Genomic DNA, 238,956 nt, shown 5'->3' on the forward strand with positions numbered 1-238,956 from the left:
TGGGCAAGGTCATTCTATTTTAGTCTCTTGTCATTAGTCGTCTGCATTTCTCCCTTGTCTCTATCTTCTGCCTAGAGATCAATAAGTGTAGTGTGTGAAAGGTTCATATAACCAAGATCTTTGTTGCTTGTGGGTTGTGTTATTTACTTTGTCCTTTTAATGGAAAAGTCATCATTTGGTCTTGCTTAGGGTAATCAGTGAACTGTTTACTGGATCTAAATATAAAAATGGATCTACATATAAAAAGAGAGTAATGGTGTTAAGACTGCTAAATTAAGAGACAAAAAACATACTTTCTCTCATAAATGAGAAGGGCATACATTATTTAAAGATACACATACAAATGCAAATGCACACACACACATACACGTGCACACACGCACTGCACACACACACACACACACACACTTTTTCTGCCTTTCAGGCAGTTGTGTAATCTAGCAATTCTCCTAGATACTCACTGATAGATCAATACACGATAACCCTGAGTAAACAGCCCTAGAAACTGGATTTAATTATTGTCGATATTTCCATGAAATCTTTAGACTGTACAGTTTTCAATATAATATGTCTCCAAGCAGCATATATTTGAAATTAATATTCTAGTATTATTTTGAAAATATAGATCCAAATTGCTTTATGCTTTATATGGTGAGTTTCAAGGATTAAATTTAAGGATTAATGAACTTCATTTCAAAATAAAGTTTTTAAGCTAAAAACCCAATATTGAATATATTCAAATGAGTTTGCCCTCTTCAGAATTTTTATGTCTAGTGATGTTACCACAAATCAAAATGTTTGGGCCGGATTGGGAATAATGAGAAGGGAAGATTGTAAATGGATAGAAAAGCGGGGTTGTTCATATCCAAGAAAACAAAACAGAGATTGTCTGTTTCCTAATCTAGGGTGTGGGTACTCTTGCCAGAGCAGCAGAGAAAGAAAATGCTACTTCTGAGAAGAGGTGCAGAGGCAGAACTGTATGCTCTCCTTCCAAACACACAACCACTGTCTCTTAATTAAAGATCATCCGGTGAAAGTTAAGGTGAGAAATACCAATAAAACCTTCCTGTGTTTTGCTATCTCTGAAAGGATAAAAAGAGTCAAGTGAGAAAATGAAACTCTTCTCAGGAATACTATACAAAACTGAGAATTCCAAAAAGCCAAACAAGATTTAAAACCAACATTAATAATACTAAGAAACAAGAATGAACACTTTGAGAATATTTCATCTGTCTGAAACAGATTCTGTTAGAGAATTTAATTCCATTATTAGCTTTAAGGCCCAATACAGATATACAAAGGTGTTAATGCTTTCCCCATTCTCCAATGCAGAAACTAGGACACTAGAAACTCAATCACTTGCCCCAGAACACACTTGCCAAGTGATTGTGACAAGTGAAACAAAATCACCCAGTAGAGGAAGGAAGAATGAACTGTGAACAATAAGGTTTTTGTCACATAGCATCTTGGCTCTCATAAGATACAAGTGCAGATCTGTTATTACCTGTGGCCATACAATAAAGATACTTGGCAAAGAAAATATGAAGACTCATATTACTCCTGTTAGTGACCATTTATTGACATTTCTTACTCTTTCCCTCTGTGATCACCAGCCTGTGCTTGCAGAATGCCAACCTGAGATTGCTCCTCAGCTCATCGAGTATGCAGGATGTCCAAACACACCCCCTAAGAGGCAGTCACCCTTCCCACATCTTGCTTTCATTTTCTTTGCAACAAAGAAATGTCTGAAATCACAGCATTTATCCATTTGCCATCACCTTTCCTCTATTGGCTCAAATATGTAGGTCATGAGAGCACAGGACATTTGCCTCACTTATTTTGTGCCTCTAAACAATTTCTGACACATGGGAAATTTCCATGGGTGCTGCTTTATAAGCATTTGGTTAAGTACTAGTTTGAATGCCTGCTGTTTTCAATCTAAACTCCTTGGAATAAGGAGGCTTTAAAGCACTTTCCCATATAGAACATTATTTAACAGCTAAAGTCTTGCATTATAAATAACCAACAGGAATAAGATTTACAATGGATTAGCATAAAACACACAAAGGGTCAAAATTCCTAGGTACTTGTTTGCCTAGAGACAGGTATGGGAATAAACCAGAGAAATTCATTGCTTTAATTCTTGATCAAATGTCTCCAGTATCACCAGGGAAGCACACAGCTAATCCCCCAAATGAATTTTCATTCCAAACTAATACAGGAGCCAGAAGGCTCAACATGAATGCATGCACAACACACTTGGATGTGAATCTTGCCAGTGAGTGACCATGAAGAATGAGGCTGACAGCTCTTCAAATGAAATCTGTTTGGGCCAACTGAATTGATGTTCAATGAAATAAAAGCCTAGGTAGCAGCTTTACACCTCCCCCACCAAAAGGAATAGGGAGGCTTTTCTCAGATTATCTGTAGCCACATAGACACTGAAGAGCATATTACATTTTACAATTTTAATTTATTCATGTAAGATCACCCCAACTGAAAAGCCCTTATGTCTAAACTAAATGGTATTTATTCATTTAATATTTATTGAGAGCATAATAAATGCCAGCACCTGTCATCAGGCATATGTGTAAAGTACAAACCCTCTGCTCTTGGGCAGGAAGATGATGAAAGCTTGTTTGATAATAAGTGTTGTAATAGAGGAATAAAACAAACACGATGAAAAGCACAAAATAAGAGTATCAGGCAATGCCCAAGATATTTAATTGAGTCTTGAGATCTAAAGAAAGTTTGTGGTTGAACATGTGCAGTGGGAAGAGGCATGTGAAGCGCTCCGTAGTCCTGTGATATTTGCACATGGATTCACAGTTCTCTGGCTGCCAAAGCTATTACTTACATATAAAGGAGAAAAAGAAGTGAAAGTAATTCATAAAGGAGATAATGGTGCTATGTGATAGCTAATGATTTCAGAGTGACCTGTGCAAGCTATAGTTCCACAATAGTTCAAGCAGACAAAAATGTAGGAGCCAGAACTCATCATTCATTGCATGGGAAATGAATCGAAGCTATATCCATATTGCAAGGAACTCAACTTTTACTAATTCTGTCATAGTAAATTCATGTTCTTAATTTGATCATATGGATCTAAACACCAAACAACTCCAAAAATTCTAATGTGTTTCTTTGCTATTTGTGTAGTGCAAATCTCAAACTAAATATTTCCATGTGAAAATTCTCCTCCTCCTCCCCATCCCTGATCCCCTGACCTTCCTACTGACTTCTCAAGGCAACTTTGGCTTTCCAGTTGTTTAGCTATCCTGCCATCCGTTACACTCCTCATTCCACTCACCAGCAAATCTTCTAAAAATGTATTACAGCCTGGACCATGTCTTATTAGTTCCATCCTATATGCTGGACCAAGTCACTAATACTGTTGACAGGAGATCTCTGCTCTTTCCACTTCTGCAGTCTGTTATTCTTACCCTCCTCATGGGTATTCTGCTGAGGTATGTCATACTGATTTCCTCCTTTGTTTAAAACTCCCCAGTAGCTTCCAGATGAGTCAGAAAAAAATACGTATTTGTGAATATGTTTCTGGGTTTGTCTATGTGGGTCTGTATACATATAGAAAAGCCATATACATGTGCCCTTCCACACTTAGCTCTATGACCTATGTTTAATCATGCTTTCTGTGATTGTTTACTCCTTCATTGTCTTCAAAGTCACGGTTCAGAAGTGGAAGGACCTTAAGAGATGGGAATCAAGGAGAAAGAAATTAATCAGTCAGCTTATGCTGAAGAGGATGGAGGGTAACGGGAATATTCCTCCATTGTTGGTGGGAGTGCAACTTGTACAGCCACTTTGGAAATCGTATGGTAGTTTCTAGAAAATTAGAAAACAATCTAGCTCAATACCCAGCAATATCACGGTTGGGTATATACCCAAACGATGTTTAATCATACCACAAGGACATGTGCTCAACTATGTTCACAGCAGCATTGTTTGTAATAGCCAGAGTCTGGAAACAACCTAAATACCCCTCAGCTGAAGAATGGATAAAGAACATGTGGTACATTTATACAATGGAGTATTACACAATGCTAAAAAAAATAATGACATCTTGAAATTTGCAGGCAAATGGATTGATCTAGAAAAAACCATATTGAGTGAGTTAACCCAGACCCAGAAAGACAAATGCAATATATATTTACTCATAAATAGCTTTTAGACATAACACAAAGAAAAATCAACCTACAGTCCACAACCCTAGAGAAGCTAAACAACAAAGAGGACCCTAAGACAGACAGACATGGATCTACATAGGAAGGAGAAAATGATAAGATCTTCTGAGTAAACTGGAAGCGTGGGGGTTATGGGAGATGGTAGAAGGGGAGGGAGAGGATGGAAGAGGAACGGAGAAAAAATGTACAGCTCAATAAAAACAATAAAATAATTAAAAAATAAATTAAACAGAGAAGTGAGTCATTGAAGGCATGTTAGTTCTTCTTGTTTCTCTCTTTGGTTCCCGGCCACCATGACGCGCGCGAACTTTCCTCCAGTTTATGACCTTGCCAAAATGAAGCGCTCTGTCACCGTCCCAACAGCAACAAGGCTAAGCACCCAGGAACGGGAACATCCGACACCATGAGCCAAACACCTTTCTCCTTACAAGGTGAATTGCCTCTGGTGTTTATGACAATGATACAGAGATAGTTAGTACCACCCAGGTCTTTCTGCTTGGTTGCTTCAATGATGTTGATCTGTTCAATACTCCTTAAACATATCACACAGATACCCACCCTTGTCCTCATGCTACTTCCATCCTGCCCTTCACGTCTCAGAGAGATACTATCTAACCTATTCCCAAATTTCGATTCCCCTCTCCTGCCCTGACTTAATTTCATTTTTATACACTGTCTTATTTGCCTCATCTTTCACTTGTTTGTATTTATTTGTAACTATTTGAAAGGAGTACAGGTTTTTGGCTGTTGCCCTCACTGCTTGTGGACAGTGTCTGAATTTTTAGCACACAGAATCTCTTCAGTGGGTAGTACTATAATCTGGATCTGGAGGGAGTTGATTAATTCCTTAGGGCTCTGACCTCAGCAGTGGGTTAATACATTGATAGATTCATAGCTGAATAAACTGTTGGAAAATAATGGACTTGCAAAAGTTGGGTCCTAGTTGAGGAAGGAAGTCAGTGAAATATGACCTCGAAAGATGCAATTTGTCCCTGTCCCTTCCCTCCTTCATTTCACCTCAGGACAAAAGCAGTGCAGCCAACCAGCCACATACTGAGTGAATCCTGTGACACTTAGCCAAAATAGATACATTTTTAAGTTGTTTACCAGTTATTTTGTCCATAGTAATGGAACACTGACCAATACAAATTATATTTAGGTTTTTTTTCCCAACATAATATTTGTTTTTGATTATTTGGGAATTTTACAGAATGCACCCCGATCACACTCACTTCTCAGACTTCTCAGGTCTACTCCCACCCTTGTGACCCACTCCCATATCCCCCCAAAAAACAAGTCCAATCTGCGCTGTGTATACTCACTGAAGCATGGGCACACTGGCAGTGGTCAGCCTCTTAAGGAATTGAAGTCCTCCCCACCAGAAGTTACCAATCATGAAGAATCACAGCCTTTCTTTACATCCTATCACCTGCAAAGGTATGCAGTTGGAACTTCCAGGCATTAAACAAATATTTATCACATATTAAATCCAAAAGAGGGCAGCAAAGCTTCAGCTACAAATACACTGGGTCAGCAAATCCGAGGGTCCTGCCTAATGGAACATTAAGCTGAAAAAGCTGGGCAGCCTAAGCTCAAAGTAATGGGGCCAGAGAGCTTACTAGAAAAAGCAGAGAGGACGGCTAGGGAGAACAAAAAGACAAGACAAGATTTTATTAGGAGAATGAGGCACATCGATGGGCATACAAAACGAACAGTGGATTGTCAGGAAAGCTGGTAACTTACAGGGGAATTTGACTAATTGTCTCGCAAAACTGAGGGTGGGAGCCCTTTCAGAAAACTGTAGCCACAGCCTGGGAATCAGTGGGACAAGTGGGGAATTTTGTAGGTCCTAAGAAGTGTTACCTCTTCAAAGAAAACCGTGTGTCTCTCAGTTGTTGAAATGATCCACATTTTACAGGTTGTTAAGTAAAACAAAAATTGAGAGTGTTTAGGTCTTGTTACTGTGGGAGAACAAACAAACAGATATTGGCCCCTTTTAGACACTAAATTGAGTAGAAATATTTACCATTTATCTCTATTTGAACAGTCTGTCAATTATTTCCAAAGAAATCATCATGAGTTAAACTTTAAAATGTATTTTTAAATATAATAATGAAATAAAATTTCTATGCCATGGTTCTTTCTACCCTCTGTCCTTCTTTTATTCGAGACGCCTCTCTAGATTCTTCTGCTTCACGTTCTAAAGACACTTCTTGTTGGTCTCTATAGTTTACCATGACTACCCTATAATATATGGGTTTTAGGTATTTCATATTTGGCTAATTCATGCAAATGATCAAACAAAAAAATCAAACAAAAGTGACAAAAAAAGGACATTTCATATTAGTAAGAGGAAAAATCCATCAAGAGGAAATCTCAATACTGAACATCTATGCCCCAAATACAAGGGTACCCTAATATGTAAAAGAAACACTTTTCTTTTTCTTGATTTTTATTGAGCTCTACATTTTTCTCTGCTCCCCTCCCTACCTCTCTCCTCTCCCCTTCAACCTTCCCCCAAGGTCCCTATTCTCCCAATTTACTCAGGAGATCTTGTCTTTTTCTACTTTCTACTTCCCATGTAGATTAGGTCTATGTAAGTCTCTTTTAGTGTCCTCATTGTTGTCTAAGTTCTCTGGGATTGTGGTTTGTAGGCTGGTTTTCTTTGCTTTATGTTTAAAAACCACCTATGAGTGAGTACATGTGATAATTGTCTTTCTGTGTTTGGGTTACCTCACTCAAAATAATGTTTTCTAGTTCCATCCAATTTCCTGCAAAATTCAAGATGTCATTATTTTAAATCATACATTAAACTCCACATACTAATAGTTGGAGAATTCAACACTCCCCTCTCACCACTGGACAGGTCAGTCAGACAAAAATTAACAGACAAATAAAGGAACTAACAGAGGTTGTGACTCAAATGGACTTAACAGGTATCTATAGAATATTCCATCCAAACAGAAAAGAATATACCTTCTTCTCAGAACCCCATGGAACCTTCTCAAAAACTGATCACATACTAGGTAACAAAACAAACCTCAAAATAACAAAAAAAATGGAATAACCCATGTATCTTTTCAGATCACCATGGCTTAAAACTAGAATTCAACAGCAATACTACTACCAGAAAGCCCACGAACACATGAAAATTAAGCAATGCTCACCTGAATCATCAATGTGTAAAGGGAGAAGTTAAAGACTTCCTAAAGGTCAATGAAAATGATCACAAAACATACCCAAATTTATGGGACACAATGAAAGTAGTGCTAAGAGGAAAGTTCATAGCACTAAATGCCTACATAAAGAAGCTGGAAAAAATCCCACACTAGTGAATTCACAGAACATTTAAAAATGACAGAACAAAAAGAAGCAAACTCACCCAAGAGAACTAGACTGCAGAAAATAATCAAATTGAGAGCTGAAATCAACGAAACAGAAACAAAGAAAATAAAGAATGAATGAAGCAAAGAGTTGGTTCTTCAAGGAAATCAACAAAATAGACAAACCTTTATCCAAACTAACCAGAGAGAGAATATTCAAATTACCAAGATCAGAAATAAAAAAGGGGACATAACAACAGACATGAAGAAAATACTGAGAATCATCAGGTCATATTTCAAAAACCTATTTCCAAAAAATTGGAAAACTTAAAGGAAATGGACAACTTTCTGGATAAATATCACTTACCAAAATTAAATCAAGGCCAGATAAGCAAATTAAACAGACCTATAACTGTTGAAGAAATAGAAACAGTCATTAAAAGTCTCCCAACGAAAAACGCCTAGGACCAGATAGTTTCAGCTCAGAATTCTACAAGATTTTCAAAGAACTAATACCAATACTCCTCAAATTGTTCCACACAATAGAAACAAAAGGAACATTGTCAAACTCTTTTTATGAGGTTGCAATTACCCTGATACACAAGCAACAGAAAGACATTACTAAGAAAGAGAATTATAGACCAATCTCACTCATGAACATTAATGCAAAAATACTCAATAGAATACTGGCAAATCAAATCCAAGAACACATCAAAACCATCATCCACCATGATCAAGTTGGCTTCATCCCAGAGATTCAGGGATGGTTCAACATACAAAAATCTGTTAACATAATCTACCATATAAACAAACTGAAAAATAAAAACCACATGATCATCTCATGATCAACAAAATATAACATCCCTTCATGATAAAGGTCTTGGAGAGAGCAGGAATACAAGGGACATACCTAAACATAATAAAGACAATATACAACAAGCCAACAGCTGACATCAAACTAAATAGAGAGAAACTCACAGCGATCCCACTGAAATCAGGAACAAAGCAAGGTTGTCCACTCTCTTCATATCTATTTAATATAGTTCTTGAGGTCCTAGCTAGAGCAACTAGACATCAAAGGGAGATCAAGGGGATACAAATCAGAAAAGAAGAAGTTAAACTCTCACTATTCACTGATGATATGATAGTTTACACAAGCAATTCCAAAAATTCTACCAAGGAACTTCTACAACTCAAAAACACTTTCAATAATGTAGCAGGATAAAAGATTAACTCAAAAAAAAATCAGTAGCCTTCCTGTACACAGATGAAAAAAGGGCTGGGGAAGAAATCAGAGAATCAACACCCTTCACAATAGCCACAAATAGCATAATATATCTTAGAGTAACTTTAACCAAACAAGTGGAAGACTTGTATGACAAGAACTTTAAATCTTTTATGAAGGAAATTGAAAAATACAACAGAAAGTGGAAAGATCTTCCACGCTCTTGGGTAGGTAGATTTAACATAGTAAAAATGGCAATCTTACCAAAAGCAATTTACAGATTCAATGCAATGCCCATAAATATCCCAGCAAAATTCTTCACAGACCTCAAAAGAATGGTACCCAACTGCATATGGAAGAGCAAAAAACCCAGGATAGTCAAAACAATCCTGTACAATAAAAGAACTACTGGAGGCATCACAATCCCTGACTTCAAATTCTACTACAGAGCTACAACACTGAAAACAGCCTGGTATTGGCATAAAAACAGGCAGAAAGACCAATGGGACCTAATCAAAGACCTGGATATTAATCCACACACCTTCAAACACTTGGTTTTTGACAGAGAAGCAAAAATATCAAATGGAAAATAGAAAGCATATTTGACAAATGGTGCTGGTATAACTAGATATCAACATGCAGAAGAATGAAAATAGATCCATATTTATCACCATGAATAACACTCAAGTCCAAATGAATCAAAGACCTCAACATAAAGCCAGCCACACTGAACCTTATAGAAGAGAAAGTGGGAAGTACACTTGAATGCATTGGCATAGGAGAACACTTTCTAAATATAACCCCAGTAGCACAGACACTGAGAGTAACAATTAGTAAATGGGACCTCCTGAAACTGAAAAGCTTCTTTAAAGTAAAGAACACGGTCAACAAGACAAAATGACAGCCTACAGAATGGGAAAAGATCTTCACTAACCCCACATCAGACAGAGGTCTGATCTCCAAAATACATATAAAACTCAAGAAATTGGTCAACAAAAGAACAAATTATCAAATAAAAAAAATGGAGTACAGACCTAAACAGAGAACTCTCAACAGAAGAATCCAAAATGGCTGAAAAACACCAGGAAATTCTCAACATCCTTAGTCATCTGAGAAATGTAAATCAAAACAACTCTGATATTCCATCTTATACCTGTGAGAATGTCCAAGATCAAAAACACTGATGACAACTTATGCGGAGAGGATGTGGGGTAAAGGAAACACTCCTGCATTGCTAATGGGAGTGCAAGCTGGTATAGCCCACTTTGTATGTCAGTGTGGCGATTTCTCAGAAAATTAAAAAACAACCTTCCTCAAGACCCAGTAATACCACTTTTGGGTATATATCCAAAGGATGCTCAATTATGCCACAAGGACATGTGCTCAACTGTGTTCATAGCAGTATTGTTTGTCATAGCCAGAACCAGAAACAACCTAAATGCCCTTTGACCAAAGAATGGATAAGGAAAATGTGGTACATTTACACAATGGAGTACTACACAGCAGAAAAAAACCCGATGTCTTGAATTTTGCATGCAAATGGATGGACCTAGAAAACATCATTTTGAGCGAAGTAACTCAGACACAAAAAGACAATTATCACATGTACTTACTCATAGGTGGTTTTAAAATATAAAGCAAAGAAAACCAGCCTACAAATCACAATGCTAGAGAACCTAGATAACAATGAGGACTCTAAGAGAGACATACATAGACCTAATCTACATGGGAGTAGAAAGTAGAAAAAGACAATATCTCCTGAGTAAATTGGGAGCATAGGACCTTGGGAGAGGGTTGAAGGAGGGAGGAGAAGCAGGGAGGAGAGCAGAGAAAAAGATAGAGCATAATAAAAATAAAATTAAAAAATTAGTTATGAATTTATTTTTCTACTATTTTCATTCCCTCTCCTCTATTTATCTATCTCTCTATCTCTCTATCTATCTCTCTATCTATCTATCTATCAATCAATCATCTATCTTTTTCTTTCAAAACACATTCTTGGTATGAATTCAAGGCTGGACTTTATCTTGCAAAGCTTTTGTCTCATTCTTTCAAGCACTGGGGGGTTATAGGCATGTCCCAGCACACTGCATAGTGTTTGGTTTTCTTTTTAAAAATTCTGCAATACTAAAGACTCATGGGCCTCACATATAACATAGTTCTACCAGTGAGCTATTTCCCACACCTCTTTTTACTTTTCTATTTTGAGACAAAGTCTCACTAAGGTACCCAGGCTGTTCTTGAGCTCACTGTGCAGCCTAGGTTGAGATCCTCCTACTTTAGCCTCCCAAGCACCTAGGATTGCAAGCCTGTACCACTGGGTTACGGTTATTATGTTTTTAAAGTATAAAGTGTATGCTAGATTTGGAGGATTTGATAAAGTAGCCCAGTTGCCATCTGGAAACATGTTATAAGCCCCCAAGAATATGTGTTTTAAAAATTCCCTGTTGATTTGAGGTGTTCATGTCCGTTTGAGATACAGTGATCTGGACTAGACCCAACCATTCTTTGTATCTCTAGCACACACAGGTGGCTCAATCAAATTTAAAAGCAATTTTCAGTTTCCAGTTATGCACTTGCTATTCCCACAAATAGCTGGTACAGCAAACCCTGACCAAGCAGCTCTGGTTTGAAGAAAAGGCTGTGTTGTCTCTTCTGGATTCCCTTGCCTTCTAACTATCCATAACCTAGTTCCAACTTTACCTTTGTTACATATAATAAAATCATAACCTCATAGAATGCCAGAAATAGGCAATCTATCCGAGTATCGTTTTCCTAGAAGCAGACCCTGATGCAGAGATTAGTGTTAAAATACTTTATTCTAAGAATGATCTGAGGGAAGCAAGAGTGAAGACGCAATGATTCAAAAGTTTATCGGTAATGATCCTAAGAAAGTCATGGTCTTTACTAAAGACTAGCTTATAAAAAAGCAGTGAAGTGATTCCTAGTGATATTCTGCTATACTTAGATTGGTACCTTTTTATCATTTGAGAGGCTTCCCAGAGCAGCAGATTGGAGTAGATCAGATACCCACAGCCAGACACTATACAGAGAAAGAATCTAGACATTTTAGAGGTCCTGAATCCCCTCAGAGTTCAGGGAATCCAGCAGAAGAGGGGGAGAAAATAATGCAGGAGTCAGAAGGGATGGAGGATACCAGGAGAACATGGCCCATTGAATCATTTAAGCAAGGCACATTGAGGTTCACAGAGACTGAAGCGACAAGCACGGAGCCTGCAAGGGTCTTCGCCTGTCCTCTGCATAAATGCTGTGGTGATTAGCTTGGGGTTTTGTGGGACTTCTAAACTGTGGGAGCGGGTGTTGTCTTTGACTCATTTGCCTGCTCTTAGGACTCTTTTCCTCTTGTTGGGTTGCCTTATCCAGCCTAAGGTGTGAGTGATTTTGCCTTGTTATTGTATTTTGTTTTGTTGTGCTCAATTGTTGCCTCTTGGAGAACTGCTCTTTTCTGAAGGCAGATGGAGGGAAATCCAGAGACAAAGGGAGGCGGAGACATGGGAGGAGTGGAGGAAGGGGAAACTGTGATTGGGATGTAGTGTATGAGAGAAGAATCTATTTTAAATTAAAAAATAAAAAAACTTTCAGAAAAAGCATACACACACACACACACACCAAACAAAAAAATTAATTTTATCTGGGTCTGAGGAGCACCAGGAACCCAGACATCACACACTATGGTCCTTACCTTAATACAAGGGTGGTACTAGCCAGTTATTGGGCCTCCAGGTAATTGAGAAGCATCGTCTTGCCTGTAGAAGGCAGGTGTGAACTGTTGCCAATACTCAGAAGCTGAGTGGAGGGTGGACTGTTCACTAAGAGGAACTGGGTGAGACTTCGCACCATCTAAAGCCAATCACACTGCAACTCTCAGGGTCACTTTCTTTTCACAGGTCTACTCTGTCCAGACACAGCTCAGCGAAGATTAAGGCTATGCATAATTAAGACTCTTCCCATCTACAATCCCAGGTACCCGAAGTTCAAGTCTCAGGAAGCTCTGATTAGGGTAGTGCTGGATGTACCAAACAGAAGAGATACATAGGTGTCAACATTGACGTAGCTCAGGAAAGATGTGTGCAAGTCAAAAGCGACAGAACTGATGAGAATGGGTGCTGATGTTGTGAATCAAGAGGCGAGGCACTGAAGGCTGAATGCAGCCTAGTTCCTTCCACGACAGGAGAATGAAGCAGGTGAAGATTTGTCTTTCAGCCAGGATAACAGAGCATTGAGGAAAGTCAAGGAGTTTAAAATTCTCAATGGTTCTCACCTCCATCTCAAGTCTCAAGGGCACACTTGTATCAGGTCACCAACCTGAATAAAAGATACTTGCCAACATTGAGAGTTCAACCGCCAAGGTTCTGCTAGTCTTAAAACATGACCCTAAGTTATTCTCAGCTTATAGTCTCTGGCGGCAGGAGGAAAACTATTCTCTAAATGTTGTCAAAGTAGCTCTCTGATCTTTATTGCTTATTTTCGTGAACATTTAACGTTTTGACTTTGTGAAAGGGTGTTGTTATCCATAAAGTTCACACTTAAGAACCACATTAGTGTGTTTCAAAAATAATCACATAAAGTGATAGTATCTTAAGTTTGCAGTCTTATATTAAAGTGCATTCATAACTATCATCAGTCACATTAGCCATTGCCAGAACATTGGACATGTCTGGGTTGTTGATAATAGAGAAGAGCTTGTCAGCCTTATTAAGGATATTAAATAACAACCAGTAAGAGACACCCAACATCACAGCCTCTATTTCCCTAGATGTTGGACATCAGCCAGGCTAAGTACCAGGCAATGGATACCGTTTTACCAATATCTCATACATAACAAACTAAAGTCTTAGCAACAATTTAATTGCAGGATGCTGAGAACTATAAAATTTTTCTTATCATCAATATGATCTCATCACTGTCATTTAGCGCCAGAGTAATACAGAATAATGACCTAACTGAGACACCCACCCTTATAAACTGCATTGTAAAACCATTTTCTAGTCTCATAAAATGTAAGCAATCAAAGATGCAGGCATTATTCCATTTCCTTAGAAGCAGAGCCTGGGCTGCTTTCTGGTGACTTCCCTAGCAGAGGCATAGTGCTAAGATAATATCCTCAGAATACTTTTATAATCAGAATTGTTGGCTAGGTTTTTTTCAATGGCTTTGGGGTGTCAACTTTGTACTTCAGACGTCACTTTAGGAAGTCTGACAAAGAAGACAATACAATTTTTAAGCATGTGGTCTCTGCTAATGACTCACTTTAATTTGATCCCCGAGTAAATTCTGGAGCTCAATTGCACCATGGGATTGATCTCCCCTTGAGATAAGAGGTTAGTACCATAAGACAGTTAGTCACTGGTCAAAGTCTACCCTGCCCTGGGGAAGTGAGGGATGGTGTGATCCAGACTCTAGGAAGATGGAGCCTATCATAGGTCCTGCTTTAGAGGAGAAGGCACTGATGAGTCTGTCAGCCCACAGGAAACAGAATACCTGTCAATAAGGAGATCAGACAGGCATCCACAGCACTCACGGCAAGGCAGTAAGAGTACATAACTCAATGACATTTAAATATTTTCCCCCTCTGCACACATACTTCTTCGGGAAGCTAGTAAGATTCCCTCCACAGAAAAGTAGACATACATACAGCTTTTTGCACATAAAGAAGTTTTACGGAGTAATTAAAACAAATATACATAAACATAAATAGTAGTGAGTCTTTCTCTATCCCACTAGTTAGCTCTAAAATCACAACTTGGAGACATATTATTAATTATGAAAGTTTGGCCAATAGCTTAGGCTTGCTTCTAACTAGCTCTTATAACTTACATTAACCCATATTTTCTATGTTCTTTTACATGACTCAGTTGCCTTTACTCTGTACTGTCCATACTGCTGGAGGCTCTTTCTTCTTCCCAGTGTTCTCTCTGTCCAGAAGTCCCTGTTATACTTCCTGCCTAGTTACTGGCTGTTAAGCTTTTTATTAAATCTATCACAGTGACATATCCTTATACAGTGTAATCAAACATCTTAAAACAATGTATTAAATAATTTGTGATTTGTCCAAATTTATATTTTAAGTTAGAGCAGAGTGAGCTGGACGAACAACCTACATTAGCTCCCTAATATCTGCTGCTGTGATAGAACAGCATGAGCCAGAGCAACGTACAGAGAGGGGGCTTATTTGGGTTTCCTGTCCCAGAAGGGGTATCGATGGTGGCAAAGAATGCACATCAGCAGGCAGCTGGAGCAGGAAGATGACTGGCTATGTCTGTCACACAGGAAGTACAGAGAGTAAATGACAAGTGGGCAAGACTATTAAAAGCTCTCAGAGTTTGCTTCCCATATCACAATCTTGTTCCAGCAGGGCTCAGTAACTTCCTTCCAACAGCATCATCAACTGGGGACCAAGTGTTCAAATATGTGAGTCTATGGGGGACTCATTCAAACAATCAAACAACTCATGTTTTGGATAGAAAACTTTTTGCTCAAAAAAGTTTAAGATATATTAAAATACTTAAAGTATTAGAGTAAGAAGGAATAGGAAAGCTCTCGGTTACTTACGTTCACAGATGAGCTAAGGTCACAATCACCTGATTTGATTTTTCCACTGCAATGTACTACTTATAATTTTAAAATGACTGTAAAAGCCTATATAGATCGTACTATTGGGGCTAGGAGAAAGGACATGCATAGAAACCTAAGCAAGGACACATAAGTACCTTATTTTACCAAAGCACATACATTAAGGTATTTCCCCCTTCTTATGAATTAGAAGTGTCTAAGGTATGATTTGCAGTTGACAAGTTTAGAGTATCTTTTAAAGATATCTGACTATTTTTAATCTTCTACCTTCTCATTAGTGGTATTCTATATAACATTATATTATAATGTATTCAAGGCTATCAAACAAGGAGGTTTTGGTTTTTATGAACTTTTCAAGTAGATCTTACTCTTTTAGAAATATTTTATAATGAGAGTATACTAACTTTTTGTGTACACACACACACACACACAAATGTAGGCACATGTAGAGGTCACGTGGAATCAGCTTTCTTCTTCCACCTTTATGTGAGTCCTGGGGATAGAACTCAGGTCATTAGTCATGTGGCAAACATCTTTATCTGCTGAGCCATCTTGCCAACCCTTGTCTAGTGTTTAAAATGACTTTTTGTTGTCAACTTCCTATGTTTGGAATCACTAGGGGAAGACTAAGAAAGAAGACAATATAATTTTTAAATATGACAGATTACTATCATTGATAAGTTGAGCCATTTGAGATCTTGTGTTTCTAATTTCATACTTGACCTCAAAGTAAACAATGCTATATTTATTCTTTAAAATTCTCATATGCACATTTAGTATACTCTGGTCAAAATTATCCCTTCATCTACTTTTATCCCATTCAGCTTTTACTACCACCCCCACTTCCTCTTCCCATTAGGTCCCGTCCTAACTTCAGATCTTTTTGTTATGCTTTGTAACCCACTAGGTTTAACCAGGGTCACTTGAGTGGGCGTGGACATAACACTATCTAGTGGAGTATGAGTAACTCGCCAGGGGTTACATCACAGCAGATAATGACTTCTCCTCCAGCAGCCCTGGCCGGCTATTAGCTCATGGGTAGATCCCATGAGTCCCCCTCTCATCTATGACTGTTTACCAGCTGAGCCTCCTGCAGGCTCTATGCACCATCTCTAGCTATTGCAAGTTCTTTGATGCCAAAGACAGCCCATGCCCATAAAACAGCAGTTCATGAACCCATTGCCATTGTTCTTCAGTTCTCAGTATTCCTCATTGTTCATTATGTTCAGCGAGACCGGTTTTGTCCCATGCTTTTTCAGTCCCCAGCCAGCTGGCCTTGGTGAGTTCCCGATAGATCATCCCCATTGCCTCAGTGTGTGGGTGCACCCCTCGCCGTCCTGAGTTCCTTGCTCGTGCTCACTCTCCTTCTGCTCCTCCTTTGGATCGTGAGACTTCAGTCCAGTGCTCCAATGTTGGTCTCTGTCTCTGTCTTCTTTCATCTGCATGTAATGGCTTTGTGGGAGCCCAGGTAGTTTGGATGCTCACCTTAATAGACCTGGATGGAGGTGGGTGGTCCTTGGACCTCCCACAGGGCAGAGAAACCTGCTTGCTCTTTGGGCTGAGGAGGAAGGAAGACTTGATTGGGGGAGGGGGAGGGAATGGGAGGTGGTGGCGGGGAAGAGGCAGAAATCTTTAATAATTAAATTAATTAATTAATAAAAAAATCAGCAAGAAAAAAAAAAAACAGCAGTTCATGATTCTTCCTGTCATCTGGTTCTGAGATTCTTTCTACTCCCTCCACTACAATGTTCCCAGAGCTTAGAAGGAGGACTCTTTTTTTAATTTATTTATTAAAGATTTCTGCCTCCTCCCCACCACCGCCTCCCATTTCCCTCCCACTCCCCCAATCAACTCCCCCTCCCTCATCAGCCCGAAGAGCAGTCAGGGTTCCCTGCCCTTTGGGAAGTCCAAGGACCTCCCACCTCAGAAGGAGAACTCTTACTATGAGTCTCATTTAATGCTAAGACTCAGCAGTCGCTTGTTCACAGCACCAGGACAAGCCATGAATCTTTGTAGTTCACTATAAAAAGAACTATCTCTGATCAAGGCTGAGAACATCACTAATCTCTACAGCTATGAACAGAAGTATTTAGAAGTATTTAGCAATACAGAAGTAGTAGGTTCACTCTGAGTGCTCAGAACCTCCCCAGCAATGGCCTTTCACAAGGTCCACAGGAATGGACATGAACTCCCTCCTATGAAACAGACCTCAAATTCAATGAAAAGAAGAAGAAAATCTATAGGTTACCTCTATAACAGTTGTGCCATTATGGTACAAGTACGTACTTCTTGCCTGGCAGGCTGGTATCATAGCATGCAAGGTCTAAAGCTAAGGAATACTGCTGGGACTTTTCTACCCCAGCTACCTACATGAGAACTGCCTGCACTCTAGGCTAGATGGCATGGAGGAAGCTTCTCACTCAGTTCTAGCATGGCTTCTCAGTATTCTGCATTTGAATAATGTGGTATCTTCAGTGACAGGGCCTTACCATCTGGCTTTGATGAATAATCAATGGTAATGGTAATCTGTGTAGTTTGGGCTGTCACCTGGGATCTTCCTGACCAACTCCTAAGGAGGAGCCCTGAGCCTGACATTGGAGATTTTATGTAATAGCCCACGACTTCTGAGATTAATATTATTCACGACAACTCCATTTAAAGTCTTTTCTTAATTTTCTCTTTTAATTAGCTTAGAGACTAGTGGGCTTTTATGTGGCTTCTTCAGGAATCTTTAGTTTTAGTTAATCTTCACCCTGCACCTTTTCAATGTTCCTACCTCCTACTCCCATCCACGTTCAAGTCCTGCCACACACAGGATTCACCCCCTCTATTTTCATAGCACATGTGTTCTATCATACCCACCCTCCCTAAAACCTCTTGAACTCACAGTCCTCCTGTCTGAGCCTCTCTGATGGTTGGAGTACTGGCATGCACCACCACACCTCACATAAACATGTGTATTCTCTTACCACCTAATCATACCACTATGCCATTATGATGACTCTCCGTGTTCTAAAAAAACAATTATTGCTTTAATGCTGAGATCAACAGCATTGAGTGAAAACATAAGATATTATTTGTTGAAAGGACACACAATAATACTCAGCAAATATCCTCAATACATTAGCGTACCTTCCATTAAGGAAAAAAAAGATTTTTTTCTAATACTTTTAAACCATTCGATTTGTGTTTTCACAATTCATTTTCTCTACCACAATGAGCAGTAACTTATCAGCCCTACCATGGCCATTTTATCTCGTCTCCAATTCCAATCACATGTGCTTCCTTTTGGACAAAGTTTTCTATTTGATTTCTTCTATCTCCCTTTCTCTTTGTTCTCCTTGGTCTCTTTTCCAATTGCAATAACACAGAAATTAAAAGTTCCTCTCACAGGTTCACATACTAATACACACAGGACTTGAGGATTCCCCATAGTGTTATTCTTTGCCCTAAACCACGACAAAACCTGCAAAAAGTTCATTTGTAACAAAAAAATCACTATCAGTAAGGTTTTTAAAATACTGAGTTCCAGAAGGTGGAGAAATGGCTCAGCAGTTAAGAGCACGTTCTGCCTTTGCAGAGAACCCAGGTTGGGCTCCTAGCACTCACCTGGCACCTATTAACCATCTGTGACTCCCATTCCAAAGGATCCCACACCTTCTTCTAGTCTCTGTCACCACTGCATACACTTGGTAAACAAACAATCATGCAAGGGAAAGAGCCGTAAACATAAAATAAATAGATCTTTAAAATTAAAAATCTGAATTTCAATTCTGAAACCCTCACTAATAAAAGCCCAAGCACCATGGAACTCTTTAGAAGTCCTTTATATATTAGTTACTCTTGTCACTGTTGTGATAAGCATCAAAAAGAAGGGAGCGGGAATCGATTTTGTTTCTTGCTGTTACGTCTCCACGTCCTTGAGCAGAACATTGTGCTGGTGGTTGGCGCATACCACAAAAGAGGTTGTTCACATCATATAGGCCAAGAGAAAGAAGACAAGACAGGGTAGCATGGTGTACCACCTTGCATGCTCCAATGAACTACTTCCTCAGACGAACCACACCGTTACTGGCTAGGGACTAAACATTGAGTGTGTGACATTATAAGAGAGGTTTTATATTTTAAGCATAAAAAGCATTCAAATGACAGTTTGAAGTGATAATTGAACAGGTAAGTTCATATTGTTAGAATTATTCTAAAATTTATGCAATATATGAGTGTGTTTGTATATGAGAGAGAGACAGAGGTAGAGACGGGGGGGAGAGAGAGAGAGAGAGAGAGAAAGAGAGAGAGAGAGAGAGAGAGAGAGAGAGAGAGAGAGAGAGAGAATGAATAAGTGTGTGTGCTTGCAAACATAGAGACCAGAAAAGGGCATAGGATCCCTCAGAGTTGGAACTGCAAGTCTTGGTAAGAATCCCACTTTAATATGCAGTTGTTGGATTTGAGGTATGATCCTCATGTTTGCAAAGCAAGGCTCTTCACTAAGCTCGTCTCCAACACACAATTTTGCGTATTTTTAAAAATAAGCTGTTTGATTAAATTGAGTCTATGCTGATATCTGAAATTTGTTTCTAATTCTGAGATTTTTACATCAGCAGTTAAAGATGCTGATGACAAACCAGAGATTCACAAAAAATCACTCACAATTATTACATTCTTTCCAGTCAACAGCAGGAATCTACTTGAAAAGTGTGGTGAGAACACAAGTCTCCTCCAGACATCATGTTAGTAGAATGAATATGACGACAAAACATGCAACAAAGCCCCCACATCTACACAGAAGAAAATAGAAGGCAGGGATAACCGTGACTAACTGTGCTGGGAGCTCACTGCTACCCACGCTCTTTCTTTGTCTTTTCAAGCTCTCGACAGGAAAGAAAGACTCATGCAATGCAGATGAAACAAAATGTTAGTTACGAGTCTCTTCTGATGATCTTATAATATGAGAAAACAACTCTCTGAAAAATTGCCAATGTCCAGGATGGGATGGAGTCTTTAGATCTAGAGTCAGATTACTCTAGGTAGCATCATCTGGAATTTCAAGGTTCATGAAGGTGACCGTACAGTGCTTTCTGATAATCTGTATACTTTGAATACCAATGCCAACACCAATGAAGAATCTTTCTCCCATCTATATTCTACTATCCAAACACTATGGTACCACTCAATGCTAAGTTACTCATTCTGGTTAGGATTTCAAGCACAAGAAAGCATTTCTATGATTTCAACCATATCAGTTGTCCTAGAATATAGAACAGAACTAATTGCTATGGTTTGAATGTATCCTCTAAATTTTGTGTATTAGGAACATAATTCTCAAAGTTATTTGTTAATGGCATCTGTGAAATGGGATCTATGAGGAATAGTTATGTTGTAATAGCTTTGTCCCCATGAATGAACTGACACTCTCATGAATTGCTAACTTATTGCATAGGAGGCTCTGTTATTAGTGTGAGATCTCTCTGGCATGCTTGCATTGTCTGGCCATGATATGCCCTTCGTTATACCATAGCCCATCTGGAAGACCTTCGTGAGAGGTTGATGAGATGCCAGAAGCATGTGCTTGAACTTCCCAGTCCCCATAACTATATGTCAAATAAACTTCTAACTTTTATCAACATTTCACTCTATAATATGTACTTATAAACCATAAGACTTACTAAGACATGACACACTTATCGAGCACGCTGATTCCTCCTCGTAGATTGCTCGATTACTAGATCACCCTTCTCTTCTTACTTACTCTTTTCAAATACTTGATTCTCTTCAATAAAACTGCAAAAACAGAAGAAAGCAATTCAAGGAATGTCAGCTAATTTTCTTCCTTTCATCTTTCTTGACCTTCTGCTTCACTCTGCTTCCATCTCCACCCCTACCTGGTCTTTACTTCAGTGAACAGCCTCTCTGGAAAACACACTTTCTGTCCACTCATGTACTCTTCCCTGGGGCGGCACCAAGACACTGATAAAATGACCCCCCCCCCTTTTTTTTTAGCAATAATGAAAAAGAAGGTATAAATATCCCCGAGCAAAAAGAGTCCTAATCTCCCACTATCCCAGAATGATAGGCACTGGCTCCTGAAGAGGGTTTTGTAATTTGTGAGAAACGTGAAATGTAAAAACTTAAAGAACTAGATAAGTATTACATTGTTCTGCAGAAGATAAACAGGGCAAGGAGTGATAAGACTGTAGGAAGAGTGAGATAGACACACAGCAGTTAAAGGTTCAGCCGAGATAAGTAACAGAAGAACAGTGAGGGATGCTAGCGACCATGCCATGGATAGGACCCAACTCATGAAGGGATAATCAACTGTGATTTTTAATTTCTCTGATATGTATTATTACTATTATTTTGATTGCGCACGTGTGTGTCATATGTCTCTGTGTGTATGTATGTATCCATGTCCATGAGTGTGTGTGTATGTGTGTGAGTGTGTATGTCCATGGAAGCAAAAAGAGGATATCTGATACCCTGAAGTCAGGAAATTCCAAGTTGCCTGATGGTCCTCTGGAATAGTTGTATGCAGTCTTGAGGGCTGAGCCACTTCTTTATCCTCAGCCAGCCCCTAGGTTTTTAAACAAACTACTACACGTGGCATGATGAGATCATTATGGAATCCAGAGCCATTGTGGACTGCAGTATACTTGGCATGCTTACTTTCGTGTGAAAAGAGAGAAAACCCGAGTGAAGAGAAGGGAGTTGACATTTGGGTTATACAGAGGTTCATACAGATCCAGCTTTGGGTTGGAGAGATAGAGATTTGAGATATTACACAGGAAATGGAGGAGATGGAGTTACGTGCTTTTGTATGAGGATTACCACAGTTCTGTCTAGAGCAAGCACATAATCCTTCCCAGGAGCCGACTAGCTTTTCTAAAGAGTGTTAAAGGCATATGGTTGACTCACAGTCTTCTCCCATTAGTCGTTTTACAGTAAAATTTAAAACATTTGGTGCCTTGAAAATGTGTTATTTCTTCATTTTTTAAATTATATTTTTAGATACTCAAGTTCATCTTCCAGGTGTGTTGCACCAAAAGCACATAGCTGAAATAAGAAACACATGTACACTACAAAAAAAAAAAAAAGAAAGAAAGAAAAAAGAAAAGAAAAGATCTGGGGGAGCTGATAAAAGTTAAATATTTGGATAACCTAGAAATGGGGTCTCACCTTATAGCCCAGATTGGTCTGGAACTCACTATGCAGCCTTAGTTGGTCTTGAATTTGCAGAACCTGCCTGCCTCAGATTCTGGAGTATTGGAATTACAGGTGTGAGCAACCACATCTGGTTCTAACAGATCGTGTTTAGGATTTAGATAAACTCTTGAAAGCATCTTGTCAAATTCCAGCAAACAGGAAAAGTAAGAATCACAGCTAATGCTCCCAGACGACAGAACTGGGTTTTAAAATATTGTTAAATCCGTTCCCCAAACAAAACTAATACAATAGTTACCAGTTACACCATTGTCAGTTGCATGTTTGAATTCCAGACTTCCTTTGTTTCTTGTCCTATTGCTGAGATGAGACACTCTGATAAAATAAACCTAAAGAAGACGTTTCATTCTGGCTCAGAGTGCAAGCTGGCCACATTGTTTCCTCTACCAAGAAGCAGAGAGCCAATGAATGAGTGGGTTGTTGTTCAGTTTCCCTTCTCCATTTACATAGTTCAGTATCCCAGCCAGAGAGCAGTACCACCCACAATAGGTAGATCTTCCCATGGCAATTACTGTAATCAAGACACCCCCACAGGCGCCCTGAGAGGCATCTCCCAGGTAACCCTAGATTCTATCAGCTGACCACACTAACCACCACACAGACCCACACTTCCACCTGTCTAGTTGACTTTTTTTTTTCTTGACTGCCCCATAGGACCTTAGGCTCCATATCTGTCGTCTACTACCCGATCTTCCTTTCTGAAATCTGGTTCTCTTCCAATGTCCCTAACTTAATGTTAATGCTACTCCCAGCTGGTTAGTTATGCAAACCAGAAGCAAGATGGTCATCATAGACATCAGTTTCCCGTACCTGCCTATTTGATTTTTCAATTATAATAGTAACTCCTTTCCTGACATTACTCCAACATTTTTTTTCTCAAAATTACTAGAGAAGCCACCAACCCGGTATGCCGCAGTCTATCTTTAACTCACTCCCAGTAGTTTGCCACATTTTTGTCAGAGTGGTATTTTGAAAACACAAACCCTCATATGTCCACCCAGTTGCATAACACTTCAGTGAATTCTTACTGCTGTAGATCCAGAAAAGAAAATATTTAGCATACCTTCTTGGCCCATTGTCAGTCTCGTTTTGCAGTATCTCATTCTGTCTGTGTTTCACCCTCGTTTATTAAACTCACTTACCACTTATGACCAAGTACCAGAATCTTGGCAGAGACTCTGTCATCTCTTTACATCACTTATAGCCTCTCACTTCACCAAATACCCACTCTCTTTTCATCTCAATCATCATTTCCTTAGAAAGGATCACTGAGCTTCCACATTCAAATTCCAGTATGGTGTCTCCTGTTCTTACTTTATATGTGTTACTTTGATTTTTCCTGCAAGTGGACAATTATTTGGATAGCTTCTATAATACAGTGTGACTTTCATGGGAGCAGAAATCATTCTTGTTTTATTAATCCCCACATTCTCCAGTGCCAGTGCAATATCTGATATTGACTTAAAATGTGTTTAGTGTCAAAAGGTGACTTTATAGGGATTAACAAAATCCTGCTTGTGTTTTCTGAAAATCTTAATAACTCAGACCGCTTTCTTTGCATAGATGGCAAGTCCAGAGTAATTGAAAAATATGATCATCAGGAAAAAGCTATTGCAACTTTTGATACCATGAATGATCTGTAATGGTCAAGGAAGTGGAGGTCATGAAAGTGGACGGTGAATGAATGAATGAATGAAATTTATGCCCTGGCAATGCTGACGCATGCATAGGCAGCCCGTATATGGTGGTTCTGTTGAACTTGCCCATAATGGGTTTCATGGTCTAAGCTGATAAGGACGACTGACCAGGTCTCTTCCTCAAGAGGGCACCAGATCTCATTACAGATGGTTGTGAGTCAACATGTGGTTGCTGGGAATTCAGGGCCTCTGGAAGAGCAGGCAGTGCTCTTAACCGCTGAGCCATCTCTCCAGCCCAAGGAAGTGGATGGTACTCTTCCTTTATTTCATTGTTGTTTTTGCTGTCAATACAGTGTTTTGCAGGAAAGTGCATTCTATTCGTTACTTCATATAATTTAAGAGTTTCTTCCTTAGACATTGGCTCTAACAATAAAAAAAAAGTATAAATTTTAAAATGAAAAAAGAAACTTATCTCTATATGACTAGAAACAACAATGCATTAGGCCAGCATTTGATATTTTCCTTTTCCAACAAAGCTGAAACTAAACAGGCCAGTGGTTAGTAGAGACTCTTTGGAAAATACAAGCCTAAACTTGGTTGTACACTTCCTTTCTAGGAGGCCATCTGGGCTTTATGGCCTTTCATCGTGTCATGTTAAGGCAGCTTTAGCTATTTTTTTTCTAGAGAGGCACAGACATTTAGTAAAAGAATCAAATTAGTATCATTATCAGTGTCTTTTACACCAATAAATTGTGTATATTAAAAATATAACTATCAAGTACAAATGGCCAATTTCATGGGTACAACATATTGAGAACTTTGCCATACAAGTTGTTTCCCATCTGAGCAATTCTCACACTTTTTTCCTCAGTGAATTGATAATATAGGTTTAATCACTGAGTAGCTAGCAACAAAATTAGCAGATGAGATTATTAAACTGAAAACTTGTGATAACTTCAATAAAAGACAGGAGAGACAAACATCCATAATACTGAAATCTACAAAGAGCTGTATAAAATAATACAGGTCATGCAAATACTGTTTTGGTAAATCTGAAGAACATGTCTTCATGGTGTTTAAAACCAGACACCCTAAAGGGGTTAGTCTTTTGTGGGGAGAGCTGAAGGCAGTCTGAGATTCAGTGCTTGCTGCTTCCACAGACTGAGCTAGAGTAAGAAGTATCATCAGGTTGACCATATATACAAATCAGTGTGTTCAGACTAATATTGAGGTCTTTTTTTTTTTTTTTTTTTTTTTTGGTTTTTCGAGACAGGGTTTCTCTGTGGTTTTGGAGCCTGTCCTGGAACTAGCTCTGTAGACCAGGCTGGTCTCGAACTCACAGAGATCCGCCTGCCTCTGCCTCCCAAGTGCTGGGATTAAAGACGTGCGCCACCACCGCCCGGCTCAATATTGAGGTCTTTAATCCATTTGGACTTGAGTTTTGTGCATGGTGATAGATATGGATCTATTTTCATTCTTCTACAGGTTGACAACCAGTTCTGCCAGCACCATTTGTTGAAGATGCTCTCTTTTTTCCATTGAATACTTTTAGCTCCTTTATCAAAAATTAGGTGTTCATATGTTTGTGGGTTAAAATCAGGGTCTTCTACTCGGTTCCATTGATCGACTTCTCTGTTTTTATGCCAATACCAAGCTGTTTTCAATACTGAGGCTCTGTAATAGAGTTTGAGGTCAGGGATGGTAATGCCTCCAGACGATCCTTTATTATATAAAATTGTTTTATTTCTTCTGCCTCTTTCTGATAAAAAAAAAATGCTTCAATCATTGATCTTCCGAACTGAAACAACCAGCATATGGAAAGGAGCCTATAGCATTTGAAGATGGAAGAGATAAGTAGTGTCTTTGAAATCAGTGATGTCTGTATTAAATGAATGAGTTTTCTATACAAGATCACTTTGAATTATTAACTTATTAATAATTATTAACAAGGTAAGGTAATGAGCATCAGATTACTCACATTATTAGATATCAATAATCTGAACGAGACTACCAAAATAAAGGATTAGTATCAAAACTTTATAATCCCTGAAAGTTATTCTTAAATAAACGTTCACTACTTAACAATCATTACGATAATTGGCATGCTACAATACTAAAAATTGGAGTAAAAATTATTATTTAAATCATTGTATTGTTTAAAAGACTTTTATACCATATATGTTTAATAATAACAGCAGCTGATTAAAGCATATCATTTACAGTAAGTCATTTTTTGTTTTTTTTTTTTTTGTTTTTTTTTTTTTTTTTTTTTTTTACGAGACAGGGTTTCTCTGTGGCTTTGGAGCCTGTCCTGGAACTAGCTCTGTAGACCAGGCTGGTCTCGAACTCACATAGATCCGCCTGCCTCTGCCTCCCGAGTGCTGGGATTAAAGGCGTGCGCCACCATCGCCCGGCTTATAGTAAGTCATTTTTATAGCTGGAGAAATATTGTGTCAAAGTTATTATGCTTGAAATCATAAATTTCAATAGTATTTGGTAGTTTTAAAATTATGTTTTTTCTTTCCTTTGCATGAAATGTTGTCTATTAGTGTATTTTAAGGATTGAGGAATGATAATCCTTGATAAACGAATTCTGGGCTGAGTTTCACTAGCACTAACACTATTTATAAATCTTCTGGAAGGCAAAGGACACTATCATCCAGACAAAACTGCAGCCTACAGAATGGGAAAAGATTTTCACCAACTCCATATCCATAGAAGACTAATACCCAAAACATATAAAGAAGTCAAAGAACTAAATATCAAAAACCTAAATAACCCCATTTTTTAAAAATGGGTTACAAATCTAAACAATTTCTCTGTTAGAGGAAACTCATATGGCTGAGAATCACTTAAAGAAATATTCAACATCCTTATCCATCATGAAAATACAAATGATTCCTAATTTTATTCTGATATACTCATAGATCAGTGCCTTATTTAACTATTATCAGAGAAGTTTCTTCCTGTAACAGATGGAAACGAATCAGAGGCCCACAGCTAGACATTTCACAGAGAAATCTTGGGACACACTGGTCTAAATGTCTCCATCAAATCCCTCTCTCATGGAACCAAGCAGAAGAGGAGGTGGGAAGAGTGTGTAACTGCCAGAGAGAACAGAGGACATTAGGAAAACAAGGCACCTCTAAATCAACTTAGCAAGGGTCATGTGAACTCACAGAGGCTGAAGCAGCAAGCACAGGGCTGACATGGACCTGCACCAGGTTCTCTATGAATACAGTATACCTTTCAGTTTAATAGTTTTATAAGAATCCCAACTATGTGAATGAGTGGGTCTCTGAGTCTAGAGCCTTCTCCTGGGGCTCTTTTTTCTTCTGTTGGTTTGTCTTGTCCAACTTTGATGTGAGGTTTATGTTTTATCCTTTTATATTTTATTTTGTTATGTTTGGTTGTTGTCTCTTAGAAGCCTGATTCTTTTTTCTAATGAGAGACAGAAAGGGAGTAGTTCTGGAGAGGAGGGGAAAGGGGGAGGAACTGGAAGGAGTAGAGGAGGGGAAACTTAATCAGGATATACTGTGAAAGAATCTATCTTTAACAACAAAAAAAAACCCAGTTGTCAGCAGAATAAAAAAGAAAAATATCATATACATGTAAGTTTTATACAGTAAAAATATGATAATGGGCTCCCGATTTCCTGACACTAGAATATTTTGAATGGCATTAACTTTATTCCAGTAGTAACTGATTAACTACAATGATGTCAGAAATTTCCCCCTTTTCTGATGTCATATGATCCCAGTTCAATTTAGAAGGTGTTCACTTGACTCTTACAGTTCATAAAGATAGGGCAGAGTCCAGAAAAGCCTCTTTCAGGTTTTCCCGTCTTTCAGCTGGTTCCCTCCAAGCACTGACAATCTCTTCAGTAGCCCTGGTACTATCTTTGAGACTCTTCAATCTCTGGGATGTACATGCACTCAGGTTAATGTCTTTCTGGCCTTACTGCAGTTCTGTCCAACCTGTCCTCCATGAATAGCCCTTTTATCTAATATTTTTATGGCTTCTTCATGTTCCTTGTCCCTTTGTCATTCTTAGTTTCTTAACTTCATCTTTGCATGAATCAGGCCACTGTATTTTTATTAGTTTTCCTCCAACAAAGAAGACATATTATTCCAGTCTGAGATTCACTTTCAGACTTTGGCAGAACCATTGGGGAAGAGGCCTTTTGCCCTGGAGCTGCTGACCTGGTGGAACTGAAGTCTATATTCACAACTGGCCAGTTTTGTCATGCCATATACTGATTCTGCCCACAAGCGAAGGCAACACAGGGGAGGGGGTATGAAAGTGTACAACTACTAACTTGAGGAACAATGGCCCTCACTTTACAGTCAAGCACAGGACATTTAGAATGTTGAAAGCAAGGTAGACTGATATTTGGTTTTGGATTCGGCAAATGTGGGGCAGCAGCCTGGATGAGAAGTAAAAATGATTGGCACACCAATTTGACTCAGCATAGTGGCTTCTATATCCCTAATCACATTTCTCTGACCTACAAATTCTTTAGTGTCTGAATTCGTAATGAAAGTACCAAGGCCAGCTGGCCGGGGTCTGAAAAAGCATGGGACAAAACCGGTCTTGCTGAACATAACGGACAATGAGGACTACTGAGAACTGAAGAACACTGGCAATGGGTTCTTGATCCTATTGCATGTAATGGCTTTGTGGGAGCCCAGGTAGTTTGGATGCTCACCTTAATAGACCTGGATGGAGGTGGGTGGTCCTTGGACCTCCCACAGGGCAGGGAAACCTGCTTGCTCTTTGGGCTGAGGAGGGAGGAAGACTTGATTGGGGGGGGGGAATGGAGGTGGTGGCGGGGAAGAGGCAGAAATCTTTTTTTTTCTTTTTTTAATTTTTATTTTTTTTATTCTTTTTAAATTAATATTTCCACCTGCTCCCCGTTTCCCATTTTCCTCCCCTCCTCCCAAATATTGCCCCCTCCCCCCACTCCCCTCCCCCTATCCCCACTCCTCTTCTCCACCCCCCACACCATTCCCCCTCCCTTTCGATACTGAAGAGCAGTCCAAATTCTCTGCCCTGTGGGAAGACGAAGGTCTTCTATCTACGTCCAGGAAGGTGAGCGTCTAAACAGGCTAAGCTCCCACAAAGAAATAATTAAATAAATAAATTAATTAATTAAAAAAAAAAAGAAAGTACCATCTTCCTGGTGTCTAGTTATGCCCCATCCCCAAATCCCGTATCTTATTTGTTCATGACGTAAAACCTTATCTAAATCTGGTGGCTTGGGGTTCCCTCCTTTTCTGACATGTGAGCTCAGCCATGTAGCAGACCACCTGTGACTTTTCAGCCCTAGATGAACTAGATAAGAGATAGCAGCTAGCAAACACAGGACCTAGTGCTGCCTGCTTCTCTGTGATTCTCTGACAATCCTGAAATGCACCTCATCCTGAAAATGGACCATAATGATTTATGTCCTCCACTAACAATGGCTAATATTTGCTAAGTTGTTAGTATATGCTTGGCAACCTTTCAAAGCACTTCATGTGGGGGGAAAAAATCACTCAAACCTCCTAACTCTATAAGTGTCATTGTTATCTCCCTGTTCAGATGAGAGTGCTGAGATTTTATAATTGAAATGGTAGAATGGGAACCAAGTGAAGGTGTTGGAGCTTCAGAGATCTACATCACTGCTATTCTGTGCTTCTTAAGGCGAATCTAGTGTTGTTCCTCATCCTTCTTAGCCTCTTGGCTGCACTGGCCACCATGTAGTTTTCTCCCAACTCTCACTGTCTTTTTAATACAATTTAGTTCTAGCTTTGAAAATGTTTTCCCCTACAGCTAGGAGCCCTCACCCACCCATCCATCCACCCAAAGATTCTCTACTTTTCTCACGGTGAATTAAAAATCTGAAATATCATCTCTGTTATGAGTGATACTGATAGAAACAATAATACTATCCCCAAAATATAAGGACTGTCGATTTCAAAGCAATCCAAGTGCAGAGAAAATCTCTGCCCCTTCCCAAAGCATAATGGCGATTTGCAAAATGAAGCATCTTCCTTTCCACTCTTTACTCCCTGCAAATGGGATGCGGATTCTGTCCCATACAAGAGGTGCAATGTCTGCTCATCGCCTCAGAGAAAGCAGCACCAGGTGACTCTGTCGGTAGGTAGCTTTTATTTCCATTAACTTACCTTCCCATATTTTACCATCTTATTATGTACAATTCAGAGAATGACCTATAATGGTCATTTTTTTGGATTTGAATGAGTGAGTTTACTAAGTATGTAACAAGCAAAATCTGAAGAATAAAAAGTAAAAGATAGGTAGGTAGGTAGGTAGATAGATAGATAGATAGATAGATGATAGATAGATAGATAGATAGATAGATAGATAGATAGATAGATAGATAGATGATAGAATAGATATCAGAGCAACATCAAACTGGGTGCTTAAAATATCTAACAGAAGGCAGCTAGGAAGTCAGCTGGAGCTCATGAGACTGTAACCTTAAGTATGGCTTCCAAGGTAAAGAATGAGTAACAACAAACAGAGATAACACCATCAACACTGATGCTCACTCAATACATCCCACACAAACTGATTTGGGAACTTGGGGCAGGCAGCTGGAGTTCTTGATTGAGCTGTTTTTCCATGCCTGATTTTCCTATAGCTGAACCTGGGGGGACGGGGGGGGGGGGGGGGGGGTGGGCAGGGACGGACACTTCTGGCTTCCTGTTTTCTCCCCATGGGATAAAACATAGTAACACTTGTCAGTATTTCAGCTGTCTCAAGAGCATAATGTTTTTGCTTGTGTGTTCCTTTGTTGCTCTCTCCTCCCTATTAGAGTTAGCTGGCATCCCATCTGAAGAGTCCAAGAATAAGAAAATAAAAATGTAGATTCCAAAAATAAGAATGTAGAAATAAAGAAATATAAAGTTATAAGTTGAGGAGAATGAGAACAGACTCTCAGCAGCTTTCTCAGCAGATCAAGGATCAGTCATTCACAGTGAGCTATTTTCTCAGATGCTTGGGAAGCCTCCATCAGCCTAGGTCATTTCATTTTACAACTGGCTGTTCTATTTACAAGGCCAGAGCGCCTCCTTGCAAATTGAGAGTAGTGTCCTGGCCATCCTTGATAAACAACAGATGTGAGCAGAGTTAACCTTTAGGAGAAAGAGATATGTGACCTCTGCATTTGACACTGTCTCTGTTACGGAAAACTGGCACAACCAAAGGGGAGGCATGGGGCTCCAGTATACACTGCCTGGACGTACCAGGACAGACAGTGGACAAAGGTACAAACACCATCGAACTAATGAGCTCTGATAATGGAGGTTATAAAGTATGGCAGTCTGTATCTGAGTTTTAGCTTGAGATAGTGTGAAGAACTTTCTGCTATCTTTTAAGTTCTCAACCTAAGAACCAATTAATTCTAATTATTAACCTTCTAGTATTATTAGCAGTCCCTTTTCTGACTAATTGCTAAAGACATCTGTTTTCTTGCAATTAGTGACTTTTGATATAATCTACTCTGAAACATATTTCATAATAGCTGCCTAATTACCCACTGATGTTAAAACTCACTTGTAATATGAATGGTCTGCTTGTTTGTTGGGGTTTTTGTCCCACCTGGTACCCCACAACTGTTTAGCCCCAAAGAAAATCACACATAAGTTTCCATAAATTATAAGCTGATTGACCCATTAGCTCTAGTATCTCAATGGCTAACTCTCACATCTTGATTAACCCATTTTTCTAATTTATGTTAGCCACGTGGCTCAGTACTTTTTTTAGTGGGGCAGATCACATCCTGCTGCTTTGGTGGTCTAGGCAGGAGTGGGAGGAATCAGCTTCCTCCTTCCCAGAATTCTCCTGTTTTCCTTGCATCATTTCTACTTTGTTTGCTTTTCCTGCCTAGACTTCCTGCCTGGCCAATCAGCATTTATTTAAAACATGATTGACAGACTACAGACAATTCTCCCCCACCACTCACTCCCCTTCTTAGGGTCTACTTGATCGTAAAAATTTGTTTGGAGCTAATGTTTGGTGCCCCTACTATAAAAAGTGGGATCAAAAAAGGGCCTTTTGCCACAGCCTAACAAACACCATCTATGGCTGTGGTCTCAGATAGCTGATAAGCTTCTGTGCCCCACAGTGATTTTTATTTTTTTATTTTTAAGTTTGCTTCTGGTTTCCTAGGATCTGGTTTCTGGAATAAAGTTTGCTTCTGGTTTATTAGACTTGGTGGTGTTCTCATCTTTGCGTGACTCCCCTGGACCCAACACCATCCCAAGTCAAGGAGACTTGGAGGACACTTTGAGACAAACATGGATGGGTCTGAAATGGGGGTGGTGGTAACCCTACTTCCTGAGTCAGTTTCTCAGTCAGCTCAAACAGCACCTGACAATTAACCAACATAATGTCCATTACTCACCTGACAAAGCCTGGGGCTGTTTTCCTTAGTCACCTCCAGAAAATGTATTGTTCTCTGTGGAAACACTGTTTACGACTTTAAGGTCACAACTTTGAGCTGCAATTGCCCTTCTCAAAATGTGTGCTGAGCCTGTAAACAAACAGGTTTTTCTTTTGTTACTCTTATCTTTTGTTGCAGGAATCTGTCCCAACTGCAGATTTAGATGTTTAGGAAAAATCCATATTCATACCCATCAATACCACTACATCATTGCCTACTGACTTCAAAACAAGTAACTATCCTGCTGGGGACTCAATGTTGACTGTGGCACTTAGTGTTAGCTTTACAAGGAAAGTATTTTTCCAGCCTTGGTTGGGATTTTTAACTAAAGACAGAGGTTATACTTTTCAATGAACAGATACTATAATTGTCCCTCCCACCCCACAATTTCATCATCTTCAACCAGAAATTCAATCTGCAGTTACTCCAGAAAATAGTTTTCAAAAAACCTGTGTCCATCCTGAAGGCTTCCTTTCTGCAAACAATGTAACAACTACTCACATTACATTTACATTGTATTAAGAACTGTAACAAATCTATAGAGCATGTTAAATCTGTACGGGATTGGGGGTGGAGAGAAGGTTCAGTAGCTGTGAGTGCTCAGGGCTCTTGAGAGAAACTGTGTTCCCAGCCTCACACCAGGTGACTCCCAATCAGCTGTAACTCCATCTTTGGAGGAACCAACATCCTGGGAACCTTGACTCACAAGGGCACACTATCCCATAAAAAAAAAAAAAATTGTAAAATCTAAAAAAAAGTCTCTGGCCTCAGGTTTGGTGGCATAGGCCTGCATCTCAACTACTTGGCAGATTGAAACAAGGATAGTGCATGGTGAAGACCCAACTAAGCAATTATTGGAACTGTCTCAAAATAATACGGTGAAGAAGGAAGCCGAAGATGGAGCTCAGTGGCAGAAGGCAGCTCACCATGTGGAGGTTTTAGGTCCAATCCTAGTATGACAACAATTAAGAGCATATATGATGTAGGTGGGTCTTCTTTCTATGTGTTGCTTTCGTTGGTTAATTAATAAAGAAACTGCTTGGCCTGATAGATCAGAACATAGGTGGGTGGAGTAGACAGAACAGAATGCTGGAAAGAAGGGAAGTGAGGCAGACGCCATAGCTCTCCTCTCCGAGATGGACGCAGGATAGAATCTTCCCGGTAAGCCACCACTTCGTGGTGCTACACAGATTATTAGAAATGGGTTAATCAAGATATGAGAGTTAGCCAATAAGAGACTGGAACTAATGGGCCAGGCAGTGTTTAAATGAATATAAATTGTGTTGTTATTTCAGGGCATAAGCTAGCCAGGCGGCCAGGAGCCGGGTGGCAGGAACGCATATAGAGGTATAAATGTGGAATACAGGAAAATTCTGCACAATTTTCACAAGGTTTTTGAGTTTCCTCAGATTTGGCTATTTGATGGGACCCTGGGAGACTCCATCCTGGACACTGATGAATGACTCTACAAAGATACTGTATACGAAATTTAGAATGCCTAAGCAGTCAGCCAGCACTATGAGAGAAGACACGATGAGATGAGAAGTTAGGTTGGCAAATATTTAATTCCTATAGTCTAATAGTTAAACCATGTTCATGTCTCCCATGTCTAGGAGTCATTCATAAAGCCATTTCTGCCCTTTTGCTAAAGAGCAAGGTGTTTCCCATAAATATTAGAAAATCAGACTATTGTGAATTTGTTAAGTTTTTGTTGTTGTTTTTGGTTTGGTTTGGTTTTTTGAGACGGGTTTCTATGTGAACTTTGGATACTGTCCTGGAACTAGCTCTTATAGGCCAGGCTGGCCTCGAACTCCCAGCGAGCCACCTGTCTCTGCTCCTGAGTGTGAGTGCTGGGATTAAAGGCATTCACCACCATGTGCTGTTAAGATATTTTTTTATGACAATCATTGGGAAAATAATATTTTTTCATTTCGAGTCATAAAAGCACCAGTTGTTTACAACTGGAGTGTTGAGCCCATCGTGGCTAGGAAGTCCTGACAGCATACCCTAGAAGAAGCAGAGAGGGTAAACACGCAGCTAACGTCCTCTTCTATGGAGTGCTGCTGCATACATTCAGGGAGGGTCTTCTCTCCTCATGACCGAATCTAGGTAATTCTTCACAGATATGCCTATAGGCTTATCTCCTGGCTGATTCTAGTTTGGTTAGTCATCATCATTAACCATCAAATGTGAGGATTTATGGGAACACGTGTAACCAGAAGGCAGCTGCTTCACTACCTGTCCCCAGCAGAGTCATACCCTTGCAGCTCGGGGCCCAGGGGCCTAGATCCACCCTAGGGACTCCTCTCCCAGCAACTGGTTGGTGCCTCTCTTTCTGGGGAGAGCCCTGTCAGTTTTCTTTGTCTTTCTGAGCCTGCTGAGTCACATTAGCTCCAGGATCTTTTCTTTTAGTTTGGTTTTGGTTTGAGACAGGTTTCTCTGCAGCTTTGGAACCTGTCCTGGATCTGACTCTTGTAGACCAGGCTGACCTTGAACTCACAGAGACCCGCCTGCCTCTGCCTCCAGAGTCCTGGAATTCAAGGTGTGCACCACCACCACCCAGCACTCCAGGACCTTTTTTGAACCTTCCTTTTCCTCTTGGAGAAACTGTGGGAATTCAGAGGAAGTAGTTCTTCCAAAGTTCTGTCTTAACTGGGCATCCTGTGCTTGACTTGGCAACTGTCACCCTTCATTTCTGACTATTCTGTGACTTCATGGAAAAACTAACTTGATTTCCTAACTTAGTCAGGGAACTTCAAGGCCTTGGTCTTGTTTCTTCTTTCAGGGTTGTTTATGAAATGCAAGGCCCTCTAAGAGCTCTTTGAAAGAAGTTGTTGCCACTGCAGCTAGATAACCCATCTTTCCTTCCAGATGGTGTCCATGCTCACCTTCAGGTTTTTGTTTTGTTTGTTTGTTCTTTGTTTTGTTTAACGAGGCTACTTCCACCAGTGGAAGGTAGTCCCTTTCAGGCTTTGAAGTCACCTATTATCTCACCCTTCTGACCTCACGTGGAGAATAGTTTTGAGATTGGATCTAGCTGGGCAACTCACACTAACCGTATTCAGGTCTCTAGGCTCAGTTACATGATTGAAATCCCTTTTGTTTTATAATATACGACATTAAAAGGATGTTAAGGATTCCAGGATTATGGTATGAACAAGTGGGGGGGGGCATGTCTATTTTGTCAGCCTTAATTGTTTGGGACATGACCTTCAGTGTTCTTGTATGAGAACCCCTCACACCTTTGTTACAGTGTGGGGAAGAGGGTATGAAAAGGACACAGAAGGCCTTGTAGGGGTAAGGTATTTGTAGCTTCCCACTTCATCAATTTCAATACTGCAAATAAGCTCCCACAGAATTTACCTCTCATTGTTTCTTTTCAGAAGTTCAACGCCACTTTGGCTTTTGAATCTTCATACATGTTCTATTTTCCCCTCCCTGGAAGCTATTTGGGTTTCTTTTGATGTGTGTTATTCACAGTTTACGGTTAATACATTTCAGTTTGGATAACTTCTGTCTATCAAGCTGAGAGCTTGTGTGTTGTTGTCCTCCAGTTCTGAGGCCTATATCGAGATTTTGTATCTGGCAATTATTTTTCTCTGTCTGATTTGTTAGCTTTACATATTTGAAAATTCCTTTCTTGGTTGGCCTGGATAAAAGCTACACCTCCACACTGGAAAGGAGTGGCGAGAACAGGCGCGCTCGTCCTGTTCCTGAGTTCAGTTCACAGTGCCCATCCTTTCCTAAGCAGCCACGGTGTGAACAATGGATGTTTCACAGACACCATTTATCAGGTCAGGGAAATTCCTATCTATTGTGTGTGACCATGAAAAAGGTGTTGTGGAATTTTGTCAAATGTTTTGGGCCTACAGGATGTGAGAAAGAGTGGAATAGAAACCGAAGTTTGAAGTATGTGTGCGTGTCTGTGTGTGTGTGTCAGTATGTGTGTGAGTGTGAGTATGTGTGCGTGTGTGTGCATGTGTGTGTGTGTTAATGGCTTTCTGTCCCCAGCAGTAGGTCACAGGTCTTCACTTTTTTGTGGCTTTTTGTCCACAGCAGTCCGTTTCTATTTCTTTCAACTCTCACTCATTTTCCCCACATATGGATGGCTGGTCTCTGCATACATGTGAAGCCATGAAAAAGACAGGAGGTTGCCATTCTCACTCTTACCCCAGCAAATCAGTAATTATGCAGAAGAGCCCCAAGCCTGACTACCGTAGAAGGGGACGCATAGACACCTTCAGAACAACAGAAAAATGGAGGGAGAGGGGAAATCACTGGACCGAATCCCCTAAATTCAAATAAAACTCCGATCCCCCTTAAAGTCGGTGGTCTCCCCTGCTCTGTAGGTCCCTTTGCTACCCAAGACTACTGTAATAATTGCCAATAAACACTTCAGTTTACTGTTTTCCTGTCTTTTGACTCTCTAGCGGTCTACCAGCTTTCCCTTCATCTGCTGAGGACCGTTTCATTATTGTTATTTCATTATTTAGTTTACTATATTACTTTTGTATGTCATACCACCCTTGGATTTGTGAGATAAACCACACCACATCATACTGTACTAATACCTTTGCTAAGTTCCCTAGCTAGTATTTTATCGAGGATTTTTGCTCAGTGTCCATGAAATGTAGATATGTTGATCTGTAACTGTCTGTGTGAGATGTCATTGACTTTGTTGTCTCTTCCACTTTTAAGTTGTTGTTTGGCTCTGGAGACTGGGTCTCATGCTGAAGCCCAGGTTGCCCTTCAACTGTTCGATTTGGGGGGGGGGGGTCTTAAACTCCTGACAATCCTCCTCTCTTGGCCTCCCTAATTCAGTACCTGGCTCACAAGTGTGAGCACCAGACCCAGCATTGTTTTGGTTGTTTGTTACTTCCTTTTCCGAAAGAGAAATCATCGAAAAGCTAAAATAAAACACTTAGGCAAATGTAAACTTTTGTATTAATCAGTGAAATCAGGTATATTTGGGGGTTTCCTACTTTCGGTCCCTATTCCCGAAACCAGTTTATCAAACATGCTTTGAAGATTCGGAATCTTAGTCTTTTGATCAGCTATTTTAATTGCTCTTAATCAAAAGTTTATAGACTGACTAGTAAACATTCACTCCACAGGGCCCCTTCACTTCCTGAATAGCACTCATGATTTACCTCGTCACCAACTCACCTCTCAACTGTAATTTGCCAAGAGTCAGGTATCTTTAGCGGTTAACCTCGGTTGCGCATGGGTGGAACCCCAGTCACCAGAAGGTAAGCGACAGAGACACATCAGGAGGGAAAACTGAACCCAGGTTGTGGTGCCACCTTTGAGTCAGGGATGCGGAGGGGTGGCCAGGATGTCTGGCGATTTTAAGCTGGGAGCAGACCCAGCACATAGCTTAGAGTCTGCACTCCAGAGGCGCTAGGTGAAGACAGGGGAGACCGCACAGACTTTTGTTGCTCGGGTAAGGGACTGAGCAGAGGGGGAAACTTTCCCACGGCCCCTGTGGGCCATGCGAGCGGGGCCTGCGGGGCCTGCGCGGCCGGCGGGTCTACGCGGGGTCAGGCTCGGCGCCGCCCACGCGCGGCTCGTGGGAGAAGCGGAGCGGGCGCTCAGGCGGATGCTGGGCGCCTAATCCCAGGCCCCGGGGTCGGGCTGCAGGAGCTGCTCCAGCGCTTTTGGCGGGGTTTGTCTCCTGTCGCTTCCCGTCTCCGGAGCCGGCCTCGCCGTGGGTGCTGGGAGCCGGGCGGGGCGCGGACGCAGGTAAGAGCGGGCCTGGGCCTGGCGCGGCCCGGGGATCCCGGGCTGGACGCACCGCCGCCTCCTGCCGGCCTCAGGTGACAAGCAGAGGCTCAACTTTCGCACCTGATGGCCGGGCCAGGGCACCGGCGTGGTCCGGGTCTGGAGCCGGGTGGGGCAGCGGCGCCGGGGGCGTGGCGATGAGCCCGCCGGGTGGGAGCGGGGGCTGCGCGTCCAGGGTGCCCGGCTGGTCTCCAAGCGCCTGGCCGAGGGCGCACACCCCTTTCGGCGCCCGGCTCCGCAGCGACCCACTTTCTTTTGTCTGGTGCATTTCAGTCCTGGCGTGCCAGCTGCTTTTGTTGCAGCCCTGAGTCGGGACTGTGCAGACTTTCTGTCAGGCTGAGGCGATGAGTGAGCTCTGAAGTGCATCTGGACCCTGGGGAGACCAGGATCCCCGGGGGGAAGTTATGATGAGCTTGATAATTAGTAGTAACATGTGGTTATTACCTTGTGCTTTTCCAGATAACCCTCAATATTTTTGTAGCATCTAATAGTTTTAAGTGCACCTATAAGAGTGTTTATTAGGTAACTTCAAAGGAGCTTGGTGTGGGCAGGTTACTTATTATCCCATTTTATAGACCAGGCAGCTGGGGCACCCACGAAGAAAAGTGATTCTATCAAAAACGAAGCAGGCTTTGTGGGAGCTAGTATTAGAACTTGCCTGACAGAGCTTTGCCTTGAATGATCCAGGTCTCTCCCAGCCTCAGGCAGAATGTAGTGGTGAAAGACTGTGGGTTAGGCTTTGTGCTGGCTGGGTTTATGCCAACTTGACACAAGCTAGAGTCGTTTTGAAAGAGGGAACTCAATTGAGAAAATGCCACCACCGGATTGGCCTGTGGGCAAGGCTGTGGTGCGTTTTTTCCATTGATGATTGAAGGAAAAGGGCCCGGCCCATTGTGGATGGTGCCAGCACTGGACTAGTGGTCTTCATGCAATAAGAAAAACTGAGCAAGCCAAGAGGAGAAAACCTGGCGGCAGCACTCCTCCACGGCCTCTGCTTCACTTCCTGCCTCCAGGTTCCCAGCCTGGAGTTCCTGCCCTGACTTCCCTGCATGATGGACTCCAAGTTGTAAGATGAAATAAACCCTTTCCTCCTCGAGCTGCTTTTGATCATGGTGTTTCATCACAGCAATAGAAACCCTAAGACATTTTTGCTCATTGTTAAAAAAATCTTTCTTTAAAACTGAATGGGATCCTTTCAGACTCCTGCAGTAGTATTCCTGAAATTAGCCCTTAGAACTCTGAATAGTTTCCATTGTTGAAAAGCACCAAAAGAGTCTTAAGATGGAGCGAAATACCTGTCTCTTGCCTATGTTCAATCTTTCCCTTTTTTGTTTAAGCGTAGTACCCCTGGCAGCCCAGAGACACTTGGTGATGATCATGACAGAGATCCTCAACATTAATAAATGAGTAGCATGGAGACAGGTTGCTAGCTTACCCTACTTATGAAGAATTGAACATCTAGGAGAAGCATCATTTCAGTGAAAATTAACTTCCGCAATAATTGCATGCATATTATATATTATTGTTTTCTTACCTCCCCACAGTTATCAACAGTTAACCAGGTTCTCTGGGTTTTGCCTTTAAATTGTCTTGTCAGTAGCTCTTTTATTGCTCAAGTGTCCTCTCGTTTTATATTTGTGTTTTCAAAATGATGTTTTTCATCTAAAAGTCAGACTTACTTTCTATGTAGTGTTAGCTAGACCATTTATGAGCATATATGAAGGCAATCTTCAAACTCTTTTTAATAAGTAAATCCCAAATACCAGGCAGGAATTCTTTCAGGCAAGTAATGCAGAGAATTAGTAATCATTTTAATAGTGCTCTCTGATATTTTATGACACTACTACATGTATAATAATACTTTGAAAAGTCATATACTGCCTTTTCAGCAAGGAGCATAAAGCTAAACATTTTTACCTAAATTTTGCTAGCTAAGCCACACAAGTTTTACAGGACAGTTTGTCTAGTCTTAGCAGTTCTCTTGCCTTTAGCAGCCTCTGAGCCTCGGGTGTCTAGGGGAACAGGGATAGTGGAGAATGAAGTCATACCTACAAGATCATTTGAGCTGGGCTCTGGTTCTCATCTTCACAGTGTGTCTGTGCAAGTTAGTAAATTCTTTTCTCCCCTAAACATGCTGTATGGTTGAAGCATTTAAAGAGATAGTCCCAATAGAGGGGAAGTGTTTACTGGAATAGGCCCACGGCTATTCAAAATGATTTTGAGTCTTTGAGTCGTTTTGCAGTCAGTATAAACGTGTTGTTACCTTTATAAGCATTTTCTTTTGTATTTGCTAAATCAAGAAACTAAACCGACCTGAGAACTGTTTTATCTGCTGAATTTGGGAGAATGGCTTTTGGCATGCCTGTCAAACTAAGGTCTACCTTCAGTATTTAACAACTGGTAATGGTGAAGACAATTTAAAGGAACAGCTTGAAAAGTAAGTTAGGCTTGGGGGTGCAGATCAGTGTATGCTTATGGCCTGTGTGAACTCCCCAAGTTCAAGCCTCTGAATAACCAAAGTGAAAAATTTTTAAAAATGGCAGTGTTAGAATGCAGTTGAAGCCTTCCTGGAAGGCTGCGCAGAGACAGGAATGCTGACTTGTAGCTTAAAGTCTGCACCCATGTGTACGTTTAAATTCTGTACCCATGTGTACGTTTAAATTCTGCACCCATGTGTACGTTTAAATTCTGCACCCATGTGTACGTTTAAATTCTGTACCCATGTGTACGTTTAAATTCTGCACCCAAGTGTACGTTTAAATTCTGTACCCATGTGTACGTTTAAATTCTGCACCCATGTGTACGTTTAAATTCTGCACCCAAGTGTACGTTTAAATTCTGTACCCATGTGTACGCTTACATGTTGTCAAATAGTTTGAGAAGAATTAATTTTCTTGCAGTGTCTTCTGGTTACTTTCTAGCAGGCTGACTTTTTTTTTTTTTGTAAACATTAGAATTGAATTTGTTTGCATAGATCACATATCTTAGCACAACAGTGTTTGGTTGAGAATGTATTCCGTATAGGAGCTTAAACCTCACATCAATGAGACTGTAATTTCTTGTAATAACCTAGGGCCAGGGTTTAGCTCCATATTATATTTTCAGTCTAATACAAGGACAAAATGCTTCAGATCTTAGGGCTTGGCACAGGAGCTCAATCTTGACAATGCGGTCTTGTGTGTTTTATTTAATACCTCTTAGCATATAATTATTTGCTTTCTTAATTTTTCCAGGCTTGACATAGTCAGAAATACATTGCATGCATCATGTACTGGCCTAGTCCGTTTGTGTTGCTATGACAAAATACCTGAAACTGGGTCATTGACGAAAAGTAGGATTTTATTTCTTACACTCGTGGTGAATGGGAGGCCAAGAGCAGATGCTGGCAGATTTGCCATCTTGTGAGAGTTCAGGACCCTGATTCCAAAGGAGTGCTGTATTCTTGGCTGAAGGCGGGAGGATAGAAAACGCTGAGCTAGTCCCCACCAGTCTTTTAACAAAACATAAGTTTGGGGGAAAAAATCTTCCAAAACATAAAAGTGAGAAGGAAGTGAACTTCTGAAACAGATGGTTCTTAAGTTGTAAATTGGGAGGGATTTCCTTATGTTAGCTCCTGCCGCATGGTATGGCCTGCTGATAAATACAGGCCCAGAAGCTCCATTTTGCCCCTGTTGTGAAGTTCTCCTTGCATGGGACCTCTTCCAATCTGGAAACTGGACTAGTAGCCTTGGCCCCTCAGCTACTACTCTGTACTGTGGGAATGGCTCCATTATTGTTTATCTCCTGTGCTCCCAGGAAGTTTCAGGAAGCAACCAGGTAGCAGTGGGGCTTGTGGTGGGTAACAGGATGTTTGGAGACCCGGTACACAAAGAGCCATGGTGATTGTAATTTGTTTTTTGTTTTTTTTTTTATTTTTGTTTTAAATTATATCGGTTCTTCTCTGTCAAATGGATAGGCAGCAAAAGGGTACAAGATGTCTCCAGTGGATAAGAAAGTGGAGAACCAGCTCACGATGGCCTGTGAGATACAGTGAAAACAGTCTAATTGTTTTGTATACTGGGCACCTTGTAGGCAGGCCAAAGAGCTAGGCAGGTGAGTAGGAAAAGGGATTGTGATTTCTTCAAACTGATTTGTGTGATACCAAGTCTGGGCTGATGTCTCTCTGACTGAACTTAAATAAGTATCAGAAGGCAAAGAAATAGACGAACGGAAAGAGTCTCAGAAATACTGCAGGACAAAGAAAAAAAATTGTGATATGACATTGATTCCATAACTTGATTGAGAATGGCTTCTTAAATACTGTGCTGTAAGACAGTGGTGCCCAGTCTTCCCCGAGCTCCACAAAAAGCAGACCGTTTACCTTCTCCATTGCTTTTGTAAGGAAGACATTTGGATATTGTTTTAAGAAATAAAAAAATTACTTTGAAAAAATATTTTTTTGAAAATAAGTCAGTCTGATTTATAAGAGCACTACATGCTCTTACCCACGGTCTTCCCTCCTTACATCTCATCAGAATAGATCATTACATTATTATAATAAGTACAGTACTACACTAAAAAATAGCTACTTTTTAAAAGTAGTACTAACCTCTTCCTGTTTGATCTTTGAGGTTTTAGTTTAAAACAGATGAAAGACATACCACTTTCTGCCATTGCAAATTAAAGAATAAAGTAATTTGTATTTTCTGATGATAATGTAATAGAATTGTAAATAATTTTAATATATGCAGTAGCATATAGTCATAAGAACATAGAATGTCATGAAACTCAGACTTTGTATTTTAATGGTGTCTCTAAAAAAAGTCAGTCTCTGTAGTTCTTTATGGGACAAATGAGATCAGCTTATTTGGTGATATTTGCTGACTTTGGTCTGGTGATGCCAATAAATGGTAGTAATAAAGTACTTTAAGCCGTCTAAGGACAGGATGGCTTTGTTTTTGTCCTGTGTGTGCTTGCTTTGTGATTCATTCATTAATTATACTGTCTAGCACTAAACTGTCCTATAGGACAGTCAGCCCTCAGGTTCACCGAGTTCCGTATCTTTAGATTCATCCAAAGTGTTAGAGGGAAACGTGTCTATTCTGAACTGCTCCAGACTTTTCTTGTCATTATTCACTAAGCTATATAGTTTCACAAATATCCATAGAACATTTGCATAGTTCCAACATTATAAGTAAGCTATAGATTATTTATCATACACAAGAGTAGGTGTGTAGATTATATGATGTGATAGCATTTCAGGTGAGTGGGTGTTTGGTACCTCCTAGGGGCACTGGAATCAATTTCCTCCAAATACCAAAAGGTGAAACCACTGGGGAATTTGCCATTCATCAGAAAAGGCAAACACGGAAGAAGTAGTTAGCAGTGTGATCAGCATTTAGAAAGAAAACCAGGAAGGACATTTAAGAAAATAACAGAAGGTGATACATAAGTCTAGGAAAATCCATCCCTAACAGAAAGATGAGACTTGAAGCCTATGACAGAACTCTTGAGTAGAAGCTTCTGAGGATCCAGGGGTTGCAGCAGAAGGGAGGGGTGGAAGGGAAGAAGTGACGGAAGGCTAAATTGCTGAGCTACAGAGCAGGTGGCTGCCAACCAGGGGCAGCTCCTACCTCATCAGCAGAGAACTGGAAAGTGTCTGGAGGAGCAAAAGATGCATTTTGCATCTTAAAGAGGGATGCCAAGTTCAGTGTGGAGAATTAAATTGCTTCAGATTTCATAAAACAAAGCTTTGGTGACTGCAACCTGAATTTATGACCTTGTGAGCTTGCATATTTGCTTGTTCATGGCATGCATGGGCCGAAAGCTCTTCTTTGATCTGGCCAAAGAGAGCCATTTACTCCACTGTACCTTTTTGAAAGTGCTAATGAAGAAGCTCTAACCTCTGTCTGCCTTGATCCTTTCCCTCTTCTCTGCCCTTTCTCTTCAGGGTGCTTAAAAGCCCTTTACTGACATTTTCACACCAGATCCTAAGAATGATGGTTATAGTTCTGAGTGGCTTGGCCTATGATTGGAATTAGGTTTTCTTGCAGAGGCTAACAGAAGTGGAAGCTTCTGGATATGATGATGTGAAAGATTAAACTACAAACAATGACCATCGTTCTAGACATTTGATACGTACCGTGAAGATGATTGGTTAATTTACAGTAAGGGAGGAGACAGCCTGGGAACCAAAAAGAACACGGTGTAGGAGGGAGGAATTAGGGAACATAGATACATGACATAAAAATCTACTTTGTTATGGCAGTGGGGTTGTCTAGGAACTTAAATTTTAGTGTCCATGTCTACAAAAGATGAAGCTGTGGGTATAGATTATGCTGAGACTCCTAAGTAAAGCCCAGACAATGGAGGGCAACATTCTCATTGGAACAGTAGATTCGGGTGCGAAAGTAATCAACAGACCAACAAGCATTATAAGGGATTTTGTGTTGGCCTAGAAGTTAAGAAATATTTCATCTGAATATTCTGTGTATCAAGTTTGTTTTTAAATCTCTTGTATAAAATTTAAAGTACACATAAAAATGAGTTCTGTATTAATCCACCATCTTTAATAGTTTCTTTCTTCATTATATATAATTTGTTTCTACATTATTTACTTTCTTCTGAAAATACTTGAATATTTACCTCCCTTCTAAGATCCTTAAAGATCAGACTGACAGTGTTGTATGTTGTGCCCAACAAGATTAGCAGTTTTTATTGTCATCCACTACATAGTTTATGTATGATATTCTCCAGTTGTGAAAAATACCTATTTTTAGATAAAGTTCAATTGAAGACCCAAAATATAGACTCTGAGTTTGATAGCTCTCTTTATCCCCTTCTCTGTGTGTCTGTCTATCTTGCATTCACATTTTTCTGTCACTTCATTGTTTTAATATGTGTATTACAAATTGAAATATATAACTCATGGAATCCAAAATCATATGATAATGACTATGTATATAATAAATGTTACATATGACATGTAGGCAATAGAACATATACTGCATAGATATACATTCACACAATATCCTATTGATAACTCTATTCATGGGGCTATGCAACAACTATAAAAAAAAATTTCTTCCTGTCTATATCCTTTCACTGATAGGTATCTTACACCTCAAGTTTCTCTTTCCTTAAAAAAAAAAATCTATTTTTGAGGAAAAGAATATCCAAAATCTTTTTTCTTACAGAATATCCTACATTCTGGATTTGGGTTATGGTGCCATTTAGCACATCCCTCTGTTCTTCATATGGTATGAAAATTAGTTTTCATATATGTACACATGCTTCAGGTGGCTTAGATTTATTTACTCTTTTAAAGGGTGTTTCATGAATGGTGCTGAATCCTTCTTTTGTGTAGCTGCATGAGGATTGGGTTCTATGGCCAAACTGGTCTCTGTTGACATAGCCCCAGGAGGCATTTGAGGATTGGGCTTAAGACCAAATTGGTCTCTGTGGAAGATCTAACTCCTGTTATCTTAGAACATGACTGTATCTGAATATATGACCTTTAAAAAGCTGATTGCATTGAGATTTGTTTTGTAGTGTGGCCCTAGTCCCATCTAGTATCTTTATGGCAAAAATTTGTGTACATAAACGGATAGTATAGGTATGGAAACACAGCTAGTTCAAGTGGCGCCAGACAGACATCAGTTTGGCTCATGCATAAGTTCAAATGAGATAGCATCTGATATGTTTGCCTCCCCTTTCACTGATCCAAAAGGAAACAATAACTCTAGTTGCCTTCAGCTTGGCAACGTTTAGTGTTTGTTGTATATCAGCAATCTTGTTGTATTGCAAGGTACTACACACATGCTTATACTCCTTTTTGGGGAGTACAATAGTGATACGTTAGTGAGGAAGCTGGTGGCTCAGTGATGTGAGCACTGACCAGCAGCCTAGGGAACAGACGATCTACTCAAAGCTAAAGGTTAGGGAAAAGCAGAGTGAGCAATAGTAGTTTTTTAAACTCTCTTGTGGAAAGATGGTGGAATTAATAGACAACACATGCTCAGGTCTCATCTACTTTTGAAAAGAAGACTCTGTCTCAGTAAAGAGACACCATGGCCACAGCAGTTTTTATAAAGGGAAATATTTCATTGTGGTGGCTAACTTACATTTCAAAGGTTCAGTCCATTATCATCAGGGTGGGAAGCAAGGCAGCATGAAGGCAGACATGGTGCTGGAGAAGGAGCCAAGAGTTCTTATGTCTTGACTCATGGGCAACAGGAAGTTGTCTGAAGCACTCAGTGGTATCTTAAGCAGAGGAGACCTCAGAGCCCACCCCACAGTGACATAATTTCTCCAACAAGACAACACCTCCAAATAGTGCCACTTCCAGTGAGTTTGTGGGAGCCAATTACATTCAAATTACCACAGACTCCATTATCTAGAAATAGCTTCGGAAACCCCCCCCCAAAAAAATCTTTTGTTCTGTTTATTCAAAAAAGTTTCGTTACAGCTATTTTCTTTGTTCTGAGAAAAGGAATGCTAAAGCCAGATCAGTGCTTAACTGTACTTCTGTCTTCTCATCAGAATCTCCTGGACCCATGGAAGATAATATATTCATTGAATGTAAGAGTGGCAAATTTCAAATAACTGTTAACTTTTGGCAAAAACCATTCTTCCTATCATTTCTGTATACGTAATATAGAGCAAATATGCTTTAGCCCTTATCTCTCTAAGAAATCACCCGGGGTGATTGACACACACACACACACGTTGAGAGAAAGCATTTCATTTCACACTTAGGTCTACGTTTGGTTGTTTTCCTGTGAGAGCCTTTAAATTGTTTGTCTACCATCTCATACTTAATAGCTTAAACCTGTATTATCCTTATATGCTGTCAGAGTACACATCTTAAATATTCTTTGAATGCCTTGACAAGGCAATAGTTGCTGGGGAAATATGTATTGAATGGATAATTACTTGTGGTCTAAAAACATAGCTTAAAATTATCCATATTCAGCTTTTTGATGAACCTCCATACCAATTTCCATAGTGGATGGACCAGTTTTCACCCTCAGTTCGCAATGAATAAGTATTCTTCTTTCTCTCAGTCGTTGCCTGCATGGACTGTCATTTGTTTATTGCTCAAAACCATTCTAACTTGAGTAAGAATTGTTAATGTAGATCATTGTATCACTTACCCCTCCTCAGAGGAGCATCTTTCAACAGATGGGAATTGACACAGAGATTCACAACTGGACACTGTGCAAAGAGTGAGAGACAGTGGAACACTGAGTTCTAAATGAGATGTTTGTATTAAACCCCTCCCTTAAAGGCCCAGTGATCTATGGGAAAGTGGAGGTGAAAAGGCTGTAAGAACCAGAGATGGTAGGTGAAAGAAACATCATCTTCCAGACACGACATGATTTGTGTAGACATAGGAGCTCATAGAGACTGTGTGAGCACACTCAAGACCTACACATGTTCAAACCAGACTAAGTCCCAGCACTGAGAAGGCGAAATGAACACCAGGTCCATCCTAAGAAGATTCTATTTGCAAATGAAACCTGTTAGAAAAGGGGAAATCAGTTTTCTCAGGCTCCATGGCAACACAAAACTGGATTCCTGTGATATTTTGTGTGCTTTTGTCTTGTTTTTTTGTTTTATTTCATTGATGTTTTTGTTGTTTGGATTCTTTTTTTGAGATGGATGGGGGGAAACAACATGCAGCTGAGCGGGTCGGGAGGTGAGGAAGATGTAGAAGGGGTTGGGAAAGGGAAGAGACCATGTTCAAACTATATTATATAAGAAAGTTTTAATGAAAAAATAAAATTCATTTTTTCCCAAGAAATAACACCAAATTTCTTTTTGTGTTTTGTTTGCTTGTTTTCTTTTTCTTTATTTTGTTTTTTTTTTCTTTTTTGGTTTTTTGAGACAGGGTTTCTCTGTAGTTTCTCTGGAACTAGCTCTTGTAGACCAGATTGGCCTTGAACTCACAGAGATCTGCCTGCCTCTGCCTCCTAAGCGCTGGGATTAAAGGTGTGTGCCAACACTGCCTAGCTTTGTTTGTTTTCTTACTTTAAGACAGAGTTTCTCTGTCTAGTTATGGCTGTTCTCGAACTCACTCTGTAGACCAGGTTGGCCTCAAACTCAGAGATCCACCTGCTTCTGCCTCCCAAGTGTTGGGATTAAGTGTGTGTGTAATGCCAGTAACAATATGGAATAAAACTCAGGTTTTGTTGCAGTGTAAGTCCAATATCCAAGAAGCAAACTCTACTCTTTTTAGAGGCATAGTATTTTGAACAGAAATACAAATACTCTGGTAATCAGTGGGCTTTCTTCAACACTTTCAGAAAATGGGCCTAAAATCCTAAGTTTTCAAAATAACTTCTTATAACATTTTCATTTTGTTTTGCTCTAGATTTTATTGTTTTTCATTACTCCAGTGTTTATATCTCATATTCATTTATTTAACAAGTGTATCCTTTGCTTTACATTTCTTTGACTACCTTTAAGTCAAAGGCAATATTTCTTAAATGAAAATATTTAAATATTGGGAACAAGAAAAGCCCTGAATTTATTAGAAGGACAGTATTTTAATTAAAGACATTTGAAACTGTACAAGAATTATGCATAGCATTATGGTGTGGGAGGTCCTTCTGTCTACGTGTTGCTTTTATTGGTTAATGAATATATAGGCTTTGAACCTACAGCAGAGCAGGGCAGAACAGAGCTAGGTGGGGAAAGCTAAACTGAATTCTGGGAGAAAGAAGGTGGAGTCATAGAAAAGCCATATAGTCCCCCGGAGACAGACTCCGAAACTTTACCCGGTAAGCCACAGCCTCATGGTGATACACAGATTAGTGGAGATGGGTTAGTTTAGGATATAAGACCTAGCCAATAAGAAGCTAGAGCTAATAGGCCAAGCAGTGATTTAAATAATACAGTTTCTGTGTGGTTATGCCGGGAACAAACCCTTTCTACTACAGTGTAGCATTTCATTGTAGAGTCTTAGGCGTGGAATTTTTGTTCATTTACAAAAAAGGAATTTCAGAATACAGAGGTACACATTTTTCTCTATGACATATTTATTGTCTTCCTGTTTATGTGACTCTAAACTTAATAGATGTCAAGATAAATTCTTCTGAAGTTTTAAAAAGTTGTAACAGGCCATTAGCTATCATCAATAAGTAGCATTGACTGCATTAAAATAATCCTCAAAACAAAACTTGTGAAATTATCCTATAGTAATGTTATAGATTGGGTGGGACATCCCTCACAGGCTCCTGTATGAAAGAATAGGTCTTCAGTTGGTGCTACTGTTTAGAGAGATAGTAGACATTTAGGTGTATGAGGTATAGCTTGGAGTACACCCAAATACAAGTTTACACACACGAGTTTCAAAGGCATATTTCAGGACTTGATTAATTTTCCCTCTAATTTGTATACCTTGCTTCCACATAAAACGTAGTCTGTGAAATGTGAGAATGTGGTTCATACTCACTGAGTAGTTTCACTCTTTATTCAGATCCATGACTTTTACTGAGGTGTAGCAGCAGGGGAAATGGATACAAATAACCAGGGTGTGAAACTTGCAGTGTTTTCATTTCTTCAGTGATATTTCACCATCCCTAAAGGGATCATCACCTGGTTTGAAAGAGAGGAGGGGGCTGCAGTGCCTGGAGTGCCTGGGCTGCAGCCGGGGTGATCTGCTAGGATTAAGGAGTGGTATTCAGTGTCAGTTGAAGTATGTAGTTTAAGACCATGTTGGACAGAGTAAGAAATTCATGGGAGTTACAAGTGTCGGATTCATATATTATTTTCTCATTGTCTTAGCTTAATTTCTTGTTACTATGACAAGCACCCCAACAAAATCAACTTGAAGGAAATAAGGTTTATTTTGGTGTACAGTTCCAGAGAGATGTAGTCTATCATACCGTGAAAAGCACAGCAGAAGGCAGGGAGTATATGGAAGCAAGACCGGGAGACTAGCTGATCCCATTGCATTCACATCCAGAAAGCAGAAGGAGAAGAGAAAATGGGGTCATGCTGTAAGGCCTGAAGGCCTATCCCCAGTGGCCTACTTCATCAAGTGGTCACCCCTTAAAGGTTCCACAACCTCCCCAAACACCACCAGCAGCTGGGTATCAAGTGTTCAACACATGAGCCGATCAGGGACATTTCATATCCAAAGCACCACATCATTAAGGTTAGTTGTGAATTGTATAATGCCTAAGAACTGAGGGGTTCCAGAGAGATAGCTGGGGAGTAGGAGTAACTCTAAGGGAATATGGTAGATTTGGTTTGGTTTGGTGTTTCTTCAACTGGGGTACTTTCTAAGAAACTATTACTATGGAATACCTTAAGATTGCCTTTGTCAGTTTCAAACCCAGACATGTTTAACCTCAACAATTACTGAAGAAGATTAAGGTCTCTGTGATTCAGGATTTAGATGGTTTTAGAGTTCATAAATTAGAGGCTTTAGTCACCACAGCCCCTGTGCTTAGAATTTTAAAGCTGGCCAAATGGAAATAACCCAGTTCGTCCTCCTAAAGTGCAGATGAAGTACTTGATATCTTTGACTTAGTGAAGCCAATGTAAAGGGAGCTTAGGTATCAAGCCAGTGCACACTAAATAACACATGTGCTAAGCTATTTATTGACCTAAGTAGGAGCCATCGATTCCAAAAGCTAGACATAACTGAGAAGGTACCTTCGGCTCTGTTCAGTAGAGAATAGCTTTTGTGGTTCAAAAACCCATTTATAGTTGTAACTTTGGAAGCCAGTTCATGTACATCTTTGTAATATAGCACAGATCACCAGTTTTGGTTTTTTTAATTCATGGCTGTGGTTACTTAGATTGAGGTGCTATGTATTGCAGTTCTGTGATCAAAACAGACACCAGGGTTCAAGAGCAGTAGGGTGTGCTGATATTCTATACATTTTACAAAATGACCTTATCTGTAGACCCATTTCCAACAGAGTTACTATGTATGATGTTCTGTCCAGTAAACAGCCACTGCTTCAGAAGCCCACATTGCAAAGCAGTTGTGGGCTACCACTTAAGTTCATGCATCCCATATAGTGAGATTTCATAAACATCAAAAAAGAAATGATACTTCTTAATATCTACAGAGGGATATTTCATATCTCATTTCATAGAGACTTTCCATTTAACCTTTAGGTGGTTGAATAGCCTACAGAATAATGCCTACAAGTGTATCATTGTGCTTGTAAGCAAAAATAAATATATTGAGCAGCTTAAAAACAAAATTTGATGAGCCATGGTTTTGTATTTGGAGTCCTATCTACAGTGTAGACTAAGGCTGGAGACTTGAGTTCAGAAGTTCAAAACTAGCATGAGCATCACAGCAAAGCAAAGAAAACCCTCAAAAACTAAACAGCAAAAAAAAAAAAAGTGGTATTGTTCTGCAGAGTTCTGAACTAAGTAAGTCACTAAGCCATACTGTTTTCTAAGTTGCTGTGCGTCCCGCTTTTCACATTCATGCCATTTTACCTCACTTGGCTTTAATCTTACTCTTACAGAACTATATTGATGAGAAGGAAATTTCAAATTCCTTCATATGGAATTATACCTGTGCCAATGTTGATATTTTGCCATATAGAATAATAATAGTCAAAGGTAGACAAAGACTTCAGCTTCTTCATAGGACTTGTAATTGCAGTGCTCAGTGCTACAGAAAATTACAGCCTACGCTATTATTAATGTTTTTTTCACAGGGGCTTATTTGTCCTCTTTAAACATTTTAAAGGCTATAATTGGGCAACGAAATTTGCGTAGATAATATTTGGGCATTCTGTGCTTTGCGTTAAATATCGGTTCTCAAAATGTGTTGCTAAGACCCATGTAAGAAGCCAGGTAATGTTGAGGTGTGGTTTGCCCTTTTCACCATTGCGTTATCACTGGGGACACAAAGGCAATAGTGGTAAATGGAGCCACGGGCTGATAGTCGTTTTATTCTTCACTGCCACGGGTGCACAGTTAGAAATGGTTTGCTGAAACCATAAATATCTTTATTCCTAAATATTTTTATGAAAAAGGAAGGAAGAACTTAACAGAGCCTGTCTGCATTCTATTGAAAGCTGATCAGACTCCTGAAGAAAAGCCATGTGTTTCAGTTGAGAACTATTATACAGCTTCCCTATAGTGAAACATGTTTACTAAAATGTCTGACAGGCTGCATGTGTTTAGATACAGACATTTCCATACTTGTTACATGGGACAAAATTTGATCTCCAAGTTAAAACAAGAAGTATAGAAAACTTGAACTCATCACTTTGACTTTATTGCCTTTACTGTTGCCTTGTAACTAAAGAATATTTTTACTGAGGAGGATGGTAATTTTCATGACTGGGATTTTTCAGTATTATACCACTGACATATTCAGTATGTGAGAGCTGTAACTAAGTGAAATAATGTTTCACAAATGTAAAGTGCATTCAAGAAGTCAAACATTATAGCAGTGTAACGACAGGTAGTGAAGTAAACAAGTACCAATGTGTGTATGAGTATGAGTACTCACTATTGAGAAAACCATAAGGTCATGTGGACTGCTACTCAAATGTTTAGATAAGTTATTTACATAGTTCGCTGACTTGCTTAAGCCAATACTAGCATCTCAGGTGTTGAGTTGGAGATGGATTTGAAGTGTATCCAACACATAAGTTATTCAAGTCTGTTCAAAGACTACCCACTTTGTTAAGAGGTTGGGTTTTAACGTTTCAGCCTTTCGTTTTAACGTTAAGTTACTGGCCAGAAGCCATCTCACTTTTATAAATAGATTGCTAGTAGATAACCATCTGTTGCTTCCCCTTTCAAGTTCAGGTAAGTATAAACACAGCTGTATATCTTTCTACTATGCTTCTTTGTCCATAGCTGAAAGACTTCAGTTTAGGTCTTCCCACTGATTGGTCAAACATAATTAATAATTAACAGTGGAAAAAGAAGTTTAAGGAGCCATGTGGTATGGCAACCCACAGTAGTAAATCAACCCTTATCAGAGACGCTTGCTTTCTTCAGCAAAAGGTGGTAAAGATACAGACCAAAAATAATCAAATTGAGGAGGATTAGGGACCATAGAATGCTCAACTCTAAATGGGGCATTCATATCACACTCTTCCTCCCCAGGGATCATCACGGAAGAGGGGAGAGAAAGATGTAAGCACCAGGCTGGTAGATGACAAGGAAATAGTGCTTTCCAGACACAGCAAGGCTATTGCACCTAGACTCCACAGCAGTTGTGGTAGCAGGCACAAGACTAGTGCAGGTCCAAACCAAACAAAATTCCATCCTGGAAAGCTGGGTGGGCATGAAGTTCTCCCCTCCCTAAGGAACTATTGGCCTCTGAAAGCTGCTGAGAGAGGGGGTCAGTTTCCTTTAAAGAGGAGTCCCTGATGGGTCTGCCAAGCTCCAGTGGAAGGCCACACATTCACAAGTGTATGGACAGCACAAATTGGACTTGATGGATTGAAAAAAATAAGACAGTAGGGAAGGGAAAACAGATCTGGGAGGATTGGGGAAGAAGGTAAATACTGAAACGCATTGTATGAAATTCTCAAATAATTATTGAAAAGATAATAAAACAATATAGGCTTTTACAATTTTTGACACTTTCAGAACCATGTGTTTATATTATTTTTAAACACATCATCTTGATTCCATTAAAAGATAAAAAGGTGTGTGAAGAGCTCTCATCTGTATATTGTTTGTCTGATTTCAATAGATATTTGCTGTGGATTTTGAGGTTCAGATACTACATTTAATTGTGTGGCTGTGGAATAAGTAGAGTATGCTTTTTAGCAACTCGATAAGAAAAACAAAAATAAGAATGATAGCACTTGGTTGCTCCCTTGAAGATGTGTACAAAAGACAGAGGAAGAGGAATTGAATATCCCAAGAGTCCATCCTATAATTAAAATTGAACTCATCTGTAAAAGATGAGAACTGCTGGCTCACAGATGCCAAGGGGAAGAAAACGATATAACAGGAAGAGATTAGAAGCTAGAAAGGCATAGTTTCTCGGAAATTGTGCAAACATTTGTGTTCAAAAAATGTGTAGCCAAAGTACGGAGAGCAGTAAGAGAGACTTACACAAATGTATCAAGAGTTAATTGGTAACAATATGGTGACTATTATTTTGACTTTATACTTTTCACAATTTTTTTTAGATTAAAGATAATTTTAAATTAAAACTTGAATTTCAAAATATAGATTCACAGAGAGGAGGGGTAGACAAGAAGTTCTAACCAAAGAGCTATTGACAAATGATAGCTGTCAAGAGAGTTGTATCCCACCTTTTAACTTTGTGACATGATCATCTTCAAAGTCCATAGCCTAGAATTGTGTAACCCAGTTATATAAAATAATCCCACAATGTTTATGATGATGCAGAACACATCAAATGTGGAGAACACAAGTCAAATAATCCCAAGATAACTCAGCGAGGAAATAGGAATGGAGTTCAATATCCATGTATGGCTCGCAGGAAGAAGAGACCAAGTGAGGCAGAACTGCAGCTTTTTGGTACCTAAAGTCATCCCCCAACCTGATCCAGCCTCTTAAAGGCCATGGGCTGAAGGAAGTTGTCCATAAATCCCCTTTATGTCTAAATAAGAGTGTTCCAAACCCAATACAAAACTATATACAATAAGAAGAGATAGCAAATATAAAAATTAGAATTACAACCAGCATAAATAATATGAAGCAAAGAGCATATGCTAAATGTTTTAATAATCATTTTATTCTAAGGACTCTAGGTTTTTTAAATTAGAAATGGCTTGGCTAGATCATAAGAGGAAGGTAACTATGACTGTCTAATCTCCAACCCCATCAAAGGCCTGAGAAGGGAGATAATATTCCTTGAGTAAACAGGAAGTGCCATCAAGTAGCTTCCAAAATGTGGAAAATGTCATCTTCCAGATGACAGAGACAACTGGATACCTGGGTAATCACCCAAAGTCTCATTTGCAACATTGGAGCAACCAACTTTGGCTAAGGCCTAAAGTAACTGATAGACCATTTTCAGAGGCAGGAAATTTTTTTCAAAACTGTCTTACCCGATCTTGGCAAGGTTTGGCAGTCTTTTTACTTGTATCCTGATTGTCCAGTCCAGGCAACATGCATCTTGTCAGTTGCATGCATGGGCAGTTCTTGCCCAAAGGCCAGGTTTGCCAAGAAGAAAACAAGCTCCAAATGAAGTGTCTTCAGTGCCCAACATTCTCTCAGGAATAGATTGCTGCTGCCAGAAGCAATCATGTCTCACGTCAACAGACTCCTAAGTTATTTAAATGCCATATTCTACAGCTCTTTGAAGTGGTTGAAGATTATCTATGTATGTGGAATACAGTCTCTAAGTATCTAAAGAACCTGATTAGTCTAACTATGAGTGTAGCAAACATGGATGACTATTGACCTATAATTCTTAATAACCTATATAGTTTAAAGACTAAAGGCTTCATATTAAAATATTAAACAATATTTAAATAACTGCAGGATATGAGAACATTGACCTCAAATGTAAACAATGTATAAGTATCTTGATCAGAGGTAGAAATGTATAGTGCAATATGATAAATATATCCTAAAATTGCATCAGTATGCAAAATATTTTGAGCAGAGGAAGAAACATGCATGCATATGATATGACAAAGTAACATTACCTAGGTGAACAAATATTGTAAACAGAAATAGGAGCATATTCAATATAACATATAATTTGAATTTGTATCAATGTACAAGAATCTATACCAATGTAAATTGTCTATAAATAATAGCTCACAAGTATTCTCACTATTACTATTATTATTAATGTAAACTCACACTGATCTACCTATTATGTTATTCAATTCATTTTTTTTCTTTTTTCAAAATAAATCCCTGAGCCAACTTAATTTCCAACAAAATAAGACAAGGCAAAGCCCTCCTATCTAGGCTGGACAAGGCAACCCAACAGGAAGAGTCCCAAGAGCAGAAAAAGGAGTCAGAGATACACCTGCTTCCATTGTTAGGAGTCCCACAACATGACCAAGCTAACAGCCATAACATAAATGCAAAGAACCCATGCAGGTCCCCTGCTTGGCATTTAAGTCTCCGTGAACCCCTGCTAGCCCTGCTTAGTTGATTTAGTGGGCCATACTCTCCTGTTCACCACCACTTTAAAGTAAGTACTTCAATTTCACTAAAAAGTACATATACTTAAATTTTAATCATGTACCTATATTTTAATGCCCCATCTTAAAACATTTTATTGAAAAAATATGCAATATATTTTGGTGATGTTTTCTTCATCCCAGTTTCTCCCAGATCCTCTCCAAGCCCTTACCCATCCAATTTTATGTTTGTCTCTTTTTCAAAAACAAAAATAAAAGAAACAAATAAAAAGCTACAAAACAACCCTACAAAAATGAAAATCAAGATGAAGAATGAATGTTTATAATTATTTGCCATGATTCTTTTTTGAAAAAGTCACATTCATTTATTTACTTATTTTATGTGTGTAAAGGGAGGATTCACCTGCCACAGTGCTTTTATGGAGGTCAGAGAACAACTTGCAGGGGTTGCTCTCTTTCTATCATGTGGATATCCTGCATCAAATAGGTCTTCAGCATTGGAAGCAATAAGCTCTACCCACTGAGCATTCCACTCAAGACTCTTAAAAGCACTGTAATGACTTAGATTTTTCTCTTGAGCTTTAGCTTTAAAAAAAAAAATCAGTAGTGGGAGACATAAAGCATCCTAGAAAACAAGCTGGTACTCACTACATAATGCATTATAATAAAAATTAAATAAATTTTCTATGTCAGACATTTTATAATAAAGTGCTCTTTGCCTAAGACATGCTAACTAGTACATAGGTATCTGTTACCTCTCACAAAACCTGCTGTTGAAGTGATCCCAAAAGCTGCAGCAGGGTGTTTTTCACAGAGGAGTGTCCATCAGTGCAGCTATTGCAATTCCGGAGAAACCAGCTCCAGATTCAGGTGCACTGAACTCTCCTGCATCAGTTTGGGACTTACAGAATGCTACTACTTCACTCACGATGGGCAATGAGAGGAAATCATGCTGTACCTAGACTGGAGCGATAGGCATGTCCACCCACTCAAGTGGCCTAGGAAAGGTATTTATCTATGGAAGATGTAAGGAATTCTGGCTTAGAGCCAGGACCAGATTTTTAAGTGTTTTGGGTGCCTACCAAAACACCTTTATTAGTGTTGGGGGGTGTTGAATGTTTGTGCATTGATTTGATCCTGCTGTTAAATCCTGTAGCCGGCTGTGTGTGGCAAAGAGCGCTCATACACTGATTTGGGGTCAGGACACAGGGTGGGGAGCAGCGGTCTCTAGCACCACAGTAACCAATGTTTTTTCATTCTCTATGTAACTGTTGCTTTAATGATTTAGAGATATCTGATGCAGCTTGCCATTCTAAAAATCATTAACGTCCCCACAGATGAAAAGAAGCAAAGAGTCAACAGCCAAACAAACCAGTGACGAGCAAGCAGGTACTCTTTGTTGTTGGAAATGTAGAAGATGTATTGCAAGTTCTACCTGCCTCATGAATTGCCTTGAGAATCAAGTGATTGAGGTGAGTAGTTCTGGCTTCAAGAGTTTTAGAGTACAGAAATTTTGGAGACACACCATCCGTGCACACCTATTCCTCCACACCTGAACGCATGACAGATACCTTTTAAAATCTGATAGATTCCCGTGGATGAAAACCTAAAGCATTGCATGCCAGTGTTTTATTGCATATAATTTGTATAGACTAAAACTTGTTTACAGCTTGAGAACTTAATTATCTCTAATATGAATAAATTCAAGATAATTTCCATGATCCCAGAAGTCTGTCTTTGTTCTCCAAGGTTGATATAGCCTATTCTTGCCAGTTGTTCCAATGAAAGAAAATCATGTGCATTCTTTTTGCCTCATATTTTTCTGAGCATCAGATTTTCCAGTTTCACTCATGTGTTAACGTGCAACAGTTTCTTGAATTCTATGTCATTTGTGCGTATGACAGGTGCCATTGTTTTCTACTGAGGGACCTTTATACTTACCCCACTTTTAGATTATATGTGTTTTGTGCTATGGAAATTAGTGTAAAGGTCTTTCTCTTATTGTTGCAATTTATAATATAAGGTCCTACACTCGCCCAGAATAGAATATAACAAAGGTTTATTTAATAAGGGGTGAACTCACAGAAAGGGTAGCAATCTGCGGTCCTCTGTGTGCGCTGGGAACTGGAACCAAATCCTGCAGCCAAGAGGCCCATGCACACTTTACGTCTGCATTTATGCTGCATGAGACCACATGCAGGTGGGCTGGTATCTTAAAGGCTGTTGGCTGAAGGAGTTCCCACAGCACCTCTCCCTTTTGTCTAAATGAGAGTTCCAAACCCAATACAAAACTATATAGAATAAGAAAAGATATCAAGTATAAAAATTAGAATTACAACCAGCATAAACAATATCAAGAAACATATGCTAAATGTTTCAATAGTTAACTGAGTTTAAGAAGTCTAAGTCTTATATTAGTAATGGCTTGGCTAAGTCATGATAGGAAATTAATTGTGACTATCTAGTCTTCAACCCCATTGAAGGCCTGAGGAGGTAAATAATATTACTTGAGTAAACAGGAAGTGCAATCAAGCAACTTCCAAAAGGTGTAAGAAAGGACAGAGACAACTGGCTACCTGGGCAATCACCCAAAGTCTCATTTTCAGTGTTGGAGCAACCAACATTGGCTAAGGACTAGAGTAACTAGCAAACCATTTTCAGAGTTAGGAAAATTTTCAAAACTATCTTATCCTGTCTTGGCAAGGTATTACTTTTACTTGTATTTTTACTTTTTATTTATTTATTAAAATTTATTAATTTTACTTGTATCCTACAAGTGGCCGAGGCAGGGGCAGTTCCTTGCCCAAAAGGCCAGTTTTGCCAAGAAGAACACAAGCTCCAAGTGAAGTGTCTTCAGTGCCCAACATTCTCTCAGGAATAGATTGGTGGGTGCTGCCAGGAGCAATCATGTCTCATGTCAACAGAATCCTAAGTTATTTAAATGCCATATTCTACAGTACTTTGAAGTGGTTGAAGATTACCTATTATGTGGAATATAATCTCTATGCATCGAAAGAACCTGATTGGTCTTAACTATAAGTATAACAAGCATGGGTGACTATTGATCTATAATTCTTAATACCTATATAGTTTAAAGACAATGCCTTCATATTAAACAGTCTTTAAATAACTATGCAGGATATGAGAACAATGGCTTCAAAATGTAAATAATCTATAAATATCTTTATTGGAGGTAGAAATATATAGTGTAATATGATTAATATATCCTAAAATTGCATCAGTATGCAAAATATCTTAAGCAGAGGTAGAAACATGCATGCATTCAATATGACAAAATAACTTTGCCTAGGTTCACAAATATTGTAAACAGACATAGGAGCATATTCAATATGACAAATATAATATGAATATGTATCAATGTACAAGAATCTATACCAATGTAAATTTTCTATAAATAATAGCTCACAAGTATTCTCATTATTACTTACTATTATTATTACTCACACTGATCTACCTATTACCCCATTCAATTCCTTTTTTTCTCTCTTTTCAAAGAAGATCCTTGAGCCTTCTTAATTCCCACCAACCCCCACCCTATACCACTTATAATCAACCCCTAATAGATGTCCCTAATCCTGAGGACAAACTTTGTTGGGAGAGGGGATGTCATCTTCTAGAATTACTTCCAGCTGTCGTGGGGGCGATGTTCTTTCTCTGGGATCCTGGGAAGCTAAAATGATGGTTAAGTTTCAAGATTACTGTCTGGTGTAACTGCAAATAGTCTCTGAGTATTTGGTAGGGTTTTTCTGAGGCTCTTATTTTGAGTTCTAGCCAGAACATTGTAAAAGGGTGCACCATTTCAGCTAACCAAGTTGGAATCATCTTGAACAGCTTGTACCCAAAATCTACCTTAAAATAATGCTATCAGCATCATAATGTCGTATCAAACAGGTGGAGTCGTTGTTGTGGGGCTCCATCTTCTTCCTGAAAACTTCAAAGATTACTACAGGAAAATTTATTGTTCATTGTGGAAAACTTAAACATTATTCATATAGACATATATTCAATGAAAGGTACAATAGAGACAAAAAGAGCTATGGGAAGAAGTAAAATTTTTCCTGAATTCTTACTTCTTTCTGTCCCATACCAGATGGTTCCTGATATGAGACAGAAACTTTAAATTTTTCTTTAAACAACATGTTTGGATATAGAGAAGGATAGCCATTGTCCAACTCCAAAACCAGCTTTGATTTTTAAACGATTTAGGCATATTATTAAACTAAGAAGTATGTATGTATGTATGGTATGTGTGTTCAGGTAATGAAATTTTAACCCTGCAGAGATATGGTACTGTAAGTGCTGTATCATTAGAATTTGCCTTATATTTTGTTGGCAGCTAATACTGGAAACTGCTTTTTTAAAAATACTTATTGATTCAAAGACATTTTATAGTTATGTTGTTTGTTTTTATTATTTGCACTTATTTATTCATTAGAGTAATTAGAGGAAAATAATCTGTTGTCTCTACCTTAAGTATAAGAAGACTGAGATACACAGAAAAGTAATTTTGCTCAAGTTCACAGTGTGTCTAGGCACTGAGTCTGGGCAGTTCTAGGATACATTGGGATTAGATGCTTTATATAGCAAGAGAGAATATGGGAGGTAAAAAGGAAAGGACAGCTAGCTGTCTGTGAGATGAGGAACCCTCACCAAAGGCCAGATAATCAGGCACCCTGACTTTGGACAGGTAGCCTCTAAAACAATACAAAAGTATGTCTCTGTTGTTTAGTTCCTTCAGCTTAATAGAATTTTATTATGGCAACCTGAGAGGATCTACCACAGGGCTATTATAGGCACTGGAAATCTGAAGATCAACAAAAGAGTGATTATTTGTTCAGGGTTATCTGTTTCCAGGATTTATCACTCACTATTAGTATGCCATATTAACATAATTATAATTCTTTCATTATTGTAGATCCATTATAATAAATATCATTAGTTTAAATTTCTGTATTAATGTTGAACATTTATTTTTTACTAATCATAGAAATATTAGATATTAGTCAATCAAAGAAGTGCTCAGTTATTATCTATAGAATTGGCAAAAGAAAAAGTATAGGGCATGGTAAGAGAGGGAGATTGACAGAGTTCTGGGCCTATCTGCAAGGAGAAGGCTTCTTCAGGGACTGGATAAGTGAAGGTGTATAGGACACAGAGTATGGAAACCTCCAGCATCATCCTGTTCAAAGTCTCTGTGGTATGTCCACAACACCAAAAAGTCCAAAGAATTTGGGGTCTCTTAAGTTAGTAACCCTTTAAACATTTAACTAATAACAAATAGCAATGCTAAATGATAGTCTTCTATGGAGTTTGTCCCTGGGTCTGCACAGCAGCAGTTAAACAGTATGGGTTACTCATTTTTTAAGAATTTGATGAGATAATGTTACTGTTTACACTTTAAAACCAATTTGTAAACATCTTTCAGAATATTATTTAATGGTACTAAATCATCAGTGTTTAAACATTGAAACCATACAATGGAAATTTCAAAATTAAGTCCCATTCAATGTTAAAAACTCATACATGTCCTGTATAGACAACTGAAGCCATTCTGTGCTCAGAAAGCAAAATACAAGAGAGGTGCACTAGTGCCCCCTGCTGCCTAGATAAATTATTTTACTTATAAGCATTGTGTATCTTCCTGCCAGCTTTATGAGAAATTAGCTTAGGTCTTTTTGGTTGTTTTTTTCTTTTTTGTTGTTGTTGTTGTTTTCTCCTCTCTCCTTTTACATCTCACTTGATAAAAACAATCTCACTATAATGTTTAAAATCTTAGTGAAATAGCTTTTTTAGACTTTATGTTCCTTATTACTAAGGACAAAATGTTTGCTGTTTAAAAGGCTTTAAATGCCTCTAGTCAGGCTGTTTTTGATTCATCTTTTAGGTTTTTTACTTAGTTTGGAGTACAAATTATGGGCTTCATTATGGCATTAAAACATGTACATAGCACTTTCTTTTTCATGTATTTGTCTCCTTCGTAATGCTTCCGACTCTTTCCCTACTATATTCTACTCCCTCACCTCAAAACATTCTCTATTCGGCCTCCATGTTCAATAAGAATGTACACGTGCACACACACGGGCACACGTGGGCACACGCACACACACATAAGAATGTACACTGCACACACACGGGCACACGTGGGCACACGCACACACACATAAGAATGTACACGTGCACACACACGGGCATACGTGGGCACATACACACACCTAAGAATGTACACGTGCACACACACGGGCACACGTGGGCACATGCACACACACACATAGATCTGTTTCTCTAACATGAAAGAGCAACTGTTCTGGTAAGCATGTTTGGTTTTATTAATAGTTCTTAAAGTGGTTTCCTTGGGATGTCACAAAGCAGAAGCAGCCAGCGGAGCTTCCTCCCCAAACGCACCTTCCCATACACATTAGTCGGTCATTTTGGCTAATTTAAAAGTAAGCTTTAGGTTTGCTTTTCGTGTGTGTTGGAGAAATTGCCAGTGCTTTAAATCCTCGGACAGGAGATAAAGGTTAGTGCATGGTCCTAGAATGTGTAGCTTTATCTGCTGCTGGAGGCAGCAGCTGGAAACTCAGTGCCTTAGAACTGAAGCTGAACTAACTGGCTGGAGATCATTGCATTATTAGTAGTATGTGACCTTGACAAGTTGCTGAAAAGTTGCTTAATTTTCCTTGTTTTAGCATTCTTAGCTCTAACATGGAAAAATGCTTAAAGCAATTCCTGGGGCATAGTGAGCATAATGTAAGCATTTTCTGCTTAATAAAAATTGTAAGAACGCTTACTGAGAAGCTTCACCTGTGTACAGCTACTGTTTTGGTATTGGCTCATGGAGGAACATTCAGGAAGCTTCTGAAGACTTAATAGTGGGTAATGGTCTCTGAGGATTATGATAAATATCTTGTGATGAATATTGTCAGTTTATAAGAGTGGATGAAATAATGAAATCTGTGTAGTGAAATGACACACGAGAGCTTCACAGCAAAGCTTCTGACATGTCAGTACATCCTCTTACCAACTGTGTGTGGCCCACACTTTAAAGTCAATAATCTGTTTGTCTTTCTACCAGTGTGGATTTTTTTTCATTTGTTCCTTCTTTCATTTTATTGTTTTTGCTAATCTGTAAATAATCTTGGAAAGTCAGGGCAGATTCTGGGTTCTGTAATAGAAAGATGATCTTATTTGTCAATTCTGATATGCTTCATCTGTAGGAGGCTCTTATGATTCGTTAGTTGTGCTAAACTGTGCAAGTGTCACCTTCTGATGGGAAGAGCTCAAGAGCCCGGGTGTCTTACAAAGTTGACCCCATTCTCCAAAGCCTCTGTTCTCCATACTTTCATTTTGTTTCAAAGACATAGTATTTAGGGAAAACTATGGTGTGGGCTTTTATTGTGTGACTTCCAAGTCATTTCCCAGACTCTTTTATAAACAGATTAAAACTTGATCTAGTGGAGCATGACCATATAGAAGCAATACTGATGTTAATAATTTCATTTTTAAATAAAGACTTTCCAACAGTACAGAAAAATGAAAGCATGTGTGCTGTTAGCCGTGCACATTTTGGTAATCTTCAAAGGAAAAAAAACTTGCAAGCCAGAGTGATTGGAGTTCATCAAAATTACACTGAATATTGGAAAGTTGCATGCCGGTGGTGCCAAGCAGGTGGACATGTCCCCTGTATGTCAGTCACCGTCACATGATCTGAGGGTCATGACTCCTACATCATTCCATGCAGTTTACCACTCAGTGAGATCTGCACTTAGGACCTACAGAAAGAAAGACCACTACTTCAGCATTTGGATTAAGAATTTCCAGCATGAACAAAATAAGACTATACTTCAGTTTAGGGATATGTAGAAAATGAAATGGCAGTTATCTTTCCTATCTCTCGAAGGTTAGTTTCTGGACCCTACACAAGTTCCAAAATGTACAGATGTTCATGGCCCATATTGCATATGACCTTGTGCAGCTTTGTGCAAGCTTTAAATTGTCTCTGGGTTGCTTTTAATATTTGATATGATTTATACTATGTAAGTAGTCATCTTATGACATTTCTAGATATAAATTACTGTAATGGTGATGCATTTTTCTGATTTTCTGGTTCATTGGATCTATGGATTTGGAGACTATATATGCAGAGAATAAATTATTTAGAAAATAATAATATATTTGGGATAGCCCTTCAGCAGACTCCTGATCTTGACCAAGATTATTTTCTTGAGTGCCACTTGTATTTTCTCTAGAACTTGCTGGAAGTTGCTACTCAAGGGCTGTAGAAAGTAACAACCATAGATTTCTTAAAGTTTGAAGGCCTAGAATTATCAGTGACTAAACAATGCTAGAATGTTTTTCCAGGGGGTAGAAAAATTATAATAATTGTATTATGTGTTGAGTGTCAGGAAAAGGATTCAGAAGTGTTTTCTTGTTTTTATGTAGTTTGCTTGCTTTTGAATGAGAAAGTAGGGACCCATTGTGTTTTCTTACGATATTTGAAAGAACTACAGGGCTTTCTGCCCGTAGTTCTTTTAGCTTGTGAGCCACTAGCCTGGTGTGGAAGGGCTGCAGTTCTAGACTGTGGTTCTGCGAACCTTCTGGGCTGTCGTCTCAGAGAACTTTGCCAGCTCCATTAGGTCTCAACACTCTTGTCTTTGAAAGGGGCTGGATCAGCTCTTTCCAGCCTCTGAAATTTCCTTCTCTGTCATCTTTGCCATCTGTGAGAAGTTGACTACAGGATCTTACATAGATACTGTGCTCCCCAGGAGCTCTTGTCCGCCTGTACAATGGCATAGTATTTACAGAGAACTTCTGAGGTCAACACAGATCAAATTAGTTCTCGGTGGTCCTAATTTCATTGCTTTATAGGTTTTGATCTCTTGTGGCTGAATTCTTGGTTGTCTTTGAAACATTCTAATCATTGGAGCAAGGAGTTGCTTACTTATCATTTAGGAGGGTTCATTCCATGGTCACTGAACTCTGTGTTCTGGGCCTGGAGTGAGGCAGCACAGTGTGCCAGGCAAGCAGGAGTGTTCAGCAAATACTCCTCATATCGTGGCAGACAGAAGACAGAGAAGAGGACCAACTGGAACCTTCAAAAAGTCATGGCCTCAGGGACCTACCTCTTCTTGATGTTCCTCCTGAATTTTCCTGGGACTCCCCCAAAAGCACCAACTTCTGAATGCCAAGGGTCACCATAGGAGCCTCAGTGCTTTTGTGCCCACCTCAATCCATGCTCTTTTCAAACATAAAGTACAGTCATTCCTTCCTGCTAACTGCAAAGTCTCAGGCTTCCAGCTCCACCTCCATCATGTAAAGCCCAGTCTCATGTAAATCAGTTTCATGTAAATCAGATGTAGATGAGACAAGCTCCTCCAGATGGGAGCCTGTGAGATCAGAATAAACTCTGAGCTTCTAAAACAATGGCCAGCCAGGCATAGGAAAGGTAATCTCTTTTGAAAAGGAGAAAACTAGACAGCTGGTCCCAAGTAGGTATGGAATCCAGCAGGGCTAAGGGTGCTGCATTTTACAGGGGAAACACCACCTTCTGGACACCTTTCCTTGCAGGGGTGGATCCAGAGACCTGCAGTTCTGCTCTGATTGCTTGTGTGAGTGACTCCATGCCTGTAGGGATAGATACAGAAACCTCTGGACCCCTGCCCTGACAACTTGTGTGGGTTTTATTAGTACACCAGCTCTTCGGGATTGGAGCCTTCCTGTCTGCAGCTCTCCTGGAGTTCTATGCTAACAGCATTCTATATTTGTGTCTGTGGTCTCAAGATTGGCCTAACTCCCATAGATTCAGTCTACAAAGACTCCTTCCCCATGCCAAGTTCTTGGAATGCTCCCATGCAGTTGGCTATATCCTTTGGGATCTAGGTGGAGAAAGCCTTGCTGCATAGCTTTTGGATTCTGAGTATACAAATAACCACCAAAGTTTACAGCTTATACCTTACAGACCTGGGCTGCACAAGGGCCCACTGGAGCCCTTGCCCCAGAATGCAGGAAGCAAAGACTTGACTACAGCAGAAGCCTTGATATTTGAGGGACCTTTCTGGATACCTTGTCTGCAAGGGCCTAGCTTATCTGGAAAACACTGAACTGCCTTCAGCATCATCCTCTCACTGTGCGCTGAGGAGGAAAGCCCGTTTTCTGTCTGTCCATATCACTTTCCTTAGAAAAGGTCTCTTAGTCTCACCTCTTGGGTCTGGGAGTTATGCAGGTATTGAGGACAAGGCCACCAAAGTTAGAGGTATAAGCAGAGGTGGAATTTTTCTTTTGTCCCAGCCTCTCGATTCCAAATAATCACACAAAAACTTTATTAATTACAGAATGTTTGACCTATATTGCTCAGGCTTATTACTAAATAGCTATTACAACTTAAATTATCCTATTTCTAATCTACATTTTGCCATGTGGCTTTGACAATTTTCCTGTTCCCTAGCATGTCTTGCTTCCCTGGTGGCTGGCTTGCATCTCCCTTCTCTTCTCTGTATTTTCAGCTTGATTTCCATCTGGCCTTATTCTGCCTTGCTTTAGACCAAAGCAGCCTCCTTATTAATCAATGGGAGGAATACATCTTCACACATACAGAGGGATTATCCTGCAGCACACCAGCAACTTTATTTCATCACCATAGGGTGCCAGAACTTCTAAGAATTTGGGATCACAGGCAGGTTCCAGATCAGACACTGTGACCCCAAGAAGAGGGAGTAGGTCCTTTTTAAGCAAAAGCCACAAGTGTATGTGTGTAAGGGCAGGGTCGGGGTGATATAAGAAAAAAGAAAAAGAGTTTGTACAATTTGAGGTCAAGTCCTCCAGGAATTTACAACTTGTGGTAACAACAAGGTGTTTGTACAGGGGATTTGTAGAAGCTTGTTTATGCAGGTCTGTGGTTATGTTAGCATGGCTCTTGACACAGCTGGGGCCTTGTCTTAATTTTAACCAACTGTTCTCACTGTGACTGAGAATATAGGGCAAGGGTCAGGCAATCGAAGACGCTGGGTAGGAGGGCTAATGTTCAGACTTACCCTGGGCCGTTCCACCTTAGAGATTCCTTGCCTGTCTGTCATTTCCCTTCTACTTTATTTTCACCGTGTGCAGTTGGAAGCCTTGCAGCATCTTCAATGCTTTGCTGCTTACATACTTTTTTTTCCTGTAAAATATCCCAGTTTCCCACACTTACATTCTGTCTTCCCTAAAGTCAGACTCAGGTCACCCAAATTCTTTGGTATTTTTTATTTTCAAGGAGAGCTTTTGGTTGTCCTTGTTTGGATTTTAATTTTTTTAAAGACAGGCTCACTCTGAAGCTATTTTAGCCTCAAGTCCTATGCTCCTGCCTCAGACTCCTCAGTGCTGGGTTTCCAGGTACTCACCAGCATGCCCAAATTACAAATTACAGAATCTTCCCTAGACCTACATTTCTACCCATGTATGATTGCCTCTGTTTAACCCTAATAGGAGCCTGCTGGACCTTGCTGCAGCTCCTTTGTTCTCTGCCCGTTCACTCCTGGCAGTCTAGACTTCTCCCAGCATGCCCTTCAAAACCATTCCAGCCTCTACCCATTTCCAGTTACAAAGTCTAGGTTATGTGTGTTAATAGCTGCATCATGCTTGTCTGGTGTCATTTTTTAGCCTTGTTCTATTTTGTCCCATTATATCAAACAACACAGAGATGGAGTAACTCTACAATGATTTTATTTTTTTTTTAATTATAGGTACGTATATGATAGGGCAGAACTTAGGTAGGCAGAGAAAACAGAACTGAATGCTGGGAGGAAGAAGGGCAGAGTTGGAGAAGCTATGGATCCTCCACCTCAGATGGTTGCTGTTTAGAATCTTGCTGGCAAGCCACAGCCACGTGGCGATACACAGAATAATGGAGATGGGTTAAACCAAATGTAAGAGTTAGCCAATAAGAAGTTAGAGCTAATGGCCAAGCAGTGTTTAAATTAAAAAATAAAAAAGAATTATAGGTACGTATGTATCTGAGTGCCAGTGCGTGCATGTGAATGTGTGTGCCCGCTGAGTTAAAAGCTGTCAACTCCCCTGGAACTGGAGTTACAGGCAGTTGTGAGCTGTCCACCATGGATGTTAGGTGACAAACTCAAGCCCTCTGGAAGCACTATACCTACTGGTCACTACTGAGCCATCTCTCCAGTCCAGAGATCTGGTGTCTTAAAGAGGAAACAAAACGTTACCTCTTAACATTATAGAAGCTAGGAAATGCAGTATCCAGGTCCTAAGTATTTTTCTTTCTTCTACTGAAACCTGCTTTAATTATCTGAAATTTCTGTTAAATTTTAATTTTAAAATCTAAAGTCTTCAGAAGGGTAGTTTAGGTTAGGCCCCTAATGGGCACTAGTGAAAAGATCTGTATTGTCTGGCATGTGGTCATCCGTGTATAGACCTGCACCAAAGTGAATACTCTCCTACCCTGCTCCCCAGACCCACTGGCAAATTTGTTTACAGCTTTGGCCTCGAATGTAGTTTTGACACAATCCTTAAGAGAACCTGATTTCTCCAAATATTTTTTTAAAAAACTGAGAAATTTTTGTTCATTATTATGTATTTTCATCTGGAAAATAATATTTCCTTATTCCCCAATATACATGTTAAAAAAAGCAGCTGCCAGGACAGGCTCCAAAGCCACAGAGAAACCCTGCCTCGAAAAACCAAAAATAAATAAATAAATAAATAAATAAATAAATAAAAAATAAAAAAAGCAGCTGCTCTTTGCTATCAGAATTATTTATAGTTAACTCCAAAGTGGGGAGCTTAATTTTATCTAACGAGGAAGATAGAGAACAAGTTATTTTTAAATTTTATCAAGTAATTAATGTAAATTTTATTAAGTCTTCTTAGGAACCAGGCTAATCTTAGACTCAGTACTGCTTCTTTTGCCGCCTGAATTCTGGGATTACAGGCACAAGCCACCACACCCATCTTGCAAATGTTTTGATCACTATTATTTTAGAATAATTTTACCTTTTTTGCTTGTTTTGATCTTGTACTGAAATGAACATATCTGTCAGTCTAACCAATGCATATTTATGTAAACATCCCTATTATAAGATACATGACATTCTGCAACCATTTCTTTAGTTTTTACCAAACAGTATTTATTGTCCATCTTTCTCCCAGATAAAATACATCTACACACTGTCTCACTTGCAGGGGTGCAGATAGAACACATCTACACACTGTCTTGTTTGCAGGGGTGCAGATAGAACACATCTACACAGCGCACTCCCTAAAGTGTGTAACAGCGCACTCCCTGAAGGGTGCAACAGCACAGTCCCTGAAGTGTGTAACAGCGCACTCCCTGAAGTGTGTAACAGCGCACTCCCTGTACTGTGTAACAGTGCACTCCCTGAAGTGTGTAACAGCGCACCCCCTGAAGTGTGTAACAGCGCACCCCCTGAAGTGTGTAACAGCGCACCCCCTGAAGTGTGTAACAGCACACCCCCTGAAGTGTGTAACAGCGCACTCCCTGTACTGTGTAACAGCGCACTCCCTGAAGTGTGTAACAGCGCACTCCCTGAAGTGTGTAACAGCGCACCCCCTGAAGTGTGTAACAGCGCACTCCCTGAAGTGTGTAACAGCGTACCCCCTGAAGTGTGTAACAGCGCACTCCCTGAAGTGTGTAACAGCGCACTCCCTGAAGTGTGTAACAGAGCACCAGAACCACTTGCTCTTCCTATCTGTGAATGCTCCTTGGTCAGGGATTCTACTGATTGTAGTTGGTAGTACATGAACTGCTGTTGTGTACGGCATTAAAAATAGTGAAATATGGTCTAACATGGAGCAATGCCTCATGTCCCTTTTCCTTTCTAATTTACATTGTCAGGTCATTGTTTCATTTGTTTGCCTGAAGGAAATTAAATTGAGCTGTCTTCCTTATAGATCTAACCAGTTTATAAATAAATCACACTGCAGTGTTTTGTCTAAACCTACTAAGATCTAATGGCAGAAGAGAAAAGTAGTTGTAGGGTTGCAGAGCGTTCAGCTTGGGAAATTATACATAAATTGTCGTGGGTGGTCTTGGTTCCGAGTCACACCCTAAGGTAGATGATTTTAATGAAATGTACTTTGAGACAGTCAGCTCCACTGCTTTCACATTCGCTATGATTCAATTAGAAGGTGGGTAGGCACTCCTTGTTTGTTATTGTGTTAACCTGTCCAGAGTGACAGTTGTGTCATTGCACGGGAAATCTAAGAGAGAAAGCACTGTGATTCGCCACCTGTGGAACTATTCAGTGCCAACTCTGACCCTCAGAAGTGGTGTTGGGAGGAAGCCTGTCCTTTCTGTGTTCCTCTCAGCCACCACCTTCCTGGGCTCTCACAGAGTGAGATGTATCCCCAGGAGAGTCCTTGGATCCCTTCCAGTCACCTAGCGGGGATTTATAGGAGAGAAGCTGAAGTTCAGAGACATACATTTACTGGCCTGAGGTTATACCTAATCAAGACACAAGTCTTCACCCTGCTCTGCCACTGTTTCTCTGACAGGATGGGAAGCCATTGTGTCTCAATTATTTATACACTCTACATGGCTGCTTTAGACCTCTGGTTAAATTTTTGTTGATCCTTGTACAGGGGATATGTTTTTGTGGTTACAGCCTGGAGGAGCTTAGTATGGCCTGTCCATGGAGATTCTTCATGTGCTCACAGGTGAGGGTATTCCTTTCCTGCATAAGGAAGGCACCTGTCACAAGGAAGTCTCCTGGCCTCCTTAAAGGGAATCCGGGAATCTTTTCCGGTGATTTGATGGCTTCAGGACAAAAGGCAGGAGGAAAACTACAGACCTCCTGTTTCTTCAGCATGTAGATTCTTCTACATTGTTTTCCTTCCTGTCCACGTTTATGGTCAGATAGAATCCAAATAAAATCAGAGATGGAAGGTTAAGGACAGTTCCTACAAAGAACACTATTTACTCACACATAGAAATAAAGAAGGGGCACCGAATGTGCCACTCACTGACAATGTTTGGGTCACAGGTAGTTACTTCTTGCAAAAGAAGAAACTTGGTCCCTGTTTTTGCTTATGAGAATAAGGGAAAGAAGGCAATACACATACCTGATTTCTGTTTAAAGTGGGGTTGTTATTTTTCATTTTTCTTTAATATGGAAATTGTGATATCACTTCTGCAGTGATGATTGCTAATATCCATTTTCCACAACAGGACAGACATGAGTCGGTTGACACCCCAAGCACTTGTCGTCTGTGGCACATGAACGCAGAGAGCCTTCCAGAGTGGATAAACCGCCTCATACAAAAGGTAACTTTCTTGGTTCCTGGCCAGAGTTCGGAATAGATGGCCTTCAAAATCCTTTTGTGCTCTCTTTTTCTTAGACGTGGTGTTTCAACACACGGATGGTGTTTCTCTCCATTACACTGGCCTCTCTCCTCTTGCTGGAGCATTTCAGCTTTTCTGTAGGACTTTGCACCTGGTATTTCTAGTCTCTGGATGTGCTCACAGATACTAACCTGGTTTGTCCCCCCATTTCCATTGCTCTTTGTTTTCAGTGAGACATTGCCTAGCAACCAGTCAGCTGCCCACCACTGTCCGTCTTCTCACTGCCTTTCTCTCCCCTGTGTTTTATATGCGTATGTTATGCAGGCTCATGCACACTGTGTTACACGTCACTGGTAAATATACATGAGCACATAATGACACACAAATATATAGTCATACACACATCCATCCAAACATACCGACATTTAGCTTGCTTTTTCTCATTAATGTCTTAAACACCACAAAACCAGGAAACTTTATCCTTTACTAGGTGCCTAGAATCTGTCTGTCTGTTGTCTCTGGCGAGTGAGTTATCTTTGTGTATCCATCATTTATGCACACATATAAAATAAGCTGAATACCCGGGGTCCCTTACAGGGTGGATGAAAATGGAAATCTTCCTCCGGAAGTGCTTTTTAATGAAATATTGTCTGAAAAAGAATTCTTCTTGTTAATAGCGTGTTTCGGGTATTTTATTTTACATTGTTAAATACTTGTCTTGGAAATGTATAAATATTCTAACCTTTGGAAAACTTTAATTAAATTTCCCCACTGAGCAGCTTCTGCTTTTGTTTAGAAAGTGGCCCGTGGTGGCTCTCAACTTGAACCCATGCTTACATTAGGATTTCCTGGGAGCTTGCTGGTGTCCTGATCCCAAGTGTCCAGATCTTCACAGAGTAGCTTAGAACCCTCCAGAGGCCCCACTGTCTTCCTTGACAGTTTGAGGAGCTGTTCATTAATGTCTAATCCGAGTATGGAAGTCCACCATCCGAGCTGGGCGATCAGCACCTCCTGGCTGCACACAGAAAGCCAGAAAGCTCTTTCCTCTGTTGGCTGATAAAGTCCGTCCATCCCCCAGCCCCCAAGCCCATGCTTGGCATGCAAGAAGTGAATCAGAACAGACACATTCTGTGAGATTTCACTTGCAAATGAAGCTCTGTGGACTTGATTTGCTTCCTGGTTCCATGGAGTATTTTTCTTTTCATTAGTTCCCACTGTATCTCTATTCAGCCTATTGTTCAGGGACTTTCTTTAGGAATTCTTGGTTGTTCACTCTGCACGATTTGCAACATGCTATCATTCCAGTAGTTTGTAGCTGCTTGCTTATCTCCGTTTACTGGAAAACTTGTTTTCCGTTTGCTGTTCTGTCTACTAATCAGAAAACAGAAAGCTTGCCTTTTCAGTAACAGAAAATGTTCATGTGATTGGCTTTTTTTTTTTTCTTTTAAACTCATTCTCTGGTCACTTGACAATGAGAGCATTATCTTTATTTCCTTTAATACCTGTAGGCCCAGTGGACAGTTGGGAAAGTGAATTGTCCTTTCTGTGGGGCCCGCTTAGGGGGCTTTAATTTTGTCAGCACTCCAAAATGTTCCTGTGGCCAGCTTGCAGCTGTACATGTCTGCAAGAGCCGGACTGATCACCAACCAGCACCGGCGGGCAACCTAATGAGGCCAGCGCTCGAATACTTGTCTCATCCCGGAGTCCAGTCAGGTTGTCATGAGGAGCCTCTGGTGACAGGTTGTGGCTCCAAAATCAGAAACCACAGGCTTTTCAGCATGACCCGAAACAATAACGGCCTCGGAAGACTAACAGAAGCCCTCTGCCTGGAGGTGCGAGCGACATATTTTGAGATGAAGAATGAGAAACTGCTCTTCAAAGCCCCGGACCCAAAATACCAGCCTTTTGTTCTTCAGCGAGCGGCGGGCAGGCGCTCTTCCAGAGCTTCTCATAGAAAGTCACAGAGTTTGGACCTGAACATCAATGAGAAGCTGCCTTTGTTACCCACTTTATATGAAATCCATAGTAAGACTACTACCTATCCCAGGCTAAATGAAACACAGCCCATTGACCTCTTGGCTTTGCCGTGTAGTAGAAGCGACTGTTCCTTTCAAAACCCACCCAGTTTTGATCCTAATCTGCTGCTGCACAGACTTTCCGTGGCTCCGCATGAGACCCAGGCACAAAGAGGAAGAGAATTTCAGTGTGGCCTAGAAGCTTCTTCCCTATACTCTGATCACGCTAATGCTAACAGCCTGACATTCCTGATGGATCTGCCCTCATCGGGGAGGGGCATGCTGGATGCCTCAGACCAAGAAGAACACCTCTCCCCTCTGGACTTTGTGCGCTCTACCAGTTTCCCCTTGGGCACCATTAACCACAGGCTGAATAGCAGAGAGAGGAGCAGGTTGAGGACTCTAAGAAGACAACGGAGGAGGCACGAAAGATGGCTGCAGAAGCAGGTCAGTGCTTGAAACTCAGAGTGGAGCAAAAGTAAAGACAGCATTGTAAGTCCTGGGGCGTGCAGAACAGAGGTAAATTCGAATAGTTGTATTCTAAATTCTCAGCTTTAAGTTCTGAGATGGCATGTGCACTTAGGAATTATGTAGCCCTCCTGTCTGTGGCACTGTGAAGCACTGCTCCTATGCTTCATATATGTTCAGAGAAAGCCCCTTTTGCAATTTTCCCTAATTCTGCTAGTACATTAGAGGACCACTCACCTTATGATAATGATATTGGATGACTTGTCGTAGTACTTTAAATCCATCCTATGTTTAGATTGGTTTTGCTATGGTTTTATTTCACGCTGACTTACCAAAAAAAAAAAAAAAAAAAAAAAAGTCTTTCCAAGTCTAATCTGGTAATAGTTCATTCACTTTTTGTCACATTTATTCTGATTTAATATTCAAGAAACTATATTCACATGCTTGTGTGGCCCAAACATGAATATGTCCTGAATGTCGAAACACACCTGAGGGGAATTTACTCAGGCTGACATTCTGTAGCAGAGCTTGATTCCCTAGTCTTTGAACTACTTGTGTGCCCCCTCCAGTGTTTTCATGGTTGTGTGGATGAAAGGAGACAATAAGATTTGTTAACTGAGGATGCCAAAAAAGTCAGTGGAGAACAAGCTATGAGTCTGAACGTTTGGGAGCCAGTGTATTTCCATGTAAAACAATTTTTTGACAATCACATTGATTGCTTGCTTATTAGTAATGGACGTTAGTTCTTATTAGAGTATACTATATTAACAATATTATAAGCATTAATACAAAGCTGAACCTGTTTTGTATTTTTGTCAGGTGAACTCATTATAACTTATGATCTTATCCATAGACTCAATAAAGTAAAATTACTTCAGTGAGTACTTCAGCTGGATTATCAGGATTTTCTTCTTTTGTTACAGAATATAATTACAGGAATTATCTGTTGCAATTTTGACTTATTGCTAGTAATCACATTCTAGTTAGGATATTTGTAGACAATAGTACAATGTAAGAGCAAAGTATATGCTATATAAATGGTAATTTATTTTGCATTGTCACTTATGGCAAAATTCTGTGAAGCTATGATAATATTGGTGGAGAAGTTCATTTATACCTAAGTCAGTTGAAGTTGTAGTGTTGACTGTAGGTATGCAGGCGTTCTCCCAGCTCACTCCCCAGTCTGTGAACACAGTGTCTTGCCATGCAGGTAATACGGGCGTTCTCCCAGCTCACTCCCCGAGTCTGTGAACACAATGTCTTGCCATCTATTCTTTGTCATCTTCAGTTATTGTCACCAGTGTTTTAGTTTTTTTTTTTTTTAAATTGTGAAGATCTTATTAATGATATTTGTTAGAGTTTCAAATAATTGGTTAGGGTACTACATTTCTGCCACATGACATTTTAAATGAAGTTTTGTTTAAGCTAGAGATACTTTCACAGTTTATATCTTAGAAATAATATTAATATTTTATTAAAATGCTTAAAATTTGAAGATACAAGATTGCTATCAGAAGAGAAGTTACAGCCAGTTGAATAGAATTACTGCTCTACTCAGCAATGATTGATTGAGTGTCTTCTTTGGGGAAGACACGGCACTGTTCTGTATTCAACCATCAAACCTCTTTCCAATCAAACATAATTCCTTTTTTTTTTAATTGTCACATGTTAAAATATATCTACTTCTGGCATATACTCTTTTATTAAATACATGTATGGTTCATCTCTTGACCAGACAGGGGATACAGAGGAATCCCTTGCCCTACATGCCTCTAAGTCATGCTTTGTCCATCCTTAACCAACCCCTGAGGATCACTAATCTGTTCTTCATTCCTTTATTTAGTTATTTATTTACTTACAATGTTTAAAATAATGATTTAGAAATAGAAACATAAAACGTGTACTCTAGAGACTGATATTGTTTACTAAGCAAACTTGATTATATTTATCTATTTACTGCATGAATCTATAAATATATTATGTTCTTTTTACTGCTTAATAGTATTCCATCCTGTAGACAAATCATGATTTCTCCAGCATAAAAAGATGAGTAGATTGTCTTCGTTGTTAGCAGTTATGAATCAAACTGTGATAATTATGTACATAATTTTGAGTAAATCTGATATTTTTTATTTTTCTAGGGTAAATACTCAGGAGTGGGATTGCTGGATCATATGGTAAGTATGTATTTAGTTACTGTGAAATTGTGTCCAGAGTGGCTGTCCACTGTGCACTCCACACAGCAAATGATGAAATCTCTCACTCAGTGCATTCCTGAAGGCCAACAGCAACCGTTCTTTAATTCTTTCTGTTTCAGCCATTTGAATATATGCTTGCTAGTGTCAGACTTTAATTTGAAAGCTCATACCCCTAATTTCATGTGCTTAGTTTTTACTTATAAACAATGTTAGAAATTACTAATTAGAAATTACTAATAGTATGACTGTAGTCCTAAAATTCTTACTTTGAAGATATAAGATTGCTCTCAAAGAGAAACCACAGCCATTTTTTTAGTAATTCTATTAAAAAGAAAAACAAGCTTGAGTGTCATCTTCTTCAAGTGTGTTCACATTTTTTGTGCACTCCTCACTACGCTTGAGAACAGTTTTACAGGAATTTAAAAGAAAAACACTTGCAGATGGGTAAATTGCAAATTTCAGCCCTGTCAAGATGAGAAAATTGAAAAAGAGAAGGGAAAGCCGGAAGTGTTAGAAAAGCCATCCTTAGAAAAGAGGTAGATGGTGAAAGGAATTTAAGTTTTCCCTTTTTTTTCTGAGTAATTCAGAAAATCTGGCAAGTCTTTTGAAAGCTGTGTGTCTCTGGCTCTAGAACAGACTGTGCTGGGGTAGAGATGGAAAGTATCTCATTAAAGGAATAATTATTCCACCCATCATTTTAGCAGGGTTTAAGGTGAATCTACCTTCCTAGGGACAGATCCTCTTGCCTGTGGGTGGTCCCTGGCCATGAAATTGATCCGGCCACGCCAGAAAAATCTGTTCTCTTAAGTAGAAAGAATTTGGTCTTTTAATCCTGTTGCCCCTTCAAAGAGGCCACCCTAAAATCATTAAGGAACAGGATTGTGGATCAGAGCTCCCAGACACTCCAGGCATCTCTAGTCTCTGGTGGAGATGGGGCTGCCAAGAAGACAAAGGACATTTCTGGCTTTATATATGTTTTGATTTGGTTATTTCTTTCCCATTCAGTTTTAAGAATTCTTCACATATTTGAGTACAGATCCTACATTGGATGTATAATTTACTGCATATTTTATCCTGCCTCCCCTGTTTGTTCTTTTATTCCTGTTACAATATTTTCCTGGAAAGCAAACTCAATGTTTTGAAATTCAAGTTCTCAAATACAGTTTTTTTTAATTGTTCTGGTTTTGGGTATAAGAGCATATCTAAAAACTCTAGATGACTTTAGGTTATAAAGATTTTTTTCCCAATGTTTTTTTCCTGAAAGTCTTATGCTCATATAGAGAATTTTGATTTATGTTAAACTGACATTTAAAAAAATCAAATATGAGGTTTAAGTCAAAGTGTTGTTTTTAATGGTGGTATGCAATTGTTTCTGCATCATTTGTTGAAAGCACCATCCTTTCTCCGTGGAAATATTTTTGTGGTTTATTGAAAATCAGTTGGACATGCATATGACTTCCTGTTTGTTGATTTCCTCTTAATCTCTGTCCTGTGAAAGTAGACCCTTTTCTATTAGAACTCCAAAGTAGACCATAAAGCAAGATTCTGTGATTCTACCAACTTTGTTGTTCCTTTTGAAAATTTGGTTCCTGTGGTTTCACACAGGAAATTCAGGATGAAACTTTACAAAAAATTCTGTTGGGACTTGAGACTTGTGCACATCTAGAGGTCAGTGTGCAGAGCTGTGCAGTGTTTGCTGCGATTCTCCTCGTCTGTGAACATAATAAACCTTCCCTCCCATACACAAATGTTTAAGTTTTCATTAGTGTTTACAGATTTTAGCACTCAGCACATATAAATGGTTAGTTTGTTTTGTTCCTGGGCCCTCTGTCTTTTAAGCAAAAGTTATTTTGTATTTTTATTTAAATTTACATTTTTAATGTTTAATACTATTTTGGTTTTGACTTTGTGTCTTAGGATTCAGTGAGTACAGGTAAAATTGATACCTCTTGTCAAATTTATCCTTAAATAATTCATGTCTTAATTCTACCTATAGAGATTAGGGATTTTTTAAATGTCACTTTCTGGTTATTACAATGTGTAGAAACACAATGCTCTGTGTTGATCTGGTGTGCTGTGCCCTTTCAGCTGCCACCTGTTAAGAATGCTAGTCCACTCTTCTGTGCTTCTGGTAGATGCCCAAACTGGTAATTTCTACTTAGATGAGTATTTGTAACTTGTTCAGTATTCTATTGTTGTGAAGAGACACCGTGACTACGGCAACAAGAATATAGGCAGACATGGTACTGAGGAGGAAGATCAGCATTCTACATTCAGATTAACAGGCAGCCGGAGGAGAGAGACACTGGGCCTGATTTGAACATTTGAAACCTCAAGGTCCACCCCCAGTGACACACTTCCTCTAACAAGGCCATACCTCCTAATTCCTCTCAAGTTCAAATATATGAGCCTGTGGGGGCTATTCTTATTGAAACCACACACTTGGTCTGTAGATAAAAACAGCCCCACTTCTCCCTTCTATCCTGGTGACTCTCTCTCTTCCCCATTCCCTTGGTGGAACCCCAGGTTAATGCTGACTAGAAGAAAGAGAGAGACACCCTTGTATGTTTCTTGATGTTAGCTGGAAAACACTTGGTCGTTTTTCTTTAAATGTGAGGTCTTATATGTCTAGATATTTTTGTGTGCGTTCTCTCTGAGGCTCCTACAGGGTGGAGAAAGTGTCACTGTAAATAGATGTAGACTTTCATCAGAAATTCTCTGTGTTAATTTCATGACCGGATATCTTCAGTGTTGGTATTAATTATCACTTATGGAGCAGGTCCCACATCCCCACAGCCATCTTTACTTTTGGTATTATGCTGTATCTTTCTCTACATTGTTAGAACGATTTGTTAATAGTGTTTTGAGGAAATTTTGTCTCTGCTCATAAAAGTTAAAAGTCTGAAGTTGTCTGTGCTGTGCTTTACTTTGGTTACTGTCTGGTTTATTTTTGAGATAATGATGCTATTTTGAAATGAGTTAGTTTTCTACTTTTCTATATTCTGAAAAATACTGTAGAGGATTTATTCTTACTCAAATATTTATAATAAAACCATCTGTGTTCTAAATATTGCTTTGATAGAAGGATTTTTAACCATGGTCCAGGTTGTCTAGTTGGGGCCAAGTTCAGTAGTTTGTTTTCAAGGAGATAAGATGCCAAAATTAAATGGTAGCATCAGTCAGTGCTGTCTTTGTCTGTTGGGTATCCAGTTTTCCACCTGGATCTGACACCGTGTGTTTTTCTCTTCTCTCTCTCTACCTTTCTTTCTCTTCCAATAAATATTTATTAATTTTATTCTTCTTAAAAAGCAGCTCTTTGCTCTTAAATGTTTTTATTTTTTCAAAACTTTCTGTTGTTTATTGTTTATTTTTTAAAATTTTGTTCATTTTTTTCTAAATTTCTAAACAATGGTAAGTTATTGGTTTGATACCTTTCTTTTTTCAACTACTGAGCATCTAATGTCGTTTCCCTGTAGTTACTACATTAATTGTATATTATATATTTTTTTATGTTATATCACTTTTACTTCTAATTTTGAATACTATTTAGTTTTTTTATTCAAACTATTTTCTAATATCATTTGATTTCCTTGCCCCACGTAGTTTGCTGATTGGGAAGTAAAACTACAAAGTTAAAAAAATCAGCATTTTTATCTTCAATTGATAACCACTTGCAAATGAAAATTTCTTTTCCTCCAAGGAAGTCTCACTAGGAAAAGAAACTCCTCTTAAGAGCAGGCCATATGCCCTGAAGTAGAAGACCACCAGACAAAAAACTCAGTAGCATCTTAGGCTGTTCTTTATCTCATAATGTCTTATAAGAGTTTTTTGTTTGTTTGCTTGTGTTTGTTTTCCCCCATTTATTTATTTATTTCTTTGTTTTCCTCAACAGGTCCTTTCCATATGTGTTATGGCTTCTAGTTTAGTTTTATATGGGATTCCCAAGTGTGAGAACCAGTAGGTCCCTGTGTCTCTGTCTGTATCTTACAGCTTTTTGGGGGCCCTTGTCCTTCTGTTTGTTTGTTTGTATTTTGTACTATTCTGATTTCTTTGTTTTTAAATCTTGTTGTATTTTGTTTTATTATTTATTATCCCTTATACGCCTGTTTACTTTCTAAGGAGAGACAGAAGAGATGGATCTGAATGAGAATGGAGCTGGGGGCAAGGAATAGGAGGGGAAACCATAATCAGGATATATTGTGTGAAAAAAAATCTATTTGCAATAAAAGAAAAAATCAGCATTTTGAAGAAATTTACGAAAAGTCAACCAGAGTTACCATGTTTGAACTACATAATATTGCTATGCCATTCTATGTGAGCTGAAAAGGTTGTGTTCCACTATGCTCTTCTGGACCTATTTCAAAGTAATCAAGAAAATCTTTCTTTAGAAGCCACAGGAAACTATGTACAAACAGTTTGTCTTATGTCTTATGGATGTATTGTGCATGAAACTCTAAAATAACTTTGTATGCGTGTATATAATGATCATAATACACCACTTAGTTACTGCGGTAATTCTCATATGTCTTTCTTACCAATCTAAATGAGTTCAGGTTAATCGTTGTTTTATAAAGGATGTGATTAACGCACAGGAGAAAATAGAGTTAATAAATCATATTAAAGACCCACTTGCTCAGTCTTATGTAGAACACACCATATGTACGTATCACAAAGGCCCTGCTTTGTTTTTGTGTATTTGCTCATAGACATCATTTTGAGATTTTTGGATTCCTAAGTCAATTTAATCTTTTATTATTAAATTTATCATCTTCAAATCAGATATATATTTGGTTGAGCTTTACAATTTTTATAATAGTCTATTAATGAGGAATTATGCTCTATTCATTTTTTTTGCAGTGAAAAGGTGTCAGGTTTAATTTGATGACACAGATCATTGATGGTGTTATTAATACAGAAGCATATTAATGAAGTCTTTAAGGAAAAAGTAAAACTAATAAAGTTAATAAGCATCATGACCACCAATCGTGTTTTGGGGCAGACCAATATTTATTTTTGTCAAATTAAGTCTTCTTTGTGTCATAATGCTTTTTCGGTACAAGCTTGCCGCTCTCTTCATTTGTGAATGTAAAAGCATTTAGATTCTCAATAGGTTGGTATTTCTTTAAGTTTTATTTCTTTATCTATTCCTATTTCAAAATTGTCTTTGTTTTGTAGAGGTTGCATAGAGTTGATGCCTTTACTTTAAAAAATTGCACAGATCTAAAATTTCTAATGCTTTGCAAATACATAGTATATGACACATGCTCAGGAATTTTTAAAATACTGATTAATTTTTTATTCTGTGTAAAAAGTTTGAAGATAATACAAAAAGTTACTTTATTTTTATACACAATTGCATATACTGTCCATATTATATACTAGTCATAATTAATTGCAATCATACTTCATTTAGACTTGCTTAGTTTCTTCTTACTTTTTTTTAATCTCAGCCCTCATCCAGGACATCGCATTTAGTCATGTCTCATTACATGCTTTTGGATGCAATGGCTTCTGTATCTTCTTTTTTTAATGACCTAGAAAAGTTCTCTCTATCCCTTACCTGGGATTGGTTTAATATTTTCTCCAGGACTAAACTAGTGTAATGGTTATATCTTAGGTTCTGCATACCAACTCACATTCATTAATTTACCAAAATGATTTAAAGACTTGACATATCACAGCTATGTTTTATTACAACAAAAACATATACAAAGAAAGGGTGTAGCTTCCAGCAATCCCAGGAGACCCAACCTCAGAACAAACTCCCTGATCCTCTGACTCTTAGATTCTTTCTGCCTCCTCTTCCACAGTGATCCCTGAGCCTTAGGTCAATATTGTAGTTGGGTTTGTTGGGACTGGGCTCCACATTTTGATTGGTTGTAGTTTTCTGTCTATTATACAGAGAAGAAAAACAAAAGCAAAAACAGAAAAGGAGAAGAAAGGAAACAAGTAGTTGGGCAGAAGTCTTCAGAGTGCCAGGCACAGCTCTCAAAAACCTGTGCTCACTGAGAGTCTTAGGACGTGCTTCCTTCCCCAGGGAAAGCTATGACAAGTCTGTAATGCTGTGTGTGCTCCAGGTCAGATCATAGCCTCAGCTCCTGAGGTCTTCATAGGAGAGTAGACATGTAGACACCTTCCATTTAGCTCATATGAAAGTTTCAGACTCCCAAGTGGTAGCAAGTGTTCAGCATAAATCACAGTTAAGGAACATTAAAACTACTCTTACCAGCCAGCATGTTGGGAGCCCCCGCCCCAAATTTAACCTTCAAGCTCTTACATACCAAAAAAGGCTAACCTTTTAAGGCCTGTGATGTTAATTGCTACTTTCCTTAAACAAATATGTACTCTCATGATGCATCCCTCTTGATGTTGACTCAAAAGTGCTTTCCAGCAGAGAGGAGAAAGTGCTCGCTACCAGATGCTTACATCCACTTCCCATTGCTGCTCTCAGCAATCCCCACAAATGTGGCAGCCCAAGACAACATGATTCTGTCATCTGGTGGTGTGCAAGCTCGCTGACTGAAATGGGCCTTTAGTTGCTGAAGTCAAGGTATTGGTGGGGTTCTGAGGTACAGCCTCTTCCTTGCTTGTCAGAGCGACTACGTTTTTATTCATTGGCTTGTGTTCCATCTAGAAACAGTGGTGCTGTGATCTTTAGTTGTTTATGTGCAGCTTTTTGCAGACTGTTTTTAGAAATTAAAAACAGTTAAATATATGTCTATGTGTGTGCACCTGTCTGTAACATGTGTGAGGGTATTCACAGAGACCAGAGGAGGGTGTACATCCCCTGGAGCCAGAGTTATATGCCGATATGAGCTGGCTGACTTGGGTGCTGGTAACCAAACTCTGGTCCTCTGGAAGAACAGTCTCCCTCTTTACTGCTGAACCGTCTGTCCAGCCCACTTTCTGACACTTTAATAGCCCTGGCTTTATGGTGGGAACATTCAGATCATCCAGAGTGACTCTCCCCATTTCGAGGTCCTTAACTCACTACAAAAAACACATATTCCTAAATAATAATAATATTAATATTTATAAACACAATTTCCATTTATAAGGAACTACCCTTCACCTTGCTTTATGGCGGATACCTTCCTGAGGGATTTTAGTGCATTTAATCCTGGCACCATTTTATGAGCTAATTTCTGTTACCGTGTTCTTTAGCTAGAAAAACTGAGGTTTAAAGAACTTAGATGAACTCTACAAGCCCATTCCCCAACTAAAAGTGGTGATCTCACCCAGTGGGTAAAGACAGTGCCCACTAAGCCTGTTGACTGAGTTCTGCCCCGCAGACACAATGGGGAGAAGGCGTGAACTGACTCCAGCGGCTGTCCTCTGACCTCCACACATGTGCCATAGCATGAGCAGACACAGCTAAACAAATAAAATTTAAAAACTTTCCTTGTGCTTTTCACCACCCATTTCATCTTTTTCTCCTTCCCCTCCTCTCCCCCCTGGGCTAGCCTGAGCTATGTAAACTAGACCACCATTGTACTCACAGAGATCCACCTGCCTTTGTTGGGATTAATGGTATGCGCACCACGCCTGGCCTGAAGAAAGAATTTTATCATTCTCCACCTCTATTCTTCACTCATCTCTCCCGTCCTTTAAATAACAGTGCTTATGGTTAGCTCTGCTGGAAACGGTTCTCAGTATGGAGGCTGCAGTGATAATTACAATACCATCCTCCCCCTGGAGACCTCTCAGGCAATGGGGAGATATACAGACCATTATGACTGATATTTTGCTTATATAGCTTTGCCCAAGACCTTAGGACATAGCTGAAACTCCCAAGAACATGTATCAATGAAATACCAGGGCTGTCTGGGAGAAACGGGGTGTGGGGAAATGTGCAAACGTAAGAAAGTTAATTACAGAGAAAAGGGAGAAGCTGATCGGCTGATGGATTGTGATTCATTTGGGAGAAGCATGCTTGGTCTGTGTGTGCCACGTAGCTGCTGGACTGCTCTCACAGGCACTGTGCCCAGCTTTACAGCTGGAGATTGGCAGATGGATGCCCACTGGATGAACTGAACTAATAATTCATGTATGTCATGCTTCAGGTATGGTGGATGACTTAAGGAAAGAAACTGGCAGTGATTTTTATCCCAGGAATCAAGCTAGAAATTACCAGTTACTTTTACTGTAGAGATTATGTTTCAAGTGGCCCAGATTGTGTGTGTATTTAAAAACAGTATTAATATTTATTTGCAAGCAACACTTTGCATATTCAGGCTGCCTTCCCCTCTTGACATTGAAAGGCTGAGATTAGATTCAGAGCAGGAGGCAGTAGGTAAGTGTAGTAAGGACATCAGCAGAGGGTATGTTCTAAGCCTTACTGTAGGCACAGCAGAGGCATTGACTGTGTGGGCTAGGTCACCAGAGCAGAAGTTCTCGGAATGGCAGCGGTGCTCCCCTGGGAAGCACACACCAGTTGGTTGCCAGTGCAGACAGCTCTGAAACCATACATATAAGTAATATCACAGGACTCAACAAAGTCTATCTAGGAATATGTCTATGAATACAAATACACATATGCATATGCATGCAATAACAGTTAGTGACAACAGAGGCCGTGAACCTGAAGGAGAGCAGGGAGGATTTTTGGAGGTAGGCAGGAAAGGGAAGGGAGAAATGGAATGAAATTATATAATCTCAAAAATAATTTTTTTAAATGCAGGAAGCAATAAAAAGAAAACACACACATGTAATTTTTCTCTCAATATTTGGTTAGCTTGTTTTCTCAACCTCCTACTTTCTGCCAAGTGAGGAAAGAAGCCAGAAGGCCCTTAGCAGTTCACATGCTGGGACCTTGATCCTGGATATCCCCCCCTCTAGAATTGTGGGGAATAACTTTTTATTCTTTATAAACCATGCAGTCTCAGGTACTTTGATAGCCATAAATGGACTAAGACTCTAGATTATTTGTAAGGCCAGCCAGTGAGCCCCAAAACTGGAGCTTTGTGCTTTGTTTAATGAGCTCATGGCTTTAGCTCTTTGGCCTTGGATCGCTCTGGATACTTGCCCTGCGTTTCCATTCTATGCCTCCACATATGGCTATGCCTACCAGGTCAGCCATGACAAAAGTATGCCCCCTTGAGTTTCTCCCCCACTGGATCATTTCTCCCCTTACGTCATTAGAATGATTGGGTGCCTCCCGGTGGTGTGGCCATAGAACACCTTTTAAAAGCACAACCACTTACTGATAATGCGCAACACAGTAACAACTACCGTGGTACTTCACTGTCATAGAGTCTGGGAGCCTCACTTCGGATCAGTGTATCAACTCTAATTGATCGCACCTGCATTTATTTTTTAGCAGTGTCTATTTTTTCTCTCTGTCTCTCTTTTTTTTTTCTCTTTGGTTTTCAAGACTTTTTTTTTTCTCTTTGGTTTTCAAGACATGGTTTCTCTGTGTAGCTCTTGCTGTCCTGCAGCCAGCTCTGTAAACCAGGCTGGCCTTGAACTCCTTGAACTCTCACAGAGATCCACCTGCCTCTGCCTCCCAAGGGCTGGGACTAAAGGTGTGCACCACTACTGCCCTACACAAAGTCATATTTTAAGTTAGTTTTAATCTTAAAAGGAATATAACAATGCTATACAGACTGGAAAACAAAAAAACCCTGTAAAAATAAATCATTTAAATGCCAAATTTAGGAGAGTAGTTATTCCTGACTGACATTCTGAGTTACTATGTAGAAGATTCTTAAGTATGTTTTATTTCTTATGATGGGCAATGTTATCACAGACATCATCTTTATATTTTATCTGGTATGTCTGCCATTTTATGAAACATTGATAAATCATGCTGTTCTAGTAACATCACGTTCTATTTAGTCACGACTTTGATGCATGATGTTAGATTTCTTGCCTTTGTTCTCCTTGTAAAGCTAAAGGGAAGGTACAGATCATACAGGCAAGGTCTCTTTTTATGTGAGGGGCTCATCTTTTTAAAAAGTAATTTTTATTGATTCCTTGAAAGTTTTGTATAAAGTACTTATATCATATTTACTCCCCATTCCTCCCTCTTATGCCTCTCTCACTCCCTCAGGGCCCAACCCTCTAGTAATGCTTTTCTAATATGTCCTCAGAAGAAAAATAGAATATTTAATAATCCATGATGAGAATTTTCCACTAAAAATTGTCAATTTGTGCTACATTATTGGCTGCTATCCAGCCTTTCACCTCCGTGTTTCTATGAACGTCTGTGAAGGAGTAGTTTGTAAAGGTGAAATCAAACACCAGAGGGCACCAAGTCTCCTCTTGGAGCAAAACAGACTCATTGCTTTGCATGTACAACTTTCATGTAATGAAGTACATTATGGTATGTTGCATTTAAGTCTCTTGATGATCAACATTCTTTGTAAGACAAGGTTTGCAGGATCAATTACAAGGTTCCTCTCATACTACGATTCTCTAAGTGTCTTTGTTCACCAGTCTTGCAGGGAAATTGGTTCTAACTTTGTTCAGAGAGAAGAGTTTCCCTGGGCTAGTATTTTGGATACTTTTACATATGTTTAGACACATCACTGTGGTTTTAAGTTGGAGATGTCGTTGCAGTTTCCTGGAAGTAGGCATGCCCCTACATTCAGAATAAGATCGTTGGCAAGTCCCATGCTTCACTATAGAGAGGAGTATGAGAAGAAAAAGAAATGATCCAAGACACGAGGAGCGTTTGCACCTTGATGATCATCGTTGTTCAAATGTTCATGCATTTGTCAAACTGTCCTTCCCCAATTCTTGAATATAACGGTGGTTAGATCAATTTCCATAATATTAGCCAATAGTGTCCTTCCATTAATTACATTTTTGTCCATTAAACACTTAAATTTTATGTCATACGTTAAATTACTTCTGATGATTATATGCTTCTTTTTCTTAAGCCATAATTTTATAATCTATTTAAACTCTCTAATAATTAGCAGATACAAATGAGGCAAAGTCAATGAATCATCATCATCTAGCAGAATAAATACAACACATATATTTTAAGGAAATGAAACTACCGGTTCCTTCTACATATTTTGAAGATGAACAAGTTTCTTGTTACCATTGTAATGAATTGCCATAAATTTATTGTTTAAATGTACAAATGAATTTGACTTCTGGAAGTCAGAAGTCTCAAATGTGTACAAAATTAGTCTCACTGGGCAAAAGTCAAGGCATTAGCAGGGTCATATTCCCTTAGAGAGGATCCAGAGAAAACCCATGTAGAATATGGATGCCTTTTGTACCTTTCTAGAATTCGTCTGTGTCTTTGCTCATGCCTGTCACTGTCTTCAGGCCCAGCATGGCTAGTCTGGTCTTTCTGGTTTTGTTTCTTCTGTTTTCTCCTTCCTAATTTAATGGCCCGATTATTGCTTTACCCTTTCTAATTAATCTACAGTAATCTCTTTAAGGCAGAGCGATTAGCAAACTTAATCCTGTGTTTAATTCTAATTCCTCACTGCCAGTTAATGTACCCATAGGCTTCAAAGATGAGGATGTGAGCAGTTTTGTGGGTAATAGGGATAGCTTAAGGCATTCTGTCTCCCACAGTTAGAACTTTTGAGTAAAGTTAGCGTTACAAAGAGAACTAGCAGTGAATCCTGATGGCTTTTAGACAAATCAGTATTATCTGACTTTAAGAGCCAGCCTGATCTACAAGAGCTAGTTCCAGGACAGGCACCAAAAAAGGCACTAAGAGTTTCTAGGAGGCATGGTTCATTGGGTACATCTTTATCATCGTCATGACAGAGGTGGTCACATGAGGTCATTGGTTCTCACTCAAAGCCTATAGTATTTGAATGGGGGACCTCTTGGATGCCAATGACAAGAGGAAGAAGGCATTGTTTGGAAAGATTACATGACTTTTTATAGGGAAAGCTCCACTAAAAGAAGACTATTCAGGTAAAAGATTTAGAACTGATTTATCTGGTAGTGTGTTCCACAGCTGGGACTGTGAGTTAAGAGACTAAATTAGATAAAAATTCACATACATAACTTGAAGGAGCTCTAGGTTATGTCAAGGCCTCCAGACAACTATTTGAATTCACAAGACAAAAGGCATATTATTGATAAAGAAGATGTCTTTGACTTGGTGTGCTTGTGTTTATTTGGGGTTTTGATTTTTGTGTTTATTGATAAACTTAGTACCATAGAAGTAGTTTTTCTATGCAATATTTTAAACCAACTCAATGCCATAGGAAAGACACTCTTAGTTTTTTATTGGAAGGTCTAAAGGTAAAAAAGAAATAGATTGTTCTGGTTAGGTTTTTGTTACCTAGCTACAGGTTAGAGCTGTCTGGGAAGAGTGACATCCGTTGAGGCACAACCTTCTTCAGATTGGCCTTAAACAACATGCCTCCCTCAGATTGGCCTTAAGCAATATGCCTCCCTCAGCTTGGCCTATAAGTAAGCCTGTGGAACATTTTATTTACTGATGACTAATGTGAGAGGGCCCAACACCCTGCAGGTGGTGTCATTATAGAAAAGGTGGCCAAGCAAGCCACTGGGAGCCAGCCAGTAATCAGAACTCCTCTGTGGTTCTGCTTCAGTTTCCTTACGTTCCTACTCTGACTCCTTCATGACAGATTATGAGTTATAAGATGAAAGAAACCTTTCTCCCCCAAGTAGCTGCTGGTCGTGGTCTTTTTATCACAGCAACAAAAAGCAAATTAGGAAATAGATGCCACAAACTTCCCTGAGTTGATTGAGGAAGTTCTATCCCATTCATTTTCTTCTTTGACTACATGAGTTCTAAGTCATGCTAACTATAGAGGCTGTAACTTCAAACTGGCCCTTGAACTCATCAGTAATAGTTTAGGGAAGGGTATATATTGTGATATATTCATAACATATCTGTTTATTTCTGTTTACTCAGAAAGTGAATTATTGAATTCTGCTCTGCAAGGAGGCTCTGGAGAATTCTGCCAAGTTTGTAACTTCCATTAATTCAGTACCATCATCTAGTTTACATTAAATAAATTTGCTAATTATTGGAGTTACCATAAAGAGTAAAGACAAAACTAAGTAGTTCCCCAAGTCAACCAAGACAGCAGTAAGTTCCATACCACTGCAAGAGTATTGCCTTTCAGTGGTCCTCATTGTACTGGCTATTTAGAGGGCATATTTTATAGTTTTATTGTGTTTTGTTGTTTCTACATGTTTTTTTTTAGCTTATTGAAGGTTTATATCAACACTACAGGAATAAGGCTCTCAGATTATTATTATTATTATTGTTATTGTTATTATTATTATTATTAATTTTTCGTTTTTCCAGACAGGATTTCTCTGGCTGTCCTGGAACTCACTCTGTAGATCAGGCTGGCCTCAAACTCAGAGACCTGCCTGCCTTGGTCTCCTGAGTTCTGAACCAAATTTTAATACAATTTTATTATTTTGTGTCTTTGTTACATTTTTGTGATTTTTTTGCAGCATTTGCAATTTTTTATTATCTTCATTATGTTTGCTGTATTGGTATTTTAATGTTGCTAATCTAATTGTATGGGGCAGCATAAACTATGCCCACATTAAAACAGTGGATTTAATTGGTAAAAGTTGGGTGTGTTCTGATTGTGCCCTTCTCCTTCCTGCTTTGCTTTCTCCTATTCCCTGAGAAATGATAGCATTGAAATTATGCTAGTTAATAAGCTCACAGTGACCTCTATGAGTTCAAGTGAAAGGAAGAACTCTCTAACTCTTGGGTAACTAGAAAGCTAGAAATAAGGAAGGGTAGTGAGGAAGGCATGTTGAAAACTTATCCAAAAACTGGGCTGGTTTTGCCACTTAGTCACATTGTGAATAGAAAAAAAAAACATTCATTCTCTCTCTCTCTCTCTCTCTCTCTCTCCCCCCCCCTCTCAAGTCTAGGTTTCACATATAAATGAAATATTTGAGTCTGGCTTGTTTGGTTTAACATAACAATTTCTACTTCCATCAGTTTTTTTTTTAAAGGTTGCTGTTTCTTTTATTTATGTGTGAATAAATTCCATCGTGAGTACATATCATTTCGTTTGTATCTTCTCTTCTGTCGGTGCTCATATAGATTGGCCCTTTGTCCGGGTATTGTGAGCAGTATGGAAGAGAACATGAGTATGCAGGTATCCCTGTGGTACTGAGCAGTATGGAAGAGAACATGAGTACGCAGGTATCCCTGTGGTACTGAGCAGTATGGAAGAGAACATGAGTACACAGGTATCCATCCCTGTGGTACTGAGCAGTATGGAAGAGAACATGAGTACGCAGGTATCCCTGTGGTACTTTGACTTAAAAGTTGTTTGCATGCATACCCAAGAGTGGGATAGCCGGTCCATAGGATATTTTAGTTTTAGTTTTTGGGAAAACACCTCACTGATCCCCAAGGGGGCTGCACAAGTTTCACATTCCTGCCAGCAGTGAGTGAAGATCCCTCTGTCCTCGGATCCTTTCTTTGATCACATTCTGATCATTTCCTTGATCCATTCTGACAGGGTTAAGATGGGATATAACACAGGTTTGATTTGCACTTCCCTGATTGCTAAGAATGCTGAACATAAAGTATTTATTGGTCATTTGGATGTGAGAACTGTCTGTTTAGTTCATTGGTCTATTATTGATTGGATAGTTCGGTTTTTTTGATGATTAATTTCTAAGGTTCTTTTTGTATCCTTGATACTAATCCCTTGTCTGGTATATAATTGGCAAAGATGCTTTTCTGGGAATCTTCTTTGCTATGCAGAAACTTTTCGGTTATCTTGTAATCTCATTTGACATTGGTTATTATTCCATGTGCTATTTGAGTCCTTTTCAGAAAAATCCTTGCCTCTGCCTGCATCATAAAGTGTTTGCCTGTCTTTCTTCTAGTAGTTTCAAAGTTTCGGGTCTTATCTTACAGTGTTTTAGACAGTGAATTAAATCAATTAAAGGTAATTGAAATTACCTTTAAAAAAATCATGGTCAGAGATAAGAATCTAGTTTCTTTTATTTATGTATGGCAATCCAGTTTTCCTAGCATCATTTATAAAAGAAGCTGTCTCCCCTCTAATGTATGTTTAGGAGACCTTTGTCATTAAGATCCTGTACCTGTATAGGTTTATTTCTGGGTCCCCTGTTCTGTTCCATTGATTTTCATGTCCGTTTTTATGACTGTACCATGAGGCCTTTGCTACTGTGGCTCTGGTAGTAAAATTTGACATCAGGAACTGTGTTGCGCCCATCGTTGTTCTTTCTGTTTAGGGCTGCTTTGGCTCCCGTATCAATTGGAAGTGAAGGTATGGTTTTAGTTCTGTGAAGAACGTCGTTGCCATTTTGATGGGAGACTGTGTTGTGTGGCTTCTGACAATAACACTGTTTTCAAAGTGTTAGTTCTGCCAGTCTGTGAGCATGGGAAGACTTACTGACTCCTAACATCTTCTCCATAAGACTTGAAGGAAATAAAACGTGCTGCTCCAGAGAATGAAAGGGAACTAAAAATAGCTTTGTCTGACCTGGAGGAATATGTGGTCATCTATATAGAGCATTATACAGCCACCGTATTCCTTTTGGCAAAAGCCTAATTCAGAGGATTCATGAGTCTTAACCCAAAGCATATCCCTGACATACAAGCAGAAGAGTGGCGCATGCTGCTGTAGACGCTGCAGCAAGTTACCCAGAAGCTCCACTAAGATCGTTGGTGATGATGTTTCCATGGAGACAGATGGCCTGATGTGAGAAGTTGTCCTCTATGGCTTTCTTGGCTAGATGGACCTCTGCAGCCTACCTTCAAAGACAGGCTGATTCTCTTCTTAGGAGTTAAAGTACCTTGTGACTGTAAGTTGAGCCCATGGCTCATTGACCATTATGCTAGGGCCCTCAAGACTCAAGTGAGGTTTACTCTGCTGTACTCTGCAAGTGAACCAACCAGCCTAGATAGTAGTACATCTGTGTACAACATGGTTTGTTGAATATTCTATTCCCAGTTGTGAGACTGCTCTGGAAACACGCAAAATTCATTACAACTATTACTCTGCTGCTCCCTGACTATTGGCTCTGTGATCCAGGAGCTCTGGTGGAGATGTATGGTAAAAGTTGTGTAGTTTTCCTGCCTCCTGCCCCATCCAGCGCTCTGTAGCTCATTGATCAAGGAGAAGTTGTGACTTTCAAATGTTATTGAAGAGAGGTATTTTGTAAGGCTGGAGCTGTCCTAGATAGTGACTCCCCTGAGAAATCTGGGCAAAGTAAATTGAAAACCTTATGGAAATGATTCACTCCTCTCGATTCTGTTAAGAACATTGTGTGATTCATGGGAGGAGGTAAAAAATAACAACAAGAACAGGATCTTGGAAGAGGTTGATGCCAACCCTCATATATTACTTTGAAGGCATCGAGACAAAAGTGGAAGAACCAGCTGCAGATGAGAGAGAGAAGCAGCAAGCCAAGCAGCTGACTTACAAGTAGAACCTGTGGGTCTCTGTCACTATCACCTCAGAGTCAAAGTTCATCGGCTAGTTTTTTTTTTTTTTTTTTTTTTTTTTTTTTTTTTTTTTTTTTTTTTTTTTTTTTTTTATGAATGAGCAAAGAGTGGGTTTGTGATGTCTTCTCCTGGTGTCTAGTCCATCCACACAGAGGGTTTGGAGCATCCCATAAACTTACTTGTAAAGCACTAGCAAGGTGTGAGGATTGTAAAAGTGATCAAAGCATCAGCACATGGCATAGAGTGACATCATATGAAGGAAAGGGTCAGTCAGCCTGGCACATTTCATCGTTCTCTTTTTCACTATTACTTCATTTTATCGAATTCCTATTGCCATGCACATCTTAAGTAACTACCGCCCTGTTTAGGAGTCATGTGTAGACAAGACCCTCTGCCAGCAAAAAAGACCATGGTGATCATTAGCATTTGGAAGGAAGCAGGGAGGGAGGGGAGAGATAGATGATATGTTTCCACCCATGGTTCCCGAGTCCTTGTTATATTTTCTTAAGGTTTATTTTTAGATGATTTGTATGTTCATGTGAATGCAGGTGCCCACAAAGCCCAGAAGAGGATTTGGCTCTCACATAACTGGAGTTAAAAGTGGTTGTGAGCCACTCAACATGGGTGTTGTGAATTGATCTTGGTTCCTCTAGAGGAGCACTACATGCTCTTAATGACTTAGCCATCTCTCCAGTCCCCCCTCCCTTGTTATTGTTTTTAAAAAGCTAAGTCGAGCTGGAGAGGTGGCTCATCACTTAAGAGCACTTGCTGCTCTTACAGAGGATTCAAATGTGGTTCCCAGCACCCCTGTGGCTGCTTACAGTCACATGTAACCCTGTTTCCAGGGATACACACACGGTGCAAACAGACATGCAGAAATCATAAAATAAAAGTAAGCAAATGTTTTTTTAAAAAAAAAAATACTAAAATAGTAAGTATCCCTTTTCCCCAGCTTTTGCCCGTTGTTCCAGGTTCACGAGGAACTGAAACACTTAATGGGCAGTGAAGGGAAAGGGTCCTTTGCAGCTGTGTGGTGTTACTTGGGCCCCAGGAAGAAGAATTTCTCTTTATTAATGGAAGCAACCTGAACGTTATTCCAATCACTCCGCCTTTCTGTCTTAGCTACTACATAAAGACAGTCTGTGAGCTGTAATATATGATGGCCGATCATGAGACCCACCTCAGAGAGGTCCAGTGGAAGGGCATGTTTCACAGGCCGAGGAAAAACTGAACACTCTGCCCAGGCCTGTTCACTAAGACATTAGTCCATGGCATCTCAGACTTCACGCACTTGCAACCCATCCCAGCATGAGAAAATTTTACTGGGGTACAGTTATAGAGATACAGTTATATAGAGTTATTTATATATAAAGATATATATAAAATAAGTGTATAAGTAAACATTTACCAGTAATAACTAATAGATTTATTTTTAAAAAATAATTTGGTATATGTGTGTATATAAAATTATATGAGTATTATATACATGTAATATATATAATTATATAAATATACATGTGTGTATATATGTATATATAAAATTTTTTGTCGTATCTTTATGTGGTATATAAGACAGAAAGGCAGAGTTATTGGAATATTTTTAGGTGATTTAGCTTATATTAAAAAAGAGAAACTCTTCTTCCTGGAGCCCTTTGCCTTCACTGCTCATTATATATATATACATATTTATATGTATTTATGTAAAATTTTACCATTTTAAAGACAAAATAAATTTGCATAGTAATTAATTAGGTGTGTTTAATTATATATAAAATATTAAATATAAAACAATTATACATATAAATTTAATATTTTTTAAGTATGAAAGAAGATGTACTAATGAGATGTATTTACTTATTTATTTTTAAATGCCAGTGTTGAGAGCACTACTTTGCATAAATACCTGGTATCAAATAGCGGAATTAAGATTAGGGTCATTTCAGAGATCAATGGAAATACTATATAAATCCTGATGCAAAATTGATTTCACTTCTTTATTTTTATAAAATTCAATTCAGCTAATCAAACACCAATTTTAAAATCAAACATTCTAACACAATTCAACACAAAGAGATAATAATTTTTAAAAGTAGTCTAGTTAATTCCAGTATATAACCATGATTGAAAACTTTTTTAAAAATTATTTTTATTTATGTGTGTTGGTATCTAGTCTGCATGTATGTATGTACACCACATATGTACAGTGCCTGAGGAGACCAAAAGTGGGTGTCAGAGCCCCTGTAACTGGATTTACAGATGAGTGTGAGCTGCCACATGATGCTGGGAACCAAACCAGGGTTTTCTGAAGCAGCCAGTGAACGTAACTGCTAAGTTATATCTCTCCAGGCCCATAAGAGTTGGGCTGTTTGTTCGAAAGTCTGTGTTAAAGCATAGAAAACCATGATGCTAACAGACTATGTCACCCAAAGTAAGAGGACAGAAATGGATGAATGAGTGTGATCCTCCTTCAGTTTAAAGATTTGCTTCAAAGTTAAGACTTTAAACATGGGACCAGAGAACTGCAGCTATGATGCTGAGAAACAGCGATGCCAGCAGCAACAAAAGTAACAGGAACGCATATAAAGCTTGTTGGGAACCAGGTACTGGCATGGTCCCTTTAGCTCTGTCACTCAATGCAATCTGCACAGGTACTCCCATGAAACAGTTACTTTTTAATGGCTATTTTAGAGGTGAAGTTCAGAGTCCTTCCCAGAGCCATCCATGTAGAAGGTAGTTGGATGTAGGACTCAGACTCATTCTGTGAGGCATGCTCTTCATCGGCTTGCTCAGTCCTGTACTTCCATTGTATATCAAGATTCTTCAAAAGCCTCATTTGGAGCCTGGTAGTGTATAGCAAGAATAGCGTGGTAAGTTGTTTTGAAGACATGGGCTGAATGGGCAAATTGTGCATGGCTCTGCCTCCAGGTTTTGGTTAATTCTTCAAAATATATCAGTGTTGCCAGAGACCTTCTCTGGAGGGGTTCAGGTCTTAATGAAGAGCTATGGAGGTGTGGAGGACTGACAGGATCTGAGAGTGAATTGGAATAACCACCTGTTTGTTGAAAAAAAAAAAAGGCTACACCTTTTTTCCATTTTTAAAAGAATTAGCATTTCTTTATTGATTCTTTTGGAATTTTACGTCATGCACACCAATTCCACTCACCTCCCAGTCCCCCCATATCCTCCGCTCACCCTGCAGCATCCCCAAAAGAAAATTTTAAAAAATCAAGCCAAAACAAAACAAACAAACAAAACACCTCTTCATTCCTCCATATTTCCAGCCTTTCCAACCTCTGTTCCTTGGTTCCAGAAGGCTGGCTACCTACTCTATAACTGTACAACAGTTTAGCCATACACAAGGTTGAAAGCAGACTCAAGGATTCAGGGAAGAAAGCAGTCATTAACTTCATTGCAGCATTTTTCCTGGGACAGAAGTGGTTAAGTTGAGCAAGTTTCCAAATGCCTATTATTCTAAAGGTTTAGTAACTTCACCAGGTACTCTCCTACAGTTATGGAAGGGCCATAAGTCCTTTCTGCCAGAGACAAGGAGGATGACTGCTTTTAGCAAGCGGGAACTTTCCTCAAGCCCCTGAGGAAATGAAGGCCCTTATCCAAATGCCCAACCTTGGGAAAAGGACTGCTTCTGGAGACCAGACACTCCTACAATTTAAGAGCAATTTTCTTTCCTCAAGGGGATGTGATGCAGCAGTTCTACAGTGTAGCATAAGCACTGAGCTGTTCCCTAATTGCATTCCTTTGTGTCTTACTATGTGGTCCTTTTCCCTCGTACACTCCCAAAAGGGAGAGTCCCGATGTCTGACTCTTTTCCAATTATACTGTACCATTCTGATTTCACTATACTTATTATCTGAACTTTTGCCCTTAATGGCCTCAGGCTTTGGATCTGGATCGTAGGCTTTCCTCCTTGCGGTCAGGTGTGTCCAGTTAGTAAATCTCTAACTTTACTGCTCTTGGTGTAATCAGGAGGGCACAATGAGGCTTTCTGTGTGCAGTCTTCATGCTATATGGTTCCACTGCTGGCTGGCATTTTTTCTAATGAATTATTTTGTTTAAAGAGGGTGCCATTGTGTACATTTTCATCCTTCCAAATCCATAAAAATTTCCCAAAGGAAATCATCAAAAATGAAAGTAAAAAGGCATGGAGAATTGTAATCTGAAATGTTGGAACAAGCGATGACCAAACTAAAAAATGTTTACATAATATGCACTTTGTGTAGTAAGATACCCAATAACTGGGGATGTCATTGTCATTATAAAGAAAATGAAAACTGTTGTCATGCACGATTTTCTGGAAAGCACTGGCAGGCATATTCCATCAGCCGTAGGTTTCCGTGGTTTATCAAACAGAAGCTTTCAAGTGAGACAATAGAAATTTGTGGTTTACTGCAAAGGAATCATATACCTAGGTTGATTTGTAATATCAAAATGTTTTGAGTTATGCAATTTAGATAAGACCCATAGCCAGTGTGTCACAAAGCTGAAACAACATATATAGTCACTGGGGTATCTCTAAGGATATTCTGCTTCAGGGGAGTTCAAAAAGGTCCTCAGGAACATTCACCAAGGCAAAACTAAGTGGTTCTCTTGGGACTTTTGTGGCCAGCAATGAGGATGCCCAAGAAATAGAGTGTGTCTTAGGAAGTAACTTTAGGGCAAGTCTTGATGCCCTTGATAAACTGATTAAGTATTTACTCTATATGAAGTCATATTGATCTCTAATAACAAAAATGGAAGCTTCCACTATCTGAACATCTTTTCACAGATGAGATTTTTGGGAAAGTGTGACATCATCATACCACTACCTGCATAAAGACTTAGCCTTATGTTTGTTCTTTGATGTTGCCTCCCTGTCTTCCTAAGCCCATTGCTTTCTCTTGATGCTTCTGAGATTCCATTTGTTGTGAAAGTACATAGGCTTCTTTGCATTTTAACACTTGCTTGTGTTCCCTAGCTAGCTTTCTTAAGTTATAGTTGGAATTTTCTTTAAGCTGCCAACCAGCTCCCAAATAAAGATACAGAGACTTATTAATAATTATGAGTGCTCAGCCTTAGCTTAGGCTTGTCCCACTTGCTCTTTTAACTTAATTTAACCTGTTTCTATTCATCTACATTTTGTCTTGGGGCTTTTTACCTTTCTTTAGTTCTTTATGTGCTATTTTCCTGCTTCCTCCATGTCTAGCTGGCTGGCCCCTGGTGTCTCTCTGGTTTCTTTTTTTCTGTCTTCCCCTGAGTCTAACTTCCTCCTCCTACTTACCCTCCATGCATGGAAGTCCCACCTGTACTTCCTCCCTTGCTGTTGTCATTAGCTTTCTGCTAGACCAGTTACGGTGCCTTAGGCAGGCAAAGTAAAACAGCACCACATCCTTACACAATTAAACAAATGCAACACATCTTTACATAGTCAAACAAATATTCCACAACATAAACAAATTCAGCCCATATTTGTATAGTTAAACAAATGCAACATGTGTTTGCATAGTTCAACTCATATTCTGCAACACTGAGTAGTCTCTCCTCCTTCCCAGTCTGTATTAGTAGGGAACAGCTCCATGTTTATTTCCTTTTATCTCCTCATTCCAAAACAGTTTTCCTCCTGATTACTATCTAGATTGCCACCCGAAGGCCTTGCTTATCTAGTATTACTTTTATCTACAGTTTCTGTACATACTTTAGAGTGCAGTTCAATTGGACTCCTTTCTAGGTGATGAATATTCTCCCCTCTTAGCTTTCTCTCATGTTTACTTGCCTGGATTATTCCTTTATACTCAGAGCATGGTTTTGAAATCGTGATCATATACCAAGCCATTATTCAAAAGAACAGCTTTTTCATGTTGTCTTCCATCACCTGTGGAGATAACAAATACATTGTTTACTTAGGTATGACTCCCCAAATATGTACTTTTCCCTCTATTGTCTATTTTTGTTAAGTAAGGAAAAATTATTAAACTAGACATCTTTTAGTTTTGTGGATGACACCTAAAACAGTCCTTTAGATTTGATGTCAAAAGAGAGTTGTTACATGAGTGGATACAGTGTAGGAACTGTTTCCTAAGTGTGTGAAGGCAAATACTGACTGTAGACAGTTTGAACTAATCCATTTATTAGATACTTTGTGATAATCTAGCTTTCAGAAGTTTTCAGAACTGTGACTTTCTTAAAAGATGAGCCATCTGACAAGTAAAAAATAATCCACATTTTTAAATGAAAAAAGTGTTCAAGAAATATTTTTATTGTGAGTGACATGATATTTCTTAAATATATTCCTTCATTTCTATTTCTGATTATCAACTTGTTGTGGAATTGCTGGGTGAAAAATGAAAGAAAAATTTACCAAATTATATTTGGTTTCTTTTCTTGTCTTTCTAAAGTTCATAAACTATGCTTTTATCTATCTTCTACCCAGTCCTTTAAGACTACTGTGTTGGTTATCCATTAGCGAATGTCTTCCCAGCATCTGTGGGCCTAATCTAATACACTTGCAGTTTATTCCCCATTATGTGGGTCAGTGGTCTGAACCGGCTTTAACTGGTCTTTCCTTCTTATAGTTCCACTCACATGATCAATATGGGTGGGTACAGAAGGACCAAAGTGGCTTCAAATTCAGGTCAGGTTATTGGTGTTGGTAGGCAGCTTGGCCTCCACTTAAAGAAAATGAGAATTCAGAACCTGGAAACAACCTAAATACCCCTCCACTGAAGAATGGATAAGGAAAATGTGGTACATTTACACAATGGAGCACTACACAGCAGAAAAAAATAACAAGAGCTTGAATTTTGCAGGAAAATGGATGGAGCTAGAAAACGTTATTTTGTGTGAGGTAACCCAGACACAGAAAGACAGGTATCACATGTACTCACTCATAAGTGGTTTTTAAAGAGAAAACAAAGAAAACCGGGCCACAAATCACAATCCCAGAGAACTAAGACAACAATGAGGACACTAAGAGAGATGTGCATAGATCTAATCTACATGGGAAGTAAAAAAAAGACAAGTTCTCCTGAGTAAATTGGGAGCATGAGGACCTTGGGGGAGGGTTGAAGGGGAGGAGAGAGGCAGGGAGGAGAGCAGAGAAAAATGTAGAGCTCAATAAAAATCAGTAAAAAAGAATGTAAAAAAAGAAAATGAGAATTCAGAAATCATTGTGAATATTATAGTCACAGATTCTTAAAATAGAAAAGACCTACTTCCTGATCCTCTGGTTCTTATAGTCTTTTCCAGTCCTTCAAGATTTCAAGATGTTCCTTGATCCTTAGGCATTTTGCAAATGTATCCATTGGGATTGAGCTCCACAACTCTGTATTTTGATTAGTTGTACTTTTTTGTAATTGTCTCCCTCAGTTTCAAAGTGAAGTTTCCTTGATTATGGGTGAGTACTACTCTTCACTGTGGGTTTAAGGACAAATATTTGGGCTGTAATTCTAGATTTTGCTGGTTTACTAAAGTGGTGATTGTAGCTTCTTCTCTAAGGTCCATGATTTCACTAGCCTTGGGTAGTTGGTTAGGTTTCTAGTACCAGGCATTATTTCTGTCTTGTTGATCTTAAGTTCATTTAGAGAGATGTTAGTTACCATCAACCACTACCATATACTAGTGTTATCATACCATGCTGGTGGTTGTTGTGGTTCATAGGTGTCAGAGCTGCGTAATTGGTTACTTCCCTCCTTTGGAAGCTTTTGTGGAGCCTTCTGGTATCATGACAGCTAGTCCTTAGGGAGGATGTGTTCAAGTCAGGTCCAACTCAGATTTTCTGTGCCTTGTGTCTAAAGTGAATGGTGTCTTTAGCAATAGAGACTTATTTTACATCTCCGAGGGCAACCAAAGAGGATAGAAATAGCCTTTAATGTTTTGGGAGTCTAATGTCAGAAGCTGTGTACCCGTCAAGTCTCATCAGCATGACTGCCTAAACATGAGCTGAGTAAGGACAGCTACAATAGATATGCCAAAATGGACAAGGGAAGACCATGAGGCTTTAACCTTCTACAAAGGACTACAGGCAACTAGGAAATGCCGAGAGTGGAGGAAATAGTGCTCCCCATGGAAGATCACACCAGTTGATTCTCCACCACCAACCAAAACCATATAATACAATGTGTGTGTGTGTGTGTGTGTGTGTTTATAACATATACATACAGATTGGCAGTTTATTTTTAGGAATATAAATGTGTATACATATACATGTATTCATGTAACAGCAACCAATGAGAAAAGAGGTTGCAAGTCTGAAAAAGAGTGAGGTGGAGTATGTAGGAGGGTATGGAGGAAGGAAAGGAAGGAGCAAATGGTGTTGTTCTATGACAGCCTCTTCCCCAGAAGAAAAGAGTAGGAATAGTAACCCACTATGCTAAGTTATCTTTCACCTGGAATAGAAACAGTGATCCTAATACTTTCCCAACCCTACAAATTCCCAGGACTGTTTCAGAAGAATCATTAGGTCCATACAGCCTGCAATTTGGGAGAGCAGACAATGATGTATTAGGAAAAAAGTCCAAACAAGTTAGAATTTGGCATCCCTGGTGTTCATGCAATGAACCCAGGTCAGGGAGCCTTGGTTTCCTCTGTCCAGTGCCTTCCCTGCAGAAAGTGAGGCTTAGATGAGATTCCTGGCAGCCCCTTCCTTCCAGCTTGTCATTCGTTAATAGAAATCTCCCCTCTAGTTGAAGACTGAGGTTCTCTAGAAGACCGTGTGATCTTGTTCTTTCTTCCCCACATTCATTTCTTTGTTTACCATGCAGATGGTACACAGTACATATGTGGGGTTGGATTTCTCCTTCCACCATGCAGGTCCCAGGGATTGAATTCAGATTTTTAGGCTTGGTGACAACTTTCTTTACCCACTGAGCTTATCACTCTGGTTCCTCTTTCTCGTAGTCTTATATGGCTGTCCTTTCTAAGTGGCAGTTGCCTTTTCTTAATACACTTTAATTACAAGTAATATTTTTGTTCAAGCTACTCTTTAAATGACTTGAGAAATGGCTTAGTATATAGAATACTTACCACATAGCATGAGGATTTAGTTCAGATTCCCAGGACTTACATAAAAGCCAGACTGTCTCTAACCCTGATACAGAGGGGATTAGGAGAGAGGAAGCAGATGGGTTCCGGGAGCTCATTGGCTGCTCAGCCTAGCAAATCAGTCAGGAAGAGACCCTTTCTCAAAGAATGAGATGGAGAGCAATTGAGAAAGGCACCCAGTAATGACCTCTGGGCTCCCCATGCATGTGCCTATTTGGGTACAAAAGTGATATTTTGATTACTTAACACATTGCTTATTACTAAGTCAGGAAACAATATATTATGGCCCTTAAATAAAAATATGCAGTGATGCTGTATAAAATGAAAACTGTCTTAGGAAGGTGAAATTGTATTAAATATGAGTTGTTCAGAAGCAAAGCTTAGAAGTATAAGTAAGGCCCACTTAACTCTTTATAAAATTTGACATAAGAATGTTCATGAATTCATTTCTATTTGTATAAACATTCTTCTTTATGCAGCCAACAGAAGAACCATTTTCTATAATACTTTCACAGTCACATGAACCCACGCTACTATTAAACCACTTGGTTTAAAAAAAAAGTCGGGATCATTGAAAAATCTTGAAGTGCAACTTTGCTATATACAGTCAACGTAAATGTAGTTTTGAAATGCTGATCTCTATATTAATTTGAGGAGGAGCATGTGCGTGCTACAGTACCTGTAGAGGTCAAAGGTCAATATCATGCCAGTCCTTGTTTTATTTCTTTATTGAGACAGGATCTCTTGTTTGTTTGTAACTGTGCACACCAGGATGGCTGGTATATTCGTTTCTGGGGATTTAACTACTCTGATCTTATCAAAGGAGCAACACTATTGTGCTCAGATTTGTGGGAATTCTGGAGATCTGTACTTAGGTCCTTATGCTTATAGAGCATGTATGTACCCACAGAGCCCCTCCAACACTTACAGATCTTTCGACATTCAGGACCAAAATACATGAATATATAACTTGATCTTCAATGCTTCTCAAATTTAACAAACTAGGGTTAAAGCACACCTGAAAGAACAGTTTACACCTGGCTACCACACAGCCAACAAGAATTGGATTGTCTGGACAACCTCTTCAACATGGAAGTCTCACAGTAGGTCAAGGCAACATGTACTCTGTGGGAAATAGACAGAAAAGGAGAAAATAATGTTGTCATAGGGACAGTTGTAATGGGGAGCATGGGAGTAGAAAATCCTGTTGTCATGGGGGTGCAGAGTACAGCCAAGAAATAAACTGGAGACCTGGAAGGGGACCGAGGTGACAGCTGTAGGGTTCCATTTCTCTAGAATATTGCTGAGAACAAGGGAATAAAACATCTAATGGGCTTAAGGAGCATATTAGGGAACCTGGCCAGAACGCAATGAGAGGACAATGGCCCCGATTATAGTTGTATTACATAGAAGGGTTGACTATAGATACTAATTTTTTTTCTTATAAATCAGTGTTGTTCTGACTCAAGGGCCTGAAGATGTCCATACATTCAGTATGTCTAAGACTGGCTAAAATAAAAGATTCTTTCTGGCCTTAAAAGTGCATTGCCATTCTTGGATTTTGTTGTTGTTGTTGTTGTTTGTTTTTCTGGTACAGGGTTTCATGTAGCTTAAGCTGGCTGCATTTTTAGAGCAATTACTATTGGCACAGTGTAGATACTGAGACAAGTATTCTGGGGATTAGAAAATAGAACACCAAGGCAGTTTGCTGAGAACTTTAATAACAGTATCTGCAGAGAGAACCCTTAGGGGAACTAACCCAGAACAATCATAACAGCATCTGCAGACACAGCCTTTAGAGGAACTAACACAGAACAATCAAAACAGTATCTGCAAAGAGAACCCTTACTGGAACTAACCCAAAACAATCATAACTGTATCTTCAGCGAGAACCCTTAATGGAACTAACCCAGAACAATCATAACTGTATCTACAGAGACAGCCCTTACTGGAACTAACCCAGAGTGATCAGAGCAGTGCCTACTAAAGACACCAGCTTCAATCCTGAACTATCCAAAACCACACTAGTTGAATGGACATGAAGCAACATGCTAGAGAACTGTCTGGGCCCCGGATTGTTGTAATTCACAAGGAATTTGATATTGTTAACTGACAATTTGTTTTGTTCTTGGAAAATCATGCTGCCCATAAATAGAAACTTTCTCTTGCCATCTTTTCATACGATGTTACTATTTCCTCAGAGATAGTCCTGCTAGCTCCTACCATAGCTTGCAGCCAGGTGGGCAAAGCCTTGGAAAGAGAAATTGAGATTCTTTTTTGAAAGAACTTTTCTTTGACTTTTACTCAAGAACACAACAGTTCTATTCTGATAAGAGATATTTAAGTCTCCAGACATTTTTACTGACTGGAAGTACAGTAAAATGTTGTACGGTAAATTCCTCAGTGCTGACTCATCTTGTTTAGCAGAGGACCATGACGATAAAATACATGCATACCAGGTATTGTCCTCTGCCCCAAGCTGCTAGCAGCTGCCATTCCCTGATCTGATTTAAGGAACTTGCCTGAGTATAGGTGGGATTATACTGTTTGCCTGTCTGAGTTGCTTACTTCACTTACTATGATGTCTGCAGTGTTTTTCCACTTGTTGAATGTTGATGGACATTACTGTTGTCTGTGCAGTATGTCAAATATGAATAGTGTTGCAGTGAACTTTGAGACATCTTTGAGACCTTGAGTTCAAATCTTGAGTACAAATGCCCAGAAGTAGAATTTCTGGATCATATGGAAGTTTGATTTTGTCAGACTCTTGGGAGGTCCTGTAGTGTCTCTACCCTCTCCACTCCTTCCACCCCACAGCAATGTACAAAACTCATTTGTCTCCACCTGCTGACCAGCATTTGCTTTTGTCTTTTATAACTGTTGCCCTGTTGGAACAGGAGTGGGGTAAAATGTCCCTGTGCCTGTATTTGAATGTCTTTGATGACTATTAAATGGAGCTTTTTCCATGTACTTGTTACTTGTGTGTCTGTCTTTCAAGATTATATATTAAGTCTTCTGGCCTGAGTGTGATTAGGGTTTGCATCTTTAACTATTGACTGTAATTTGTAGATTGCCTGTAACCAAACGTGTGGTTTGCATGTATGTTCCTGTTGTGCAGCTTCTTAGCTTGTTTGTTGAATATTTCCTGTTGCACAGGATGTTTTCTTTGATCAATTACACATAGTTACTTTTTTTTTTGCATAAAAGCTGACAGAATTTATTAGCATTTTAGTATTTCTCAATTCCTGATTGCGTTTATCTCATATATTTACCATACATATCACACACTATTACAAAAAAATCTATTCTTGGCAATATTATGTATTATATTTTATATACATATATAACATTATAAATTATACAAATCATATAAAGCACATGTGTTACTTTTGATTTTGTTGTTGTTGTGCCTGTGGAAGCACGAGCAAGGGGCTCCTGTAATTCAGACTGTTCGCATTATGTCTTTTTCTTGTTCTCAAAAAGTTGACATGTTAAATTTTTTGTGGGTTAATTTTACAATGGTGGCTGTTTTATGGATATGGCGTTCATTTAATTTTGCTCTATAGTATCTTTTTATTGAGTTTCCTACCAGTTAAACGTAATGGGGGGCATGTTTTAGGGTCCTTTTGACCTGTATAGCATGGTTATCCCACAGCATGGAGTTGTGGGAATTTCATTACTAGCCTGCTTCATGGCTGCTATCTAAGAGCGGAGTCTGTGGACATAGAACATTGGCAGTACTTGAGAACTTGCTACAAGTAATCCATCTTTATTTCACTCTGCCTGTAGGTTGCTTTGTGCCTGTTAGCATACTTTGTGGGTGGTTCATCCACTGTGAGTTGCTTTTGGCTACTTTGTTTTCTGCTGTTTGAGATCAGTAGACAGTTATTTTGTGTTTGGTAGTCACTGTTTTTGTTATATGCTACATTTTTTTTTCTCTGTAAGTACTGTCTTTTGTTGGGAAGTGTGTGTGTGTGTGTGTGTGTGTGCATGTACACACCAAAACCAGAATGGATGGTCTATAAGGCAATTGTCTTAAAGCATTGTGCTCCAGTTGAGTTAAAAGCTGTCGTATTGATTGCAGTGTTTTATAGCTAACTAAATTATTAATTTGGCTTCATTTGGCAGGTGGAAAGTTTTAAAACCTGAGATCTTATGACACACTGTGCTTTCTGTCGTAGATCTTGTATCTTTCTCTTAAAGATATGCCAGTGCTGCTAAATGTTATATAATTTGCCTGCATTGATATAAATATGTGACTACTATCTTTAAAAACAGACATCTTTATTTAAAAATGCTTATTTTGTGCATTTTTCTTTCATGGAAAACATATTTGTACTCTAAATGGGGAGCCTAGTGGAAGGGCTGCGCGGGTCATAAGTGTTCGCCAGCCATAGCAAATGCCTTCTTGGGTGTCACTGTTTGAACCCTGGGGGAAATGGCTCAAGTGCTGCTCACCCATATGCAGGTGTCTGCCCGTGCCTACGTGCAGGAGCCCAATAGATTTGAATACATTTTCTGAGGCACACATGTCCTGGGTGTGTTCTTTCTCGTCACACCTTTCTCCTCATGTAGGAAGAGAAATTCGAATAAAAAGAGATATTATATCCTTCCACACCAGCTATCAGTAATCCAGCACACCAGTAGCACTTCAGATTTGCATTTCTATAAAACAATAACCAGTTTTGCCTAGTTTGACATATGTAGGGACACTCTACCAATAATATTCTGTTTTTAGAAACCTGAAACCAGGCGGTGGTGGCACACGCCTTTAATCCCAGCACTTGGGAGGCAGAGGCAGGCGGATCTCTGTGAGTTCGAGACCACCCTGGTCTACAAGAGCTAGTTCCAGGACAGGCTCCAAAACCACAGAGAAACCCTGTCTCAAAAAATCAAAAAAAAAAAATAATAGAAACCTGAAAAATAGAAACCTGAAAAACATATTAATGTAATGAAAGCTCAAACCCAGGGTTCCACAGTCTTCCTGTATGTTGTCTAACCAGTGATTTTTGGCCTTCACATGACAGTAACACAGGCATCTAGAACTGCCCAGGATAGGAACTGGAGAACTGCCACAAACAGGCTGCCCATGCATGTAGAATGCATTTTGTTAATAACAGTATAACATGACTTTGAGGCTCTTCACTTCTAAATGGAGTTACTGCTTGTCCTGTCCTTTGGTGGTGTACCTGAAAAAGCCATTGGTTTCAACTTCCCAATAGAACTGTTAGTCAGGTTCAAGGCCTATGGTTTCTGGTATGCTGTAGTGGTAAGTATTTGTATTTTAATAAATAAATCTTGCCTGAAGACCAGAGGCAAGGTAAAGCCAGTAGAGGTCAGGTAATGGTGATGCACACCTTTAATCCCAGGATTTGGGAGACAAAGGCTAATGGATCTCTGTGAGTTCAAGGCTACTCTGAGCTACACAAGATCAGTGATCAGTGTAGACACAAATCCAGGTGGTGGTGTCCTACACCTTTAATCCCAGTACTAGGGAGTCACGCCTTAATTACAGCACTACAAGGGAAGAGATAGAGGCTTAGTCTACTTTGTTTGTACTTGTCAAACCATGGCAGAGGTAAAACTTTGCTAGAGGCTTGACTGCTTTGTTTTTCTGGTTTTTGGTTTGGACCCCAATTTCTGTCTCTCGTTTTTATTATTTGTGCTACAGTACACCATCAATACTGGACTCTCACTATCCTAGTTAGGGTTTCTATTGCTGTAAAGAGACACCATGACCATGAAACTCTTACAAAGGAAAACATTGAGTTGGATGACTTACAGTGTCAGAGGTTTAGTTCATTACCATCATGGCAAGACATGGTTCCATGAAGGCAGACATGGTGCTGAGAGTGGAGAAGGAACTACAGCTTGACCTTGCAGGCAACAGGAAGTGGTCTGAGACACTGGGCATGACTTGAGCATATAGGAGGCCCCAAAGCCCAACCCCCACAATGAGACACTTCCTCTAGCAAGGCCATAGCTACTCCAACAAAGCCACACCTCCTAATAGTGCCACTCCCTATGAGATTATGAGGTCCCGTTACATTCAATCTACCACACTCATCGAATCTCCTCTTAAATATCCTGCTGCTTCCCCAAGTCACAGAGATCCTTTGACTGTGGTTCCTCAGGAGCAATCTCATCACACACTCCAGCAGGTCATAGATGGGGTAGATATTGGGGAGTTCCAACTACCCAGATGACCAGGCACAGGAGAGCTGATCCTGCCCCTCATAGGAGAGCTGACCCCTGCACTAGGGAAAGCTTGTCTGACCTTTCGTAGAAGAGCTGTCCCCCACACTTGGGAAAGCTGACCGCCCCCCCAGTCCTCACCACAGGCATAGGAGAGCTGACTCTGCCCCTCACCTGACTGGCCACAGCGGCCCAGACTGACCAACTCAGATACCCAGTGCTTGAGTAATATTTTAAATGTGATTGTTCTATTTCTAGAAATAATATCCATGAAAGAAAATGCCTTTGAAGAAAGCTCTTGAACCCAGCTTTTTACAGAAACGGTTCTGATGAGTCCAGTGACAAAGTTGTGACATTATTCATAAAACTGATGTCATTAAAAATTGATTGAAGCTGGCTGTGTGGGTGCATACCTTTAATCCCAGCACTCAGAAGGCAGAGGCAGGAGGATCACTGTGAGTTTAAGGCCATCCTGGTCTACATAGCAAGTTTCAGGCTGGTTAAAGCTACATAGTAAGACCCTGTCTCCCTACCCACTCCAAAAAATAAAATAAAATAAATAAAAACAATAAATTTAAAAGAAAATGTAGTCTGAATGTATTGTAGAAGTCCATTTCTATTGCCCTTAGAGGCGTGTTCTCTGTGTCCCCTTACCCTGGGGTTTAAGGAAAACAAGAAAATGAGAACGCATGGGAAGCCTGTATCTGCTTACTCTAGTCATTGGTAACATAGAAGGTTGAAAATAGAAAGACAACTGAGCATCCTTCTGAGTGGGGTCATGGGAGGAGTTGGAGAAGAAGAAAGGGGTGGATGTGATGAAAATTTACTGTACTCAAGCATGAAAGTCTCAAAGGTTATTTTAGTTCAGTGAGACCCAGGAAAGCAGGGCTGCGGTTCCATGTCCCGCCTTAGACTTAGGCTTGGTGCCTTGGATTCCGGCTTGCATTAGCAGTCCTCTGGCCCTCCAGATTTTACAGCAAGCTGTGTCAGATTTCCTTGTTTCTAAGGCTTTTGAGGCTTTGAGCCACAGTACTGGCTTCCCTGGTTCTTCAGTAGGCAAATGGCCTACTGTGGCTTGAAACATCTGTAACTGATGAAAGATAGAGCAAATGCAGTTAAACAAGAATTAGTGTGGCTGCCCATCTTGTATCTTCCCATCTTCACCGAGAGCCATTTTCCGTGGACTGAGAAGAGATCAAGATTTAAACAGAAATGAAGGGATTTTGTTTACTCCATATCCAGGCATGGGAAAAGCATATTGCTATCTGTAAATTTGCTAAAGAAAATATTCAGATACTAAGCATATGAATTACAGCTTCACCTCAGTCATGTAATTTTTGGTTCAGTTTCTCAAAAAAGAAAAATAAATCATATTATCATTGATATTCAGGATTCGTCATGTGTAGCCAAAGATCGTTTTGAAAAAGGTAAAGGAGGGTGAAAAAGATACTAAAGTAAGTCGGGCAGTGGTGGTGCCCCTTTAATCCTAGTGCTTGGTAGGCTAAGGCAGGTGGATCTCTGTGAGTTCAAGGCCAGCCCAGTCTACAGAGCAAGTTCCAGGACAGCCAGGGCTACATACAGAGAAACCCTGAAAACTACAAAAAAAGAAAGGAAGGAAGGAAGATAGTAAAAAAGAAAAAAAAGATACTAAGGTAGGCTCCCCAGTAATCTTCCTCCCACAGAAACGTCATCCAGTCTCTTTCCACTCCCCACACCAGGGAGCCATGGATACTTTCCCAGCCACCAAGGAAACCAAGAGAAAGATTCTGTGCAACCCAAGTTTGGCACAGTAAGAAGAGATGCACTCAAGTATGGAGCAGCCTTTTAACAACACCCATTGCTTTTTTCACATCTGTCTTCAGGTTTAGGTTCTTCTGCTGATCTGCTCTACAGTTGGTGTTGGCTCTCTGCCGCATCAGTACCATCCCCGTTCTAATCTGCGGGAGTGTGGTTTGGTGAAGGCTAACATCTGTGTAGTGGAAAGAGCAGAAAATGAACCTAATATGTTACATTAGACCACAGTGTTGAGCCTCTGACAGTGATAAGATCGGGCAGTTATCCATGGCCACATTTTCCAGTCTTGTACCTTTATACTAAGCCTTTAGGCCTGAGATGACACCACTTGGACCACACAACCCGGGGCTTCAGAGTCTCCATCAAACTTGGTTTCCAGCTCATATCTCCAGTAGACTAAATCCATTGATTTTTTTTTTTTTTTTTTTTTTTTTTGGCTCTAGTCAGTGCTCAGCATCACCAAGCTTCTGACCTTCCCCAGTGGCATACTGTCCACAGGTGGCCTAGGCTGCTAATCTGTTCCCCAGTGCCACCACCTATGGGACTTTCTCAGACAAAGCTAATTTGTGAAGACTGTAATAGACTTCTCAAATGAACAGAAATCAATGCATAGGACAAGAGGTAAAAGCAGTCAGGGACACAGGCTATCACCAAGTCTTTCTTGAGATAAAACCCTGTATCAATGCAGAAGAAAGTCTGAAAAAGAAAACCTTCTGTACCTCAAGGAAGTAGTTAAACAAGCAAACAACAACAACGAAATAACCCCAGCCCAAATTCAGAAGGAAGTAATAAAGATGAGAATGAAATTATTGAAAAATAAGAGTGGTTCTCAACCTGTAGGTCTCAACCCCTTTGGGGGTCATATATTAGATTCCCTGCATGTTAGATATTTACATTGTAATTTCAAAATGGGAGAAATTACAGTTATAAAGTAGCAACGAAATAATTGTATGGTTGGGGTCATCACAGAATGAAGAACTGTATTAAAGAGTCAAAGCATTAGGAAGGTTGAGAACCACTGTGTTAGAAGAACAGATAGAGAGGACCAAAAAGTGAAGAGAGGATTTCTTAAAGCAAATCATTATTTTGAAAGGAGAAATTAATGCTCAAAATTGGAAATGAAAATAAGGCATATCAGATACAATGTAAGCACAGCATTTTAGGAAACTATGACATATTTTCTTTTTTATTAAAATTTTTAGTTATATAATAACATCTCTTTACCCCTTTGCTTTTCTTCCTCCAACCTCCTCCATGCCTCCAACTCCTTCTCAAATTGATGACCTCTTTCTTTGATTATTATTTTACATATATGCATAAATTTATAAATATAACCTACTAAATCCAGTTAGTGTGGCTTGTCTGTATATGATTTCAGAGTTTACCATTTTATAAATATTTATACACCAACAATTTGGACAGCTTATAAGAAATGTATACTTTCCTTGATATGTATGCCCTACCAAGACTAATTAATGAAGAACAAGAAAGTCTGGGCAGACTAACAAGAAACACGATCAAATTAGTTATAAAATATCTCAGACAAAGACAAGACATGATCCTACTGCTGAATTATCTCAAACACTTAAAGAAGAACCAATGCCAAAATGGTTTTCTTTTTTCAAATCTATACCAAAAAGTAGGAAATATTATATATGTCTGTTATAAAGCTAGGCGATATTAAAATTAGGAAATAATGTACAATTAAGGAAAATGAAGTGCAATGCCTCTCATAAACATAGTGACAAAATACTAATTAAATACTGCTAGCAACCCAAGTAAAATGTTTTGAAATTTTTTTTCATGGTCAAGTAGAATTTATCATAGAAATGCAACTGGCTCAATGGACTTAGAATTGTAAATGTAATAAAATAAATATAATATGCTAAAAGGAAGGAAATTATTCTTATGACCATTTCATTATATACAGAACATGGCAAAGTAAACATCCTTACATTTGACAAAAGCTCTCAACAAAGTAGATTCAGAGAGGGTATCATCCAATCTAACAAATGCTATATGACAACCGAAAATTGACACCACACTTTTGTAGGGCTTTGATGCTAGGGCCACATGAGTACTAGGTTAACACTGTGTTCAAAATAACACCACAAGTTTTGCCCAGAATAATTAAAAAGCACCCAGTTCATAAAGGACAAAATTATTCTATTTACAGATCACATAATATTATTGACAGGAAATCCTTATAGTCTAACCTCCCAATTTGAAATAATAAATGAATTTTGTAAAATAGTAGAGTAAAATAGTAGATCACAAGATAAACATTAAGTAATCAGAAATATTTCAGTATACTGGTAACAGATCACCTAGAAACAATCAAGAAAATCTCATTTGAAGTAGATACAAACAACAAAATGAAATAATTGGGATAACTTTAGTGAACAGAACCAAAGAAAGAAATTGAGGAATCTACAAATAAAATGAAAAGATAGCCAGTGTTCAGTGACTAGAATAATCAATATTATTGATATGTCAATACTAATCAAAGTGTTGTATTGCCAATTAGAAGTTCTAGTGATTACTCATGAAAGCAGAAAGCAACACAAAACTTTCTTTGGATAAATGCTCAATAGTATGTCCCAAATACATGAGAACAAAATTAGACCTGAATCTCACATATGACAGATTCAGCTCAAAAGGATAAAAGACTTCAATGTCTGACGTGCAAGTATGAAACCACCAAAAGGAAGCAGAAGAAAGTCAGGCATCATGGCACACTCTTGTCCTCAGGCATTTGGGAAACCGAGAGAGGAAGACTCTTGAGACTGAGACCAGCCTAGGCTGCAGAGCAAGATGGAAACACAAGATAGAATCACCCTGATATTCTTCCAGGTGTGACTTCTGAATAGAGTGCCAAAATGCAGGCAATATTTAGCATTATTCATATTATTTTATATCAAACTTGTACAAGAAAATGTCAGTACCATGAAGGAAACAATATGTAAGCTGAAGACATAGCCTGTAAATGGGAGAAAATGTTTGCAAATTCCATGTGATGAGGTGATATCTAAAGTATATAAGGAATACTAACAACATAATAGCAAAAAAAATACCCCAAATTTAAAAATTGCCAAAATAGACACTTCTTAGATGAAAACACAATTGGCATATGAGACCTGTTCAATATGATTATTAAAGAATCAGACTAGACTATAGTAAATATTACTTCATACCTATTCCATAAAATACATTGATTGTTGGCCAGGCAGTGGAGTAAAAGGGCCTGACCAACTGCTGGTGGAAATGTGAGTAGTATGGCTACCATAGGAAACAGTGAGGGAACTCTCCAGATATCACCAATAAGACTACCTGCTAGGGTGTACACACCTCAGGGAAATAGCTGAGCATGTCCCAGCAGCGTCTACACGCCCATATTTATTGCAGCACTATTCACAGTAGCCTGGATATCAAATCAATCAACTCTTGTCAGTGGGTAAGAGGACAACAAATAGAGTGGTACTGGAGAGATGGCTCAGGAGTTAAGACCATTGGCTGCTTGGCCATGACTGTGCACAACTGAGTGTAACTCTAGGCTCAGGGAATCCAACTCTCTCTTTTGACCACCATTGGTACCAGGCCCACACATGATATATGTACGCTTATATGCAAACCAAACATCCATGCACATTAAATAAATAAATAAATACATTTTAAAGAGAGAATGCAAGATCTCCATATATTATATTTAATACATGTTTTATATAAATATAGTCAGCCATTTTTAAAAAGCGGAGATTGATCTCTGTGAGTTCGAGACCAGCCTGGTCTACAGAGCTAGTTCCAGGACAGGCTCCAAAGCCACAGAGAAACCCTGTCTCGAAAAACCAAAAAAAAAAAAAAAAAAAAAAAAGCGGAGATTATCCCATTCAGTGAAAAAAGCCAGGCACGGAAAAAGACAAATACTGAGTGATTTCAACCATGTTGCGTCCAATAAGTTGATCTCACAGAGAGTGTTGAATAGTAGCATCTGAGTTGGTGCAGGGGTACAGGGTGTTGAGTAGTCAGTGTGTACAGAGTTTCAGGTAGAGGGAGGAAGCTTAAGAGAGCTAGTGCATAACACAGCCGCTACAGTTAACATACTGTGCTCTTGAAGAACGCTAGAGCGGGTGAAAATTGTCCTCAGCACAAAATTAATAACTACACGAGTTAATTAGCCAGATTTACTCATTCCTCAAAGTTTATGTGGTCTCAAACATGCATGCAATAAATACACATAATTTAAAGGATAAGACTCAGCTTTAAAGATAGGGCTCGGGGAAATGGCAAATATGTAGAAAAGCCATCTGTTTTAGTGCCAGCTGCAGAGTTAAGTATACAAATTGATGTTGTGGGGAAATCTTCCCAGAGTTGAGTAGCGCTGATGTGGAAAACATGAAAGTCTTAAGTCCCTCAACTGAGAGGAGGCCAGTGGACCTAAAAGGGCTTCTCAGTATTGCCAGCTGGTGGGCTGGTGGCCAGTGGCCTTACAGGTATAGAAGCTTCATCTCTAGATAATAAGACATATTTTGAGAACAGAGAAGGCCAAGTTAGTTCTCAGAGAAGACAACATTGATAGACAACTTCGAGGAATTCAGCCCTCTCTATTATCCCCAGATGCCTTCCTTCATGTAAGCTCTGTATCTCTCCATGTCCTCTCTAGAATCAAACATGGAAAAGGCAGGGAGAAAGAAGAAAACCCTGTGCTGACTGCCCCCAAGGAATCCATAACTGACAGTGACAGTGAGGGCGAGGACCCGAGGCCATCACAGAACCCTGTTGTTTTTATTCTACTAGATGAGCATAGCAATAAAACAACTCCTAGTGACGTGTTGCTGCACCGAGATCAGAGTATTACTCAACCCTCACCAGAGAAGCTTCCTCTTGCTTCTCTAGTTATTAATACAGAGATCTACAAATAGTCAAGATGCAAAAGGTAAGAGATGTTAGGGGGCTCAGCCCTGAGTGGGACATCACACTCCTCCCCTTAAGGCTCCAGGGATCTATACTGAAGACAGAATAGAAAGATCCCAAGGGCCAGAGGTGACAGAGGACACTAAGGAACAGCATTTTCCAGACACAGCGAAGATGCACATATGTGCCCACACATACTGTGACAGCATACTCAAGTCCTGCACAAGCTCAAACCAGACACAATCTCAGACAGAGGAAGAGAAGTGGCCATGAAGTTCCATATTTCCCCAGGAAGCTATTTCACAAGTTTTTTCAATGCAGTGACACTGGGTGTATCAATCACACTCCCTGCGAGGCAGACCCCATGCTCAGTGGTGTCAGTCAACACCAATTTGACTCCGTGGTTTGTTTGTTTTATTTGTTTGTTTTCAGAGAGAAATAAGGTGAAGTTGGGTGGGTAGAGAAAAAGCTGAGAGGAAGTGGGGGAGTGAGACAATATGGTCAATGTATAGTTATGAAATTATCAAAGAATAAACCTAAAATATGATATAAAGACAAAAAAAAAAAACCAATAAAGAGCAGCTTGGTCTCTTCTGAGAAACACCAGCATGGCCCCGAAACTCCCTAGATAACAAAGAGGAAGAGGAATACATCATGTCATCCAAAATGGCCTCTTTTCCCATTTGAAGTGAAATCATTGGCGAGGTAAGAGTCTGGGTCCCTGCAGAGCTGCTTCAGGTTCTTCATCACAAAGTGCTGCAGTGTCAACTTATGCTTGAGTTTTAGACAAATGCTAAAAAGGGAAACTTTGACTGTTTGGTAACAAAGTTACAACACCTGATAATGTTAATAAACTTATTTTTAAATGCAAAATGCTTAACAAAATGTCTCCTGAGGTCTTTGCCCAATATGTTCAAAACCCTTCCAGGATTTGTGGCCATGACTGAAGTAGACACCTGGCTTCGTTGAGTTTATGGTCTCTCTGGGCTAACCTGGCGAGATGTTAAGCCTTACTCTGTCTCTGTTTCTTGGTCCACTTAGTGACCTAGAGCGCCACTCTCCTAGACTCTGTGAGCACTTCATGAGGTCATGGTGTGAACTTACCCACAAGGCCTGCATCCCTTGCTGCTGCTTGTTAGTGTCAGAATATAGTTTGATCCAAGCATCCTAAGGACCACTGAGATGAGAGAAACTGAGGTTTGCAAGCCTAGAAATTAAGTGGAGGTGGGGGGATGGGGAGTCCAAGGTCATCCTAAGCTACGTAACAGGTTGGAGGCCAGCCTGAGCTACATGAATCTGTATCTTTTTAAAAGATAGATAGATAGATAGATAGATAGATAGATAGATAGATAGATAGATAGATAGATAGATAGATGATAGATAGATGATTGATAGACATATAGATGATAGATAGATAGATAGATAGATAGATAGATAGATAGATAGATAGATAGATAGATAGAGATATATAAGTATAAATACAGATGTACAGATATTTAGTGATATTTAATCTGTAACTCTTTCCCTTCAGACATGGGCAGACCCATGTAGATAGTTTGTTTCTGGCAATGTACAGATCTTTAAACAGAAACAGTTTACTTAATTTCTTGTTTACTTAATTTTTTGTTTAAATTATAAATACCATTTTATACTTTAGGGAAATTAAAAAGCATCTGGTGTTTTGTAATATTCTTTTTTATAAAGTTTAATATTAAAAAGCATGTATGACAGACTATCAAAAATTGTTTAAGTGAGAAATTGAGGACAGATGAGAAATTAAGGGAAAATGAGGAAAACTCCAGAGTGGGAAGGCTCCAAGAGAGGAAAAAAAACCTACTTCTTTGTCTGTAGCTTTTATAGGGCCACAGCAGTAACTGTACAAAGACTGAGATTATTGCTATTGAGATTGGTTTGTTCTCTGGACTGTTATGGGCTGACCCAATGGAGAGTCCCCATGTTCTAAGCATGTCCCCTTGACCCAACCTGGGAGATGGTTATGTACTTTCATATGCTATCCACCCAATCAGATGTGTCTCTGACTCAGATTTTGCAAGTTACTAACCTAGATTGTTTGCTATTGGTTACTTGGCTGACACTGGTTTTTCTCCCAGCATTCGGGTGTTTCAAGTGCTATTAATTAGACTAAGCTTTGTCCCCACATTTAGGAGTTCGCATGTTCCTAAGAAGTAGCCGTATTTGTCCTTAGTTAACTCCTTGTCTGCAGATGGTCTGTAGACTTGGAGGCTTTCTTACAAGGAAAGCAAGAGTATGTAACAGAGAAATAGTACCCAGTGTTTACTTCTTAGGAGGGATCTCATGGAAGCTGGCTAGGCAGCCTGCCTACACTGACCTTGCTTTTTAGAGTTTCTGTGTCTTATCATATTTGCTAACCTATCTCATACCTTTGTAAAAGAGTGAAGAAAATGCATGGTTGGGTGTGTTTTAGAAAGGAGCTGACATATGACTGCCCTTCCGAAATGAACTTTATCTGGAGAAGGGGAAGATGGCCACGAGAACCATCATTGGACGTTGGCCTGGGAAAGCGTTAGAGACAGTGCATCAGAGACAACATGATGGGCCTTGAAGGCCTCCTTTAAATCCCTGAGAAAACTTGACAAAGATATCTCACAAGGCCCCATCTCTAGCTGGGAAACACTGACACTTGATGGCTGCTAGGGGAAGGAGTGGCACTTTTCTTTTGGGTGTGTAGTTTCCTGTAGGTTGGTCATACTTCAGTGAATTGCTCCACAAATGTGTACATATAGACAAACAAATTGGACATCTTCTCCAAAGATGTTTTTATAATCTCAAAATAAATAAAAATAAAAATAAGTAAAATTAAGGTAACTAGTAAAATCCCGTAAAATTAAGAGCAAGAAAATAATAAAAGCAAATTTTTAAAGAGGACGTGAAGTTGGAAGAGGGTGAGGTTGAGTCCGAGGGAGTCAGCATAATATGTTTTCTGGCTTTATCTTTGTCTGCTTTATAAATCTCAGTGCATTTAAAATACATTACCACTGGAATCAGCAGCGTTGTTGAATACTGGCTTTTTCAATTATTAGCTGGCAAGTAACTCAATACCTCTGGGTTCTGTGTCCTGGTCTGCACATTAGAAATAGCATTACCCACTCTTTGGGATTATTTGGGGAATTATATTACATAATACATTTTAATTTTAGAATAGACCTTATGTGCAGCAATCATCTGATAAATAGCTATTATAATTAAAACTAAATTTATTCTGTATTAAATTTGCCCTTATCACTTGGTTGGACTTTCTCTTCCCAGGCCTTCACATATTCTTAATGATTTCAATAATATTAACATAAAAAGTTTAACTGAATATTGAGAGATATTATGAGCTTAAAACTAGTCCCAAACTTGCCCCTTTATGGAATGTATTTTAAATTCTTTTCAGTTATATGAGGATAAAAAAAAATCAAGATTATAAAGAACAAACATTCTTAAACTTTAAGAACACAAGTAACTTTTGGAGAGCCCAAACCTTAGGGAATCTCCCTTTAACTCTCTTTAAGGGGGTTACTGTTGGGAAGCAATGCAGTAACAGGGTGCCTGGGACCTGGTGGCAAGGTGGAGGTGAAAAGCATAGAAATGACCTTTCATCTCTAACTCTCTTTGGGGACTGGCAGGCCCCCATGTTGATGATTTGTTTCTGTCAATGTACAGATGAAGATACAAGAACTATTTACTTAATGTCTTGATGTTCGTTTAAATTGTAAATATTCATTTTACGCTTTAGGGAAATCAGAGAAAGCCTCTGGCATTTTGCAATAATCTTTTCATAATGTTTTATATTAAAAAGCATGTATCACAGTTAAGCTATAGAAAATAAATGTATCAATGAACTCATCTAAAATTGAGTTTTGAAGTGACAAAGCCGTAGACAAACTATTATAAACCTATAGGGATCGTTTTTCTTATCATCCATTTTTCTTATGTAATCTTTTTATTTAATTATTTAATCAAACTAGATGTAACTGATTGTAGGGTATAAAGCAAAGTATTCCCCCAAATGTAGAAAGAAATGTTAAACATTAATCCTTATGCTTTTCTCCAACCATTAATAATTAAATGTGATTTCCTGGATTCAGAGCCCCATAGGACATGCAGAAAGTCATTTGACCAATATACTTGAACCTCTTGATACGATACTTGATATCTTGATCTTTAGAGAGGAGAACCCACTTAACAGCTGGCTCCAGTTTTACATTTTCCTATGAATAAATCATGTTCTCCATATTTCTAAAGAAAGGTCAAGATTGCTTTAATCAAAACATTTAAAAAGCATCTTTGAAATATTAATCAGCTTTAAGGTAAATTATAATTCTTTACATTTTTAAAAATCCTTAAACTTTATCCATATAAAAAGAAAAAAAATTTGTTGACACTGTGTAAAGTTTAAAGCTCATACTCGTTCTTTTTTTTTTTTTTTTCCCTTTTTTGGGACAAAGTTTCTCTGTGTAGCTTCCGTGCCTGCCCTGTCCTGGAACTAGCTTTTGTAGACTGGACCGGCCTCGAATTCACAGAGATCCACCTGCCTCTGCCTCCTGAGTGCTGGGATTAAAGGCGTATGCCACCACCACCTGGCTACTCATTCAGCATTTTCTAAATACTTTTTCCAGACAAGATGCTCTGACCAAGGATGGGGGAAATAAAGAAGAAGACCACACAGTTCACCCTCTCCGTCCTCACTAATAGCTGTGGTAGGGACGGAGGCCACAGAACACAGTAATTTAGTGTTAAAAAGACGGATGATAGAGGAACAGTGGAGTCCTCATAGGGAAGGAGTCTCGGGAGGGATTTTCTGCTTGGAATCCTTGAGGAAATTTGTAGCAGTGGGTGATTGACTAGGCAGTGATGTAGAAGAGAAAACAGAGAGCCTGCCGCCTGATGTGGATTAACCACAGTTTCTGGTAATTGTGTTCAGAAGGTGAATATGGGAACACTTATGACTGGCAGTTAAAGTGGACAGGCTGATAGAGGACAAAGCCAAGTGACCATTGTATTCTTATTTTACTAGAGCTGAAATAAGATGAAGAGTGACCTCATAATAAGTTTTAAGTTACTTGAGCAGAAGTGTAAAGGGTAGGAAGGAGGAGAGAAGGGGAGAAAGAAGGTTTAGAGTATAGTTAAAAAATGACTTAGAACAGTGGTTCTCAGCCTTCCTAACACCGCGACCCTTTATTACAGTTCTCAAGTTGTGTTGACCCCCCCAACCATAAAATTATTTCAATACTACTTCATAACTGTAATCTTACTGTCATGAATCGTAATGGAGGTCAGAGAAGTCGCATGCTGGAGACTATAGATTATAGACAAGGGGTGATGATGTATCCACCACAAGCTGGGTTTGTGACCAAGAAGTCAAAAGCAGAGTGTGTAGGTGGGGAGTTGGGCTGCTGAGCCTCATGGGAGGAGACTCCAGTAGCCTCCAAGAATGCAGAACTAGGTAGGTACCTTTCCTTTGACTCTCTTAGTGGGCAGGCTTTGGTGGGGGCAGGCGGGAGATGGGGCTTCCAGGACCATACTGGGGCAAGTCAGAGACTCCAAACAACAGACTTAACTGCTATCCTTTGCTGACAGCTTCTAAGAGGTTAAGATACATAGTTATAGAATAGAGACTCTGAAATCAGACCAGTTGAGGATTGAACACTAATCCTGTGTCTAATTGGCTGACTACGTCAGAGCTTCAAATTTAAAATAGGAGTGTCTGTCCCTCCCTGAAAGGCTGTGGTCTGAGGTCTTTATTCACTTCCAAATAATAAACACCCATGTTTGTACTCTTCGCGATTTCTTGATTCCATTTCCTCTCTTCTTACTGTGTTAGGAACTGAATTGAGCTCAGTGGCCCTCCTCTTTCAGAGTGTACATAGAATACAAACCAGTATATCAATGACCAAACAGGAGAGACCACATGGAAGGTATATCCCATCATTATCATACAGATTTATTTAAGCCTAAGCAGAAAGAGCAGCTTTAGCTTTCTGGTTGTTAGAAATCACAAGTCATTTCCCAGATCACCTAACATGTTTCTGTCCACAGGCAACTTAGGTAGAACAAACTGTTACCTGCTAATTGTAAGAATCTCTGACACCAGTATATTTTACCAATTAGGTTTCAGAATATTTCAAATAATTTATGTAACATTTAGAGCATTTTGCTTTTTTCCAGAAAGAAAGAAAGAAAGAAAAAAGCCTCAGCCAGACACACTGAATTTGTTGGCCTCTTCACCCCCTCTGTTTTTCCCTGAAAACACTGTTATCTGATTAAATGTCGTAAACATATGCTTTAAATAGCAGTTTCTCCTAAGCCTTTTATAGGTGATTACCATTTGGAAATGAAGACCATCTAAATGAGAACAAAGGCTGTTTATTCAGAGTTTATTATAGCTCAAGAGTCAGCCCTTCACCAAGTTTGGCAGATTCTCAAAGGCAGGCAGATGAATGAGAAAGCAAACGTGGAGGAGCCCTTGCAGCTGCACCTTGCCTGGAGGCTGTTGGTCTAGGACATCTCTAGGAGACCATCAGTAGGAAGGGGGCATTCTAAATGATTCCTTAGGGATGCACATCTGCCTGGTTTGGGGTTAGTTCTAAGTTATTAGTGGGGTCAAATCGTTACTGAATGATGCCTGTCGTTAATGAGTTATTCGTGGCCATCTGAGGCCAATGTTTACCGGAGTTGCTCTTTGAATTCTTGCGCTTGTTGGTACAAGTTGAGGTCTGACTTTTGGCTGTTGTCTGTTTGCATCTTCAGTTTGTCAGCCATTCCCTTTCGGAAATGAAAGCTCTGTAAAATTTGTTCTTCAGTAACATTACTAAGGAAAAGACATTTGAAGTCATTCATTATAGTAAATACGTTCTCCTGGGGCTGGAAAGATGGCTCGGTGGTTACGAGAGCTTGACGCTTTTCCAAAATACCCAAGTTTTGTTTCTGGCATCCACACTGGGCACCTCCAGAGCATCCAGCACCTCCTTTCCCCTTGGGCACTTGAACACATGTGGCATACACACACAGGTATATAAGATTTCACAGAAGTAAAATTAAAAATACATCTTTAAAGATATATTTTTGCTCTTTTACTTTAGAAATATACTTTTTAAAAGTATTTTAGTAAGGGTTGATACTGGCGTTACATAAAATAAAATAACAGAAATTGATCCCCTGGTGTTGTTTACCCAAGAGCAGTCCTCATTTGTTCTGAAGAGTTCTGATCTCTCCTGAACAAAGCAGTCATTTCTATTTACTGAACAGCACAGCAAACACGCTATTGAAAAGGAACGAGGGATTTGTGTCCTAGTCTTTTACAAGAGTCTCACAGGGGAGGAAATTGTTTTTCTGGCCCTGTTGACTCAAAATAGCACATAAAGCCGCAACCAGATATTATCAGTCTATGCCCACATGTTGCTGTCAACTGTCTTTGTCAGGGAGCATTGCTTTCAATGCCTCACTGCTTCCAGAAAATGGTTCTCACCACACTTTGTGCACACATACGTTGTTTTGAGTCAGGGACATGAATAGGTCACGAAGGAGAAATAAAGAACATGATAACGTTGGGGACTCCAAAGCATGGTAAGATTGATTACATTGTTTTCTAAAGTCAGTTCCAAACAGGTTGAATACATAGTATGTAAGCAAAATGAGTATAAATATATAACTGATCTCAAATCACATTGATAAGTAGGTGAGAGATGGGGTGAAAGGTGGTTGGTCAAGGCAAGCTTCAAACAGCATTTCTCACGGCAGCCAGTGTCAGACGAGGTCATGAGATACAGATGCAGTGAGGAAGATGCACTTGTTTTCTAGGGTCCCTCATCTAATGATGACGGAACAAAAATTTGAACCCAGGAAATTTAGAGCTATAATCTCAACTATTAAAGGTGAAAGATCATGGAAATATGTCAGATCATTGCATAGGGTACCGTGTGTCGTTTGCTCTTCTCTTACTGGAAATGGACCCTGGGTTAGACTCTCATCTTTCTAGAGGCCTGCACAAGAAAGACTGTTGACTTATTTGCTTCATAGTATTTCAAAGATACTGTTCTCATTGCTATGGACAAGCACAACCACTGACAACTTTAAAAATCAGAAAGAAATGCCCTCCCTGTATTGTTCAAGAAGTTATGTAATGTATACCAAACTTTGATAGTCTCTTTGACATCCATTAGTAGTATTTAAGGAACCCATTGGAAATAGAATTGCCTAATTGATTTTTATTGTAATTTGGTGTTTTTTGTATTATTTAACAAGATTACACTACTTAGTTAAAAACAGTTTGCAAAATTTATTGACCAGAAAATAAAGCTATATTGTGTTGTAGAATATGACTTTAACTTGGCAAAGATGTGTTTCATTTGTTTATACTGCATTTGTTTAACGAGAGAGATATAAAGATGTATTGCTTTGCCTTGCTAAGGCACCCGATTGGTCTAATAAAAAGCTAAACAGCCAGTAGCCAGAAATAAAGGAATAAACGGGGCTGGAGAGAAAAGGAAAGAAGAGAATGGGGGAGAAAAAGAGGGAGTCACCCAGGGCCAGCCAGCCAAGCAGCCACTAGCTAGATAGGGGTAAAGTAGAACATACAAGAGGAGAAAGGTAAAAAGCTCTAAGGCAAAACATAGAGAAAGAGAAAGAGACTGAAATAAGTTATAAGAGCTAGTGGGAAAGCATAAGATAAAGCCAAGCATTCATAACTAGTAATAAGTCTCTGTGTCATGAACTGGTTGGGAACCCAAAGAAAGCCTGCTACAGTGCTGTTGTTGACATCAGCCAATATCATCTCTGTTCTCAGAAATTTCTCATGAAGCTTCATTATTATATATACCAAACATTTTCTTACATCTTTGATGACTTTAGTAAAATTTTACATCTGAGATAGCCATTTCTTTGATATTTCTTACTAAGAGATAGCTTACTTATGGGACATAAATGAATGTAATGAAATATATAGGGAGATGAGAGAAATTGTCGAGCCACCCATTCTTTAAAATCACTACCTTCTTCCTTTTATCATATACAGAAAAGTAAAAGTACTCAGGAGGAATTAGAATGGCAACAGCATCAGCCAGCAGTGGTACCAATACCCTGACTCTGTGCTGGTGGCTTACATACACCCACTCAATTTACATTGCTCTTCTCACACTTCAGCACTGACTCTCCAGAAATCAGCATCTGTCCTCCTCCATTTGCACCTGCTAACTTATCACTTTCCTGCTACTATGTCTCAGTTAATATGAATGTAAATGTATAGTTTACTGGAAATAGGCCTTTTAATTATAAAAAATAACTAAACTAATGTCTATCATCCCAGGACTTGGAAAAATCATCAGGAAAATTGCCACATGTTCAAAGCCATCCTGGGCTATATAGTGAAGTTAAGGTTAGCCTGGGCTATGGAGAGGAGACTATATCTCAAAATAATCACAGCAATAAGAACTCCTCAGTTAAAATTATCTCATATTGTTTAAGCAGAGATTTATGTATGTAGGCAACAGTGATTCTCAGAAACACAATGACACTGATGTATAGAGTCATAGAGGATTTCGTTTATTTTCTAGGTCTTGTGTAGAAAATTCATTTTTGCACCAAGTAATTTATGTTGAGAATTAAGGCTTTTGGCAAGAGTCCCCAACACTTCTGTGAGAGACCGGTGCTTATGTTCCCTCTCCCATGATCTTGGTTCCCCATGGGCCCGTCTGTGGTCTATGGCTGATACTTCTACCCAATGGAAAATTCCCATGGCCAAGTATAGGTGTCTTTAGAAGCTGCTGCTTCAAATATTTCATCCCCTAGAGTCCCAACCAATGTAAGAGTAGGGTGTAGGTATGCTGGACATGATGTAGCATTGTTTTAGAATTACATTCAGATTGGCATGGAGATGAGGACAGGTCCTGGGACTTCTGTATCTGGGATGCTGAATATAGACTTAAAAGACAAGCAACAGGTAATGACTTTTTAACTATGGAGGTTTCCTAATTTACCACCCCCTTCACTTTGGGGTAGCATCCATGAAGTGAGAAAGTAATGGACAAAATGGCTTCACAAAGATGAAAGACAATGCTAACTTTTTAAAAAAAATGTAAAATAATTCTTATTCAGTGTACAAATTGAAATTTTCATAATCCTGGTGTATCATAAAACATCATCAATTGAGACTTTTATTTTAGGACATTTTACTTACTTTAAATTATAAAGTATTTTATAATGATTTAGGTTCCTACTTATATTGTATAAACTTTTACCATCTCACTGCCCAGCCTAAGAACTGAAACATTCTTAGCCAAGTGTATTTCATACTTCATTTTGGGTTGCATCATACATACGGGTACAGTTAATACATTGTTTCTTTTTATTTTGGGACTTTATATACACAGCTTAGGCTCTGGGATCCATTGGGATTATCTTTGGTTACGAATATCCATCTGTACTGTTGTGTGGGGACAGAGTCTCTTCATTCCCTGCCCGACATTGCAGGTCTGTTACTGCTGTTAATTTCTCTGTACACAGAGACCTTGTGCTCTAATTGTATTCTGTCTCTCAGAATGGACTATAAAATATCATTGTCTCCTTTTCTGTTATTCACATTATTTGACAAACAACAAGATAGGTCAAAAACCAATGTTGTAACATGTGTCTGTCTCACACAGAAAATAGTGCCGGGGGATTCTTTGGTGGATACCAGGAAAATGATTCCTAGCAGAACAGATATAAAGGCAACACTGAGTTCTGATTTTAACCTCAGATGGGTTATAAGTTTAAACCAATTAATCCAGGGCTGCTCTCAGTAGCACAATTATAGTACACAGCCTCCTTTTTTTTATATATAAATACTATATTATCTGGTGGATTAATTATTACTTAGGAAATGAGCCTACACTGTTATGGGCTACTAACAACAGCAAGAAACATTTGAGTCCTGCTCAAAATGGGTGTTTCTCACTTTTAACAATTACTTGTTATAAAATTTTCATCACCCGGTATTCTTGAATTATAGAAAAAGATATAAGATATTCTCTCCAATGAAACTTTTAAAGAAAAAGTTACTGTTGTAATTAAAATTTAAATATTAGTTTTAAAAAATTACCATGTGTATCTCCATTATCAGTTTTCTGCTTGGATTCTTCTAGACTCACAAGGTGGTGAAACTAACCTTCAAGCTGTGCTTTTCCTGTTGCCTGGTGTTATTTCTGCTGTTTATGATTTTAGTTCCTACTTCTCTTGTGTGTTCCTACACAATAGACAATGGATCTAAGTATTATTTATAGGTTGAATTCAAACCATGGTACTAGTGTTCAAAATGAATCTTCATCAAGCCAGATTAAAACTTATGAAGCAATAAAATGTTTCATTCAAGCCTTTACTCCCTGTTTTAATACCCATGATGTTTCAGTTTGAGGCATCTCCTTTTCTATTAAAGATTTCCAAATATCTTGCAGAGAATTTGTGTGTGTGTGTGGGGGGGGACATCAGCCTCTTTGTATCTCCTCTGCTGACATTTCTGTATTTACATTTCTGATCCTGCCATCTAAATGAATCTTTTAAAATCATAGTGCCTCTTGTACATGGAGAAAAATACATCAGAGATTTAGCAGTTTTCGCCTTAGAGACTGTGGGGTTGAGGAGCTAGAAATGTGACTCATTAAGGAAAAATACTTGCTATGGGCACAGGAGCACCCGAGATCAAATCCACAGCGTTTGAGCAAAAGCCAGGAATGCTGCACTTGCCAGTAACTCCAGCACTGGGGAGGATGGGTCAGGCCCATCCCCAGAGCTCACTAACCAGTTACCTAAGAAGGTGAACACCAGCTTCACTGTGATGCTTCATTTCAAAACCATAAGGTAGAAAGCAGTGGAGGAAGACACACAGTGCCCTGGCCTCTACATGGTTATTCATAGGCTCATATACCTGTGCACATGTGTGTATTAATACACACACACATGAACCCATGCACACACACACAAACCACAGAGAGAAAATATAATTGAATTACAGAAATAACAAATGTTTTTCTTTCCAAAGCAAAATTTACTATAGCTGTTGCTCATTTTTTCCACACTTCTGCAGCCAAAATTCTCGGTCCAGCTCCTGTCATCTTCTATTTGGGTTACAGAAGAGCCTCCGGGAAGGTGGCCCACTTTTCATCCCTCTTAAGTTCTGTCAGTTACTTACAGAGCTGCCAGCCCTTCCTGAAACACCCTTCCTTAAATGTTCCCTTTCATCAAGTGACCCTTCCTAAACTGGTCCAGACATAGCGCAGCATCACAGTTCTCCTATGTGGGAACTGTAGCATCTAAGTGACATCCGTGCTGTGTGACACACCCCTGTCTGCGTCACTGCCCGTGTCCAGCCTTGCTCATGCCGTTCTTGCCTTTCTCGTGCTCTGGTTCCTCTCCTCCTGGCCTGTCGCTGCCTTTGATGAGGGGTTGCAGAGAAGCCCATCTAATGACAGATTTGCTGCATCCTTCACTGCTCATTTTTTGACATGTCTATACTATTTTTGTGCTGCCTTAATTTATGTATTCCCCACTTAAAATGATCACACTTTTCTGTCATCATTTTAAAGAGGAAATATGTGATGCTTTGTTCTCCCTAAAATTTCCTGTGATGGGCTGTCATGCCAGCTGCAGCCCACATGTGGCAGGTTTGATGAACCTCCTCTGTGTCTCTTTATGACTCGCAGAGCACTGCAGTGTTCCTGTGTACTCAGGTACAAACCTGAAACGGGTTTGCTTTATCCGTAATGGAAATGTAAGTAATTTTCAAAATCCCTCCCTGCGGCTCGCAGTGTTTGTCTGAAGTGAACTGTGCATCAGGCAGGCGGTGCTGTGGTAGGCTGTGCTGTACAGAATAGATTACACGAGGCTGCAGAGCAGGGGTTCTCAACCTCCCTGATGCTGTGACCCTTACAGCTCCTCACATAAGGCCCCCAACTGTAATATTCTATTCCATAATGAATTTGCTACTGTTATGAGTTATAATGTAAATTTATGATATGCAGGATATCGAATATGCAACCACCAAGGGGACCAAAACCCACAGGATAAAAACTGCTGCTTTTGAGACTGATTGGTCCCTAGTCCATCCCTGATGTTATTATCAAACCTTAGCATTTATTTCCGAGTTAGGCTGATTTTCCTGTAGAAATGCCACAGGTACTGGCATATATATGAAGTAATGAGCTAATATAAATAAAAATTCAATTTGGAACTCAGAGGCAAGCACAGTTTTCATTTATTGCAGGCATTGCTACAGAATACACTTTAGGCATTTATTGCCAGGCTAAAATCCATGGGTGAGATAAGTTCTGTATACAATTGTTGCTAAGAGTTACCTCAGCTCTGCTCAGTTCTCAGTGCACCCCAAAATAAAAGGCAGCCCACTCTTTCTTTTGGGAATATCAAAGGGTTCGTGTATTTCACAGTGTTCCACAAAGAGACAAGAATCTCCTTAGAATCATTGAGTAGAGCACTGAACTTTCCCTGTCAGGTAGAGTGCTGTTGCTGATGGCCTGTCCCGTTCAGATGGGATGAAATCAAACGGAGAGTTTCAGCAGTGCCAGACTTCAAAGTATAGTGGGCTTTGTCAGTGTGAAGTAAACGGTGGGGCGGGGCTGACATGAGTCTTGGTGTGCTCCCTTCCTTGTGTACTCATCCCCACAGTGAGCACACTGCAGAGAGTTCTAGTTGACACGGGCTCCATGTGCCCAAGACCCTAAAGATGCTGTTCTTTTTACTCTTACATCAGGCTCTGTGTGGATGACATCATTTGACTCCCACAACTCCAAAAGGCAGATTGGTATTCTCCTAATTGTACTGCCAGTTAAATTGACCTAGAGATTAAATAATGTACATTAGATAACAAAACTAGAAATTGTTTTGATTTTTCTGAATCAATACACTTTGTTTTTATTTTTAATTTTTATATTTTACTTATTTATTATGTGTACAATATTCTGTCTGTGTGTATGCCTGCAGGCCAGAAGAGGGCACCAGACCTCATTACAGATGGTTGTGAGCCACCATGTGGTTGCTGGGAATTGAACTCAGGACCTTTGGAAGAGCAGGCAATGCTCTTAACCTCTGAGCCATCTCTCCAGCCCCCTTTATTTTTATTTTTTACCTCAAATGTTTTTCTGTTTGTTTGTTTTTCTTCTCCCAAATAGGATGTTAACTCGGGGAAGCGTAGAGTTTCAAAGTTCTTTTTTCATACTACAGATGTATGTGAGGGTAAATTTAGGTAGCTGATTTTGATGAAAATAAAGATGCATTTTTGTTTACTTTTCCCACTACGATAGTGACTTATAAAGTTGTGCTCATCTCAACTTTCAGGAAGCTGAGGCAAGGATTGCTGTGTGTTTGAGACTATATCTTGGGGCATATTGCAAGTTCAGCCCTGACTTTGATACATGCTCCCCCACTCCCCCCCCAAAAAAAAAATAGGAAAAGGGAGGAAGGGTTATTCTGGAGTTCTGTTCCTGAAGGTCATCTGAGTGCAACTGTGAACAGAAGCCCTGAGTCCATTCATTGCTCAGGGAAGTCATGCAGACGGAGGGAGGGTGAGGGAGCAGCTTACGACCAGACACTACAGACTCTCATTTCTATGGAAACAGGAAAGCATGGGTATGGGAAAGGAGTGCCATGTCCTGGGATGTCCAGTCCCTCATCTCTGTGCCATGTCCTGAGATGTCCAGTCCCTCATCTCTGTACCATGTCCTGAGATGTCCAGTCCCTCATCTCTGTGCCATGTCCTGGGATGTCCAGTCCCTCATCTCTGTGCCATGTCCTGGGATGTCCAGTCCCTCATCTCTGTGCCATGTCCTGAGATGTCCAGTCCCTCATCTCTGTGCCATGTCCTGGGATGTCCAGTCCCTCATCTCTGTACCATGTCCTGAGATGTCCAGTCCCTCATCTCTGTGCCATGTCCTGGGATGTCCAGTCCCTCATCTCTGTGCCATGTCCTGAGATGTCCAGTCCCTCATCTCTGTGCCATGTCCTGGGATGTCCAGTCCCTCATCTCTGTGCTTGGGAATGTCTGGAAGGGATATTTATCAATGCAGTGTAGTCAAGAGTACAAGAGAGATGAAGACAAGAAAATACCTACTGAGTCTAAGAGCAGCAGAAAACAAGGTGATGCAGAGTAAAAGTCAACAAAACACAATGATTTTGAGAACCATAGAGGAAAACTGTTCCCAAGTTTTCCTCAGGGATAGTTTCTACTATACCAGTCCTTTCTTCTCTACCTTTCACATATAAATTCTCCATCTGGACATCTTATTTCAAATCTGCTTTCTTTAGGCCTCTTTTATTAAACCCAATTAAGTGAACATACTCCTCTTGTAAATTCTCTTTTGGAGAATTTCATAAATAACCACTTAAAACTCATTCTGTATTTGTCAGTATAGTTGTCCAAAAGTAAATTCTTGGTGGATGTGGTTCTCAGAGCCTGTAATCACAGTATCTGGGAGGTCTAAAGAGGAGTCTAGAAGTCTGGAATCACACGCAAGGCTACATGAGACCCTCTCAAGAAAAGCAAAGGAAATGCATTCTGTTAGGTATGCATCTGCTTGTATATATACATGGCACATCTAGTCTTCTTCTGGTCTACTTGGTAAATTTTAGTGCGAGCTCACCTTCAGTGAGAGTGGCTTCTGGGTGAGGTTTATGTGCTTTATGGTGTGGGCACAAGACCTCCAGGCTAACTTATACTTTGTTTTGATATTATAGTTTTGACTAACGAAGGACTTATTTTAAAGTTACTTATTTTTTCATTTCAATATTTCTGAGTTAGAAATGCTGATTTAGCCCCACACCCACCAATAATGTACACTGCAGTGAATTTACCATCCTAGAACCTCGTCGTCAAGCCAAAGAGGCTTCTGAGCCACAAACACCCATTCTCATGTGCTGCTCTTCACAGAAAGGAGAGCTTTGATTTCCATCTGCAGTGTGTGTGTTGGCGAGGAGTGTTAGTTAACCCTTCATCCTTCATCCTGCATTTTTATTCAGCCAGCCCTGAAGGAAGACTTCCTGTGTTGATTTGGTTCTCCATATTGATCAAAAGTGGAGGTTTGGGGTGATATAAAAAGCTTTCCTAGTTATTTCTTAAAATATGTAACTTTTGATGGCTGGTATGGAAGCTAGCATATGTTAGAACTCCCAAACCATCAGATTTGGAATATGTATTTATGCAAATTTGGAGTCATAGTCTGAGACAGAAATATAAATTCTTATGACACAACAATGACATTTGTAAAAATTTACATTTCTTTAAGAATCATACATTTAAAGGATTCTGAAAGGTATATTTAAAATAACCTCCGTGTGCTGTTTTCTTAATCATTGCTATTTCCTGATAAGCTGATAAGCTTAATAGCTAAGGTCTTTCTATGACATGGTGTGAATGTTGTATCAGTCTTATGGAAAAATACAGTAAAATAATAGTTAAATGTTGGAGTAATTTAAGTTTCTGTGAAGAGATTAATAAATGAAAAGATAAGAATTTGTTGAGTATTATGCATAGTCTATAGAGTTGGGTATTTAAGAAGTGGATTTTTATGATTTTTAATTAAATATCCTCCATGCATGATATAAAATTAATGCATAATACACATTTGTTTTATCAATCAACTTCTGTGTGATCCTACATTTTACGTGGGTTAAAAAGTGAATCTTAGCCTATGTAGTGTCAACACTCCATCCCCTTATGTCTGTGTTTTAAATTTTCTGGTACTTTTTACCTATCAGAATGTTGGTAGGAGAGATGAATTCTTGGCCTGACTGATGCCAATTGAGCAGTCAGCATCCCAGTTCAGCGTAGTTTCTTATGCTGGTGAAACAACCCTTACTATCTACTCAGTGATGACTCAGTACCATCTTCTGTTGTTCCTTACTCCCCTAAGCATGAAAGAATTCAGAAGCTTTGCTTTCTCTGTATTCTGAAGATGGCATCATGTAGGCAATATTCAACTTCGAGCTATTATAAGGTTCATGGTCAGGTAGTGAGCCACCAATGTCTTGCCATAACCCTATAGCACCTTCAACTAGTGTGTTGAGTGCAATGTCTTGCCATAACCCCCAGAACCCTATAGTACCTTTGTCTAGCATATGTTGAATACAATGCCTTGCCATAACCCTTTATCACCTTTGTCTAGTGTGTGTTGAGTGCAGTGTCTTGCCATAACCCTGAAACACCTTTGTATAGTGTGTGTTGAGTATAAGAGGACAAGGAAGGAAGGAACCTGACAGAGGTCCTTCAAATCCATCACTTGTATTGAGAATCATATACTTTGAAAATAGGATACCGAAAAGTTTATCAATTTAACATCTTTGTTATATATGTACTGTGTATTATTCATTCCTTGGGACAGCAAAACATCATCTGCTTCTTCCTGAATAAAGTAGGGTGATGGATAAACAAAACTGCAAACAATCAAAACAAGCAAACAAAAACATTAGTTGATATATTAACATATACATGGTTTTCTGCTGCAAAGAAATGTGGGTAAGGAATAAGGCAAGAGAAGCCCTTAAGATTTAGAAGAAAATGACAAAACCAACAGACTATCTTATACTTTGTACATGGTGTTGTGCCAATGTGACTTAGGAGGAGCCACATTTAGTGTTTCTGAGCCAACTGATAAATTTTTGTTGGAGGTGGTATACTGAGCAGTGTTTTTTTTTCTACTAGAATCCCAGTGATACCTCTTATCTACCTAGAAATCAGACCCTAGGGTCTTTTATTGATTGATTGATTGATTGATTGATTGATTGATTGATTGATTGTATTTATAGAGTATGTGCATGTGAGTACACATGCCTGCACAGTTCAGAAGAGGTTGTTGGACTTCCTGGAGCAGTAATTACAGGAGGTTGTGAGCTGCCTAATGTCGGTGCTAGCAACCAAACTTGAGCCTTCTGCAAGAACCTTACACATTTGTAACTATTGAGCAATCTGTAGTCTCTTTGATGTCACCAAGCCTAGTTGTAATGGCTATTTTCAAGATTTCACAGGCGTCTCAAGCAGTCACTTCTTTGGGATCTGCTCCTAGAGAGTTCTGTGTTCTTTGAAAAATATTGTGATGCTTGAAGCATTGTGGGGTTTTTTTTTGTGTGTGTGTGTGTGCTCCCAAATGATATTTTAATTTCTAGGGACTCGGATATCTCTACCTAAAGAGTTTCCTACTTAGTAAATGACCTTCTACTGGAGATGTGCCTTAGATCTATCTGTTTGTAATCTTGCCTTTGAGGCTACCTGAGTATCAGATTATAGTCTTTCTATAAGTTTTATTATGGTTAATGATGTTGGACACTGTGCATACCATGGGAATAGTCAGGTATTTCTGAGCCGTCCAAATACAAACAAATAGCTCATTTCACAAGATGGCCTCCATGTACTGTGAGCAGTTGCTAGGTCACATGATATGATATCCTTTCTCAAACAAGGCTACTGAGCAGATTTCAGGTTATCCACCTGAGTGGGCTACAAGCCTATACAGATTGTGAAACTTGTTTAGGTTGCCAACTCTACAATCGTACAATATACCGGTGTTTTCTCTTCAGCTCAGATCCCTAACCACAGGAGACTCATTTTACCTTACCCAAAGAACCACAATGGCAAATACCGTGTGTTTCATTTTCTCTTGCTGTGCTGCTGTCTCTGAATATAAGAACATTTCAGTCCCTTTCTTGAGGATCTTTAGTGCTTTCCATCAATCGCTCATTTCAAATATAACTGCATACCTGCTATTTTGGCTTTTTTTGTGAAAGAGGAGGTTTATGCTGGGTGTTTCTTCAGTATCTTGAATCTCCCTATACAGTTTTCAACTACAACCACCATGTGTTGCAAGTGACACCCCATTGATCTTTGGCTACAGGTTGACCTTTGTTTCTTAAACATTTTTGAAGTACTTTATTGATTGAGCATGAGAAACAGTTGTCTCTTTCAATGCTGTTTGCTTCTGTTCCTCCTTTAATAATGTTTGAAGTGAACTTACCTTTTCCTTTTGTATGTACCATGTCAAACAAGACCAACAGCAACAAAGTCGTGCTACTGAGTTCTTTTTCCTATGTTTTCTTTGCTCTCTCTCTCTCATTTCCAGTTTTTCAGAGGTGACCATGTCTCCCAAATGCATTCCAGTGCATGACATGAGTAGTCACTTTTCCAGCAGCTAATAGTGATTTATTCACTAAGTCAATACCTGTATTTTGGGCTGTATTATATAAGTACTTCTGTCCCTGACCCTGCTTTCTCTTAGTCACTCTGCCTAAATCCCAGTGGCCCATGCATAACAGAATTTATGTAGTTACCTGTTCCTAAGTTACCTGTTGTTCTCTGCTGTGTTTTAGTGACTTTCCAGTATCCATTACTAGAATGATAGAGCAGCTACTATTGGTGGCCTGGCAGAACTTAAAAAAAAATGACTTTTTACGAAAACTGTTTATGTATGATTTTCATTATCCTTGTTCATTTTTCTTGGGAGAAAGTAAGCAGCCAATATTGATGTCAGTAAGTAGACAGATTTAATTCCTTGGTAGGGATTAAAAGCATATAAACAGATTCAGAGAAAGCTCATCACCCCAGTCATGCTGCATTCCATCAACTATGATATAAAGTTCTGTAGTTACAGGAGTTGGGCAGAACTCAGCAAAATCCCCAGATACCTATCTTAAAAGCAAGCACATAAAAGTCACCATCTGCTTTCTGTGGGATCATTATGTTTATTCACAAAATTGTAATGTGTTTATTACTCAGTTCTAAAATCTAAACATGAAGGCCAATGAAATTGCCCAACAGGTAAACGTGCCTACTGCCACTCACGATGATAAGTATTTTAGAACCAGGCTTCACATGATGGGAGGAGAGAATCAACTTCTCCAAGTTATTCTCTGGCCTGTGGCATACACGTGCATGTACAAAATAAGTTGATCAATGTGAAAAAAAATAAAACATTAAGAACCTAAATGCTATGTGAGAGAAAAGTGTATTCATTGATTAGTATATCAAGGGGAAGGTAGTCTCACTAAGGAAACGTATGAATATTAAAATCAGAACCCAAACTTTTTCTAACTGTAGAAACTATGCAAAGGCTAACATGACTCTAATGGTTTTATTTATTAGACTTTTATATATTTTTTGCGTGCATGCATATATAAGCCAGAGGACAATTTGTAGTAGTTGGTTTTCTCCACAATGTGGATCTTAGGGATCAAACTTAAGTCTTTATGCTTGGTACCTTTACCAGCTGAACCACCTCACCAGCTGAGCCTTCCCACCAGTCCAAGGGGTTTATTTTAGTGGAAGGAAAATCTGTGGAATCTAGCAAGCATAGTAAAATGGACATTTTGGGAAATAAAGTAAATTTAAACTAATAATGATAAACACAAAAAGTGATCTATGTAGAAGAGAACATGCATTCCCTTGTTTCCACTAAAAAGGTATAACCAGCCAATAGTAATGTAATCCAAAATAAACATGAATCATTATTAAAAAATTGTCATGTAGAAAACATATAAGGAACATATAGGAAACATCTTATATAGTTCTTGTTACCTGCTTCCCAATACCATTTGCTGTCAATAAAAGATAGTTACAGCCCTTTCCCATCTATCCTGGGATAAGTCTTTGTGTAGGCATTGTTTGTTGAATAATGGTCACTACTTATTTAATGAACTTGGCTAGAAACATGCAACATTTCTGATACTGCTATAACTTAACAAGCTCTAATGAAACCATGTTTAGAAATTAATATTTGACAGAGCTGGAGATGAAGCCCAGTGATTAAGAACACTTAAAGGCCAGTTCTCAGCACCCATATTAATTGACTCATAACTGCATGTAGCTCCAGCATGAGGGCTCAAACTGCTATGCTTTCCAGACTTGGTCTACCCAGAAAATGCTTCTGAGAGAGCAAAAAAATACAGTCCAGAAAGCTTTCTAATATGGCCACACTGAAGGCCGTTAACGGTTGTGTAAGTAGTCCCCTTATTGTGTTAAGAACAGAAGGCAGGTTAATGGGCTGAAGAGAGGGTAGGAAGTAAGAAGCAGCAATCACCTACAACACAGTGAGTCTCTTGGGACGTTTTACTGTTGAAAGAGAGAAGAGAAAGGCAGCCTGAGCTAAAGAGGCAGTTTCTGCTTTACACATTTGCTTGGGTACAAAGTTTGCAGAGCATGCCTGTCACACTGGGAGGAATGGGCTAGCTAAGAAGAGGGAATAAGCAGTAGGATTGGAGGTAAGGCTCAAATAAGAAGAGATTGGTACCAAGATAATTTTCAATGCTTTTGCAATAAATGAGGAGATAAATGAGTCTTTGAGTATTAAAGCTTTTTATTATAAAGACTTCTAACATAATTTTATCCATAGGCTCAATATAATTCCAGTAAAAATTTAGCTTTTAAACCAAAATATGACAACATGAACATAGTCGTGGAAATGGCCAGGCATGACCACAGCACTGCTGAAGAGTAGCTAAGGTGGAAGGAGCTCAGCAGTCAGCTACTGAGTCTTTCTGAGGTTGCAGATTACGATTATGGGGCAGCACAGACAATACACTAATGACTGAGATAAAAATCCCCCAGACACTTACTGGTAAAGTAACACTGCAGAGTAGTGTACGAAAGGAAATTCTTTGTTAAAAAAAGAAAAAAAGACAAGAGCGATTCAACAGGAGGATTGAGTTTGTCTGTAAGGAACATCATGCAAGAGAATCAGTTTTAGGTACATAATAACTTTGAAATAGTATGAAGTATAAAGTAATGCTAACTTAATGATTAATGACCCTGGAAAAGAGACAAAAGTTCTTAAATAAACACAAAATGGAAACCCCATAAAGTAAAATTGTTACCGAATTAAGAACTCATTCCATCAACGGATCATACTAGAAGAACAAAAAGTCAAAACAGAGGAAAGAAAATTATTTATAACACATTGACTCAGTACCAACAAATAACTAGATTAAATAAAAATGTCCCCATGCCTATAAGGAAAAAAATGACTTTTTATTTAAAAATAAACTGGATCGGACTTAGCTGTATCTTTTATAAAATGAGAATGGCCATGGGAAAAACAAACACATCTAGATAAATAACAGTGTATACCATGGTGTTCAGGACCAGTCGGCTGAGATACTTGGTGCTATAACACAAATACCACAGACTGATAAACTTAGAAGAATAGAAATTTTTCTCATTTTTAGAGGCAGGAAAGCTCCAATTCAAGTCCTAGAAATGTGTCAATGAAGGCCCAATCTGCGATGCTTTATTGTAGGAGGTGAGTGCAGTTCTCACCGACAGAGGAATGGAAGGGGTGAGTTTCACTCCCTTCAGCCTTCACAAAGATTACTAATCTTGAGAGTTTTGCCCCAGGGCTTCATCACTGTGCACTGGGAAGTTAAGGTTCAGTAGGAGCTTTGGAAGAGATGGACATTCAAAGCATTACGGAGGGTTTGGTTGGTTTCTGTCTGTTTGTATCTCAAGCCTCTTTTGTCTTCTGTGTATGTTTATATCTCTATATATGTATTACAGCTATTAATAAACCAGGGTCCATTCCAGTGTTATTTACTGATCTCATCACCATGAGGAGAAAAGAAGCCATCTGGTTATTTTTCCTTGAACTTCTCCTAGCTTGAGAAAACTTTTCCTAAGGCTTTGGCAGAAACTATAGCGACCAGGGTGCTGAGGAAGAAGGTAGCCTTGGCTAACATCTGCTAGCTATGTTTGAGCTAAGGATTTGAGCTAAATGTTTGAAGTGGATTCCCTGGTTTAATCCTCACAGCGTCACAGATTGGCTGCCTCTGAGGTTAAATAATAGGAACTGTCTAGCATACCTCATGCAACTCTAAGTAGCCTCTCCCAGACTATTACATTTGGGGAAAGAACTGGTTCCTCATATTTCTTAGCCACCAAGCTAATCCCATCATTACCCCATATTGCTTTAGCAAGTCCTCCTCCTGACAGTCCCTTAACTCTGACACCTTCTTGGCACTGAGACCCAGAAGGATGGAAGGCACGGAAGGTGAAGTGCTATGGACACAGTGTGAGAGGGAGGGGTCCTGAGGGCGTCATGAGAAGATGCCATGGTAACATCCTATAAGCATTGCCAGTCACTCCTTTGGTTAGGGGGTGGAGATATTTGTAATGCCAGTGCTGGCAGATGCAACGTGTAGCCTATGTGAGAGGGAGGGGTCCTGAGGGCGTCATGAGAAGATGTCATGGTAACATCCTATAAGCGTTGCCAGTCACTCCTTTGGTTAGGGGGTGGAGATATTTGTAATGCCAGTGCTGGCAGATGCAACGTGTAGCCTATGTGAGAGGGAGGGGTCCTGAGGGCGTCATGAGAAGATGTCATGGTAACATCCTATAAGCGTTGCCAGTCACTCCTTTGGTTAGGGGGTGGAGATATTTGTAATGCCAGTGCTGGCAGATGCAACGTGTAGCCTATGACTCTTGTTAGAGTCACAGGTGTGCTTTAGATACTTAGGTATGGTTTAGTCTTTAGTTTTCTGTAGAAATATTAGGCTTCTGGGATTTTCTTATTTTTTTTTTTTGTTTCTTCTCACTTTAACAGATCACATTTCTATCACTTGGAATATGTTATGGAAACAGATACTATACGCATCTCATAAATATTTTAATTTTAACAAAATATAAGGTCACCATCTCTCAGGGAATCCAATCTCACAGTAAACCAAGAAAAATGTTTTCCTTGTGTTTTGCAGACCTTGAGTAATGAGATGAGTACAGATGATGAGAATGAGTACACAGAGGAAAAGGACAGCTATATCTGCGCCGTGTGCTTGGATGTGTACTTCAACCCCTACATGTGCTACCCTTGCCGTCACATCTTCTGCGAGCCCTGCCTTCGGACTCTGGCCAAAGACAACCCCGCAAGCACTCCCTGCCCACTCTGCCGGACCATCATTTCTAGAGTCTTTTTCCAGACAGGTAAATGCCGTCTTTGGTTATCATAGTTACCTAATGTTTTCTAATTGGGGGGGGGGGGTGTTTAACTCCAAAGGCATCATATAAATTGTTGTGAAGTTAGTGAAAAGCATACACAGAGTGATTGTTGCTCTAGTTTATAGAAGGATGCTTGCCCAACTAATTGAACCGTGGCAGAACCACAGGTTAAAGTAGATCTTCATTGCTGAGCCTAACTCTGCACTCAGCCCCTTCACCCTCGCTAGCTGCTGGTCAGTCTCTATAGACACCTCCAGGGTGAGGGAGAGTCCAGCTGAAGCCACTGCTGCCTTCTTGTTCCTCTCATCTGCCTCTGCTGCTGCTTTTTCTGTGGCCCTAGTATCTGAGGACAGTTAACTAAGCCTGTTACCCAAACTCCCAAATCTCTAAGCGAGGAATGCTCAATCTTTCACAATGTGATATGATGTTGTTAATTACAAATGTGTTGGGTGACATTCAGAGCTATCCAGAGATACATGCAGCCACAGGCAATGGATCTGATGCACCTGCTCTAAACATTCCAGATAGGGCTACGCCCATTTTTTTAAGCAAGTAAGAGTAATGTACTGTTTACCTACTTGTGTGGAGATGACGTATGGTGTTTTGCCAATGTTGATGGAGAGATAGAAACTAGTGCACATGAATAGAGAACTAAAGGAAGTGGTGGCGGTCACTGCTATTACTATGGGGAGGAAGGGGCTTCCCATCTCCATGTTTTGTCCTCAGACCGATAGAGTCAAAGGGAGATCAAGGTATGTACTTTATTAACAGTAAAGTTGAAGAGCTTAAGCAGCAGTTTTATTCCCTGAAAGAAATCAAAGTCCCACCACCGTCTGGGTGAAGCAGTGCGGGTGGACCCCAACCCAGCCAGCTGCACAAAGGCTTGTGAATCTCTCTAGTCAAACAGTGAAGAGAAAGTAGAGCTATGGCCCTCTCACCTGCCTAGTGCAAGAAGCCTGCTGCACTAGATCGCTGCACATCCCGTGACCACGTGTCAGTGAAATGCCAAGAGAAGTTGAGTGGAACAGAGACTGCCTACAGGTAGAGGTGCAGATAGGTAAACTGCAGGGTCCTACATAGGAACTACAGTTTGATGCAGTTTTAAATGTTCACACCCTACAAGGAAATCTTGAAGTGGTTTTCATTATCCATTAAAAGAAAATACAAATTCTCAAGGCTAGCTAAAGGAGTTTCTGGTGCTTAGCCCTACAAGAAATTTTTTGTGGCTTCTCTGGAGCATTTCAAGAGGAAGCGATAGCTTTAAAAGCATCCTCAGGGAAAATCGGAGCATCAGCATTTCTCTTTGTTGCTCATGGTATTTTAAAGGAAACCTGAGGAAATATGAGTATAAATTAGATAAAGCCATATCGCTAATTACTAATACAATATGGCTTAGTTTTCTTGTTAATATAATTTTAAGTAATAAACTCAGTCTCACCCATATTCCTACCATTTTAAGGTAGCGTTTAATATATTTATTTCTATAACATTGTGTATGTGTGCATGTATGCGTGTCTAATTTTTTGTCATTGCTACCCAAACTATCAGATCGTGTGAACGTTTTCTTTTTCTAACTTGTTCCCTTGTTTAACCTGAAGTCCTTGTGTTTCTTGTAATGACCTCATGTTCTGCTTAGCCCGGTTACTTTTATGGACTATTTATACTTTTTATTTATAATTTTATTACATATTAATAGTATACATGGATAAATGTTTGAACACATCATATAGTGTTTCCTTATGGTGAACTTCCAGAAGTAGAGCTCGTAGTTAAGGCTTGTGTCTTAACAGCAGTGTGTGAGGGCGTGTCTCTACAGCCTTGGTCATCTAGTTTTCCATTTTAAATTCCTGACCATGAGGATGTTTTGTACATTTACTGCCAGTTTTTGTCGTATGTGGAAAAGAGTCTTCCCTTTTTGTCCTTTACACCTTATTTTTGGTTATGGTACTTTATGAATGGGCCAAATTTCTAGTTTTTTGTTTGTTTAGTTAGTTAGTTTGTTTGTTTTGTAGCGTCAGGTGTTTAACCTTTGTCTTTATTGTTAAAACTTGAGTATTAAAGGCTCTACTAACCACACAAGTTTATAAGCCTCCCCTTTATGTTTGGGTTGTTTTAAGTTGCGTTTTGTCATAATTTCCCCACGTTTCCTGAGGAGCTCTGTTTGCCTAAGGATAAAGCACCATTTGGCAGTCCTTAGGCACATGCCCCAGCAACATTTAACATCCGTTCTCTCCGTGCCAACTCAACTGCCTTCCTTTGAAAAGCAGAGCAACTCCTAAGACATGTCTCTCTTGGCAGCTGTCCATTCCTCTTACTGCCTTGTCACGAGCCTTACTTCACTTCTTATCATTTAAGGATTTACATTTCAATAACTCACAAAGTAAATTTAAACTAATTTGAGGATGAGTGGCGCTTTAGTGATATTTTTATAATAGTGATTATTATTGTTTATCACTTTCCAGTATAGTTCTAAAATTCCTTTCCTAAAGGCTCTGCACGTTCTATGTTAACTTTATGTCTCTATATCCAGTGCTTGCTATTGTAACATTGATTTTTTTCTTCCTTCAGTTTCTGCTGTTTCTGTGGATGTTAGGAAAGTCACCTCATCTTCAGTTCTTCTGTTCCCAGCATCTGAGTGTTGGAAATTATTTAGTGAAAAATTTAATCATATAAATTACCTAATATCATTATTCTGATTGTGAGATTGTTATTGCCAATGGTGATGGAGGAAGAGCTTGGTTCTGATTGTGGTATTGTTACTGCTGAAGGTTATAGAGGAAAAGCTTGGCTCTGATTGTGGGATTGTTATTGCTAAAGGTTATAGTGGAAAAACTGTCCTCCTTTATAGCAGTGAAGATACTCCCTGATGAATAAGGGGTCCCTTGTATCATATTTCTGTTAGGTTAGCTCAATGGGTAGAAATGCAATGACTCATTCTAGATTTATCGCATGCAATGCTCTTTAGTCAATAATATCCTTATACTTTAACTCCCTAATTATATGCTGTTGCTTAAATTACTTAGTGTTAGCTGGTAGTGTTAGCTACTTAATGCTAATAAAAGTTGAAAAGTTGAAGTGAGATAGGATAGGCAGAAGAAATGACAGAGGCATCAAGACTTGCTTATAAAGTAGTTATGAAGCTAGACTGTTGAAAGTTGTATGGAAAAAGTCACATTGGTAATGGGTTCTGTAAGTTGCTAATTAGTATCCATAAGCGCCTTCTTTCTTCCTAGCTTAGCCCTGAATATTGAGCCTTCTTAACAAAGGCCAGTGGGTCCTAGTAGCAGACCCCATCCTGTTTCTTACTAATCTGACCCACCGGCCCACAATTGGTTCACAAATGAGGGTATGGTCTGTCCAGTGAGATGAAAAGAAAATAGATGGGAAGAACTGTTTTATTTCTCTTTGAACAGGAACAAAAGTGTCTAACAGTGTTACTTGCTGGTATACATCTTCTGAGCAAGTGATAAATCAGCCTTAATATGACTTTAATATTGATGTCAGAGCTGAGAAAAATACTTGAAATGGGATTGTAATAACATTGTTGGTCCACTTAGTCAAACAAGTCGTGCTTTAGATTTCCTATTATATGAAATAACAAATTTGATCATTAACTAGGGCAACTTTAATAGATTTCCCATTAAGTTTCAGCTAAAAGTAACTTAACAGACCAGGCATGATAATGCACACTTTTAATCCTAGCACTTGGAAGGTAGAGACAGTAGGATCTTGGGAATTCAAGGACAGCCTGGTCTATAGAACAAGTTCTAGAACAACAAAGCCTAGATAGTATACCCTGTCTCAAAAGATGAACAAAAAGCAACTTACTGATAAAATCATACTAATTTTAAAGATAACAATAAGGAAACTAAAAATGATGGATACACAAAAATTTACAGGTGTGACAGATAGAAGATAATATAAAAGCTAGTCAACAATATTTTGAATTTAATAAAGAAATAATAAAGTGAACATGTGAAGTGGTTATATGTTATTGGTATCCATAACCTCTACCAGCACAACTATTTAACTAAAGAAAATATTTTTTTAAATCACATTAACTTAAATTCATAGAAAAAAAATTGATAAGGGTTTATTTTAAAAATACCTTCTAAAATTTACCACTGTTTGGTTGGGAAGGCGTTTTAGTGGGCTAAGAGTACTTGTTGCTCTTGCAGAAGACCTTGGTTCAGTCACCAGCACCCACATTGTGGTTGACAACCGTCTGTAACTCCAGTTCTAGACAACCAGACACCCTCTTCTGATCTCTGACAGAGCCTGGATGACTACATCCAGGAATACATATACAAGGATGTACATACATATATTCATACAAATACATAAATAAGTCAGCAACCATAGAAGACAGTCAAGGAAAACAGCTAAGAAGAACCTTCCTAGGGTAGAGTGAGCCTCAGAGGAAGATAAGGACACACTGCCTTTGTAGTAGAGCACCACAGAATCTGAACCTAGGGCAGGTTTTGCCTTATGGCATTGAGAACAACAGTGAAGGAGATCAGAGGTAAGAGTGGAGGGTAAGAATTGGGTGGGGAAAGGGCCTCTCTAAACTGTGTATTCAAGTTCTAAAGAATTAAAATGTAGGCAGTCATTAAACAAGACCCAAGAAAAAGAAAAAACTACATATCCATGGTTAATTGCTTTTTTTTACAAGAGTGACAAAAATAAGTTTAATGGCGGTTGACCATATGCTTCTGGTTCTACTGTTTACCTAGATGGAAAAGAATGAATTGGACCCTGCCTCACAGTATGTGAATATATGTTCATTGTAGAACAAAACCATAAAGGTAGGATGAACTAAAAATAAATTCTTAGAAGAAAGCATATCTTTGTCTTTGTCAACTGTGATTTAACAGTGGTTTCTTAGATACAACACCTAGGGCACAAACATTCAAGGGAAATAGATAAATTGGACTTCATCAAAGTTAAAAACAGCCTTACTTCAAAGTAGATACATCAGAAAAGGGCAAATGAGGATCTTTTTGCTAGCATGACTAATAGACTCAAGGTCCATGCTGTGAGATCCTGTAAGTTGCACAGAATGGGGGAATGTCTCAACATTGGAAGGGGGTCTGATGTAGAAGGTCCTTCTGTATATGTGTTGCTTTTATTTTTTAATGAATAAAGAATCTGCATTGACCTGTGATAAGGCAAACTAGAGCTAGGCAGGAAAAACTAAACTGAACACTGGGAGAAAGAAGGCAGAGTCAGGAGACACCATGGAGCCGGCAGAGACAGATGCCAGGGACAGAACTTTACCCAATAAGCCACAGCCACGTGGCAATACACAGATTAATGGAGATGGGTGAGTTTAGGATATAAGAGCTAGCCAGAAACACACTTAAGCTATTTTCCAAACAGTATTGCCAATAATATAGTTTTTGTGTAATTATTTGGGGGTTGAGCAACCGAGAATGAACTAAGAGCCTCCGACTGAAAGAAAATACTTTGCCCAACAGGGGGTCACAGCGTCAGTACATCTGCTATAAAATAATTCACTACTCCCGTCCCTTTCCTAGTCACAATATACCCTGATCCTAAAAGAAAGTTCCTACCCTTTGTTCTAATATTTTTCTCTTCTCAACCAACCTTCCCGTATTCACTGCCTCCCTAACCTCTGGTTCTAGAACAGTGGACTGCAGCGGAACTCAGAAAGGATGAGCAGATAGAAAGAAATAGAGGCAGGTAATTACCTCCACGGTGTGTGGAAATTATACCACAAGCAGGGAAATAACATTTAAGCTAACCTGAGACTAAGCATGAAAGGGGAATGTGATGCCCCATCAAAGATTTTGGGATGTCACAAGAATTGAAGGATGCTACTTGAATTTAGGCAGCAGGGCAGTGGCATTCTGCAGCTTTGGGGACAATACCAAATAATTGTGAATTATCCTGTTTCTGTCTGACCTTCTAATGTCCTGCTTGACTCCATCCAGAGCATACAGATTCTTAGCAAGACTATCACACTCTTTCTATCCTCTTTTTACTGAGATCATCTGTGATTTTTCTTGATCGTGTCCAAATTTATAGGAAGGTCATTTCATAGTTTCTCTGATTCTACGCCAGCAAGTCACCTCTATCAATTCTTATGCTAATGCAGTTCTCAGTTTGCTTATGTTCATGCCTCTTCTATTCCATTTTTTTCCAATTCTTCTCTTATGGACTAATCTCTGCCTCTGAAACCCACGTTGATTCTGTATCAGAAAGGCTATTTGACGGTGTCAACTTGTCTTCTAGCATAGCCATTCCAGAACTTTAATGTATGCAAATGAATTTTTATTATGAAAAGAAATAACAAAATATTCGCAGTATTTAAAGTGTGGTTTCTCAGAGTTCTGTCATCTTTTTGCCACATTAAAAATTTTACTCTGTCCACATATTAGTAGAGAGATTTTTTTACTTAAGAAATCTTCTTAACCAACATAATTATCCTCAGCAATATGTCTGTTAATTTATTGATTTGATGTTCTAGTTTATATCTTCTCTTATACCTTAAACATAAGTGATAGCTATAAAATATTCACTCTTGTCCCAAATCACTTCAATATTATTAATTGCTTACAAATCCATTTCTGAAAAACATTGGCTCATAATTATGGAGACTCATCTCTAGAAGAAAAGCCCTGAAATGACTTAACATAGTTCCTGGGACTGAGGTAGGTAAGCACAAATCACCCACTCTAGTTTTAGGAGATGGCATATCCGGTGTTATCCAGGCTATCTCTCCCTCCCAGCTTAAGTAAACATCCACTCTGATACTCCCAAGGAGCTGCAGCTACTCAGAGACATCTTTCTTATTTTTCTTCAATTTTTTTCTTGATCTCTACTATACCACTTGATATTTTTAACCACTGAAGTGTGTTACTTTGACTATTTTTACATAATGATATAGCCTACATGGTCATATCCGTACCATAATTTGGGAGACAGAAGGAGCACTGTGAGTTTTAGGACAGGCTAGGCTACATAGCAAGCTCCAGGCCAGTCTAGGATACAGAGTGAAACCTTGTCTTGATCTCTTAAAATAATTAAATGACATAAAAAACTATTAGCACTTAGTGAAATAGTGAAAAGGCAGAATAGAGTTGTATTTCTTCTTCCATAGAGGACAAAGAATTCTGTATTTTGTTAAGCCAAGGTTATCTATTAATCAGCTCCAAGGAACCACTAATATATCCCTTTCCATAGATTTCAAAAAGCTTGTCCTCAACTCTATGAATGCTTAGCATTTTGTCTGAAGCATATTAAGTGCTCAATAAATTTTAATGTTGAACTGAGTTTGATTAGATAGATTTTCTTTTGGCTCCGAAAGTGGCTGGTCCCTGAGGCGAGTCATGTGGCAGGCAGCAGGTGAGAGACAGATGGATAGGCACGCCATGCAGAGTGAGGTGGATATTTATTTAGTAGTTATGGAAGGGAAATGAGGAGGGGAGAACAGAGAGGCAGAGAGAAAGAGAGGGAGAGGGAGAAGGAGAGGTAGAGAGAGAGGGGGAGAGAGAGAGAGGGAGGGAGGGAGGGAGAGAGAGAGAGAGAGAGAGAGAGAGAGAGAGAGAGAGAGAGGAGACCAAAGCTGCCTCTCAGAGAGGTAGATGGCAAAAAGAGAGAACTCAGGCTGGAAGCTAAAGATCAGCTTACCTTGGAGGATGGGGGGGAGGGAGTGGGCGTGGCTTGTCTCTTAAAGAGACAGATCATTACATTTACTACCTGTAAGATATGTTAGGGCAGTATTGACACAGACTTGTAACTGATTTGACTTAAGGCCCACTCCATGAGATGGATCCCATATCAATACTGCTTGGGTGACCAAGAACCCGAGACTAAATAGCCCAGGGACCTAGGATAAAAACCAAAGAATACTGGTCTAAAAATAAGGGGAAATGTAGTCATAAAATGTCTCTTAATAATATTCCGCTAAGCCGGGCGGTGGTGGCGCACACCTTTAATCCCAGCACTCAGGAGGCAGAGACAGGCGGATCTCTGTGAGTTCGAGACCAGCCTGGTCTACAAGAGTTAGTTCCAGGACAGGCTCCAAAACCACAGAGAAACCCTGTCTTGAAAAACCAAAAATAATAATAATAATAATAATAATAATAATAATAATAATAATAATATTCTGCTATACTCAAAGATGAGTATCTTTTTCAGCCATCATCAGAGAAGCTTCCTCCTGCAGCAGATGAGAAACAGATATAGAGCCCCATAGCCAAACATTATGCAGAGAGGGAGAGACCTTGGAACACTCAGACCTACATGGGATGTGACCATTAAATCCCTCCCCTCCAGGCTCAGGGAACCACTCCAAAGAGGAGGGGAGAATGCTTAAGACTTAAAGGGGATGGAGGACACCAAGAAAACAAGGCCCTCTAAATCAACATGAGCAGTGCTTATATGAACTCACAGAGACTGCGGCAGCATGAACAGGGCCTGCACGGGTCTGCACCAGGTCATCTTTGTTTATATTTTGACTTCCAATTTAGTGTTTTTATGAGATTCCTGAGTTTGCCAAAGAGTGGGTCTCTGACTCAGGCTTTTTCTTGCACTTTTTTCCTTCTCTTGGTTTGTCTTGTTCAACTTCAGTGTAATAGTTTTTATTTTAGCCCATTGTATTTTATTTTGTTGTATTTTAAATGAACAGAAAACCTAGCCACTAGGGTAAATATTAAGCACAAAACTGTCATTTATACCTGCTGGGAGAGAGAAAATCCATTTTCTCCAGTGATACTGGGTATGCCAGCCACTCCAGAGCAGGTCTCATGTTCAGGAGTAGTTGACCAACACATAATAGACTCCACAGGTTTTTTTGTGTGTTTTATTTGGTTACAGTTTGGAGGGTTTGTTTTGTTTTGGGTGGTATTTTATTTTCGTAGTTTAATGTGGTATTGTTACTGTACTTGGTTTCTGGGGTTTTTGTGTTTGTTTCTGAGAAAGCTAAAAGTTGGGTGGTAGGGAAGGAAAAGACTATGATCAAAATATATTTAAATTTAAAAATAGTTTAGTAAAAAATTAAGAAAGAAAATAAAAGTCTTTCTCCTTTAACCTATTAACTAAAAGGTTAAAATATCATCATCATAACTCTTCCTTTGTTTTGGCACAGCATTACATTTAATTATATTATATGATACAAACATTTTGGTGCCAAATGCTGAAGGGAAAAATGTAATCAAGCTGAGCAAAATTTCAACAAAAGTTTATCTTGCCCAGCACAGGAGCTCCTCAATATTAAAAGTACACTAAGCATGAGCTGCTCTCAGTGATGACTAAGATGAGACTCTATAGCTCCATGATGACAAAATGACAGCTAAACTAGGTTGGGCTTGTTTTTGTTCCCTGTTTTGCATCTCTTTGGGCTAAATTATTTAGCTGCAGGATGGTCCTTCCCTCCATAACTGTGAATGAATGGGTCACAAGGACAGGTATGAAAATCAGATTCACAGTTACTTGGCAAGCATGCAGTATGCGTAGGTAAGATTTGTCAGAATTTAACAAGCGTCCTGGTTGGATTTTTTCCCAGCCTGCAAGTCCCTTAGGATTCCCAGCTGGTGGCAGAGCTTCAGTTACCACCTAGTAAGAACTCCCGAGCCTAAAGGACTGGCCCCCTGATCAAACTGTTCTATCTTACCTTGTATATTTCTGTGATTGAAAATGGTAGCTTTCCATTAAATTTAGACCTAACAACAGACCCAGCTTTCTCTGCCTTGTTCACACTGAACATTTTGAAGTGTCTTGAATGTATACAAAATGCATTTCAGTAGGAGTGTTAGAATCCAGTTTCAAATGGAACTTTCTCACCCTTCTTAAGAGGTGTGAATAATTATTGCCCTGAAGCCTGAAATAGCGTGGCAACAGTTTGTGATTTTCATTGCTTTACAACAAAGTGTGTCTTAATGTCAAACATGTTAGCCCTTCCCCATTCCTGTGCGTCTCAGATGTGCTTGACAACTTAACTCAACCTTACTCTTTCCACTGTTAAACAGTACAGGGAAAACTATTTGGATTCTATGCCCCAGAAAGAAGTAGAAAACATTCCAAGAACACTCCATAAGGCAGTGATTCTCAGCCCTCTTAATGCTACGACCCTTTAATACAGTTCCTCATATTGTGGTGACCACTATAAAATATTTAGTTGCTACTTCATAATTATAATTTTGCTACTGTTAAAAATCGTAATGTTATGCAGGATATCTGTCTGCAGCCCCTAAAGGCATGGTGATCCACAGGTTGAAGACCACCGCTTATGGTCTTTGAAAACCAAAAGCAAATTGAGTAACAAGGAATCAGTAGCAGCTGCAGAGAATTATTTCCTTAGAGTCTGCTTCTTACACCAGTAGCCACTCACTGGGAGTCTAAGTCCATCTCTTGTTTAGTCCTTGCAAATGTGTAGTATTGCATAGTTCATACATGAACATACATAGAAATCTATAGTCTTTACGTTAATCTGGGATCAAATAATGTCTATGAGTAATATATAACATGCACAGAAGCTTCTGAACCCACAATCATATAATCCCAAACTCTGGGAGAAGTAGCTTATTACTGTCACAACTTTTACATGTGTCCCTTTCAGATGTTCTTTTGTGCTTGATATTCCTGGAAAAAAATTAAGAATCATTTATCAAAAAATATAAAACTAAGACATTAATTATGGGGGAAAGTGTTTTGTAATAATGAGAAAGAGAAATGAGATAACAAGGACATTAATAATCTGAATGAAATACCTGGACACATATCTTTCAGCATTTTAAATTAAGAGTCTAATACTACTGGGTCTATCTAATAGACTCTGCCTTGTGTTTATAATCTTACCCTCTTCCATTTCTTAATACTATTCCAGGGCACTACACTGAATTAACCATGAGAACCCTCTGCTCATAGCATTAAGATTGCCTTTTACTTGATACATACAGTTGAATACAGGCTCCATGCTGGTTGTGTAGCTTTCCTTTCTACAGTTAGCAGGATGCTAGAAATATGCTTAACAAATATCTGCTTAACGATAATGAAGTGTGCAAACATAAATTTACCAAATATCAAGCCCAACGCTGAAATCAAAGCGAAAAGCTGACTATATGGCACTCAGCAGGTAGCAGGCCTTTGTGAGTGTGATCCCAGCCTGGCCTTTACATCAAATTCTAGGCCAGACAAGTCTACCCAGTAGTAATTACTTTGTTTTCTATGAAAACATCACATTAAGATGCTGCCATTTTGGTACTGTTGCCAGAAAATTTAACTTATGACCAAGGCAACTTCTGCAAGAAAGAGTTTGTTTGAAGCCTGCAATTTCAGAAGGTTAGAATCTATGACCATCATGGTGGGGGGCATGGCAGCAGCCAGGCATGGCACTGGAGCAAAAGCTAGGAGCTTAACTCTTGATCCACATTCCTGAGGCAGAGAGCTGAGAACAGTATAGGCTTTGAAACCCGAGCCCACCCCCAGTGACACGCCTCCTCCAACAGTGCCACACTTTTTAGTCCTTCCCAAACAATTCCATACACTGAGGACTCACTCAAATATATAAGCCTATAGGAGCCATTCTCATTCAGACCCCACACATGGGAAGTACATCACCTGCCGAGCTATCTTCCCAGCCCTGAGTAATTAGTTACCTTTTTTTTATATGAAATCATCACATAAAGATGCTACAGTTTCCACTGTTATTACCACCACATTTAGCTAAGTGTATCATCAGAACAGGGTCGCAGATTTAAATATTTTCTAACACATTCAATAACATGGAATATTGATTATACCTAGCAAGTTCTAGTATACTTCATAATAAGCAGCCCATACCCTGGGCTATCAAGATGGTTCGTCTGGTAAAGGCCCTGATCACCAAGACTGATGACTTGAGTACAGTCTCCAGGAAGCATGAAGGAGGAGAAGAGAGCCTACTCCTAAACCTCACAGCCAAGCTGTGTAGCATGTATGTACCGCTGTTGCAGGATTTGTTCGCACTGACACTTGAGGTTGTTAATAAATTTTACCTTGAATCAGAGGACGGAGTCAGTGATTGGCTGAACATAATGAGCCACAGAGGTTTCAGAGGATGCAGATGGGGGGCACAGGAAGATAGAGGGAGGGGTTTAGAGAAACTCTCATCCCTTTCCATCTGGTGAGCCTGGAGAGTTAGGGTCAGCTGACTGCTCCTCCACCAGTCTTTGGATCTTTCAGGTTCTTATGCCAATATCTGACTCTCGAGTTTTTATTGATATTAGAATAACTTAGATAAATGCATCACACCCCTCTGAAATGCACACAATAAATAAAATGTAATTCTAAATAACTGAAAACAGAGAAGCATGTGCTTCTAATAGGTAGTAGCAGCTGAAAGAGACACAGATGGTTTGTCACCTCTCCTGGCTCCCGCTTGTTCTTGGTGTTTCTTGCAGGCTATTTTAGGAAATGTAATGGTGGATGCTCTATTTGTTGCTGATGCCTGATTTTTCGAGCCTAAATGCCACTGAGATGAAATAACACACACACACACACACGAGACTATCTTCCCTGGGTAAGGAAGGATACTACTCATGTTTATAGAAGTGTAAGATAAGGTTTTGGTTTGGTTTGGTTTGGTTTGTTTTTTTTGGTGTAATTTTTAAAATTTTATTTAAAAAAAAAAAAAACCCTGTCTTTTCTCATTTTACATACCAATCCCAGTCCCTCCCTTCCTCCTTCCTCCTCCCACCTCCAATCCACTCCTCAGAGAGGGTAAGGCTTCCCATGGGACATCAACAAAGTCTAGCACATTGTTTTGAGGCGGGACTAAGGTCCTCCCCACTATATCTAGTCTGAGCAAGGTATCCCTCAAATGGGCTCCAAAAAGCCAATACAAGCAGTAGGGATAAATCCTGGTCTCACTGCCAGGGGCCCCACAGCCTGCCCCAGCCATACAACTGTCACCCACTTTCAGAGGGCCTAGTTTGATCCTGTGCTGGTTCCCTCGCTGTCAAGTCAGAAATGGTGGGCTCCCATTAGCTAAGGTAAGCTGTGTCAGTGGGTGTCCCCATCACGGACTTGACCTCTTTGCTCATATTCTCACTCTTCCTACTCTTCAACTGGATTTTGGGAGCTCAGCCTAGTGCTCCGCTGTGAACCTCTGCCTTAAGATAAGGTTTAATACATCTAAATAGTATTACAACCAAAAAGGACTTAAGGTCATTTCACCCAGTAGCTGCCAATCAACTCTAGCTGTGAATCAAAATCCTTCAAAGGGCTTTGTTGGAGAGAACAGACCTAGAGCGCACATAAGCAGCAGCGCTGGCCCACACTTTCGGGATGGATGTGCCTTTTTAGCAGCGTCTTAGTGATTTTGACACCTAGCCAGGAATTTAGAAAGCATAGATCTAACATAATACCCTTTAGACAGAATGAGATTCAATTAATCTCTATCCCTAAATACATCATCAAAGTACCAGGCACATAGCGGATCACAGACCACATTTTTGCTGGCAATTAGGTGGGAAGTGGGCATTAAAAGCAGCTCAGCAACTGATAGAAAGCCTCACAGTTAAAAAGCAAACGCCCAGCTCTTACTTGGCCCAGCAGTACTTGCAGTCATACTTTCCTGATCTTCTCTTGTCCACATGTCTTTCTGATCAATCGTAGCGAAGAGAATCACCCAAATGATCAGTCTCACTAAATCATGCCGTAGGCATGCTGGTGCACGCACAGGGACAATTGCCATATAGCTGGTAAATTAAAATTGCTCCAACCGTGTTTACCCTGAATGTGTTATCTAAGTATTTCACTACGTTGCTTTTTGAAGAGCACACTGTTGAGTTCCGTAAAGCCCAGAAGAGAAGTACAGGCACCATTGTTGATGTTACTTTTCACGTCTTCTCCCAGAAAAAAAAAAAAAAAAAAGCTTCTGGCTGGCTTTTACATTTCTTAAGTCTGTTTTACCAGAGTTCAATTATATTTCCAAGTACGTTTTCAAATAAAAGAGAGTGTGTGATGGTGTCTCTGTTTACTGCATCACCATTTTAGAATTTGGTTACAGTATTCCCAGGAGGAAGAGGGAGGAATGATAAGAATTCTTGAGTTACACGCTGTTTTTGTTTTGTTTATTTTGACTCTAGCAGGACATCTTCATTACCTCACCACCTTGGTCTATTTATAAGAGCATTTTAGAATGTTGTGTCATTTTTCATAATGGCCAAAACAGTATCACCTAAAAGATTCTTGATTATGCAAATTAAATTAGACAAATTAAAATCATTAGTCCTGGGGGGAGGTGATGTTACCAGTCATTCCATGACTCTGTTCTCCTTTGCAGGATTGTGAAGGGCCCCGAGGGTGTGAGATGGTGATGGTTTCTCTTAGCCAGGAGATAGTTGTCTTGACTGAAGGGACTGTTTGTTGGCAGTGGACAGAGTGGGCCTTGTAAAATCGTCTGTGCATTTCTGCAGAAGACCGCCCAAGTCTGTCTACCCTGCAAGCACTGAAGTGTTTCAACACTTAAGGGACAAAGAATGCAGAAGCCAGAACAAGCCCAGCTTACATAAGCAGGCTAAAAATTCCCTTTTTTTGTAACTCATGTACTTGAATTATTGACCCAACAGGTATAGCTCCAGGAATGGGACTGGAGTTGGCTCTTTCACACATAGCCTCACTTACCTAATTTTTCTCTTACACTGTCCCTTTAGTGGTTAATGTCAGATTGCAATTTATTTATTTATTTATTTATTTATTTATTTACTTTCTTGAGAATCAACCTAAGGCAGTGTTAAGTGAAAACAGAGATTATGACGTGCAATTCGAATAGGCTGAGGCTCAGAAACAGAGGTAGGAAAGAAACTAAAGCCAGGCCAGGTGCTACGCGGCCTCATTTGGGGATGAAAGTAAAAGCAGGTTTGATGGAGATGCCAGTTGTTTCTCACTGTAGCCATCAGCCCAGCACTGCCCTCTCCAAGGAGAGCTCCTGCGTAGGAAAGTCAGACTCTGGCTATGACTGTCTGCCCTTGTGTGGCTCTGTGACTCTCAGACTGTCTACTGTTTGAAGGGAAGAGCATGTATAGCCTCTGGTTGGCCTGTGGGTACTGCAAATAAATATTCCCCTTTTTAACTCATTAGCAAAGCTTCTGAAATACTGAGAATGCGTTTTTACATTTTTTAAAGGTCGCTCTGATTTGCAGCAGTACACACTGCAAATGCCCAATACCTCTTTCCAAAGAATTAAGCACATTATGAAATAAAAAGATTTGAAATGGATTTTCTTTTTGCTCTCACCCCTGAGCCCTGGTTATGCTCTGGCTATACTGTTACCAAAGTGATGAGACTTGGTTCTTTCCCGAAACTTGTCTATTTCTGTCCTTTTGTCTGCAGTCCTCTTGACAACAAACTGCAGTATGCCACCACCATCTCATTGCTTGGCATGGTTCCTGTTGCAAATGCTTCTCAGTAAACACACATTCTGTATGTGAGCATAGTTTCAAAGCTGCATTAAATAGAAATCTGGGTGACATATTTGAGATTTTTAAAAGTTAAATACATTTCTATATTTACAGACTCAAAGAGATCCGAATTTATTATCAAAATCCTATGGTAATCTATCACATTCTTGCCATTTTATCCAGATGAATTCTTAGAACGCTCTTTTCTTTCCTTTTACTTCAGAACTGAACAATGCCACAAAGACCTTCTTCACCAAGGAATATTTGAAAATAAAACAAAGCTTTCAGAAATCCAGTTCTGCCAAGTGGCCCCTGCCAAGCTGTAAGAAAGGATTCCATCTCTTTGGAGGTAAGAAAGCCAGCCCAGACCAAGCAATGCCTGGGTGTGTCTGCACAGGTTCATGGCTGCTTCCTGACTAAAGTATTGCCTGAGCTCTGTTTCTGCATTAGTCGCTTTCAAGAATTTTGGTGATCATCTCTTTGCTGAAAGAAAGCTACAAGTACATATGAAGAAAAGGAATATTATATGTAAAAAGTAACTTGGAAAGACACTGTGATTGAATTCACTGTGCCTGTGGATAGTGGTGGAGAAAGGTTTCAATGAGGCTGAGTCTTACAGCTCTAGACCAAGAAGTTGTAGTGCACGGTAGCCCAGGGGGTGCCAATAGGAACAACAGAGCATTATATATTTCAGTGACGTACAAGAAAGAATTTTACATGCTTTTACCATAAAAGAATGACAAATATTTGAAGTGAAATATGTTTAAGTTGATTTAAATATTATATAACATGGCACCCCATTAATGCGTATAATTTTTATGTTTTACCTATCCACTAAAATTTAAGTAATTGAAAACAAATTGACTTCTCAACAAGTACCTAGTTTGACAAACGCTGTACTTGGTAAAAGCACAGCACCCTAGATGAAGATTAATAATTCACTTATTAATATACACTAAATTAATCTAGTTTTGATATCTTGCGATTGCACCTTAAGATTAGGAAAAGGAGGAAGGGACAGTGCCATATGCATAGAGTTTCACAGAGATGCACCATACTCTGGGAATACCAGTTCCTGGGGTCAGGTCTACGTAACTTCAGGACTTCAGGGATGCCATGTAAACCTCTTTCCACGCCTTTTCGGGTCTGTAAATGATAGTTTGATGTATGTACTGTACCTAATGGATATGGGCATGATAAAGATCAAATAAGCTAATGTGACAGCACATTATAAATTTATAGCTAATGGCACTAAGTCAACAACTATCAAAATGCAAGGCAATCTCTGACCTCTACTTCAGTTTTGAGGTGTGTGTATGTATGTGTGGCCATATCATGTAGACATTAAATATAATTTCATCTTTTATAAGACTGTTATTTGTCAGAAGATGAACAGCTGTTCAGTTTTGTTATTTACTGTTTGTGTGTGTGTAGAGGTATGCATGTGTATGCACCTGTGTGTGCAGATACACTCACCCGTGCTTATATGCAAGTGGAGGTCAATGTCAAGCGTCTTCCTCTCTCTTTTTTTGGAGCCAGCGTCTCTCAGTGAGCCTTGAACTTGCTGTTTTGGGTAGTCTGGCTTGCCTGGGATCTGTCTTTCCCCTCCCTCCAGCGCTGGAGATGAAACGCATGCTGCTGGACCTGGCTTCCACCTGGGTGCTAGGAATCCATGCTGCTGGACCTGGCTTCCACCTGGGTGCTGGGGATCCATGCTGCTGGACCTGGGCATCCATGCTGCTGGACCTTGGCATCCATGCTGCTGGACCTTGGCATCCATGCTGCTGGACCTGGCTTCCACCTGGGTGCTGGGGATCCATGCTGCTGGACCTGGGCATCCATGCTGCTGGACCTTGGCATCCATGCTGCTGGACCTGGCTTCCACCTGGGTGCTGGGGATCCATGCTGCTGGACCTGGGCATCCATGCTGCTGGACCTGGGCATCCATGCTGCTGGACCTTGGCATCCATGCTGCTGGACCTGGCTTCCACCTGGGTGCTGGGGATCCATGCTGCTGGATCTGGGCATCCATGCTGCTGGACCTTGGCATCCATGCTGCTGGACCTGGCTTCCACCTGGGTGCTGGGGATCCATGCTGCTGGACCTGGGCATCCATGCTGCTGGACCTGGGCATCCATGCTGCTGGACCTTGGCATCCATGCTGCTGGACCTGGCTTCCACCTGGGTGCTGGGGGTTCCCACTCAGTCTCCCATGCTTTCACAGCAATCATTTTGCCCACAGAGTTGTCTCCCCAGCCCTGTATTTACCATTTATGATGTCATAAGGGAAAGCCCAGGTATGAGAACCCTGTTCTCTAGGGACCTGGAAGAGCTACATAAACTCAACCACATTAATCCAGCAATGACAGGAAAATTTCTTAACTTAGCTTCTGTCCTACAAAGGATCCCCTTATAATCTACTTTCTACCTGCCCAACATATTTTTTTGTTGTTATTATTTTTTGAGACCGTATATCTAGTTAGTTCAAGCTGGCCTTAAACTAGGAATTCTCCTGCCTCAGGCTGTAGTTCCTGTTATCTTGGGGCTATGGCATCTTTGGGAAACCTGAGAGAATTGGGAATATCATGGTCAAGTCCTGAGAGAGCTAGCTGTTGTCCAGGCTCAGTTCGATGGGAAAATGCAGGGCTTAACTGAAGCTCTCACAGGATAGTCTGTGGGGCTGGACCATCTCAGCTAGCAGCTTTGAAGTTGTTCTGGATGCAGAATTTTGAGGAAATTGCAACAGAGCCATTCTGAGAGGCTGGTTTACCTAGTCTACTTGTCTTCACTGATGGCTGGCCTTTTTGTTTCTTTCTGAAAACACACAATCTTTTAAAGATACCACATATATCTGCATTCACAAAAGTATCAAATGTGTAGTTAAAGAGGGTTTTTGGTTTTATATTTAAGCAGGTAAAAGGCATCTGTCAACTTTGCAACTGTGTTTTGACTAGGTAATCAAGCTGTAATGTAAATCTCTATACCATATGAAAGGATGGCATGTAATACTACGTTATGGGGACTCTGTGGTCAACAAGATTTCATGTCTCATTCGGTCTCAGAGCTGTTCCCATGTAGAGGGACCAGCATATATGCCACGTCCTGAGTCTTTCTTGACTTTTTCCCTCATTTCTGCAGCCAAGCTCCTCCGGAGGTGTTCCCTGATCAATTCTGGTCTTTATTAATTTTGAAGAGAGCCTTAACCTTTTGATTCCTGTAGAAACAAAGGCATAACCTCTCCCTCTACACAACATGTTTTCTGACTCCCATTTTGAAGTTAAGAAATTCTTAAAAATGTATAGGTTGGTTTAATTTAACGGTTTCCATAACCCAGTGTCTCTCAGCAGCTGTTGTGTTTTGTACATTAACAGTTAGAAAATTCAAAGTCAACGAAGTACCATACAGAATCCAGACGCCCTGTGTATTTCTCATCTTCACGTGGCTCATTTTTTATATTACTTTACTCTGTCTTTAAAGACTATTTTTAAACTATGTTCCTATGACTGTCTATTCCAATTTTCTTTTCTTTCATTAGCATCTAAGCACATTTTTAAGCATCTGTGCCTTTTTAGAGGTCTTTTATGTCTGAACCTGGCCTTACTGAGTGCCTGCAGTGTTCTCTGACCGCCCGAGATGAATCTTTTTCTTTCTTTCTTTTTTTTTTTTTTTTTTTGATTTTCGAGACAGGGTCCGAGACAAATCTTAAACTGCTTAAACTGCCGTGTCAGCCGGCACATGACTCAGCTTAGTGCAAACCGCTGGCGCCCGGCTTCAGCCTGTAGGCAGTGACGGGAAGCCAGGTCTCTGTACCCCAAAGCTGGCCTGAGAGACTGTGGGACTGGAAAGCTGTGTCTGGCTCTGTGCTTGTGTTTGGGGAACTTTTTTTAAAGGCTTTCTCAGGTCCTAAGTGGAAGTATGTGCCCCCTCATTGGACTATAGTCTTATATAAAGAATAGTACTTACTTTTCATACACAGAAAGGATATTTCTTTACACGTTTCCCTCGATGTTTAGGTCCTGCCTGGTGTGGTTTCTAATGTGTGACTTCTTGCTAGGACTCTGCTAAAGTGTACATCTGTCAGATTGTGTGTGTTCACCCACTGGAATCTTAGCACTCCCAGCCTGCTGACACTACAAATAACACTCGCCTGAATGTTTTACTGTAGAGCCTGAGCATCTTTGCTGGTGTGTAGGCTCAGGAGCAGCAGTCTGGATCATAGAGTTCAAACCGGCCTGTGCAAACTATGCTGCAGTCCTCCCAAATGGCCAGGCTGGTCAGTTCCTGTTAGCATGTGGAAGAGCCCAGGACTGTGACATATGACAGCTGTTGGCAGATGCAGCCTGCTTGTTACTGGCGTTTGTGTTTTACAATCCCTCACAGTTTGAGACCTGTTAACATGTACGCTCATCTTTTGGGTGTCTCTTTACAGCTGTTTTGCTTGCCTTTCTAATCAGGGATTTTCTAGGATTTGTTATGCTTTTTATTTTACATTTTACTTGCTATTGATGTTAATATTCCTCATTGAATATAGACACTACAAATTTATTACCCCTTTTATCATCTATATAAAAAGTTGTATTAGTAACCCTCCTTTATACTATAGGTTTTTTTTAATTTTTATTTATTTATTTATTTTTATTCCTTTTTAATTAAAATTTCCACCTGCTCCCCGTTTCCCATTTCCCTCCCCCTCCTCACACATATTGCCCCCTCCCCCCACTCCCCTCCCCCTATCCCCACCCCTCTTCTCCCCCCACTCCATTCCCCCTCCCTCTCGATACTGAAGCGCAGTACAAATTCCCTGCCCTGCAGGAAGACCAAGGTCCTCCCACTTCTATCTAGGTCCAGGAAGGTGAGCGACCAAACAGGCTAAGCTCCCACAAAGCCAGTTCATGTATTAGGATCGAAACCTAGTGCCATTGTCCTTGGCTTCTCATCAGCCTTCATTGTCCGCCATGTTCAGAGAGTCCAGTTTCAACCCATGCTTATTCAGTCCCAGACCAGCTGGCCTTGGTGGACTCCCAATAGATCAGTTCCACTGTCACAGTGGGTGGGTACACCCCTCGTGGTCCTGACTTCCTTGCTCATGTTCTTCCTCCTTCTGCTCCTCATTTGGACCTTAAGAGCTCAGACCGTTGCTCCAAATTGGGTCTCTGTCTCTATCTCGATCCATCGCCAGATGAAGGTTCTAAGGTGATATGCAAGATATTCATCAGTATAGGATAGGGTCATTTCAGGTTCCCTCTCCTCAGTTGCCCAAGGTACCAGCTGGGGACATCTCCCTGGACACCTGCGAGACCCTCTAGAGTCAAGTCTCTTGCCAACCCTAAGATGGCTCCCTTAGTTAGGATATATACTTCACTGCTCCCGTATCCACCCTTCCTATAGACAAGATTGCCCGGCAAAAACTGGGAACTTGCGGGTGAGGTAGCATGGGGCAAAGGGGAAATGGGTGAGAAACGTGAGAAGGGGAGGATGGGAGGAGCTTGGGGGAATGGGATGGTTGGGATATAGGAAGGGTGGATAGTTTTTTAATTTTAAAATATCTTTCTCATGCCAAGATCACAAAAAAAAAACAAAAAAAAAAACACTTAGGTTTTTCTCTCTGTTTATATTATTGATTTTTAGCTTTCCTGTTAAGCTTTATTCCAAAGAAACCTCTTATAGTATATTTGCAAAGAGTTCAGATCTTCTTTTCAAGTGATGATCCACTTTCCCCCAGTATCTATTTTACAGTATCATTGCGTGTTAAAACTACTTCTGAACTGTTTGAGAGAAACATAGATGATTGTAAGAGTATTCCTACCTAACAACTTGACTAAATTTTCTAAGTCATTGGGAGCTTTCAGTAAGACAATTATTATTGTCTTTAGTAATGACAAAACATCTTGAAATCAATGCACATACTTTTTTCTATTTTCTTGCCAAACTTCATGAGCTGGAACTTCTGTCTGATTTTAAACAAAAACAAACAACAAAAGATAAGCTGGCACCTCCCAGATTTTTGAGGACACATTTTAAACAGTTATCATGGAGTCTTAGGCGTTTCAAGTGAAGCATGCACCCTTTGCTAGGAATGATCTCACCTTTCCTACTTTGCTGACAATTATGACTGCAGTTTTCATTCTGGGACTGTTTTCTCCTGTCGTGACACACACAGCTCTCACTCCACAGTCTCTGCAATCCGCTCCTCTAGTGGATTCTGATCAATTTTCTTGTGTTAAACTCCTGCTCTGCTCTAGGGATAAATTTAGCTTGATCATTTTGCATACTGCTAGATTTGGTTAATATCTCAGAATTTTGTATTTGTATTTATAAGATTTTACCTTTTCATTAGAGAATGTGTTCATTTTTTCCTGTTTTCAAATTTGTTGTGATAAAATTGTTTATAATATTTTACTATATCTCACTCTATCTAGTGGCTGTAGATAATGCTGTCTTTGCGTTCCTATTATTTACAAACGCCCTGCTCTATAGCTTTTGTCCCAGTCTTGCCGGATTTGTCAGTTGTTTTGTTCCTGCTATCAGTTCTTACCGAGTTGCTGTTTCTTTACTTCCTCTCTTTTTATCTCCTGCTTAGCTTTTGCTTTACTCCCTTTGGCCCTACTCCTTTCTTTTGTTCTCTACTAAGATGATTCATACGTTGTTAACTTTTAACCTTTTTACTGTATTATTTAAGGACATAAATTTTCCTCTCATGTAATTTTTTTATCCTTGATTCCTAATTACTTTCACCTGAAATCACATGCAATTTCATGCGAATTGGGTCTTCCTAATTAAAAGAGCCTACAAAACAGGTTCATGTTAGACGCGTTGGGTATTATCTCCTCACTGTCTCACAGAACTCAGCGGCTTGTGTCACCTGCGCTGTGTTAGTCGGTCCCCTCAGAAGCTGTGTTCTAGCTTCGTTTCTCTGAGTTTCTGAATTCGGGGAGAGAGGAAGAGGGAGAGAGAGAAAGATGGAAGAGGGAGCTTCTGGGAAAAATAAACATTCCTATAGATCCAGATGTTAGTTTTGGGAGGGAAAATATGACATTTTTACAGATTTTCTAACCACAGCATGTTCAACTGTTTTGAATTCATGCAGCCGTAAAATCAGCTCATAGAGATGCGTTCCATCATAACTTATGAAATAGTATATACTGAGCAAACAGATGTCTTTTTAATCACTTTCTTCTCACAAGCATATACTTCATGTGTGTGTGTGTATTTGATAATATTTTCAGAAAAGAAATGGAAATAACCAGTAAAATGTAAAACAAAAGTTTGCTTTATGAAGTCTAGCTTTATCAAGTCTAGCTGCACTGAGGTAAATGACATTCATAGATTTTTTTCCCGAGGTGCCTTCCACTTCCAGACAATACCTCCTATTTAATTAGTGTCCGCCTGACATGGTTTGCAGTCACATTGTTAGTCCCAAAACACCAGTAAAATACGTGTGTGAGGGAGAGATATTCAAAATGCTGTATCTGTTTCCATGTAACATATATTTGTGCAAACAAAAACCATCTGAGAAATTGTATTAAAATATTCTGACAATTAAATATATAAAAAAGCTCCACATTGAATTTTTTCCTACCTATACTTGTGACAGAATTGAAAACCAGATGTTAGAATTTAGAAACCTATACCCTGATTTCGTTGGCCACAACACAACATGCACCTGAAGTACAGTTGTCTGTGGTGTATGTCCGACAGATGCGTCCCTCTCTCAGCAAAGCCCAGGGAACTGTTATTTGTTGATTAGTTGTTCTGGAGGTGTTAGATTGGATCTGCAAGTTCAAACATGTTCCATATAAAGCAAAGAATACCCTCATGGAAAAGAATGCCTGTCTGTAATAGAAAACAACAACACACATGCCCAATTAAAAAGCATGAGTTTCAACCTAGCCTAGAAATCACCTTCTCAGAAAGTTAGAGGGGAAACTTAGAGTCATTTTCAACATGCTGTCGACTTAGCGTCATCTTTTACCTTCTGCCTTTACAGCTACCCTAAATAGCAATAGTTCTATTCCTAGAAACTTTGTGGGGGCAGTCCTATGAATTCTGAAGTTTATTTTCTTCCTTTCTTTTTATTTTGGTAGAGCTGGGCTCTGTTTTCACCATAGTCACTTAAAATTGGACATCTTTCTTCAGAAGCCAGTCCTCTAGCAAGGCCTGAATCAGCACATATTACTTTAAAAGCAAGTTGTTAGATGAAATCCCATTCACATGCAAAGTCCTGATGGGTAAGAGAGGATGGATAAGGTACCTTCACTGTCACCATGTGTACAGCCTCAGCAGTCACCTAGGAAGACAGACATCTAGACTCTGCTTGTCACATGCATGACAGGGAACTCAGCCTCTTTCAGAGAAAGCTGGTCCTTTTTAACAACTCTGCAGATGAAACTCTGCGTTAATTGAAACTTGCTTCCCATTCTTCGGCTCATGTAGATCTTAGTGTAGCATTCTCGTATTTGACTGTTCTTCTATGTACAGACTCATACAATAGCCCAAGTGTCTTCGGCTCCACAGAAAACACCACGTTACTTCAGCTGTTCCCCAAGGCTCTCAACAGCCTGGTTACCAATTTCAGAGATGCAGGAAAAGCAAAGATGATAACAAGTGCATGCTAATAAACTAACTGCCCGTGTGGTGCCCGGATTTGGCAGGTGAATCATTAGTATGATGCATACCTGTTGAAAGATGTAAAATGCTAGCTCCCATTTATCCAGGTTATTTCCATTTCTTTTCAAAGTTTACTGTAATTCTGTATTGAACTATTGAGTGCATGATCTGTGTATAAGGCTAAATAGTTCAGGTAGGCAATGAACTCATCTGTGCTTCTCTCTTGAGCTTATGAGACACATGCATTTTAATGTAAATTGTACATTTTATCCAAATAACTCTTCATAACTATTTAAAAATGCCCAGCCGGATTTTAGTCTCTCAATCCTTGTCTCCTTGTCTTTCCTTTTCTGCTTTAGCAACACAGCCCATACACTCACTCGCAGGTAATACACAGAACAGGTACAGACAGAGCCCACCTTCCACTGTTTTACCTTTAGAGAATTGACTTGGCTACCTATCAGGTTGCATATTGGTAGGAAATGGCTGCCTGTATTTGTGTGTGTTTGTGTGTGTGCATGTGTGTGTGTGTGTGTGTGTGTACACACGTTCAAAAATCTACCCATAGGACCATAGGACCCCTGAAATTAGCACAGAAAACAAATTATTCTCGTAGGAAAAGCTGACTCTTGGTTCACGTATATAGTCATAATACTGGGTACTAGTACCAGTGTTTTCCCTGAGTTCCATGTAGAATAGACAGCACATGAAATGGTGAAATGTATAAGGTACTAATAAGTAGGTTGTTGAACCTTTGATGAGGAAAAGCTAGAAAGAAAGAACTAACTGTTGATATCAATAAGCATATGTTATTGGACTTAAATAGAGCTTCATTAAGTATTCAGTATTCTAAAGCCTTCTAGTATGAAACTGCCTTCCTACACACAGTGAAGGATTCGTGCACTTGTGGTAACCATCCTGAGAAACATGCTCATTCTTGGGAGGTGGGACTTAAGTGAATCGGATGTGTGAAGTGAGCTGATAGGAAAGTATACTTCGTTGTATGACACCATCATGATGTGTAGAACACACATGTATGTGGTGGTGGGACTCGGTCCTGCATGTAGAGACAGAGGCAGTGGGACTATCTGTGAGGATGCGGATAGGTCTCTGTAGTTGCTGCCAGATGTTGTCCTAAGGTTTTATCCCCAATAATTAGAAAATTTATAGACGACCTCTTGAGTGTGGTGGGCCTGTGATGTTTGAGACATAGTATGAAAAAGGAATGGGGGATCTGCCCTCTCCTGCGTCAGCACTGGAGGAGTAGCAGTGTCTCTTGTTCCACAGGAACGGGGATGGCACTGGGAATGAGATTACTAGAGCGACGTGGGTTCAACTTTTAAACACAGGGGAACTGGTAGCTGCCAGTGCCAGGGAAGAGCAGGGCAGAAGCTGGGCTTCTTATTCTGACATAGAAAGCAGTAGAAACTGTTAAACCTGAGAATCATGAGGAGAATTACAGCAAGCGGCATGTTGGGGTGCATCCAGGACTGGCCAGCCAACTGTCTCACCCTAAATCAGGATTTGAGAGAGTAGCCCTTGTGGTTTCTTTAGGTTCCTTTTATAGGAGAGATAAGGTGTTCACAGGGCGAGAGAGTTGGCTGTTACACATTGTTAGAAAAATATAATGAAAGGGGAGGAACAAGATGGTGGATTTAGTGTAGGCTGAAAAGCATGTTTTGCAGCTTACATCAGATCTAAGGAACTTATTCTTAATCGTCTTAACTACAAACAGAAACCGCAACCTGCAAGGTGTATTGTCCTGTGTTGGTCCCACAGAAATGTGTTTTTTAAGTAGGATATGGTAAGGGCTCTCAAGCCATCGTCCTCAGTGTCAGTTCTGGGCAAATGATCAGTGCCAAAGTCACATCCGTAACTGAGCACATCAGAGAACTGTGGCGTTAATAAAGGGTAGGTGAGAGAAAATTCCAGTACATTGAGGGACACCTCCCCACACCAGAAAAACTAGTCTTGCTGATTGCGTGCCTCACTGGGTATATTTCCCGAGTCTAGGAATTACCTGAAGAGCATTCTTGCCACGCGTTGAGAACTCGGTAGCAGTGAGAGAAGTCAGCAGGGTTTTGATAGCTATGTGGACTTGCACCTCGGATGGAAACCAGATGCAGAGCCTGTTTTCTCACAGGGCAGCTTCTGGGAGTCAGGTCAGCTCTAGAAGCCTGCTCAAAGGGCAAGTGACTTTCTTTCAGTTTGACTGTTTATGTCTCAGAACATAACTGGACATAAGGAATTGTGTAGTGCTTTAGAAATGAAAGCACGTTAAAGCAATGAAATGGCAGGAAGCAGTGAGGTAAATGCCCCTACAGATTTTGCCCATGGGGTACTGGGTACTGGGTGAGTTCAATGAAGCATCCTCACTTCAAACACAGCTTTGCTTATGAATTACTGAACCAGAGTGTTGAGCCCTTTCGTTGCATCTTCCTGACAAAAGAAAGGTGTGATCCTCTTTGGGAAAAAAAAATACTAATTTCAGCCGCCTTGGTGTCCCTATCTCAATAAGCAAAGCATGAAGAGTTGAGAGAAAATGACTAACAAACAGAAAGCACAAAATAGGGAGAAAAATCCCTAAATTACAAAGCTATTGGTATTAGCCAACCAGCACTTTATCATAACTGTTGGGAAAATAACCCTTCCTTCTGCCTTCTTCTGGTAGTTTGCCAAAATAATAAACACAAAAGGAAAAGGGGAAGGTCTCCAAATTGTGTTCTCTGGGCCTTTTAGAAAACACAGATCTGTTCCTCTTGCTGTGCGCATTTAGATCTATCAGGATGGCCGTTTTGGAGACACAGAAAGAATGGGCTCAGTTAAAAAGGAATGGCCACAGATTTTACCTAGAAGTCAGCATGTCATTGGCAATGCTGCAAGCAGACAGGCTAAGGGCAGGATTTTTGCAAATAGCACAAATGTGTGTTTTGAGCAAACTAAGAACATGTTGTAAACTGAGGTAGCTTCAAGGACACATAATAGAAAATGATCCAAAAAGAAGAAAGCCAAACAGACGGATGGGTGGTGAGGTCCCACGGAAGCCCTGGCCTCCGCCACCCAGAGCAGCACATTTTCTGTTCAGCTGCTAGACCTCATTCCCTTGAAGTCATAGCATAGTAAGTGTGAATAAATAAACAAAAGACCTCTGTAGTAACTCACCAAGATGAAGAAAACTATGGACAGGGTAGGCAAACAAGAGAAAAACCCTAATAGAACCAGGGCTGGGGAGATGCTCAGTGGTGAAGAGCACCCTCTGGCTGCCATTGGAGAGGATCCTGGTTCGGTTCCCAGCACCCACATGGCAGCTCACAACCCTTTATAACCCCAGTTCCGGGGGACTTGATGCTTTCTGGCCTCTTTAAGAAATGCATGCACACACACACACACACACAGAGAGAGAGAGATACACATAGACAAATACTCATACACATGTAATAAAAATAATCTTTTTAAAACTTTATAATGAAGATTATAAAAAATTGTAAAACAGGTATTCCAGAACTACAATGCCAGTTTGTTTCTGGAATGTATTAATTCTGATTAGTTTTGATGTATGGTATTTTATTTATTTTTAAGTATTTTTATATATAAAGTTTATGAAAAATGTTCGAGCTACAGAATGGGTGGTGCATGGTGTGTTGCTGATTCAGGGAGTCCTGATGAGACAGAAATGAGACTGACTCACTGTCAGAATTTTTGCAAACCTGATAAAAGATATTAACATGTGTGGGTGACTCTCATCAAAGCCTCATGAAGCTATCCCCAGAGAAGGCCTGGTCAGTCTGCTGAACCCCAAAAGCAAAAGGTCTCAGAAGCATTCAGGAGAAACAGTGTCAAAAGTGGGGAAGATGCCTACCTCTAAACAGAAACCAGTGCCCAGAAGATACAGAATGACGTATTTAATGTACTATGCTTAAAAGACAAACAAAACAAGCAAAAATAAACCTGTTGGCTGTCCAAGAAAATCAGGTTTTCGGGCATCCATCAGAGCTGCACTCTCTGCAGGTTGTTCTTTAGAGCAGCGGGAGGGAGGAGACAGGACTCATGGTTAAGAACCGGCAAATGTTCCCTCTTTAAATTCAGCAGCAGTAATAGCCTCTGAGTTTAAACACTGGCCACCAAATATGTAATTATGACAGCCAAGGCAGTAAGTTAAGTTTAACTGCTTGTAATGGTCTCACATTGTTTGGGGCGTGGTGAAAGTACTCATTAACAGTACACTGTCATGAATGAAATTTGCATATTTACTGCATAGGGAAACTACACAAGGAAAAAGGAAGGTAAAAGAGTCTCATGTCTCTAAGTCCTCCCCCTGCAGTTCTAGTCACTCAAGCCAGGCTTGGGTAAAAGGCATTCTATTTAGTATCTGATCCATCCTCAGAACAACAGGGGATGTCTGAGAAACTGTCACAGTCAGTAGGGCTAAGGAGACAGACTGATTAAATATAACGAACCATTGTCGATGAAAGCACATAAATCTATACCAGGCAGCACTAGACTATAGACTGCAACAATAATGTGCTAATACAGGTTCATTGTGTCTTACAGTGTCCTGTTATGAAATATTACTAATAAGGAAAACTGAGTATGGGACTAGATAGGATCTCTCTGCTATCTTGTAACTTTTTGTAAATGAGAAGCTGTTCAAAGCTTAAAATTCACTAAAAACAGAGCTAATATGGAGAAAATTAATCCATCAGAAAACAATGAGAAAAGGGGTTAAGATCAGGAACAGCAAATATGAGCATTCAAATTACAAGAGCTGTCTAGGATGCTATTTATAAGACTATTTAAATAGAAAAGTACAAAAATATTGACTGTGGGAAAACAGAAAAAGGAAACGTGCATGTGTGTACATACACCATGTGCACGTGTGTACACACACACACACACACACACACACATGATGTTGATCTTTGCCCAGGGAGAGGAATAGCTAATCTGAAAGGCTGAAGTTTACCCATCAGTGGAACCAAATGATGACTTGGGCTCTGTTCATAGTCTGCCGTGGAGTACGGTTGCCTAGGCAGATGCCCTCGTGTGCCCTCTGTGAATCTCAATAAGCCTTTCTGAAGCCAGCTCGCTGTTCTCCTCCTCTTCTGCCTGTCATGGATTTCAGTAACAGAAGGAACACTCACATCCTTCTGAGTCAGCTCTATCCATGAAGCTGGATGGATTAAGAGGACTGGGAGCCTGGTGTGTGGCCCTGTGTCAGCTCTATCCATGAAGCTGGGTGGACTGAGAAGACAGGGAGCCTGGTGTGGGGGCTTAGTTGTATTCTTAACACTGGATATAGAGTCTAAGATGTAGACTACAGAGGAAGCAAGAAGCCTTTTACTTTTTATTTACCATAAACCTTGCATCTGTAGGCCTGTCCCTAGTTGCCTTTGCTTAAAAGCAATGCTCCTGACTCACTGGGCTAGTAAGCAATTCTTGAATGTAGAAAATGTAATGCAGCCTACAAGGTATAAGATATAGGAGCCCACACGCATCAAGATGAATCTTCATAAAGGATTATCTGAGATTACCTGCCTCATTTTCGTGTTAGCAAAGTAGTGAGAGTTTTGCCATCAGGCATGCCACACAGCCTACCTCTGGGGGTACCCTTGGCAGTGGTCTATGCTATGGTGATTCTGGAATGTTACAGGACATTGCAGAACACACCATATATAGTCACTATTTATTTTGTCTTTTCTTTTTATTTATTTTTTAATTTTTATTTTTATGTGCCTTGGTGTTTTGCATATATATATATATATATATATATATGCATATATGTGTGTGTGTGTGTGTGTGTGTGTGTGTGTGTGTGTGAGGGTGTTGGATCCTGGAGTTATGGACAGTTGTGAGCCTCCATCTGGTTACTGGGAATTGAACCTAGGTCCTTTGGAAGAGCAGTCAGTGCCCTTAACCACTCAGCCCAACTTGTCTTTTCTCTGATAACACTTACATCATCAGTGCATCAGTGTCCTTGGTCCTGAGGACAGCTTCCCCATTAGGGCAGGTAACTGCCTGGGCAGAGGTGTTCCTTGGTCCCCTCCAGGCAGATACATCACAGGGCCTCATGATAGCCTGAACATTTCTATAAAGACAAATTTGGAAGCAATTGGAGCTAACCACTAAATAAAATGAATTTGAAATGTATTTATTATAGAGAGATGGAAAAGATGTGGCCTGATATTTCTTAAGTTATTTCTTAGTGGAACATCTACTCACAATTTAATTAATGACTTGAAAATTGAAATTGTTTTTTAATGCCTGGGTCACTTTCAACCTGGAAAACTCCAGAGACCTATTAAGATACATTCAAAAACTAAGAAAAAAATACTATAAACAAGTTGCTGTCCTCTTTCAAAGTGAAAGTTTGAGCTGTTATTTGATATACCACTCACGTTATTGCCAAAAACCAACTTCTATTCATGAGCCATTATTTTTGATATATTTGCGTGTGTGTGTATGAGCTATAAGTATATTTGAGAATCAATAAAATACTAAGAGAATTTTTACTATTTTTTTCTGGTAAGGTATGATTATATTTGTATAGTTAAAATATTTTTTCAAATGGTATAAAATAATCAGCTCCTAAGAAATCAGCTTGCAATCATTTATTCCTTAGGAAAAGTACAATGTTGGCCTCATCTCAATCAATAGAGTGATCATTTAGCTTAATGGCACAGATTAAAATCCCCTAAATTCCCAGTGTACAAAATCGTCATTAAGCTGGAACCTCAGGAATTGGGCTTCCCAAAACAAAACAGCTGCACAATAAGACTGTTAATATGAAAGAGAACTTTTAATGTCATCTTGGAAAACCCCAGAGTCCTTAACTATCTTTATTTGAAAAATAAAATTTTTCTCTGTGTTTGTGTTCATACAGGCTCCCATGTATGAGCACATGTCTGTATTCATATGGAGGCCAGCCTTCCTAGGCGCCGTCCTCTTGAGACAGGCTCTCACGGGCCTGAACCTGAGCTACCATTGGCTTAGGCTGACCGGCCAGCAGGCCCCCAGGTATATGCTTGTCTCTTCCTCCCAAGTGATAGGGATTTCAGCACCATTATCAATTCTCCACATGGAGCTCAAACTTGTGCAGCAGCTTAACAACCGACCTATTCCGGTTTATTCGACTAAAACAGACTTTTAGTTATTTTCACGTAAAGGATCTGACAAGCTAAAGGTTGTGTTACTGTTTTTGGTGTTGAGGAAAAGATAACTGATTGTGTTTCTATTCTTTCATGCATAGATTTTAAATGCCTTGGGAATATCTCAGACCAATTAGCTTAAAATCTCTGGCGATGAACCTCATCTTCCTTAGGCTTCTGTTGCTGTTGCTAAATAACACGACCTAAAGCCACTTGGAGAGAAAATGGTTTATTATACTTCCAGGGCAAAATGGTTTATTATACTTCCCTGAAGGGAAAGTCAGGGCAAAAACTCAAGCAGGGCAGGAACTTGGAGACAGGAACTGATACAGAGGCCACGGAAGGGTGCTGTTTATTGCCCTGCTTGCAGGGCTTGCTCAGCCTGTTTTCCTATGCCATCCAGGTTCTGCTTAGGGGCAGAATCCCCCACAATGAGCAGAGCCCTTTCCTATCAATCATTAATCAAGACAATTAATCATTAATTAAACAAGCATTAATCAATCCTCCCAGGATTGCTTGTCAGCCATCTCATGAAGTCATCTTCTTAGTTATGGTTTCCTCCTCTCGCTTGACTCCAGATTGTGTCAAGCTGAGAAAAAACTAGGAAGGAAGGGTAGAACGATCTACATATGAGCCAGATGATGGGGAAGAAGTGTGCAAAATGCTGTCTTCAGTACAAATCCATAATAAAGAGCACGGCGTGCTAACAAGTAGCTCTGGAGGTAATCACAGAAGGGCAAGAGAGACCCATAGGAAATTACTTGAAATTTTTAATCCATTCTAGAATAGCTAATATGCTATTTTAGTTATTTTAGTCCATAGTCTTTATATGATATGCCCTAGGAGTTCACATGCATCAAAAGGGAGCAGATAAGTAAATTCAGTCTCAAAGAAAATTATACACACAAAAACCTGGTAGCTCTAAATGAGGCTTTCAAGCTTTAGTTGATAACATGACTGTCAAGTGAGCACTGCCTCTGTCAAGAACTCTATGAGCCTTTGGGACAGGACATAACAAAGCACTTGTGCTTTTGCCCAAGTTCTGAAAAGAAAAGCAGTCTCTCACACAAGTGACAGTGTGCCATCATAAACCAAGCTGTCATTGAATTAGCAGTCTGACTTTTCTGAATATTTCCATTCTTGTGGAATTCACAATAGTTAACTAGAATCAGAAAATCACTGTATACATCAAAAATAGAAAATATATTCCTTTATTTCACAACTATGTAGATTATAAAGCTGTGGGCTAGATGGGAATGCTTGGGATGACTTACCAATATTTTATGTATGTAGAATTACATCAATTGCTTTGATTTGAAATGGATCTCACTGCTTTAATGATGCTATATATAAGCCTTGATGTATAAGATGGATTTGTCCAATAATAAGCTTTAGTTATGATTGGCTATTTTCTGCTCATTTATTCATCTAGTTGAGAAAAGACTGCCAGACAACTAGCCGCTCCTGACACATACATCCAGACAGACACACATCCGGTAGTCCCAGACATTTGTACCCACACCATTGAGAGCAGCGAAGGCTACAGATAGGGTAGAACATGAACTAACATTGCTCATTTTTAAATGTCACAAGGACGTTTAAATATCCCGTGTGTGTGTGTGTGTGTGTGTGTGTGTGTGTGTGTGTGTGTGTGTGTGTGTATCTGTGCTAAGGATAAATGTTTGACAAATAATTATCTTCCCCTATAAACATACACACACACTCACACAGGATAAACATAGTGATTTGAAAAATACTAATTATCTTCACAAAGAGCAGTGTTTGATATATTTTTACATGAGATGCCCACAACACTGATATCTTTCTTGTAGTTTTGGTTCATCTGGTCTACAGTTCATAAGTAACCCATGGAAAGTTAACCAGACTCAAGCCTAAGACCTTTCTTGATTTTTAGTGTGTAAGATGGAGACTTATGGTGGCTGAATCAATTACTTAGGACCCAGAGCATTCTGGTTCACAAAATACATGGGACCCTTTGAAGTATTTCCTGATAAACTCATTTAGATATGGTGCAAGTTAAGCAAAATTTGCGTTGAGACCTTGGGTTAAACTTCCTGTCATAATTTCACCAATAAACTTAAAAGTATAGCATGTAATTACGTACTTATAAATGGACAAATTGGTAAGATCTACTTTATCCTGTATTCAATATTAATGAAAGTAAGAAATCAATGTCTGTTTCTTAGTGAAGAAAATCATTTTACTGTATGGGAAAAGGTTCTCAAATTTGAATATGAAATGATTACATTAAAATCTTTTGAGTTGAGAATGTAACTGAATGACAGTGTCTGCCTAATATGTGAAGGCCCTAAGTTCAATATCTAGGTCTAAAAAATATAAGGAGGAAAAGAATAAATAGACCTACATAAGCAGTACATTTAATAATATTACGTTAAACCAATAGAAAAATGTTGGGGATATTTATTCAAATCCTCAAAAGCAATCACCTAGTTAACACTAGTCTCACTAAACCAGTGATTCTCAACCTTCCTAACACTACAGTCCTTTAATACAGTTCCTCATGTTGTGGTGACCCCTCCCCAACCATGAAATTATCTTTATTGCCACTTTATAACTACTTCATAACTGTAATTTTTGTTACTCTTATGAGTTGTAACGTAAATATCTGTTATTTCCAGTGGTCTTAAGTGACCCCTGTAAAATAGCCATTCAACCCTAAAGGGGTCACAGCTCACCAGCTGAGAACCACTACACTTTCATAACTGCTTTCATAATTTCCACTTGCTTTCTTTTTTAACAGAAAAATATTCTTCTGGCATTTATCATGCTTACTTCAGGGTCTGAAATAAAATAAATTATGGTTTTCCTAATTGAGGCAAATTTTATACAGTTCATATAAACCTAGTTTGGGTAGAAATATAAACATATTATCATGCTGTGTGACCTAGTAGAACAAGAATTATATTACTCCAAAACTAGGAAAAATACTAAAATAACATTGGGCCACATTTGTTTTTGATATAATATAAAAGTGTGAAAAATTAAGGCCATGGCCCTGCCACCAATTGGTTCTTGATGGTTTTTAAAGGATTTTGAATCACCAAAGTGTCTGCTTTGATCACAGTGGGAAAACACTATGAAAAAGCAGTGGATTCCAATCAGAAACAAAGCTCTCTACATATATCTATTCCATCTACAGATGGCGTAACAAATGTATATAGAAAGTCACAAAGAACTGGAAGCCTGCAAAAGCTAATAAACCAATTTAGCAAGATAAAATACTGTCTGAAAAATCAGTTGTAGCTGAATGTCATAGCAGAGGCCTGTAATCCTAGCACTCAGCAAGCAGAGAGGCAGGAGGATTACCAGTTTGGGTTAGTTTGTTATACTACTAGGTGTGAGCAATCCAAGACAAATTATTTAAAAAGTGGTTTGAATACTATTTACAACAAAATAATAAAATGCCAAAAATTACAAGATGGTTAACATTAAAAAATACAAATTAATGAGAAAACTCATGTAAATCAGTTAAACTTTTTAACGGTGGTAAGATATAAATACGATCTAAAGCTAGTTACAGTTCCAATGTAACGTATATCAGAATAGTAACAGCTCCTCTTTTAGAACTGAAAGAAAAATTCACAAATTCTTACCAAATTTTAATTTGAATCATGAATAAATTAAGAGGTAAAAACTCTTAAGCTGGTGAGATGGTTCAGGGACAAAGGTGCATGGTGCCAAGCCTGATGACCTCATTCCCTGGACCCAGATGGTGGAAGGAGAGAAGTTGTCTTTCCACAGGAGTGCTAGAGCTCATGTGTGCAAACACACACACACACACACACACACAAAATAAGAAACTTTAAGTAAATAAATACAATTGCTAAAAATTTACAAACTTACTGTAGAGAAATGGTAATTGAAACAGTATAGTATGGTCATAAGGAAAGATAAATTTTCACCGATGAATTAGAGCATTCAAAAACACACCAGATATCTGTGGACAGTTAGTTTTGACTGGATGCTGAGTAAGTCCATTCAATAAAGAATAACTTTTTCAGCGAATAAGGCAAAAGAGTGCAACTGATCACCTATATCATCACATTAAAAAGTCAACTATGCATTGGGTTTGAATTACCACCTGTAAATGTGAGCAGTTACTGTGCCTGTTAAAAATATATTATTCAGCATAATAAAATTTAGCTTTATATGAAGCAATGGCTCAAGTATAAGATGTAGGCATCATAAAATTCTACAAATAAAGCATAAGGCTAAGTCTTTAAGAACAGTAGGTTCCTTAGATATATACCAAAAAAAAAAAACAGCCAAAAATAAAATAAGTAAATTGAACTTTGTCACAATTAAAATTCTGTGAAAAGCACATTTATCAAGAAAATAATAAAAACAATATGAGAGAACATGCTGCATACCTCCCAAGCAGTTAATATCCATAATGTACAAAGAAACTTAGAACTCAGTAACAAGAAGGTAAGAAAGTCAGCTTTTGAAATGGGTCAATGATTTGAATAGACATTTCTCCAAGCAGAGCTTTGCAAGTAGCTAAGATGTATATTTAAGCTACTCAACATAATTTATTATTACAGAATTTAACATTACAAAATGATTTGGGCACACTAGGATGGTAACATCAATAATAACAGAAAATAGCAAATCCTGGCAAGGGAGAATTAAAATTCTTGTAACTTGCTAGCAAAATATAAAATGATGCAACCTGCCATGAAAAATTTAGAGGATCCTCAAAAGACTAAATATAGGATTACCATGACTCTAGAGTTCTACTGGTAACTAAAAGAACCGAACCAAGATAGCTGTGTGCCAGTGTTCATTATTCCATTATCCCCAATAGCCAAATGGTAGGAACAAACCAAGTATCCGCCTGCTCTTTAAATAGATAAACAAAATGTACATGTAAGTAACATGTACATAGAACAGATAAAAAGAAATAAAATCCATGACAACACACACCACAGTATGGACACACCAAGACAATCAAGACACAGATACCTTATGATCCCACTGAAATACCTAAAATAGGCAAGTTCATAGACTGAGAAAGTAGCTTAAAGAGTACCACACTGGGAAAGGGGGAACTGGACCTACTGCTTACTGACTATGTTTTTGTTTGAGGGTTATGTGAGGGTGTAATACCGTGGTGATGGTTACACAACCCTGTGCATCTAATTAATATCATTGACTGAATTCTTCTGTTAAAAATGGTTAATGGCAAGTGTGAATTTTTTTTTAATTTTAGGATAGTACTTCGTACTTGGTTATAGACCCAAAACATTTTAATGAATAATTCAACCTGGTAAGTGATAGTGTCAAACACATTTTAGCTGTTCTAGAGTGGAAAGAAATCACATTTAGCTTCTTCAGTATAAAATGCCAACTTTTGCAGGGTTAATACATTTAACTCTGGGAGCCTAAAGACGCTGAAAATGAGATGGCATTTCAAACCCATTTGCACTTACTTTTCAAATATATTAGCCAGGCAAGTCTATACCTATTTGTGACTATAAATATCACACTCCACCTCCACTCAGACCTACTTATATCAGTCAACTTTCCACACATGAAAAGTCTTACATAATATGGAGAATGCAAAACAGTGAACCCCAGTGCTTTATCCTCGTGCGTGGCCCGTTCCATGTGAAAAGGAGGGCATGTCTCCTGAATGCTAGTCTCGGATCAGATCTCTGCAGAGAGTGTTTGTTCGTGAGAACTACAGAATGTCTTTTCAGTTTATTCGTGGAAAGATTCCATCTCTGTTGAAAATATATTTGAAAGACGTGATCTGGGACATGCTCCAGTGCTATGCTAACTGCTTCCCTGTTCTATGAGATCTGTACTCATAGGCAAACCCCTCCCCCATTCACACAGCAAATACATTGTATAGACAGTCGCCGAGAACATACTGCAGGCTGCTGAGCCTGCAGAAATGCCTCAAAGGGAGCTTCAAGTAGTGGAGCTCTCTACAGTCCTTCACGAGAAAGATGAAATTGAACCATATTTTCTAGGAGGAAAGGTCACAGCCTTGTTATGTAAGATAGGAGAGTCATCGTTCAAAGGTAAACTCTTTTTACAAAATAGAGTTTTAAAAGAAGCAGTCACTTTGGCTTCTGGAACTCTAATCGTTTTAATACTCCTTCTCAACCTAGTAGCAACTTGGGAACATTTTTAAGCATCTTTCTTGCTCCTTGATTTCACTGCAATTAATTTCATTAAGAGGTTGTTTGTCTCATAAAGTAAAAGCAATCAGATTTGACTTCCATTTATTCACCTGTCCCTTGAATAATTTTATAGGTTAGTTCATTGTTTTTCATTAGAATTCACATTAACTCCAAAATGCCTTTCCCTGGACTGAAAGCCTGTCGGCTCCACATCGGCCTTTTCATTGGGACCCAATAGAGCTGCTTCCACCTGGCACATTACTGACTGGCTGCTGTGGTGCAAGAAAAGACCCCCGCAGCATCTTACACTGATGAAAACGTCCACCTAGAAGCCCACATTCGCAGCAATTGTGGAAGTCAGGTGTCATAGTGGTGCCTGGCTTCCACTTGCAGAGAAGTACAAATAAACCAGGAACTCAGAATGAGACTAGAATACCTGTGAAGGATCCAAGCTATAGCCCACCTGTGAGAATTTTAGTTTAGTTCATTTGAATTGTATATATAGAATAATGTTATAACAAATATGACTTGAGACTAGAAAACATGAATGTTAAGTCAATTGATATTACAAATTTTCCAGAGTCTCAGACAGAAGAAGAAAAGTAAGCGTGATATCCCAGACCAACACATGAAGCTATCTGCAATAAGCAGTCACTAGTAGAAGGAACATCAGTTGCCTTCAGTGCAGTGACCCTGGGTACGTCAACCACACGCAGGGCAGGCCCTGTTCTCAGGAGTGGTTGGTCAGCACAGATCAGGCTCCATATCAGTACAGTTTTGAAAGAGAGAAATAACATTAGTTGACTGAGTAGTCCGGTGGGGAAGGACCTAGGAAGATTGGGGGAAGGAAAAGAATGCCATCAAAATATATTGTGTGATATTCTCAAATAATAAATTGAAACATTATTTGTGGGAGGTGCATCTAGGAAGACTACAGCTTCAAGTAATTTTATGGAATAGATTTATTAAAGTTTAAGGATTCTAATTTTATGCAAACTGTTTCTGAAACTAAATATTACAACTTTGCCAGTGTCCAGAACTGTTAAGCCTGGAGATTTAACCCATTTGCAACTTAAAAAGATATTTAGCCTGTTTCATGGATTTATGTGACATACACAAGACTTCTGCACTGGTGACAGTGTGAGCCAGAATAGCAGCCTTTGTGATGGCTGCCTGAGTCTCTATAGTGTATATATCTTACAGATGAACAGATATTATCTGTACATGTCATGGGATGAGATACATGGGACAACACCGAGATTATGAAACTATCTTGTGTGACAAACACCAAGTGTTTATGTTCCAAGGCTGTGCAAAGCAGCTCTCTGCTCCAGGGGGAACACTTTGTCTTCCTCAGTTTACTATACAAATATCATTGATGAGACAGTCCAGAATACAGACAATATCTCTGCTTTCAAAATATGTTGAAACACACAAAAATTGAGGAGAAATCTCACCTACCAGCAAACATATTTTATGAAGGCAATAATGGCACGATACACTAATCAGGCCCAAAACAGTAGAGCAGTATCAGCAGGTGCATCCCCTCTTTCACGGGAAGAAAATGCCACGTGAAATAGTAACAGTGTGAGCCTGTAAACAAAAGTCAGTACATTCATGTACATTCATATGGCATTCATACTGTATGTAAAGATGGGATTTTTAAAAAAAAAACCCACAGGAAAGTATATTGCCTTGGCAGGTTTTTAAAGTTATTCAAAATTAGGAGCTAGAGATTATTATGATAAATAAAATAAACCAGGCCAGAAAGACAGAATACCATATTTCCTTTCATATGATTAGTCTGTGTTTTAATTTTTATAGATGGGCAATCTTTGTAACGAAACAAAAAGGGGATCACGAGAGGAGGTCTTAAGGCAGGAGAGATGCCTTAGTGGGTAAATCCCTTGCCACATGAGTGGAAGCATCAGAGTTCTGATTCCCAGCACCCAACTATATACACAGGGCTTGGAAGGAGGCGATGGGATCCCAGATGCATACTGCTCTGCTCAGGAGAGACCTGGACTCAGTGAATGAAATGGAGAGCATTCAGGGAAGATACTCAACAGGGACCTGGGTCTTCCACTGTCGCTCACATGCCCATCTCCACATGTGCCCACACACATGCAAATATGCACTCACACAAGTATCCGTGCAAAAATGCTCTAAACATGGAAAAGAAGTCTTAACTGAGAGAAGTGAGAAAGAAGGCATGAGAATATGTGGAGCATGAAAACAGAGAGGGCTCTTGGCGTGAGGAAGGGAACTCAGCACAGAGTGGAGCGTGAAGTGGAAAGAGTGATAAGAAGATGCCACAGTGAAACCTATATACGGTATACACCAACTTTAAATGCTTTAAAAATTGTCCCACATTAGAAAAGTCAAGAAAGCTAGTTGAGTCCATCTGATTAGCAGACTAAGCGGGGAGGCGGCAATTATATAGACATATATAGACATCCTAATAGGCAGAGAGAAGTGATTGAGTTGATAGAGTATGTCGAATATTGGTATAAAATACAGATTTTAAGATTCCTTGATGAGTACAATCTTCATAATACAATTTCTCACCCTTCCCTGCTGGAGTAGATGGCTAAAGGCCTCCAGAATACGTGGAGTGCATGCCCCATTGTGTCTGCATCTAATACAGCATGGTTGGAGTACACTAAACCTGTTGGATCCTAATTTAAACCGTGCATCAGAACCGAGTAACCCCATCCTGTGTCTCACAGTAGTTTGTGTGGTTTGTAAACGTGAACTCCAGGTCCAGAATCTTCTCACTCCAGATCTATTTCCGGAACAACAGGGTTGCAGATTATTAAAGTACAAGCGTTGTCTTCATCCTGCTTTCAGATGCATGGTCTCCCAGATGATGCAGTTCTCTGGGGCAAAGCATGGCTCCTGGGAAGCAGAAAAGACTCGTGACTGTTAACAGTGGTTTAGTGGCCCTCAGAGGCCAAAACCTATCAGATGAAGTCTTTAGCCATACTGTTTAATTCATCTTGCTACGAAGAAACCAAGGTTAAGTTAAATATAAATTAATTTACTGATTAAATTAAATAAATCAAACCTATCTCCTATGAGGATGATAATTTTTAAGAAATTGACAGTGTTCTAGACTGAATTTCTTTATGGCAGGCACCGTGTCAAAACATCTTTAGATCTTTGCTAAATTATAGTTGTATTCTCCATAAGATGGAATAAATTAGTTTTACCATGTGATATTCTGACAATCTATTTAAGGTCAGCAACTGACTTCAAAAAAAAAAAATCAATGACTCCGAAGGAAAATATAAGCCATTTTAGCTAAGAATAGTGAGCTTGCTGATTAATTCAGAAAAAATGACATATGAGCGGCAATAAAGGTTTCTCCTCTAATAAAATCATGCAGCTCTAACTTTTACTGGATGTTCTCTGTGGGCCAGCCTGATGCTTTATATGTGTTGGTTCATCCTGTCTTCATGCTACACACGGAGTTTGCATGTGTACGGCCATCATTTTCCAGCGGAGCCTACATTAAACACTGAAGTTTGCATTCTGGTGTTTTCTAATACAATGTCATAGTTCACTTATCCTACCAAATAACTATCTGTGAATAGCTTTTAGGCCAACTTTGATTTAGAAACTGCCGTTATCCCATGCAGTTGACGTCATTAGAAATCCCAGAGCTCACTATGAATTCCTACTTGCTCCCCTCTTGCCTAAAAAACATCCAGAGAAAATGAAATTATCCAGCCAGTAATCATTATCTACTTCACACATGAGATCGTGTTTCACTCGATATGGCGTCATGGGCTGTATCTCCCTCACTGCCTCTCTTTGTTGTTGTTCACCGATACAGGATATAGGTACACAACTCTGTGGCAACACGAATAATGTAGAATGCGTTATAACTGCACAAGGGTAAATTGCGGCTCTCTGGGCATCCAGCACACGGAGCACTCCTCACAACGCATCATTCCTTGTTCTGCATCGACTCTTTTGTTTTCTTACGTGAGCATCCCTAGTGCAATACATATTAATACTATGCCCATGTGCTTTATTTTTGGCTCATCTGCTTGGAATCTGTATAATCCCAGCCTATACATCGTTCTTTTGGACCAGGGAAAACCATGTTTTAAATGCTAACAGGAATTTCTAATAGCAGTGTTACCTCATCTCTGGCCCACATGGGTGAAGAAGCTGTTGAAAGGTGTGTAAACTACTTTGAGATTATTTCTCTTGATGCATTTCGATAATATTTATGTGGGAGAAAAATGCCCCCCACTTCCTCTTACTCTACAACTGTAGTGACGTCAGTCTTGAAAGCAGAAAGCTGCTGAGATTGGCATTTTCATATCTGATGCTTTCACACAGCAAAGGCCCCGAGGCTGAGTGCACAGTAGTGCAGCTCATCTGAATGGAGAGCATCTGTGCTTACCTAAATAAAATAAAAATACATTTAAAAAATAATATTTTATGACGAAGCATGTTCCTGCTTAGTGCCATGACAGACTGAGCAGGGCAGAGACCCATGTGCAGCCCGACCCTGGGCTTCAAGGAGAAAACATGGACCGATTGAGCACAGTTATAGTGGGAAGGGGGAGAAAATTTATGTAGTGGGAGAGAGAGAGACAGAATGGTTCATTTCCTGTGGACAGAGGCATCTCTGAAGAAGTGAAAGTGGTGAGGAGTGGGTTGAGGTGGGTGGCTGCCGGGGCCCACACTTGGTTTGTGGTTCTGATGCAGTCTTGGTCTGTGTTGATGTCTGATGTTCTTAATACCACCAAAGGCTGATAGGATAGGACTGTACAGAGTTGGCCCCGCCCCTCACTGGCTGACGCACTCAGGAGAGAGAGCCCTCACCTGGGCAGCCCAGTAGAAGTGATTCTGTTCACAGGGGTATAGGCGAGCTGGCGCTGCGGGTGTGAAAATGGGGGAGCGGATTGTGCCCCTCTTGTCTCCCATGGGCTAGATGCCCTCCCCCACACCCCTTGACACCTGCAGCAGGTGGGGGACCTGACCCAACCCCTCACCGGCTGCAGCACTCGGGAGAACAGGCCCTGTCCCTCACCTGAGTCGCACACTAGACTTGACCCAGTAGACAGGGAAGTGGGTAAGGCAACCCTGAGGGCATGAGAGGGGCTACGACCTCCCATGTCTGTAGTGTGGTGGTAGGGGCGAGGGAAAGATGCCCACCCCTCTTCCTCTATCACCTCCTGCTGGCAAGGGAACTGACCCCATTACCAGGCTCAACACTTGGGAATGCAAGCCCTGCGCTTTGTCTGGGCAGCTCAGCAGAGCTAACCTCTTGACAAGGGCACAGGTGAGCCCACCCCGAGAATGTGAGCATGGGGGACCTGGCCCATCCCTCATCTGCCGTATGAGGGCATGGGCTGGGGAGAGATTGCTCCCCACCCATCATTCTTTGAGGCAGGTGGGAGAGCTATCCCATTATCTGTCATGTGGCAGCATGGGTAGGGGAGAGATCACTGCCCCCCCCCCCCGGGATTGCTGGCCCTGAGGTCATAAGGCAGGAGATCTGCCCTACCCTCATCAGCTGTAGCGCTTAGGAGAGTGGCCCCTGTACTGAGACTGTGCAGCACAGTAGAGCTGGCCCTGAAGGTGTAGGTGTGGGAAAGCCAACCCTGAACCTACTACCCCTTGCACCCCTTCATCACTGCAAGGGGTGAACTAGCCAGGGCAGTGCTGGAGAACCCACCCTGGTGGTACAGACAGGGGAGAGCTGGTGGGCTGACCAACCCCGCAACTCCCCAGGCCCAGGGCTACAGGATCTTCATGACACAGGTGGCAGTGGGATGTCCAGGAAGAGTCCCAGTGAGGGACTAGTACCAGTAGTCTAGTGGAGACGGGGTCTCAAACCAAACCCATGATGCTTTGCGATGAACACCTGAGGTAGAGATGAATGGGTGAAGGGGGTTTACTACGTGACTCACTGTGACACATTGCAGCTTCATAACAAGATGTTCCCTTCCTGTTTTTTTTTTTTCTTTTTTTATCTTAAATTTTACTTTGTTTTATTTTGAGGGGCGGGGTTGCAGGGACAGAGGGCGAGTGCAAGGGGCTGGGAGATGGATTGGATCGTGACGTGTGATGTAATAAAAGACATAAAGAACAATTTTTTTTAAAAGTTTAAAAAATTCTTCGAGAGCTTTAAACAATGTAGTTTGATTGTAGTCACCCCAGCTCTGCAGAGATCCACCCCCACATCCCTAATCTCTCAGCTACTTGGTTTGGGTTTCTTTTGAGACCTATCAAGTCTAATTCATTTGCTCAAATGATTCTGGGGATGGTGCCTCCTCCTGGAGCATGACGGAACTACTAAATCACCAAGCTTAAAGAAAGCTGATTCTCCCTCTCTCAGCAGCTGGCAGGTGCTGGGAGAGAAAAACAAATATGTTAGTAATATTTAATGAGGCCTTACACCAGCACCTACACATGGTTCGTGATGTGAGGGGTTAGTATTCAGGCCTGTACTGGCCTGCCCTTCGGGTTCTGACAGGCTGTGTCCTCAGCAGTAGCCACTAAGAACACATCCTGTGCACATTCACTACGTTCCCTTTTAAAGGGGCCCTGCCCATCTCCCTCCCCTCTACCCCCGCTCCCTCCCTCCCTCCCTCTCTCTTTCCCCCACCCTGACTTCTGCAGTTTCTGTCCTCAGAGGTTGGTTTTCCCCTCCTTCCCTCCTCCCCTCCCCCTTTTTCCTATTTCCTTTCTTTTCCCTAATAAAAACCCCTCCGTGTGAGTTGTGTCACAAGGTATCTTTCTCTTGCGCACCACTTTTTTTTAAATTACATGATGTAAGGAAAAACTAGAAGTTTGACAACCCAGAAAGACTGACTTCATTGCTTTGTCCCTTTCCCACAAGTTGCAGTATACTAAAGGTGACAAATGTCCAGTTAATCATATCATATCAGCTAAACATGTCATATCATGCTAAATCATATTATATAAACTAAACAAAGGGACTTAAGCAGAGTCCTATTTAAAAAAAAACCCTGCTTGAATACTAATGATGCAAACAAAAACCTGACAGATCATCTTAATTTAGCCCCTTATAATTTACAAAAGTTAATAATTAAAATATCAAATGAAATAATAGGAGATTGGATAAAGACAATTAGAAATTATCCAGACCCTACCTGAGATGTTGCTCTACATCTTATTTTAAAACATACCCTGTTTTCCCTTTAATTCATCCTTTGTGTTTTCAGCCTAAATAATACAAATAAATATATAACTTAGCACAAACAGCAAGCTAGGACCGTTCCTGATTGAAGAGGCCGGGCTTTAAATAGCCATGCCAAGAGCCAGGTGAACTCACCCTTGCTGTCTGAATTAGCAGCCAAATCTGGAGCAGGCCACTTCACATCACTCAGTTGCTACAGATGATGAAGCAGGATTTGCTCCAGGCTGGGGCCTCATCTGACCCTTATCACCAGTCACTAATAGCAAGTGCCAGAAAATGTTTTCTGTTCAAATAAATAGTATATTTTCCTGCCCTCTCACACTAATCAGCAAAAAATAAATAGTGAGACTGTAGATCTTTTAAAATTTTTTAATAAAGCCTAGATATTACATATTGGCTGTTTGAGTTTGGTTCTCTGTTGCTGTGGCAAACACTGTAAAAGCGACCTGGGGAAGAAGGCTTGTGTGGCTTACAGTTACAGTGCATCACTGAGGGAAGACAAGACAAGGACACAGATCAGAAACCTAAAGGCTGGAACTGATACAAAGACCACGGATGGATGCTACTTACTATCTTTCTCCCAAGGCTTGCTCAGCCACTCTTCTTACACAGCTTAGAGACACCTGCACAGAAGTGACCCCACCCACAACGGGTTGTATAAAAGGGGACTGTTTCCCAGTTTCTCTGACCGAATAATCACACAGAAACTATATTAATTACAACACTGTTTGGCCAATGACTTAGGTGTATTTCTAGCTAGCTCTTACATCTTGAATTAACCTATTTCTATTAATCTGTGTATCACCACGAGGCTGTGGCCTATCAGTAAGATTTTCTGGCATCTTTCTCCTTCATCAGCTACATGGTGTCTCCTTGACTCCACCTACTCTCTCTCTCTCTCTCTCTCTCTCTCTCTCTCTATATATATATATATATATATATATATATATATATATATATATATGGATTTCCTGCCTGGTCTTGTCCTGTTAAGACATTGGCTTAAATATCTTTATTCATTAAGCAATGGTAATAAAGCATATTCGCAGCATACAGAAGGGAATCGCACATTATCTCCCCTTTTCTATCTAAATAAAAAGGAAAGTTTTCACTTTAACATAGTAAAATTACATATACAAACTAGTTATCAAGCAAGAATTGTAGTTACAATATTTAGTTCATTTACATTTTGCAAATTAAGGAAAATACCATCTATGCTATCTTTGTGAGTCTAATGTTTTATATCTAATTCATCATATCATAACTAAGGAAAGCTATAACTATAACTGTCTGTGTTCAGCTCTTCAATGACACCAGAAGGGTATACTGTTACATAAGAAAACAGGAAGTGCATTGTAAACAACTTCTAAAACTCTAGAATTGACAAAGACAACTTGCTGCCTGAACAGTCACCCAGAGTTCTTTTGTAACATTGGGGGATCCTTCTTCAGGTGACAGGCCCATAGTACCCAGCAGACTTTTCCCTGAAGCAGGAAATTTGAAAGGCTGTTTATCCTATCTTGGCAGTTTGTCAGTCACTTTCTTCTGCATTCTTCAGAATGTCTGGCAGTTTCTTATGTGAAGCAGGAACCCTGATGGACCGTCCCATCTTTTGGAAAGTTCAGCAGTCACTTTTCTGTGGGTCATGTATGTTCAGTTCATACAGCATACCATAAAGCAGTCCAGGCACGAGCAGTTTCCTGCACAAATGGCTAGCCTTGTCACATTGAAGGCAAATTCCATGAGTTTCTTTAATGCCCATCAACTTTTCTGAAATAATTGTCTGCCAGAAGCAGACATGTCTCATTGTCAAGAAAAGTCTAAGTTCTTAAAACATTTTAAATGCTATATTCCATAGGTCTTTGAAGTATTGAAAATGATTTATCTAACTGAAATATATCTCTATATCTGGAACACCTAACTAACATGACTACAAGTTTGACTGTTATAGATAACTATCTATTAATCTGTATTTCTTAATTATACATTTTTAAATGAGCTCTACAAACACAGTAACTTAAACAAGAGCAGAAATACATATATACAGTTTAGCAATTCAACCTTAAATTTGTGTTAATAGACCAAAGTCCATACCAATGCAAAGTATTAATGTTTATATCATATCTCCCTTATTTTTTTTAGAAATTGACTGTGATGATTAATCACTTATAATCAATTCCCTTTAAATGAAACAAGCTTATAAAAAATCATTTGGGGAATTTGGGCATTGTTTTCTCCAAACTATTTCTTGCTATTTGTTGGGCAAAATATTTTTAGGGTTCATAGAGACCTTTCGGGGGATCTTTTTCCATCAAACCACATTAGCCTGGAAGAAACCCACAGGTTCCAGTCCTCTGTAGAAACAAAAACAGAACCTCTTTTCCAAAGTAACATGTCCTTAGACTCAAATTTTGAAGTCAAGATACCTTTATCTTGGTTTAGCTTAACAGCCCCCAGAATCAGATGTCTCTCTGCAGTCAAAAAATTCAAAGAGAACACAATAATATGCATAATTCAGACTCTCTGTGTATATTCCATCTTTATGTGGCTTATTTTTCTTTACTCCTTTAATCTGTGACTTCTGTACTCTTTTATATTACTTTTATGTCTCTTTAGAGACTTTACTTCTTTTTCTAACTGTCTATATTCTTTTTCCTCTCTCTCCCAAGCCTACATACATTTTTAAACGCCACTGTGTCTCGTGTAGAGGTCTTTTATGTCTGAATCTGTCCTATTGTGTATCTGAAATACTTTTCTGACTATAGGCATCTTAAATAGGTAAGCAGCATGGTTGCAGCAGCTCTAGATACTGGCTTCATCTGTCTTGGCTTTCAATGTAGCAAAGGTATATTTACCACCACTGGTAATAAAGCATAATCACAGCATACAGATGGGAATCCCACATCAGGGTTGGATCTTTCTACATCAATTATCAATTACAAAAATATTTCACAGTGGTGACCAGTTGATCTAGGTGATTTCTCAATTGAGGTTCCCTCTTCCCAGGTGTGTCAAGTTAACAACCAAAGTTAGCCATCACATTGGCCAATCAACAAAAGCACATTTCTGCTGACCAAGTTATACTCAGGCTTCAGATTGTTGTAATATGAAGCGGCGGGGCTGTGTTCCACCACCCGGCTGCCCGCACGACTAGCTTATGCCCCGAAATAATTACATGGAAACTGTATTTTTTTAATCACTGTCTGGCCCATTAGTTCCAGCCTCTTATTGGCTAGCTCTTACATATTGATCTAACCCATTTTTAATATTCTGTGTAGCACCATGAGCTGGCTTACCAGGAAAGATCTTAACCTGCGTCTGTCTGGAGTGGGAGAATCATGGCGACTCCTGACTCAGCTTCTTTCTCCCAGCATTCTGTTCTGTTTACTCCATCCACCTAAGGGCTGGCCTATAAATGGGCCAAGGCAGTTTCTTTATTAAATGAAAGTAACTCCTCCATCATCAGATGCATAGCTAGTAAATATACCCATAATTTCATGAGATGCAGTATTTTTCAGAAATCTAACAAGAGATTATACTTCTCAGATTTGCTTTACTCCACCAGCCAATTCCCTAAGTAGGCCCATGTTTTGAAGAACATTAAAATAAAGTCAATTTTCTTTGTAGGAATATGATTGTGTCCACCTCATTCATGGCTAAAACAAGAAATATAGGAATATATTCTTGTAGAAGTTTGCTGAATTAACTGCACTGAATAACACTGTCAAGGGAAAGATCAAAAGGTCAGTTGGTGTTCCAAGGTCACAGAGTAGTTCTAGTTGCAGTTGTGGTACCTACAGTTTAACTTTAGGAAAATGTAATCTTCACAAGTCATGTCAGATGATGCTGATGAGAAGTCTCAGACCCAAAGTCATCAGTAATGTGGTCCAAGTCACTGAGCCAGGCTTGTCTGCTGCTCTGCCCATTATACCCCAAACTGGGACTTCTCAAAGTTGCTCATCATAGAGAAAGCAACTGTTGGACACGATTTGTTTGACACCACTCAGTGAAGCCAAGAGAAGCTGTGCTCAAGACACTGTGATAATAATCCAGCTTCCTTCAGAATCGTGAGTCTGATCTCACCCCTGTATCTTCTAGGATTCCACAGGCATGCAGCTCCAGTGACACGGAGGCAGTTCCCACACGGGGCACACAGGATGGACTACCTACACTTCGAGGACGACAGCCGTGGATGGTGGTTTGACATGGATATGGTGATCATCTACATTTATTCAGTGAACTGGGTCATTGGATTCGTTGTTTTCTGCTTCCTTTGCTATTTTTTCTTTCCGTTTTAGGAATCGCCATACCCTACTATAATTGAACAATCATAAATATAAACATCAATGGCTTAAACATTTGGAGAGTGTGCTTTTTAGTTTTTATAATGTTGCATTATAAAAAATTGTTAGTGTTTATAGAAATTCTGAGGATAATGGATTTATTTATTAATGTCTTTCATGTAACAACCTAAATTTTATTCAAGAGCTGGTCTACCAGCCATTAAGAGCAGTGCACTATTAATGCCATAGATTTTACTGTAGGACTTGGGGTTCTAATTTTACAATGTCATTTTTATACTTATTATGATTGTAAAGACTGAGGTTTTACCTCCATTTAAAAATAGTAAAAATATGAAATGAATAATCTGGATGGGTAGCATCATTATTACTAAGATGTTTAGTTGAGCACTACATATTCTTAGGCAAATGATGTGCATTAAAGATAAACCATATTCTCTGGGAACTAATCAAGCAGGGTATATTGCATTTTGATTTCTGAATATCTCTACTTCTGTCTCCTTCTAGTACCAAAAATCTGACTATCCTTTTTGTACAAACTTCATAGCTTTGGTGCAACATTTTTAACTATGATAAAAACAAGACATTACATGCAGTCAGACTAACACCCAATAGCTATGTTAGAGAGCCATATTAACACTTTCCAGTTTCAAAATGGATCACTTGAGAAATGACAAATCTGACTTGTAGTAACATAAATGACCAATGCATGTCCAAAATGTAATTAATCTGGTGATTCATTGAACTAGAAGACTGTCAATGTGCAATAAAGAGTGGCTTTTACGTTTTTTATTGTTGTTATTTGACTTAATGTGTGGAATAAAGAGTTGCTAAAAATGGATTGTGGACTTATATAAAGAAAGATCGGTGTTTTATTATATTACAATAATTGTTATAGTTAAGTTTTCCATATTAAAAGAAGAAAATATCTGAATCATTACAATGTAAGCTGAAAATGGGGAAGTACCCGACTCAAAAGTGAAAAAAAACTAAGCATAAAGAGGCATAAGCTTATATATTTACCAGGACAGGTTTTTGAAATCTATGACCAGTTTGGTAATGTACTGCCAATCCAACCTTTTTTTCAATAATGCTCTAACCTGATTTAAAAAGTCAGACTTATGGCACTAATAATACTATAACCATTCAACACAGATATGCTGGACCAATTTAGACTGTCAGTAGTTAAAATTCAGCATAATTGCTGACTATATCAAATACAAGCACTAGGTTGACATTATGTGATTTTCAAAGAAATATAAAAATGGTACATATTTTATTCTGATATTCTTATTACTGTTTTCACAGTTACAGCTGTGAAAAATATAATGAAATACATGACTCATCAAATCCAGAAAACAAAAAATTAAATGCAATTTACAAAGAGAAATATATTTGTGTCTATAAATTAATATTTATAGCCATTAATATATGTTCTGGATAAAAATAATGAGAATAATTATAAAAAATATAAAAAAAAATAATAGGGAAGAGGAAGCATCAGTCCTTGCACAACACATACGTGGACAGGTCAAACAGAACACAAACGGGGACAATATTTGAAGAACCCTGAAATCAATTACAGCCATTTTCCAGGCAATTCCTGAATTACTATGCCCTATCTTGATTCATTCCTAAATTGTTTCAGAAGTTTTTTTTTATTATATGTAAATTAAGGAAACAAGAAACAATAATGTAAGCCGGGCAGTGGTGGTGCATGCCTTTAATCCCAGCAGAGGCAGGCAGATCTCTGTGAGTTCAAGACCAGCCTGGTCTACAGCGTGAGTTCCAGGACAGCCAAGGCTACATAGAGAAACCTTGCCTTGAAAAAATAAAAAAGTAAAAACAAAAATAAAAAATGGCATGTGTTTCATTCTGTCCCAGCTCAATCATGTTAGTCCCTGAAGTCTTCCAGGAAAGATGATGGTCATCCAATCTATCCCAGACATCATCCAATATCTGCCTTTACCTTTGTTTAGAGGGAGCAGAGCCAGTCTCTGCTTTGGTCAGGATTTGCTTCCTTTGATCTCCAAGAACTCCACTTAATGCTAGCATCTATTTCCACACTTCTGGCTGGGTGATTCCATATCCAGTAATAAAATGATTTTTCTTCTACCTTCTAGTGCACAATAACCAGGAACTGAATAAATTCGTGAATTAACTTTAAAGGGTTTTTTAATATGTAGTGTGTGTGTGTATGTGTGTGTATGTGTGTGTGTCACATGCATGTATGTGCCTTAGGAAGTCATAAGAAGGCATAGGATCCCTGGAGTTAGCGCAGTATCAGCTGGGAAGACATAGGTTCTGGGAACTAAACTACAGTCTATGGGAGGTCAGCAAGCACTCTGAACAGCTCAGCCATCTCTCCAGCTCCATGAATCTAAAGTAACACAAAAACCCTCTTTATCTTTTATGTAATCACAAAAAAAACATCATTTCCAATAAAGAACCAAAGAAAGGAAAAGAAAAACCATAAATCTAATGAAATACATTATGTGTCCCCAGTAATATTATTTTGAAAGTTAAATTTTATGATCTATCACTAACAATAATTTGTATGAAGCCCAATGGTGCTGAAGCTTAATTTTAAACATGTTTAGATATTCATAGTAATACCTGAACCTAGCAACATTTCTAAATACTTCAATTTTTTAGAGTTTTTCATATATGTATATATAAATATAATGTATTTTGTTCCACTGTAATGCCCATCCCCTCTTCCAATTCCCCTCCATCCCTTCAATGCTTTTCCATGCCAATTTCACATGTACCTTTATTTTTTGAAGTACACTGAGCCCATTCAGTGCTACCTCTATGTGCATGCATGTAGGGCCATCACGCACTACATCATGTCTAGTGTCTCAGGGCCTGCATTGAAGAAAACTGACTCTTCTCTCCCAGAAGCCACTAACTGTCGGTAGTTCCTCTGCTAGGACTGTGTGAGCCCCACTCCCATCCATGTGGACATTTCATAGGGATGGTTTGAGTGTGGGACTTGTGTGGTCACGGCCTCTGTGAGTTCACATGTGCAGCTGACCTGTCATGTCAGGGAAATACCATTTCACTGAACACACGCACTGTTCTGCCTCTTACAGTCTGTGAGCATCTCTGCCATGATGAACCCTGAGCCCTGAGAGGAGGGGTATGATACAGGTGTCCTCTTAGGACTGAGCACTCTGCAGTCTCTTACTCTCTGAACATAACTGCAATTGATGGCTCTTTGGGGGCCCACCACACAGGTCCCCCCAAAACACACACACACACACACACACAGATTTATTACTTATGAATGCCCAGTCTTAGCTTGGCTTGTTTCTAGCCAGATTTTCTTAAATTGTCCCATCTACTTTTTTGCTTTAGACTTCTATCTTTCTCTATTCTATATACCTTTCTTTATTTCTTACTCCGTGACTTGCTGTGTAGCTGGGTGACTAGCCCCTGATGTCCTTTTCTTGCTCCTTGATCATCTATTCAAGATTTCTCCCATTTATTCCCTCTGCCCAGAAGCCCCACCTATACCTCTCCTGCCTAGCTATTGGCCATTCAGCTCTTTGTTAGATCAGTCAAGTGTTTTAGGCAGGCAAAGTAACACAGCTTCACAGAGTTAAACAAATGCAACGTGAACGAATGCAACACATCTTTGCGTCATTAAACAAATGTTCCACAGCATAAACAAATGTAACACATCTTAAACTAATATTCCACAACAACTGACCATTTGAGGGTTTCAATATTACGCACTATCTACTCCAGAGAGGAGTTTCTCGGATGAAGACTGAGAGATGCACTGATCTCTCTTCGGCAGTGATGAACTATAGTCTGAAACCATCAACTCAGATAAACCCTTTCCTCTTTAAACTGATCTTGTCAGGGCATTCTATCGCTGAGATGAGACAAATAATCTACTACACTACTGTTGGGAGCAAAGTCCTCTACTCTTCTATGATGCAAGATAACTCAGAAACTAGCATATGTCTGCAAATCCACTTGTGAATATAGTTACAGTAGAGCAGACTGAGGTGAAAGCCACACCACTGAGTTACAGGTGCTTCTGTTAGACAAACTTCCACTTGCCTCAGCCAGGTTAGTGTGCACAGCTCCTGTGGGCACTGCTAGCCACTGATAGAAACACTAACTGAATATGCCTTTTATTCCCCACAAATTAAAAGAAGGCATGCATGGTCTTCCAAAAACAGAAGTGATTTCTGCCCTACTTACACTGTGCATAACTCTTATCTGAGAAAATGACAGAAGACTTAAGATTGGAACTTTTTTGTCTTAAAACAGCCAAAGAAAAAGTAACTTTAGGAAATTATCACCAGTTAACCAATAACAAACCTACTGTGAATTTGGTCCAGTCTGGTTTGAACTAATTTGTAACAGTTTGTTGATAAATTCTGTACCACGCACACCTCCTATTCAGCTGTGGCAGGAAAGGCTGCTTTAGTAGAAACGACAGTAGCCACTGTACTGCATAAAGCCCATGCTTTCCACTCATTAACACGAAAACTCAGTACTTTTAACAAGAAAAGAGGCTCATGTGGTGTACCATGGAATTCCAATAAGGTTGAGAGAGTTATAATGAAGCTAATAATGAGAGGAAATAGATGCATATATATTTCGTTTGGACAGAAAAATAATCAAATTAAGAGAAAAATTAATATACAAATAAATACTACAAAAGGTGAGCATGAATCTCATTTACAATAAACAGTATACTGTCTATACTCAAATCACAAAGGTGTGCTAATGTTTCTGGCACAATACAATGAAGAGTCAAAAGTTACATGGCATGATAAAAATTAAATGAAAAGAACATTTAGAGCAATATCCCTAGAATTAACATCAATTCTAGAATGATAAAAAATAATCAAGATTCTATAACTATGCCCAGCACTAAAAGTGGTCAGATTCATTTGGGCACTACCAAAACATACTGACAATATATTTTATCGGAGTCAGAATTATCAGATGCATTATTGCTAATGGTGGGGAAAGGTCTCAGGCCTTGCTTCCTCACACTCCTAAGTTGGCGCAAATGTTCTTTCATGTCTGGAGAAACATGGCAGATTCTTCCTTCTATGCTAGGCACTACAACGACTCCTGATGGTTCATCCAATTCTTCCTCAAAGGCTAAAAGTGCAGTGGAACCAGTTAAACTATAAGTGGTCTTCAAAAGTCATAACTAAAGCTTTGTTAGAATATATGAATTGGAATTTAAAATCAATGATGAAATTTTAATCAGAATTTCTTCACCTTCACAATCAACTCTTCAACCATGAGTAAAACTCCTTTAAATATATTATGAAGTGTATACATAATCAAAAATGCATCAATTCATTCTGGCTTTAAGATACTATATACCCAAACAATAAATGTTTAAGGAAATAGATATGCTCACTTTGATTTGAACACAATGTGATGTATACACGTATAGAAACATCACACAATACAGCATAATACAATTTTTATGTGTCAACTTTAGAATTTTTAAAGTATTTCTACATATTACCCCAAGAGGATATTTGATTATTATGTTTTAATTTTTGAGAATTTTATACGAGTATAAAATATGCATATTTACATCATTTCTAGTCTTTCCCCTTGCAGCTCCTCCATCCCCACCATTCCCTCTCAGACTCATTATACTTCAGCTACTGTTGTGTGTGTGCATAAGCAGAGCCCGCTGAGTCCACCTAGTCGTGATCATATGTGAAGTTGTCATTTGTTTTCCATCTTAAGGTTTGAAAAAAATTAGACAAAAGGTATAGGCAGGGCATTAAAAAACTGTACTTTCTTGAGTTAAAAAGGAAAGGTAATTCAATTTCTTCCAAAAGGTATAATTATAGCTTTCAGAATTTTGGATATATTTAGGAATATAATTATTTATCAAAGAATCAACCAATTATAAAACTAATTATAATTTGATCAGAGTTGATCTTGGATTGTTGCTAAAGTAACGTTATAAAAATAATCAAATTCTAAACTCAATCAATAAGTGGAGATCTATATGCCAAGGCATGGTGTTTATCAGGTGGGAAAAGACAAAATGTTTAATTGGGCAGAAGTAAATTAATTTGACAGGTTATAATTTTCATCTAGATTAGAAGATAAATTTTGTAGAAGCTGTTGAAGATAGTGAAGCAGAAAAACGTAAAAAAGACATGATTTTCTAGAACGTGTCTGTTCTCCATAGCTTTGGATACCTGAGCTTTCCTTGTCACTGGACTCCCTTGCGTCTGCCTTTCACCTTGGAAAACAGAGGTCAGTCTTTAATTCTTCACACTTTCTCAGACGGCAGAATGCCAGAGTCTAAGCACATGAAGCAAAGCAGACCATCACCTGTCAGTGACGATGATTTCTTTGTTGTCATGATCAAACTCATCCGATGGCCTGAAATACACTTCTTTCCTTGCAAAATTTTTTTTTTTCTTTTTTTGGTTTTTTCGAGACAGGGTTTCTCTGTGGCTTTGGAGCCTGTCCTGGAACTAGCTCTGTATACCAGGCTGGTCTCGAACTCACAGAGATCCGCCTGCCTCTGCCTCCCGAGTGCTGGGATTAAAGGCGTGCGCCACCACCGCCCGGCTTCCTTGCAAAATTTTTATTGATTCAAAGTGATTCATTACGACCCTAGAGAGCACCTGTGAATTTTCGGTGTCAAACATTTGCGGGCAGCTTTCAAACATACTGTAATCATCTTTCCCCTGAAATACAAAAGCATAATTCAATTTTCCAAGCCAAAAATTATGAATGCATTAGATATACTTTAAGTTTACTCCTATATTGAAGGTTACTAATTTCCTATGTACATTAAGACATTATTTTCTTAAATCTAAATTAACATACTGTAAATTTTTGTCCTTTTCCATAGATCTTTAAAAGGTAGCTTTGACCCTATTGTCCCATCTCTCTTGAAAGGCTACATAAGATCTCCAAAGAGGGTTGTAAAATAAAGTGAGCTAAGAAGGGCTGTTTAGAATACTATTGTAGAATCTAATCTGAAATTTACTAAAGGGCTCTCAGCATTGGAGCATACAACCTACGCATCTAACAATGTTCCTTGCCCTATACTTCATTCACATAGTGGGAAACCCACTGAATTCATATGCAAAGTTCTTAAAACCCAGTCACACATGTTTCTTTCTAAGTAAAAAAAAAAAAAAAGATAAATGATTAAAATATATCTAAAATAGAAATTTAATTGTTTTAAGAATGTTTATCGCTAAATTTGAATTTAGAAATCCATTAATATCACTTTGGGCTACACATTTTTTGGCAACATTTTCCTAGCATTTAGGGAAGAGAATTGGTAGGCATGGATTTTCGATAGCTTGTATTTTTAAATCTGATAGTACAAAACAATGAAATTGTGCTTATATGAGATAAAATTGATTCAATTCATGATTCATAAAAACAACAATGAAAACATTATTTTCTGAGGGTCTGAAATCATCAAAAAAAGTATGTGTATAACATCAGTGAATTTGCTTAAAGTGTTTCAAAAGAAACAGTCTCACATTTGCAATGTACTCCTTAATGACCAGAAGATAGACTTTTTTTCCCTCAAGTACTGTCCTTTAACTTTAACAGTGTCTCTTATGACTTGGTGTCCTGAGTCTGCATCTGGATCAAGCCCAAATTCTATCCCAGCAACTTGAAGAAATCTGGAATGTAAAATCATATTCTCAGATAATTCTGCAGAGAACTAATTATGAATGAGAAAATATTAGAAGTGAAGTGAGCACATCTCTTTATGCTACTTGATAAGCAAGGTGCACTCAAGCTGTCATGTGACCTTTGACTTCAAAAAGTCAATCAATGAAAGCATCTCTGAGTAATTCTATCCTTATTTCTTTTTATGCAAAGAGAAACTTAAAGAATTTCTAGTCTGCTACAAATGAACTACTGTGACATTATTGTCTAATTTCCATCCTCAGTTGCTGAAAGATACAGTGATAATAGAGACAATATATATGGATCTCTAAAATGTTAACTACAGCCACTTATAAAAGTTAGAAATGCCTGGCTTATATTAACATGTATTCTCATGTTGAGAAATGACTAGCTGGGGTTGGTAACACAGACCTGCAACTCTGGCTACTTGAGAGACTAAGGTTCCTTGAAAGACTAAGAGGGTCACGATTCAGCATGGATTACAAAGTGAATCTAAGGTCATCCTGGGCGACTTGGTGAGAATAAAGATGGGGGTGGTGACTGGGACTATAACTCAATGCTAAATCTTAAATAGATGAGGCTAACAAGACTTTTCTAATACAAATCGTGCCATTGGGAAGACTGTCATCTATTATGTATCAGCCTTTGGGCTAAGATCAAGTGAAGAATACTCTCCTCCAGTTTACAAAATGGTTATAAGTCAGAACCATGATTCACCCAGAAGATAATTTTTCTAGGGAAACAAGATGCTGAGGGAAGCAAAGCTCCTGCCCCAAGGGTAAACCTAAGCCATCCTTCACCACCTTTTTCTGCAGCTGTTCCCACTGCTCCCTTTTGCCTTCTGGTAACCTGGAGGTAACAAAGGTGATATTCAGTCCTCCTGCCTGTCCTGACCTACACCTGCTTTCCTTTTCTCCACCCCCTTGCCTGTTGTATACCAATCTGTACCAGGTTCTAGGCCTTCATCACTGCAAATATAATAAAATACAATGGATGAGCACAATTAATTCTTAATATTGCCTTGCTTGGATGAGAATTATGGTAAGACAGAAATCCCCTAATATTCTTTCTTCTGTGCTATGGTTTAGTGGGGAATTGCTAAACAAAGCATCAAGATTATTAAACAATAAAAATCATAGTTATAAACCTGCCATGTCAGAATTTTTACTATGGTTCTGAATTTTTCAACCACAGAATTTTAAAATGTTATAGAGTAAAACATGATTATAGATATTTTGTCTTTAATTAAAGAAACTTTTGGTTGAAAAACAAAAACCTTAGGCTTCTATTATGTTTCTAAATCACTAATATAATCTTACTGCCACCTACATAAACAGCTCACCAAACCACAAAATGCCCTGAATACAGAAAAACAACACACAAGAAAAAAAAACGAGAAGTAAAAAGAGCTACATAGTTTCATGGGAGGAAAAGATAAATTGATTTTCATAAGATTAGAGACATATGAGTAAGGTGAGTAGTAGATTAAAAAAGAAGAGCCACATAGTGTTGGCCACAGCATATGACTTTAGAGTCAATGATGGCAGCACATGATGACAAGGATCAGGTATGGTTAAATAGAAAGATGCCAACAATAAAAAGAATACAGATTTGATAAGAGATCAAAGAATTAGAAAGGAAGTCAAACATTTTTTTTCCACCAAATTAAGGGGCAAGCAGAGGCAAGAAAGAAAACAGAAAGGAAAAGAGGAAAAAGGAAGGGGGAAGAAACAGGAAGGGAAGGAGGGGGGAAAGGAGAGTGAGGAAGTCTACACCACCTTGTGTTCACTGGAGATGTCTAAACAATCACAGTTTGCAAGTCACGGGAAGAACATCCTATTATAGGTCATAAATAAGCGCACTACATCCCATCAGTTCCAGGAACTCAATTACTTCTGGGCAGGATGGATGGAGCAATACATGAGGCTTCTGAAAAACAAGCCATTGTATATGGATTCCAAAAAAGGATCAGAATTTGAGCTCTCATTAAACCGATAGACATTTACTAGTTTCTTAAAGTTCAGCATCTACCATCCTAACAGATGTAGGAAGGAGTATATAAGCAGAAAACTTCAAAAGTCCTTTTTCTGGGTGTCAGGAAAGGAAATGTAACCACAGAAACTCAAAGAGGGGCCGTATTCCCAACACTCAGCTCCAGCACACTATGGTGGTGGTAATGGGCACCCGAAGAACCAACACTGAAAGAGAGTTGAATTGCTTGGTGTGTCTGATTGCCAGCTCCTGTCTGACCCTCAACACAGGGTACTTTAACAAGGCCATAGGGGTCAATGGTAACTAAAACCCTGCTTTTCATCAAGATGACCAGGAAGATGATCCCTGAGGACACAGAAAGCTTTAAAGAGATTTCCTGTAAAAGCTCAGGAAAGCAAACCCATAATGCCACTTACAAACTGTGCTCTCCTTTGCCTATAGTTAGCATGGGAATCACTCTGAAAATTGAACAGACAGACCTCAGGCAGTCAAAGACTGGCTGCCATGTAGCACCAAGGAGGAAATATGCAAAGGGCTACAAGACTACAAACACACCCAACATCTAAACCACAGCCCACATGGTGAGGCTGGAACTGGCATGAGGCTAAGCCGGTTACTGCCTCCTGAAGGAACACGGTTAACACTCGCCAGAGAACGAAAGCAAGATTAGAGTCTCACAAAATAATAATCAAAATATCCATAAGAAAATCTGAAAATGTTCAGGAAAAGAAGGAAAACACCAAGGCTGGGGTAGGGGGCAATGCTGAGGTGACAAAAAATAATAAGACTTTCAAATATAAAGCAGCCATTAAAAAAATAGTCAGCAGTAAAGAAGTAAAATCATTCTGGAATCCAATGGAATAGTGGGAAGTGCCTGCGATGAAATAATATAAAGGAGAATAAAGAACCTAGGAGGTGGCTCAGGCCACATACTATTGAAGACCTGGATTCTAACCCCAGAACCTCAGAATCCATGTAAAAAAAATTCAGGCAAAGCAGCTGGTATGTAATCCCTACACTGGGGAGGTAAGATAAATAGTTCCCTAAAGTTCACTGACAAACCAATGAGGGACCCTGACTCAAAAAATGAGATGGAGAAGGACCAAGGAAGACCTACAGCATTGACCTTTGGCCTCTGTATTTGTACACATGTTCAAAATACACACACACACACACACACACACACACAAACACAAAACCTTAAGGGGAATCTTTCTTAATTCTTACTTGAAAATCAAAGTAAAATTCATTGGATAGCCTCAGTAAGAATGTGGCTTACATGTTGAAAGAAAGGTCATGAACTAGAAAAAATATATTAATAAAATTTTTAATCTTTATATCAGAGAGGAAAAAGTAAAACATAATAATAAACTGAGTTTCAGAGTCCTATAGAAACCAGGTCAAACTATGTCATCTAAATCTCAGAAAAGGGAAGGAAGGATATACTATCAAATAAAATGTAAAGAAACAGTGAAAGAAACAATTCAATGGAAGACATAAACAAAATCTAAGCAAAAGCAAACACACATGAGAACAAAATCTGAGAAACACAGAGCCAGACACATCAGAAACACACCACTGAATAGAAAACACGAGAAATAACCAGAGCAAAACAATGCTTTGTGAATAAAGGAAAAGTAATGTGAAAGACTGAAAATGCTCATCATGAATTTTGGACTCAAAAAGTGGCAGAGAAATGACTCAGAAAGCTAAAGGAAAAGGGCCATCACATGAATTCCATATCCAACTAAAATATCCTCTTGAAATAAAAGTTAGATAATTCTTTACCAGCAGAAATGCTTTCAAAAGGTTTTGGCAGAATTTATTCAGACCAAAGAGAAATATACCAAAAAATAAACTTGGAAAATCAGAAATGAAAAGAAAGCAATAGAAATAGAAAATATCTGGATAAATAGACCATTCTCTTAAACTCTTTAATGTTTGAAAGCAAAGTTTAAACTGTTAAATGCAGTTTATAACACAGGCAGATGTGATATACAGGACAGCTACACCATAAAGAGAATAGAAAGGCACTGAGCACTACACAGAGATGAGCCTTTAAATTCCATTTAACATGACAAGTAGCTCGGTGGTTAAGAATCCTGGCAGTTTTTCCAGAGGACATGAGTTCAGTTTCCAGCACCCACATAGCTGTCAGCAACTGTCTGCAATGCCAGTTCCAGATGATCTGACTTCCTCTTCTGGCCTATGTGGGCACAGCATACATATAATGCACAGATATAAACACTGTTATGCATAAAACATCTAATATCTTTTGGAAAGCCATCTGTGGTAAGTGAAATTGCATGTAGTTTCAAAATCTATATATCAAAACATTTGTTGAGCAATTCAGAAAGAGGTAGGAAAAAATTATTTACAAAAATGGAGACAACAGAATTGAACAAAAACAATCTATAACTTTTGGATCCCTTCACCTTAGATAATAAAATAGCCAACTAGTCAATATGGCACAACATTGATTATATAAGTACCTAACAACAAAGCTTTAAATACATCAACCAAAACCTAAACAGAGAGAAAACAAAAGGCTCAACTGACTTAAGGATTCCATGTTCCTTACTAAATATTACAGTTGATAGAAAAGTTGCAAGGATTTCAAAGAACAGAATCAAAATCACCACCAATAAAAAAAGTATATATCGATGTAAATGTATATATTGAAATTTAATCAAGGTACACTATATATATAGTCACATTATAAACAAATATTCCAATACTAAAGAATGTAATCCCTACAAAATATGATTTCTGAGTAGAAACTAGAAACCAGTGGCAAAGGTAACTAGGAAATCCGGGAAACTAAAGTATCTATTTATAAATAACCCACAGATATAGGAGAAAATCTCAAGAAATTAAGTGCTCTCAGCTAAACAAGGATAAGAACATGATACATTAAAAATCTGTGTGATGCCACTAAAGTAGAGCTTACAGAGAAATTTGTAACACTGAATATATTAGAAAAGAATGGTCTCAAATATTCAACTGAGTCTTCTATCACAAGAACGGCAGAAAAGGGGTGTTTAAGCTGGGGTGACAGAGGAAGGGCATTCTAGGCAGGCAGCACAGACTGTTGGGGACACAGGCATGAGACAGCCTGTGCATCAGGAGTTAAAAGAAGGGCTTCTTAATAAGTGAGACGGCAGAAGCACAGTTCGCATATGACAGGTGGCTTGAGTTTAAAAAGGCAACGTTGAGCCAGTTTGAGAATATGCCACCAAAGGACTTGAGATCAGTTACTGTAGGCTAAAGGGAACTGTTATGTAATTTGAAGCAGAAGCATTACATGAACTATTTATATTTTAGAAGAATAATTGGTGCAGATATGTGGAGAATATTGTCCTATGGATGGTCTGTTGGGGATAGACACAAAGAGGTTTCTAAAGAATAATCAGCTAATCAAATTTCAGATGGAAGCTGATTAGTTTGTATGCAGAGGTATTGTCAAAGTTTTGATTAAAATTAGATGCAAAAGTATTTTCAAATATCTTTACATTGCACTGGGGAAAAAATTGCTGATATTTGGGACTAATTAAACTACTACCCTAATTATGTATCAGGCTCAGCGGACTGATTAGAATTGCGCATTTTCCATGCCTATCTGCTCACATTGATTTCATGTCCTGGGCCTAATACTATTATAGATAGATAGATAGATAGATAGATAGATAGATAGATAGATAGATAGATAGATAGATAGATAGATAGATAGATGATAGATAGATATAGAGATAGAGATATATGCCGGGCGGTGGTGGCGCACGCCTTTAATCCCAGCACTTGGGAGGCAGAGGCAGGCGGATCTCTGTGAGTTCGAGACCAGCCTGGTCTACAAGAGCTAGTTCCAGGACAGGCTCCAAAACCACAGAGAAACCCTGTCTCGAAAAACCAAAAAAAAAAAGAGATAGAGATATATATCCTTCTAATTATTTCCCTGAAAAATCATTTTTCTACATCTAATTCCATTTGAAAGCAGCCAAAAAATCATTGTCTCATCACTGAACTTGCTCACACCCAGACAAGGCTTTATCACACTGTCCTGGTTAGTTTGCTGCTAACTTAGCACAAACTACAGTCATTTGGGAGAGAGAGCCTCAATAGAGAAAATGCCCCCACCAGACTGGTCTGTGAGCAGGTCTGTAGGGCATTTTCTTGGTTGGTGGTTGCTGTGGGAGAGTCTACCTTACTGTGAAGAGTAACACTCCTGGGCTAGTGGTCAGGGTTGCTACAGAAGGCAGGCTAAGGGAGCCAAGAGGAGCAAGCCAGTAGTGTCCCTCCATAGCTCACTCTCTGGTTCCTTCAGAGAGGTCCTGCCCTGTCTTCCCTCAGTAATGGAAGGCTGCAAGATGGATGAACTCTTTCCTCCCCAAGTTGCTTCTGGTCATGGTGTTTTATTATGGTGCTAGAAACTCTAAGACGCATATCAATTATAAGGATCATGGCGGAGTTGAAGACAAATTTGGGTGTAAAATAAACTGCCTTGGATTGAGAAAGAAAATACTAGAAAAGACCTTTGTTAGGATAAGGGCAGGTAAGTAAAAAGTGGTACATGCCTGTTTTCTAATAATGCTAATAATCCTGTTCTATTAATATGACTCAACTTGGAATTTTATTTTTGTCTCAATAAATCAAACTGTAATATTTATCATGCACTGTATTTTTAAAGCAAATGCACTTTGTAGAATATGGAAATTTAACATATGCCAATGGATAGGAAGCACACCTAACTCTCACCATTTTTTAAGAATATAATATAATTAACTGTAATGATCATGCTGGACAATAAATCTCTGGAATAATTCCTCCTACCAACTGTAATTTTCTATCCTTGGAGCATCATTTCTGCACTCCAGCCCTGGTAATCTCCATTTTACTCTCTATATAAAATAAGCTTTGGGGGCTCAATTTAAAAGATCATCACGTAGCACTTGTCTTCCTGTCCCTGGCATATTTAACTTATATGATATCCCCAGGTTCATTCATGGTCTCACAAACAGTAGGGTACCTCCATTTGTCTGGCCTGACAGCGTTCCACCGTGAGTACATGACTATCCACCCACCCTTGTTACCACCATCTTTAAAACTCTAGGTCGTGTGGCAATGAGTGCAGGTGCACATATATTCCATTAACGTATTGAACTAATTGCTTTGCCCATATACTCAGTGATGGCACTGTTGAACTGTAGGCTAAGTCTAATTCTTCCATATTTAGGAATCTCTGCTGTTTTCCATATTGACTGTACTAATTTATATCCCTGTGCATAGTGCATAAAGATACCCCTTTCTCTGCATCTTTATCAGGACTTATCATTACAGAAGAGCTAAGTGGATGGTAAACTATCCAATGTTGTTGGACTGGAATATATAAAAGAATTAAAATGGCAATACTAACCGAATTGGTGTATAGACTTCAGCTCAATCCACACAAAAGTCCTGCCTTTCTACAGGACATTTAACCCGCACTAATAGATTATTAAATTAATTAACTTAATTAATTTAATTCTAAACTTCATTTTTAACTATAAGGACCCCAAATAGCCAAAGCAATTCTTAAAGAAATTGACTAAGTTGTTTTAAAGATTCCTACAAAGGTGGAGCAGTCGATATGGTGTGGACAGACAAGCACAGCTCAATGGAACTTGAGTGAACATCTTTACTAAGCCTTCACACTTTGAGGCAAGAGCCAAGGCAACCCAGTAGAAGAAAAAAGTTGTTTGTTTTTTTTTTTTTACAATAAGTGTTCTCAAACAACAGAGTACTTAAAAAAATTGGACTGCTATCATATGCCATACACAAAAATTAATTCAAACCCGCTCAAGGCATAAAGATAAACCAGAAATTATGTAACTCTTGAAATAAATCAAGTCAGTGACAGCAAATTAGACACTGGCTTCAGCGTCACAAAAATGATAAGGAGATGACAAAAGCACAAGGAAAAAGAAAAAAAGTAGATTATTTCAATAGTTAAAACTCATTCTTCGCCAGGTGGTGGTAGCACATGCCTTTAATCTCAGCACTCGGGAGGCAGAGGCAAGTGTATCTCTGTGAGTTCGAGGCCAGCCTGGTCTATAAGAGCTCGTTCCAGGACAGGCACCAAAGCTACAGAGAAACCCATCTCAAAAAAACAAAAATAAAAAACAGAAAAACAACAGATTCTTCAAATGACATCAGCACAGCATGATGGTGACAGTATGGAGAAAAAAAAAAGTTTGCTCATCATAAATCTCATGAGCCTTATCCAGAAGACAGGAACACCTATGTAACTCATTATGTTTGTTTCAAGAACAGACTTTACAAAAGGGTACAGGCATAGACACATCTCACAAGGAAAGACACAAATGGCCAACAAGCAGTGGAGACGCCCCACATCAGCAGCCATTGGAGAGAAGCCATTCAACATCACGAGGTACTGTTGCACGCTAACTAGGACAGCTAGTGGGAAGGTAACAAGTGTTGGCAGGGAGGTAGAGAAACGGAAGCTTCTAGGTAACTTACTGCAGGAGAATGTTGAAGTGGGGCGGTCACTTTAGGAAACAGTCTGTCAGTTTCCATTTGACTCCGCACCTCAAATCCTGTATTACTATATCTAAGAGGAAAAAAAAAACCCACTTGGCACATGTATTTTCACAGCATCGTTGTTTATATTGGTGGAAAAGGTGGAAACAAATTCCATCAACTGATAGATGGGTAAATGTGTTATTCTCCATGAATGGTGTGGTACTCACCAACACAAAGAAATAAGTGTTGACCCATACTACAACATGGATAAACATTGAAAACATGCTAAGTGAAAGAAGCCAGTAAGAGGGACACAATACAGGATTGACTCCTATAACTGAAAAAACAGGGAAACCTACAGAGACTAAAGTAGATTGTTTGCCTGTAGCTGGGGGCTTGGGAGGAAGTGGAAAGTGATTGGCAGGGTGGGTTTCTTTGCACAGTGACAAAAATGTTCTTGAATTGATTCTGACAATAACTTTACAACTCTGAAAAACTAGGAAACATGCCTTTCCATTTTCTAATATCTTTATGTCTTTCTTCAAGGGTTTACAGTTTTCATTGCAGAGGTCTTTCACCTCATTTGGTTAGGTTTATTACAAATTATTTTCATTGAGGCTACTTGATGGTGGAAGTTACAAAAAAATTCCCACACTAGTTCAGAATTACATATAATAAAGGGTTATTTATTTAGGGGATACTTACAGATCACTGTCCTAGATCACAGTCCTCTGCACAAATGGGGAACAGGAAGAGTCTAGCAGCCAGAAGCGAGAGCCGGAAGCAAGAAAGCAAGTACAAACTTTATAGCTGCATTTATAGTATAAGAGACCACTCCCAAGTGCACTGGTATCTTAAAGGCTATTGGCTGAAGGAATGGAAGGAGCTCCCACAGCAGCTACTATGAATGGGAGTATGTCCCTGATCTCCTTCTCTGTGTGTTTGCTGGGAGTGTATAGAAAATCTATTTGTTTGTGCAAGTTGGTTTTGTTTCCTGCCATGTTGTTGGGTTTATCATTTCTAGGTTTTCTGGTAGAGTTTTTTAGAATCTTTTATGTATATGTCATCTATAAATAGGAATAGTTTAACTTTTTCCCTTGTTTGTATCCCTTTAATCTTCTTCTCTTGCCCTTTTGCTCCAAGTAGTTCTTCAAACACACCATTGGAAAGAGGTGATCATAATGGGCAGTGCTGTCTCATTCCTGATTGTTGTGGGATTGTTGCAAGTTTTTCTCCACTTATGATGCTGCTGGCTGTTGTCTTCCCAGATATAGCCTTACTTTCTCATGGACTTTATCATGAAGTCATGTTGGATTTTTTTCAGAGACTTTTTCTGCATCTATTGCATGACATGTAATTTTTATAAGTAAACCCGTTTATGTAATTTATTATGCATTATATGTTGAACCATCCCTACATCTCAGAGATAAAGCCAACTTTGTCATTGTGAATAATCTTTCTGATGTTTGTATGTTGGGTTTATAATTATTTTATTGTACACTTTTGAATTTGTTATCCAACACCAAGTGATCAGCACTGAAAACATATGAGTAACTAACTGTATATATTAGAAATATACATATATATATCAGTATTATGTATATACAATTAAAGAAAAAGAAGAAAATATTCAAAAAGACAAAGTTGGGAGGAGACAGGTTGGTGAATAGGTAGAATTGGAGGGAAAAAATGAAAGGTAGATGTGGTCATATTTCATTATATACATATATGGATCTTTTTTATTAAAAAGCAGATGGAAGGATGGCTAAGCAGTTAAGAGCATGGGCTGCTCTTTCAGAGGACACAGGATCAGTTCCCAGGACCTACAGAGTGGCTAACAATGATATGTAACTCCAGTTCCAGGATATTTCACACCCTCTTCAGGCCTCTGAGGGTGCTAAGCACATATAATACTCAGACATATATATAGGCGAAACACCTATACACATAAAAAAATAAACAAAATCTCAAAAACAAATGTTTTAAACAAACTATGGTGGCACATGGCTTTAATCCCAGTACTCAAAATTCAAAATCGGGAAGATCTCTGTGAGCTTGAGGGCAGTCTGGTTTAAATAACATGCCCCATGCCAGCCAGGGCTACAAAGCAAGATATTTTCAATAAATAAATTTTAAAGAATTAAAATAAAAGACACGGTGATATCATTTAAAATAATATATTTATATGATGCATTGTAACTTCTGCCTTGTAGAAGGCTAGAGAATAAATGTCAGCTAAAACTGAAATAAAGCAGAAATTTAAAAACCCATACAAATAAAGCCAAACAAGCTACATCTTCATTCACTGAAACACTTACAGAGTTGATATGCCCTAGCAAGATTGGTTGATGAAAATCATATCAACAAACAGAAGGAAAGTAGCACTACAGAGCCTATAGATTATAAATACTTTTCTTACAATAAATCTTAAAAAATACAATTTACAATCTAAATGGAACACAAGTAAAGGATTGTTGAACATCAAGACCTATGATGAAGCTATGGAAAATAATATTGTACAGGATTTTCTTATATAAGTTAGGAAATAAAATTCAGAAACAGCTACATACATGCACAGTCACTTTATTAATTACATGTGCATATCTGCAATTCAGTATTAAAAGGGGACTCTTTTTCAATGAAACTATATATAAATCTACAAAATGGTGCCACCAGATGTAAATATATAAATATTAATGTAATTATACAAATGATACAAGAATAAAAGATGAATAATTTCTTAATCATACATGAAAGTTAATTCAAGTGTTTACTACTTTAAAGATGGTTGAATCTGGGAGAATGGAGCCTAAAAATGAGGTGGACTAGAGTTGCATGCAATAGCCAAATTTATTCAGCAGACTATCTATATTCTGAGGGTTAAGAAGAACCACATAAATGACATATATAATCACAAGGACAAACCACATGTGGCAAAAACATGGTTTTCCCTTGGAGGAATATAAACAAATAACAATAACCAGTTGTAATGAGTAGTCTAGAGTATACCCACTCTTTAACTGCTATACCTGGGAAGAGTAGGGAGCACATTCCAAGAACAAGTTTGTGGTTTTGAAGAAACTGAGACTACAAAATCATAGCCTTGTTTCCTTGGAGTTTTCTCACAAGCACTCAGAATTCCTTTCGCATGATGACTCCATTTTTGGACATTATTCCAACATGTAAGGATTGGTATGGTAATGGATTGAGTAGGTAAACGTACTTGCTGCAACATCTAACAATCTGAGCTCAATTCTAGGGGCCCACATGATAGAGGAAGAAAACCATTTTCTCAAGTTGTCTTTTGACCTAACACACACACACACATACACACACTTACTTAATGTGGGATGTCCTTTTATATAGATGTTGCTTTTATTGGATAATGAATAAAGCTACTTTAGACTACAGCAGGGCAGAATATAGCCATAGGTAAAATAGGCAGAGTCAAAGAGAAACCATGTAGCTGCTGAAGGAGACAGATGTCTGGAACCCTTCCGGTAATCAACAGCCTTGTGGTGATACATAGACAAAAAGAAATGGGTTAATTTAAGATATAAGAGCTAGCTAGAAAGACACCTAAGCTGTTGGCCAATGTTGTAATTAATACAGCTTCTGTGTGATTATTTGGGTCTGGGTGGCCAGGAAATGAACCAGCAGTCTTCGTTTTACACACACACACACACACACACACACACACACACACAAACACATATGCATGCACATGCACACATGGACAAACATAATACATGAATATAATAAAAATTAACATGAATCACATATATAATTTATAAAACAGAATAATAAATCATTTAGAAGAAATCATACAAGGACATCTTCATGACTTTGAAGCAAAGGTTTTTTTAAGCAGACCAGCAAAAGTACAAATCACACAAAAAAAAAATTGGTCAATTAAACTTAGTTTAGATTAAAATCTCCCACATTAGGAAAAATGAAAAAAAAAAACCCTGACTAGAAAAAATATCTGCATAACATATATTCAACAATGGAATTGGGCCTGAAACTAAATAACAACCTCTACAAATCAATTTCACAAGGACAGAAATTCAAATTTCTAGTTGGGGAAAAATACCATGGACTTGATCATGGTGGCACACACTGTAATTCAAGAAGTAAGGAAGACCAAGACCCGCCTGTGCAATTAAGTGATAGTCTGTCTCAAAATAAGTAAAAAAAAGTAAAAATTAAATTTTAAAATAAAATAGAAAGAACATCAACTAAAGAATAAATACAACTGGCTTATAAATATCTGAGAATGTTCAATATCATCACTCAACAAGAAATACAAATTAAACTGACAATGGTATGTTACTACAACACCTACCACTATGATAAAAATAGTGCTGAACAGCAAGAAAATGGAATAATCAAAATTTTCATATACTGCTGATGGATGTATAGCTGGTACAACTATTTTGAGAAAACGCTTGGCAGCACATAGTCAAGCTACACATATGTCTGTATATGACACAAAAATTCCACTTCTGGGCATGGACTCAAGAAAAATGATTACTTCTAACTACCAAAAGAATTATATAAGAATGCTAATAGTGATTTCATAATAGCAAATATTAGAAACCATCAGAGTATCTTTGAACATTAGAATAGATAAGTAAATTATATTATAGGTCACATATTAAAACATAACTCAGTAAGAAAAAGAACAAATATTGCTACATACAACAATTTGAGTGAATCTCAAATGTGTAAAAACAAGCCCACACAAAGGGATACATGCTGGATGACGGGGAGTGACGGGTGAAGGCCAGGGTAAGTGACTGGGTGAGATGAGGGTCCAGTAATGTGCTAGAAATAATTTATATTTCGATTATTTAAAAATCATATAGAACTCTAGACTTCAAAATTGTATAAATCAGAAAATTTAGTTAATAAGTTGCTTTAAAACTGAAAGTAATACATATGCTTATACAAGGCAGTAAAACATATGAATACAAAAACTGAGCAATATATGAGTTCATAGGATTCTGTGAAATGACAGTTGTGTCTAGACAAAAGAAAATGACACAAGATTTGAGTTTTAGAAATCAAGCAGACAAAAAATTTAGAAGCAAAACTACAGTTTTCAAAACTCGTCAAGTATATGTGATGAATGACATGCATCCCTGCTAACATGATATGAATCAGCATTTGCTCATGTTTTTCAGGCCAGAAGCAGCAGCAGCCTGGTAGAAATTCATTTTTGCAGGTCCTACTGCAGACCTACATAATCTGAAACACTAAGGTAAGGCACACACACACACACACACACACAACCCAACTTTAACAACTCCTTTGTACAATACTGATACATACAGAATTTGAAAAAAGAACTGAGGAGATGGCTCAGAAGTCAAAAGCAATGGCTAATCTTACAAAGGACTCAGATTTGATTGCTAGCACCCACACAATGTCTCAAAATAGTCTAACTAAAGTCCCAGGAAATCTGGCACCGCTTTCTGGCACATGGTACATAGACATACATGTAGACAAAACACCCACACACATTTAATTAATTAATTAGATATATTTGAGAAACAACATTATAAAGGAAAGTAGTTTTTGAATCTCTGACTGTATACCATAACTACAGATTTATTCATTGTAAATGTTATACAAATTATTGAAGTAAAAGTCATAGTATCAAATGAGGGATCAAAGTTACAAGAGTTGCTTGAGGAAAAAGTCAGTAAGCCTCTTTTAGGCCTATTCAAGGAGACATCAAAGTGAGTATCCTCAGTAGGCAGATAGAAATATAGGTCTAAAAAGGAGGTTAGATTCAAATTATAGATCCATCCATAAATAGAACAGATGAAGTAGTTAAAGCCAAAGGAATTTACAAACTGCTTTATACTACTAGGTCTTAGAGGAACACATATGTATGAAAATAGTTTGATATTAATGTCGAAAATTATAATATAGATAAGACATTCTCAAATTTTCAATCTCAAGATTTTGCTTCCCAGTCCCCTAAAAAGCTAAAAAATTGACATAGGAACCTATTAACTAAGAAACAACAAAGGCCTTATGTGTATTTTTATAAAGAATATATTAGCAAACACAGATGGCATACTGTGCAAACCTCATGTCTTGCTAAGTAAAGAACAGGGAGATATTATCTCCCGTGTCATTCAGTTTACTGGAATATACTGCTTTGTATGACATATATTTTCAAAATCTGGTCTTTTACAGATAAGTAACTAGGAAACTACTTCAATAAGCTTTCTAGATAATTGTGAATATTTTTCTTCATTACTATACTAAAACTCTGTAAGACAGTTTCCCAGAATGGTTTTCAATGTGACAACTCAAAGTCACATGAATTAACTTATCAAACTCTATATATGCAGAACAAACTTAAGAATGAGAAAAGCAACTGACACCCAGTAAGAGTGCAAGGAGAATGGCTGGGTCTGTTGGTATCACAGATAGGGACCTCATGGAAATCTCTACTGTGTGTGCACTATCATCTGGACACTGCTAATTTATATTCACAACAGGCAATACTTTTGTGTTTTTCAAACACCAAACTAAACAAGCATGTACCCCACATGGCAAACATCTTGTCTAATTTGTTCCTGCCCATTCTTTAATGTGCATGGTAATCATTCCCCCTCCCAACACTCAGTCCTATGGCCCAGCCAACTAAATATGTACCCTACTAGCCATGGTTGCCTCCTGGTGTTCACAAAGTCCACTATGCACATTTTCACCTTTGAATCTCTGCTCTTGCAACTTCCTCAGTCTAAAACAATTTCCTTGTCGACAGTCAAAAGTCTCATGCTATCTCATTTCACTCGGGGATCTCCTCTAATTCCACCTGACGATTGGGGCCTTATTTTTTACTCTATTTTACTTATTTTTGTGTCCATATGGGGGTGCCCATGCCATAGGCACATGCATAGGCAAGGACTACTTGCAGGAGTTGATTATCTTCTTCCATCGCCGTGGTCTCAGGGAGTGAGCTCAAGTGGCAGCAAGCACTATTACCCAGTGAGCCATCTGCCAGCCCAAGTAAGGTCTTACTCAAGTAACTTCTTGAGTAATGGCAAGAACCTCCAACTTCAACTCTAGACACTTCTTAGTCCCGTTATTCTGCATCATCTCTCTCTGCAGTGTTTGTTGCTGCCCAGCATATCATATATTTCTTTTTTAACTGTCTGTTTTTCCATCTGAGAACACGAGCTACCATGAGGGTAAGGTCTTTTTTCCTTGTCTATTCGCTCCTGTACCCCTGCTGCTCAGAACAGTGCCTAGTGTTGTACTTGGCATGTTTTAGATGGGTTATATTAATAATTCACATGTTTTTATTAAACACTATATGCCAAGCACTCCACATCCCAGAAATGAATATTTGCTGAACCACATGAATACTGAGCACGTATCTGCCCCAGTAAGCAAAGATGTGAACACAGAGGTTGACAACTAAGCTTCGGAACATAACATTTAAGGGACAAAGAAATTATGACATCTTCAAACCAGATATTCTCTCTCAGTAATTTTATAACCAAATAATCTAGAGTTATCACCAATATAAACAGCATCCATTCTTTGAGCAATTCTTTCTAGAAACAATAGTTTTAAATGGAAACATTTGCAGAGGTGTTAATCGCAGACCATTCAATGTTGTTTCTTCGCTTCCTTGACAGCCCAGAAATCATATGGGTACACATTGCTCTTTCAAAAGCCTGTCAGTAAGGTGCTCTGTTCACTAGTGTCCTTGACCCTTGACCTTGTCTGTCTGAGAGTAGCTGACATTTCAATGACATTAGAATTCTGTAATCTCCTGAGCTTCCCCCAAGATACTAACATTTTGAACAACATGGCTGATATGCATATGAGCAGTATTCTTGAAAAAAAAAAAAAACACTAGAGGATGAAGTCTTGCTAGATAATCTGTCAAACTGCACAATCCATAAAAAAAAAAAATTCCCAAACACCATGCTGCCATTTGACACACAGTGTTTTAAATCCTTCAATAGTAAACACATGACTTTCCCTTGGTATTTTACAAAACTGTGGAAGGCAATCTACCAAAAACCAATGAAATCCATGAATTCATCTTAGTTGAGATTTAATTGTTTCCACCCCCTGTACCTATGAGCATGGTCTTATTTTGAAACAGGGTCAATGCAAATATAACTGAGTTTAGTTAGATGAGATGATCAGAGTAGACTCTACTTCAGTAACTTATATCCTTAAAAGGCAAGGGGGAGTGGGGAGGATGGGAAAAGGAAAGGGAGAAGGAGAAGGGAGAGAAATCATCATGTGACGGTAGAACCAGAAGTTGGAGTAATGCATTTATACATATTTTCAAGGACTAATGTCCTCACCAGAAACCAGGAGAGCCATAAAAGTGCCAACTGTGCCAACCTTTTGATCTGCAGTCCTTCAAGACAAATTTTCTTTTACTGATTTAAGCCACCTATTTTACAATACTTTTGCTTGTCAATCCTAGAAAACTAATGCAATACTGATAATAAATAGATAGACAGACAGACAGATAAGCAAGCAAGTAAATAAATAAGAAAATGAGGAAAGATATATCTTCTATTAGGGAATAATCCAAAAAAATTCTGAGATTACTTTGCCATAAAGTGGGTGAAGTGTAAGGCCCTGTTCCTTAAATGTGAGCTGCACAAAATGACTTCATTCCAAAGGTTATACAACAGAAAAGCAGGGAACATACTTCAGAGTGGAGACATTTAACAAAAGTCAATGTCTGCAGTGTTGACAATGTGCAGACCTGAGAAGATGTGATTTTTTTTTTAAAAAATGAAATTGTATTTCTGTGGTTTTCCTACATAAATAAAATACACCAGTATTATCAATATGAAAAACATAGAATTTTAAAATAAAGGACATTCTTAAAAAATACATGACTGATGCTCCTTTAAAATATGAGATCATTATAAACAAAGAGTATCAAGAGAAATTGCCATAATTAAAATAAGCCTAAGAAGTGAGAGAGACCAAATGCAATGTGTTCTCCTACCTGAAATTCTGAAACACAAAAAGAGCGTCATGTAAAAACTAAAGGCATCTAGGTAGAACACAGACATTGATTAATAATGTACATATTTCTGCTCACTAATTGTGACAAATGTTCCAATACTAATGTAAAATATAAGTAATGGGGGATAATGTGAGTCCTTCGCAATATTTCACATCTCTATGCAAATCTAAAATACCCTTGAAAGTTCACTAAAAATAAAATAAATCAAGACCAAAACCACTCCCATTGTTGGTAGATTATGTTGCTAAATCACCACTCAAGACCATCCTATCAGATCCATTATACCGCTATTTAACATATCCATTCATTCAGAGGTGTGTGTTTTCACTGTCCACTACATACCACACACTATTATGAGGCCTAGAGTGATAATACACATAAAGTTCCTATTGACTTCTTTTATTCTCATGTAAATGTGTTTCTTTTCTTATTGCTATGACTAAATAGCTGTCAAAAAAACTTAAAGGGGGATTTATTTTGACTTTCAGTTTATAGAAATTACAGTTCATTGTGGTCAAGAAGGAATGGTGAAAGGAACAAGTTGGTCCATGATGCCAACCAAGAAGCAGAGAAATGGAAATGTCATTGCTTAACTGGATGTCTCCTTCCCATTTTAATTCATTCAAGGACCCCGGCCTATGGAACAGTGCTGCTCACACTCTGGGTGGGACCTTCCATCTCAGTTAAATTTCTCTTAAAGAACCCTCACAGACACTCAAGGTTTGTCTCATTAATGCCCTAGAGTGTTCCTTGTTCCAGTAAAGCTGACAGTAGAAAGCCACCACCACAGATGTTTTTGAATCTTCTGACATGATCTTTTGCAAACAGTTATCACTTACACATCCCACAGCAGCTTGGACTAAACACTGGTCAGTGAAAGCCTGTGTGTGCAGATTATAAGCACAGGTATATGGAAAAGAGAAACTAGCCTACACCTATGAGGAGATGCTTAGTAAATATCTACCCCAGGGACCAGTACCATAACCAATGAGCTTTGCTAAGTAGTCACAGGACTTAAAGAATAAGATTTTCTTCCAAAGCTACAGAAGAGCTATCTAGATACACAAGATTTTATAGTGAGGAAAGAAAGGACTAACACGAAAAGGGAAAGAATAGCTGGGAGATGTTATTCACCCAAGTGTTTGATTGCCACTTATACCTACACAGGCATCAAGCTTCTCAACATATTCCTTCCAACATCAATTCCCCAAACCAACTACACCTTCAGAGATCATTTCAAAACTCTTACTCCTTGGTATTAAGCAACAAAACAACTATTGGGTCTTTATCTTCTAGCTGCCTTTGTATGCTTACCTTTACCCTGCGTATACAGGTATAAACATATACTCTCACATGCTACTGAATAACCATTTCATAAACCGTGTTTCATCTTCCAAACCTAGCTGTTCTTTCTATTCTTAGTCCCTACAACATTAACTTGCAACTATACTTACACAAAGGGTCTCCAACTTATTTCTGCTCCTGACTTTTAATCTCTTCAATTCAAAAACCACCTTTACCTCAAAACTCTCTTGGGTCATGTCACCAACACCTTTCTAATAGTCTGCAGAAATATATGGTTACATCTGTAAGTCCTAGACAATCATTCAACATATTCCAGCACATCAGGCTGGAATTATTATCCAATTAATATTTTACAATGGCATCACATTGCCCCGCCTTTGCACCATTCTATTTCCACACCCAAATAGTTTCCACCTTGAGTCACTGGGAGAAATCAGATGCATTGTGCACACCCTCCTAACCTAAAAATTTAAGTACCAGACAATTAATAGTCACAGATGTCTCACTGAGAACTTAAAATTTCATAGCACAGAGAGAATTTTAAAATAAATTTTCCGCTAGAGATGCTTTCCATAATTTACCTCACTTAATCGCAAAAAGAAAAAAAAAAAACTCTGCTCAAAATCTGATGAAAGAGGGTTAAGAAGTGTTAAATCTTTGACCAAGACCGTGCAATGGTCAGGAAAAATGGCTGAGTCTGAATCTGAGTCTGAATACAGGTTTGTATTAAAAGAGAGTATTCCCCAAAGTTCACACTTAAGGTTTCCAGTCCCCTTTTGTGCAGATACTAGGCTCAGGTTTTCTTTCCCTAAAACTTCTGGAGTTACCATTTCCAGAAAGGAGTTTAATCAGTGGCCCACAAGGATTAGAATGACAGACTCCCTGGCAGCTTCCAAGCCTTCTTGCATGTTTCCAGCATCACCACCCTCCATTCCCCCTGCAGGGTCTGACAAGAAAAGATAATGGCCCACACCTAGCAGAGCCTCCAACAGGCTCTTTGGTACTCGGGTTCACATCATAAACATCATTGAGATAAAGAATAGTCAGGTCATATGAGTCCCTGTCTCCTGGCCGGTTCTCTGGAGTATCAGGAAGCAGCTCTACATCCAGCTCTGTGGGGTGAGGTGGATCCTCCTCCATGTCCCCTGCTTAGAGATAAAACCTCTCTCTGAGCCTGGCAACCCTGTACGCATGCGCATCAGTGGAAGTGGGAGCATGCGCAGCACTTGCTGGGTCTGGGCCATCGTGCCTTGAGCTTGCCTGACTGTGTCTAGGCCAAGAGGTGGTGGCCCTATGGCCTGACAGCCATTGAGAGCCTAACGGAAACCCTGATGCCCTTGCTTCTTCTTTGTTAGAATAAAGTCAAGTTGTAAAAAACGTAGTCAATGCTCGATTTTTTTTCATTTGCATCTTGTTGAGTAAATACTTTTCTATTGCACATCTCTCCCCTGTTTTATAGGAAAATAAAACAACTATTAGAGACCTCAAATACATTTTTTTCTACACTCAAATTCTTGATTCCTTTCTGTCTGAGAGGTCCTGGGGATCCATTAATAACTAAACCCAGACTGAAGTTGGTGCCTATTCCAAGAAGAGCAAAACAGACCCAGTCCTCATCCTGGGGGACTCTGTATAATTTCACTTTGCCCTCACCCTGTTCTTTTCTGACCTTTTCTGCCTCGCCCATAATCCAAATGCCACTTCCTTCTTTCCCATTTATTTAAGAGCCAGGCAAGTCACTGCTCCTTTTCTGATTTACCACGCGATTCTTCATCTGTAGCTTTCTTTAACGCATCTAACATTCTGACCCTGAAATATTGTTCTGTGGGATCTGACATTTTGTGTGTGAGAGACAGAACAGAGCAAGTGAAAAACTAATGCTTTTATTGAGTCGCATTTATTTTACGCAGTTGTGGTGGCCTGATGGAATCCATCCAGGCGATCAATAAGGCACCCCAGAGTTCTGCAACCCATTGGAATACTGCCAGCCAGACATTTGCTCAATTGAACTTGAATTAAACGGTTACATGTAGAATACAAAATGCCAACATTGAAAAATAAGAAAAATAAAAGTTGAGCAAATAAATAAAATTAAAGGATTGTGGGGATGGCAAAACCTCCCTCCTATGAAGCTAGAGGCCAACAATATTTGTATAGAGCAGGTCAGTCTTTTTTAAAGTTTGTATAAAAATATTCCAAAGCCAAGCAACAGAAAAGATAAACCTATAAACTTTCTGTGTATAAAATAGGTTTAAAAAACTAAATCTAACTATTTTTCAAAATAATATTGCTTAGTTTACCTCAAGAATCATAAGAACAAAACAACAAATTACAACAACAAAAATCTACCAATGTAATTCACCATAAAATAGCTTAAAATAGAAAATCAAGTTATTAGTGGTAAATAATTGTGCAAGAAATATTTAATAAAGTTAAGCAGTTATTACTTAAAAACTTGTAGTTGCCTAAGGAATGAAAAAAATCTTTCTTATTTGATAAGCCAATAGCAAAATTCTACAAAACTAACTTTAAATATGTTCCTTATTAAACCATCAATAAATTAATAAGCTTGGCCTTATCATCACCACTGTTTTAACAGTGAATAGAGAAAACTTTTGCCATCAATATATCCAACAAAGGAATAATATCTAGAATTCACAAACATAGATACTCAAAAATAGATTGTAAAAAATAAACTGTTCAAAACTGTGCTAATGAACTGAACATTATTTTAAAAAGAAGTTCAAATAGTAAATAAACATTTTTAAAGTGCTCAACATCTTTAGTCATAAAAGAAATACAAATTAAAACTGTTTTTTGCCAGGTGTTGGTGGCACACACCTTTAATCCCAGCACTTAGGAGGCAGAGATAGGAGAATTTCAGTGAGTTTGAGGCCAGCCTGGTCTAGAAGGAGAGTTCCAGGACAGCTAAAACTGTTACACAGAGAAACTCAGTCTTGGAAAAAAAACAACTATTTGTCATTTTCATATCATCACAGTCAAAAGGACGATCGTCAAGAAATAAACGACAACAAGCGGTGCTGAGGAGGTGGGAAAACAACTCTTACACACTGGTGGTGAGACTGTAGTGTGGGGCGGATACTATAGAAATCAGATTTTGAAAACATGATTAACTAATACTATTGTAATTTGTATATTATATAATTTTATATTTTGAAAATTCTGAGGTATCCAAGTACAAATAAATGAGCTACATGAAGGCATGTAGGGGGTATGTGAAAAGGTCCTTTTCTATCTTCATAATAATTCTATAAATCTAAATTTTTTAAATTAAAAGACTGTTTCGAGTCGTGTGTGTGTGTGTGTTTGAATTCATTAAGTAGTTCAGCAAAGCCATGGTATACAGACTAATTTGCAGAAGTCTTTCACAGTTCTTTATACTACCAACTATCAATCCAAAATGAGAGTAATAAAATGGTCAAGATAGTACTCAAAAGAACAAAAGTATATACAAATAACTTTAAAATAAGTGGCTTCTTTTTATACCAAAAATTACAGAGTATTGCCGAGGTTAAAAAATAAATTGTAAGTAAATGGAAAGATAGTCCATGTGTGGGGTGGACTTGAAGACTTGATTTTAAGATTCTATCTAAACTGATCTACAAATTCAATACAATATTAATCAATGCAAGCCTTTATGCAGAAATTGGCAAGCTCTTTCTAAATTTTGCATGAAATAAGAAAGGACCAGGGCTGGAGAGATGGTTCAGAGGTTAAGAGAACTGACTGCTCTTCCAAGAGGTCCTGAGTTCAATTCCCAGCAACCACATGGTGGCTCACAACCATCTGCGATGAGATCTGGCGCCCTCCTCTGGCGTGCGGGCATACATCGAGGCAGAATGTTGTATACATAATAAATAAATCTTTAAAAAAAAAGACCAAATTTTTAATAAGGGTCATTTGATTTTAGTTCATTCCACATGTTTTCTCCAATTCTGTGAAGTCTTGGTCTCTGATAATCAATGTCTGATCTCACCTGAGGTCCTATTTTGGTTGACTCACATCTTTTCCTGAGAAACGGTCCATCCCTGTTTCTTTGCATGTTTACTAATATTTGGTTGGAAACTAGAGATTTTATTATATGTTGCAGTGACTTAGAATCACCCTGTGTTTATGTAAATGTTGTCCTTTTGTTTTATTGGCTAGTCCATTTGTTTGGGTTCAAATTGCAAAGCTTGTCTTCCCTCTGTTAGGTTACCACTGATGTATATATAGTCTTACAGTTTGCGATTATCACCAAGTCACTAGCCTTGGTACTGGTGTATGTCCTGTACCTGTATAGAGGAGAGTTCATCTAAAAATTTGAGCCATCATTGTACTAATACGTGAGGGCCCATTTTGGACTTTCTCTAAGGACACATTGTCAATTCCCAGGTCCTCCATCCTCCTCAGACAATGCCTATCTTATACACTACAGTTTTCCCACATGAAAAATTCAGAAATTTAGGAACACTATATAATAGAGACTCGAGATAATATTCTTTATCATTATTACATCAAGAACTTTCTCTTTAAATTCCCCACTGCATTTCCAGTCATGAAGTTATGGGACACCTCGAATTGATAAGGCTTTGGTTTATAGTTATGACTTTCTAATTAAATGCCCCTGCATCTGGAGAAACCCATCAGGACAAGCCCTTGTTTGAATTAAGCCACAACCTTACAATCTTTAGTCCTTTCTGACATAATTTTTCAAGAAAAAAGAACTTCCCTCTATTTTCTATTTTAAGTGCTTTCTTATATTTTCAATTCTTTGCATTTTAAAATGTCCAGCTATAATTACAATTTATTATATGAGTCATATAACAATTTTTCTCCATTTACTAGAAATCTGGCCTCTTATTTAAAATTTCCCATAGTTAGAAGTTCTTTTGAATTCCACTAGTGATCATATTTTTAAAACATACACTGATTTCTTGACTCAATAGTAAGTAAAATACTTAAATTCTCTCATTGAGACTCAGGACACAGGAGAAAATGTTCAATAGGAGCATCTTAAAAGGCTTAGGAAATTTAAATCATATGGAGAACATAAAAATTGGGGAAAAAAAGCTTACATTTCAATCACCACGAATGTTTGGCAGTCTGAGCAATGTCAGCAATAAGTTTACTGCTGTTGCTACTGACTTGTATTTATTGTGGCACATTTTAACCCCACCTCCACCTGCTCCCTGTTTATCTGTTTCAAAGCAGTGTCTGAGATTTGAGGACTGAATTGCTATCAATTTGTGCCACGGAACTTCTCTGAGGACCTGGTAAGAACCAAATCACCACAATTGCTTACATTTGGCTTGGTTTGGCATGGCTTCGGGGCTTATCTCCATTATTTTTGCATTCGTAAATTGTCATAACTTGCTCACATCTCGGTCTTAACATCTACATTTCTTCAATACAATAATATTTCCACTTTCAAGATTAGATACATAACCAGGGTCATCAACAATGAATCAGACTTGGATACATTTTTTTCATACCTTTGCACTAACTCATGTCTTCTTTGTTTATCAAAAATTTTTATTGAAACCCTGTCTCGAAAAACTAAAAAAAAAAAAACTATTAACAAGAATGTATGTTACTATATTTAAATAACTTTTACTTCATGTATAAACAGCACCTTAAATGAGGATAAATTTGAAAATTTGGTTCAATAAAAAATGCTCTTGTCCTTTGGTGTTCTATGTTGCAAGAGAGAAATCAAAAGTCATATTTTTGTTATTTTGCAATTGGCCTGATTTTCATGTATTTGCGTTTATAGGTTTTTTTCTTTCTTATAATCCTAGTATTTGAACAATTTTGCCAGCACATGAGTGGGTACAGAATTCTGTTCAATCGTATTTACCTGGGAATGCAAAGACCTTTCCAATACTTGGACATAGATGACAACTTTGAGAGACCTGTACTAAAGAAACCCCTAACACTGTAGTCGTACAATAGATGCTTAAAGTTGTGGTAGGAACTCTCTGATATTCCTTTGACCTCTGTCTCCAAATGATAGAAATTCCTGCCTCTGATATACAAAAATTGTTTGAAGGCTATTTCGTTACAAGAATAATCATTGTTATTTTATGAGAATTTTGGTTCCTAAAGAAAAAAGAAAAGGATGCTCCCGCATTCTCTCATGTATACACCCTCTATATCACAGTCAGTAACACAGACTGTTACTGTTGGCCAGGCAGGGGGGGGTGGCTTTTAATTGGTCACTTCCATTTAATGATCACACTACCTAATTAAAGATGTGGACATACTCATTGTATGGGAGCTACCCTGATTCAGTTAGCCATCATCGCTTCTCTTGTGTGATTTTAATGTTTCCCAGCTCCTTTGAAACAAAATTCGAAAGTGTGTTGAAAAGTACAGAAGTGAAGACTAAAATGAAATAATTACTAGGGTGTTTCTTAATGTATATGATCAAAAAATATGCATTATTATTGGACAGAAAGCAAAAGCCCAAACAGGGAATGTTTACAGCAAATGCCAAAAGTGATAGCATCCCCAACATAGTCTATTCTTTTTTAAATCATTAAGATAATTGAACTACCATAGACAAATGAGAAAGGCAATGAAAAATACACACAACAATACACATGGAGCAAGCACAAATTCAACTTTACTAATAATAAAAGAAATAGCAATAAAGTAAGTTGCAAACAGCTAACATTTAAGGTTGGTGATAGTGAGTGGGGAAGAGGAGGCACGCGGGAAGCAAAGGAAATATGACATCTCTGCCCATTTTCCTTTATTTTTGCTGTAAACCAAAAACTACCAGGGAGAAAAAAAACGTATTGAGAGGGGAAAAAACCCTACTGAAAAGTAGTTTAGGGCCAACAAAACTCCACTTTCATCCTTTTAGGTTCCTAACTAAGCCAGAGAATTGCATTGCCATAAAAAGAAATTCATAGGAAAAACACATTCTTAAATGTATTTACTATACTTTATGTGACATAAAGCCTCATGAGGAAATGAAGATATGAAGAGCAATGAAAGGAATGCTTCTGGTTGCTGCTAGGTACCAAGATTATAATGGTCATGATTTATTTACTTCTAATTTTAGCCATACACACTCTTCCTTTTACCTTTAATTTTATTTCTAGATTACACAAATGCAGACATATGCTGATTCCTTTCCAATGTCTATTCCTTGTATTTCTTATTTTAGTGTCGTGCTGGCTAGCATCTAATGTATTATTCACACAAGTTGTAGCAGGTGCTTTTGTAGTTTTATACGTCTTAAAGGTAAGGTCTTTGGTGCTTCATCATTATAGGTCTCCTCTAACATTCAGTGCATGACTTTTATAAAAATTGGCAGTTCTTCATTCCTAACTTACTCATAAAAGTATTTATATTTAATTGCTGTCAATTTTCGTGACTGATTTTATTCTCTAAGACCAGGACTAGAGGTGTTTCACAGTAGTACAGTTCTTGTCTAACTGGTGCCAGACTCTGAGTTTGATTCCTAGTATTGCAAAAAAAAAAAAATTTTAAAGAACTATCATGCAATTCTTGACTTATTTAAGCTGATAATATGAAAAATGATTTCTTTCTTATATTAACCCAACCTTTAAAGCTAGCATTGTGGTACATGTCTGTAATATAGACACACTGGAAGGTGTCGCAGAAGGATTACAAATTCAAGGCTGACCTGGGAATATAAATTTGAAGATGACATGCACTGTTCTGAAAAAAAAAAATAGAAGGTGTAGGAGAAGGCCCGCTTGTTTGTTCCCAGCTGCCCAGAACAGAAATAATCACACAGAAACCATATTCATTAAATCACTGCTTGACCCATTAGCTCTAGCTTCGTATTGGCTAACTCTTATATTAATTTAACCCATGTCCATTAATCTGTGTATTATCATGAGGTTGTGGCCTACCAGCAAAGTTTTAGCATGTCTCTCTCCAGTGGCAGCTCCATGGTATCTTCCTGACTCCACCCTTCTTTCTCCCATCATTCAGTTCCATCTTCTCTGCCTACCTAAATTCTGCCCTATCAACAGGCCAAGGCAGTTTCTTTATTCATTAACCAAGACAGAAGGGCCTCCCACATCAAAAAGGAAGGGAGTAAGGGAAAGATGCCAGACATGGTGGTGTGTCCTTGTAATCTCAGAATAAATTCAAGGCAAGTCTGATCTATCTAGTTAGTTCTAGGTCAGCCAGGACTACAAACAACAATAACCTCAGACAGGGTACAAACCCAGATTGGTAATGCTATAGTAGTATTTCCCTATATATATTATTATTGTTCATGTTTGTTTAAGGTTGTGATATATGCTTAAAAATGATATTGAACTTTAATTTTCCTTTCTTAGCTTTTCTTATCAAAATTAAATTTACTCTACACCTTTATACTATCAAATAGTTTAGTTAATAGGTCAGGGTTTATCTGTAGTTTTCCTGTTTGTGAAAAAACTAATATCTTTTTCCTATTAGATGTTCTGATATAAGTGTACCTAGTTATAAAACCCACTATGTGCAATGAAACACACAAATAAAAGATTTAGAACCCAACAGCTTTGTCTTATTTAACTCTCTAGTGCCAGTTTGCTTCTCACTGTACTAATTACTGTCCAATGTCATTTTACGACACATGCAGTCTGTGTAGTTAATCCTATACTCAAGAAACTGAACAATCCCATCAGTAACCAGCAGTATAAGATCTAAACAACCTGGGCTGGAGAGAGAGACCACCAGTTAAGAGCACTTGTTGCTCTTGCAGAGGGCCAGGTTTGGTTCCTAATACCCACATGGCAACTTCAGGGAGCCATCACCCTCTTCTGGCCTCTATGGGTACTACACACACATGGTGCCCATGCATACATGCAGGCACAAACACCCATACTCATAAAATAAAAATAAATACACCTTTTTCTTTAAAATCGATCTAAATATGGTGGGTGAACATGATGAGTCAGACTGCTTTTGTCAGGCAGCTACAGTCACAGCTCCTCCTTCCCCCAGCTCAACCCTAGTATGGCTTGATGGCGTATGGTAGATATATGGAAGGACCAAATTCAGGACTGTCTCGTCTAAGATTTTAAACAATGGTGACGTCACTGGATTCCTGTCACTACTTCTTTCGGCTTCCTTTGTCAAGCAGGCTGCCTCTATGTGGTGGACGGACTTGAGGCCATTTCTGGCTCCTCCTATCTACCTCGTTACTAATTCCAAATAAGGAGTTAGAACCTCTGCACGTTAAATAACAGGCAGACACTTAGTCATTTCTCCTTATATCTCGGGGATGGAGGCCTTGATTGTCCAGACTGTGTTCAGACCTTTCTCCATTGTGTTTATAGTAGCTCTCTTATTACTGTATTCCCACTGGCCAAAACCACATGAAGAGGAAGAAAGACAGCTCCTACAGCTCCTGCAGCGAAAGGAGAAGCCAACAAGCAGCAAAACCACCACCACATCAGTGACAGAGATGCACAGACTGCTCTACTCAGAGAACTGCGGCTCTATGGTCTCCTGAGGAAGCTGCACCTTCACTTTCACCAAAAATATTCCCAGATACACAGTTTGAGCCCATCCCGTCCCTAAATTTCAGATGTGTCGTGTATAAACTGAAGTCTCACTCTCTCATGTTACTACTACGCTCAGCTAAGCTTTCCTACTAAACCAGTCTCCCTGGATTGTGGATGAAGTTTAACCTCCTAAATATAAAACTCCATAGATGTGCACACATCCTCTTTTTTTCCCCATCAAAGGCCTGTCAAGTTTTCCTTCAAAAAGCCTACACCACTTACCATATACTTTTCATCTTTTTATCATTTTTTTTAATTCCAAGCCCCTTTGTGTTAGGACAACAATCCTTCCCATTTTAAATTTCCACTTTATCCATTTTATATATGGTACTTCTTAAAATATTGCTAAATTTTCACTCCTAAAATTTCCAATCAATTTTCTCTATTGTTTATAGAAGGCAGTCATCCAAAACACTTGGCCTGATGTTTCAAGATCAATTACAAACTGGCTCCAAAACACTTTTACAATTTCCTTGATTATTCTTTGATTATGTAAAGCCTCTTATCGAGCCAGACAATACATTTGTCATTTCCCATCCATAGTGCCTGTGTTTGAAACCTCCTCTTGTGCTGTGGTACTTCCAATTCCTTTGCCTTGAATGTTTTTCTTATTTTTTTTTTCTCCTTATCTGAGTCCAACCTCCAACATCCAGGACACTTCAAATTTCCCTATTTTATTTTTATGACTTCAACAGCTTGACACATCTCCCCAGGAAGCTTTCACAGCTCTTTGAGACACTACTCATTCAGTAACAAAATATGAGCCTTTCTATTTTCCAGTCCATAGTCAAGTAAGTCCGACGTGTGCGTGTCGCAAGCCAACCCAGGTCTACTCTCGTCCCTCCCTAGATACTGTCCTTTAAAGGACATAGTACACAAAGAGCTCCAGGCCTAAAACCAGTCTTGTTGCCCAAAACCATGAGCCTGGAATGGATAAATCTGTACACCAATGAGGTCATTTAATTGCAATTGTTCTCTGTTCCCAAAAGTAATTGGCATGGTCTGTATCACTGAATTTCTGCTTCAATTTTTTCCCCCAGATCTTTAGGTCCTTCTGGAAAATGGAGCCCTACTTCAAATTGTAATTCACTCCTCTCTGACCTCAGAACCTTAACTGAGTTCTTCTTAGCCTGCTTCCCGGTCTTCTGGCTACCGGGAGACTCGCTCCCAATAGACTCCTTTCACAGATAGTGTACGTTGCTGCTTGCTGATTTTATTCTTGGACTGGAGTCCTGTTTTATTTGTCTTTGCATCCCCAGCAATTAGCACGTAGTAGGTAAATGAATCATGCTGTATTTTTGTTTGTTTGTTTTGCAATGAGCTTTTGAATAACTTTTTTTTGTTTTGTTTTGTTTTTTGAGACAGGGTTTCTCTGTGGCTTTGGAGCCTGTCCTGGAACTACCTAGAGAGTTTACAATAATATCACAGAAAATTCTTGTAAACCTTTTGCCTTAACCGTACCATCTTATGCAGCCATAGTATTCTTGTTTAAATGAGAAAAAAGTCTTCAGGTAGTGCAGATTTGGAATTCATGGGTCATTCAAACGTGTTCTTTTTCTGAGCTACACTGGGTCCAATTAGCGTGTCTCAGAAGCCTCCATCAGTCTGCCATAGTTTCTCAGTCTTTCCTTGCCTTTCCAGAATTTTTGGAAGAAAATCAATAAGGGTTTTGCAGAATATTCCTTGAGCTTAGTTTTCTCTAATGCTTTCTTCTTCCCTTATTTTTGTTATTGACAAGTAGAAGTTGTACTTCTTTCTTTATGTTTTCTATTGACATATGTTTGTGACATAGAATGATGGGTTTCGCTATGACGTTTTCAAGTACACATTCTTATTTCAATCACATTCTGCTCATTACCGCCTCCTGTTCGCCTCCTGTTCCCCTCCCGTTCCCCTGATCCCCCTCACCATTCCAAGCAGTCCTCTTATTTTTATGTCTATTTTATCTCTCTGTGTGTATATGTGTATGTGAATTTAATTAGAGCTTATGAAAGTATTATTTATAGGAATATAGGCAACTTACCAGTGGCTTTACTATTGAAGAAAAATGCTGTCCCTCCCTAGCATAAAAGTCGTATATTTCCTTAGGAGGCATAGACAGGTGAATCTGAATTCGAGGCTAACAAGGACTGCACAGTGAACTCCAGGACAGCCATGGCTTCACAGGCAAACCCTGTCTTCAATATAAATAAGTAAATAAAAATAAAAATTGTTCATTTTTATTAAGTATAACATGATGTTTTTAACATTTTAAAAATGCCTAAGCAAAACTAATTAGTATAAATATTATCTCAAATTTTGTATTATTGTTGTATGGTAAGAACACTTAAAAAGTCTGTTTTCCTTCTTAGTACCAAAAAGTGCTCTGTGGGCTGCTGGAGGTTAGAGGTCACCAACAGTCCTCTCCACTGTGACCCCTGTGAACTGCAGTAATGATCAGTGTGGCAAGATCTGCCCATGGGTACAATAGTGACAAGAATATTACAGGGTAACCAACTGCTTTCTGATTAGATTTATGGCTGGCTTCAAAGGAGAAAATAAATGCCTTGTCCTGTAAATCTGTCTAAGAACCCATGGTTGGGAGCTCACGGGCCCCAGAGGTTAACCTACCGCTATTATTCTGCTAAATGTACATGGTTTGACGTTGCCCTATAAATTAATATCTTCGTACCCACGGATTAGTGTAGGTCTCAGACCTCATTAGAGAACTTTCTTCGTGTAGTGGACAGCTGTGAAAAAAAGAACAATGGGTCAAAGGGCAGAGAATAAGTGGTAGTGGAATCCTCAGCCATAAATGGAGCATCTATATCCCCCAATGTGCACACATACACCCTCAGAGACCATCAAGAAAGAGGGAGGAGGAAGGTTACAAGAGCCAGAGGTCATGGAGAATTGGACTACAGCAGCCTTCTGGACATGACAGAAATGCTGCCATCATGAACTGACAGTAGCTGTGGTTGCCTACACAAGACTTGCAAAAGATCAAGACAAATGGCATTCCAACACGGAGCAGAAAGAACCTCATGAGCCCATACCCCTAACTGAGGAGTTCTTGACGGTTGATGTCTTCTAGGGGAGGGAGTGTCACTTTTCTTTAAGGGTCTAGTCCCTGGTTGGTTGACCTCGCTCAAGCAATGGTCCCACACCCACAGTACCCACTGAACTGAGTTATTATAAACAAAACAAAGACAAGACATGAAGTGGGAGGTGTGAGGAGATGGAGGTAGATCTGAGAGGAGTGGAGGTGCATATGAGCAAAATATGTAAAAAATCTTAAGACAAAAAAAGTATAAAATATATTTTCCTTGAAAATATAATACATTGTTATTAATTAAAGTCAACATAAGTATAAATGGATCTCTTGGATTTATTTTTATTGTCTAGCTATTTTGAATCCTTTGACCAACATCTTCCAAATACTTAGCCCCTAGAAACAGAAGCAATGTTTTTGAAACTCTCAAACAAAACAATCCTCAACAGGGTGAGAACCTCCCTGCGCATTTGGATCAATCTGAAACTTCCCAGATTTGCCCCGTGTCTTCAGAAGAAGCATCATAGGGAGTCACTCTGGCATTAAGTGTCAGTTTTTCTCACCCTAGTCCTAGTTTACCTCAGGACACTGCCATCTTAGTTTGGAATTTTTCTGGCCTATAGATGTGAGAAACATGTCTAATTTCTTGGGTTCATTTATGTCATATAAACTTTCTCCTGGAAATGACAGCTATCAGTTAAGAGTTATTATTGATAACCTATCTTTATTACAAAAAAAATACATATTATCCCTGAGATTCATTGTAATCTACTTTAGTCTTAAAATGAAGAATTGTCTATCAATATTAATATGTGGTTCTTCAACATATTCACAGACTAAGTCAGATTCAGTTATTTTCCCTAGCTGTGTAGAATTCCCAGTTTACGTGAATAAGATTTTTTTTAGTAACTTTCATTGTAATTGTAATTATAGAGTAACTTGAAAACTTAAATATATAAAAAGGACTCCGGAGATAGTCCTTTAAAAATACACAAATTATAGTCAAGTATTGATACACCAAAGGCATTCCTTTTGAACATTTCTGTTCATCAATCTTTACTCTGTCTTATCCATTTCTTATTAGATTTGATTGAAAGAATATTTAACATCATTTCTCTTGTGAATGTTGTTGTATAAAGACTATTTTATATCTTTCAGTCAGATAATAAAATCAGCATTGATTATTAAAGCAGCCATTAGACAGGGAGGCATAAGTTATATATGTTAAGAAGGTACATGCGGCCAACTCCCTGACCAGCAGGAAAAGACGACCACCAGACGAGGATTCTTCCCAAATCACGCTTTATTGGAGCCTCTTTGTTGAAGGGAGAGCGGAAGCCAGGGGCCCCGAGCGACAAGCAGCTGCTGTTTATATAGGGGGTAAGGGAACGAGTCGTGCCTGGATTGGCAGATGCGCGCCTGCCGATGCTCCTGGCCACGGGATTGGCCCTAAGCACATCATCGTCACTGCACATGCGAGAGGCACGGTTCCACTGCATTGCCTAATATGGAGCTGTTCACCAAGCGAGGCCGGCCAAGCACCATCTTGTAATGGCGGCCACTCGAATCGGCTCCCAGCAGGTACACACTAAACTTATTTTGATTTCATCCGGATTAATATCAGAGACACTGTTATGAAGATTGACTCTCCAGTGTATGCAAAGAACAAAAAGTATTGTGCACATCTATGAAGAAGACAAAGACACTGAGTTCCTTTGGCCTGAATCAGAAACCTGACTTGATATGAACATTTGAAGGTGCAAAAAATACCTTGATGAGATACTGGCCTCAATTGCTGTGTTATATATAGCATATTGGAGGGGTTAGTGGTGGATTCTAATCTGGCAATCGAAAAGTGAAAGGCACTGAGGCTGCTTTTGCTGACAAAATAGAAGTAGACGTTCCCTGCTTCTGCCAGACTACTGGAACAGAGGGGTCAGATTACTCCTTCTGACTTCCACGGAGTAGTGAGAGGCCAGGACGAGCCCAACAGAAAGGCTTGCACTGTATACTAATCTGATACCAAAACCTGCATCTCAGTCTCTTAGAAGGTTCCTCTTGTTCTCCAGTTCCTTCAGGAGACAAAAGCTGAAAGTTCTTCCTATCATGGAGTTAAGAGGACTTTCGCACTCTCCTTGTCTCCCTTTTGCTGTCAGAATTTAAGATAGAACACTTCTATTTTGAAAAAAAATTATCAGTTTTATTTTTTAACTTACCTGCCTTCAAGTCTTTTAAATATACAATTTTATTTTAAATGTACACTGACTACATTTTCTTGATGCTGGAACAAGTGACCAAGAAAGGCTTACTTAGAACCACCTTCAAAGAGAAGGCTCAAGCCAGCCACTGAGCCAGGAACTTCGTGGTGATTCCAAACCTTTCTCATCATCCTCTGAGGCACCAGGGTTCCAATAACTAAGCAGAAGTTCAAGAGTTGCACCTCAGTTCAGTGCCAGCTGCTGGTATCATTTTACAACCCTTTACTTAGTCAATGATGCTTTTATTTGCATTTTCTAAAGGCATAGACATTTAAAATGTATTTTAGGAGGAGGCTAACAGTGAACTTGCAATCCTCCTGCCTTAGCGTCCCAAGTGCTATGGTTATACCTCAATGTCTGGTAGGATATAGACACATTAACTCTAGATTTTATTGTCAGTGTTCCTTTAAATAATTCTTGGGATGGTTGCTCAAGACTTCTATGCTTGGGGTAAAAAAAAAAAGATCAGTACATTTCCATTCATTTGCATGTGAGATTGCATTATCTTATCTCTAATATCTTTTCTTTTCTCCTATAATTATAAGTTCTTACAGAAGTGTCATTTGTCTTTGCTTTTTCTTTGGCTCTTTCCTTTTTTTCCAAGCATGTTCTTTAAAAAAAAAAAAAATTCAAAGCTGTTGATGAGCTAGCACTCACGCCTTACTTATAACAAGTTTTGCACCTTGTCATCATAAATACACAACATTCTACATGAGTGCTTTTAATGCAAATGTGTCCTTCCACTCTGAATCCTCTGAGACAGCACACAGTTCGCTCCTCAGAAGTCACCATGCCCTTCCCTTCTGAAACAATGCGTGCACAGTACACTTCCTATTTCTCTGGCCTTCCCCTCTTCACATCTCTGCTCACTTTACTTCAGTCCACCCTGTATTTGTGGACATACATCAGCATGTAGTTTGCATTCTGATTTTTTTTTTCTGTACACTTACTCCTGCCTAGATATACACACATCCTCGGGGCTTTATTAACAATGTTGGACTTCTAACTTCTAAATTTTTCTCTCTATCCATGATCTATTACTAGTCTAATATATTTACTGGTCAAATTATATCAGACAGGGAAAGATAAATTTAAAAAACTCTCAGATTAGGAAATTAGACTTCATCACTTTTTTCCTTTTTTTTCTTTTTTCTGTATTCCCTTTTTTTCTTTCTTCTTTCTTGGTGCTGGGATCTGAATCTGCAAAGACTCTGATGTACTCTTGGAGTGTCTTAGCACTCAGCTGCATCTCTAATTCTTTTTTCACTGTTTGGTTTGCGACAAGGGTTCACTAAGCTGCTTGGGTTGACCTTGAATTCACTTGAACTTGTAATTCTTCTGCCTCTGCCTCCTAAGCCACCAGGCCCAGCTTCGAAGCTTCTTTCACACTTCTTCTCCTGCCCCACTGTAAGCAATTAGAAGCCCGTGCTCTTAGAAGTGGGCTACTTCCACGCATGATGAATTTGAGCAAAGTCTTGGTGCCACACTAGTTGAGGTGTGTCTGTCTGTCTGTCTGTCTGTCTGTCTGTATCTCTGTCTGTGAACATTAGCACATACTCATCCATAGCGATTCTCTGTTAAAACCATCTGAAGCCTGGAAAGAGAAACTAAAGGCTGAGAGGTAGGAATACAGACATGAAATGGGAAAGTCATGTTGGAACACATCTAAATGCATGATGGTGCCAAACTGACCAGGATCTGGGCAAACAAATGCTTTCATAAATAGTTATCCTGTGTGCTATTTGGTAAGGCCACTCTGGAAAGAAAGACTGAAGCATCTTTAATATATCAATTCAGGCTGGGAATGAAGCTCTGTGATAACGAGCAAGGGCTTGCTTAGCATGAGCAAGGCCCTAGGTTCTATCCTCGGCATTTCAAAATAAAAATAAATAAATAAATAACGTGAATCCACCTACTTTACAACCTCATTCCTTCCTATGACTTTCTAAAGTGTTAAATATGTTCTCACATGAAGAGGACCAACTTAAGAATTTCATTAGAGTATTATTAATGTAGTAGTAAAACATTAGAAATAGTCTAAATATCCCAATTGGGGAAAGGGCTTAGATAAGTATGTCTATTATTCTAGAATATCAGACAGAATTACAATATAAAGGAAGATGGACACTGATGCTGATGCTTCTTCAAACACAGTGTTGAGAAAGCAAAAAGACAATTTGAAGAATGATAAACACCCTCTCGTTTCCATATAAAACCTGCATACACCAAGCACCAGAAACCTGTATGGTTTCTCAGGAAGGCCCATATATGCAGTTGCCTACTGGGAGGTGTACAAGACTAAGCAGAAAACTTACAAGAACAGAAGATTTTTGAGACTAGGATGGTAGGATAGTGAGGACTTCTTCTTACCTGCAATGTAATTGTGGGTTATGAGAAAGACTCACATACACAGAAAGAGAGGGACAGAGACAGAGACAGAGAGAGAGAGAGAGAGAGAGAGAGAGAGAGAGAGAGAGAGAGAGAGAGAGAGAGAGAGAGAGAGAGAATAGTAAACGAATAGCCAGAGTGAGTCAGTGCACACAAATGGGTCAAAGGACAGCTGAGGCTCAGGTTCTGTAGACATCCTGTCCCCTACAGGATTGCGCCAGTTTATTGTAGCATACTTGGCCGGCCCAGAAGTGTCCTTAAAGGAACCTAGTTTTGCTGGAGAAGTGACTGTTCCAGACAAGGTTAGTGAGGCCAAGAGAAGAAAAGAGGCTCTGCAAAGTTGTGGCTGACCAAAGGCTGGCACGGTATGGTCCAGACAAGGTATACGCCAGAGCTGCGGTTGGCTAGAAAACATTTAGTCAAATGGCCTGGAGGTTCAGTAGAACCCACAGACAAAACATCCTGGAGAAGCTGACTGATGGATACAGATGCAGGGTCTATTTCAAACAGGAAAGCCTCTGTAGCATCAGAGCTAGATGCAAATCTCAGGGAGAATTGTCAGCGGACTTCTGTTGTTTTCATGAGAGAATGAGATTCCTGTTACCTTGGATAGTTCATATTTTCTTCTATGTTTGCAAACTAATGCTCTTACCTTAAAACTCTTAATTTCTTAGTGGATCTTATTCAACACAGCTGGGTGTCTCCTCCACTTGGATTATTATATGACTTAATAACTGGCTTCACTGCTCTTTTTTTTTTCTTTTTTTGATGTATGATACCCCTCAGTGCCAAATTAATTTTCTTTAAATAACACTGGCCTCTTATTAATTCACTTAGTTGAAAAATGGCAACAGTCGCCTTTTTGCGCATGAACTTTCCCAACCCGGGGTCAGGATCAAACTGTTCTGATCTGAAAGTTCTACTGTGAACTATTCCACTCTTAGCTGCCGTCAACTTCCTCCACCTATGTAGAAGTCTTGTTCTTGACTGCTCGGCCTTCAAGACCCCTCCAGCAGATGTGCGGGAGGTCAATTGTAGAAGAAAGATTAGTCCTTTGGGTATGTCAGTTTCCCAATGTGGCCTCAAATCATGTATGCTTTGCCATCCAAAGTAAATCATTACAGTTTCTCTGTTGCTCAAATCAAAGAAACCAGACCATTTATCCTGCTGGGGGCACCTGGCTCACAATACTCTCACATGAGCCTCTCTTTCATATCTCCATTCGGATTGTTCTTCTCATTCTAGACCACTCTTCTGCTATTAGATGTGCCCTCTAAGTGCGCTACTCACCTTATCTGCCCATACGTTGATAACTGTCTCAGGTTACCTTTTCTAATAACATCATCCAGAGATCTATCTCATCTCTAGATGCCTATAGTATTTATACATAACAGAAAGTAATGCTCTCATACATTTTCCTGTTCTTGATGGCCTCATGTATTTGTCTTCTCTTTCAAGCACACATTCCTTGGGAGGAAGAATCTTGTCTTACACTTATTTGACTGTCTTATGTATATCTACCATTCTTTGCTCATACCAAACAGTCAGAGAGTACTTCATAGTGGATTAGTCAGAGGTATCCCATGTCTTTGGTGAATGGTTCTTTAAATATTGTGTTAGGCCAGACTCTTTTGATTGTCCATGATAGTGTCTCAAACCCAACTGACTTCATTTAAAATGTGGTTGTTGAACTAGGGGAAGTTGTAAGTGTAATTTGACCTCTATAGTGCTGGATCTACATGCTTAGATTATATTTGAGTAATATGTCTTTATCCATTGATCCCCCAGGTTAAATATGAGGCTGTCTGGGAGCATGAATGACAAAAGCAACCACCAGCAATTATAGGCTATCATCTTAGCAGTCTACCAGTCCAATGGGATATTAAAACGTAAAGCTGTCACATATGAAAACCAAACATGATCTGGTGTAGGGGGATCGTCTTTCTATGTGTTGCTTTCATTGGTTGAATAAAGAAAACTGCCTTGGCCTTTTGATAGGGCAGAACTTAGATAGGCAGAAAAAAGAGAACTAGATGCTGGGAGGAAGAAGGGAGGCAGAGAGTCACCCTCCGTGAAGTTGCCAGGTCAGACATGCTGAATCTTTCCCAGTAAGCCATGACCTCGTGGTGATACACAGATTTAACAGAAATGGGTTGAATCAAGATGTGAGAGTTAGCCAATAAGAGGCTAGAACTAATGGGCCAGGCAGTGTTTAAATGAATGCAGTTTCTGTGTAATTATTTTGGGGGTTAAGCTAGCTGGGCGGCCAGGAGCCAGGCGCCAGGAACGCAGCCCACGGCCCTCTTTACTACAATGATCTTCAAATTTTTACTTTTAATTGTTCAGATATGTGCATAGCTTTTTGTGGGTGTGTGCACATGGGCATAGACATCCATGGAATCCCAAAGAGACTTTCAGATCCTTGGGAAATGAATATACATTCAGGCAATTGTGAGCCTCTCAATGTGGGTACTGGCAACCAAACTCAGGTCCTCTGATAAAGTAATCCTCTCTCTTAGTCACTGAGACATCCTCCAGTCCCAAACATGGTTTTCAAATATTAACTTCATATATTTTGCTATTTTAGATTAATAGAATAGACCTCATGGCTTGAGTTCTTTGGTTTGCCTGAAAATTCACTCCTATTATTAAACCATTGTGCTCAGATGGGTATTGCCCTCTTGTTGATCAAGCTGAAAATGTGGATACATACTCAAAGCCATATGGGAAAATTAAGAGAAGACAGGTTACACAATGGGAACTTAAGGTTTTGACATCAGAAAAGGGAAAGCAACGACTGTACCAGTGAACCAAACACTGGATGTCCTTCATGCATGTGAGACATCTCAAGGATGGCAATTAACCATAAAGTTCCTTATAGGATCAGATGTGTGATTTTGTATTTAAATTTTGAGCTTTTTCTCTTGAAATATTAAAAAAGTAACTAGAGAATGTGGGGGCTCCCAAATTTATAAGCCTCTGGACCAAGAAAATTTGTATCTGCCCTATCAAAAACAAAACTTTCATAAAACCAATAGATAAAGGTCTCAATTATTTCTATTCTATTTTTAGTAGAAATAAACCATTTATCATGTAATCTATTCATTAAATTTTTCATAAAGATAATATCAGATCATTGGACACTATCAAAAATAATAATAATAACATGATTATCCCCTACATTTCTTCCCAGCTTCTGGAACCCGCACCTTAGTGCTTTTTCTCTGTCTGAGATAATTGCCTTTCCGCTTCATCTCTTTGACCTGTACTTCCTTTGACTTCCAGGTCAAACCTGCCCTCAGCATCTCCTTCCATGAAAGCCTGGGGGAGTTCATAGCTAGTTCCTTCCATCTTTCCCTAAAGTCCCAATCAGAAGAAACATACAAGTTATTCGTATTCATTCTAAGTGGATGTGCTCTGATACTCTTTTTTTCTGAATCCCAAGTCAAAATGAATTCTCTTAAACTCCAACAGAAAGGATGTGAAATATAAAGCGTGTCTTAGATTTGGGGTGAATCTATCGTGTGACCTTTGTCGAAGCCTTATGATCTGTAGAGAGCTCCTCATTGGAGAGGCTTCCAACTTAGGTTTAGGAAACTAGAAAATGTGTCCTTCTTACTGAGATTTCTAAACTGTACTTTACCCTTCTGCTTGGAAGTCAGACAGCCCCAGGAACGTAAATTCATGCTGTTTTGAGTGTGGGGGAAGGTGAGGGAACTAAGCCTGCCTGCTGCTGTTCTGATTACAGCATTTGTAGCTGGGAGAGACGGCTCTGGAATTGATGCTATTTTTCCCCCTTTTAGGAAAATGACTTGTATCAGGGAAGGGCAAAGGGCACACACAAGTGACAATTTCTGCTTAATCCTCAGCAGGTGCGCAAGCCTGTAGTTCTTAAGAGATGGCACTGGATTTGACTCCTTAATGCCTCATTTTCCCCCTTTCCCCACCTCCTGCATGGAAACAGGGTAATGCAATTATGTTGCCTATTTTTTTTTCTTTTAATCTGCTGAAATTATCTCTAGGCAGAATGGGGAGGGTAGAAACCAGATGGTTGTAGCTGGAGTAGAAAGGCACTACTGGGGAGCTTTAAGTACTCAAAGCTGGTGGAAGCCACTATTTTCTTGTAAAGAAAGGTGGTGAAATTCGAGAAGAGTGGCAAATGATTACCAGCACACTGAGTGCCAGTGCCTGCTCTCCGTCCTCTCTCCATGTGCCAGAAGAGGCCATCCCTATTCCTTTGGCTCTCCTCAACCCTATCCACCATGGGCTACAGCAGGGTCTATTCGGTGTGTGGAGGGATTGTATGATGCTGTCGATGGTAATGAGTGTGGTTTACTTATAAATGGGCATTGACCAAAATCTTTTAGAAATCCTTCGCCCCTCTGTTGCCTTGCCATCTACAGCCTCACCACCCACCAAAGCACAATTATGTGATTTATCAGTTCTTCACTACTTCCCCCTCACACACAAGAAGCAGAAAGCAAGCTGAAACTTCAGATGGAGAGAAATTCCAGAGGGTAGCTGGAGGTTAACCTTGTATCTTCTTGTTTCAGGTGCGATACAAGGGAGCCCTTTCAGTGCCTGGAGGGAGCTGTACACAGGGAAGGGGAAGAAGCATTGAAACCTCCTCCCTCTAGTGTCTGATTGTCTTCTTCAGAATGATATGAAAATGAACCTTGATATTCGTTCCGATATCCAAATAAGTAACGTCTTTTCCAATACCATTCTGCCTCACTGAAAACAATGAGGCACTCTACCATTCAAATCATGATGACACCGAATACCTACAGTTGACCCTAGAACCAACAGGTGTGAGGGCTTCACCCCTCAGGACTGCCCTCCCACTATCAGTAGAAAGTGTTGGGTCTGTGGGTTACCCATTCTTCTGTCCAAGTGGGTTACAAATAGAAATCCACATGAGCCTCCCTCAGGTTTGAAATTTTATGGCAAGAACTCAGAAATATGTCTCAGTTATTACCAGTTTATTAAAGCATATGTCATCCTGGAACACCAAATAGAAGAGGGACACATCTGGTTGCAGGAAGATGGCTCAGCAAGATTAGTATAGCAACCTGTCACCATGCCTGCAAACCTGAGTTCCATCCTTGGGACCCACATGGTGGTAGAAGAGAAGAAAATGTGACCTCCACATGCATCATGCACCTCATTCTCCTCATAAATAAATAAAATAAATTTTAAAATTTCAACAATCTTTACTAGTATTCAAGATAACTTAAAACATGACTTAGAAACCTCCGTATGGAAACTTGCTGACGTATACGTTTCCTAAAATAACTTTTTAAGAGTTTAAATGGAGTTAACCCTAAAATGGGGGCATGTGACCCTCCTAGACAGCATAGACTATCAATTAAAATGCTTGGTGTCTGAAATGAGCTGCTTCATTTACAGGTGTTAGTCTATGGGTTCCCATAGACTCACAAACAATGCCGCTATTGTCACTGGTTTTGGTTACCCCCCAAAACTTGTCGAGAAGGGCCTATTGCAGATGACACTTCTTCTTGAGCCATAAGACATGGTGAAATCAAACTGGTGCCCTACCTGTCCAGCTTAGTAGTACTGAAAGATTCTATCCAAAGTACAAAGGGAGAAACACAATCATTATTCTTACCCATCTGTAAATCCTATGGGTTACAATAAAGACTAACCCGGTAGGATATGTAACAGTGGCATAAATGTAATGGGAATAATCAAGCATTTTTGACTGACCTTAACACCAGCTTCATAAGATGGAACTCATGTCTGATAATAAAAAGACCAAGTCCCATGGCTAAGTGGGTCATAGGCCGTAGGGAAGGACCTACTATTACTTTTATTAAATGGACATAGTATTAAACAAGCTACTTATGACTTAACATTATAGCTTTAGATAAGCGCATTTACAACCCTCATTAGAGAAACTTCTGTTAACCCCACAGATTTGAGAATAAAAACCACCAACCCACATTACAACCAAATTCATTAAAGCAGAAAATTAGTTAAAGCATGTTTCTTTTCTTTTTTTTTTTTTTTTTTGATTTTCAAGACAGGGTTTCTCTGTAGCTTTTGGTTCCTGTCCTGGAACTAGCTCTTGTAGACCAGGCTGGCCTCGAACTCACAGAGATCCGCCTGCCTCTGCCTCACGAGTGCTGGGATTAAAGGCATGTGCCACCACCGCCCAGTTGCATGCTTCTTTAAAAAAAAAAAAATTCATGTATGTGGGCTGTCTCTTCCTAAAAGTGAGGCTCAATAGATCAGCGTTAGACATAGGTAAGATAAGGGTTCTTATAGGACAGGAGGAGGGGGTTTCCAAATGAGGTATTTGACAGGCAAATAGGTGGGGTTACAGAAGCAGAACATAAGCATAGCAAGTTGATCATAACACCCTCCTGAAACAAACACATTGTTGCAAGGTGATCAAAACAGGATAGTCATAGCAAGGTGGTCATAACAACAGGTGGTCAAAATAACCTTTTGAAACCCAGCCATGGCTGCCGTTTCTAGGAACAAGCAGTATAGATCCATTTGTAGTAAAGGTTACAGGTGGGCATCCATGGGAAACAGATTCAATCATAAACAGGAATGAACCTAGTTTATCTTTACTATCGCGTGGCTTTCAAGCCCACGACAGAGACAGGCTGGTTCATCACTCCATTTTGCAGTAGATATCAATTAACTCAGAGACCTACCATTAGTCACTAAACAAAGAATAAGATACTACAGAGTGTTTGGTTCTAAATGGGACATTTGTATCGCATATCCTCCTCTCCAAGGCTAAGGGATCATCATGGAAGAGGAGATGGAAACTCTGTAAGAGCCAGAGTGGGTGGATGATTTCAGAGAAAGTGTTTCCCAGAAACAACATGGCAGTTCCACAAATGAGCTTACAGCAGTTACAGTAGTGTGAACAAGACCTGAGCAAAGTCAACCCAGAAAAAAGAAAAAAAAACACAAAACACCTCTTTGTGGACAAGAAAGGGGGTCCTGAAGCCCTACTACGCCAACTCAAGAGATATATTGACACTTGATGACTTCTGGGAAAGGGAGAGTAAGTTTCTTCATGGATGTAGTCCCCAGGAGGCCACCCATGATCTGGAAGATGGCCCTATACCCTTATGCACATATGAAATTCTGTAAAATTTTTAGGACAAGGTATTGGGTAGAGAATGCTGGTTTTATATCTGTGACAGGCATGCCATCCTCCTAGCACCTAGATGATGTTCCCAACATGGAAGATCCTGGAGCCATCTGGGTGAGGGTTTCCTCACAGGTTTCTTTACATGACTATCTAAAGAAGTGGTCATTGATGGTGAACTTCCTTCACCCCTCTCCCTTGTCTGGAAGCTGGGAGTAGGGTTGAAAGTCCTGAGCTACTTAAGGATTGGTCTTGCTTGCACTAAGGCATCCCCATCATCCCTTGCACTCCGGCAGTACAAAGGTATTGGGAATGGTGCGTCAGGACCGAAGACAACAGCCAAACCTGCTTCTTTATGTTATCTCGCACCACTCCAATGTGTTTATCTGACCACTGAAAGAAAAATATACAGAGGCAATGAATTTAAGGTGATGGGGGTGTGTGATGGAAGAGTTGGAGAGAGTA

The 238,956-nt window shown here is 39.2% G+C and overlaps 1 protein-coding gene and 1 pseudogene across 1 annotated transcript; one reads left to right on the plus strand and one right to left on the minus strand.

Annotated features, from left to right (window-relative positions):
* The first annotated feature begins 38,123 nt into the window (after positions 1–38,123).
* On the plus strand, positions 38,124–188,433 carry Rnf180 (ring finger protein 180). The gene is made up of 8 exons (XM_057789736.1): positions 38,124–38,390; positions 57,829–57,963; positions 71,691–71,786; positions 73,313–74,266; positions 76,429–76,464; positions 138,563–138,788; positions 154,434–154,559; positions 187,420–188,433. Exons 2-8 carry the CDS (start codon positions 57,829–57,831, stop codon positions 187,617–187,619), a joined length of 1,773 nt encoding a protein of 590 aa, XP_057645719.1. The 5' UTR covers positions 38,124–38,390; the 3' UTR covers positions 187,620–188,433.
* A 4,101-nt stretch (positions 188,434–192,534) lies between these two features.
* LOC130887149 (uncharacterized) lies at positions 192,535–215,283 on the minus strand (annotated as a pseudogene).
* Between the last annotated feature and the right edge of the window lie 23,673 nt (positions 215,284–238,956).

Source organism: Chionomys nivalis, chromosome 15 (genome assembly GCF_950005125.1).
Source record: "Chionomys nivalis chromosome 15, mChiNiv1.1, whole genome shotgun sequence".
Taxonomy (NCBI): domain Eukaryota; kingdom Metazoa; phylum Chordata; class Mammalia; order Rodentia; family Cricetidae; genus Chionomys; species Chionomys nivalis.

Excerpts from the sequence above, each read along its gene's own strand:
- Rnf180 (XM_057789736.1), top strand. The coding sequence starts at position 57,829 with ATGAAAAGAAGCAAAGAGTCAACAGCCAAACAAACCAGTGACGAGCAA. Across the intron at positions 57,964-71,690 it reads TTGAGAATCAAGTGATTGAG|GACAGACATGAGTCGGTTGA; the intron begins GTGAGTAGTTCT and ends TTTCCACAACAG. Across the intron at positions 76,465-138,562 it reads TGGGATTGCTGGATCATATG|ACCTTGAGTAATGAGATGAG; the intron begins GTAAGTATGTAT and ends TGTGTTTTGCAG.